Here is a 288,358-nt window from a genome sequence, read left to right on the forward strand (position 1 = left end):
AATGCCAAAAGACCAAAATAAAAAAAACTATAAAAAAACCTTTTCAGGTTATTGAAAAATTAATTTTAAAACTTTCTTAAAAACACAAAAATTGATCAAAGTTGTAAAAAAAAAATGCTCAAAATATGACGTTTTTTGAAGATTTTAATTTTAAAACTTCAACACATTTTCGATTTTATATGTACATAAGTATGCTTTTTTATTGTAAGAATTTTCGTTTCGGCATTTCGAAAATTACTTGTGAAGTTTTGGCGCCATTTTCTAATACTTATTCTCAAAAATTGAACAGAATGTTACCCTCTTTTTCATCGAATTTCTCAAAAAATTATCCTCAGCTTACAAAAACGAAATAAATTTAATTACAAAAATTTTGAACAACCTTTCCCCTTCCTCAATATTACAAATTAAACTACCAAAAATGATGAAAAAAAAAATAAATTCAAAAATTGGCCAGTAAGTATTTTTTTTAAATGACAAATTTTGCAATCTTCACGAATCTTTTCTTCATTGTTTTCTCATTTCATACTCTTTTTTTTAAAAAAAAAAAAAAAAAAAAAAAACATTTCAACCATTTTTCAACAAAATACTTTCACCTTTCCCCTCCCTCCCGAAAATTTAAAATCAAAATTTACAAAAGAAGAAAAGAAAAAAGTTGCCTATATTTTACAAGTAAACCATTTTATTTTTCAACACTGAAAAACGTTTTTTTTTTTCTTGAAAAATCTTTACTTTTTGACATTCTTTTTCCATTTAATTTTCAGAAACCTCCCCTCTCAGCCCATAAACAAGACTAAAATTCGATTTTAAAAATTCTCGACTTCCACATCGCCAAGAAAATCGGAAATCTAATTCCAAAAAAAGAATTTAAATCATTATTTTTGCATTTTTTTTTAAATAAAAAAACGTAAGTATTTATTTTTTATTAAAAAAAAAATGTTTTGAATAATTTTTTATGCAAATTTGTCACTGAATTCCTTTCACAGAAACACCTTTTCATTTTCTATTACGTTTTCATTAACGTTCATCCCCCGAACTAAAAAAAATCATCCCTTAAATTCAATTCTCAAAAAAATAACTCCTTTCCCCTCCTTAAAAAAAACGAATTGAAGAAAAAAAGTTACTTATTTTGAAATAAAAAAAGGTCGTCATTTTTTAAAAATGAATAATTTTTAAAATTTTGGTTTTTTTCTTCTTCATTTTTTTGAATTATTTTCTGCTCAATTTTTAACCAAAATTTCAACAGAATTCCTTTAATTTTCATTCACCAATTTATTTTAATTTTATTCATGTTTCTGATTCATCTATCAAAATTTTTTATTCTTCTCCCTTCCTCATCCTCTTCTTCATATAAATCAATTAAAAATCAAGTTAGTTTTTGAAATTTTTTTCATTTTTTTGAATCATTTTTTTTTTCAACCAAAATTGCAACTAAATTTCTTCAATTTTCATTCATATTTTATTTATTTTAATTTTATTCATGTCAATTCATCTATCAACATTTTTACCCCCTCTCCCCTCCTCACTCTCTTCTTTATATAAATCATAAAAATTAAAAATCAAGTTGTAAAGGTATATTATGTATGTTCAAAAAAAAAAAAATATGCAAGAAAAAAATTTAATATTTCAAAATGAAAAAAAGGTCGCCATTTTTCAAAAATGAATAATTTTTGAATTTTTTTTCATTTTTTTGAATTATTTTCTGTACAATTTTTAACCAAAATTTCAATTAAATTTCATTCACTCATTTATTTTAATTTTATTCATGTTTTTGATTCATCTATCAAAATTTTTACCCCTCTCCCCCCTCATCCTCTCCTTCATAGAATATAAATCACAAAAGTTGAAAATCAAGTTAGGAAGGTAGGTATATTATGTTAAAAAAAAAAAAAAAAAAAAAAAAAATGGAAGAAAAAAGTTAATATTTCAAAATGACAAAAGTCGCCATTTTTCAAAAATAATAATTTTTGAAATTTTGAAATTTTTTTTCATTCTTTTGAATCATTTTCTGCACTATTTTTAACCTAAATTTCAACTAAAATTCTTTAATTTTCATTCATATTTTATTTATTTGAATTTTATTCATGTTTTTGGTATATCAAAATTTTTCTTCATGTTTTATAGTGTTAAAAAGAATAAAAATTCTTATTATAATGTTATTTTCATCAATTTTCGACATTTTTTCAAAGAGGTGGGAAGGGATTACGAGCTCTGCTACCATAAAAATTATTCTATAAATAATTAGAATAAGTAGAAAAACTCATTTTAAAAAAAAGTCATGTTTGAAAAACAAAAAAAATGTCCATTTTCAGTTTGATGAGTAAACCAGAAAAACATGAGGCTGGAAAAGCAGGAAAACGAAAATTGCATTTGCAACACGATCACCTTTCTCTTTCCCCTCTTTTTTTCCTTCTCTCACTCCCCTTTGACAGAAAACTGATTTTCGAAGCATTTTCAATTTCAAGGGCGAACCAAAGAAACGTGTTTGAAATATTGTAAAAGTGAAAAAAGTTCAAAAACTTGATCGTTTCCCTGATTTCTCATCTTCCTCTTTCGCTTAAAACCAATTTTTGAGATTTTTCAATTTTAGTTCTGAATCAAAGGAACTAATACTTAATCGAAAAAGTATCAAAGTCGTGAAAATTTCGACTTTCTCTCGATTAATTTTTCAGTCCAAAAATATTCGATTTCAATTTCTCCAAATTATGGCTACATTTTTCCAAAACGTAAACAACAACAACAACAAAAATCAACTTCCAAGACGTGATGAATTTTCAAAGGCTCACACTAATTGTAAGAAAAGCACCCACCATCCGACGACGTGAAATGCAACCCAGCTCGATAAAATTCAACGTACATTAATACGTACATTCGTACACACAAATACACATTATCAGTCTTACTATAACAACAGCATCGAAGAAATGTAAAAATTTCAACGCCATAAAACTAAAAACAAAAAAAAATCTCGAAACCCCTTACACTTCGACGCATCTGGACTTTGACGTCAGAATGCAGCTCTTCATTAAATGATGATGAGGTAAATCGCGAATTTTATCGTCGTTCGCGTCTTGTCCGATGGGTTCGACGAATCCACTCTCATCGCTGCCTTCTTCCCATAGCGAATCTAGGTCGTAATTTTTGGAATACTCGATTTTTATGTCTCTCGGAGACGACGTATCCGAGCCGCTGGAAATGCTTTGCAGACTCGGCGTGGATTCTTCGTCCAGAGATCCGGTGCCGTCGAAACTATCGCGATTTTCTTCACTGAAGTCGAACTGCAGCGCGGAATCAGCGTCACCGTTCGAGTTCTCTGGTTTATCCAAGTTTTCGAATAATTTTCGTCTATGTTTAACTAGATTTTTCGTACGAGGAGATCCTTCCGATGGGAGGGGTTTTTTATCATCTTCGAAGAATTTTTTGGCTCGGTTTTTGCACTCGATTAGGTCCTGGAATTTGGGTAAGTCGTCCAAGTCGACGTTGATGGTTTGTATGGGAATGGTGCAGGGTTGTTCGTCGCCGGCCCACGAGTTACGATAGAATCGTTTGGATTTCAACTTGGGGCACAGGTTTTCGTTGATATCGGTAACCTTTGGATCTTTCGCTGAGGGTTCGTTTAGAGTAAGGTCTTTCTCGAAGACGTCTACTAAATCGCAGTCTTGTTCACATCCGCAAGGATTCTGTTCGACGATATCGCCGGCGACATCGTCGTCGTTAATTTCGCATTGACTAGATTCATCATCATCTTCTACATCGTCGTCTTTTCTACAACTTTGCAACTTCTTGGCGCAATACAAGCCGCCCATACGGTTGCCTCGATTCGAGTACGAGAGGTTTCGATAAGTGGCGAATTTCGTCTTCATCGCTACCTTTTTGCAATCTAAAATCTCGTCTTCTTCTTCCAGACTTTCTTCTATGGCCATCAGCTTGGGTGCGGATTTGGATCGTTCCAAAGGCGGCCGGTAGTTGTGACAGCCGGTCGATAGGAGTATTTTACGCCTGGGTAACGAAGGATTATCGTAGACCGAGTTGGCCAGAGATAGGCGGGCATTCTGGCGACTGATTTTGTCACGTTTGAATTCGATCAGAGCCTGGGTAAGGCGGCTTTGCAGTTGGCACGCGATTTGTCGAGCGATTGATTCTTTGGCGCAAAGTACGGCGTGACAGCGCAGCTCTTGTTTCAGTTTACGACCTTCGTGACGGTATACCCAGCAGAATATCTTGGAGAATTCGGACGGCGCGCAGCAGTAGGTGATGCGATGGCTCCAGTATTCGGTCAGGCCGTGTTCTTTGGTGATAGCTTTTAAGCCGGATTGAGTAACGATCAGCTTCATTTGGACGTCTGGTTTCGAGTTGGAGGTGTAGTTTTTCCATAGTGTGTTTAATGGCTTCTCGGTGCATGAGTCACCTGTGAACAGAGGAAGAAAATTTACGGTTAGTGATGGAAAACAAAATTTATACAGCTTTTAGAGATAATTGATTTAAAAAACGAGATTTCGAACATTTTCTTTGATTTGGGATTGAAAATATGGTCACTTTTTCCCTTCTTAATAAAAATACGCAGTTATGTATGTCTAAAGATGCTCATCAGTCATCACATCGTTGGTAGGCTAAGTAGGTAAGCATAAAATTAGTACCAATGGAAATGGGGCAACTCTTTCCAAACAAAATCAACTCATTTCCCTCTCTCAATTTTTCTCAGTTCAAGGAAAAAAATGAAAACAAATGGATTAAACTGAACACCTTCGTCAGTAGGTAGTCAACGACAATAAAATCACTGATTTCATATATGTGAGAAATCATGCTGATTGAATCAGCAGAAATTATCTAACTAGGTAATATTTATAGATTCAATGAGTAATCATGATAAAAATCGCTGATTCAGTAAAATAAGATTACTGATTGAATCACTAATCAGTAATCACTTTTACCTGATTTCTTAATGAATGAAATAAGAAATCATGATTGAATCACTGATCTAAATAAGCGCAAATAACAGAGTCAATGAGTAGTTATTACTCACATACTGATTAAATCGGCAGTCCTCATAAAAATCACTGATTAGATCAGTATTTCTGATGAAAATCACTGATTAAATCAGTATTTCTGATGAAAATCACTGATTAAATCAGTATTTCTGATGAAAATCATTGATTAAATCAGTATTTCAGATGAAAATCACTGATTAAATCAGTATTTCTGATGAAAATCACTGATTAAATCAGTATTTCTGATGAAAATCACTGATTAAATCAGTATTTCTGATGAAAATCACTGATTAAATCAGTATTTCTGATAATAAATCACTGATTAAATCGATAATTCTGATAAAAATCGCCGATTAAATCAATAATCCTGATGAAAATCACCGATTAAATCAGTAATCCAGATGAAAATCACTGATTAAATCAGTAATCATGATGAAAGATCACTGATTACATCAGTAATCCTGATGAAAATCACTGATTAAATCAGTAATCCAGATGAAAATCGCTGATTAAATCAGTATTTCTGATAATAAATCACTGATTAAATCAATAATTCTGATGAAAATCACTGATTACATCAGTAATCCTGATGAAAATCACTGATTACATCAGTAATCCAGATGAAAATCGCTGATTAAATCAGTATTTCTGATAATAAATCACTGATTAAATCAATAATTCTGATGAAAATCACGGATTAAATCAGTATTTCTGATAATTAATCACTGATTAAATCAATAATTCTGATAAAAAAATCACTGATTAAATCGATAATTCTGATAAAAATCGTCGATTAAATCAATAATCCTGATGAAAATCACCGATTAAATCAGTAATCCTGATGAAAATCACCGATTAAATAAATGAAATTGACTGATTGCATCAATAATTATTAGTTCATTAAGTTTCACTGATTCAATCAGAAATCATGATAAAATTACTGATTCAATGAGGAAAAATAATTATTTGATTGAATGAGTATAATTGTGTCACATTCACTAATTCCATCAGTAACCATTATGAAAATCATTGATTCAATGAGCAGAAATTGCCCTATTGCCTAAACCAATACCTAATTAGAACATCAAGTGCATTTCACTGATTCAATCAGTAATCATGATAAAATCACTGATTCAATAAGTGAAAATAACATGTTATAGGTATTCTCTGATTCAATAAATGAAAATGGCCGATTGAATAAAGAAATATGCAGATTGAATCAGTAATCGTAATGAAAAATCACTGATCCAATCAGTGAAAATACCCTATCATCTGATTAAATCAGAAATTGTTGTAATATTCTCATATATTCAATCAGTAACTACCTTACATTATATGGTGAGAATTACTGATTCAGTAAATAAAAATGACCAACTAAATCAAGAATAAATAATTATTCATTGTTCACTGATTCAATCAGTAATCATGATGCAATCATCGATTTTCTGAAAAAAATCACTGTCAGATTCAACAGCTTTTCATCATTTTTTTGGTACGTAAAATTCACCCAATCCATTAATCATTTGTTATAGTGGTTTACTTAATAATTCTGAGTTATGAATCAGAAAAATACTTAATACTAAAATTCAAGCGCACAAAAAATCCGAGAAATTTACTCAAACACAACAATAAACCTACAACTTGATAAAGCATCAGTGCATCACGAAATTTTGTTGCTATGAAAAAATTTTTTAATTGTTATTCCAAAGTCGTTGATCACTGATTCCCTTTTTGGTGAAATTTGTTCCTGATTTTCCTCTGAGCTGGGATTCCAATTTAATTTTAGTGACTTTTCTTAATCCAGAATTTAAAAAAAAAGGAAATCCAGCGAAAATTATCGATGTTAAATTTATTGTATGCTTATTGATCAACTCTAAATAGATCTAATCTGATCACAACTCTGATCTGATTAGATGATTTGGTCAGATCTAATTGAATACGAGGAACGGATCTGATAAGGTGCGATCTGATATAATCTGATCAAATCAATCAGATCAGGACAAATCTGTTCATATCCAATCAGATCTCTGCCAACAGATCAGATCTGATCACGCCCAAACAGATCTAATCTGACCAAAACATTGATCAGAATCTGGTCATATGAAATTGGATTCGTGAAATGCGCGAATCTGACCAAATCTGATTAGATCCAATCATTTTATAGGTTTGATCACATCTATTCAGATATACTCGTATCTAGCCACATTTTTAGATCAGATCAAATCTGATGAGATCTGGTCTGATTAAATTGATGAAGTCACTGATTCACTAAATGAAAATGGCTACTTGATTCAGTGATTAATGATAATATGGTTCCCAGAGGGGAAATGAACTGTCATCTGATTCTGATTAGTTCTGGTCAGATCTGTTAGGAAGCGGGAAATGCTCAGATCTGATCAGGTGTAATTTAGTCTGATCAGAAGTGACTTGGTTTGATCACATCAGGTCAGATTCAATCAGGCCCCTCCCATTAGATTTGATCCGGTCTGAACCAATTTAATCCGATCAAAAGTCAGAACTATGATCTGACCAGATGTGATTACTGATCTGATCAGGTCAAATTAAATCCATAGAATGTCCGGATATAATCACATCCGATCATTTTCCACTGAATTACCAACTAAGTATGATTATGAATTTGAAAAAATTGAATCACTCCACTTGTCATTTCACAAATAAAATAGAAAAATTTCACTCTTGATGAATCAGTATCAGTGAATTAATCAATCAATTATTTTAATCAGTGATTTTTTTTACCATCATTATCGATTTTCAACAGGAAGGTAGGTACTTGAATATTTTATTTTAGTGATGCCAGTTCCTCAACTTGTTTACGAGTACATCGAATTCAGTTGTGTTTTTCATTACCGAGATAATTTCATTTTTGCAATTCGATATTTGGGAAAGAAATTGAATTTTTTCTGCTTCAAATAAGTAGCAGTAATTTTAATTAATTACAAATTCCAATTCAATTTACTCCCCGCACATCAGTTATTTTTTAAAGATATGTAGTTACTGCCTTTAAAACACTCGTTGGTAGTATTGGTACTACAATATCAATATCTATCTAGTTATGGTTGTTATTTTGAATTACGACCAAGATGCATGTGCCTGCCTATACTGCCGAATAAATATGTAGTTAGGTAAGTACTTATACACACACAAACCAACATTTACACTGCACCATATTGATTTGCGAACCTCTCTCTTTGTACATACGAAAATTATAATAAAGTTATAAAACAATTTTTATGCCCATATTATTCACAAAAAAAGGTTAATTTATGTCGAGTTATCCCACAACACAGACGTATAAAAACTTTCGTTGCGTTGGTTTTCATCTCCAACCAAATAACATACAAGTGCAACTCAACGTGTTCGCTTCAACAAAATTAAATTTTTTTTATTGTTATGTTCAGAGGAGAAAAAAAAATAGACTCTTATACCTACTCGTATTTTCCTTTTACGACGTTTATGGATTGTGTGAAGTTACTCCTGACGAAGAATGTAATTTAAATTTTACTTTAATAGGTACGCGATCGTAAAAATTCCCAACCGATATTTTCATCTCGAACGTGCAAGTATGGCTAAGTATGAATTTTACGCGAAAAAAATGTTTTCTACCATATTTCACTATTTTGCCTTGGAAAAATTATTTTTCTCGAGTAAATTGCCTCGTCATTATACGTGCACAAGTTTAAGATAAGTAGATATGAATTTTATTTTTCATGTAAAAAAGCAAACAAAAAAACGAAACGAGTTTCTCAGTTTTTTCAAAAGTGCCCAGCATCTGATTAGATAATAAGGATGCTGTGTCAAGTATACGAGGTGTAATTATACAACGCTCCTTTAATAAATAATAGAATAAGACAACAAAATTTACGAGTAATTAAAATATTCGTAAGTAATTTTCTAAAGCAAGAATTCTCTACCAACATAAATGAGCTGGAAGTTGGAAGTATAAATATTTTCAGTCGATAAACCATTGGTTTTACGTAGTTATTACCTACTTTTTTCGTCAATATAAGATGCTAGTCGAGTGAATCATTCGGTTTCGAAAAATTACTCGATTACGATACAATTTAATTGGCAATTTTTGTACCATGATTTCACTCGCGAATCGAAAAGTTATTTTCGAGAATTTATTGAAATACGATATCATTGAGGAGGAGGAGGAGGAGAAGGAGGGGAGGGGGAATGTTTATAATGAAATGCTATTTTGATTTTTCTTATTTCCATTCCATTTCACGTTTAAAATTTGATAAGTTGATATTCTCTAATCAGAATCACTCAGTGCACCGAAAACAGATTTGAAATAGAGTCGTAATTTTCAATGGATTTTTTTGAGTGACGTTTTCAATTAATTTTTTTCTTATGGAAATGAAAAAACAATGGGACACGAATATCCTCCGGCGCGAGTGTTTATTTCCTAATTTAAAATCAAATAGAATTTTTTCGCGAACGAATAATTTATTGGAACGTAATTGTATTTTTGGGAACCCCAGAGAAGGAGAAATTTTAATGAAAAATAGAATTGATAATCTCGTTGCAAGATGTCACCTCTGCAATACTATCCTGAACTTTTCCCTTGCCCCTCATAAAAGCCTTGTGGCATGTTGAGGCGGTGAGGGTGTGCACAACTGTATCCCAATATTCACACAATAAAAATTTTCAAACTAAAAAAAAAAAAAAAAAAAAAAAAAAAAAGGTTTTCTAGAGACGAATTTTTCCCATTTTTTCCAGATTTTTCAAAATGTCAACAGCACAAAAAATATAAGAGGAGAAGGGGAGGTTGTGTGTTGGCTTTTCAAATGTTTTATTAGTGATGAATTTTCACAACTAAACAATGAATTTTGCTGGATATTTACAAATCTAGGATTGGGGGTGGGGGGGCTTGATAACATTTTTTGTGATGTTGACATTTTGAAAAATCTGGGAAAATGGGAAAAACTCATTTCTGTAAAACCAGGAAATGTCCAGGAAAATCACTTCTTTGAAATATTGCGCAGAAAAGTGATTTTCCTGGACTTTTCCAGAATTTTCAGAAACGAATTTTTTGCATTTTTTCCACATCTTTCAAAATGTCAACAACACAAGAAGTATCAGTGAGGGGGAAGGGGGTTAAATTTATCAAATGTATTATCAGCGATAAATTTTGACCAATTAAAAAATGAAATTTAGTATATCATCGGAATTGAATTTAGGGGGTGAAAAAACATATATGTATTTTGATACCCCACTCAAAAATTTTCAAAATTTTCAGTTAACCCCCCCCCCCACCCCTTGGAGCCCCATTTTATCTGAGAGCAAAATTATCATCAGAATTGAATTCAGGGGGTCAAAAAACAAATATTTTGAATACCCCACTCAGAAATTTTCAAAATTTTCAGTTAACCCCCCCTCCCTTTGCAGCCCCATTTTATCTGAGAGCAAAATTATCATCAAATTTGAATTCAGGGGGTCAAAAAACATATATTTTGATTACCCCATTCAACAATTTTCAAAATTTTGAGTTTAGCCCCCCCCCCCTGGGACCACATTTCATCTGAAGGCAAAAATATCATCAAAATTGGATTCAGCGCCTTCGAAAACACCATTTCTGTCAGGAATCATAATTTTGGCTAGCTGTAGCTCAACTGTCTCACTGAGGGGCGGGGGGAGGGGCGGGGTCGATACTTTTTGTGTCGTTGAAATTTTGAAAGATCTGGAAAAAATTGAGAAAATTCGGCTCTGAACTTTCGGAAGTGATTTTCCTTTTTCCAGAGACGAATTTTCCCAATTTTTTCCATCCAGATCTTTCAAAAAGTCAACGACACAAAAAGTATCGAGCCCCCCCCCCAGCCCTCACCAATCCTAGATTCGCAAATATCCAGCAAATTTCAGTGTGTAATTGGTCAAAATTCATCGCTGATAATACATTTGAAAAATTAAACCCCTTCCCCCTCACTCATACTTCTTGTGTTGTTGACATTTTGAAAAATCTGGGAAAAATACAAAAAATTCGTTTCTGAAAAATTTGGAAAAGTCCAGGAAAATCACTTCTGAAAGTTCAGAGCCGAATTTTCCCATTTTTCCCAGAACCTTTAAAATGTCAACCACACAAAAATTGTGAGGGGAAGGGAGGGGGGGGGGGTAAGTACTTTTCAAATGTACTATCAGCGATAAATTTTGGCCAAATAAACAATAAACTTTGCTGGATATTTGCGAATTTAGGATGGATGGGAGGGAGAGGGGGATTCAATACTTTTGTGCTGTTGACATTTGGAAAGATTTGGAAGAAATTCAATAAATTTGATTCTGGAAAACCTGCAAATGTCCAAGAAAATCACTTCCAGACCTTTCAAAATGTCAACAACACAAGAAGTATCGAGGAGAGAGGGGAAGGGGTTACATTTCTCAAATGATTATCAGTGACGAATGTTGACAATAATGTAAAACAATGAACTTTGCTGGATATTTACAAATCAAGGATTGATGGAGGGGGGGGGGGTGGCTTTCATTTCGTAAATTCGAATCCAAAGTTAAAAGTTAAAGATACTGATAGAGAAAACATTCACGTTTTTAAGCATCAGATAAATTTCAGTCTAGAAAAAACACACTTCGGTCACATAAGATCAAAAGCTGTCGTAAAACTTGTCATTATTTTAGAATCAGATAAAAACGTCTGAACATTTTCGCGCGGAGCATAAATTCGCGAGTCGAAAGTTTGTCTTGTCCACGTGTACGTCGTTTTTTGTTTTCAATTCGCAGGCAGATACAGATAGCCGCAGGTATACGTATAACGTATTTTTCGCGACATTCGCAAATCGGATACGCGCTATCTCGAACAATCGCCGCTGGTATCCGTAATAGTACCACGATTAAATACACAGAAGAACGAGGGAAAAAATAAACTCGAAGACGTGCGACCAACTTATGTTTTCAAGGTTGACCTGTACGTATTACAAATATTTACATAATCGCCACTGCACACAGAACAAGCCGACGGACGTATCTTGTATACCTATGGTACGTTGTGTGCGAAAAGAGGACGAAACGAGCACGATGATGGAGCCTGAGCTGAAGCTGAAGGGAAAATCTGCATAGACCATCTTCGCGATATTTTCACTTTTTAAACAACTCTGGCTCTGGATGATGGGCAACAAATGCCCGATGGTCAATAACCGCTGCTGGTCAGACATTCACCTATGGAAATACTCGTATAGAAGCTCGGCTGATTGTGAGCTATACGAGAGATCTATAGGCATCGATCATCGATTGTGTATTGGCGTTTGGTCGTGACAAGCGAAAAATATTAGCTTCGTTCCAGCCGAGCTATTGCACTATTGCTGTTTGCCCATGCCCATGCCCATAATACAGTACCTCATCGCATTTCGCATTACAAGATGCTCCCCCGATCGATATCCATATTTGGAGATGAAAATTTCGCATGTTGTTGGTCGTTTCGTACATCGATGACCATGAACGTGTCCGAAGAATATCGTACACGTTTGCGAGAAAAGACGATAGGACGATACGATACTAACTCCTTGTTTGATTGAAAGCTATCAAATGGCGTAGCAACATGTGAAATTTACATTTCGCATTCTCACGACGACGACGACGAGCGACGCCGACGCCCACCACAGCACGTGTTTGCAATTGTAAATACATATACTGACTAATGCTTCGGGCTCGGGCACGCTGATAAACAATACTTATATTTTAGGATTTAACATTTAACCGTGTCTGATGTATCTGTATCTGTATAGATACATATTTTGTACACTCTGAAAGTTTACCTAAAGTAGATAGCTCTCGGTACACACTGTTTCAACGAGTTTGTTTGCTTAATTGTTCAACTTATCGGGTTCGAAAACGCGAAAACAAAATATGTACTACCGTAGAGAGTGATTTGTAGCGTGTTTGTGAAATGAAAATGCAACGAAATTTATTCCGTTTCTAGCGAATTTAATCGTTCTCCGCGTTCTCGAGTAGGTAAAGAATGAAGTAAACAAAAATATTTGCGTGAAATTATGCGAGCATCGGTATCCAAGCATGATAGACTAGGTTATATGGAGGCGGAATGTTGATCATTTTCACCCCTAACGGAAAATTTCCCCTCTATTATGCACCACATCGAGTAGAATTAGGCCACCATTTAGCCAAAACTGACTTTCAACTGCTTCCAAATGTGCTGACATTAATAATTAAGGATCGCAACACTGAATTTTTTCTTCAATAGATCGCGTGTGATCATTTTTTTTTAAATTCCAAAAATCATGATCCTTACTCAAGCTTAAAATTCTTTAAAAATGTTTTAAAAATATTTTCGTCGGAATATTTGAATTTCTCGCGAAATTTTGACCCATTTTGATAGGTCGGAAGGTCACTTTTCGATAATTATTCTATAACAGTTCATTTGGATCGGATCTGATCTGGTCTGAACAGATCAAATATATGATCAAAACTCTGATTTGATCTGATTAGGTCAGGTCAACACTATTTGGATACAGAGAATTTCTGGATCTGATAAAATCTGATCAAATCAGGTATTCCCTATTGTATCTGATCTGATCTGATCTGATCTGATCCAATTATCACTTTGATCAGATCAGATCTGATTGAAACTTGCTAGGTCAAATTGTATCAATGGGATGTCCGAATCTGATTAGATTTGATCAGATCCGATCATTTTTTGTCAGGTCTGCGCTAGATTTATTGAACTGACATTTCCAGGATTGGACCGTGGACCCAATTTGACCAGATCAGACCTGACCAAATCTGATGAAGTTTTGATTGGATTAAATTTGTTCAGATGTGATCGGATTCAACAGGGAAGGCCTCGTTGGATCTAATCAGATCTGAACAAATCTGATCACTCGTGATTGATCAGACCTAATCAGATCCATCAATTTCTTAGATCCAATTAGACCTATTCTAGCACAATCAGACCTAATAGGAGAGACCTGATCAAATCTGATCAGACCTGATCAGATCGAATCATTCTTCCTTGGTCATTAATGAGTCAATTGGGAATCAAAGTGAGACGTCACAATTATGTCATAGCTCATTTTTACCGGATTTTACATTCTCATTTGGTCCCAAACAAAACTGTAGTCCCATAAGAAACCATGTAAAAATGGTATACTTGTCGTTCAAATTTCTCAATGAATAAGACACTTGTTGATAAAAAACTTATTTAAAACAAAAATTCAGACCTTCTAACATATCATATAAAACGAGCTTTTTTTAACACAACATTTCAGAGAAAATTGTTGACTGTATATCATGGATGAATAGTTCAGATTGGAGATATGACGGCCACATTTTGGATGCAGAATCCAGGAAATGTTCTGCACATGAGCCAGTTTGTTGGTGAAGTAGTTGGTTGTATTACAAGTTAGTTACTAGAGACGTTGACTGTGTAGCAACTGCAACGCTGAACCATCTCTCTCCCCACCAGTGCCTGACCAATCAGGACACTATAAACATCATGCTTGGCGCATGAGTAGAAGGTTTCCTGGATTCTGCATCCAAAATCTAGCCATCACATTTTGCCTCATTTTCAATGTTGAACTATTCATCCATTACATACGGTCGATGGAGAAAATTGAAACTAAAAAGTAGCAAATTTACATGCAATCTTATGGAACGCTTCCGCAGGTTGGGACCAAATGAGATTGTTTACTTACAAACACACACGTACATTTTACAGCACACAAAGATCCGCTTTGATTCCCAATTCTGCCTATTTTGGCAGGAAATAATAAAAATATATAATTTGTAAGACACTACAGCTACTTAATTGTATCAGAAAGCACCAATGATGATGGCTCAGGCAAGTGACAGGGAGAAGTATTGATCAGAGGCATACAAATGTCAAACCTTCACTACACTGATGACACCCCAGTTGGGTGAAAATCTGCTCTTCTGCCAATAAATACGCGGTAAAGAGCAGTTTAATTGGTGTTTTATACTTCAACGCGACTTTAAACTGCTGCCATGCAGCAGATTTTACAGTTTTCAAAATCGCGCTTCAATTCACGGCAGGGATTTCCAGCCAGCCAATAGCTAAAAGCCAAAAGCCAATAGCTGATGCAAGCCAATGGTATTTAAGCCAATAGCCAAAAGCTGGCTTAATGAAAAATTGCCAGCCAATAGCTAATAGCCAAAAGCTAATGAACTTGGGAGTAATTTTCAAATTTTTCAATTTTTTAAAATTTTTTTCTCAGATTTTATTTTTTTTCACTCGTGACTCACGCCTTACACTCACTGACACCACAGAAATGAAAATTGTCCTTTTAATAATCGTCTACACGTCATAACGAGTATTTTGAGGGGTCGCATGTATTTTTGTTTTCGTAAGCCAATAGCCAGCCAATCGCCAGCCAATAGCCAGCTTTATTTAAGCTAATGAAAATCAAGCTAAAAGCTGATAGCCAAAAGCTAATCGATGATTGGCTGGAAATCCCTGATTCACGGGTGTAATTTGAAGCGACTTTTTAGGTTGTTACATTTTCTGCTCAGCAGAATAAAATTTCTGCTGATAAACACGCCACACAAATATTTCGTAGCGTATTTTTATCGCGTAAAGCCGCTACGCTTCTAAATTATGTGGCGTATTTTTACAGGTTGAAAAAACCAGCCACAAAATACGCTACGCAAATATTTCGTAGCGTATTTAATCGCGTATTTCCTGAAAAACACGCGTAAATGTGGTATTTTGCGTGTGTGTTATAGGTTAGTAAGTATATAAATATTTGTTCCCTTCTACCAAGTTCCCTGGTGGAGTAGGTAGTAAGGAGTCCGCTTTCAGATCTGGGGACCCGAGTTCGATCCCCGCTAGTGCCGAAAAATTTTTCAAGAATATTGATCAATGGCAGATTTTTAAGCGTAAATAAAATACGCGCCGATTTATGGGCAGAAAAGGCATTGGCGTAAAGTGTTAAATCTCCTGCCCACGTTTTTATGTCGCGTAAGAGCAGATTTTCACCCAACTGGGACAACTCTCATGCCTCAAGTGTTGAAAATATGACCAATTTTCTGAAATGTCTGGAAGAGGTTACCTACAGCAAAATATGGATTGCTGATAAATAAAGCAAAGACGAAGATCATGATTGTGAATCAGCCTGAGAACAACTCGCCTGAAATCCAGGAAATTTGGGGAACCAAAGCGGTGAATCAATTTGTGTACCTAGGATCCATTGTTGATAACAAAGGATGCATTTCTCTATGCATCAGAAACCTGGACAGTACGTGAGGGAGATAGAAGAAAAATTGATGCACTCGAGATGTGGTGCTGGAGGAGAATACTTTGGATCCCATGGACGGAGACTGAAGAACTAATGTGTCCATCCTGGGAGAAATTGGTGCCCAAAAAATGTTGTTGGCAGTGGTACTCAGCCGAATCCTCAAATACTTTGGGCATGTCACAAGGACAGATATGATGGAGTCCCTATTCATTCCAAGGCCAGGTAGAGGGAACAAGAGGTGTGGACACTCTCCCACGAGATGGACATACTCCATCCAGAAGGCGATTGGATGCAGCTTCCCAGCATGTATAAGGAGTGCCCTAAACAGAGATAGTTGGAGGGAGCTAATGTATATCATGTCATGGAAATGGCAGCCAGTGTATCATAGTCACAATACTCCCTAGGGGTGAAACGGCACCAAGGAGGAATGAATTTATTCTCAGACACCTCCGAAAAAGAAAAATGATTACCAAAGAACGAATCTTCTCCATTCATTGAAGAAAAGTTTATGGAAATTTGAAGTTTCAAGAATCTGCTAGAGGCTCCAGTAATTGTGATCTGTCACGAGAAAACCAACCTAGTGTCCAAACCGTAAATTTTACAGGAAGGGTATTTTAAGTTTTGAGTCTATGTATCAGGCAATCTAAAATTTGTAGGTCCGTGAAACTTGCACCACTTTTGGCCCCCATGAGTGCCAACATAACCCGATATTTTTTTCAGAATCATCAGATTCAAGGTTGCCAAGTCCAATAATCGAAATTTCCCAAAATCAATTTTTTCGATTTTTTTGAATTTTTTGCCAAGAATATTGCAAAAACTACCCGAGTATGAATTTATTATTAATGAAGAATAAGTTATTATTATTAAATTTATCACGTTTCTTAACAAATTTGTTCAAGGTGAAAAGAGTTGATTTTTCCAACTCAAGCCTTACTCAAATTTCAAAATATGGCACAAATCCTCCAAATGTGGGCCGATTGTTGCAAAAATTTGCATTTAGACTCCCCAAAACATACCTTTCAAGAAAATCAAAAAAAATTGTTTTCAATATTTACTGTAGTTGCTCTATTTTTTTGATGTCAGATTTAGGGTCAAGAGAATCGTTTGCGAACGTTTCAACCCCCACAGTCGGATTCGGCACCCTAAGTACTACTAATATCCACCATAAAAAAGATATCGATTTTTTGGACACTAAGCTGGTTTCCTCCTGACAGATCACAATTTACGACATATTACTGGAGTCCTCAAAACAATCTAGAAACCATTATATAGCGAGTTAAATTAGAATGCACAGAGATTTATAGGTTTTTCAACTTCATTCGATACAATTTTATGGAAATTCCAAGTTTTGAAAATCTGCTAAAGACTCCAGTAATTTCCAAAAAATCGCCAAAGTCTTCAAAACGCCTTGAAACAACCTGAACAATCGACTTACAATTAATAGGTAGTGTGTTAAAATTGGAGTGCAAAGTGAATTTCGGCTTTTCAACTGCATTCGGAAAAATTTTGTGGATATTTCAAGTATTAAAAATCTGCTGGATGTTCCAGTAATTTCCAAAAAGTCGGTGGAGCCTTCATAGCGACTTGAAACTACTCTCAGTAGACTCAATAGCGCGTTGAAATTAAAGGGCAGAGAAAATTTCGTCTTTCCAACTTCATTTTGGCGAAATTTTGTGGAAATTTCAAGTATCAAAAATTCGCTGGAGGCTCCAGAACTGCTTCAAACGGTTCGAAACCGTTTCCAATCGATTTGACATGTCGAAAATATAAGGTATGTATATCCCAAATTTCAGCTTTCTAGGTCACTTTGGTAAAATTTTAATTCTTTTCCTCATATTTGCCCAACACATTATGATTTTTAAAAATTCACCAAATTTTCAAAAATGCACTGCTGGAAACATCAAAAAAATTCTAAAGCATGAAACGAAAAATATCAGTAATTTTAAAGACTTCGGCAAAATTAATGAAAAAATATGTTCATCTTCATCATTTCAACGAGTAATTACAATTTTAAAATCAAAACAACTCCTCCCCCTACAGAAATCCCAATCCTTGTATAAAATAACCAGAAAATTTCCACCAATCAACTCGAATCGAATGCATCGCTGCCATCGCGTCAAACTCGCCGACAATAACGATTATCTATTACCGAATTTACACGTTTTCAAATTCCCAAGGTCGCAACTAACATGAAATTTTCATTCAAAAAACCACCAAAGTGTTAGGTACATTAGAGGTACGGTACGTGCGATAGATGACAACGTTTCACATTCGAAACTTTTTTCGACAGTTGGTCGAAGCACCTCGGCTTGGGTGAAAATTCTCCCAAGCTGTGTTCCAATTTACGTACAACAAACTTTCAACTTTATACTGCCAGCCTTTGGAAATGCCGCAAACCGTAACACGCGATCTAGTTCGATTAATTAATTTAGAAACGAGTCGAGTTGAGTCGAGTAGAGCCGAGCCGAGCCATATGAAATAAATATTATATTATTAACGCTGAAAAATGAATACAGTTTTCAAAACAATTGTACCAATAGCAGTCTTATTGTACTATGTACTTGCTGAGTATTTTCTATTCTATGTAATATGCGTGCGAGCTGTCGACCTCGATCGAATTGCGGTTTTGTTTGTGGCTTGAGTCTAAAGGAAGGATGTGAGAGCCTAGATACCATATCTCTGGGTCTGTTTTATACATTCATGTGGTAGTTTTGATATGTTTTTGAAAAACTTTAGCTTTGTTTACAGAGAGTTTGGTAAGTAAGTATATTGAAGTTTGATTCTGTACAAGGGTTTTTTGGAATCACCCTAAGGTTCAAATTTGTCACATGGATTAGCAAATTTTCTCCCAAGACCACATAAAGCACGTATCAATGTATCGTACCTAATCCCTTTCAAATTCCATAATCGACAGAAAAAAAATAATGAAACCGACCCAATTTACAGCACACTTTTCTCTTCACACGACACCTCGAGTCATACACGCGGTTATTTATAGCAAAACTGCATCTAAGAATATAACCTCTGGAGCTATTAAATCTCACGTCTTCTCAAAACACCCTTTAACCTTTTCGCCTTGATTTGCGCTTGAAAAGAGTGAAAAAAACAACGCAATAATGAAAACAGCCGCGTACCGCGTACGCCCTTCGGCTATCGGATGAGTCTTGTCATCGAAGCCCGCTCATTCCATCTCTTTCTACTATAGCTCTATGCATCGAGAATTGGCGAATACGCGCGCGGTGGACTTTCACCCGATACGAGGAATGCTTTTATTAAACTCGTACACAGACAACGAGGAATGCGTAGCAAAAGTACGATATTTTTGCTTCTAGGCCATTCACCTACATAACAAACAATGCGTACCCGCGAATTTGATTAAATTTCCATCGATTAGCTCCGCTCGGTAAATCACCGCCAGAGGATTTTACTATACCAACGTTTATGGTGTTTTGTTTCGCGACTATGTTTTTTTTTTTTTTTTTACGAATTTATCTCATTTTTTTTCCTCCTCTTTTATTCGCGCAATAAGATTACGATTACGAGCACACAAGGTTTCCAAGACGAAGAGACGTCGTCATAGGCCTAATAAATACTACACTCTCTGAGACGCGACGACGTTAATTTAACAACAACGTCGACCAAATTAAACGACTCGAGTGTCCCACTATTTATTTTCCCATCGTTTTGTCAACTACGATTAAAAAAATCCACTAACGTCGAGTTCATCGAGTTATTATTGGAGAAAGTATATAGCAATTGGGTCCCATAATTTACAAATATTCCGAAATTAAATTTAATACCTTTGGGAAGGTTATCGCCTCCCCCCCCTCCCCACTCACTGACGCTCGAAAATGAAATTATAATTCTACGTGTATTTATAGGTTTCTGCAGCGAGTGTCGCTGTAAATTAAATCTATCGCAGGTACATATTATTGTTTATTTTACTACAGCGCTTTCCAAAACCTTATAAAAACTTTTTAAAGTATGGCACGTGACTCGTGAAAAAAACAACAATTTAGCGTGAAATTTTTTAATACCGACGAGTATAGGCTTTTAAATAAGGAGCAAATTAACAAGCAACCGAAATTGTTCGGCAAAGTTTACGTTTACTCGTCAGATTATTTCATAAATTCCACCAAAGTAGTTTTTAGTTTAAAAGGCGAAGCAAATTACTCGAGATACGAGCGTCGTAAAATTACTTTGTACAACAACATATAAACTATACAGAAAATTGCCTAAAATTGCGAGAAAATTGATGCGAGACGAAAATTTTTGAAAATAAAACCAAAGTTACTTCGAACACTCTCGTTGCATTTTTTAAAAAAAAATTTCAAACTCCAAACTTCTTCATATTCCACTCCATTCTCAATTTGTGAGATTAGTTTTGATTTTAGAGCCAAACGAATTCCAGAATCGGAATTCACGTCCAAAAACACCAAGATTTTGACACCCATATTGTGGTTTTTTGTGGGGGGGGGGGGAGAGAAGAGGATTTCCTCCCCACCCATCTGTGGATCTTGTTTATATTTAGGGGGAGGGGAGGATTACAAAAGCAGAATAAGCGCAAAAAAACAGGATTTTGAGACCTATATTGCATTTTTTGAAAATTTCAAGCTCACACCCCCTCTTGCCTCTTCCCCTCTCCCCATCTCCATCCCCATAAGCGAATTTGGATTTGATTTTGGAGTCAAACGGATTTCAGAATAAGAAACAGCGCCTACAAAACCCTAGATTTTGACACCAAAATAGTACTTTTTGAAAATTTCAAATTCTCACCCATCTTACCCCCCTCCCCTCCCCACTTATCTATGAGCTTCGCTTCAATGTAGAAGCCAAACTAATTTCAGAATCAGTATCGGCGTCTGCAAAACCCAAGATTTTGACACTCGATTAGTAGAAAATATTCTCACCCATCTTACCCCCTCTTCTCCTAATCTTTCAGTTTCGTCTAGATTTTGGAGCCAAATGGATTTCAGAATCAGAACCAGCGTCCAGAAAACCAAAGATGTAGACACCCAAATAGTAGTTTTTGAAAATATTCTCATCCATCTTACCCCCTCTCCTCCTAATATTTGAGCTTCGTTTCGATATCGGAGCCAAATAGAATTCAGAATCAGAATCAGCATCCACAAAACCCAAGATTTTGACACCCAAATGGTATTTTTTTTAATTTTCAAGTCCCCCCCCATCTTACCCCCTTTTCTCCTTATCTATGGACTGTCGTTTTGATTTTGAAGCCAAAGGTATTTCAGAACCAGAATCGGCATCCACCGAATCCAATATTTTAACACCCAAATATTACTTTTGAAAATATTCCCACTCATCTTACCCCCTCTCATCCTTACCTATGAACTTCGTTTTGATGTCGGAGCCAAACGGATTTCAGAATCAGTATCGGCGTCTGCAAACCCCAAGATTTTGACACTCGATCGGTAGAGAATATTCCCACCCATCTTACCCCCTCTCTTCCTTATTTATGAGCTCCGTTTTGATTTTGGAGCCAAATGGATTTCAGAATCAGAATCAGCGTCCATAAAACCCAAGATTTTGACACCCAAATAGTAGTTTTTGAAAATATCCCCATCCATCTTACCCCCTCTCCTCCTAATCTTTGAGCTTCGTTTCGATATTGGAGCCAAATAGAATTCAGAATCAGAATCAGCATCCACAAAACCCAAGATTTTGACACCCAAATGGTATTATTTAAAAATTTTAAGCTCCCACTCCCCATCTTACCCCCTCTTCTCTTCATCTATGGACTTTGTTTTGATTTTGAAGCCAAAGTGGTTTCAGAACCAGAATCGGCGTCCACAGAACCCAATATTTTGAGACCCAAATATTATTATTTGAAAATATTCCCACTCATCTTACCCCCTCTCCTCCTCACCTATGAACTTCATTTTGATGTCGGAGCCAAACGGATTTCAGAATCAGTATCGGCGTCTGCAAACCCCAAGATTTCGACACTCGATTAGTAGAAAATATTCCCACCCATCTTACCCCCTCTCTTCCTTATCTATGAGCTTCGTTTTGATTTTGGAACCAAAGGGGTTTCAGAACCTGAATCGGCGTCCAGAAAACCCAAGATTTTAACACCCAAATAGTAGTTTTTGAAAATATTCCCATCCATCTTACCCCCTCACCTCCTAATCTTCGAGCTTCGTTTCGATATTGGCGCCAAATGGAGTTCAGAATCACAATCAGCGTCCACAAAACCCAAGATTTTGACACCCAAATGGTATTTTTTTTAAATTTCAAGTTAACACCCTCATCTTACCCCCTCTTCTCCTTATCTATGGACTTCGTTTCGATTTTGAAGCAAAAGGGATTTCAGAACCAGAATTGGTGTCCACAAAACCCAAGATTTTGACACCCAAACATCATTTTTTGAAAATATTCCCACTCATCTTACCCCCTTTCCTCCTTACCTTTGAACTTCGTTTTGGTGTTGGAGTCAAATAGAATTCAGAATCAGAATCAGCGTCCACAAAACCCAAGATTTTGACACACAAATGGAATTTTTTAAATTTCAAGTTCCCACCCTCATCTTACCCCCACTCTCCTTATCGATGGACTTCGTTTTGATTTTGAAGCCAAAGGGGTTTCAGAACCAGAATCGACGTCCACAAAACCCACCCAAGATTCTGACAGCCAAATATTATTTTTTGAAAATATTCTCATCCATCTTACCCCCTCTCCTCCTAATCTTTGAGTTTCGTTTCGATTTTGGAGCCAAATGGAATTCAGAATCAGAATCAGCGTCCACAAAATCCAAGATTTTGACACAAAATGGTATTTTTTTAAAATTTTTATATTATTCCCATCCATCTTACCCCCTCCTCTCACCATCCATGATCCCCGTTTCAATTTTGGAGCCGAACAGTTTTCAAAATCAGAATCCACGCCTTCGAAAACCTATAATTTGATACCTATACAATTTCTCGGTGATTTGTCACTTTTTCATCCCCTCTCCTTTCTTTAGGGGTGGGAAATATGTACTTTGCTCGAAAAAGAAGGATGCGATAAAATATCCTAAAAGAACGTACTGAGACACCTTAAAATATTCTACTTCGCAATGTTTCCTCTGATTTTCATTTTTTTTCTTCTTCGATTAATAAAACCATTCGCCGTCAAATTGTAATTCAAAAGATCCCCCCCCCCCCCCCGAAAATGAGGACCAATTCGAGAAAAAAATTCGTGTGACATATCGAATTATATGTTTTCGAAGGTGCTGAACACGAGTATGGTGCCATTTTTTCGATTCGCCCCCTCCAACGTCTCCCCTGCCCCTCCTCAATTGGCTCAAAACTCAAATATTACTCGAACGAAATTGTGCGATACATCGAATTGTATGCTTTCGAAGAAGCTGAACGAGAATATGACTAGGTAGGTAGATTTTTTCAATCTGACCACTTCCACAGTTCTCCTCTCCTCCAACAACCCTTTTTAGTGCGAAAATGCGAAAGACATTGGCAAAAGAACACTTCCAATTGTTAGCTTTTAACCAACACTTGACTTTATAAGAGCCAAAAAGAAATTCTTTTGGAAATTTAAATTAAAAATACCCAGTTTCTGAAAAGAATGGTGTAGAGTGAGGAGAAAAAATTGGAAAACTGACTGTAAAAGCTTCCCTAAAGAATACTACACATCTACTCTACAATTTTAAAAACCACCACGTTATAAGAACCAAAAAAAGCAGAATTTCTCGACCAAAAAAATCTGCAAAATTCCAATTTCACGACGTTTTTGTTACAGAAAAAATTTCATTACTCGAGCCTTTATTCAAAACCGCAAACGTGCGAAAGTTAACGCATTCGCAACGTTCTCGCAGTCACTGACCTTCGCAGCGAAATTACTATTCGGCAGCTTCGTTGCTTTGACAAAGGCCACACAAAAGTCGTAAAGAACTCGACAAGACGCTAGAGATGGCGCCTCTACCAGCTCGCTGCTTGAAAAAAGTCGAGCTAAACCGCACGTAACGTAATTTCATTTCTCGTCGTCTGCGCGAATTAAGCTTTATTTCGAGTAAAACTTTCGCTACAAAAAAAGGCACGACAAATATGCGTGAAATTTCATCGTACGAGTTTTTCATTTCAGCACGTCGTTGTCGCTTTAACGGTGTAATTTCCATCTGGGGGTACGTATTTTTCACATCGTTATTCGACGACGACAACGGTGAAAAAAAATAAAGCACGAACACGTCTTTAATTAAAAATCCTTGGTTTTTCAAGCTGCAAATTAAACTAGCAGCATGACGAAAAGAATAAAACTCCCTAGAGCTTAAGCTCTGCGATTATTATCAAGTGCATACCAGGTACACAAATTTCCTCTGTTTCTCGTGCAAATTGATTTCCAACTACAAATGTGGAAAATTTCAATTCGGGATTTTTCCATTCGCCAATTCGTAATGAAAAAAGACAGCTAACCGGAGGGTTCGTATGTTGTGTTCGCGTACCTCCATATAGTTAATTATTCCGCCATTTAAGCGTTCTTCGGCGGTAATTTTCGTAATTTGGATTCGAAAAAAAACCTCAACTCGTATAATCTTTCGACCGACGATTTTAACTACCTACGTATTTGATTCCTATGGCGATGATTTTCATTTTTTCACATGAATATGTATTAATATGAAGTGTTTTTGAGTTGAGATTCGAAGTTCGTTTATAATTGAGAAGATGGGAGGGTGGAGGGGAGGAAGTGGCGATGTTATTTAGGAATTATTGTGTTGAAATGTTTTGTTATTCGAGTGGCGAAAAAATGATAAAATTGATCATCAACGATGATAAAACCAAATCACGTTGAAAATTAAAATAATTTTTTTGTTGGACACGTGTCTAAATTTAAAAAGAAAATCATAAATTCAATTAACGATAATCCTGACTATACTGAATTTGAATCAAATTAAAGAAAAATGAATTTTCGATGATTTTATGATGAATAAAAAAGGACGTTCGAGTCAAATTTAAGACCCCTGCAAAATTGCACCAGAAAAATTTTATTATAGTGGTTAAATAATGGCAAAAATGTAAAAAAAATCATTTTTTTCAAATTTCAGACCCATTTGAAACGACGAAAAAATAATTAAAAAATTGTTCGTGGGTTCCTCTTCGAGTTGGGATGTTTGATTATTTAATTACGTCCTTATTCCTGTTTCAATTTTTTACAGTATTTTTTTCAAGAGGAAAAAACTTGGGAAGAAAGGCAATTTTGAGCACCCCTTGGGATACTTATAGTAAAAGGTAAAAAGCATTACATGGTCTCAAAAAAAGCAAGACTTGAACAATTTTAGCAAAAAAGAGACTCTTTGACAATTTCTGGCAAAAAATCATAACTTTAAGAACATTTTTGGAAACAAGTAAGATTTTTTGCAATTTTTTGCAATTTTGCTAAAAAGTGAGAATTTTTGACAATTTTTGGCAAAAATCAAGACTTCAACAATTTCAATAAAAAGCAGGATTTTTAAAAATTAGGGGCAAAAAAATTATACTTTTCTGCAAAGCTTTGCTAAAAAAACGAGTTTTTAAAAATTTTTTTGTAATCGAGACTTGGACAATTTTTAGAAAAAAGTGAGAATTTTTAGAATTGAAAAAAAGGACATTTTCGTCAATTTACGAAAAAGCGAGAATAATTTCTGTTGAAAGAAAGACTGGCAATTTTAGCAAAAAGCCCGAGGACTTTTTTGCGAAGGATTGGCAAAAAAGAGAAATAATTTATTGGCAATTTATGGTATACCTATCAGAAAAGCGAGACTCTTGAGTCATTTTTAAAGAAGAATGAAAACTCTATTGCGGAAAAGCAAGAATTTTCATCAAAAAAAAAACTTTCACCTAAAATTTTGGCAAGAAGAGAAAATTCTTAGAGATTATTGCCAAAAAATATACATTTTTCAGGAATCTTTGTCGGTAAAGCGACAGAGCGACACTTTTTGCAACGTTTTGGTGAAAAAAAAACGATGTTTTAGGTATGGTAATTTTTGGAAACTTTTTTTGGAAAAAAATTTAGATTATTTTTGGTAGTTTTGCTAAAAAGCAAATTTTTTTGCAAATTTTAACAAGAAACTGGATTTTTTGTTGAAAATTATTGTCAAAAAATTAATACTTTTTCGCAATTTTTTTGAAAAAAATCAGACTTTTTGGTAATTTTTGACAAAAAAGCAAGATTTAATAAACTATTACGGTATAATTTTTGAAAAAATGTTACTTTTTCAAATTTTGACAATTTTGGCATTTTTGACAGGAATTGTGATGTTTGGCTATTTTTGACAGAAAGCGAGACTTTGAAAATTTTTGCAAAAGGCAGGGATTCAAAACCTTCGCTAAAAAACCAGTGCAGCCACTTGAAAAATCATAAAAGTGAATCCTTTTGCAAATTATTCACTCATTGTTAATATGACGTAATATTAACATTTTTCTTTTCTTCAAAAAATTTTAAAAAAATATATTTATTTTGGTAAACAAAATGTTGATTTAGTAGATAACTTATTTCCAAGAAAAGTAACCAAATACAAGCCCTATTTTTTGATTTTTGATGAATTTTTAAAAATTAAAATCTGATCCAATTCTAACAAAAAAAAAAAAAGGATCAAATTGAGAAAGACATCTGAAATTCAATTTGAACCACATTTTTGACCGCCTACTTTATTTCGTAGAATTTTTAAGCCATTTTAAGACATTCCGCAAATTTTTGAATTTTCTGTTTCCTGAAAAATGCTATCAAAAGAGCTTTAATTAAATTCAGAACCTATAAATAATGATGGCTCCTTTCAAATTAATCGCCAATTTTTCCTGGGTAGAGGGGGATAGAAGATCGGGATAGAAGAAGAATGATCACTCACATCAATGAAAATTACTAGTGATGAAATCACTGATTCATCACTAAATAAAACGATCGCTTGATTTCATGTTCCAATTTCTAGCATAACAGCATTTTTTATTTACTTGAAGCTTTCCACCTGAAATGGATCAGATATCGATATTCTTCATGAGCCAATTTTGAATTCTCAAAATTTGCAAAAATCAAAAATTGAGAATTATTTTGGATGCTCTTTTGGATTAGATTTTTCTCTGCCCGGTTCAATATGTTTTTACTGTTTGAAGATATTTTTTTGATTACCTAGAGCCAAATTTTGGAAATTTTCCACGAAATTTGACATATAATTTTGAATTTTTTAAAGAAATTTTTTTCAGGACTTCTGCCAAAAAATTCAAAAAACAATCAACCACCCTATGACCCAAAAATTCGAACAATGGGACATCATTTTTGAAAATTTTTCACAAGAAACAATGACGAACGAAGAAACCCAGTCAGAGAGAACTCGAAATCTAAAAATTCGAAATTCGAAAACTCTCACCTTTTTCTTGTAATTTTCAAATAAAAACATGCATAATTCATGTACCTAATCTATTCCTTTAATATCCACACGAAAACTTGTTATTTCAATTATTTCCACAAAAATAACCATCACCATTCACCATGCATTCATGCTATACTTATTACGAATTTCTCAATTAAAATAGAAACCATCTCAGCAGTACGAGTACGGGTATTTACGTAAGAGGTTTTGTTTCGGTTCCAGTCGAGCGATACTTGGTAAATATCGTTTAAAAAAATTAGTATTTATCGAGTGAGGAAACGACCATCGACAAGAGAGGAAGCTGAGGGGTACTTTTCATATTCGACTTGATAAACACAATAGAATAATCTTTAACAGCAACGTATACTAACAACACAAGAGGCTATGCAAAAAATTCGGCCATTATGCACGCGAAATCGTCTAGATCGCCCTTGAATCTAATGTAGGCACCTACGGATGCGTTTAAGTGAAGCAATTGCAAGAAAATTGCTAGATCCTACGACTACCTTGTCGACAGCTCGTAACACCTACTTTTTACCTATACTATACGAGTACTTCGAGTACTATACGATGATCGGCGTCGTCGGTTATCATTACGTAACATGTAAATTATAGGACTCGAGGAGAGAGAACGCTTCCGCGTGTATGAGACTCTGGGTCTGGCTCGCGATACCCCTATACGATCTGCTGACTGTGCTGACTCTATATAGTGGTGCAGGCGCCACCAATCGCCAAACCGACATCAACATCAGTTTGGTAAATCTTGAAATACTCGTATAGTATGCCAATTGAGCAATACTACGATTAAGATAATTACAACCCATCCTTATAAAGTGGTAAGCGATATATTTATTAGTAAATCATCGATAATGCGGGGTTTCCAGGTTACCACGTGTGGTAGGTGATGAAGTGGTGGGCATTGAGCATTGAGCATTGGGCATATAGCGTTTCGAACCGAGGTATAGACAATGGCTTACTTGGTGTTGGTGAGTCTGCATAAATACGAACCTAGGTATGTATTTATTTATTATTATTATTTTTTTACAACGTTCTGGAATCGTTGGAACTCGCTTGCAAAGTGGCAGCAGGGCAGGGTCAGTAATCCCGTTAATCAGAAATGTGTACCGCTGCGTAGCACTCCACCAGTCCGCAGTCCACACTCCTTACTCTGCGTCCACGCATAGATAAGTTATGCGGTTCGGTTCTCTCTGTTCGACCGAGAGAGGACCGACCTCGTGTACTATGTGCTGTGTGTGTGAGATGACCGCCAACGTACACATTGCTGGCTGCACCACGCTGCACAGGTATGCAGAACTAGAAGCCCTCCTCCACCGTTCCCATGGCGTTGCTGCAGGCCATCTATCCATCCATCGGGAATTAGTGTATAACGTCGTGGCCGTAATTAAGCGTGTAAATAATTCCTGGTCCGAGCCGAGGCGCGGGGGGGGCCGCGGCGCGCAATTATATGACCATACCATACTACACTATACTCCTCACTTATAGAGTACGCAGTCAGAGTCAGAGCCAGAGCCACATCTACGCATCCATTTCGGTATTCACTATTTACGCCACCTCATCATCATAGCATAGCCCGCGTCATTCAACTCCCAGCCAACATAATTAAACTCTTTTTTTCCCTATCTCTGTCTCTCTTTTCGCTGCATCGCGAGTAGGTCTAGGTACCTACAAATCAACCCGCTATAATCGTTCGAATATGCCAATAAAATCTTTACTTCGGCATGGTTCGGCTCTCGGTCGACTCTAGTTATACCTTGACCCGGAAGGAATCGTTCTTATTTTGATACCGTCCTCCTCTATGGTACCTACTACCTAATCGGTGTCTACGAATCTACCATCTGACTCTGCTGAGCTTCTTTTTTCTTCTCTCCAGTTGCTCAAGACGAACGGTATACATATTTTTTTCCAACTTTGATTTATACCTTTATTTTGTAGGTATAGTATACTCGTGCGTACAGTGCGTCCAAAAAATAATACTCTGGTAAGTTTTGGAGATCATTTTTGAAGACATTTTTCAGACTAAGAATTAGTCGAAGGGAATTGAAAATGAAAACAAATCTCATTTTCAAGTCGAATAAAATTCATCATACCAAAAATTTACAATTGACTGAGGTTAAGAACCCCTAAACTGGTTTCCGAAATTCCCAGATTGGAAAAAAATCTTTGAAAATTAATGCCCCCCCCCCCATTCACATTTTCCATTAAAAAAAATTAAATTTTTTTTTGCAAAAATTGAAAACCGAATGCGATTGGGAAGCCCTGAACTGGTCTAATTTTTGAAATTCGTGATTTGACAAGACTATCAGATTTTCCACATATTTCAGGAAACCCCCCCCTCACTTCCATACTTTTTTCTAGAGCAAATTTCAATTTTATTATCATAATGTACGACTGTTTTTAACTGGAGACCCCTGAACTGGTTTCTATAAATTGCTTATTGGACATTGCACTTTTCAAAAATCTAGATACAATTTATTACTTGAAAATTTTAGCAGTTTCTAGCAACTCCCTTCCCCTCCCACGTTTTCTCTGAGAAAACTATGTATTTTTCTACAAATTTATAACTGATTGCGCTCAATATTGGGAATCCCTGGACTAGTTATCAAAGTTCAAGAGTTAACAAAAACCTTTAGATTCACACTCTCTACTCTCTAAGAATCTCAACCCCTCAGGCCCTCACTCACCATTTTTTTGAGCGAATTTCGTTTTTTTTCCCGATTTAAAAAAAAATGATGATTGAGAGCCCCTGAACCGGTTTCTAAAACTCGCTACTGGAGAATTTTTCAAAATTAAAGCACTTTTTATAATACTAAAATTTTTGTCTTTTGTAGTAATCCTCCCTCCCCCAATAATTTTTCAGGAGCAAACTTCAATATTTTTCCAAGAAATTCTCAACTGGATGTGATTGGGAACCCCTGAAGTAATTTTGGAAATTCATGACTCGACAATAAAAAGCTTCAAAATGAAACGAACGCTAATAGCATAAGACTTCCGCATTTTTTAAAGCAATTTTTACCCCCTCTCGCCATTTTAAATCATGGAACACTTCGTATTTTTTCAAAAAAATGCATTAATGATTGTGAGTGAGAACCCTTGAACCGGTTTCTAGAATTCATAATTGGACAATAATTTCTTTTAAATTATGTTTTCTATTTATTGCATGAATACTTTCGCACTTTTCAGCGACTTCTTCTGAAGCGAACTTCATATTTTTACAAAAAATCACAATTGATTACAATATTGGGAATCCCTGGACTAGTTTTCAAAATTTGTGGGTCAATAGAAACCTATCAGAAAAATGAAAGATTCTGTAAATTGCACAAGAATTTTCTAATTTTTTTATAATCAATCTTCCCTTCCCCTCAATTCATCCAGAGCAACTTCATTTTTTTAAAATTTACAACTGATTTCAAATTTGGGAATCCCTGAATAATTTTTAAAATCGGTAACTGGATGAGAACAAGCGCAGCTCATTATACAGTATGATAAGTTCCGCATTTCTTTGCAATCTCTCCCTCCCCCCTCCCATACACTTTTTTTTTCAAACAAATTTCGTATTTTCAACACATTTGATCGTGATTGAGAAGTGAGAACCTCTGAACCGGTTTCTCAAATTCGTTACTAAGCAAGAACGTTTTTAAAATGAAGGTGATGCTTTTATTTCGTGAAACTTTCGATAAAAATTTCAGAATAGGTAACTAAATGAAGCATTTCCGGTCTCTATGGGTCCTCCAATTTTGTTCAACATTTTTTTATGGGGGGGGGGAGGAGTGGGGGAGGAGATTGGCTTCTTCTATCCTCAATCTTATATGAGGAATGGATCTTGATGTTTTTGAATAGCTTCAATTCTATGTACTTTTTAAATTTCAATGATCAACTTTAGAAAATTATCAAATGAGAAATCTGGAACATTTGAAATTATTCACACAATTCTACGAGTAATAAACGTTAAAAACAGATTGAAAATCATTCTTTAAAAATATCAAAAGTTCGAAGTTGAACTTAGTTGAGCTTTTCTAGAAAAAGTTCAATTTTCATCCAAATCAGGGGCCAACCTATGCGAATTTCATCAGACTGAATTCTGAATATATATTTTGTTCTGAGATCTCGATCCCTCGAAGCCCTCCTCCCCCCTCTCCCACAATTTTAGTCAAATATCGAATAAAAAATAATATTCGTGTGACATATCGTTTGTTATGTTTTCAATAGTGCCAATTTCAAATTTTCACTCAGTTTTTCGACAGGAGCCCCTCAGGTCTCATAATAAGGCCCCAAATTTCGAAAAAAATCCAAAAATTCGTGCGACCTATGGTTTGCTTGGTTTTCAGAGGTGCTGATTTCGAATTTCAACTCACTTTTTCGATACGAACCTTCTGGGTTCCACCATAGGCATTCACATTTTGAAAAAAATCCAAAAATTCGTTTGACTTATGGTTTTACTAGGTTTTCAGATGAGCTGATCTCGAATTTTGACTTACTTTTTTGACAGGAGCCCTCTAGACCTCACAATAAGGCTCATATTTCAAAAAAAAAAATCCAAAAAATTCGTTTGACCTATGATTTGTTAGGTTTTCAGATCAGCTCTCAAATTTCAACTCATTTTTTTGACAGGAGCCCTCTAAACCTCACAATAAGGCTTCATATGTATTTCAAAAAAAAAAAAAAATTCGTGTGACACAAGATTTTGCTGTGTTTTTAGAGATGCTAATGACGAATTTCAATTCAATTTTTCAACACGAGCATTTCAAGTCCAACCATAAACGTTCAAATTTTGAAAAAGAAAAAAAAATCGTGTGACCTATGGTTTGCTAAGGTTTCAAGGCCGCTGATTTCGAATTTCAACTCACTTTTTTTCTATGAACCTCCTGGGCCTCACAATTATCCCCCAGACGTCATGTAGAAAAATGGGCGCATTTTTCTACATTACCACAAAAAGTAACCGGCTGAATCATCAGGCATATTATTCCAAAACCATCATTTCAATTCCTCTAAACTTTCGAAACACACTGTATACACAAAGCGCAATCTTAGCATTCCTCCGCGGACAAAATGAATTATTACACCGACGCGATGCGACGGTCGATGTGTTTCTTTTTGAAGAAAAATTTTCATTTGTTTATTGTAGAACATAATATAACCAACGACCAGCGTAGGTCGCCGCCGGTATCCGCGAGTCTCTGACGTGAGTTATACGCGTAAGTAGGTACATTTAATACGTATAATACTACCACGAAATTTATACCAGTACACGAGACGTACTCGTATTCATACCGCAGGCTCAAGTTGAATCCTCTCTTTCGTAAAAAAAAAAAAAAGTACGTACTTTGTTAACGTAGATACACTACATATTTTATATTCACGGTTAAAACGTTCGTTCTCTTTACCTGCAGTTTATGGATTTTATAAAGAACACGTAAGTATCGTGTCACAGTATACACATAGCGGCGAGGATTACCAAATATCGTGGAATTTTCATCCCCCTGGATTCGCGATAATTACATCCCAAGTCACGATCACACGATCGCGTGTTTTTTTTTCTAAATGAAGGTGTTAACTGGGCCCGAACATTGCCTTCCTCTCGCTTCAGCTGATAGGTATCCGGATCGTAGTTTATATAGTACCTACCATAATTTATGCGTCACGCGTATATGAGTAAATTATATACGTATATGAGTAATTTATCGAGTATTATCGGTTATTACCACCGTAATTCACTTACGAGTACGTTTCGATGACTCCATCGACCGATGGGCTAATTTCAACTTACGCCAATATGAGTAATTTTCTCTTCAACGAAGTATACGTCTTTATTAACGAAATACCAATACATAATTCTGTTTTCTTACGTATGTTTAATACGCAAATGAAAGTGATTCTGACTTCTGAGGTCGAGACAATGAGGATAGGTATATGATTTCAAAACGAGTCGTTAAAAATGATGAGGATTTTACTCTGCTTCGTAGATTTACTCCAGAGCTCAGAAGCATCGATCAACAGTCAAAAAAAAGTGCAAATTTGAATGATTTTTTGAAAATATTCGTAAACTTGGAAAATTCGTTCGTGAACGATTCGCTTGATGAAGAATTCAAAATCATTACGAATAATTTTATGAGAAAAATTATTTGATTTCAAGTAACCAAATTCATCCATTGAGGGCATTTCGAAGGTATATCGTCAAAGAAACGTGATTCTTTCGCGAACGACTTGAATAAAATTCGTTCCTAACGAATCAATATTCATTTTTATGACAATATCTCTCAATATTTCATCATAAATCCAGATAAGGTCATAATGTCATAAATAACAAACAAAATAATCGCACCTGCGACAACTTTATTCGGTCATTTCAAGTTTCATCGTTTCATTTTTAAATAGAAAAAACATTGAGGTCATTTTATTCAACGTAAAATTGAGTTTTGAAAAATTCGAAAAATTAAATTGAAATAACGAATGCGCTTTATCTATATCGAAAAAAAAAACACACCCGATAAAAAAAAGTTCAAAGAATATTCCACTATTGTTTTAGAATATAAATTAAATTTACGAAGAAAATTCGCACGTCAGCGCTACCGATATTTTCACATAATGTGATTTTCAAACCCTGTACGATGAATTTTTCAACCGAACACTCGCTCTACATATATTAACGTCAACACCACAGTGCCAATGTCAATCCGCCATAATGAAGGTAAATTGTACTCGTAAATAGATATACATGAAGAAAAACACTCTAATCCAATTTCCGACAAAATTATACCATTATCCGAGTCTAGTCCGAGTCCGAGCCAGAGCCAAAAATAATTCACGAATAAGAACCACCCACTAAAAAATCAATTTGAAACCATTACCAGCATAATATTACTTATGCGACTGACATCTTCGCAGTTCGTATTTCCCCCTCCCCCTCTGCCTCCCCGACCCGAAGAATCGAAACAAAATAATTAATATTCCATTTCTCAATCTAATTCTCACCGAGTATCACTCGAGCCGAAATTCCATTCCAAATCCGCGCGAGTCAATCACGCGTAAAATAGATTAACCCAGAAACCCCTCGAGAGATTCGTTTTCTGCATCTTGGTCCCAATAAACTGTCACTTCTTGAGACGAGACGTACCTAACGTACAGGAAAATCTATACTTGTCTTGGAAGTTGGAAACGAGCGCGAGGCTGAAGCAGAGGCTGCTCAGTCGTAAATATACCGTAAGATTCGACGCAATTATCGTATATTCTAGAAACGAACGAACGGACGTTTAATTTGTCCCAATACATCTTATCATCAATTACTGCTGTATACGATTCACCGCATACTTATGTACCAATATCTACTACCTATCGCGTCTGTACGCTACACACTACAACATACAAGGTGTCACATTTAGGTTCAGTAAATCGTAAACACACGTTAGAAGAGATGCTTCACGTGCCTACATATAATTTCGAGATTGAAGGAGATTCTGTGTCATGAGGGGATCAAATTTTAAAAACCACTCCAAATTTTGATTCACCACCCCCCCTGCTCCCCTTCAAAAAAATATTAGGGCTGGCTAACAGAAATCATGTAAAATGAATTCAAGATATTTAAAAAAAAATTAAAATCACTTTTCAACTATTTTTTTTCAAATTCTTGGAAATTTTCATTGCTACAGATCACAAACATCTTTCCACAAGAAATTCAGAAATCAAAACACAAGGAAAACATGGTAATTTTTTTAAAAATGAGCAATAATTGCTTTGCTAATTTTTATTTCATGAAAATTATTTTTTTAATAAAAAAATGAATTCCTTCTTACTGATTGTTAGAAAACGGAAGTTGAACTTTTTTTTACAATCGATTCCATTCCACTCCACTCCTCTCTTCTCTACCCTCATTCCTCTTCAATTCTCGGTCACAAAATTGAAAAACAAAATGCTGATTCCAATCAATCAAAAACGAAAGTTTTGGAATTTTTTACGTATGTACATATTTCAGTCAACAATTGAAACGTTTTGGACTTCTCGACTTCTTTAGCACAGGAAAATTTCTGGATATTATGGGCAGATTTGAGTAAACAGATTTTTAAAGAGACAACTTGCGGCGAGTTTTTATATTTTTCAATAGGTATTATTTGTAGTATTCTCATCAGTTTAATTCAACTGATGTGATACCACCATGATAGGTCAGTGTAAACTAGAATTTTGAACTTGAATTTTTTTTCAATTTTTCATTTGAAAAAAAAATCATTTTCATCCCAGCTAAAAGCCAGCCGAAAGCCAACTATAATTAGCCCGCATATCAATTTTGAGATCCAGAAGCCGAAGCTGTAAATTAAATTTTTTACAATAATTCAGAGATAAATACGTATTATTGCAATAATTACAGTAAATTATTGGTAATTACCTGTAATTACGAAAAATTACTGGTAATTACCTGTAATTACAAAAAATTACTGATAATTACCTGTAATTACGGAAAATTATTGGTAATTACTTGTAATTCAGGGCTTGCAAACCGAAACCAAAACCAAAACCGAAACCCCCAAAAACCGATTAAAATTGCTCAAAACCGAAACCAAAACCGAAACCAGGAGCGTTATTTTCCCACAACTAAAACCAAAACCGAAACCGGGAGCGTTATTTACCAAAACTCAAAACCGAAACCGAGAGCATAACCGATTGAAAACTGAATTGGTTTCGGTTTTGAAATTTTTCAGGTAATTAGCCTAATTAATACTGCATTTTTGGTCAAAATTGAGTAAAAACTGATGCTGATAAGGTGAAAAGGCTTGAAAACTAAAAAATTCGACAAATTTGGCACTGCCAAAGTGCCATTTTCTAGGCACATCCAGGGATGGAAGAGCCTTGAATTCAGGGCTCCTGCTCTTGGCTCTGGCTCAGCTCCCCTCAAGTTTTAGCTCTGGCTCGCTCTTGGCTCTTGGCTCTTTTTCTTTACATGTGCTCTTTGGCTCCTTGCTCGCACCTCAATTCTTTCCAACTCCGCTCTTTGACTCTCAGCTCCCTCTTCCAATTTCTCGGCTCCCACTCCAGCTCCAGCTCTGGCTCTTGTCTCTTTAAATTAGAAGTTAAAATTCGTGAAAAATGATGAAAAAAATGAAAATATTCTGCATTTATTTTCATTTTATGTCTCAATGAGAAAACAAACGTAGACATTTTTCATTTTCTTCACAAATGTAAGTTAAAAGTTGAATTTTTGATAAAAATGTGCGCATTTTTTTACTTTTTTTAGTTTTTTTTTTCTACTTTTAGGGAGCCAAAGAGCCTGAAAAATTTTGTGGGCTCCCACTCGGCTCTGGCTCTTTCCAGATTAAAGACTCCTTACGTTGATGGCTCTCTTGAGTAAAATAAGGAGCTCTTTTGCAAGAGAGCTCTTGATGTTTTTCTGCACTTTCATTTATTTGGCTCTTGGCTCTGGCTCTAACTCCTCAAAAAATCCGGCTCTTTCAGACTCTGGCTCCGGCTCACTCCCGGCTCTTCCATCCCTGGCACATACACAAAGTATTTGAAAAAGTGATCACTTTCTTGGCCTTCTTCCCTCTAAAAAATGAAGAAAAAAGGAAAAAACCGAAACCAAAACCGTTTCCTTTGAAATAAAACCCTTTAAGCAAAACCGGAACGAGAGAGATAATATTTGAGGAGCTCATTGCAAAAGTAGCCCTTGTCACATGAACCTATGCAATCTCCAAAGCTCTCCCTTGAGCGTACCCAGTATCATGAATGTAAACTCTATAAAGCAATTCCTCTCAGGGCTACTCAGGGTAGACTTACTTGACGGTCATTTCATCATTACAACATGATCTCCGCAGTTGGCAATAGGTGCAATCGAGTAAAACGTGTCTAAAAGTTCATGTGACAAGGGCTACTTTTGCAATGAGCTCCTCATTTTAAAAAACCGAAACCAAAACCAAAACCGAAACCTTTATTTTTTCAAAAAACATAAAACCGAAACCAAAACCGGGAGTGATATCTATCCGGTTTTCAAGCCCTGATTACTTGTAATTACGGTATATTACCATTTACTAGTAATTACGGTAAATTACCATTTACTAGTAATTACGGTAAATTACCATCTACTAGTAATTACGGTAAATTACCATTTACTAGTAATTACGGTAAATTACCATTTACTAGTAATTACGGTAAATTACCATTTACTAGTAATTACGGTAAATTACCATTTACTAATAATTACGGTAAATTACCATTCACTAGTTATTACGGTAAATTACCATTTACTAGTAATTACCTGTGATTACGGTAAATTACTAGTAATTACCTGACTGTAATTACAACAAATTACGGGTATTTACTCGTAATTACAATAAATTATGGGTTTTTGGTAATTACCAGTAATTTACTGTATTTGCAAAATTTTATTTTTGAATTATTGTAAAAAATAAATAGCTTTGACTTCTTGATTACAGTAAATTAGGAGTAAGTATCTGATTACTTGTAATCAAGATAACTAACTTCCAATTATTTACGTGTAATTACAGTAAATCTACATAAATATTACTAAAAATTACTCATTCATAATTGAGGTAAATTACCGAGAATTACAATACAATTGACTGAGGTAAATAACTTATAAAAAATCAGGGTAATAACTTGAGATTTTGGAAAATTACTGGTAAATACTACTTGTAATTACAGTAAATTATCAGTAATGATTGGTTCTTTGAGTAACATAGAGGAAAATAACGAGTAACTACTCAATTTTACAATACATATTTTGTAACTTGATATTTTCAAGATATTGGGGGGGGGGGTGAATGGTGGAAATGTGGGGGGGGGGAGAATTGCCTGTTTTCAACATTTTGAGCGTGTTTTTTCAGATTTTGATTTTACAAAATCACTTGTAATTTTTGGTTACTTACCCGACAATTTTTTTTAAGCATACCATTAAATTTTTGCAAATAAATTACCAGTAATTTTGGTAACTTACTGGTGATTCTGGTAAATTACTGGTAATTTTTGTAAATCACTGGTAATTTTGGTAAATCACTGGTAATTCTGGCAAATTACATAATTTTAATAAATTACATAACTTTGATAAATTATTGGTAATTTTGGTAAATTACGTAATTCTAATTGATTTTTGGTATTTTGGTAATTTTGGTAACTTACCAGTAATTCTGGTTAATTGCCGATAATTTTGGTAAATTACTGGTAATTTTGGTAAATTACTGGTAATTCTGGTAAATTACATAATTTAAATAAATTATTGGTAATTTTGGTAAATCACCAGTAATTTTGGTAACTTACCAGTAATTCTGGTTATTTACTGATAATTTTGGTAATTCAACAGTTGAGACCTTCGGAAATGTGAATGGACTATCCTATATTCATCTCAATTTAATCAATTACTATCAATTAATTGCTCCCTCTTCCTTTTCCTCCCCCTCCCCTTCCCCTCCTAATTCCTCACATGGGGTATTTTTTTTATGAAAAATTGATTTTCACTCTACAAAACTTCTCCAGTTTTAAAATTAGATCACAGAACATATTCGAATAAGTTTTGACACAGCTGATCAATTCCTTCCCCAGTATATAAACTGGGACACCTGGTATTATATTGTGATACATTATAGGTACGCAGGTGGCACTAGAGCAGATATTTGTACCTTATACCACCACTACTAATATACCCATAAATAAAAACAGAGCCCACAAATACACACTCAAACACGTGATCACGACTGTCAAGTACAGGTACCTTACCTAAGTACATAGAAGAGGTACCTATCGTAGGCTCATAGTTGAATGGTTCAGGTATACCTTGTGCGAGACTGTGAGTTGTGTTATCGACTGTTTAATTAATAATAATACGTAATGAATTACTTTCTCCGGTAGGCATGGTATGCATAATGGTATTACGAACTATAAGAGCCTTGCGGGCCAAGCAGAGAATAAATCATCGAGTTGATATTGCCAAATATTTAATTGCAAATGTGAAAATCTCGATCCACACACACAGGTGTACTCCAAAATATATACTGACCTGTAACATAAAAAAAATAAAAACATTCGTCAGTATACACGAAACGAAAATACGAATACAAACGAAGAGCAATTCTGTTCAACGAAATATTAAAGGACGAATCGGCTTAAATTATTATCGTCGAGTGTAAATATTATAACCTTCCACAACATATTGCTGTTTGTTTCCCTCGTGTTAAATACCATTAACGCGCTCGGCTCGGTGGTGCTCGCGGTATTTCTCATGCAAACCAAATCACATTTATTTAATCGTACACTCCGCAGCACGAATACCATCGTGAAAATTAAATGGCCTATAGTACGAAAAAAATAATAATTTCATTCGTACGTATACTAATGCCTCCTCCTGTATGTGTCTGTGTATACCGACACAGAGGCATGGGCAATGAGCAATGGGCATGGTAGAGAGGCGCAAAAACCAACACTCTCGACGTCCGGTCTATCTATAAAGTCTATATAGGTAGAGGTAGAGGTACACATAGAGAGGTACTTGATTATATGTACATACGTCGAGCTTAATGTATTCGCGCAATTGTACACATGGAAAAAAAAGCGGAAACATCCTCGTTTAAAATCCCAAGCTGACAAGTCGTTTACATTAACGCACCGAAATTAAAACCTTATTAATTGCGCGCAGCTCGAGTCAAGCCGCAGACCGACAATTGGAGCATAAACAGTGTAATAAAAGATAATACACTCGGTACAAACGACGACCGACCGAAAAAAAAAAAGTAAAAATACCAGTAGTGGGTCAGCAGGTAATTAATTTTGACCGATCGCGATGCGTGTTAGTGCGGTGAAAATCATTACACGAATTTCAATGTCCTGCAGCGATATAGTTTTTTTTTCCCTGCTCACATCAATAAAGACAGAGACACGATCATCGTCCGTCGTCGTTCTAACTTTGATTCTCATCATTCTGTTTTTCTCGTATTTTTTTTCGTCTTCTTCATTCTTCTGCCAGTGCCAGACGTCGAGTATCAATTGTATAACATCTTTGGCCGTAATATGTCTCATAATATTATAGGCGATTTCACGGCCTAGCTGTACACGTAGATGGTAAAAAAATTACACTCGACGTGATATCCGAATATATATAGGTACTTGTACGACAGAGCAGGTATAATTTTTATCCGACATAGACGCGTATCTTTTTGACCAGATTAATCATAGTGTCCGAAATATATGCACTTGGCCAAGTTTTCAAAGTGTTACGAAATATGCTCAACGAAGCTGAAACTTTTGAGATTTTTTTGCTAGCTATAGCGTTTGAATAATGTCGAGTACACATATTCTGCGTGTTATAAATTTCAAACGATATAAGAGGTATTGCCCAAAGCTCGTCGTTGGTACTCAGAGGGGTTTAATGGGCACATAAAGGAAAGAAAAGGCATTTATGTACGAGTACACTTTCCAGAGGGTCATTAAATAACCATCTATAATAATCGTACATCTCCTATACCCAAGTATGTATTAATCAATCGTTAACTGTACATGGTCATTTCATCACTCTGCCCGATAACCAATCGAATACTACAACCGAATAAGATGTTATGAGGGTTGTAGACGTATTACGTTTTCGATAAGACTAGGTACACCTATACCTATGTAAAATTAATCGGAGGTTTGAAAAAAGGCGTAATTTTTATCGATTCGAAAATTTCAACACATAGTAACGCCTGCCTTCGATTTCGAAATAAAATAGGTAGAAATGCACAATAAAAAATTTTCCACGCTAGTCTATCCACAGTAGTTTGGTTACCACTGCGACGTGAAAAAGGATTTTACCTCGGAAATATTCCCATTTTTCAATACCTATTCTAAATGTTGGAAAAGTTTTGAAAATTATTAGGTCAACTCGTTACTCGACAACAAAGGTCTTTAATGAGGAAATTAGACAAAAGCTGGCTTTACCTGCATGTACGTAGGACGTGCATTCAGGTTGTAGGTTTTGTATTTTAAACACCCAAGATTCTAAGGTAAATTATTCGTTCATCTTTAATAAATTATTACGCGACGAGGACGATGGTTCAAAGTGGGCGAGAACTTTTTCAAAAATTACCTGAAGGAAAAAATGAACTTTTCAAAAAAATCCTTTCCTATACTAGGTAGGCACTTAATTTAGAACACAACTTCTTTTCCACCCCCCCCCCTCCCTCCCCACCGGCTGACCATTCTCATCAACATTCTGAAGTATATTTTTGAACCCCTGTCACCTCTTCATCCTTTCGACTTTTCAAGTGTAGTTCCTCGAGATAAAATGACACTCTTACTTCGTAATTCATCAAATTGAGCTTTTCGTTTTTTTTTGGTTTTTTTTTACCACCAAACCCGAATTAATTTCGCTTCAAACAACAAATTTGGAAAAAAATGAGTTTTGATACATTTTGCCTTTAAAATATAGAACTTTTATTGATTTTCAGCTCCACGTTGTCAAATCTAGAACTTTTTCATCAGTTACAAGAACAAAACTTACAAGACTTTTAAAACCTCATTTATGTATCAAAACATCAAATCGATATTCATTTCTGAAAATAAAATACAAAATTGGAATATTGATAGATAAATTATCTATAAGAAAACACAAATGTTTTTGAAAAATTCTTGAAAGTTTTGAGAAAAATTGATCAATAACAATCGGAAAGTTGGTCAATTTTATTCAAGTATCAGAAGAATTTGATTTTTATTCTTTCTATAAGAAGTATCGTTTTTGAGACATTTTGAGCTTCAATTGCCTATTTTTAATGAATTTTTTTATGTTTTCAGTATTTTTGCCTCAAAAATGAGTTTTTGAGAAAAACTAAGGATTCTATGAAAATATTGAGAGAAACAAAATTTTGGAGCATAAAATTGACTATCCAGTGGATTTGCTGGAACAGTTCGTTTTTGAGATTTAGGGTTGAAATTGAAGAGTGATATTCCAAAACTCGCTTTGTCCATTTTTCTCAAAGTTGGGTTTTCAGTGGTACTTGGTAGATGAAGTATTAACTCACATTCCTACATCATCAACCTACCAAAATGAGGTGTTATGTAAACTCACCTAAATAGCCAATTCACTAAAAATTTAAAAAAAAAATAATGTTCCAAAACGCGTTTTGTCCATTTTTATTGAAATTTTTTTCAGCAGTATTTAGTGGATGAAATGTATACCTACACTCCTACATCATAAATCCACCCAAATAAAGTGCTAAACTCGTTTAAAAAGCCAATTTACCCGTTTAAAGGGAAACTGTTTTTCCTCTCTCCTGAAAAGTTGTGAAAATGGACAAAGCGAGTTTTGGAATATCACTCTTCAATTGTAAATTGGAATATGAATTGACTGCTGCCAATAACAAAAATGTATAAAATAAATAATGATTCATTTTTTTCAAGAGGCTTTGTTTTTAAAACAGTTTGAATAAAAGAAGACATTTGATTTTTTTTAGTTTTTCCATCACAAAAAATCAGTTTTTGAGATAAACTATGGTACAGAAATTTGCACAAGAGGCAACTAGCAACTGGCAACTAGTAACTTGGAAATCAAATAAAATAATTAGAAATTTTTTCATACTATTTAAAACATTTTTACAGCATTTTAAATAATTTCGAGACAATTTCAAAAATTATTGAATTATATTTACCTACATTTACGCAATTTATCAAAAAAATTCTGGCATTTCAACTTTAATGCAATTTTCAATCACTTTCACTGCATTTTAAACAAGGCAAAAAATATTTCAATAATTTTTAGATTATTCTACTCAGCTCTGAGAAATTTTATAACAGTTTTTATACAGATATTTTCAGAGATTTTGTAAAGAATAGAATGGGAGGGAAGGAGCGGGGGGAGAGAGGGAGGGAGGAAGGTTCCTAATTCTCCAGTTTTAAAAATATTGAAATACATAAAATCGAAATCGTTTTTCTGTAAGGTTCGCGTTTCATTCAAATTTGCCAATTTTCAGGGCTCGTGCTCAAATTTGGTATCAAAAAAAATCTCGAAAATGTGCTAGCCAAAAAAGTGACAAAAGTCGACAAAATATTTTATAGCAGAAAAAATCATTGATACAAAAAAAACAGAACTTTTCATTTTTAATTAAAATCTTAAATGGAACTCCATGGAAACTTTCAAGTACAAATTTTAACAAAAAATGGAATGTTTTCGTAAATTTTTGCCGAAACGGTTGAACTGAGCCTGCTTTGCAACTGTTTGATTAAAAAAAAGCGATATTTTTTGGAAATTTTGGGCAACGAAGTGAACATTTTTGCAATTTCTGGCAAAAAGTAAAACTATTGACAAATTTTTAAAAAAAGAGAGGACTTTTTAGCTATTTCTGGCAAAAAAACGACACATTAGAACAATTTGGAAAAAAGTGAGACTTCTTAGAATTTTTTGCAAAACCCCGTAATTTTTTAGTATCTAATTTTTGCCAAAAAATGGAAATTTTCGCCAATTTAGACAAAAGGCGATATTTTTTGCCATTTTTAGCAGAAAACGAGAATTCGACAATAATTTCATCAAAAAATCAGGGCTTCCCAACAAATTTTCGACAAAAAAGCGAAACTTGACAATTTTGCTAAAAAGCTTTGGCAATAAATTGGTAAAATGCAGCTTTAATTTTTGAGAATTATTGGTAAAATTTGATACCTTTCGGTAATTTTTGGCTAAAAAACCAAACTTTTGTACGATTTTGGGAAAAAATTGAGAATTTTAGTTAAAAAGAAAGAAAGACTTTGACAAATTTAGCAAAAAGCAAAGACTGTTTGGCAGTCATTGGCCAAAAGGTGATAGATATTTTTTCGCTATTTTTCTCAAAAAAGTTGGGTCAATTTGCAACATTTCGGTTAATTTTTTTTTATCTGAGTTACTCAATTTTCGAAGGGAAAAAGTAAGATTTTTTCAGCAATTTTTCTAAAAAATGTATTTTTTTTGGTCAAATTTTTTACAAAAAACAAGACTTTTACAATTTAAGCAAACAGTAGGATTTTTAGGCAATTATTTGCAAAAAACGAGAGTTTTGAGTACCTATTTTTAAAGGGGAAAAAAAGGAGATTTCATTGAAACTTTTGCGAGAATCTCAATTTTTAGCAAAAAACGAGGATTTTTGGCAACTTTGAAAAGAATAAGAACGTAAATCATACTTTAAAAATATAATTCACTGTTGATATTTTCAACATTTTTTTCTTGTATTTTTCGAGAGTAGGACCAAGATTGGAAAAATTGGATTCTAAAAAATTTTTTAAAAAGTAACTTTGGTAATCAAAATTTTTAAAAAATGGTCAAGTTAATAAAAAAGTAACCGAGTACGAGCCATGAATTTTTATTTTCGAATTTCCTCGATCGCTCCCAACTTCCAAATTTACTCTTTAGATTTATCGATTCAAACTCTTCACTGATGGAAAATAAATAACTATTCACTTGATAGGGAATTTTTCTTCAAAATTGCCTAAGAAATTGATCAATCATTCGTCCACAATTCCGAATCAATCCCCGGAATTATGATTATTGATTATGAACTATTTCGCAGAACTACTCGTACATCGGAAACGCCATTACTTTGTTTACTTACGTTACTAATCAGGCAAGGCTTTCTAGTTTCTACTTCCAAAAAACCCTCTCGAAGGTTCATCTAAAATAATATTTGATTGCATCGGTACATCAATCACTAATCACTCGTCAACAAAATCCAGCTCCATTCCCCCTTCCCTCCTCCCTCAGTTCACAACATCAATAACGTATTCATCATCATCATCATATTATATGTACCTACTCGTACTATACAATTATAATTCAAAAACCATCTCTTTTATATTGCAAATGCTCTCGCGTACGTGTGCATAAGTTATAAGTATTCAAATCAACATCATAAATCATCATTGTTTCCGTTCCGTTATCACTGGAAACCCTATTTACTCGACGATGAGCAAGGGCAAGGGCAAGAGGGGATTTATGAAATATGCGCGGATATACGATGGGACTGCAAGTGCAAAATATCGCATTGTACAATACGTCTCGATATACTTAGTCATGGTTGTAATTGACATCAATTAACCCTTTAGGGCAAAGCTAACATATACTTCTTAAGAGGTTTTTAATCAAAAAGGCGCAATACTTGTTGCACGTAAATTAACCGCTTCCTCAGTTTGGTAAACGAGTCATTTAATTAGCTAATTTAACGGCCGGTGAGTCTGACTCTCTGGAGTGTGTGAGTCGTCGCTCGTCGCATCGCACACGACACGTAGCCGAAGCCGAAAACAACAACACGTGTTTATATGTATAGTGGTCATCACTTCAGCGAGTCGGCATCACCTTTAGCCGAAGGCAAAGATGTAAGTATACGACATTGCAAAAAAAAAAAAAACTCGAATCATTTATACGAGTACGAGATACGAGTACGAGTACAATGTAAGGTATATTAAAAAGAAGATGACTCTCGGTTTGAAATTACACCTTGAGTAACGACCGTGTCAGTCTCATCGTCAGTTTTCTGTATCACTTTGTGTATAGCATACGAATACGATACGAATACGATATACATAATATAGGTACGTATATAAGAGAGCTAATCTAATATTTATTACACAAACGACGCGATTATCGTTAAAAGAAAAACGACAACAATCGCGTAGCGTTAACGATCGTTTAAAACATTAAAAATGAGACCGCGAGTTCAAGATCATTGCAGCGAGACAGTGCAAATGACTGTATCTAGGGCGATGCTGGACACAGAATGGACGCATGCGTAATCTCAATTCTTAATGTATAATTCCCAAGAAACGATTTATATTATGCTGTTTCTGTTTTGTAGGTATTTTTTTTTCTTATTTTCTTTTCAAAATAAAAATGAGAAGGAAAGAAAAAAAATTTTCAACGAGTGTTATCGCCTCGGTGTCAACCCGATGGCCTAATTTTTTAAGTACCTTTAGCGGTAGGTATGCTATGCGCTCAATTAGATGACGTTGTAACGCTTTTAGTAGGATCCATTATTACAAGCTTTTAGGTGATCCGGCGGGAGGGGGGTGGGGTGGGGCCGAGGCCCTTCGCAGTGTCACTGTCGAGCTGTTGAGTGTTGCTGTTGATGTTGATGTCGATGTCATTCATCGGTCGTCGGTGCATTTGACTAAATTGCACCTTATTGTGTTGTATGATTGTGTAGTTGGTGGAGAAGCTTTTCGAGTTTGTTAATTACCTATAATACCGAGCCAGAGATACCGAAGTCGTTATGAAGTTCGGGGTTATTATCGTGGTAGTGATTTTTGTCACGTTTCAGACTATTATCGATGTGGATTCCAATCCGACTTATGATCTTCAAGGGATATTAGAAAGCCTTTTACAAATTAATAAGCGTAAGCTAGGATGTTTTGATCGTTTTTCTATAGGTTTTTGATCGTTTTGATGGCTGCAATTAAGAACGTCAGGTTCAGATTTGTGATAAACTATTGATGTAAAAGGTAAAAGTAAATTTTGAATTTCAAAGATGAAAACAGCCAATTAAATTTTCTTATCATTTTGAACCAATTACAAGCCTTTAAAACAATTCAAATGTTCATCAATTTACTCGAATGGTGCTCGCATAAAGTTCTTCAAGAGAAGGAAAATCGTCTCTTGCCATTCTCAAATTCATTTATCAGAAAAACTTCTGAGACACAAATTTTATATAAAAAATCTTATCCTCTGAAAAAATCTCTTATTTACAAATAGAATCTCTTTGAAACAAAACTCAAAATTGAAATAATTTTAAATTTTTTGGAATCTCTGTTGATTTTTCTTCACATTTGAGCTAAGTACGTATTTTTTTCAATTTTAATTTTCAAACAAATTAAACCGAATGTGAATTACTCGACGTCTTGAAATTTTAATTTTAGCTATTTTTCTTTCTTCATGCAAAACTTGCAACGCAAAAAAAACAACTTTGAAAGTGAAAAATTTAGTCAATTGGGCAAATGTGTTAAAAAGAGCGTTGACAACGAGCGAAATATGCAAAAAGTATGAATTTTCACTAAAAATGTACAAAATATGCAAATCGAATGGGACTCGATGTAATTAATAATTGTTCCAAAAATTAGACAATGAAGTTAATAATTAAGTAAGGAAGTGTAAGTACAGAATAGCTCGTATAAAATTCACCAAAAAAATGTGCTTTATTTCAACAATGAATGAGTTCCAGGAAAAAAATTGATTAAATTTCTGCTAAATAGAAAATTTTGTAGGTACTCTAAAATTCAGTTTCTCTTCATTTTTTTTTTTTTTTTTTTTTGTAGCATCTTTGATTATTTATACAAAGAGTGATTTTTTCATTTTAAATAATGAATTAAAATTGGGTTTTCAAACTTTAACATGGCCTCCTTGAAAAAATGAATTACCCTTCATTGAAACGAAATTTTACGTTCTACAATTTTTGGTTCCGTTCCCTAAGCCTCTAGATTTCCTCGAAAACCAGTTGTTTGTGACGAATTTTCAAAAAAATTTTCACAATAAAAAATTTTATTTTAAAGAATTTTATTCATTTTTCCAAAATGCTCTTTAAAAAAAAGTAAAAATTAAAGAACTCAATTTTATAGCTTGGGTGGAAAGGGAATTGGTTGAATTTCGAGGAAAAATAGTAAAAAAAAATTACTTCAAGTGGGAGACTATTCAGAAAAATTTTGAGCTCCAAAACTGCATACAAGAGGTTGAGCCAGGAATCCTCAAAATGGGGCTATTTTTTTTAGAAAAACGTGATTTTTGCAATTTTTGGCTAATGTCACACCTTATGGAGCACTTCGACCACCTTTTCTTTCGAAAAAATGTGCATTTTCAAATTTCAGAACCTTTCTGATCCATTTAATTTTGAAAATTGATTCTTTTCATTGCTTTTAATTCCCTTTTTTTTGGCTTTTATTTCATTTTAACGTGTTTTCAACAAAATTTCATGAATATTTTGCTGAAATTTCAGCAGTTTTGGCAATTTTGGAAACAACGGGGCTTTTTAGACCAGCCAAGGCGAAAATCAATACTTTTTGGATGTTTTGACATAAAGACAAGAATTCTTAGCAATTTTGGCAAAAAATGAGACTTTTTGATTGTTTTGTCAAAAATGAAACTTTCTGTAAATTTGGACAAGAAAAAAAACAAGAACTTTTTTGGCAATTTTGATAAAAATTAGAACTTTTAGACGGTTTTGGCGAGAAATGTGACTTTAAACCCCAATTTTAGAATAAATTAGAACTTTCAAAAAATTTTAGCAAAAAATGAGACTTTCTAACAATTTTGTCAAAGATGAAAAATTCTGACAATTTTGACAAAAATTAGAACTTTGTGACAATTTTGACAAAAATTAGAAATTTTTGATAATTTTTGCAAAAAAATGTGGCTTTAAAACCCAATGTTTAAAACAATTTGGACTTAGACAATTTCGTCACAAAAATGAGTCTTTTTGACGATTTTGGAAAAAATTAGAACTTTAGCAAAAAATGAGACTTTCTAACAATTTTGTCAAAGATAAAAAATTCTGACAATTTTGACAAAAATTAGAATTTTTTAACAATTTTTGCAAAAAAATGTGGCATTGAAACCCAATTTTTAAAAAAATTAGGACTTGGAATATTTTTGCAAAAAAAGTCTTTTTGACGATTTTGGAAAAAATTAAAATTTTCAAGACAAGTTTAGCAAAAATGAAACTTTCTAACAATTTTGTCAAAGACGTAAAATTTTGACAATTTTGGCAAGAAAAAGTAGTTTTTAACTTTAAAACTCAATTTTGGAAAAAATCAGAACTTTCAGACAATTTTAGCAAAAAATGGGACTTTTTAACATTTTTTTCAAAGATGAAAAATTTTGACAATTTTTACAAAAATTAGAACTTTTTGACAATTATTTTTGCAAAAAATGTACAATTTTGCCACAAACATACGGATTTGAAACTCAATTTTAAAAAAAATTAGAATTCTCAGACAATTTTGGCAAAACGTGAGTGTTTCTGGCTATTTTTCCAAACTTGACTTTCTGACACTATTTACTTTTTTGGCAACTTTGACAAAAATTGAAATTCTTTCACGATTTTGACAACAAATGCGACTTTAAACACCAATTTTAGAAAAAATTTGTACTCAGCAATTTTGGCAAAAAATTAGACTTTCTGACGATTTATGCAAAAATGGGGACTTATTTCTAGAAATGAAATATTGTTACCAAAAAAAAAAAACTTTTCAATCATTTTGGCAAAAACAGGATTTTTTAACAATTATAGCAAAACTGGAGGCTTTTTTGAGTAATTTAGGCAAAAAACATAATTTTTTTGACCATTTTAACTAAAAAGAGGAAGGAAAAAACTATTTTGGCATAAAATAGGACTTTGGTAGCAAATTTGATGGAAAAAAATCAGGAAGAAAAGGTAGGACAAAAGTAGGAAAATCAGGATAGGAGGACTGTTATGTGGTCTCTTCGGAAATCTACCATTTGATGAATACAAGATAGCATCAAATAATCAAAAATTGAGATCTGACGATATCAAAATACGTACTAGTATCATTTCTTAAATACAGAAGACAATTTCCATCCAAATCTGAACCTTTCCTTCACGATGCCATTCCCAGATTTTTAAAAATCAAACACCCTAATACCATATACCATTTTTCTTACAGAAGTAGCCAAAATCAGCCAAATGCTTCGCCTTCAACCGCTGGTAGGAGAAGGGTTCCAGCCATTCAACAGAGGCGAGCAATAATAGTATTCGGATTTCAAACTCGCAAAAAAACATCGAATTTTTTCAAAACACGGGTAACTTAAACGACCCGCGAATGTAATAAAATTCACGCGAAATGTACACACATAAAAATGGAATAAATACAAATTGAATTGGCACAATAACAATTTTTTTTTGACCTCCGGTGCTGTTGGCACTACTCTAACATTCGCTTTCTATTGCGATCTCGTTACTAAAAAAATATCTACTACGACAGATTCGAAGCCCTCACCCATAGCTCAGTCAAGCAGCCGGGCTATGCCGGGCCCAAAAAACCTTGACGAACAATGAGATTGAATTTAAAGCATGTTTTGTCACCTCTTGTGTAGACGTTGTGGTATGTGAGAGTGAAGGGATCAGGTACCTCTGCGATACTTTCATTTAGCCAGCTGCTAGGCCGCCATTCCATAACACCCTAAAGGTCAGCTAGTCAAATAGTTATAGTATATCTGAGACGTTCAAAATAAACATCGGTACACTTTGAAAAAAAAAAATCAAACAATTCGTTAGAATATGTGCTCGCACAGGCTAATACAAATAATACAGCTATTAAGTTATTCAAAATACGTCGCACTTGACCGCATTATTGGATAAGTCGTGCATATCCTATTTTATATTATACACGTCGAACAATCTTCTGGGATACACTACTGGTTACGCTTCGAGGCAATTTTCCGAATACGATCTCTCTTCCAAACATCTACCAGTAGCCTGAGGTTTTCCAATCAGTCAAGGTCACCGTACAGATCACCAGACAGTGGGAAAAATTGGTGAAAAATGATCTCCAGAATAGCACGTTACTCCGCATCTATTCGTATGCGGAAATACACACGCATTCGGTTTAAATTAAATTTTAACGACCGTGTTTAAAGACAATTGAAAATGGCCCATTCAAGGGCACCACTACTAAGATTTTAGAGGTTTTTAATACCCGAAATGCGATACCATTGACGGTGACGAGCTTTTTATTCGCTACTAGCCTTGCGTCATTGGCCCCGTGTAAATTTTATGTTTTCGAATATCGTCTAGAAAAATTATTCTTCGGGTTTCAGGTTACCTACTCGTATACTCGATGATGGTTGTAAATGTACATAAGGCCTTATTTAAAATTCTATATGTACACTCGAGCTCTATAATCGTCACCCATCGGCTGGATTACGTCTCTTGGTTTAATGGTTTGTAAACAATACTCGCACGCGGCTAACGTGAGCGGAGATTTTAATTGATGTGACACGAAGTTCGCCGAGTGATGTCGTGCCATGCACACAGTGCATATACTGCCAAAGGTGTACCATCGTGTTAATAATTAACAATTGAAATATTATTATAAAGACGAATTTCATACGCCATGTTTCCGGGTTCCGTTTATTTTTTTTTTCATAGTTGGCTTCTTCGCCATTTTTCTTTCCCTTCCATTCGATGAATAATCGATTGTTGAACAACAAAACGAGCTGCCTTTGCTAATTCCGGGTTGAAAGTGCTCGCACACAATTCGCGATTGTAAACTCGACAAGCCTTGGAATTTGCCAAAGAGTTTCCCATTGTAATAAGCGGATTAGGCTAGTGGGTTGTGCCGGCAGCCAGTTGTAAAATTCTATTTCAATTTATTTATAGATGTGGTAATTTAGAATGCGAAGATCATTAACGATATTATTTTATCGCGGTGAACGCGAAACCGGGCACGAAACAGTGTAAGGGGAAGGGGATGTTGCGAGTTCGTAAATATGAATTAAATCGCACCGAAGTGCGGAAATTTTACGTTTTAGTCGAGTGAATGCTGCGTATTGTTGTTATTTTAGTGAGGCGAAATTTTGCATTTTGGAACAAACTGACATTCAAGGTGAGAAATTAAACGTTTAAAATATACAAAATCTCCGAAAAATGTCTCCTCGATTGCTCACTTTTTCAAAATAAGGACCTAAGAAGGCACAGAAGAATTTAATCCGAAAAATAAGCTGATATTCGATTTCATCGACCTCGAATTAGTAGAAAAAGATATATCACACCATTATTTTTCAACTTTTTTTGAAAGTGGGAGGGGTAGAGGGGCATGGGAGTCAAAAAATAAGCGAATATTTGAACTCAGTGACCTCGAAAACATAACAAACGACACGTCACACGCGATTTTCAATTTTTTGCCATTTTTACGTGTTCATGGTCACTGAATGTAGCAAGAAATTGGGGTCTAAAGGGGTTCAATCGAAAAAATGAGCCAATATTTGAACTCAGCACCCTCAAATTAATAACAATCGATATGTCACTCCATTTTTGAAATTTTTCCAAATTTTGGTCCAAATTGGGGCTCTTGTGCCCCCAAAAAGGGATCGAGGTCTCATCTTGATGATTGATTAGGTGCTAAGAAGACAAAAAAGTATCCTAGATGTACCTTCCTCAGATTTATTCATCCTCTTCACAATATGGACTCAATTTTTGAAAACCTCTGATAACCTCTGAGGGGCGCAAGGGCCCGTATGCCCCCTATTTCAGCCAAAATGCAAAAAAATTCTAAAAATGATGTGACATATCGATTTCTACTAACTTTATGATGCTGAGTTCGAATATCAACTTATTTTTTCAATTCTACCTCTCTGAACTCCTCAATATAGACTATAGTGCCTTCAAACACCAAAAAATCTAAACCGTATCCACATTGCTCGTTGGATTTTGACTGATACTGAGTTCGAATATTCGCGAATTTTGTAAATAATTACAATCCCTCAGAACCTTTCAAGCCCCACTCCCAACTTCTGAAAAAACTTATTCTAAACGAATATGTTTAAGGGCACTGGTGAGCGGTTCAAAGTGATTGAATCTGAAAAATAAATCAATTTTTGAACTCAGCACCTCCAAATTAGCAACAATAAATATGTCACTCTATTTTTGATTTTTTTCAAATTTTGAAAAAAATTTAGGGGCTTCAGCACCCTGATAGGGGTACTTATTGAGATGCTATTTTGAAAATTATTTTGTATTTTGTAGCAAAGGAGATCAAAAAGTGTTTTGTAAGTGTGGCGTCTTCACTTTTTTCATTCAGGTAATTTTCAAAATTGGATCCTGACACTCCTGAAGTCCTGAGGGGCCCAAAAACCCCCAATTTTGGTCAAATGGGGGAAAAAATTGAAAAGTGAAGTAACATATCGATTATTACTAATTCGATGTCGCTGAATTCGAATATCGACTCATTTTTTCGATTAAAGCTCTCTGAACTACTCATCAGTGCTCTTAAACACCTACAAATGATATAAAAAATTTTGAAAATGACGTGTGATGCGTCGTTTGATTCGAAAATCCGCTCCATTTTTGGTATTTGCGTCCTCGGTATCGTCATTCCCCTTCCTTCATCAAGTTTATTACTTTCTTCAAAAATTAGGAAAGTGTGCAAGCAGAGATATAAATGTAGAAAGACAGCAACGGTTCATTTTACATTATCAAATTTTTTCCACCATTAAATCGGTAAATTTCATTGAAAAAATATTTAAATTCGAGTCATTAACAAATCCGTTAAATTTAAAAGATAAATCTGCCATTTTTCATTTATTTTATCAGTAATTTCATGTGAATAGATCACTTCTACTCGCTTGATCAACACTCGTGATAAAAATTAAATCGGAAAAATCTACGTGATACATCAGTCAAAATTCAGCTCATCAAAGCTTATAGAGAATTAAATATTGAAAAATAATTTTGTGATTAATTATCCCAGTTTTTTGAAGTTTTTTCACATGAAAATTGAGAAAAAAATCTACCTAAATGGGAGTTGTATGCTCCCTCAACTTACTTATTTCATGGGACTTTATTCATAATTCGACGAAAAATTTTTGAACCACAAAAGGCTAGATCGAATAAAAATGCAGAAATTAATATACGTCACCATTAGAAGTTTCAGTTGCCAAAGTTCATTTTATGGAGCTTCGAAGAATTTTTGAAAAATAAATTTCGGGCCAAAAAAAAATCAAAAGTTTACCCAATTTATATGGAGAGCTGAAGGCGTGTGTTATATTTTTCACCTCTTCCCCCTTCCCAGGAATCGATTGGAAACTGTTTCAAGGCGTTTATTTGAAGCAGTTTTGAAGCCTTTCCAACTCATTTTTGAGAATTAAAATTCCCAAACAATTTAACCCAATCAATTTGGAAAGTTGAAATTGAATTTTAACCCCTATTTTCGACACTATTGTTTCGACTGAGTTGGTTTCAAGCCAACCTGAAGTCTCTAGCAACATTTTGAGAGCCTCAGTGCCTTAAAATTTGTTCAAATGAAATTTAGCACGCACTGAAAAAAGGGTTCAAGTGAAATGTTAGCTTTCCAGCATATTTGGGTAAATTTCTATGGAAATTTCAACTCCTTAAAATCTCCTAGAGGCTCTAGAACTGCTCAAAATGTGTCAAATTATTTTTCAAACAATTCAGAAAGTCAAAAATCTCAATTTAAAAGAATTCTAATTTTTTTATCCCTTTTTTGACTGAAAATTTTGACTTTCAGAAGTTCCTTAAACCTCCGGAAATGAATCTTATTTATATTACTTGGACTTGAAAAAAATTTATTGCTGGCAAAGGTTTGAAATCTCGAAATATTCAATAAATTTAAAGCTCTCTAAACAGAACATTATGTATTCCTCTTCGACGCAATTGACTCGCAGTCCAAAAAAAAATTGATCAAGTTGTAACGAATTTTCCAAATTGGCAAAGTTAAATACCTATTCAATTTACTCGGCTAAGTACACTTCAAGGATTCATTTTATAATTTCCAATTAACCCTCCCCTTATTCCAAGCTCAACTCGTAATAATCTTCCGTAGCATCTTCCACACATATTTCGCTTCGAAAATGAACTTTAATACAGCGATAAATACAGATATATTATACGAGTACATTACGTTTTAAATTACCAGCGCAATTCTCGAAGAAAATTAAACAGCAAAAAAACACAGCCTACTACACTCAGAACCATAAAATTGAAATTCCACATTTAAAAAAAATCATTAAAACCAAACCAAAAGAAGAAAAAAAAAATCACATCCATTAAGAAAATAACCTTGTTTCAAGCAGCTATAAGTTAGTATTGATGCTATTGCTCTAATTAGCTGTTCTTGTGTACTTGGACAAAGAACTGGGACTGCTTCAATCAATGGCGAGATGAAGAGAAAATTTATTAAATTGAACGAGTGTCTAAGATAGCGGTAGGTGGACGCGATGAGAGCGATGGGTCTTTTCATTTACACGCACAGAATACAGATATCTATCATCGAGAAAAGTTTATATAAATTGCTATAAAAGCATTAATATCTACTGATCGACGAATCCCTCTATATTTTGTATCAAATCGACTCGTAAACTGAACCTGACGTGAGATAAATTTTTACCCACATTACAGAAAAAAATCAGCAAAATTCAACGATTTTTTTTTTTTTTTTTGCAAACCTGTCTCTCGAATTTTACCTCCTCAACGTACACGAATGGTTTAAAAACCCATCACACATGGTACATGCTTTTTAACGAATTTTTTTATAGTATTACTTGGCAGATGGTATACATGCGATGCTCGAAGTATGTACACGTGGGTGAGAGGAAACTGAGGGGAAATAGGGTGACTACGAAACCGTGACCATCTAACTGTCAAAAGAGACAAAAAAATTCATCGAATTTACGTTCGAAATGAGTTGAGTTATAATCGATGACGTCACTAACGTCGATTGCGAATTAACACCACCTGTCGATTTACGTATAGGTACTTGTATGTATTGTAATGTTGCTCTAATCGAATTCGTGTATCGGGATTCTTCGAACATAGCTTCTTACTTAATTATACAGTGTAAAATAATCTACAATAAATTCCTCCGAAAAAAAAATACCTACATACTAGGATGAGTTTCCATAAAAGGTGACGACGTCGCCATCACACACACAATGTAACGGGCAATTAAAAAAATCATATTTACACGTGACCGTAAATTACCCAGCTATGTAGTCGTCTACGTCTTTAATCGTTTAATTTCGCAATTTGACCAAGAACAAGCAGATTCATAAGCCATGGAACTCATCTGGGACTGGAATTATGTCGCCTGTACCCGATATCGTACGAGTCAGCAGCTTTGTAGTATAGTTAATGCGAAATTCATGTTCATTTGTCGTCATTAACTGCCGTGGAATAAAATGAAGAAAGGAGTCGACGACCGTTACGTAATCAGAACAGAATAGCTGAGCACCTGTTTGCTAATAACTCGCCGATCGCCGACTCCGACTTCAGTGACCATTGCCATGTATAGAGAACCTATTACTTTCTCTTTCTTCTACGTACCTCTAGTCCTCTACCTTTCGGTCGAGTCGAATTAATTGACGTTTAGGCGCAGGTTTTTTTTCGCGATATTCGATTGGAATTTTTTTACATGCTCGCAGCGCCACACGATTAACCCCATTAACGCGTGTGTTTGTTTTCGTGGGTGGCCAACTCGACGATGAAGTTTGCGTAAGGTGCCTTCATCGTAGTATAAAAGCCTACAAATAATATACTAAACCAGTTGATGATATCGCACTCGTATGGTCAACGCCACCAGTAATTTACCAATATCCCCGATATAAACGTGCGGTATTACCTCCTAAAGTCGAAACTTTATACCCAATTAATTGCCATACACTTACTATCGCAAGTAATAATGAACGGGTGTAAACCGATATTTCGTATAGGCAAGATTTATAATTTGGATTCTATCCAAGTTTCGGTATTAGTCTACATAAGGTAAAAGTACACGATTATATACGAGTATATTGATCTATTTGCAGGGGCTAAGTTAATTATAAAGCCATTCTTCGCCATGTTCCGAAGGCTTTTAATTCGTACAGACTTTGACAAACTCGCGCTAAACTTTGATAGTTAATTTTCATCCGAGCATTTTATCAAATCCAAGTTCAAAGTAATTGACTCGAAGCAACCACCATCACCGTAGGTATCGAAAGTTTTCTCATCTTGATACCGTATAGTATGGTATGAAGCTCGGTAGTCGAAAAGATACCGATACAGGGTTGCCTTATATTTAATGGCTTTTCCAATGACATCCAATCTTAATAGATCACTTTGAAACTTACATACCTACGACGTTCAAGGACGACTTGAAAAGGTCTTAAGGTCGATAAAGGAAGAAAAAAAGACGTAATGTTAGTTAAGTAGGTATACTTTGAAAAAAAAAATAATAAAGATGATAAAAGTGTTGGATTGCGTTGGTGCGTAAACGAGGTTTTTTTTAAAATTTCGAATAATTATACGACGTTTGATGTCGTTTCGTGTACGTTTGATCTTGGAAATTGAACTGTTACTTTTGTGGCTAAAAGAACGACGAAGCAAAATGTATGAAGTTTTTACAAATGGAATAAAAATAGACTTTTAAATTTCAGTTCCCAAGAGATGGTAATTTTTTTGTGTAAATTTCACATTTCTGAGTCAGAATTCTGTTTGATGCCTGATAAGCCTGTTTTCAAGAAAAATACATTCTCGATTCCCCCCTCCCTCCATCTCCTCCTAAACAATGCTGCTCCCTTTACATTAAGCCTCCTTACGCATGAAGAAAAATGAAAAAAAAAAATCAAAAATTGAATTCTGTGGGTATTTTTTTTTTTTGAAAATTATTTATTTCTGGTCAGACTAAAAGCATCCCTCGACTCTCCAACAATATTTTTAATTTTTTTCAACTTTGGAGATTTAAACAAGAGAATCGATATGGTTTGGGGGGACCGAATGAAAAAAGGGGTTATTTCGGCACGGTGTTTTTCGGTCATGATTTCGTGAAAGTCATGAATTTTCGTAGGTGGTCATGAAAGTTATGAAAAGTCATAAAAATGTCATGAACTTCGCTCGAAACACACTTGAACATTTTATAAAAGTCCATAAAATGAAAAAAAAATTAGAAAATAAAAAATTTGTTCAAAAAATGAAAAAATTGAAATACTTAATTTTTAATCCTATAAAAAATGGCAACCCTGTTCCACAAATAAACCAGCTATTTATTTATTTATTTACCTTTTTTGAGGGGAGGGGTATTTTCATGCGATAAAAATGTGAAAAATAGGTAATGAAGAAGTCGTGATTTTTTGTCTGGGAATTTTGATAGACACTCTGTTCAGAAAATTCTGACCAGAAATGAACAATTTACAAAAAAAAAAAAAAACAATTCAGACGTCAGGTTTCATTTTTTTTTTTGCAAATTTTTATCTATTTTTAAGGAGTTTTATACCAGCGGGCAAACATTGTTAGGAGACCCTAAGAAGTTTTTTTTCTTGAAAAAAGAGCTATTCAGAACAATATTGACGCAGAAATATGAAATTTTCAAAAAAAAATCATCAAGTTTGATTCCTTCCATCTTTAAAAAAAGGTTTTCAAGAGAGGTTTCCATATACTTACACGAAATTTTTGAATAAAATTTGATTTTTTAAAATTTTTTTCTCAAGGGGAGGGGGAGGGGGAGGGAGGGTCAAGTTGGAAACCTAAATTTTCAGATAATTATATTTTTTTAAAATTTAAAGATTTAAAGAGTGGAAGCAAAAAAAAAATTACAAGAACAAATAAGAGCAATTTTAATTGACTAGCATCATATGAACCAAAAATAAAGTGAGATCCTCCGATTAAGCTCAGACTTGTTCACATGTTCCTCTCGATATAGTCTATAGTAAAATAGCCATCATCGTTTCCATCTCAACTCTTCAAACGAGAAGAAGTCATTTACGCTCATTGGAGATTTTTAGCACGATCTGCTAAATTTTTACGACTCATCATATCTTGAGATCAGTTAAACTTAAGAGCAATAATTCTACTAACAGAATTATTAAGAGAATATGTATGTAGATCGAAAATTCAAAATTTAAAGACCTATAGTTAACATATTGAAGAGCTAAAAATTCGTAAAATCTCAATTTTTCGTCATAATTGCGGCAAGGGGAACTGTTTATATCCTCTTTTTAGTCTTTTTAACGAAATAATTTTCAAAATGAGAGCTCAAAACTCCCGAAGGCAAAGAGAAGGGGAATATAATGAAAAATTTAAAAGTGAAGCATCGATTTTTACAAATTCAAGGACGCTCAGTTCAAATATTTACTTATCTTTTATCGATCTAATCCTTCCAAACCCCTCTACCAGAGTTCTCTAAACGTGATGACGATTCGAAAAACCAAAAATTAAAATGATCTATGGATGGTACATTGTTTGTAATGTTTTCGAAGGAGTTGAGGTCGATTTTTTTTTTTTGATACAATCTGTTGGATATACCATGCAATTGCCTCGTCAGGTTTCAAGATTTTGAAAAAAAAAAATAAAAAGTTGAAAAAATGTAGGGTGACAACCGTGACAGGTTTATTTTAATTTAAGGGCGTCAATTTCAAACTTATATTAGATTTTTGGACACATCACCATCGTTATCAATTATTCTTTTTAACCCCCTCCTCCCTTCCAAAAAAAAATTAAAAGGATTACCACTTGAACCGAATATTACAATAGAAACTCGAGAAATAAAATGAAAACATGCATGCCGATTTTTGGATGACGATGAAAAAACTTTCAAATTTTTCTGCACCAATAATATTACACTGACATTTTCCCATAAATAATCACGAAATAACTTACCTACGTACTTATTCTCACAATGTAAAGTCTCGGACACATACGAGTATTCTACATATAACTTTTATGGCAAAAATTCGTTCTTACCTGGAACAAAAAAAATACAATGTGGGTTAGTTATAATCTCAGAACAATATTTTCATTAAATACAAATACACAATATTAATAATATTAAATATGATCCAGCCCTTCCTCTCCCTCATCTTCAGTCTACCACCATTGGAAGCTGCAAAATATCGCACAAGTTTTGAAGAATGGAATTTGCAATTCAACGTTTAAAAAAAGGATCTCAAAAGGAAACAAATAATTTGAACGATGGAGGGGGGGGGGAGAGGTACAATACTGGCTGTTTCGTTTTGAACATTTATGTATTTTATGCAATGAAGGAACTTTATACTGGAGAATTTTTGGCTTTTTGATTTTTCGAAACTATTATCTTATATTTATGGCAACTTAGTCAAATTCGAAGCAAATTCGAAGCACTTTTGGGCTTTTGCAATATTTTCGTGTAGTCGAGCACTTCGATCTTGAATTTTTTTGAGCAATAAATAACAATCAAATTATGATAAGAATTTCCATCAAATAATTTCCAACAAAAAAAACTTCGAAAAAAATGAGTTCATTTTCCAAAATTAAAACTCGAATTCACCCCAAAGAGAAAAAGAGAATTATCTTTAAGTATTGAAATGAAAATTTAAAATTTTTTCCAAGTTCAAGAATAAGTAAAATTAACCTTGTTTAATATTATCACATTTACATAATATGTATGTTAATTAAAGTAAATTTGGACGTCACCAAAGAGAAAGGCAATCTATTTTCGTACATGCTCTGTCGTTCTTTCTTTTTTCATTTTTTTCAGTTTGATGTAAAAAAGTTTTCTGTTGATTAAAATCTCTTAGTAAAGAGAAGTGAGGAGGGACGACAGTTCACTCGAATACGGTCCTCACTAAGTGACTGATTTATTTCGATTTGAACGAACCCGAATTAGACCACAATAGCAGATCCTAAAACTAAAAAATAAATACATAACTAAAACTGCAGAATTCAGTTTTCAATTTTTGGAGAATTTCAAAAATTCGAGAATTTGAAACATTACCTTACCTTATAAAATATTTGCACCTGGAATTTCTCAGTAATGACTTTAAAAAATCTACAGGGCCCTGAATAGGATTAATCAACCAAATTTTCCAAGTCTCCAAGTTCACTTCTGGTCCTTCCAAATCAATGCGAAATTCCTAGAGAAAATTATATGTAAATTCGCCTGAGGCTCCAAAAATGACTCAAAGGTGGTCGTTTTCCAGCAATCAGAGGGTTAAAATTTTATTCTTACTGGTTTGCTTCATTTGAAAAAAAAATGTTTCGAATTTTCAAAAAATCCAAAAATGAACTTAAGCATTAATTGAAATATTCTGGTCAAGAGAATAATTTTCAAAATTGGTCTTGTTCAAATGCGAGATGGTCAATTCAAGTTGTTCCTTCGTAAACATGACTTCATGAGCTCTGTACTGTGAACACAGTACGAACAAATTTGAAACTTCTCTCCCCCCCCTCCTCCCCACAACAACAAAAATCCAGAACCACGCATATTTTTAATAAGAGAAAACGCACCTACGAGATTTCAATGCCAAAAAAATAATCCAAAATTCTATTTCTTTCCTCTCTCGAACACCGAAGGAAACCGAAAATTGAATACATCATAAATTTCACTCATCCTTCTTAATTAATACATATTAACACCAACACTTGAAAAATTTATTTTCGCTAATCGTTCTTCAAAACCAAAATAATCACTTCAGGGTGAGAATTTTCTACTCACACGTCAAATTCGAGCACCAGGGGTCCAAAAAAACAAAACAAAAATCTATTTTTAAAAAAATTCACACTCTACACCAAGTAACGTAACCTTCCACGACCCCTGTTTCACATCCGGATAAGCCAATCAGCAACCACAATCTCATAACAGTCGGTAAAACAAACCAAACAAAGTGATAAATTTTAATCCGGACATGTCCTGCCATACGAAGTGCGAATCAAATCACTTCCTGTCCTATAACACGTTATCTAAACTTATACACACATCAAATAGCGAACCCTTTAAAAAAAAACCACATTTCGGTGTCTTCATCAACATGATTCTAAACTTAACAAATCAAATCACACAATTATACGATGATCGCAGAAACCATACAAATGTAGGTTAGTTTACTACCGGCTCCGAAACCAGTTCTGTTTCATATAATCAAAATTATTACTTATCGATCGATAGGCATAACAAAGTTATTACAAGCTTGCGGTACTTGGGAATTGGGTGGCTGCAGTTCGAGTACTTGACTTGCATCTTATACTCGTACGAGAGTAGGTACAAATCAGCACCTCGGTATGTACTTATTTGTAAGCAGCAGCTATGCCACGACTGATTACATGGTTTTTTTTTTTTCAAAATGAATCATCATACTCGTACATGTATACGAGTATAAGAACAAAATGCCAACATTCTTGGTATTAATATTACGTAATTAGGTAAATAAAACAACTCGAACGAGATTCGCAAACCAGCATTGATGAGAATCCTTTTATACGAGAATAGAATTCACGAACTATACCTGATACGAGTAAATCGAGATCTACATATACGTAGCATCGTATATATCTCGAATCTCGTAATCGATTAGCAACTTTGATTTATAGTTATACGACACACTATGGATATCTATACGTATACATAATTCAAGAAGTATATGAAACAGAGAAAATTGAATAAAAATTGGAGGCAAAGATGGTTTCGCTAATGACACCAATTTTTTCTGAAATTTTCATGCTTTCTCAAGAAATTTCTATACTATTTTCGTGCTTTTGAGCTACTCAGGTCAAATCCTCGCTTTTTTCATACTCTGATATCTTACCTCATGGGTCTCCACGAAATAAAGATCGATAATTACTATCGAAACGTCAACATTTTTTCTCACATGATTAACGAGTTCAATTAATTTCGTCCAAATTACACCAGCTAAGCTCCTGGTACGAGTTTTTTTTTTTCAATTTAAAAAATAATTTCGAACATTTTCACCAACGTTAATTTGTAATTTGCTGGGGACAAATTTAACCGTCACGCTGAGCGGTGTCATCGCAGGTCGTCGTATCGTTTCAGCCTGTGAACTTATTCTCCCCTATCCCCCTGCCATCCATTGACATTGTGCTCGTAAATCACCTGTGCATCGTTTATACACAATTGTGTGTGCGGTGTTCATTAACAACGCCAAAGTGCACAAAGACCTTGAAGTTTGCAAAATTTCAGGGCTATGCAATCGCTTTGCTGTATAGGAAAATAACTACAATATACGTAAGTTCAATGTGTATATGGTTCGAGATCCGAGTTCAGGTCACGTAAGTTTAATCCGGATTTCGATATAGTAAATACAAGTCGTGTTTATAAACAAATTGGCTCGAGTATTGTATCACGCGTAAGGTGCTATAGAAAACGTTTTGTAATAATTACGATCTGGTGGTTAATAAAATTGATAATTTATCGGATATCGGATACGTAGCCGGTCACAGCAAAGTACCAGACAGATGTCAGATTAAATACACGTATATCATAATACAAAATACACATACGTCGAGCTCTCTGCTCTGACATGTTTACGCATATGTAACACACATGATGATGATGATGATGAAGTCTTTAAACACTCGAGTATTATGTAAAATGGATGCTTAATATTAAGCTACGTAGGTATATACTATGTACTTTTAGATAGGTATATAAAATAGGTAGGTACTCTCTAAAGTACATATTTTTTCGAAACCTTAAAATCTAAATCCATCTCTCACTCGCAGTTATATTTTATCTAACGCAAGGTTATATCCACTCGACTCGACTCATCTGACACACGAAATTATCTTCACAGTGAAAATTTTCCTTTCAAGGTGAATGTAACGTACTCTAGGTATTTTATATTATAAATTGAACGGATAGATCGCCGCCGCAGTCGTCGTCGTTATATTATTCTTGCATAAGCCCCATCATACCACCAACTTTCGTATACCTACTCGTACACACTTACTCACTCGCAGCTCGGCTCGGCTCAGCAAATCCGAATCTAAATCCATTCAAAGTGAAGTGATGGCACGATACCGAGAAAGATTACCAGTATGACCATGAGCCTCGAATTAAACGCTCGATTTAGTACGGACTCGTGCACTAATGGACGACTGTCCGAACTCCCAAAAACGTTCAGGTGATTTAAAAGATTTATAATGTCGAGGTTCTCATTTCGTGTTCAATTCGATGCGAAATTCGCGCGGCAAATCAACGAAAAGAAGGGCTATAGTACATGGTTGACACGTTGACAGTGTTCATTTGTCAGATGTGTAAGCATAGCATACGATGAAGTGGAATTCATCATATGTGAGGGATCTAATTAAGTAGATGTATATGGTTCGAATAATGGAGCATTTTTAGGAAAAAATCTGACACGTTGTACTACGAGGAAATCTTTAATGTTTGCCAATTTTTTTTTTGTTTTCGATACGAGAATACGTACAAATGTGCATGTAAGTAAAATATGCGGAAAAATAGTAACAGAACGTGATTTGAAGAGGAAGAGGGAAAGGATTTATTAAAAGATATGATCGCGAGAGAAATATTCTGGGAAGGAATCAAGTTGGATTTCAGTTTTACTGATGAAGGATCACACACACATTATGTTTTTAAAGCTCGAATACGATAAGAAAACTTACTTGATTTGGTGCATTGCATATTTGGAGAGGGGCAACGATTCGTTTCATCTCTGTTCCCTAAAAAGTTCATTTTTTCGACATTGAACGCCCTCCTCTTACCTCCACTTCCCTTCTCCTCCCATCTCCCCTCAATTCATCTCGACGAATTTAACCAGGAGGCGTTAAGTTATCAAAAGCATTCTCAAAAGGAAGAAAAGAACAAAAAAATTGATAATTTTGGCCAATTTCAAAAAAAAATATACATCATTGATACGATCACAAAAACCCAAATACAACAATCGAAAAAAAGGTCATAACTACTGTCATAAGAGTTGTGTAATAGAATATTTAGGAGAAAAAATGAATAAATAATCAATTCATCATTTATCAAAATGACGTAAAATTTTCCTAGAAATTCAAATACATAAATTTCTTGTAAACTCAAAATTATAGATAACGATTTTCTGGATTTTTGAAAAATACCTCATGCAACCAATCGAAATATGCAGTTCAAAGTTTCGACAAAAAATCAAAAATTCCAGTGTCAGCTTTTGTAAAGCACTTTTTAAGTAGGTATAATTCGCCCAATGTTGAGTCAATTTTTCCAAGCGGGCTTACTCATTTTCAAAAATCAGCCAAATTTCAAGTTAAAATTTTTTTTAAATGCTCAAAAAAAGTTTTGATTGGAATTTTTGGATTCCTTACACAATTTTAACCCATTTGAATAGGTTGGCCGAAACTTTTTTCAAAAATCCAGAAAATAATTTCCTACCTAATTTTGATCTCAAAATTCTTCAAAAGTGCTCAAAAATATTTCCCTTTGGTCTAGACTATTTCAAGTTCTTCAAGTTTTTGAACTTCAAAGATTACAACAATATTCATTTTATATGTACCTTAGGGTGGTCCTTATTTTCGAAGTTGGGATTTTCCTCCCTCCCCCCCAACTCTCAAAGTGGTGACCTCTGGTGGAGAAAATAATTCCCTATTTTTATTTTTTCCATTTTCAAAAAATTCGAGCTGCGGTGGACCCCCTCAATTTTCAAAAATTTTATAAAATACAAATTCACTGCAAAATTATGAAATTTCAAACTCTGTTATTTCTAAAAAGTCTCTTACGGAGGAAAATAAACTCTCATAACGATTTCAGCCCCCTCCATTGAAAATCAAGCTGACCCCCTTCCGACTTGATTTTCTAGAAGTAAGGTTAATATCCTCATGAGAATTCATTTTACTCAAAACAGACTTTTTAAAAGTGGTAGAACTTGAATATTTTGAATTTTGAACATTTTGCTTTCAAGTTGTAGATATTTTTTCAAATTTTTGAAAATTGAGAGGCTCGCCGCAGCCCGAGTTTTTCAAAAATGGGAAAAATAAAAAATAGGGAATTATTTTCTCACCAGAGGTCACCACTTTGAGAGCTGGAAGCAGAAGAAATCATGATTTTTTTTATTTGTCATGTATTTAAGGACCACATTATAATGTACCTACGTAAAAAATCTCAAATTGGATGTTTAGGGATGGAAGAATGTTATGAGGGGAAGGGGAAGAGGGTGATAACGATCGAATCTTGCCAAAGATCAAAAATCGAATAGCGGAAATGGAGATTCGAAACATTTAGGTATTTTACTGTCGAGAAAAATTTCGATAACAAGTGAGTGGGGGGGGGGGGGGGGTGCTAAATTTTCAAACTAATTACTAAAATTCAAACAGAAAAATTTGTATTTTTTTTATAGTTTTTTGATATTTAATTGGCAACATTTTAAGTATGTCTCATAAAATTGAAATGTGATGATAAGATTACAGCCTCTTCATGCTTCTCTCGCTGGAAGAAAAAAAATTGAAAAAGAAGCAGTACACAATGAAAAAAAATTGAAAGATTCGAAAAATTTGAAAATTTTTCGAATTTTGAGCTCTTGCCGAAAAAAAAAAGTAGAATGTTCAATTGTTCATGGTACAAATTCAATTGAGTATCACGAAAAAGAAAATTGAAACGTTCGAAAAATCATCAATTTTTGGAATTTTAAGCTCTCACTGGGGAGGTTGTCTGGTAAAGGTAGCTTCACCATAATTTTTTTTTTAAAAAAAACATCCTTCTACTAATGCGACTTTTGAAATTCCAAAATAAACTTTCAACGAATTATCAAAATTTGGCGCATTTTTTTCTCTTCACGAAATTTTAATTTATCCAAAGTACTTATGAAGATTTTTTTAGATTCTGCAGAAACATAAATGTTTTGTTGATTGTCGAAAATTTCAGTTTTTTAGCACATTTTTCCACACTCTCAAAATTCCAAAATTGGATTTTTCGAAATCAAACTTACTCCGTTTCATTCCAATTTTGTCATGATGTTAAAATTGTTGCTCGTGAACAATCAAAATTGTCAAAAATGATACCCTCCGTTTAATTAGATTATTTGTTGTGACTCCTAAATTTTTTTCTTTTTTTGGAGTGGGGGGGGGGGGGTTAGAGAGAATTAGAAGCATTTTTAGGTGATAAAATTTCGGATGGGTCTTTTGCTTGCGAGCTTTCAAAAGTGTTTAAAAAAGAAAATGAAAAAACTGTGTATACATTTTTTTGTCGCAAGTCCCAAAAAATTTCAGGTGATAAAATTTCGTGGCAAATTTTTTTGAACTGAGCCTCTCGTTTTCTTGTCTTTGGAAATCAGCATAATTGTCTCGAGAGTATTGAGAGAGTTCAGAATTTATTCATTTTTTTTTCAAATAATCAAACCATATTTTCAGTTCATCTACCATAAAATTTTTAAAAAATCTATCCACTGAATTAAGATAACCGTCTTAGGCGTTAAAGGGTTAAGCACCGTTGAAATCCAGTCATGAGTCAATAGCACGTTAATATACAAGATAACATTGCAAGATCCCATCTATCAACACAGCAACTTCTCACAGATTAATTAAAGGAACCGCTATACGTAGCTATAATTCGGGAATAGGATAAGGAAACAGCGGTGATTGAAGGAGGGGCCCACAGCTCGCGTCTTTCAAAAAATAACACTTTTTCGACTCCGTTCTGTATAGATACGTTTAAACGCGTTTAATCAAATCCATTTATCGCGCTATAGTGAAAAAGTCTTCAATTAAAGCGAACTGCTGCGTCTATTGTCTGTGCAAGAGAGTATACACGGTTAATCGTCTATATTATTTCGAAGGAGGAAATCTCTCCGTTATCTCTCGCCGCGGTGCAGTGTGTTTAGCCATCATCATCGAGAGTCATTTAATCCGCTGTAGACTTCTCAAGAAGGGGCACCGAGAAGGGGAGGGGAGGAGGGGGTGAACAACATTATGGCACAGGGTACGTAAGTACGTAAAGTACCAACCTACGCCGCTGAGTTCATTTTATCAAACAATTAAAGCTATTAGTCTTGGTAGTGTGCTGTGGTTAAAAGGTAGGTAATACGTACGTCGAACGGTTTCCGACGATGAGTTATTTTCGCCATGTGCTGAATGCGGAAAACGACTCATTTTCTTAGAGGGAACGGGGGCGGAGGGGAGGGGACGAGACGACAAAACGGATGGCGGAAGAAGGTAAGTAAGTAAACTATGATCCAAAAATATACAGCAAAAAACCGCGAGTAGGTATGGTAAACGTAACGTAACGCAATGTGCAATAAAAACGCAGAAGAGGTAAAAGGTTGCGAATGGAGATAACGTATTCATATTTTTATCGTACACCGTACACACTACACACACCATGATTACATAAACGTCTCATATGATTTCACGGTTTTATAACCAGCTAGCAGCTTGTCTTGTAGTTGTCGACACCGTTATCTAAATTTAAAAACTTACTCATCCGATAATTTCGATTGCGATTGGCGAAAGTTGAATTGAAATTTTTTACCATATAGTACCTCTAGTACAACAAGACGACGACGACCGTCTAAAGATCGTTCACCTGTCGAGTTCAGCTGCAGGTAAAATACTCGTATACGCTGGACCTGCGACCGCGTATGTCAACGGATCTCGTCACTTGTTGCATAATACACCATCGACCAGTATACCTACTATACAAAATACAAATACCCAATAAAGATTTATTTTCCTGCTCGCAAAACTGCCTATGTACGTATCGTATCCCAATATATGTTGAAACTTGTTTACCCACGTTTGGCTGGCGAGGATTTATTACGACGATGGGCGTCGATCGATATGACCGAACTGGGGGCCGATATATCGCTATACATTATATCGTATACGAGTGCTATACCTTTAGTACCTACCTATACCTCTATAATACGAGTATAATCGCGAGTTAATTTCAAATCACGCTTATACACGACAATCGCCTTAAAATAAGCCGAAGCCGCCTTTTATCCGTACCCCACCCCTACCAGCCTACCTACACATGTGTTAACATTGTCATAAATTACACCGAAAAGCTTTATTAGCCATAAATCATTCCGAATCCGATTCCATGCAATTCATCTCGCCAGCCATCAGCCAATTTAAAACAGTTTAATGTTTCTTTTTCGAACATCTGATACTGGTATTTTTACCTCGCCTCGAATCCACATGTTCGCTCGTTCTCCTCCTCTAATGTTTTTTCGCAATAAAATTACGTAAATTTGTCATAATAATTTCATCAATCTTTCTCGAGGTCCTCTACCCGTATTCTCCATTCATAATGTATGATGGATTTATCTCTGATTTTTGTTCATTTTTCACTTCTTGTGATGAAATTTATCAAAGTGATGTGCTGCGAAGAGCGTGGCAAGACGGAGGATTCAAATTCAGAAGAAAAAACACGGATTCTTTAGAATTGAATCACCAACAGAACGAATCATTCGTGAACGATTAACAAAAATTTTCGAAATGCGACTAAAGATTTGAATTCAATTCCCATTTCAAATATGCACCTAAATGGATTCAGAAGTTGGGGCTGTTTTCAGTACTTTTTTGAAAAATAGTTCACGAATGATTCTTTCAAAAATGATCAAATTGTTCGTGAACTGTTCATTCACGAGATCATTTTGATAATCGTTCGTGAATGATTCGCTCCATCTTTATATTTCAGTTATTCTCAATTCACCTAAAAAAAAATCATTACGAATCGTTCGCGAACGATTTGATTTTTTATGAACGAATCATTCGCGAGCTAACTCCTGAAACAAGTGCTCGATTCAAGAACTATTTTTTGATAATCGTTCGCGAATGATTCGTTTTATCTATATTTCAGTCATTCTGAATTCAACTTGGAAAAATTATCACGAATCGTTCGCGAACGATTTGATTTGTTGTGAATGATTCGTTCAAAAATGATCCAACTTTTCGTGAACTGTTAATTCAGGAGCACATTTTGATAATCGTTCGCGAATGATTCATTTCATCTTTATATTATGTATTTCAGTTATTCTCATTTCCCCTATAAAAAATTATCACGAGTCGTTCGCGAACGATTTCCTGAAAAAAGTGCTGGAATCAAGGGCTATTTTCAGCACTTTTTCAAAAATAGTTCGCGAATGATTCGTTCACAAATGGTCAAATCGTTCGCGAACTGTTCATTTGCGAGCACATTTTGATAATCGTTCGCGAAAGATTTGATTTTTTGCGAACGAATCATTCGCGAACTATTTCCTGAAAAGAGTGTTTGAATCAAGGGCTATTTTCAGCACTTTTTTAAAAATAGTTCGTGAAGGATTCGTTCACAAATGATTGAATCGTTCCTCGAATGATTCGTTTCATCTTTATTTCAGTTATCATTCACAATTCATTCAGAAAAAATCATCAGGAATCGTTCGCGAACGATTTGATTTTTTGTGAACGAATCACTCGCGAACGATTTCCTGAAAAAAGTTTTGGAATCAAGGTCTATTTTCAGCACTTTTTTAAAAATAGTTCGCGAATGATTCGTTCACAAAATGGATTCGTTTCATCTTTATTTCAGTTATCATTCTCAATTCATTCAGAAAAAATCATCATGAATCGTTCGCGAACGATTTGATTTTTTGTAAACGAATCACTCGCGAACGATTTCCTGAAAAAAGTTTTGGAACCAAGGTCATTTTCAGCACTTTTTTAAAAATAGTTCGCGAATGATTCGTTCACAAATGATCAAATTGTTCGCAAACTGTTCATTCACGAGCACATTTTGATAATTGTTCACAAATGATTCGTTTTATATTTATTTCAGTTATCATTCTCAATTCACCAAGAAAAAATCATCATGAATCGTTCGCGAACAATTTGATTTTTTGTGAACGAATCATTCGCGAACTATTTCCTGAGAAAAGTTTTGGAATCGAGGTCTGTTTTCAGCACTTTTTAAATAAATAGTTCGCGAGTGATTCGTTCGCAAATGATCGAATCGTTCGCGAACTGTTCATTCGCGAGCACATTATGATAATCATTCGCGAATGATTCGTTTCATTTTTATTTCAATTATTCTCAAATTCAACTTGAAAAAATGATCATGAATCGTTCGCGAACGATTTGATTTTTTGTGAACGAATCATTCGCAAACTATTTCCTGAAAAAAATGCTGGAATCAATTCTGAAAATAAATTGATATACATACATTAATTTTTAAATCGTTCGCGAACGATTCGTTCAAAAGTTGGAAATTATCTAACTATTAATACACAAAAGTTGGAGCGTTTGTCTCCCTTTTGCGCCGATTGTACGGTCGTTTTTGGTTTTTGCGAATTAATTTTGACATACTAAAACTTCAGTCGCTGTGCGAATGCCCTTCACTAATTTTGAAAATTTACATTTTTCGAAAAAATTGTATTTTAAAATTTGATAGAAATCACAACTCCAGGGACTGGTAATGTCAACTCACAAGGATCACGAAAATAGATCCGGAGTACCTCTATCATTTTAAAACCTTGGAAACATCAAAACATCAACCTTGATTGATATTTGCCTAACGTCATATACGAAGGCATTTTAATTTTTTTCGTTTTTGAAAAGATGAGATTTTATTGAATTTGAATGAGACTTCTATTAATACGAGTAATTAAATTTAATTTTTCTAATTTTCGTCAATTTGTCATACATTAATCAAAACAATATACATCGTCATCATTTCTTGAAATAATGGTGATTGGAGATTGGAGAAAGATGTTGAAAAAAAAATGAACACATAAACTATAAAGTACCGCAAATAGGTACATAAAATAAAATAAAATCGCAAAATTTCCGGCTTAGGTGTTATTTAACAAATGAAATTGTTTTGCAACCGTGGAAAAAAGTACCCCAAGTTTTTCCAGACATTTTATTTTGATTTCAGAATAAAATTTCATAGAGTTTGAATCAAATTAACCCCTTTGAGGAGTGAGAAAAAACAGGAGGAGAAAGATTTAGGACAAAACTTCGAAGAGAGACGGAAATTAAGACAAAATAGTTCTTCTTTCATTGCTTCTAAAGTTGAAACCCCCTTTCACTCGATGAAATGAACTCTAAAAAAAGCGGGGGAAAACGTTTCGAATTTTCCAAAATAATGGACCAAAAAATTTCTCCTGCACCTGCATAATAGCCAAGTTCAACAGTATTTTGTTTAAATTATTGAAATTAACTTCTAAAAAATAATGGAGAATTTAATTGACACAAAATTCATTATTTTTTACAATGACGTCAATGACGTCATGTCATGTACATTTTATGTAGAATTTGTTGCGGAATTCTCCGCAACTGGTCGACTTGTTTACTTTTAATTATTCAAAACTGAAATTTTTCAAAAACCAAAAATTGACCAGAAAACTACCTCTGAAGTGAATTGAAATAAAGTCCGAACTGATGAAAATTTGAACAACCTCAAAATCAGCACTATAATTCGACACCACAATCCAACAACAAATACGATTCTAAACCTGTACTAAATTACCTAGCGTAAAGTGTGTATATGTAAGCATTATGCACCATAGAGAGAAACAAAATTAGGCGCTAAATGTTTTATTTATAAGCACTACATGAGCAGTAGTAGGTAAATTTACGTAAATGTACGAGCAGCTACATGTTACGTTTCGACCTGATTTCAAATTACCGTAAACGGTAACCATGAAAATTATAACCGTGAAAATAACAATTAAAAGGTTTTTTTTTTAGCTCGCTTAAAAGCAACGGACACTGCAGCCTACTGCACGCGTAACGATTCTATCGATAAAAAATGGTTTAGTAATTAACAGGTACTGGGTGATTAAAATCGGTATGCGGGGCAAGAAAGCTCATTCCAAAAGAATCTAATTTTTCTCTCTGAACAAAAAAATGCATCCGAGTCTTAAAATAAATTTCGTAGGTGTACGAATATATGTACATACTAAATACAAACGATATGAACTTGGTCAAGTACTTTTTCGTTTCGACGACAACGACGCATTAATTCATAAAGTGGAAAATTTCGAAGTTCAAAAAAACTCTTCTTGAAAAAAAAATTTCCTTATTTGTATCGTACCTATATCTACCTAGTTCTACAGGAATGAAAGACCTTCAGGACGACGACGCGTCGTATAAAGGTTCGAAACGATGAATTGAATTTCAGACTGACTATGGTACGTATAAAGTGTTATTAAATTAAGTACATTAAGTAAGCTAATTTTACGCAGTAGTTTACTTAATCATCCGACTGAAAAAATTACTATTTGATGGTAACATTATGATAATTTCAGTACATAAGGCCAGCTACTTATGTGAAAAAAAGAGGGTACAGGGGAGGAGAGGAGGGATAAAAAAAATTAGAAATATTATTCAATATTCATTCATAAATTGGAAGTTGAGTGAACTGATGGAATATTTTCCATTTAATGAATTTAAAAAAATGAATAGATAAATAGATTGAAAAATGTGGATTTTTAAACGTTGTTTTCTAGCAAAAGTCCACCTTGAATACAATTCTCATATTGCTTATACTTATTCGGTCACGAACGATTTTCATTCAACAGAAAAACAAGAACAGAGATTGTTTTTGAGTAAATTTTTGCAGATATTTCAGTTTTTAACGATTGGAAAAAGACTGATATGCCAACTTTTGAATGAATCGTTCGCGAACGACGTTCAAAAATTCTTGAAATACAGCACGAAAGCGTAAGTATCAATTTCCATTCACAGTAAGAAGAATGATTGGAATCGATTCTAGTACATTCTTTAAAAAATGGTTCGCGAATGATTTGTTCACAACAGATCAAATCGTTCACGAACGATTTTCGAAGCACTGTATCAAATTGAAGGAATTTTCCCCAGTTTTTTTTTTTTATGTGAAATGATAATAATTATTAAGACATAATTATGTACTTGGATGAAATGAATCAATCGCGAACGATTTACAAAAAATCCTCGAAACACAACCAGAAATCGGCATCTGAATTCCCACAATTGAAAAATGAATAAAATTAGAGCAGTTTTCTCCATTTTTTTGGAATCAGTTTGAGAATGATTCGTTCAATGATGAATCAAATCGTTCACGACCGGTTCTCGATGTTCAGCATCAAAAATTAATCATTCCTGAATCCCGAACGATCTCCGAAAATTCCCAAAGTCAATGTTAGGATGAATTCCTATATACATCAAATTTTAATGAAAATGGAAGTGTTCTCAATACTTTTTTCGGAAACAATTTAGCATGATTGTTCAAAAAATATCAAATCGTTCACGAACGAGTCGCAATTCTCAGTACCTATCAAATTGAATTTGAAAAATTTTACAATTTTTTGAGCAAATTATGAGTAAGTGAGTCGTTGATAGAACGAATCATTCGCGAACGACCAACAAAAATTTCTGAAATGGAACATGAAATCAGTACCTATAAAGATATTCCCGCTTCAAATAGGTAAAATTAGAGCTCCTATCAGAAATTTTTAAACAATACTTAACAAATTCCTTCAAAAAATATCAAATCGTTCGCAAACGATTCAGCTAAATGAATATTGAGTCGTTGATGAAAAAAATCATTTGCGAATGATCCACGAAAATTTCTAAAATGCAACACAAAATCAGGATAAATTCTCGCTTATACTTAACATATGTGAAATTGAAGCCATTCTGAACAAAAGTTCGCGAATGATTCATTTAAAAAAAAAAAAAAACGTTCGCGAACGATTTTCATTGCTCAATCTGTATCAAAATTCAAAAAAATTTCAAAGTTTTGTTTTTTTTTGAATGAATTATGAATTATTGAGTCGTTCATTAAATGAATCATTCGCGAACGATGAATAAAAATTCCCCATCCCACAATACAATACAACTCAACATAAGCATACAAATTTTTGCTATAAAAAAGCGAAATTGTAGCCATTTTCAGCTCCTTTTCAAAAACAGTTCGCGAATGATTCGTTCAAAAAAATATCAAATCGTTCGCGAACGATTCGCGATTCCAACAATCAACAGATAGAAAAAACAAATTTTTTGGTTAATAAAATTCAAAAATTGTGAATAATTGAAGCATTCATGAAACGAATCATTCGCGAACGATAACCAAAGTGAGTCCGCGAACGAATCATTAAAAATAGCGATTCACTATGATTGTAACATGTGACTCAAAGAATCAAAATTCAAAACAATCTCAACTCTGGATTCTGATGAATTTTCAAAAAAGATTAACGATTCAGTCACGCTTATGAAAAAATCATTCGCGAACGATTCCAAAACAAATTTTACCATCCGATTCGCTTCCCGATCCCGAATAATTCATTCAACAACCCCAATAAATACGGAAACACACAAATGGAAATTTTCTAAAAATATCAACATTGTAGGTAAATCATTTCACCTAAAAAATAATTCATTCATAAAATTTATAACCATGAGTCATTCACATCAAACTGAACTTCCATAAAAAGTTATTATTAGTCGTTCCTGAATAATTAGATAAGGCCAATAATTCCGGAATCGTAAAAAAATGTAAAATAAACGTTATTATTTCTTGGACCAAAACAGTGTTACCAATATTACTTCTACACAAAACAAATGCGAATAAAACTCAATCCAAACAAATTATTATGCTAATTGGATAACCCATCTATTAAAAAACTATCAAGATCGAGACTATACAACCAACCGTTAAGCATTCAACTCTTTATTCAAAACACAACGGGGTAAGTTGACCTCGTACCCTTGAACTTGTACGGCTTCTGTATATGTATAAGGAAACCTTCCCCTTTTTTAATTGTCTAATACAAGCGACATTTCGTTGTTGATTTTCGGCTTTCCCTTACTCGTCTAACGTAAGATTCGACTTCCTATTTCCTTCACGACACCTCCGGATCGGAATTATGGTCTGTGAACTGCAGGTAGAGGTAAGTAATAAGACGTAATACGACTCTTTTATTAGCATTTCTTCATTTCCTCGTACAAAGTAATCACACATGGCGACGAACTTCGACCAGAAAATTGGCAAGCATAATATAAGATGATGAGAAGACCACTACGCGACTTGGCTGTTATGAAAATTATTTCACGTATTTATACAATGATCTCTGGCATTTTATTAGAGAGAAAGTAAGTATATACTCGTACTACAGATTGCAGACGAACATACTACATATTACATTCTGATATTAAATGACTTCTATACAGTACAGATAAAAAGCTGAGATAAGCTACATGTCATTAACGCGTCCATATTACAATTTTTTTTTTCCATTCGTGTATTTATTATTGACGAAGATAACGAACGAAATTATTATTTTCATTTGTATACATCGTAATAAGTTCAGTGATTCGGAAACCAATCCCAAACACCTACACGAGGTCGTTCCTAACACATTTTACGAACCACTCACGAGGAGCGGCAGATTCACTCGGTTATAGGAATAAATTACGCGATAGAAATAGCAATTTTTCGTAATTTTGAATACTTTTAGTCGAGCATTATACGTCAATTTGGACGTTTCGAAAAAACTGCCTAAAACAAAAACGTTTTTCTATATTCCTATATAAAAATTTGTACGAATTTTTCACGCATCGCGAGTCGATTTTACGCTCAAGTATGTGTAAACGAGGAACGCAGAGAGTAAAGATATACGCATGATCCTGCTCCTGAGATGATACTTCACCACTCATACTCATACACGTCAAGTCTCGAATAAACTGTCATTTTCAACGGTAACTATAAGTAAAGCTGACTCGCAAGTATACCATAAAAGGGTATTCGGAAAAAAAAGTCCTTTATCACGATCACCTTGGCTGAAGCTTTCGCAAATACGTCGAGATTTTTCGCATGAGATTACATTAGACAGCGCAGTGTCGTCGAACTCGTCACGAAATTTTACTTTTTATGCATAAAAAACCATCGTCGAGATCGAACCACGATTACTACGACCAACGAAATGGAAAACTCTTCGTCGATTATTATATGATAATTCATAAAGCAATATACGATACGATTACTCACGTACTTACGTAAAGTAAAGAATACGACATTTCCTAAGATGTATAAATTCATCATTTTACTGACCTGAAACAATAAAAATAAACCAAACAAAGATGTTAGAAAATTGTTATTATTGAAAACGAATTTTTTTATAGTAAAAAAATTCTAAAGTTACGTAAAATAATTAACCGTTTTTTTATTCAAGGACATTGCCCTATCTGTAAAAAATTACATACTAACGTGTTTCATTTATGTACTTGTACGTATAGTTTTCAAGATTCATTACGTAATATATTGTCATTGTTCCGTGGGAGGAAAAGCAGAGCTGCTAATTAATACTTTGAATTATGCAAAATGTTGCCCGTCACATTGTCCTTTTCAATCGTAATTTCCATCTTTTATGGTATGTACAAAAGTTTGCTCGAATTTTTATACTATTTTCTATTCACCTCGTAGCGCGTGAAACAGAATTAATATTTTGGTGCTATCGTACAAAGTATTGTCCATAATGTACGGTTTATTACCATTTCGCGAGAACCGGTTCTATACCTTATTATACTTTGGTGATTAGGTGTAAAAAAAGAAACAATTAGCTCGCGATGGATACTTGATTAGTTAATTGGTTGTAGAAAGATTAATAGGTCATTTATTTTCGTTTTAAATACGTATTAATCGATTTCGATGAGAATGTAGTTGTCTCTTTTCAGTAAAAAGTTTGAACCGGTTTGAGAAGTAAACACCTTGCACATGGTAAAATTCAACAAGTTATGTCTCAAAATTGAATCAGCTTCGATTAAAATTCTACAGACTTTTTTCAAGTTAAAATGATAACTCCAAGTACCTAAAAGTAAATAGGCACCTAACGTAGTTAAAAAAATGCAGACATTGTCAATTAAACTGGTTATACATCTCAAGTTTTGAAAATTTCTAGCTCACAGAATTTTAACCAGGAATAAAGATAACTGTAAAATAGCAACTTGAAATCGAAAAAAAAAGTGAAAAAAATTATCGAATAGGTAAAAAAAAACTTGTTTGTCATTGAGACAATGAAACGAACCGGTTTCGTACAATTAAGTTTTATCATTATCGATTTTTTGAACTTTTTTTTTTGAGTCTGCGACGAAAGTATTCGATTCCTGGTTATGAAAAATTTAATCTATCAAGTTCTCATTCCATCAACCGGTTCAAGTCGTTTGAAATACATTGATTGTATTACAAAATCGAAACTTTCAAGACGTCCTATACCCAAGGACCAGTTTTGTAGAATAAATCGTAAAAAAATGAGCCTAAAATGGTTTTAAAAATGCTTAAAACAAGCTGTGATTCTCTTATTATTTATACCTATACCTAGTTGAAAAATTCCAGAAAGTTCGAAAAATTATACACATAAAAGTATGTTTAAAAATATTTATTATAATTAAATTTGAATAAAAATGCATTTTACAATGATTAAAGAGTTGTTACTTGAAAAAAAATTGTATTTAAAAAATTAAAAATTATCAAAAAACGATAAGCCATCAACCAGCTTAAGCCCAGAAAAAATCGAAGGAAAATTATCCAAATTTCTCTCAGGAGAAAATTGTCAAACTAGAAACCAATTTTTCAATTTTGAAAAGGCCATATCCTTACCCCCCCCCCCCTCTAAACATTTTGACCTCGAAAGTCTCAGTAGTTTAAAATGATCGTTTGGTGGAATTGAATTTTCAAAAGAAACGCAACTTTACTTATTAAATAAAATTTGATTTTTGGAAAAATTCTTAGAAGTTGCTTGAAACGGGCACATTGGAAATAAAACCAGTTGAAAGAAGAGCCAGAGGCCAAAAAATGAACAAATAGAGATATTTTAAAATCACAGATTGCAATTTACGAGTTCACTTTTAGACGAGAATGATGGCAGATAAAAAAGATCGTCAATGAGATGAAAAAACAACCAGTTCAAAATGAACAAAAATAAAGAACTAGTTCATTGGGACAAACGAGACTGAATTGTTCAAAAAATAGTGAAATAATTAGTCATCTTATTCAATGAAAAACATGGCTAAAAAATTGTTTCAAAAATGCAACATTATTTCGAACTTTCTAACACCGGTTTCGTTTTACCCAGTTCATCAAAAATGAACAATCAAATCAAAATTGTAAACAATCGAAGCTGATTTTGTTTCAGAAAATATTTGTGAGGTATACGAGAAGTAAAGGGGTGGTCTTTCTTTGAAGAGATATTGATTCTCAAAAAAGTCAAACCAGTTCAAAATGAACGTACAGAATAACTGGTTTCATCAGGACTAATGAAATCAAATTTTTTTCAACTGTACCAAAATTGATTTTCTACTTATAAATTTTCCAAGTCTCAAAATGAATAATTTAAGAAATGCACGAAACCGGTTTTGGGATTCGAACCCATTAATTCAAGTGAAGGAAAGATACATCCAGTTCGAAATATCGAATTTTTCAAAATAACTAAAGCAAATAAAAAAGTTTTACTTATATAAAATTAAAAAGTATTTTTTTTTTCAAGTTTCAAAAACGCCTGAAACCGGTTTCATTTGAACCAGTTGATCAAAAATGAGCCAGTAAAAGAAAAAAAAACATGAAATCAGAATTGAAGATGACTAAAGATGATTTCACAAACATAGAAAATATTTGTGAGACAAGATGGCTTTTGGTAGAATAAAAAAAAAACAAGACAATAAGCAACCGGTTTGAAATTAAAACATGAAACAACCAATTCAAACAGATAAAAAATTAAAAAAAAACAAAATCAACTTTTTTTTACTCATAAAACGGTTTAAAAAGCTCGAAAAATGTTTCCAAAATTTCTGAAACCGGTTTCATTCCAACATTCAAAATTAAAATAGCATTGAAGATGATTCCACCAAATATAAGTAAATATGATAAGACAAAAAAGTAAAGGGATAAACTTCAAGATAGTACCTAATTATAAAAAAGGTCGGCATGAAATGAAAAAAAAAACACAACCAGTTTAAAATACAAAAAACAACTGGTTCATGAAGACAATCCGGAAGAAAATTTCCAAAATATAGCGGAATAAAGAAATTTTATTCATTGAATGATGAGAAAATATGACTAAAAAATTGTTTCAAAAACTCTTCTTATAACCGGTTTCGAAACGCACATGCAGTACAACCGCTTCATTGGAACGAATTTGATCGAATTTTTCGAAATATATCTATCAAAATAAACACGTTTTACTAGACAATGATTGAAAAGGGTCCAAAATTGATCTGAAAAAATGTCTGAAACCGGTTCGTTCCATTTCAATCAGTTTGCAACAAGTCAAAAAAAAAATGAATACAATCGAAGGCGTTTCTCAAAAAAATCAACTTGAGATCAGGCGAAGTAAAAGTATGCTCATCGAAAAGATTTGGACAAACGGGGCCCAAAAAATGAATACGCAACCAGTTCCAGATGTACCTAAATGCAAAACAACCGGTTCATTCGGACAAACGAAATCGAATTTTTCAAAATATACAAGAGTAACCTAGTTTACTCGATAAAAGATGCAAAAAGGTCAAAAAAAGTATTCAAAAATTCTCGAAACTGGTTTCAACCAATTGATTAAGTAAAATACATCAGATCGAAAAAAGCATCAAGTATAGAAAATTTAAAACGAACGAAGAATCATTCCCATAAAAACAAAATACCTGTAAGTATATGCATTTCGCGGCGAAAATATTGAAAAATAAAGTTTCGGAAGATTGGGGGAGGGAGGGGAGGATTGACATTAGCATAAAAACCATAGAGGCAAATATACGACTACTCCGCTACTCGTATACGTACAAAAAACCTCGTATATGGAATATTATTCCGCCAATAAAACTGAATTATTACACCGTATACCAAATAGGTAGATGATTCAGTAACGCACACATACAGCCATCACACAGGAACGAGAAGTAGGAAATAGGAAGGAAACGAGCGATGCTGCAATAGCTAATAAATAAGCTAGTGTTTTTTTTTACAATTCAGCTGAATTTCGCAACGGTCTTACATCGCGGCGCGGCGCCGGTACGTTAAAGCGAATAATATTTTTATTTTTTTCGCTTACTTAAATCTCGAAAGAAAAATTATCCTCTCAAGATGGCAATTTGCATTTACGTAAATACCCAGCCCAACCCCAAGCAGCATCGAAAACAACCTAATCATTCGTATTAACGAGCGAATTTCAATAAAATCATTAAGTATAGGACGTATAGGTAGGTACGAGTATACTCGCATGTAACAATTTTATATACTTAAACGTGATTATATTCACATTTCAGGGATACTCAAACCACGTGTTGAATTTTTTACTCACGTACGCCAGTGCAATACAATGCACAAGAGCGAGAATACGTATATCTATCATTAAGATTGAAAAATCCACCGGTAGGTAGTGTAGGTACAAGAATAACCTCACAGCAAACCGCACATGACATGATGACCCTGTCTTACTCGTGTGTGTATTGTAGGTACGTAGTGTACTTGTTCAATTTAACTGATAAGATTTTCATCAAATCTAAGCGAAAATTCACATCATTAACAGTTACCACGATATGCTGGCTTCTGGCGCATTATTAAATATGCACAACGAAGAAAAAAAAATATCCTCTAAAACTGGAAGCAACTCGTTGGGGATTTTTGTTGGACGTCACACGCTCATAATTAATTTCACGATTCGAAGAAACTGCCATAGAAAAATGTACGAGTAGCGTTTTCAAGTAGTTTTTTCACATCTCGTTCCTCGAAAAAAAATCATAGATCCGTTTACGACGAAAAACCGCAAAAAAATTCCATAAAAATATCAATACTCGTAAAATTTAAAAGCATCGAAGTTGATAACATTTGATTGACAAAAGTGCATAGAGGGTAGGAATTAGGAATGGTGAAATTGTTTTATGGAGCCAGGGAGTTGAAACTTCGGCAGTATAGGTATTTAGGTAGGTACTATTGAGTATTGAGACACTTCGATCACCAGTTTCAGACCTGGGTCATTCCACGTCAATTGGACCAAGAAGTGGTAGGTGGGTTCGGCGATTTTTTTGAAATTTTTCCTGTGGAAAGACCTTCCGAAGGGATGACCAATGCCGCAAATCGCAGCCCTCTAGCCCATTCTTAACGGCAGCCAGGGGGTGTCAAAGTTTTCAGTGAACCTAAAATATTATCCATTTCAGCAGTGGATTGCTCGATAACCGCGATACCTACCGAAATGGAACTTTTCCCAATAGTTAGGGGTTTTGAAAGGCTTTTTGGTGATATCATAAAAATCAGCGTTGCCACTTTTTTTCGTACAAAAAATTAGCTCAAAAAGTTTCAAAACGTAGTTTTCATATCGTTCCGACTCTCAAAAATTCTGAAAAAAATATAGTATGGACAACTGTTCATGCTGAACAACATATTAAAAAATTGGGATGGTAACTTGTAACAAAGTCGATTTCAAAAAATTCAAACTTTGCGAAAAAATGCGATTTTTTGATTTAAAACATGAAAAAAAGTTTTGATTGGTAAAGTTGACCCATTTGACCCCTATTTTTACATATCTGTTGAAAAAGTTAAAAAAACTCCTTTCACTCAATAAAATGAACTCATCACAAAAAAATCAAAATTCGAAAAAATTCAATTTTCAATTTCAAACATCAAAAAAAGTTTAAATTTATTCAGTTGTCTTATTTTGACCACTTTCTGACGTATTTCATGAAAAAGTTGATAAAAATCTCACTCACAGCAAAAAAAATGAAATTTTCTTTTTTTTTGAATTTTTTTGAATTTTGATTTTTTGTGATGAGTTAATTTCACCGAGTGAAGGGGTTTTTTCAACTTTTTCAACAGATACGTAAAAATAGGGGTCAAATGGGTCAACTTCACCTATTAAAACTTTTTTTCATGTTTTAAATTAAAAAATCGCATTTTTTCGCAAAGTTTAAATTTTTTTAAATCGACTTTGTTACAAGTTACCATCCCAATTTTTTAATATGTTGTTCAGCATGAACAGTTGTCCATAATATATTTTTTTCAGAATTTTTGAGAGTCGGAACGATATGAAAACTACGTTTTGAAACTTTTTGAGCTAATTTTTCGTACGAAAAAAAGTGGCAACACTGATTTTTATGATATCACCAAAAAGCCTTTCAAAACCCCTAACTATTGGGAAAAGTTCCATTTCGGTAGGTATCGCAGTTATCGAGCAATCCACTGCTGAAATGGATGATATTTTAGGTTCACTGAAAAATTTGACACCCCCTGGCTGCCGTTAAAAACGGGCTAGAGGGCTGCGATTTGCGGCATTGGTCATCCCTTCGGAAGGTCATTCCACAGGAAAAATTTCAAAAAAATCGCCGAACCCACCAACCACTTTTTGGTCCAATTGACGTGGAATGACCCACCTGCAAATTGAGTGCTTCTTGAGTAAGATCGCTTCTTCATTAAAAAAATATGAATTTTTGGACTTTACGAGGGCTTTTCAAAAATAAATTGACACTCAACTGGTTGAAAATCCGCTTTTCAAGCCATACAGAACTTCTAGAATTTGGCAAAAATCATTTAAAACGGTCGAGAAGACGTCTAATGAATTCTGAAACCATAGAAACATTGTGCCAATTTTTTTTGAGTTTTTTTAGATAAATTATGGCGTTGGCATTCATCGTAGGAGCTTTAAAATTCCACACCTAGGAATAAATTTTGAAGGTTTGCAGGAGCTTCAAACTGCCAAATTTCAGATCAGTTTTGGAGTTTGTGGGCTCTCTAAACTGCAAAATTTTCAGTTCAATTTTGGAATTTGCAGGAGCTTCAAACTGCAACATTTCCGAATAAATTTTGGAATTTGCAGAAGCTCGAAGCTACAAAATTTTTAATAAATTTTAGAGTTCACATACGCTTTAAACTGCAATATTTCCGAATGAATTTTGGAATTTGAAGAACCTCGGAACTACAAAATTTTAAATGAATTTTTGAGTTCGCAGGAGCTCAAAACTGCAAATTTTTCAAAGAATTTTGGAGTTTGCAGGATCTTCAAATGCATATTTCCAGATCAATTTTTGAGTTTCCAAAACCTCCAAACAACAAAATTTTCAAATGAGAATCAGAGTTTGTGGGGGCTCTAAACTGCAAAAAAATTTCCGAATGCGGTTCGAATTTTGCAGAAGCTTCAAACTGTGAAATTTTCAAATGTATTTTGGAATTTGTAGGAGCTCCAAACTGAACAATTTCCGAATAAAATTTGAATTTTGCAGAACTTCAAACTGAAAAATTTTTAAATAAATTTTTGAATTCGCAGGAGGAGCTCCAATTTGCAAAATTTTTTGAATGAATTTTGGAATTTGCAGGATCTTTAAACTGAAAAATTTTTCAAATAATTTTGTAGTTTGCAGGAGCTCCAAATGCATATTTCCAAATGAATTTTTGAGCTTTCAGGAGCTTCAAACTACGAAGTTTCCGAATAAAGTTCGAATTTTGCAGAACTTCAAACTGAAAAATTTTTCAATGAATTTTTTAATTTGCAGTAACTTCAAACTACAAAATATTTAGGTAATGAATTTTCAAGTTTGCAGAAGTTCCAAACTGCAAAATTTTTAGATCAATTTTGGAGTTTGCAGGAGCTCCAAATGCATACGAGTATTCCCAAATGAATTTTTGAGTTTTCAGGAGTTTCAAACTACGAAGTATTCCGAATGAAGTTTGAATTTTGCAGAACTTCAAACTACAAAATATTTAGGTAATGAATTTTCAAGTTTGCAGGAGTTCCAAACTGCAAAATTTTTAGATTAATTTTTGAGTTTGTAGGAGCTCCAAATGCATATTTCCAAATGAATTTTTGAGTTTTCAGGAGCTTCAAACTACGAAGTTTCCAAATGAAGTTCGAATTTTGCAGAACTTCAAACTGAAAAATTTTTCAATGAATTTTTTAATTTACAGGAACTTCAAACTACAAAATATTTAGGTAATGAATTTTCAAGTTTGCAGGAGTTCCGAACTTTTTGAGTTTGCAGGAGCTCTAAACTATTAACATTTTTTAAAACTATTTTTGGAGTTTGTAAGGAGCTCCAAACTGCAAAATTTTCCGAACGAATTTTGTAATTTGCAGTGACCTTTAAAGTACAAAATTTTTAATGAATTTTGTAATTTGTAGAAGCTTTAAACTGCAAAATTTTCAAACAAATTTTGGAGTTCGTAGGGCCTCCAAACAACGAAATTTTTTAATGAATTTTGGAGTTTGCAGGAGCTCCAAACTGAAAAATTTTTCAACGAATTTCGGAATTTGTAGGACCTTCCAACTACGAAATTTCCAGCTCCAAACAGCAAAATTTCTCATAAATTTTTGGAGGTCGCGAGATTTTGATGGCAAGCCAACATTTTTTCTGAGTGATGTTCAACTCAAAATAAAAATTTCCACTAAATTTGGGAAATATCCTCAGACTTTTTTTTTATTTCCAAGAACCACTAAAAATGTGGAAGTCTGAAACTTCGCTGATAAAAATAAGCATCTCGCCAGTACCTACTTATACTGCAGGAATTTATCATCTCGCTGGCTCCAAAAGGCAATTCTTATCTTCCTATAGTCTTTTCATCCACACACCCAACAATTTAGTCATGTTTATTTTTGAAAATTTCGTATAATTAAATATGTGCACTGCAACTCGAAGAGGAAAACCCACAAAGCGTATCTTCATTATACGCGGAACAGTATACACATAAAAATTTATAGATCATCGTAATTATCGAAGCTTGAAAAAAATTTTGTTTTGAAAAAAAAGAAGAGAAAAAAAATGGCAAAACTCTCGGTCGAGTTTTCGAAATCGGCTAATTATCGAAATTATTTCTATTTTTTCCTCTATTTTTAAACGACGTGTATACGAGGAAGATTTTGCAACATAAACAACAATCACAGAGCGCGATACACAATCTGCTATATAATTAGCATATTTGAAAACATTCACATATGTGTTGTTTAATAAGCAGATACACGGAAGATGGGAGGATCGACGTTCGACGAGTTCTGACTACTTTTCCATTAAATACGACGACGACGACGACGACGACGTCTCTCGGCTCTTTAAATTTAGCAAATTTTTAGCCAGCTCGGGATCGCTAGCACATACTCGTATATTACTGGGCATTAATCACGTGAACGATTTACGAGCTCACGACTGCTTCTTTGACCAATACGTGAAATTCTGCGAATTGCTACCAAGCTGAGAGTGTGCTCTGGTTCCGGGTAGGTACTTTGTACAATATACGGGATTTCAAGAGGTTGTTTTTCTTCGTTAAACTAATGATTTTCTGTCACTCGGAGACATCTTATATACAATAGGTTGGTGAATAGAGGGGCACAGGGTGTCTGGAAGACCATTTCCAAGACCTGAGAGGGAGAGATATTCATCACAATTATTGTACTTAATTATCACCTTGAATCGATACACGAAACGTGGAACGTGGTCGAGGCTCGTTATGGGCAAATTCCATTCTGCAGGGCATCGTAATATTGCGAATCACAAATTCGTCCCACTATTTATTATAATTACATATAAAGAACGATGGTAAAATTTGTTCGTCTTACCCTACCCTACTCCCCCCGACCCAAACGTACCTGCTTCCAGGAGGCATAAATTTTAACCGACGAAATTTTCGCAGAGCGGAATTGCACGGTGTGAATATAATTTGTTAACCCTGAACACGCGATTGTACTAGTAAAACACAGTGTATATGTAATGAAAAAATGAAATAAAAATAACGACCGAGGCGCGGATATAATTGTTATAGTAGAATTTTTTCAGCTAAATAGGAACAAATTCCTTTGTCGAGTGACCAATTAAACTTATTAAGTCGATTTTGACGATAAGAAAAGCTTTTTTTTTGGTAGGTAATTGCACGAACGACGAGCGAGCAAGCAAGCGCCCGGTAGCTCGCCAACTTGATTCAAATTGCCAAAAAAAAAAAACTTACATAATGAATGCTTATCTTCTTCCCCAATCGTCATTATAATAACTTGACCGCAACGTGATTGAAATCATTATGCGTAAAATTTTTGGTGAATTTTTCATCTCGACCGAGCAGGTAGGTACGTTTTTAGTTTTTTTTTACAATTTCAATTTTTATTTCGAGTTTTCTTTGTTTTGTATAAACAATTGTGTTTCAAGATTGAATTTTTTTTTTGTGCTCGAGTAAAAATGGTATGTCATTATGACATCGTTAAGAATACCTAAGGCTTGAAAGTGACAGGTGTATTGTGCAAGAAAGGTGCTCTTCTTTTTTTGGTATATGAATGAAACACACGTGTCGAAGTTTGTATAATTTTTTTCGCAGTCGAGATTATTTTTTCTTTAATGACTCGACTGTTCGCGTTTTGGATTTAATTTATTAGCGGCGTGTGACACGAGATGTATGCAGAGAAGGTCGTTTTGTTCTAGGATGTGTTTACAAATTGTTTAGATTTATGGCCGGATAAGAGTGAAGATTTGAGAAAATTAAGTGAGTTACGTGGATGTGCTTGAAACGTGAACGATGGAAAAATGCGGATATTTCAGAATTTAGAAGCATTGAAAAAGCTATGTGCAAAGAACTCAACAATTGCATCGGTGCTTCTAAATTCGACCGAATAAAAAATGAAACAAATTTTTGATAATTTAAAAAGAAGACAAACAAAATCGAATACTAAAATCCAACTTCGAATATTTACTCATCTAACAATAAGAACCTTCACAAGTTACCAACCGGTTTCATTCCTTGGGTATGATAATTCATGTTCAATGATCGAAATTCAGAAATTTTCCATCGTAGAAAAAACAAATGACTGTTTATCAATAATTTGAAGAACACTTGCGTGGAATATTACAATTTACAACGTAGGTAAACAAGACAAAGCTGCTAATGCGTAGTGCGCATGCGCGCAACTTTGGTTGCACTACAGCGCATGCGTTAAACTTGTTACAAAACTCCGCGCATGCGCAGATTATTATTTATAAATACCTTTGTGCATAAGTGGGAAAAAGTACCCATGATTAAAATATATTTTGGTTAAGAATGCTGAATTGGAAAAACATGAAAAAACTAGATATCAAAATAAAGTTGATAATAAAAAAAAATAAATAAAAAAAAAACAGAAACTTGATGAAAATTATTAAAAATAAAACAAAAGTTGAGAAACTCAATGAAAATTGTGTAAAAATGATGAAAAATAATGAAATAACGATACATGAGTGGAATAAGAATGAAGATTACATGAAACATATGAAAAATATGGTAAAAATGAACGCCTATCATTAAAATTGTTCAATTGTTGATGGTGAAAAGTGCTATAAAAGTTTTATTGACAAAGAGTTGGAAAAAAAAATCTAAACGCAACAAGCTGAAAGAAGTTTTCACAAAGTAATTTAGGAGACTTGAAAAAATGTCAAAGTGCAATTGAATTAGGAGGGGAGGGGATGAAATTTTCAATAAAAAATCTCTAAAAATGTTTCATATTTTTAAAAAAAAATTTAAGTCATCTCAAAGTTGTAAAAAGTGTTCCAAAAATTTTGAAAAGAATTACAGAATTTAAATGGTTTTAGATAACTCGAGTGGTGTCACAATGACAAACTGCTCTAAAAACATATAAAAATAGGAGAAATGAGGTGAAAAGTTTTAAAAAATGTAATGAAAATAGTTTTAAAAAGTGTTTGAAAATAAAACATATCAAAAACAGTAGAAATTCTAAAAAAAAAAAAAAAAAAAAAAAAAACAGTGTTTAGTAAATTATTGATAAAAATTCCCAAAAATTAGCATAAAATGTGAAAAAAATGTAAAATAATTCTCAAATTTTTTTTTTTTTTTTTTTTTGGGTGTTTGTAATTACTTGATTATTACACCCGTCGTATGGGATTTAAATCGAGTTGGTAAGGTCAAGTTTTTTAATTAGGTCTAAGAATTTTTTAATTTCGGAAGGGTCGTCTGGTATGAATAGGGATCTTTCATCTATTTGTAGGGACAGTCTGTGCTGATGTAAGGAGGGACATTGAAATAGTAAGACGTCGCCTTAGTTGCAAAACCTCGTATCTCCAACTCGTGAGATCACACCTTGTGTAAATCGTTCTTTTTGCACTGTAGCGCTCCCTATGGGACTTGAACGCTCAACTAAAAGCTAGGTAAGAGAGGATGGTTCCCCTCTGTTATCTATCTTTTAGTTGAGCATTCAAGTCCAATAGGGAGCGCTACAGTGCAAAAAGAACGGTTTACACAAGGTGTGATCTCAAGAGTTGGAGATACAAGGTTTTGCAACTAAGGCGAACTAAGGCGACGAAGTGTTGGACAGATATAAGTTCTGAGAGGCAGAATTGACATGTGGGTTTTGGGGCCTTTTCATGGAGGTGATTATGTGTGATTTTTTTGTGGCCAATTCTCAGTCTGGTTACAATGATTTCTTCAAGTCTGTTTAAGTGGGAGAGGTTTTTCCAAGGATGGACTAATTTTTTATGTTGAAAGAGCTTGTTTGTGGTTTGGAGGGACCAAAAGTTTTGCCATTTCTCAAGTGTGCTTTGGGTGAAGATAGATTTGAGGTCGTCAGCTGTGATAAATATAAGGGGAGAAAGGATGGTGGCAGATTTTGCATTAATATCTACAATTTCATTTCCTAAGATTCCAACGTGGCTGGGTACATACATAAACTGTATGAAGAAGTTTGAATTTTGTACGTCAAATAGAGTTTTATGAATGAAATGAAAAATGCCCAAAATATAATTTGAAAAACTTTTTGAAAAATCCTAAAAATTGATTAACCAGCGCAAAAAATGTGATCTTTTCCATGGAAATTATTTCCAAAAGTAACAAGATTCAGGAAACAAAAATCACAAAATTTTTTTAAAGAACTTGAAAAATTTTGCAAATTTGGAAAATATTGTGAAAATTATTCAAATTGTTTGGGCGCGTCTATCTGTCCATAAATAATTGAAAACGTACGAAAATGAGGAAAAAGTGGTAAAAACATGTTGAAAATGTAACGAAAATCGTTAAGAGTGTACCTATTAAAAACATATTTATCATGTGAAAAAATTGTTGAAAATTTTTTTTAAAGTTTTAATTTTTTACAAAAATGACTGAAAACAAATTCAAAATGTAAAAAAAATTGAAAAAGTCCCTAAAAGTCAATTGAAAAAACTATTTTAAAATTTCTAAAATTACTTAAATCGTTGAAAAAAAGCTAATAGTTTTTATGAAAATATTTTTTTTCATCAGAATAATGAGTGTATGTTATAGGAACATGAGCTTTAGATTATTCCAATGTTGAAAAAGTATTTTATATGCTTCAGATGATTTTTTGCCACAAACTTCTGAAAATTCGCAAAAATTGCAACATTGTGATGAAAAGTTTTCAAAATTCAATTATAAAATCATAAAAAGTGGGTTAAAAATATGCAACGTCAGAAAAAAAACATAAAAACAAATCAAAATTGCTAAAATTATAGGTATCAAATTATCTATTAAAAATTACCTAAAATATAAGTTGGAAGAAAAAAAAAAACAAAAAAAACAAAGAAAAGGAAAAAGTTGTTGAAAATTGTTTAAAAATTGCTAAAAATAAGAACTATCAATTGCGAGCAAATTTTCAATATTACTAAAACGAACAAAAATTATGAAAAAGTTGGTGGAAAATTATAAAAAATCACCATAATGATAAAAAAAACTTCAAAATTATGCAAAATGAGTTGAAAAATTTAAATTGTTCGAAATTTTTGAAAAATGTTTTCATAAAATATTCCAAATTGTTATTTAAATCACTTATAAAAAATGAAGTTTCCATCAAAAAATTATATTTCTTCATTCATATAAAAATGTCTCCTCTAATAACGTGATTGTAATTCAAATATGCTCAGAAGTGAGGTTTTCTAATTTTTATTCTTGTTCTTACTAATTTTATTTTTCATTTTTTATTTTTTTGAAGTTACTGCACAAATTATCATGGTCTGATGAAGAAATGAGCAAAATCGTCGACTGAATGATTCACACGTTTCATAAAAATTTCCAAATATATCACTTTTGGAAAATTTTTGAACGAAATTGAAAATTCACAACTTTTATACAGAGTTCAACAATCTGTACACCAGCTCGCCAATTTTTACACTTCCTAATACTAATAAAACAAATGACTTCGAAACAGGGTTAACGCCCTGTCGAAACGATATAGGGATGCCAGAACGTACTTAATTCGTCATAATGATGATGTAAAATTGGCAATCATGATCATCAAAAAAACGTTTGCAAATTCTCGTATAACGGTTACACTCTGCAGCAACTACGAGAGCAACTCCAACCACCCATCTTTTATTTTATTCTCACGTTGTTGAAAGAAAAATTGTCCCATAATTACTCCTCTAAAGTTCGTAAACCCAAGTCGTCTCAGTATAAGAATTTTCCCATCTATAGGTAATCTACTACAGAGGAAGTAAGGAAGAGAGAAGAAAAGAATCTCTTCTGTGCAAGAAGTCCACCGTATACCTAGCTAGGTACTCCTTTGTCATCGGTACTGTTCGCAGTGTTCGATGTACGAGTACATAGATATACACAGCCGGTTACACTGATGGTCGAACGCTTTAATTACTCTCGAGTCTCGACCAGACTACTGTATCGTAGTTGTGGCTTCTTAACGAGATTTCGCTCACTCCAAGAATCACGTATAATTGGAAGTACGAGTACGAGTACGCGGCGCAATAACAATAGAAGGTTAAGTCTGTCTACCGGTAGGAACTAATGAGCTTACCGGAGTCTCTCTCTTATCTATAGCTAGATACATCAAGTCGCCAGTCCAGATAAATGTACTCGACAGAGTATTCTACGAGTATAAGGGCAAAAAAAAAAGACACCAAAGGGTAACAAACTTACCACTTCGACGATTAACATATTTTCATAACATCGAACGAACCCTATCGATCGATCAGTCTTGGTTATTCGTCGTGAAAAACGAGAGTCGAGATTGCTCGAATTCGTTGGCTTCAAAAATTGACATTTTCGTTGTCAATTTAACGACTCGACTCGACTCGGTTGATTGAAATCTATACGCACGTGTATTCGATTTAATTACTCGAAACCAAAGAAAGAAGACATTTTTACTACCATCGAGTAAGCCCATTCGCGGATAATACTCTCTCGTAATCGAATTTATTGCCTATTTGGGCAGAATTTTCCGATTTCGCGGACATAACCCATCATGGTCGGTTTTTGTATATATCTTCAATACAATCAACAAGTTAACTTACCCTGTAACCGCAATATAAGCTTTCTATTTACCGCGCGAATACTACATTCGATTATGCGGTAATGAAAGATCGCCACATGGTTTTAAAAAAAAAAATCCCCTTCCTCGGCTCCTCTCCTCTGTAGAAGGCAACTTAACGAGACGTTCGTCGGCAAAAAGTGCTCTAATTTTTCACGCTCGATGAGTAAAAACGCAATACAAGGTCTGATTATTTTATCTCGCGTATTCGATGTACTAAAAATATGGAGTAAAAAAAAAAATTACCAATATTCGTATCTCCATGGTACATGATTATATGGTAATTCAAGTATGAAACAAAGAGCAACGCACAGTACAGTGCACTGGTGGCAGCTACGGCAGCGATTTATGTAATGTAGCACGCCCAAGCCCAAACAAGCATTGACATTGAATTAGCTTTCTCGTAAAGCAGTTGGTGATTTTTTTTTTTCCTTCTTACAATTTACCAGAGAGGCTGAATGTGGCAATTTGTTTCCATCTCGGTTCTTTTGCCTCTTCGAGTTGGAGCGAACTGCAGTGCAGTTTACGTAATGTTTATAATGCTCGCCTTCGCCTTCGCATTCGAGTTGGTTTGTGCGTAGGAAATAGTCGGCTAATGGAAATAATAACTCGGATTAGTATTTTTTTCCCTCTCTTTTCCTACGGATGCTGCGGATGTTGATAAGAGGTATTCGTTTAATGAGCCCGGTATATCGGAATGATAAAAGGTACGAGAGTCTATACGGCTAGCAGCCGCGCCGGACCAATTGCCTGATTTATTAGAGTAACGCAATAAAATGCTCGCAACGTAGACTATCCAGTATCCAGCATTATAATATCTCTTGAACTCGGCTCTCGCACATGTTCCTATGCTCTCCTACTGAGTATGTGCAGGGTAGGTCATCGTGGCATATCGAGATACGATTTTAAAATCATTTCGACGTCGAGTGTTTGAAAAATCTGTTGCATTAACGTTTAAGTCGAGTTCTTTGATCTTTCGATTTCGAGATGATGAGCTGTTGCCTGTTGCTGATGTGATCGAGATGATCCATTTTGTGCGGAGAAAAATCTGTAGAATTGAGTTCTAATCATTTTTAAAGGCTAAAATGGATATCATAGGTTATTATAGAAAATGATGAAAATTTGATAGTCATCGTGAAAACGATTTAAAAATATGTAAAACCATAAATGCGTCAACAAAAAACTATTGAATAAGTGAACATTTCAAAAAAAGATGTGATTTTGTAATAAAAATTGATTTAAGAGCAGTAAAAACCCATCAAAATAATTTTTTGACTGCATAATTCGTAAAGTTGTTGAAATGCATTTTTTTTTATTACTCTCAAGTAGCATAAAATGATGAAAAAAGTCGTAACATTTTTTTAAATATTATATTATAAAAAGTTAGGTACATATTATGAGTAAAAGTAACTTTTAAAAATATTTAAACTAAACAAGACTTGTTGAAATAATTTTAAAATTTTCAAAACTACGAAAATATCGACACGAATAGTAACAAATCAAATGCCCCTAAAATGACTGAAAATTCAGACTGAATGATTTTAAAACTTGTTATGAACACCTCAACTTGATAAAAATAAATAAATGACCCATCAGAAAACATCATTGAGACCAAATTTCAAAACAAATAGAGAGACTCGATTTTTTTTTTTGGGGGGGGGGGCTTCTTTAAAAAACATTTTAAAATCGAAAAATACAATTTTTTCGCTCGTGTGAAAAAATACACCCGAAATGCATTTAAATCTGATTATGATGAGAAAAGAAAATCTCCAGAAGCCAAATTTTGGAGTATTTTTTGAAAAAAATTGGACTCAAGAAAATAACTTATTTTGACTTACAATCAAAAATGGCCTCTAAAACATGTTGGCATTTGAAATATGACCGAAAATGAACATTTTTGGAGTTCTAGCTGCCTAACTACTTATTTTAAAGTTATCGGGGATTTTTTTTTTGAAAAAAATTCAGCTCAAAATAATACACTTTTTCTCACTTGAGTCGAAAGTGGCCCTCAAAACACGTTGGTACCTCTACCTATACATAGTTGGAATATGACGTAGAATAAAAATTTTTAGTTTCAGCTGCTCAATTGCCAATTTCGAAATTTTTGGAATTTTTTGAAAAAACATTGACCCTAAAAACAGTTTTTTTTTTCGCCATGTTGAAAATGATCCCCAAAACGCGTTATATGATCTAAAAAAAATTATTCCTAGAGTTGTAGCTGCTCAATTGCTCATTTCGAGATTTTTTTTTTCAAACGTGGTCCAAAAAATAACACTGATTTTAATCATTGTTGAAATGTATGCGTTTAAAATGACCCCAAAAAATACCTACAGAGCGTTAAAATTGCTGAAAATTACATAAACTGATAGAATGTTATCAGAATTTACCAACACCTGCATAAAATACGCGTATCGTTGGTGAAACGTGAGAAAATTAAATAAAAACGCCAAAAAGCATAAAAATAATCAAAATTACCAAAAATTGATGAAAGAAGGAGGGTCATTTTGGCCATTTTCGTGCCCCTCGCTACTTCGAGACTTGGATGGCTTTTTCTCATAGGGGATGGTCCCTATTATTAATATCAGGTGATATTTTCTCAGGGGAACCCATAGGGGGGCTGTGGGGTGGCCCCAAAGTCGAAAATTGCAAAAAAATTTAGAACCACTGCTCGAAAATGTAAAAAATTAAAAGTAGCGAATATATGTTGCTTTAAGGGTAAGCAATGCGGCACGTAAAGCTTTTTTCATTTTTGACCTTTTTGGGGGTTGTGGTGGGGGTATTTCTATTTTTGAAAATTTTGGAACCCCCTTTTTTGACCCTTCCCGTCGAGCCACCCTAATGCCCTTTTCATGGTTTATTGCTACTAGTAGTAAGTTCAATTGATATCATTTGCAACCCCCTCATCAACTTGGCTCATATCGAAAAATTCAATTTTTGACTTTTTTTTGAGGTCCATATTTTGGGAAACCATGAAAAGCTATCGAGGTCCGGTTTGCGGCAAATATGTTGCATTTTACTTCTTAATCGACTGGCATGCTTGAATTTTTATTTCAAGTCAATTTTTGACCTCTTTGTTGCAGATTACTTTTGGGGGTGGCAAACTTTGAGAACCCCTGAAAAAAGTTCCAAAGTGAATTTTTTCAAACTTTGAGCTGAAATGGTCTTAAATACATGTGTTTAACCAATATAATATGCGAATGCGATATTTTAATACAATTTAGTCATTTTGGATTTTCTTCGATATTTACCCAAATTAGCTTGAAACATTGTTTAAAATGTGTTCAAAAAGGTCATAAAATATCTTTCAAAAAAAACTTAAATCATCAAAAATCGCCAAAAACTGCTGAATTTTGAATACCTACTTAATTTGCAAAAAATTGCATAAAACATTGTTAAAATGTATTAAAAATTACACAAAACCACCAAAACTTCATTAACAATGCTGAAAATGATCAAAATCTGATGAAAACGTAAAAATCGTTGTAAATCACCAAAAACTGAAGGAATTTCATGTTTAAAATGAAAAATTTCAGAAACTGATGAAGTGATGAAGTTAAATTTTTTATATTTTCATCAAAAAATTGTATAAAAATTGTGAAAATGAGTCGCATCAAATGACCAAAAAAAAAAAACAAAAAATCCTCTGAAAATCCCATCAAAAATGACCAAACGTTGCAAGAAATATTGCTTTAAATATGTTCAAAATGGCATAAAGCCTCAAAATTATTTTAAAAAATAACCAAAAATTGATTAACATTCATCAAAAGTTTGAGAAATTTGAAAAATAGAGCACAAAATATTAAAATGAGTTTTGAACGGCGTTAAAACGTCCAAAAAAAGCAATAAAATCACTAATATCGCCAAAAACTAATTAAATTTTAGCAAAATTTGCAAAATGGCTTAAGAACACAAAAACGCCCAAAAATCGATAAAAATTGCCAAAAATTGACGAAATTTCATCAAAATTTAGCAAAAATTTGCGTAAAACGTGGTTGAAATGCATTGAAAAAATTCGTAAAATCACGATAAAAAATCCTTAAAATTATCAAAAATTACCAAAAATTGATGAAATTTCTCGAAAACTGTGAAAAAGTTTCAAAAAATTGCGTAAAACATTGTTAAAATGTGTTGAAAATGTCATAAAAACGCCCCAAAAAAATTGAATTAAAATTACTAAAAATTACGAAAAACTTACTTATTACATTTTCATAAAATATTTTTAAAATGACAAAACATGAAAGAAGCTTCAAATTTATCAAAAATTACTATAAATAGATGAAATTTCTTCTGAATTAGGTAAAATTTACAAAAATATTCTAAAAATAGGTAATACTAAAATAATTCTCTTTTACAAAAAACTGGAATGATTTTAGAAAATTTCGAAAAAATTCAAAGAAAGTTGCACACAACTTCTTCAAAAGATGTTAAAATGTCAAAAAATGCTTCAAAAGTATCGAATCGTAATTAAAAATGACCAATAACCGATGAAATTCGAGTAATGTTTTGCAAATTTCAACTGAAATTGTATCAAAAATCATTCAAAAAAGACCTGCCAAATGTCAGCTTCCTAGGTCAAATTTTTGAGACTTCAGCACTGACACATTCCTCCTAAGAAGGGCCTTTCTGTAAAATCATATAGTTATGAGAAGAATGTGTGTGAAGTTTCGTAATTTATTTGGTCCATTGTGTTGTCCAAATCAGTTCCTTTTTATAGTTTTTATGAAAAAAAAAACACTCACGCATTTAGCGTGAGAAGACCGACTTTTCTCAATTGATCTGTTTACAATCGAGTCGAATCATTTACAAACAATTGACAATTTAGTAAATAAATTGATTGATTTCTTGGTGAATCATTCGATTGATTTGTAGGTGAATCATTCGCAAACGAGTTAATCAATAGTTACTAAATTATTCGCGAACGAATTGATTCGTATAAGTGACTCGTTCGCGAACGAATCGATTCGTGCAAGTGACTCGTTCGCGAACGAATCTATTCGTGCAAGTGACTCGTTCGCGAACGAATCGATTCGTACAAGTGACTCGTTCGCGAACGAATTGATTCGTGTAAGGGAATCGTTCGCGAACGAATCGATTCGTGTAAGTGACTCGTTCGCGAACGAATCGATTCATTTACTCAATTTTTGATGAATCATTCGCGAACAAATTGATTCGTATTAGTGAATCATTCGCGAGCGAATCGATTCCTATAAGTGACTCATTCGCGAACGAATTAAACTTTTCATTTAATTATTTTTCGTGAATCATTCGCAAACGACTCGATTCCTTTAATCAATTTTTGTCGAGTAATTATCTAGTCCAAAATTGATCTGCATACATTCGAAATGAGAAAATCGATAAATTCCAATATTTTCTGTCAAAAATCAACTTTCAAAAATTAAAAATCAAGATCGATAAATTTCAACATTTTCTGTCAAAAATCCATTTAATCAATTTTTGGTTAATTATTCGCGAATAATTCAAGTAATTATTGAGTCCAAAATTGATCCGTGTACATTCGAAATAAGAAAATCGATAAATTCCAACATTTTCTGTCAAAAATCGTTCAAAAAATTAAAAAAAGAATTGTGCTGGGCGTGCGATTTGAACCTTGTACCTCCCGCACACTAAGCCAATTCCTTCGTCACAGGGCTACCGCAAAACCTTACCAAAATGAATTTTTAAAAGGTATACATGTTACTAAACTATTTGAAATGAGAAAATCGATAAATTTTCGTTTCTATTTTCGTGAAATTGATCGATAAACGTATCGTTTAAACGTCCATCGTATCACTAAAAATATCCTCGAATTTTTGTCGAACTCGAATTTCAAAAATTCATCCGCGAATATTCGAATTTCGAAATAATTACGAAAATCGATAAATTTCATGTGGTAAAATGGCACATAAAAAAATCATTAAATTTAAAAATTAATTTCTCAAGAACGGCTTAACCGATTTTGATGAAATTTAAAATTTCACCCCTTGGATACTTGCCTAACATTTTGTCATCATCATCATGTTTCGAAAGTTCCCAGCTTCAGAGTTCATCGAGCGACAAAATTTGCAGGGTGACTTTGCACAAAATTCATTAAAAATGAAATTTCTCAGGAACGGCTGAACCGATTTTGATCAAATTTATCATCTTACAACTAGATTACTAGCCCGATTTTTTGACATAACCATCATGTTCCAAAAGTTCAAAGTTTTCGAGGTTATTGAACTTTAAACTTTTTTTTTCAAAATTTTTCAAAATTCAATATCTAGAAAACGGCTGAACCAATTTTGATGAAACTTTGCATATAACTAGACCTTTACCGTCCCTACAAACCAAAATTATCACCACGATCCAAAAGTTTACAGCTTTCGAATTAAATCGAAAATTCCAAAAAAAACTTATATATAAACCTTATATAAGGAAACCTGAATTTTCGGGAATAGTCGTATCGTGATCCCAGACCCTCAAAACGTAAAGAAAAGTCACTCCCCGACCCAACTTCCACCATCGCAACAAATACAGTACTCCACTTTTCTTAAGAAAAGTCGGTAATATGTAGGTACTTTAGAACAGTAGGCGCTTTTTTGGTTTTTAAATTTCTTCGTTCGCTTTCCACCCCCTCACTTCGATTAATGACTCTCGTGCAGTCTGCACTATGACGATTATTATGAGAGATGGGTTCACGACGATAATATCGGATTTTCCACCAAAGATGTTACGTCTCGACGCAGCATGTATGTACCAAGAACCAAGAGGACGGACTGGTATCAGTGTTCGAATCCGGCTGTCGAGTTATTAACCTATTTATTAGTAATTAAAATCGATAAAAGTTAAACACGGAAACGTACGCGTACGTGTATATTTATCGTATTGATACACACGTTGGTTAGGTATACGTAACATGGGGTTTTTGGTGTTGTGTACATTCTGTGCTATGGTATCAGCATCTCACACATACTACATATGCGTATATTTAGGTACAAATTTATATTCTCGCATAACTGATAAAACTGGTTTCCAAAATTAGGCGATTCGGATTCGTATTTCGTACATTTGCGGCGACTGCCTGAGCGTCGATTTCGAGCGACCGGTTAAACGGCATGCATAGCGCTTCTTCGTTTCTACGATATATTTTATATGTATACTCGTACGTACATATTCGTATATCACAAATACATACATACATCGTTGGCGCATATTTTGTTTTGACGTTGGTCGGTGGAATCTACGATTTGTAGCAGGTCCAAGACTAAGTTATGCAGTATGTAGTGTATAGGTCCGAATCCGTGACATGGTTTTCGCAAACTATACGAGTACGAGTACACCTCGGCTGCTGCCATGAGACGCCTCTGGCAAATACACCAAAACCTGCACTGTGCTGTGCACACGAACCTGTATTTGTGTGTGATTTGCCAACGTAGCATAAATCGTAATACTTATACGGAATCGCGTTAACGGAGAGCTTACGACTTATACGAGCTTGAGATTGAGTAGGGGAAAAAAAGAATAAAGATGGTATCGGCATTTTTTTTTTGCGCACAGGGTGACAAGAATGGTAAAAATGCTGTAGGTTCTATGTACTATGAGAGCAATGCTAGAGTAGGCGTGACAGTTGCGCTATTCAATAGGTTTTCCGAGCCGTAGACGTTACATATTTCTCCTTTAAAAGCAGTTAATACGGCCGTCAAGGTGAACAGCATCCCGGTACCGATAATTACGTCTACATCTATGACATCACAATGGTCGAATAGTGCAGGTGTTCTGTTCGTTTCACTGTGTATAGGTAGGTATATTTATACACTGTATAGTATAAGCTCGTCTCTTACTCTTCTGTCTCTTTCTCACTCGTTGAACCGATTTCACTCACTCCAGAGCTTTCAAGCGTACCAGTTGCCGCCGACGATGTGCCATCGCAGCAGCTAAAGGGTTAGTACATAACTTGATGCATTCTACATGTATGTAGCAGGGATCAGGATATACAGGATGTTTCTACTTGTCCGGGTATAGTAGACAGTAGGTAACTAGTTCCATGTGCGTCGTGATCCTTGAATGATACGCTTAAGCTTCGACGTGAATCGACTTGGCGGAAATCCTTATTGTAATGTAAATTATCCGATGTACCGGTAGCTCAAGGATTCCACGCTTGAATTTTTCTCTCGTCATGACGACTCATGATGTGCTGTACTGTATACTTGTGACGAGTATAGCGTCGAGATTTGTGATGGTGGATTGGTCGATAGTGATCGTGATCGAGATCTCATTGTGTTGTTTGTTAGACGTCTGAATCGCTGTGTGTGTGTGTGTATATGTGTGTGGTGAATAGGAATTAAGCCAAGGAAGAGAGTACTATGTACTTGGCAAGGTGAAAATGAAATTAGAGGATTCAATTGATGCAGAACTGAAGTGCATGTCATGATGTCATAGATTTTATGATCACTTTTTTTCATCTTCGGATCAAATTTGGATTCTTGTGGTAATGTGGTGGTAGGTAGTTTAGAGGGCCAAATTGAGAAACTGAGTTGATATTGGGTTTCGGTGTCTCTGAAAGCCCAACAAACAATACGTCACACTATATTCTTATTTTTTTCTCATCTTCGGACCGAATTGGATTTCCTGTGGGGGAGGGAAAGAGGGGGGGGGGTTTAGAAGAGTCAAATTGAAAACCAATTTTATATTTGGGCTCAGTGACCCTACCTAACAAACGATATATCACTCGGCATAATCACTTTCTTCTGGTCTTTGGACCAAATTAGGATGCTCGAGGTGACGATGGGGGGGGGGAGGTTGAGATGATTCAATTGAAAAATCGAGTTAATATTCGGACTCAGAGCTCTCAAAAACATGACAAACGATATGTTACACAACATTACTATTTTTTTCTACGTTCGGACCTGATTGAACTGTCCATGAAGAGGAGGAGGGGGCCTGGAAGAGTCGAATCGAAAAACCAAGTTGATATTTGGGTTCAATGACCCTGAAAACCTAACAAACGATATGTCACTCGACATAATCATTTTCTTCTAGTCTTCGGACCAAATTAGGATGCGCGAGGTGGTGGGAGGGGGAGGGGGGTTTGAGATGATTGAATTGAAAAATCAAGTTAATATTCGGACTCAGAGCCCTCAAAAACATAACAAACGATATGTCGCACAACATTACTATTTTTCCTCATATTTCGGTGGGTGGGGGGGGGGTGTCGTCGGAGGGTCAAATTAAAAAATCAAATTGATTTTCGGACTTAAGAGTCCCTGAAAACCCTATATTGCAAATGAGTATTCGTTCGTTCGCTCGTTCGTCCCTCCCTCCCCCCCTCCATCACTCCTACCCCATGACCCATGACTATCTGCTGACAAGAATCAGGAATGGAAAGTATTATTTTGATACTCCCAAACGTTTTTTTGACTGTTTTTTTTTCAAATAAGTCCAAGTGTCATAAAATTGAGAAAAAAATTTACTTTTTTAAAAAACTAAACTTTGCTCTAGATTTATAAGAGGAGAAAATGGGGAATTAATTGGACTAAATTTACAAATTTTTTGTGCTTGTGGAAAGCTAAAAAAAAATATGATTTTTTCCAAAACCCTGTACCACCCAATTTTAAGCTCTCATGTAAAAATTCGTGGAAACAAAAAATCTTTCTTTTTAGTGCTCCCAAACATTCGTTTACCTAAATGTGTTTTTTTTTGTAAAGAAGGAATCCCGATAAGACCACTTTTTGGGTCCAGGGGTTCCAAAAATTGTAAATAAAAAAATAATTTTAGGAACCACTGAGTATTTTCAAAAACTTTTTTAGCGTAAAATATCTGTTCGAACCAGATAAACGTTATGCGAGCTAATTTTTCTATTTTCGATCCTCCGGGGGGGGGGGGGCAGAAATTTGGGGGTTACGATTTTTGGCAAATTTTGGAACCAACATTTTGAACCTACCCCTTTGAACTCCGCTAGAAAGCTTTTTACAGTTTATTAATATCCGAAAGACCTCCATCCTACCAAATTTTGAGCTCAATAAAATTTTGCGCTGGTACTCAAAAATTCAATTTTCCAATTTTTCGTAATTTCGATATTTTGAGAATCCCTGGAAAACTAGAAATATGCGATTTACGCCAAACGTAACGTCTTTAGGTAAAAGTATATTCAATTATCTTGATAAAAAAGTTTAATTAAGCTTCCTGTATATGAATTCGTAATTTTGAACACTTTTTTTAGAGACCCCCCCCCCACTTTAGGCACCCCTAAAAAAGGTGTTTACGCATATTTTTTCAAATAAATTGAAGAATTTACATTTAAAATACACCAGCAAGCGCTCGATAATTTTTCATTTGATTTTCCCTGTAACTTTCAAAATTGAGCTATTTTGGGTCAAATTCTGAGATTTTACTCCTTGAAAAAACGTTAAAATCACATTTCGCGATTTCAACGTAGTAAAATCTCAGAATTTGACCCAAAAAAGCTCAATTATGAAAGTTACAGGAAAGATGTTTCAAGGATAATTTATGCAATTTCAATTAAATTTTGCCATTTTGATTAAATCATCAGTTTTTGGTAATTTTTAATGATTTTAGTATGTACTTTTAATGTATTTCATGATAATTCATAACATGTTTCAATAATGTTATACTTAGAAAACATTTTAATTTTATGCAACAAAAAAAAATGCAATCTTTAAGCGACACCCTGTAAAGTACGAGCTTGATAAATCCCATAAACATTTTCGAACGTGTAATTAATCGAACAATTTTTTTTTCTCTTTTTTCATCATCATCAGTTCATCACGTTGGTTGTATTCGCGAGAGGAAACTTTGCTCCAAGAATTTGGATGTTTTATCTCAATGTCAGTTGCGTAACGCAGATGAATTTTTTTCAAGATGTCGAGATTATGTGCGTATATTTGTTCTAATTATAGTCACGTTTTTTCTTCCTCTTTATCAGCAGGATAAAAAATTCATGTCGATCCGGTAGTGATAGCACAAACTACGAACTACATCGCATTTGTATTTGTATACAAATACACATACGCACATTGCTGTGGTTTTTACTCTACTTATAGGCTGGCTACAGACGTAAACAGCAGTAAATTTTCCATCGCGAAGTTATCTAGTTTTGAGGTTTAGTATATAAGGAGTGGATTAACCTTTCGGGAATTGGAGATGACATATTTTAAACGGGTCATTGTTTGCTGGAACGTGTTTATAGTACATAAGGTGGACGAGTTTATTTGTAAATAGACGAAAAGAGATGATACTCGTATTCTGCGGTATAGCCAAAGCGTAGGTTTCATCGTGAGGACAGCGAGAGAGGCGCTAAATTCTAATCAGTGGTGGGCAGATGTATAAGTTAGATTTTCCACCAAAGTAGGTGTCAAAGCCGGCAGCAAGATGGCCGTTTGTATGCGGCAGCGAGCGGTGTAAAAAATGTAAATGCGTCGGAAGCTTCGGAGTTGTTGACCTTCTTGAATATAAGTAATCAAACGCGGATGATTTTATTATGATCACTTTTCATCTTTTTCCTTATTATTTCGCGATAATTAAAATTGTTCCATCGTTCTTCCTCGGACCAGTATATAGAAAATAGAGGAGTGGTATATGTATAGGTACGAATAATATAACGAAGTTGTGAGGCGATTAAACAGTTTCTCGAGCCGCTAAATAGCTCGTTTATACGTAGTAAATGGTACCTACTATTCCAGGAAGATGTTTTTTTTTCGTTTTTCGTTCGTTATATAATCTAACGCGCTAATGTTTTTAAAAATGATTCAATTTGATGAATGACGCGATAGATGGTAATAAATTACCGCTAACTTTTACCTATCTGTTTGCCAGTGCCAATGTACCAAAGTGTCTGCGATTCTCTCAGTAGGTATAGAAAGTCTGTATAGGTACAGAAACCCCTAGACTTTGTACTTCTGTATTTGGTGATGTTGTGATGAATCGAATGATATATTTTTTCAGCCGGCTGCTACTATAACGACTAACGAGCAAACCAGAGTCGTAAATTGTCGTCGTTTAACCGAGTGAGAAATTGCTAAATAATTGTAGGTACGCTTGCCAATAAATATTCAGTCGATTGGTGCTGCTGCGGTCGAAAAATTACTCGAAAAGAGAAAAGAAGAGCAAAATGGCTGAATCATTAGGATCAGAGATAAGTGGAGAAAATAGTGAGAAATAGACTTGATGAAAATTTTTTCATTTCCTCAAGTTTTTGCTCCATTTAATGTACGTACAGTTTGAACCATTTAAACAATCATTAAAAGCACGGAATTGAATTCTTCGAGTTCAACGAATACGTTTTTACGGAATTTTTGAAGCAAGTGGACATTTTTTTGGGTCGTCATCATTCAATTAAAAATAAGAAAAAAAATAAAGAAGTTTTTGCTGCCAACGAAATAAATGATTTTGAATTTTTCATCATTTTTCTTGCTCATTTTCTTTGTCATCTCTTCTCCCTCCACTGATTTTTTTTCTGCTCGAAAATTTATGTTGTCAGAAATTTCAAAATACAAATTCTACCCAAAAAATAGAAAAATAATTTACGATGGTGAAGGAAGAAGGGGGAGAGGGGAGGCGAGGGAGGCAACAAAAAATACTGAAATTTTGAAGCAATGTCAATTAAAAAGTCAAATATCCTTTGAACTAAAAACAATCAAATACATCTAGTTGAAAAAAGTGGATATTGTTGTTGCTGTTGTTGTTTTTTTAGTTCAAAAATTATTGAGCTTTTTTCAAGCATTTTTAAGGAAATATTTCCATTAATAGAGCAAAACTTTTGAACAGGTGGCTCATCCATATCGGAAAAATTGATCTACAAATTGTAAAAATTGTGTTTTTATTGGAGTTGAAAAATTTCCAATGCGAACAAATCAACATTCGACAATATTGGGAAAAAAACTGCAATGAAAATTCGAAAATTTTGAAAAAATCAATTTTTTGTAGAAGAATGAAAAAGGTTTTTTAAAATCAAGACAATAAACTAAAAATAAGTACTTCCTTCGTTGTTTGTGATAAGATTCAAATTTTGTTTGTTAGCGGGGGGGGGGGGGGAGATACGGACTGCGGAGCCCCAAAATTTTGGACAAAATGTCAAAAAATGTCAAATATTGTGTAACATATTGTTTCATACATTTTAGAGGACGCTGAATACGAATAATTATTCATTTTTTCGATTATATCCCTCCAACTTCCCATCACCCTCTCCCCCCTTTTTTTCTAAAAACCGAAAAAATCGTGTGACATATCAGACATAATTATAATTTATTAGGTTTTTGGGAGCACTGAACAAAAATATTTAATTAATTTTTTCAATTTGGCTCCTCCAAGGCTTCCATTAGCCCTCCAAAAAATTCTGAAATTGGGTTCAAACACTGTTTTTGAGCTCTCGAGTCGATTGGTGATGGTTCCGAGCTGTTCTAGAGTCTCCAGCAGATTTTTTGTATCTCCAGTTTTTGAGCAAATGCTGTAACTCCTTTTTTTGATACTTTCGATCGTTTTTGGAACTAATTTTTTTAAAACCTTGTGCGACGATTCAAATTCAACATTTTTTCCAGTGATTATTTTTGAAAACATTGAAAAATTCGTCAATCGCGAACGTAAAAGTAAAAGTAAAAAAAAAAAACTGAAATTTGGTTAGTGGCCTTTTTTTGACTCCTTGAGTCGTTAACCCAAGTTCATAGATACGTACTGAATTTCATTTAGATTTTACTTTTTGACCTATTTTCGAAACCTGGGAAATTAAAAAATTCGTTGGAGGCTCCAGAACGGCTTGAAAGCATCACAAATCGACTCTGGAAGCTAAAAATATTTAACCAAATTTTAGCCTTTTACAATAATTTAATCAGATTTTGATTTTAATTTCATGAACCAAATTTGAAATTTAAAAAATCCGTCAAAAATCAATCAATAAATTTTAGCGACTGAAATTTGATATGCTGGAGATGTTTTAGAGTCCTTTTTCGATTTTTCTTCGTTCGAGCTAAAAATTTTACTTTATGAACCAAATTTTGACCCATTCAGTTGAGGTTCTGATTTTTGGAAAATTCAAGGAAATGAAGGTTATTAATAATTTTTACTCGTACGAAATGAGCAAATAAATCAGGGCATAAAAATCCAATTTACAAGCCGAAGTCATCCCCTCCACCTCCAGTATTGATTGTCGCCGTTTTCAACCTGATCTAGAGTCCCAGAAAAATTTGATTTTTCTTCAGCAAATTTGAATTACTCCATAAAACGCATACTCTGTCGTCATTTTCGACAGTTGAAAATTTGAAGCGTTGGAAAAAAGGTCAACTTTTGCTGGAGGCTGGAGATCGAATAAAAATTGGTCATAATCGATTATGAGGAGGGGCCAACTTCGTTATAGAAAGCCCAATGTTCAAATTCATCTCAACATTTACTCTTTTTGCATAAATCTGAACAAAAAAATCAACGAAAAATTGAAATCTGAACTTCGGCAGCTCCAAATATGGAATTTCAGCTCGATCGAAGCAAACGAGTGATAAAGGTTCCTTCAATAATATCATTTTTTGTATTTTTTCTTCAAGAAATGGAGATGCTGAAACAGGATGGAGAGAGGGGATACGAGAAAAACAACCCGGAAAAGTAAAATCACGAAATTTATTCGCAGATAATCACGTCTAATGGCCCAGAATCGTTCTCTTCTCGTCATTTTTTATTAAATTATAGTAACAATCGTGAAAAAAACTTACTTATTTTCATATTATTAAGTAGGTATTTATATTGTCGTGACGAATATTCGTACTCACCTGAAACAAACAACAAAATAAAATTGTCAATTAGTTATCGCTAATCATGTCATAAAATAAGAATTAATATTCAATAAAAGCGGTGTCATTAGTGAGTATCGATTTCTCGTGATATTTTTTTCCATCAACGCGAAGAATTTCTATAGCCTACATTTTCCAGTGATTATTGAAGTACTTTTCCTCCAACAAAAGTATACTCTTAGTCTTAACTCGGAGCTTGAATCTATAAATCTCCACAAATTCTGAATTTCAATAATCCAAATTGTCATTATTATTATTTTTTCAATGAAAAATTAGCTTTGGAGGACCAGATGAGAAACAACTTTCTGCATTCAGCTCAAATTTTTGTGATAAAAAAAAACTGTTTCGACGAAGGACCCACATTGATTATATAAATTTCGTAAAACCTCGCCACGAACCTGATAGAAAATTTGAAAATGTCCCCTCCTCCCCTCTCGCCACCCCTCCCCTCCCCTCTACTCTCAAAATGTACATCTTCCACTAAAAAAATTGAATTAAAAAACGTTCATTATTTTGATTACACAAACATTGCATTTTCCGAACACCTTACTGTTCAACCTGACAACTTATCACGTTTTATAAAAACCAGCTCAACGCAACCAGAAAAAAAATTCATCCCAAAAATATACCCGATTCAAACATTTTAACACGGTAATTATAACGTATTCGGTATATTCATAAGATTACATATTATTTTAATTCGCATCTTTTATTAGATAGGTAGGTACATTAGCGCGAGCATTCTCGTACAGAATCTCGTACTTCTTCTATTACCTACAAAATTAACATTTTAATTCTACATTGCCAAGGTTTTATGAATGTTAGATAAATCGGCGCGTTTATTTTCTCTATTTACAAGCACAATCACAGGTACGAGTACATAGCTGGTTACATACACAGAATCATCGCACGTATAGTAGACTTTGAATGGTCGGAGATTCGAATCGATCTTACGAGCCGAAGCCGCGACCTATTGCAAGTTGGAATTTTTTATGTCGAAAGTGTAGTACAAGGTTAACTCATATTATATGAAGAGAGATATGTAGAATAGACGTACAAATTTTATACCTACGAGACGAGGTACATACCAGAGTACTGCACGGTTAAGTTAAAATAGCCGGATAACCGCCGGAGCTATCGGCTAATTTAACTACAGGTTACAAACTGCAGTTACTTTTGTCGGCGCGCGCAACCAGCGGTAAGTTAGGTTAATAACCATACGTTAACCGCATTCGGTTCTCTGGTGTCTCAACAATACATTTTGGTGACTCATCAAACAGATAAGACAGAATCGAACATTACATTTCCGATAAGAGCGCGGTATAATCGCAGGTAGTTTAGTCATTTTAACTACAAAATTATCCGCATAGGCTAACGCTAATATAACTGCTTTTGGATGAGTTATATTTGGTAGCTTACCGCACACGACACGCGACTAACGCAGATAACTTTTAACTATACCGTGCAGGACTCTGGTACATACATATTTTTTCTCTCCCACTTCTATAAGAGTCACATACGTATAAGAAAAATTTATAACTGAAAATTTATCTGATAAATATGTTAGTAGACGTTTATGAATCTTGTTTTTTTTTCGAGATAAATAATTTTATCGTTTTAGGCGTAGAAACATATTATTATAATTAGATAGATATGTAAATGTGACATCACATTCATTCGTACACGTACAACGCAATTTTACTTATATTGAAACGAACAAGCAATAATTCGCGGATGTTCCATATCAGTTGAAGATAATACCAAAATTAATATTAAAATCTAGAACGATTAAATTACTCTATGTGCGTATGGTCTTGTAACGACTAACGAGCTTTGACTCATACTGGTCTAGAGTAATTTGAATTTTTCCTATTTACCATTTCGGGACTGGGACGTGCTGTCCGTGTCCATGGCGTGCTCGATCGAGATAATACCTTTGAAAATTGATTCATTCGCGTATCTAATCTACGTACTCGTACTATACTATACGAGTAAATGTGTACTATACAGTCTGATTAACATGTGACTGATTCATTGATAACGAATACATCAGAAATTTAGTGTACTATCTGTTTTGTTTGTCTACGTACGAGTAGACGTAAGAGTAGGTAGAGGTACTAGGTAATTTCATTTCATATGGATGGGTACGAGTATTATTATGACGTTTAAATGTGATACCGACGATATGCATAATGTACGATGTTTCGGCACGAGAATAATTACTATATACGAGAGTTGGTTGATATCGAGACAGAAAAAATTTCGTGTGATCGATTTGAATTTTTGACGAAATTATAAATGCACTAAAAATAAAACCACATTTGTACATACAGGTATTGTATAGCAGGTAACTGCCATATGTCTGATTGATGATCATTATGCAATACACGAGTATTGTACAGTATGTGTATTTTTTCAACCGAGGTATGTAATTAAACGAGAAGATTAAATAAAGGAATTACAAAATCGAGGAAACTAATTTTTTTTCATAATGAAAACGTATACTTATACATAGATAGCACAATGAAATGGTTTTCGAATTATCATTATGGTATGGGAATACATACTTAGTTGATCATAATATTTTATTCGATCCGTGAAAAAATATTTAATTGGAAGAATAACAAACGTAAGAATAAAAAAAAAATATCGGTAGTTTTGATAAAATATGTAATAAATCGATAACTGATGCGATAATTCGAGAGATGAAAATTTAAATGTATAGTAAAATTTGCCTAAAACGAACTCATCAAATCGAATACACGAGTTCAGCAGAGTGACCATTCATAAAATCATTAACAATTTGAGCTTTCCATTTCAGCTCTAAATATGCTTGGAAAATTTTATACTCCGCAATACCGACACTTTTAATTTTTTGAAAGTTTTGTGATTGAGATACCTATGTTGTGAAAAATTACATAGGGAACTCAACCCAGTGACAATGACAGATGGAATAGTAGCTGCACTTTTCGCAGATAACAAGGCTATACTTGCTTGCAGTAAACAAAGATTATGAAAGAGCCATTACTTCACTATACTTAAGCACTGGTTGATAGAATCACTGAGTGGTCGCAGACATGGAAAATAAGTAGCTGTAAATTGTGGGAAATTAGTACATGTTGACTGCTCTCTACATACCCACCCCTACTTGCCAATCAGTATTAATGATGCAATTGTGCCCCACTCCAACTCTTAAAAGCTCATTATAACACTTTCAGTTGTAATGCTGATTTTGTTATAACTTTGATTTCCTCTGGTGGTCCCTAGACCACCCCATTTAAACTAATGTAAAATTAATAGTGATATAACGCTCTAAAATTCATGAAAAATCACATTTTTTTTACAACAAAAACCCAATTTTTTGCGACAGAAAAGCTTACCTACTTTCATATAAAAAATTCTCACTTTCTGAAAATGTTGGCCTCAACAGCAGTTTTTTTGCAATTTTTGCAGTTTTGATTTTAAAAAAAGTAAAAAAAAAACTTTAATGGTAAAATTTTTCCAAAAAATCTGTTTTTTAATTTTCAACAGTTTCATCTTGTATGTACAAACACGTAAAATTATCATCGATTTCAGCCAAAAAAGTGAGATTTTTTGATAACGTTATCAAACTTTAATAGAAGCTTGATTACAATGGGTCCAGAAAAGAACAAATGCGTCAATACTTCAACAACTGGGTGTAAAGGAAAGGTTAAGCACAGTCATCAGGAGACGAATACTGCGCTACTTTGGACACATCATGAGACAGGACAACTTGGAAAAATTGACAGTCCAAGGCCACATAGAAGGCAAGACACATACTTGATCAAGAAAACTGCCAAAATGTCACTGGGAGAATGCACGAGAAAGGTCGAGGACAGAGATAGCTGGAGGGAACTGGTTGCGGGGATTTTATATTTGCAATGTCCGGATATGGGCAAGCAAGGAAGAAGAAGAAGAATAAAAAAGGCAGGCATATCTCAAGTTTTTACAAAAGAGTAGAGTTCTAGATTTTTTGTCATAATCTTGAGAAAAAACCTGAAAAGTAAAATTTTTCAAAAATTGGTAAGCAACTGAAAATTTTTGAGGAAAATTTGGAACAAAAAAGCAAAGCTTTCTGAAAATTTTGACCACAGAAAACAGTTTTGTAAAACCGACATACAGTAGAAGCTTGTTATAACGCTTTTGGTTATAACGCTGATTTCCTATAGTCCCTAGACAACCCCATTCAAACCAATGTAAAATTAATCGCAATATAATGCTCATGACTCATGAGCAATTATAAATCGCGTTTTAACGCTCTAAAATTCAGGAAAAATCACATTTTTTTAGAATTTTGAAAACAAAAAACCACTTTTTTGCAACAAAAAGGCAAATTTTTCTGAAAATTTTGGCCACAACAACAGTTTTTTTTAAATTTTGCAGTTTTGATTTAGACTTTTTTTTTCAACTTTCAACAGTTGGAATTATTTTTGATTTTGCCCAAAAAAAGTAAGATTTTTTGACATCAAACTTTAATAGTTCCCTTTCAGTTTTTTTTTTTTTTACTTCTAAGTAAGTACAAAGTACATAATACAGCTGGTTGTTCAAAATCCAAAATAAATATTACGTTTGAACTTCCTTTTATTACGCTTTTTTTGTTTTTAAACAAGAGTTCGCGATATAACACTCATCAGCATTAAAACAAGACTTTTGCTTATAGCGCATTTTGGCTTATAACGCTCTTTTTTTGATGCCTTGAAGAGCGTTATAACCAGCTTCTACTGTATTTATACTTATTAATCTATAGCTGACCTCAAAATCAAAGTAAAATTAAAATTTCAGATTTTTTCATTTCCAAGCGAAACAGTTGTTCAAATTCAAAATAAAGTTCATGTTTCTACTTCTTTCATTATGCTCTTTTTGCTTTAAAACAAGAATTCACAGTATTACGCTCATCAGCATTGAAACAAGACTTTTGCTTAAACGTGTTTTGGCTTATAACACTATTTTTTTCCAGTCCCTTGAAGAGTGTTATAACTTGCTTTTACTGTAGGTACCTTGGTATGCACTTAAATTTGAGACTGAATTGGAGCCAACACACTTGTACAAAAAAACTGCAGATAAAAGAGAAAATGCGGGAATCATACTGGCTCATGGGGCTGAAATCAAGGCTAAGTCCACGCCTTCAAACCAGTACCCAAATGCCCAAACAAAAATCCATAAATTTCTGTACCCAATCATCATATCCATACCCCAAAAAAATAAAAACGAGGAATACCTGTACCCATACCCAATAAAACCATTTTGAACCTGAATACCCAATAGATCGAGTACTTTGTTCAGGTCATCTTCATCGTGGTCGCACTCTTTTACAGGAGATAGCGTATACTGGAGAGTTGGCCACATGGCCAGTGAGTTTGTTGTTAACATCTCCAATCGTTTCCACCCTCTTGTCATTCTTCCTTGAATTTTCCCCTGTACTGCTAGCATGAAAATACCATTTTCTCATATTTTATGAGCTAAATACTTTAGCATTTATATTCTTTATATCTTCTACTATGACTTTCCGCCCCCCAATTCTTCCTGGTTGGTAATAAAGTCCTTCCATGACATCCGTAGTAGCCTTTGATAGCACCACATCTCAAAAGCAGATACTTTCTTCTCGCATTCTGCACTCATGGTCCATGTTTCGCAGGAATACTTCAGAATGGTCCATACATAGCATTGCATAATTCTCTTTCTCAGAGCTAGACTCATTGTGCGATTTCCCAGCACATTGGCTAGGTTATTAAAGGTGATTTTTGCCATTCCAATCAGTGATTTAATTTCTTTATGATCTCTACTATCATTATTCATCAGCGCTCCAATGGTATCTGAATTGATTTACATTTTCAATTTTTTGGGTTCCAATGTTGATTTTGACCTCTTCAGCATCTCCTTTTGTAAATTGTATCCAAAATAGCAAAAAATGAAGAAAATCCAATACCCATACCCGATCCTCTGAAAATAAATTTTATACCCCTACCCAATACCATACCCCAAAACGTTTGGGTATGAAGCCCTGGCTAAGTCTTGAGAATAAGTACTTCTTATATCATACCAATACAAACAAAATGTCGATCTTCATGAAGATCTGAAAATCAGTTAAGTATGTTGCAGAGGAAATCTGTAAGCACGCTGAACAGTAGGAGAACAAACTTCACAACTCCTAAAATTTTGGCTGGTGATATATTTTTGTACAGTCTTCGAATCTAACTTTGTCCGGTTCAAACATTTTTGTGCGATTTGGGTGCACCTACCTGTTTTGTATAAGTGGGAAAGCTCAAATTTCAAAAATTCCAAAATCGTGTATTTTTCCACAAAATCACTCAACACTTCTTCTAATGCCTAATATTTGTCTTATGAATCGATCGAAGCTATTTCTGAATAGATCCGGAGTCTCCATCAAAACATCGCAAATCAAAACGAACTCGCTGGAGAAAATTCAACTTTTGCAGAGGCTGCAGATTGACCCCTAAAATGACCGCAAGATGCAATCGATTCAAAAACTTCATCTCGAGATATTATAGGTATACATATAAAAAGTTTAAAAATTCGCCAAAAATCGAAAAAAAAACTCAGGCAGCTCAAAATTTGGTTTTGAGGGATGGATGCTCTTTCATTAAGCTAAATTTCAGCTCGTTTGTAGATTGAATTTTTTAGATTTTTGTCTCTATGAAACAATGCTATATTGGATTGAAACCGCAGCGTGAAACACTATTTTCCAAACTTCAGAGATAAAATAATACTCATACACGAACGAAGCTCTCGCTTGCTTGGAAAACTCTGAACCAAGACTCCGGATTTTAGACCGCGATCGATTCGGCGGTTACATTACAACGATAAGATAAAATTCAGTAACCGACTAAGCGCTACTGTTATAGCGGTTTGACGCTTGAGATACTCGTAGTCGAAGAGACCGAGTAGAATTCCGTTTTGTCCTTCTTATTACCCCCATGAGACTTGAATACTGTTTACACCGCAATTAAAGGTAATTAGAGGGAAGTAACGGCGGATGAAAAGTGAATGCCGACGTATTGACAGATGATTAGAACACTGCAAGGAGGAGCGGAGGCAGACAGCAGTGAGCACTGAGCAGGGTACAGAGTACACAGACCGCAGACTAGAGCGGGTATTACCTACAACAAAGCTGTAATTAAGGTCACCTATCACCGAAGGGAGATTATAAGCTATAGAATACGATACCAGGGTACACAGGAGCACTTTTCTTTAAACTTTTGCAACTTTCTTTTCCTCATGAAAGGTATCTCTCTCGTAAAGCACTCGACGATCGCGCAATTGAATACCGATTAATTGGCCAAGCCGAATAAGGTCTGCCCGAATCAATATACAACAATAAGACGACGTGTCCGTGACATTTGAAAATCTGTACGAGTATACATTTCAAGTATGTACGATATTTGTAGCTCGTATGTATTTAAAGGTTGAAATGGAAACGACCACCAACACCAAACAGATATACGATGACTTTGTACGTGTATTAAGAAGATGGACAGGGGGCGGGGGAGTAGGTGTACATGACACACGTCGTCATTACGATACAATTGCCGTGTGCGTGCGAAATCTGGGTTAAATTTTATCACAATTTCGCTCTTTTTTTTCATTTTCGCACCGCCCTGTTGCTGATAAAGAGTAAAACTTGTATCGTATATGTGCTTACTTTCTAGAATACATAAACACCCGTGACTGATGACGTTGCGGCGTGTGTATCTCTCAATATACTATACTCTACATAAATGGAGGAATGTTGGTTATGCGATAATTGAAATACATATTAAAAAGTGCGGGTAGAGGTACGAGAATGTAAGATATAGGTCCGTCGATTTGTTTATGCGGATTTTTAAGCATCGTATCAAGTATGCCGTAGACGAATTTGAATAATTAAGTATTATCGATGTAAACAGATTCCGAATAAGTATTATACGATAACGCTTGAGATAAATGGTATTACAATACGATGTCTTTGGTAGGTGTGTGATTTTTTCATTTATTTATTTTCAAATAATTCGCGTGAATGGCACGTGATTGGTAGTATATTCGATACAGAGGTCTTTAATAAATAAATGGATAAAGCCACTCGATAAAATAAATTGGGAGAAATAAGCAGGAGTGGTTGAAATTGCGAGATATGACCACCAGGTGTCTCTTATTTGATGTTCAAATGTAAGATTTATTGGTTTTATGTGCTAAAAATAAAAGCCACGAGGATCTCAGATGGATCCAAACCCATATTCATATTGTAAGAGCTCTCGAAAAAATCTGAATTACATTTGTTGGAGATTAAAGAAAGCTAAAGTGAAGAGAGAAAAATGAAAAATTCGGAAGTTTAGATTGGAAAATGTCCAAAAAGAATTAAAATTCAATTAAACTCGTAGAGGACCGAGAATGGGTTACAAATTTTTTTATGAAATTAATCGCATTATTTTTTCAAAATTATTTAAGAGAGGATCAAAATGAGACCGGAAACAAGATTTTACGGAGTCATTACTGGATATGTGTATTTCATGTTTTCAATCTTTTTTCAGCCACTTATCAGAAATTGCTTGGTATTCTGATCAAAATGGGGTACTTTTGAGCCCTCAATGATGTTGAGATCCAACTTTGAAATTACAGTTATTTGAAAAGAATTCGTTCGTGAATGATTCATTAACAAGCTATCAGCTATTCGCTGATTGCAAAAGGGTTTTTGCTTTTTGTTAGGTGCTTTTTTTTATTTATTTTTTTTTTCGTAAATTTGATCCCAGCCAAAAGCAAGAAGAAATTTACGGAGTAACGAATTTGCAAAAAAAAATAAAGAAAACTGAATAAAAAGCTTCTGGCTTTCGCTAGCTTTCAAGTTGCTTAGCTTTCAACCCCCCCCCTACTTCCTCAGCTTTCAGCTAGCTTTCTGCTTTCCTTTCCTGCTTTCCATCCCTATTATCATTTATCATATGTACATTCAGTTATTCAGTGATAATTAGCGTAATTAATTAGCAAAAGGAAAAAGCAAAACAATAAAGAACATCACACATTTTCACATTTCGTTAAAACGTCGCCTATACGCGGCGATGACGTCACACAGTCTCTATGCACTCTCCAATCCAAATCACAGAATGGGTCTCTCCGAAATACTGCTCACTGATTGGCTACAAGTTAAATTGAAAATAATCAATTGCAATAGGGTTTATGCTGCTAGCAGCAAAAACCCTAAAAATTGAGTAAATGAGTCAGTTCGTTCGCGAATGATTCGTCAAAAATTGAGTAAATGAGTCGATTCGTTCGAGAATGAGTCACTTATACAAATCAATTCGTTCGCGAATGATTCATAAAAAATTGAGTAAATGAATCGATTCGTTCGCGAACGAGTCACTCATACAAATCAATTCGTTCCCGAATGATTCGTCAAAAAATCAAAAATTGAGTAAATGAATCGATTCGTTCGCGAACGAGTCACTTATGCGAATCAATTCGTTCGCGAATGATTCATCAAAAATTGAGTAAATGAATCGATTCGTTCGCGAACGAGTCACTCATACAAATCAATTTTGTTCGCGAATGGAGTAATTGAATCGATTCGTTCGCGAACGAGTCACTTATACAAATCAATTTTGTTCGGGAATGATTCGTCAAAAATTGAGTAAATGAATCGATTCGTTCGCGAACGAGTCACTCATACAAATCAATTCGTTCGCGAATGATTCGTCAAAAATTGAGTAAATGAATCGATTCGTTCGCGAACGAGTCACTTACACGAATCAATTTGATCGCGAATGATTCAGTAATTATTGATCAACTTGTTCGCAAATGATTCACCTATAGAAATCAATCAATCAATTTGTTCAATTGCCAATCGGTTGTGAATGATTTGATTCGAATTGATTCACTTCGCTTGAAAAGAGATCAATTTCTATACAATAGTTTCACAAAAACCGAATGAATCGTAAATTAACTGATCCGTTTGCGAATGATTCACCAAGAAATCAATCAATTTGTTTAATCGCCAATCGTTCGTAAATGATTCGATTCGATTGTAAACAGATCAATTGCTGCACAAAATATGTTTCAAAAAAAGTGAATCAATTCGTTCGTAAAAGATTTTTATTTGAAGAAAAGTCGGTCTTCTAAAGTGAGTGTTTTTTTCAAGTTGAATTCGAAAAAGTTTTGCTTTCTAAAAAAAAAACTTAATTTCTTGCAGGAATTGCTGAAAATTGTGAAAAAGTTGTAGTTTTTTTTTAATCGCTAAAATTGTGAAAAGTTTTGTTTTTTTGATCAAAATTTTCAAAAATTGCCAAAAAGTTTTTCTTTTTTTCCAAAATTACCAAAGAGCAAGACTTTTACAATATTTTAGCAGAACACAAGATTTTCTGAGAATTTATGGTAAAAGTGATACTTGCTTTTTACAAAACTGCCAAAAATCTTGTTTTTTTTCAAAAATTGCCATGTTTTCTATTTTTAAAAAAATTTTCCTTTCATGTTTTTTTGTGAAATTCCAAAAAAAGAACTAGCCCAAATCGCTAAAAATTGATAAGAACTTTTTTTTTCTTTTGTACTAAAATTGTGAACAAGTTTCGCTTTTTTGGTCAAAACCACCAAAAAGATCTTGCTTTTCATTCAGAACTATAAAAAAAATCGTGTTTTTTGCCAAAACATAAACTGTCAAAAAAATCGTCGAAACTGCCCCAAAAGTTCGTTTGAAAACTCTCTGCTGAAAGTTTTGATCCTCCTATGGTGGTTGAATTGGCTTGCAAATTTTTCTGATGATGACTAAAAAAAACTCAAGATGTCTACCACCTCAGCCATTAATTTTGAATTTTTTTCTTTCGTAAAAAATATATTAAAATAATTGGAAAATTTTCATTTTTATTTGACGCCAAATGAGAATTATGATTTTTGACCAGCTTTGTCCGCTTGTGTCAGAAGGGGGGGGGGGGAGTGGGTTGGAAAAATTCGAGAGAGTTGAGAAAAATTGGGAGGGGTTGGAAAAATTGCAGGTGGAAAAATGTTGATATTGAAAATAATCCTCGTTGTTGTGTAGCTTCAAAAAAAATCCTTAGAATAATCCCTGACCCCCCCCCCCATCCTACATCCCCAGAAATTTGTTTTAATATTGATCTAGCATCGAGGTATGGACCTCCTAAGCCATGCTTCTGCTGCTTCGTTTGATTAATCGAAGGATTAGACTCCATTTTTGGTTCGAGTAAATAATGCACAAGTCATCTTTCATTCAATGCTTCAACAATAAAGCTCAAAACGAGCTCAACAACGTGTTCGCAATTTGAATTCTTTCGATCTATCTATGTAAACCAGAGAATGTCACGTGCTCAACATCGTATTTTCTCTTCAGGGTTCGCTTAGGTACATTTTGTATGATTAATTTGTAGGAAGTTTCGATTCGAGCAACGACCGACCCATTGAGAAATGTGGCTATACGACCTCCTCGTAGAACGAGTTGGAGAATAATTAAAGCTACTATAGCTACGTCTGTGTAATTTCCCACTGCGGAAGATTTCATCTTCTTTTTAAAAAAACGTGTTTTTTCCTCGACTACCGCAATATCCGGCGCATTTGAACCGGAGACCTTTGCGTGTCCGGCGAGACATTGATAAAAACTCACCTGTCAAAGGATACCATCGTATTATTGTGGAATTTACTCGCAACGTGTGTCGTCGTCGTCTCGTCGTCGAGTCTTCGACCAAAACAAAACATAGAAAGAAAAGGCATAGAAACGGGGTTACACGGCACACGATTTCCATAATCGTAAGATAATAGGTCATCTTTACGACGAAATGGAATCATTGAAGGCGCGTTCGAAGTCGAAATCGAACTAGATGCACGCAATCGTCAATTGTCGATTGGTCGTGATTGGCGTGGCGAGAGAGAAGCTACCGAAATTCGCAATCGTGCGCCAATTACAGCACTCTATACTTAGCACCGACGACGAGAATGGGGTTTATTTATTTATTTTTTCCCCGCGATGATGGCCATTGGGCTTGTGCACCGCGGTGAGAAAGTCTGCTGAAGAGGATTTACGTCATTTCACGTCTCCAAGTTTGGCTTGGCGAGATAAACGTTACATTAATATTAATATACGGTAGGCTACTTGATAGTATAGGTATAAAAAAAACAAAACGAACCTGGATAAGATTTCCTATCGATTAAAATTCTTATTGTCGAGTTCCCAGTACGTTGGATGATTGTAAATTCGCATGTATATCGACGATAAGATCGCGTAAGGTGTTTTTTACTATTCTTTTTCATCGCATTACCATCGACTAGGTACGTATTAAACGTATATAATCATCGAACAATATCGATTTCTCATTTGGCACCATAGTGTCTTTCTAAGGTAACCGTTCGGACATCACAGGGGGAAAAAAAGAAACAATACCGAATGACGATGATGTGTTGAGGACAATACTCGTATTCGCGGTCGTGATCGTATTCGCATGTTTCCGGTCAATTGTGGGAAAAATCTTGCTAATTGAATTGGCTTGTGTTTTGTCAAGAAGCACATAACGTTAAGAGGTCTTCTTTTTTCCGTCAAAAAAAAAAAAAAAACAACATTAAAACAGACACTGAATCCAGTAGTATTTTCACGCTACATACAAGGTATAGCAGCCTACCTGTTTGGAGTGTTGAATTTCGTGCATTTTGTCTCACTTTTCCTCTCGCCTCATCATCACGCCGCACCTCGACTCGACATAATTTGTGATATAAATCGCGTGTGTCATTTACCCGCCGCCGCTTGGGTTATTGTTTATTTTTTTTTCGCGTGATGACGCACGCAGTAGTGTCAGAAATTCTAACACCTAAAAGAGTCGCAAATTGATCGTGTTATTGTTTTTTTTTTTTTTTTTTTCGAAATTTCATTCGACGATGTGGGTATTCTCTGGGTTTAGCTTTCACCGGTCTCGAATATTTAATGTGGCGTAATTATATAGGCGGTGATACGATATATGTATAGCGAATATTTACATTTTTAAATTACTGGGTGGGTACATTTTCACAAGTTTGTTTGCTTTCATTTGGGCGATCCAACTGTCGAAAATTTTGTTCGGTTTGGTCGTGTTTTTGGATCATTTTGTGACAAAATTCGTCATTTTCTATCCTGAGGTGTGAAGTGAGCTGAATATGGAGACTATTTGGATGTTTTCGATTTTTTTTTTTTTCATTTTTACCATGGTCAGAGGCACTGGTTGAGAGGGAGAAGGAGTTCGGAGGAGTCAAATCAAAGTGATGAACCGTTATTCGAACAGTTCTGGAGCCTTTAACCTAGATTATAGAAATTGAAATTTCCAAAAAAAAATTACCCAAACGAAGTTGGAAAGCTACAATTCTTTCATACCCTAATTTTAACACAGTGAGTCGCTTGGAGCTGGTTTTAAGCCGTTCTGGAGCCTCCAGTCGTATTTTGGAAATTCCAGGTGATCAAAAAAATCCATTAAAAACTGTCCAATTCAATTCCAGCACGTATAAACGCGATTGGTGCTCGTTTGTGATCTACTTAACGGATTACACGTCATTTTTCCAAAATCGGTTTTCTGCTTGTTCAGAAACGTGTGTTTTTCAAATTTTCAATGATGAAATCGCTGGAGAAATATCAATTTCTAGACCAGGCTAGCATTTATGGTATTTTTTGAAAATCTGGAATTTTCAAAATACGTTCAGAAGCTTCAGAATGACTAGAAAACTATACCTCTAATTAATTCAGCATGCTGAAATTACAATATGAAGAAAATTTCAGCATTTCAATAAAGGCGCATTAGGTAGTTACCAAATACATCAACTGACAATACTGGCAGCACCATCGAAAAATGGTGTTTTATCCTCCTAGCGGCCTGGAGTGAAACTAAATTTTACCACAAGCATCTGATTTGCTGATTCGAATCTCGCGGATGCGCGAGATTCAAACCAGTTATAAACCAACCAATCAGAGCAATTTTGATGTGAGTTAGTTTCAAACCAGGCTGTTCAGATCGCGCTATTATTGTGATAAAAACGCTCAATGTATTTTAAATGGAAATGCCAGTATTGTTAGGTGATAGTATTTGTAGTTACTCTGTATTAGAGCTGAAAACTGTACTCGCTGACAGCGGGTAACTACTGTACCCGTATCATAAATTCTCACTTCTCGCTAGTAGCGGGTAGCGAGTTGAAAAAATGTTGCACTGGTTCACATTATAACTAGTAGCGCATTGAATGTGTAGCCGGTGTACCGGCAAGACATCATCATTGTCATCAATCATGTCAAACGTCAATCACACTTACGAACAACAGGTGTTGAAGCGTAACTCCTCCCACTTACGCATTATCAAATTTTGGGGTGCGTGCGCAGACTAAGTGCGAAACATTCGGGTTGTGCTCGCTATATGCTACTATCTATACCTGAATCAACCTGATACAACCACTAGCGGGTTTAGCCGGTATTTCAACCAGATACTGGTTAGTGAGTAGCGTAACCGTTTTCAGCTCTACTCTGTATTCTAATAGAATAAATCTTAATATTATACAGTCGACAAGTTATCATTATTTTCATGGTCCTCCAAGCCGGATAAAATCAGTAGCAATGTCTGAATCTGCTGAAATACACAGCAATCCTCCCAATGACGGCAACGATGACGTTTTTCTCAATGATGACATTTTAACCGATGATGATGGTAAAATTAGCTCCTAGACTTCGACTTCAACAAAAATACAAATAATCGTAACGTATTGAACATCTTACTCAGCGATCTTCAAAAGCTTGACATTCATTCAGTAATACTAATCCTGGAAATCATCAATGCGGAACTGAGCGACATACACGACTTGAAAAACAAATTCGATGAAGTCGCCAGAAATTTATTAGCATGCTCCGGTGAAGACAATAGAAAATATTTGATCCAACTTCAATGCATTATATCAAAATATAAGAAATGCTTCAATTTAGAAAGAACCTGACCATCTTCAAGACTTGAAATTACCAAAGCTCAACATACCTGAATTCAACGGTGATAGTAAAGATTGGTTAAATTTCCAAAACATCTATGTGAAGAACATCCATAATAACACCCGTTGGAAACAGTTTTCAATTGATTCTGAGGGTCGAAAATAGAGGTCATGCCAAATTTTAGATATCTAGGACAATTTGGTAAAATTTTGATTTCTTCCATTTTTGACCCAATAAATTTGATTTTCATCTGAAATTTCGGCTATGATGAATTTTTGCATGTTTTTTCGTTTTAAATTTGTTCAGAAATTTTTCAACCAGTTGAGATAGCTCCCTTCTAAGAGTATGTAAAATAAAATTAGGCAAAATTACACAAAGTAGGTACCTATTATAAAAAAAAGTGAAATTGACGTAAAAATGGCTGAGAACTCCAGAAATTGAACGTTGAGAAAATAAAAAAAAACAAAACAAAAAATCACTTAATGAAGACAACGAGCAGCAAAAAATTGATTCGGATCGAGGAATCGCGTCTCGAAAAATCATTTGAACTATGAATTGAATGAATCGTCAACAATCCTGATTTTCAAAAATTTGTGTTATTTCTCTCTTGAGTATGATGTACTTTTTCAATCAAGAAGTTAAAAACACCAAAAAAAACTGCAACTGAATTCCTTAGGCAAAAAATTTGATAAATCAAAATTTTTCAATTTATTGAGGAATTTTTGAAACTCGTGCAAATTAAACCCCAAAACTCCATGATTTTCAACCATTTTCAAGTTTCCAGCGCGATTTACAATTTTTTCGGAATTTTTAAATTTCTTCAAAAGTTACGAAAATTGATTAGAGTAACTTAGATTCAAGTTCTGGAGCAATTCAAAAATCCAAAATCACGCTGGAGGCTCCAGAATGGCAAGAAATGATGGAATTTAGTTTGGAGGAGTCGATAATAGCTCCAGAACTGGTTTTCATCATTTTTACAAAAAAAAAACCTGAGCTGCATTTGAAATAAAAACACAAATTTCGCAGAAAATCGCCATTTCTGGATTTTCAAAAATTCGCCAAAAATCGAAAAATCAATTCGAGCAGTTGAAATTTTGGTTGTACGAGTTTCAAACCATGCTCTTTCCAAAAATCATTTTTCCACTCAAATCGATGGAAAACATCCAGAGTGCTTCTGATAATTTTGAAAAAAATTCACCCACTTATCTCGTCAATGTTCCATTTCATTTCATTTAATATCGATAATATCATTTTTTTTTCAAATCTGCATTTTCAAAATAATTCTCCATTCTTTCCCAAATTTCTTTTCACGAAAAATTCATCTTCATTATTATCGAACTATCCACATTACGAAAAAAAATAAATGCGTTCAATTCTAACTCCTCCTCACCCTCCATCTTTCATTTTCTTCCACCGATAAAATTTCTCCAAAGGGAAAAAAATCTCCGAGAGAAAAACCTCGTGAAAAAGCTCCAAATCTTTCTTTAAATAAAGATTTTTCACAACGACGAAAAAAGGCGAAAAAAATCGTACACTTCGGTTTTTTTTCCGGCGTTTAAAAAAACATCGAAATAATGCCAATGAATAGAAGAAGCACGTTAGAAAGAAAAAAATTTACATTTAAACTTACGAAGCGAAATAACATCTCAAAGAAGAAAAAAAGATACCAAGACTCTCGACGAGGAAAAAAAAACACACTACAAATAAGTACACTAAAAAAACGAAACACATCTAAAAGAAATATTTGGCGAAAAGGGTGAGAAGAAAAAAAAGCTCGAGAAAAAAGTCTAGCTTTTGCAAGATGTGACCAAAACAACAATACGAAAGGAAGTACATAAACGAGACTAAGAGAGATAATCGGGTTACTTCGATTCAAAGGGCGTGTATAGGGTATATACAGAAAGGATAGACATAGACGAATGGTTAAAATTCGCGATAACGAGTCCGGGAGTCTGCAAAATGGAAAGAGAAAAAAAAAGACGATTTGAAAAATGTGACGTAGTTTTTAAAAAGTTGCAGTAGAGCGATAAACGCAATAAGTATAGAAAAACGATATAGGAAAATACGCTACAGAATTTGACAGCGATGAGTATATAGAGTAGAGAAGCTTAAAGTACAGGTTTCCCAGAGCTTTTGTAAGCTCGTCGAAGCGATTTATTAAATTTTTTGTCTAAGGTTAGCAACTTAAGGAGCTTAACTGGCGGAGGCGAACCACTTGGTAATGAAATTTTCGCTCAAGAAAAAGGGAAGTGGCATCCGAGTAGAGAATTAATAACTGTAACACGTAGTTCGGCACTTTATTTTTAAGACCGTGTCTGCAGACTCGATGAGTTTGCGAGGTTGATTTAAATATTCGGCGTTATTATTTTCCAAAATGGGTAAGTTTTATGGAAGTAATTAATCACAACGAGGACGATGAGGTGGAAAGGAAAAGAATATCTCGAGCGTGGTAATATTTCATTGAAAAAAAAAAAGTATAGCATAGAAGAAGGAAAGAATTGATAAAATCTCGTTTAGAGGAGCGAACGACGACGACGACGACGACGGTGTGGTATCGTATAATATACTTTCATTGGCGAAAAACATCAACATCGATTTCGCATTAAAAAAGTTTGCTTCACGAGCAGAGTTGGAGAAAAGCTGTGTGAGAATGCATATTTTGACATTTGCAAGACTCGAGGCGCCCTTGAAAGGCGGAAAATTTAATACGAAATGTCGGACGAAAAATCGAGAACGAAAAGGTTATAAGCTCGCGATAGCAAGAAGAAGGAAACGAAACGATGGATGGAGCAGGGGGTAGGATGACTGTGACTTTGAAAATTCCTTCGTCTGCTGCGCGAAGATGCTCACCTATTCTTGCTGAGAAAAAATTTTTCCAACTACGCGACACGACGACGACGAGATGACAAGTAATTAGTGAGAGAATGTCGACGAGTAGAGTAGATGAAGCGAAATCCTTTCTATAGCCAAGGATTAAGGATTCATTTCCGGGCAGGGCTGTGAGAATTGTCTCATTTTTTTCTCCAACCAACCGTTTTAAAAGAGGAGTTTAACGGTCAATATATTTGTACAGTATACGAAGAGATGTCACGAAGGTCACCTGTATCCTTGCTCTCGTTTCCGCGTTAATATATCTTTTTTTCTGTTATTATTTTTTTTTTCATTTTACGAGCTATTACCGTAGGTACGTATGTTTCGTACATACCCTCTTGTTTGAAAAATGAAATAGCACCAGTATTTTTTATATTTTTTTATAGTTCAATCGAGCGTATTTTCTTATTTTCGCTTTGGTCTTTCCGCGTGTCTTGGTAAATCGTGAGTATTTGTGAATGAGGCTATTTTCCGCAAGATGACCTGTGGCTGCACCATCCACACGATCGTGATTCTATCACATGTACGAGTATTGTAAGTTCACCTCAGCCTATCTGCTATACCTTTGTCTTATGGTTTTTAATTAATGGTGTGCGCCTGGGCCTGGATTATTGTGTTGTTGTTGAACGATCAGACCGAGAGAGGGGAGACGATACGTGTGGAGACATTGTATAAAGCTTTGTGCGAAACTTACACGTATAGTGATGTGTTTCGATGAACTCGCTCGGGTATACGAGAGTACAAGATCAGGGTGCGACTGACGACGACGACGATGAGAGCTCATCTGTATAGAAATGTGTTGGCCAATTTTAAAGCTATCTTGTTTTTCATTCTCATTCGCGAAGGTATATCCAAAATATAACTCGAGTAAACTCGAGAATTTGATATAGAAAGTTATCGTTCTGTCGATGAAAGTCTCTCGAAAGGTATACCCAAAATACGAGCACGATTTCCGTATTTTCTCTCTGGACGAATTTAATTGGCTCTATAGTTTTCGACTTTCGAGGAATCCAAGCACCATTTCCTTTCGACGAGTCAACCCTGCGAGTTTTCTCGAGCTTCGATAACGATTTGAATGGGACTGTTTCGAGTGAGGAAATCGAAGAACTCGTACAATCAGATTTTAAAATATTGATTGGATTTTTTTTGCTCGTGGTCTTATTTATTCGAGATGCTCGTTGAAGAGCTGGAAATTGTGTGGTATTTTACGGTTGTTTGAAATTAGTGTGATGGAAGTGACAAAAAATATTTTCCACTTCTTTTTATACGTTGGGGGGGGGGGGGTGAAAATTCTGCTGAAATGAAAGACTTTTGGGTTTCAATCGGAATCGTATAATTTGTTCGCGAATTTTCTTTTCCAAAATCTCGAGTAATTTTCGAGAAGCTACCTGGATCATAAAATACTTGATCGAACTTCATCAAATTGACTTTTTTTTGGCCCAATTTTTCTTAGAATACAGAAAAACCCAGAATTTGAAGGTCCCAGAAGTGCATTTTTATCGATTTTAAACATCATAATTTTTAGCATTTTTTCCTGGTTATTTTGGTTGGAGTAATTTCAACTAAATTGGCTCAAATTATGCACACAGAATTGGTTTGTAGACACAAACTCCCCATATTAATCGAAACATTTTCAAAAATTTATTCATTTATGACTAGACCAATTAAGGGGGTTTGAATGTAGATGACGTCGTTGACTCGAACTTCCCGTTTGTTCAGATTTTTAGGAGAAAGGGAGAGGAGGATAGGGGGTAAAAATATTCACAAATCAACGGCTTGGGAGTTGGGATGATTTACAGGGGAGAAATCTGAATTCTTCTTCGTATTTTTTGAATTTGAAAAATCTCTTGTCACGGCCCTTCACCTCTTGAAATTGGCCTAGGAAGTTGAAATTCTTCAAGTGGATGCGGAGAATGCCTCAGGTAGCAACAAATTTTGAGGATTTCGACTTCTCAACGCTTCTTCGCCCCTTTCCAGCAGCAAAAAGTGGTTTTTTCACTTGAAAAAAAATTTGATTTTATGCCATTGCTATGCTAGAGCAATCCCCCCCCCCGTCTTCCGATTCCAATAAAGCATTTTTAAGAACCCCCAGCTTTTTCTACCAAAAAAATGATTGAAATTCTCCAATATTTTTTTCATGAAGTGTTTATGTACAAGAAATTCAATTTTTAGAGAAAATGAAGAAATTTATTGGGGAAAAAAATAAAAAGAAGCAAAACGAATTTTTTTGAGGAAAATTTCGAACTATTCTAACTTGGAATTTTCAGCCAATTTTTTGCAATAATTTTCAATTCAAAATTAATAGGTCGTAGTACGTACAAAATTTTGAAATTCACTTTGAAAAAAATTTGAAAGAAAAATTCGAAAAATGAAGCTGCCTGAATGTTTTTTTTTGACTGCAGAACTGAAAGCTATAGTGGCTTTACAAACCATGATTTTTCTTGTTACATATTTCACATTCATTTTGATTCCTTCATTTCGGAAAAAAATTAATGATTATGATGCAAAAAAAGAACAATTTCTTTTTTAAATTGATAATTTACCTATAAAGTGAATAGTTAAGAAAGGGCAAAGGAGACCATGCTCTCTAAAACGAGTGAAAATAGTATAAAACACACAATTATACGTAGACATTTTTTGGTTTTTAAAACAATTTTTCAAAAAAAAAAAAAGTTCTTGCTTTGTTTGAACAGTTAAAGTTTTCTTCTATTTTCAATTCTCATAAATTGATCTTTAGTTACGTTAAAAGAATTTTCAGAAAATTTGAAAAAATCTTGACCAAGAAAAAAATTATTTAAGAAAAAAAAATTAATAAAAAATCAAAAATGATTAAAATTGGAGAAAAATTTACGCAAAGAAAATTGAAAAATGCATTTTACATTATTTATGATTCTTTAACGTTGTCATTCCAACTCGAAATGAATTATCGAAAGAAAAAGAAAAGTAACTATGGCTAAAATAAGAAAAAGAACTCGTACCAAAAAAAAAAAAAAAAAAATTGAAAATGTACTTCCTTTAAAAATGATCAAAAAAACCTACTAAAAATTAATTATCAGAAGAAAAAAAACTAAAGAAAAAATTGTCAAAATACAATGCAACAGAGAATTTTTAAAAATTTTCTAGTTCTGAACACTATTGTCAAATTGAACAGCAGTGTTTTGGACTTTGAATTTCATAACAAATTTGAAAATACTCTGACGGAAAAGTTAAAAAAAGGTTTGTAGACGAAAAAATTCTTTTGAGTGAAAAACTCAAGATTATTAAAAATTTAGATTTCGGTCAAAAAAATCTCTGTTTTGATAATTCTTGATTTTTTTGAATTCTCAATTAAGTTTCAAATGAAGAAAAATTTCAATTTCATTGATATGTAATTTGCGACATTGCTGAATTTCAATTTTTTTAACTTGCAGTAAAATTTTTCAATTGAAGTTATTCGAGTCAAAAAAATCAATTGTTTATTACAAAAATTATCGTATTGCTCCAAGATGAATTTTCAGAATTGAATTCGTTTTATAGCATTTTTTAACTTGTGATACAATCATTTCATAAGCTTGAGCGAATTAAAATTATTCCATCTAAAAGTCAAATTTATCTCATCCTGAGATGAAAATTTCTTCCCAAAATCAAAAATAGTAAATTATTTAGCACTAGAGCAGGAAGGAGAGGGTAAATGCTGAAACGAGGTGCCTTTGAGATCGAAAACACACGTAAAAAAAAACTAAGAAAACATAATGTGAAATTATTTCTTCCAATTCATTACAATTTTCTTCCTCCTTCACTCAGAAAAAATGTTCGACTTGTATTTATTCAATCTATTTCTACCTCACATCAAAGTTCAAAGTAATTTGCTCAGACCAAATAAATCTAACCTGGCTTCCTCACATCCCACAACAATTCTATGGATTACCTATCGTAATAAATTTTTGATCTTCGATACCCACTCGTATTTTATTCCAGTCACACAATTTCTCAAAACGTCACAAAACAGCGAAATTTTTACAGGTTTCTAAGCACCACGTAAAAAAAAGAAGGAAACAATGAAAATAAAAAATTATACTACTAAAATAATTCGTAATTCGCCAAATAAAATAATCGTAAAATGCGAAACACACTTTTAATTCCAGCAGCCGAAAAATATACAAATTTCAGACCGAGAAATCGTACAAAAGCGTTAATTTTTTTAAACAGATTTCAACTTCAAATTAAAAAATTTAAGTATACTCGAGCGATAAAAAAATTTACGATTTTTTTCCCATCGTGGTGAGATTTATAATAAAAACTCTACGTGAGTATATACTTTAATCATTTTAAACTTAATCACTGCTTTAGCACTTTTTCTATTTTTGAAACTGAAAAAAATGACCACTTTGATAATTACCTACACGTTTTTTTTTTTTTAGCTTCGCTTCTCAGTTCTCCTTCGCATTCGAACGTTAATAATCTAATATTTAAATTAAAAACGTGTATTTTTATACGTAAGTATCAATTTTTTTGTGAGTACATTTTTACACACTACACGAATACACGTGACCCTAATAATATATGTGCCTTTTTTTTTTTTTTTGAAAGAGAGATTTTCTCCCATAAAGATAATTAATTATTCGTTAATAGATAGGTACGGTGTAATTTTGTACAGTGTGATTTAAAACACTTCGAAGCACATTAGATGGGGAAAAAATACCACTAACCAAATTAAGTAGGTAATTTGGAGGAAAAAGTTACATACCTTTAGCCCATCCAGTAAGCACATTTCCTAAATAAGCCACTTTATAGGTAGGATCATATTCGGTAATGGTGACCGATCTTCTGCCCAACAAACGTCCCAAACTCTGCTTCAGACTTTTCAAACTTCTTCCATGGAAATCCTTGTTCTTTAACAATTTTTCTTCGCCGATCACTTCCATTTTTTTAAAAAAAACTTTACTAACACATCACCACAACAATTAAAACAACACGAGGTAAAAAATTTGCGAAAAAATTCACGCCGAAAATGAAATCTCGCGAACGAGCGACGAGTGTACGAGAAACAAAAATTGATACACGACGAACGTAGTTCTACGTTGACTCGTAACAGAACGACTGTTTTCAAGTTTTCATCGGTCGTTGGCAGATTCGCGGCTGTTCAGGAACGAGTTATACGATGGCGGTGACGTCACGAGCTCGGGCATACCTGTGAACCAGAGAACATAGGTAATTTAAGTTAAAGCTGGCAGCAATAGGTACAGGTACGGTGTGTAATTAAAATTAAAATTAAAACGATGTTATTTTTTTTCGATAATTTTTCAATCAATGCGAGTATTTTTCCCCATACTTATAAAGCAGGGCACACGTGAATGAGTCTAATTTAGCCTATAAGTCAATTAATCAGCATCGATGAACGAAGGCGGCGATATCGCCAGGTACAACCAATAAGTAATATACGAGTGCACTCGCCTTGGTCTTCGACTTGGTCGTCACTCACGATATACGTCCGAAATGTCATAATAAGGAAGTAATTAAGGACCAGAGTTTATTTATGTCGTAGGCACGATGCGATGGTATTGTGTGTCTATTAAGAGTATAGTGTACGAGTATCTTGGCGTTTAAAGGGTAAAAGGGAAAGTTCAACTTTCGTAGGCGACGAGCGTGTTGTGTTTACACAAAAAGACTATAGCAATTTGATGACTTTTCTAAGCTCTAGGTATCTCTCTGTGACGAGAACAAGTCTTCCGAACAAACACAATGTATTAAATTTCCCCGGAGGGTAGTTACTTTTTTCTACACATTTTCATCGGAAAAGTACAACTTACGTGTGTGTAGAAGCTCGTGATTAAAGATATTCACGAAATACAGCGGTATAGGGTGGTCAAAAACGATGTCCATGTTTGTATTTTCTATCAAAAATGGTGCTCGAATTTCAATTTTTTAAAAATACATAAATAGAAGGGTTGAAGAAGAACAAACGAGCACATCGTTATGAAAATTTACCACCATAACGAAATTCAAAAGAAATGATTAAGATTAAACGAAAACGAAATAAAAAACGTACGAATATTACGAGTAAAAAAAAATGACTTATTCGTGACACGAAGAACGATAAAAGAACAATATGTAACTTATTTTTGTGTACTTTATAGAATTACATACATTTTTTTTCAAGTGTAAAAAAATTCTGGGAAATGGTTATCTTAAAACTTGAAAAACATGCACGTTGAAAAAACTTCAAATGCATATTTTTCAAGAATTCGATCAAAAAATGATTTTTTTAAAAGTTGATCTATTTTTTGCATGTTTTATAATTTTTGGAACGAAATGATACCTACCTATTACTGAAACGAGGATTTGGAGGGAGGATTAGGAGGAAACCAAAGATGCAACGTCATCCAGTAGAATTTTTTTTACAAAGGGTGGACAGTTTTCACTCTAATTTTTTTCATCCGAATTCGATCATACTGTAGAAAAACTTGATGTATTTTTTTCAACTTGAAAATCAAAAAGAATCTTAGATTAGGCAAATTATCGTAAATTTCAAAAAATTTTGGAACCTCCCTGTCATAAACATATTCTGAGATGATCATCATTCTGAGAATTTTACTATATGTATTTTACTTTTCTACAGCATCAAATCTGAAAAAAAAGTCAACCATGGCCCACAAAATGTTCAAAAATAAGTATGGGAAATACTGATTTTCAATTTTTCTCGAGAAGGAAGGGAGGGCAAAAAATCCTGCACCTATTCCAAAATGATTCAAGCATTGGCTATAATTTTGTAGTAGGTGGTTGAAAAAATTCTTTAGTAACAATTTCAAACATGTCGAAACACATCAAGCCCCCCCCTCCCTCGCACCTCAAGAGCTATACTATGAGGTAAAAACTTATCTGTGACGTTTCTTTTTGATTTTTTTCTGTTTCAACAAAGTCGATGAGCTGATGAGAATGTGTAAAAATGACCAAGTGTCCACTGATTTACATTTTGAGGGCATTCAACATCTGTTCATTTCAAAACTCTCATGCCCCAAACACAATTGAAGTTCTTTTTTCAATTTTCTAGTAAAAAAAAAAAATGTAAATAATCTATCTTAGCAAATTTTCATCATTATAAAAAGTTTAGGGGTGAATAACCCCGATCCCATTCCCCTCTTATTCCTCGTAATTGGATTCCATGAGATTAAAATTATTTCTCAGTGTTCTCCTCATGAATACGACTTTTGTGCAGAAAAAATTCAACTTTTTGCGTCTCTAGACTAACGAGAAGAATACTCGAGACAATACGGGATATCTAACAAAACTCCCAGACAAAAAATCATGACTTTTTCATGAGCTATTTTTCACATTTTTACCGCATAAAAATACCCCCCCCCCCCCAATTTTTCATTTTTCTGAATTTTTGAACAAATTTTCTATGTTTTTTTATTTTATGGGCTTTTAAAAAAATTTTCAAGTGTGTTTCGAGCAAAATTCATGACTTTTTCAAGACTTTTCAGGACTTTTATGACCACCTACTAAAATTCATGATTTTCATGATCTTTAGACAGCCTGCGATAGGGAGGAGTGGGGAGGGGGTGCTACGCAAAAGCCTGTGCATCTATGTTCATTTTTCAGTTGACCGTAGTTTTTATAAACAATACCTTTTTGAAATGCAAATTCAGTAAGCTGGAAATTTTTGTAAAACGTGGGCTTTTACCCTCCCCCCCTCTTCCACGCTCTCCAAAAAAAACTTCGAGGGCGAAATTTCTTCGTTGAAGAGATCTAATAATTAATTTTTTGCACGTTCTAATTTTTTTTGAAAATTTTATATTTTCTTGATTTGATTTTTTTTGTATTTTTTTTTCGATTTTTAGAATCAGCATTTTCTACCATCTTTTTTACTTGTTTTCTCCACTTTGAACAGAAAGTCGAGAACAAATATTTTCAATAAGAAATGACAAAAAAACTAAATTTTTACTAGTCACAAATCTTTGAACGAATCTCTCAACTTTTACAACAAAAAATTCTGTTTTTTTTTTTTTTTTTTTTTTTTTAAGGAAATTCAAATCAGATAATTAATTATTTGAGAGAGCTAGACACAGAAAATGAATAAAATTCATAAATCTTTTCACTTGAAAATTTTTTCAAATGTTGTAAGGATTTAAACATTGCATTTTGTTTGAGTGCAGATATTTAGAATAAAATTTTCATTGAATAATTTTTATTTTTATTGAACATTCAACGCAAATGAACGAAAAGTTGAAAAATTAAAAAAAAATCAATCAATATGACCCAAGATATCAAGTACATACAATGAAAAAAACAGATAATAAAATTGAGTTTTAAAATATCAATTGATCTGAAGTTTTCGGTATAATTTCGACTTTTTTGCCATTTTCAAATTTTTTTCAAAGATTTGAAGATGGACTTGTTTTCTTTGAAGAACATGATCTGAAAATGTATTAATTGAATAAATTTGAGCCAGATACCTCAAAACAGTATGGTACGTAAAATTTTTAAAACTGAATTTTGTATTTTGAGGAGTTTTTGAACATTACTCGCACAAATTCTAATTTTTCCAACTTATTTTCATTATTTTGAATTTTTTTGAAATTGAATTTCCACAAAAATCATCGTACTTTTAGGATTTCTGAAACTGAGTTTATTTTATTTTCGGATTAAGCATCACAAAATAAGATGGAAATTGGATTTTCAGCTGTTCTAATCATCTTTCTTGGTGCTTCTTGGGAGGAATTTCAAAATAAAGAACATGAACAGTAAAATTTGATTTTGGGAGGTCGATTCTGTGTACGAGTAAGAAACAGATTTTCTCATCAGATAGAAAAACGACCATCTAACTCTATCATTTTCATAATAAAATTCGAAATTTTGAATTTTCTAGTGAGAAGGTTCGCTGAATAAACTCGACGAATCTCTGGAAATCAAATTTTCAGCGACCCTGTCAAGTTTTCCGTGCCATATAGATGAGGGAGACTTAAAGTTGATTGATTTTGGGAGGTCGATGTAACGTTAGAAACAAACTTGCGTAGATTTTACCAAAGAAAATACGATTTTTAAATTTTCAAAAAATTTTCAAAAACCGAGAAATGAATTCGAGAAATTGAAATTTTATTTAAGAAAGTTCTGGAGTATTTTTGTTCCAAAAATTCAGCTTTTCGTCATCATAAATTGAAATCAAATATTTTAGGTGCTTTGGTTTCCTTCGTTCTTATCGACTTAAAATTGGGGTGTGTCAGAAGGAGGGATGGCCAGGGAGGTCCAACGTGGAGAAAATTACTGGTAAAAACATCATTAATTTTCCTATTTCAAAATATAGGTGTGACGATCTAACATTTTTGAAGAGCAAATCATCAATATTTTGAAAGATGCGACTTCAGGATCTGTCCAGCCAAAAACAGAAATAATTACTCTCCCCATAAAATAAGTTGAGTTTTTACTTTGTTTTAAATTTTTGGGTCCATAATTTTTCTCACGTTCTTCGCTTGAGCCGAACTTCATCGTCCCTTCCCCTCCAAAAAACCCCATATATTTGTCAAACTGCAAAATTCATCTAAAAACACAATGTTTCTCCATTACTCTTTAATATTACCTGTCTAAATTTTTTTCGAAGTCTCACTGTAATTTTGCTCAGACTAAATTTCATTCTGTTCATGAGCTTATTCAAATTTAAAAAAAATACAATTTCTTGAATTTACACCATTTCTGAACCCGTAGTAATTACCTACTTTTTCGAGTAGGTTACCTCACGAAGGCAAAATGCCATTTTACGTAATCAACTATACCTATGCACTTCCAACTATTCCCACGTGAGAAAACATCCCATCGATGGCTAAAATATAATTTTGAAAATGGCTTCTTTCGTACTTCAGCTGATATTTCGCATTAAGTAGATTGAATTTACAGTTTACAACAATCAATACGTACCTAAAATGAAAGATGGGAAAAAATTCATACCCTCAAACTACAAACTATCCTAAGTAATCCTCAAACCAAAACGTTACAAACCAAAAGCTGCCTGGAGATAATTCTTCACAAAAGTTCAACGTTCATTAAACCACACCATATACGTTAGATAGGTACTTTTCAACCACCCTGTACCGAATGATTGACGATTGGTAGAGATTTCCAGCTAAAATGCCAACACTATTTTTCAATATAAAAATTTATCGTGTTTAGATTCCTTACGAATATTTATTACGTTAGGAAAATAAATCTTAGCGAATCGAATCATTCGTCCGATTTTTTATGATAAGCTTCAGGATGAAAAAAAGGGGCACAAAAAACCTGATAATTTTTCAAGGCGAAGCAAACCAAAACCAAAACCGAGAGCGAAGCATCTTAATTAGTATTCTATTTTCACGGTTGTTAATTGTGCGGAGATTAAAACATCTTATATAGGAAAACTCCACCATCAGGTAAGTAAAGATACCTACCAAACAGCGTATAACTCTTAGAAAAACGTAATAGGGAATATAAAAAAACATCTCGCGAACATGTTTTTGCACACCGCGATGACGACAATTTTACTCACGGTGTAATTTGTCTAACAGCAGAAAAGCAGCATAAATAAAAAACTACCGTGTGTTTTTCTATCTTCATCTTATATATTATTATGTGCAGTTTCCACCATGAACCAAAAGGTGGAAAATTTTTTGTTTGTTTACCAAGTTGAGTAAATTTTTTCATCCAATATTCGTATTATTCAACCTTACATGTTCGATTCGACTGTTCGTATTATTATAATAACGAAAGAAGGACATTGTTTTTGTATATTGACTTTAAACTTATCGAAAAAAAGATGATGCGTATTTCGTGTTCGAGATGGTGTTGATTTTTTTTTTTTTTAATGAATATGTTCTTTCGGATTGCGTCTTGATTCATCATCGTTCGAGAATGCCGAGATTCCATAATGTTTATTTTTTTGTCAAGCGTAAAATAACAAATTAGGTATCGCAATTTATCGAAATAGTACAAAACTATACAGAGAGCGTACACGCCTTATTACTTAACAGGGTCGAAGACATCACTCAAAAGCCTGCGCCTCTCCATTAAAGAATAAATAAGAAAAAGATTGTTTTGTGTATGAAAATTTTCTCAATGTAAATATTTACACGAGAGAAAACGCGTCGCGAGTATTGCGAAAGAGATCTATTAATGATTGCAAGTTTTGTACAAAAGTACCAAATTGGGTATTCGAGTATAGTTGATAAATTTTGAACTCGATGAAATGATGAAAATGTACCTAATTAAGTGGTTCGCAAGATGGGATTCATTTTGAGAATTTTACTCGTGCTATATTCGGAATACATAAATTTTATTTAGAGGAGGCTTTTGTGGTATTAATCGCGTCTTATTATATACGAAAGTCTCGAGTAGCTCAAATAATGACGAGTGTAAAGCAGAATAATGTTCTTGGTATAGGGTAGGATTCATTTTATAATATAAGAGATTCGCCAAATTTTACGCTATCTTAGAAAGGATTAAACTGAATTCGAGTAAAATGAGGACGAATTTTGAAAATCTCCAGAACAGTTGAGGAGAAGGGAGTGAAGATCCAGCAGTGTATATTTTAGAAACTCCTGATCAGGATTTTGGAAATTATTTTTTTGTAGCCCATGTAGACTCATATTATGAAGGAACGACTTGAACTGACACTTGATTAGAAAAAAATTAAACCTCTGCAAGCAAAATTATTACTCAGGAAGGGCAAAAAATAAACTAATAGTGCGGGTAAAATTTGCGATTTTTCCTCTAGACCTGGAAAAAATTGTATCAAGCAGGTTTTTAGGCTCAATAAATACAATAAATATGGGTTTGTAATAGTGCCCTCTTCAAAATATTCAAAATTCGCTGAAATTGGCCCACCCATACCCCCTTTTTTTGGGGGGGGGGGTTCAAAGGGTACATATTTTGGTTTTTTGGCCGAAGATTTTCAAATAACGCAGATTCGAGGAACAAGGTTAGAACAAAAGTTGCAGAGAATAAAATTAAAAAACACATATTTTTGTCATATATAAATTTATTTCGTAGGGGCTCGTAAAAGGGAGGTAATATAGCGTTTTGAAAAACGTAATTTTTCAAGAATTGTCACCAACACTAAACAATGGGGGTCGTTCTTCTGCATATCAGTACTAAGAAAAATTTTAAAAAATGCAATCCACCCCCTTTCCTTAAATCACACAATGGGTGGGGCCTTTTTTCACAAAATTTCAAATTTGTCCACTTGAACTCTGGCGTGGTGAAAAATTGGCCCAGTAACGTTGTAGAGCATCAAGAGAAGAACATTTTTTCACCCTGGAATTTTTTCTCCAAGTGATATGGGGAGATGGCACAAATTTTTTAAAAAATGTCAGGGCTCCAAAAATTAGGAAACAATAAAAAATATGCCAAAAAAATGACATAAAAACACTTCTAAATAAGCGTCAAAGCCATTGTAATTTTCAAAAAATGACGAATTTCGACCAAATTGAACAAAAATTACATAAAAAATTGTTGAAATGTATTTAAACTGTCGTAAAATCGTACCAAGCTTCAAATCCGTTAAAATTTATCAATAATTGATGAAATTCGAACAAAACTTATCAAAATTGATCATAAAATGTACGAGAAAATATTTAAAACCTCATATTAAAATGGCAGAAAAACACCACAAAAAAGCTAAAATCGCGCAAAATTATCTAAACGAATTAAATTTTCTAAAAAGAACGTATCAAAATTCAGCAAAAGTTGCATAAGACATCTTGAAAACTTGTTGAAAATGTCATGAAAGTGCGGAAAAACTTGTTAAAATCAATAAAAAATTCATAAAAAAACTAATGATAGTCTCAATTTGGCAAAAAATATTCTCAAATTATGTTTCAAACCGTCAATAATTGATGAAAATTGACTAAAGTGGAACAAAATTCGGCAAAAATTTCACAACAAAACGTTAAAACTCATTACAATGGCATGAGAAAGTTGTAAATTACTGAAAATTGAAAAAAGTCGAAGCAATCTGCCGCTACGTAAGAGTCAAATTTTCGTACCAGAAGCTTTGTGGGCTTGGAGGGGCTACATGCTGTTCTAAAAGCCGAAAACACGTGAAAATAGCCGAAAAATCCACTTCTCACTCTGGAATGGGGTCAGATCGGGTTGGAAGATCAAAACTGACAAAAGACACTTGAAGTACATCCTTACATTGTACTGTGAAAATTTGGACCCTCCAGGTCAATTTGGAGGGACTACAGGATGTTCTAAAAGTCGAAAACACGTGAAAATAACAGAAAAAGCCTGCACTTTTCTCACCCTGGAATGGAGTCAGATCCGGTTGGAAGGTCGAAACCTGCAAAAGGCACTCAAGTGGCACCATTCCATTGTATGCTGGACATTGAAGCTCCCTAGGCCAATTTCAAGGGTGGGATGGGGTCAAAAATCGGGTAAAATAGGGCTAAAATAAGGTTTTTTACACCTCGAATGGGGTGGGGATGACCTAGGAATCTGACATTTGGATAATTGGATTTTGGACCCTTTTCATCTACCTATTTGGAGCAAAATAATTATGCTTCTCCAAAAAAATGACTTTTCTATAATTGACCCTCCCTATTTCAGGGGTCAAATATACCTCGCAAGAAAATCCTATTTCCCAAGTTTGACATTGTTTGATCAATAATAACACGTTTCAGGTCATAACGCACCTCGGGAGTAATAAGGTCACATCTCAAAAAAAATTGATTTTGATGTTTTTGCATTTTTGGGGTTTGTATGACCCCCCTCAACCAAAAATTACACTTCAAGTTGGGTACATCATCTAGATCTTGTAAAAAACGCAAATGGCCTAACTCAAAATCTCAACAACATTGCAAGTTGTTTGGAGTTATAAGGGCACATCTCAAAAAACTCCACCTTTTTTGAGCAAATTTCGTACATACAAAGTGTTAACAAATAGTTTTGATTGTTTTAAATGTTTGTCAGTTAGAAATAGTCACAAGGAGTGCATTTTTTATTGGTTTGTACCAAATGGAAAAAATTTTTTAAATTGATCACTTTTCAGAAAAATGAATTTGCACATTATCATGAAATTTTAGTTTTTTGAGAAAAACTCAAAAACTAAGCACTTTAGAAAAAAACTAACGACATTATGTCGATTGGAAATTTAATTCTCTACAGCTTTGTTATCATGAAATTTTTTTGGACGCTTCCTTTTGCCTCCACATCAACTTTAATGAAAGGTTCTAACTCAAAATGTTTTCCAAACATTGAAATATTTCCTCTTTAAGATTTTATTTTTCAAAGTGTTCTTATGCTAAATGAAGGTAGGATACCAGATCTTTAAAATGAGGTGCTATTCATTCCTTACAATTAATTATAAGTTGATAAAAATAATGAATCAAGTTTCAAAAAAAAAGAAAATCACCCTCCTGTAAAATTTCACTTTTTTGAGATGTGACCTTATAACTCCCGAGGTGCGATAAAATGTGGTGCTGAAACTTATAAATAGGTATACCTATACATGTTTGGCCTGCCGCATTTTTTACAAAAATTTGCCTAAAAATATCTGCGATTTCGAGCGAAACTTTATGAAAATTGTCAGTAAAATTGATCAAATTTCATCAAAGTTGAATAAAATTTGGAGAAATTGCGTGAAGAACAAAAAAACTGTAAAACTGACATAAAAATAGCAGAAAATTGACAGAAATTGATGACATTTTGATAAAGTTTAGTGAAATTGGGCAACACTATTGTTTTGAAATATTGTTTAATGTTAAAAAATTTCATCAGAACTGCTGAACTGTAATTTCTAAAACTTCACTAGAGCCTTAGGAACTGCTCAAAACAACCCAAAACTTCTTCGAATCAATTTTATTTGAGATTTGTTTGTTGTTTTTTTTTAAAATTCCAATTTTCAAAAAGAAAGAGAGAATAACATCGTAGTGTAAAGTTTGATTTAAATTATGGAAAAACAAAAAATTTTTTTGATCAAATTTTCCAATATTTTTCAAAAAGTAGAAAAGGGGCCAGGATAGTCATCACTTTGCTTTACCAATTTATTGTGCTTTTGTTTTTCATCTCGAGCAAGCCAATTCTCGTTTCGAGTTTCCTTTTCCTTTGGAAAGTTCGCGGGTAGAAAAAACCTCCACGAAACCTCACTAATTGCGATCGTAATCAATTTTCTTACGAATTCTCCGCAGAGGTACAGCTACGTATAGCTTTTCTATTCGACGTTTCATTTCGTAAATTACATCGCGAATAATACAATAGCGATACGAATCTACTATACGTAAGTTAATCTACGCGATCTATAACGTTGGAAAAATTTCATTTAGTACCTACGAGATTCTCATCGTTACGTTTGGGAAATTTTCACTCGGCAAGATAAATGTGCGTTACATTAAAAGCCGAATCAATAGGCTGAAGAAGAAAAAAAACGCAAAAGCCTCGCTCGGTTCGTTGTGCAAAAGTTTTTCGTTGAAAAATGAATAAGTTTTAATTACCAATTCCAGGTAGGTGTATATGGAGGTGCCACGTTTATTCCTTTTTGCTATCTCGAACAAACGTTCACATGATGAAAAACCCTCGCGTATTATTCAACGTGTTAATCTGAATAACAAATCTTCAACTCTGAATTTATACTTACTCGTACGTTTCGTTTACGTAGACGAAGGTATACCGGTACCCTTTTCGTAAACAATTACGAGCAACTTTTGGTTTACCGAAACTTACGACGCGGTGGGCTTCTTTTGCGTCGAGTCGAGTTTCTCGCCTGCTAATCCATCTGAATGAAAGTCGAGCATTTAAGGTCTTAATTCGCGAGCTGCGGCGTCGACGTCGGTCGCGTCATATGCCATATACTCGTATATTTTCGCACTATTGTGGCACACAGCAAAAACCATATAATCCTTTAATTACTGCAAATAAGTGGGATTTTCAAAACAATACCGACGTACGAACGAGGTATTCTGCCTTGGCTTATAAATCTAGAATGACGTCATTTTGTATATAGAGCATCTCAGAGGTTGCTTTTTTTAGTCATTTAGTTGTAAACGTTAACAATTGAGATACGTATACGATGGAATCATCATGTAAGCTTTTATTTAACTACACCAGTAGGTAATCAATATCTTCAATAACATTTGTCAATTGTAAGGATTCCTTAAACTATATAATATAATACAACCTTCGAAGTTCTTAACATTTTTAGGCTTTGTTCCATGAACTAAAATTGTCCGAATCGAGGAGGTGTGTGGGTCAATGTTATCGGAAAACTTCGATCATTTTCAAGTATAGGTAATCTTGGCTCGCAATCTTCATTCATTCTAGAGTCTGGTAGAGTTGAATCGATTATCGCATCTTTGAATTATTACAAATTTGTCCGAAGGTGTAAAATATCATCTTGGCATGATGCAGAGGTGGATCGAGTTCGAGTTACCGCTTGCTCTAGCCTGTGACTTGTGAGTGAATTTGTACGTAAGAGGTGGGTACTATAGGAAATGCTATAAGAATTAGTGCTGGAATTTGCGTATTGTGACGCCTGTTGTTATGGATATTTTATTAGATGGGAATAGTGACCTCTTGGAATACGCTGGAGTGAACGTGGAATGGCCTGTGGTCTTACCTGGAGATCAGTGAGGGTTTCTAAGTAGCTACAAAAAGAGACTGTAGTCATGGGCTCATTGGATCAGTTTCTTGTGCCCATGTTTCAGTGATTAAAAGAAACTGAAAAGTTTTTAACATCTTTGAAAACTTCAAATCGATGTGCAGGAAACTCCAAAATTTGGGGAAAGGAGAAAAATATCAATCAACTGTAAAGTATAAGCTAGATTGAGAGAATATGAAAATTTCAAGAGCCAAAATTCATTTTCGGATTTTTAAAATATCTTTGGTAATTGTTTGAAAGTTCAAAAAATTTTAAAAAGCTGCTATCATGACACATTTTCAAGTTTTTCTAGAAATATTATCTTTCTTAAACAAAATTAGCCTCTTCAATTCAGAAAAAAATCAACTTGGATTTCTTGGGAGTTTCCAGCAAGTTTTAAACTTTCTACGGGAGTTTAAAACCTTGAAACGGAACTTTTTGAACTTATTCTTCCATTTGAACGAAATCAAGCCAGATCGAAAGAGCATTTTAAGGACGATTTTCAAACTTTTTCGTGGAGTATAAATTTTACTGAGCAAAGCGAACCAAAGTGAATAATTCCTTTAATTCAACTCTCAGACAGATTTTTTAGCTAAGGAACTCCAGAAATTTCAAGTTGTTTTGAAAGGACTATTTTTTGGAAAATCGTTTGAGAAGTATGATGAAAGCGTTTCCCTCGCTTAGCTTTTCAAAGTAATTTTTGACGAATTAATTTGCATTTTTTTTTTTTTTAGAAAAATTACGTTAAAAAGTACAATTTTGAAAAATTTGAAAAATGAAAAATTAAGACTGATGGTAAAAATATTGTCAATTTTCATTCCTCTCGCCGCAGAAGAAATATTTTAAAACTCCATAACACAGGAAAAGTGAAACATTTAGGTGGAAACTCCTCCATCTCCAAATCAAAACTCATGAAATGTTTACACTTTACAGGATGCTCCGCTCGTGAAAAATTGAAATGGTAAAGGTATTTTTGACACCCTCCTCTCCACCAATTTTTATCATTTTTTAAATATCCAAAAACACCCGTAAAATGTTGACCCCCCCCCCCCAACAAAGTGTTTGAAAAATGTCCTGCCAGTCATGTTTTGTACCACCCTTCTTTTAACTTATGTTACTTCATGTTGACGACAAAAGAGTTGAAACTTCTTCGAAAATTTGATTTTTTTTCACTTTTTCTGGAATTTACAAATTGGTCAAAAAAAAATTTTTGAACTCATGCGCTTGGAATTTTGCTGTAACCACCGAAAACGGTCAAGAAATTGTCCAATAAGCACTGACCTAGGCACTCGAGTTCTTTTTTGGCTCTTCTAGAGCGAATTGAAATTTCTGGAGAAAATTTAAAAATTGCTGGAGGCTCCATGAATGTCCCTAAACCACTTTGGCTTTAGAAAATTTACCTATATTTCATGAAAAGTTTAAAAATTGTCCCTAGAACAGATTTTTTTAGATTTTTTTAATTTTCAAAAAATTTGCCAAAAATCAAAAATGAACTAGAATTTCCTAAATTTTGGTTGGGGGTGTTTTAGGACATATTCTTTCGATTTATGCCTAGTTTCTTTCAAATGGAAAAATACAATACATTAAAAATGATATTTCATGCAAATACTGAAATATTTTTCAAGTGTTTTAACTCAACTTCATTTTTAATATACCTACGTTCAAAAACATGTTTTTGAGCTTTTATCGAAATTTCATCTATTTTTAATAATTTTGGATGGTTTTGATGCTTTTTGAGTGTTTTTCAACTTTATTTTTAATATTTTTCAACGGTGCTTTGTGCAATTTTCAAAGAATTTCGGCAAAATTTCGTCAATTTTTTGTAAGCCGTAATAATTTTAACGCATTTCAAGTGTTTTTTAACAAATTGTTTTAATCAAGTTTTATGCGATTTTCGATGATTTTTCTCAAATTTTTCTACGATTTCATCTTTTTTTGTTATTTTTAAAAATGTTTTTAATTTTTTTAAAATGTAATTTGATAACGTTCTAAGTAATTTTTAAAAAAATATATGAAAATTTATCACTTTTTGGTAATTTTTATGCTCTAACTTGAATTTTAATACATTTCAAACAGTTTTTCGTAAAATTTTCTCTCAATTTCACCCAATTTCGCAAAAAATGTTAATATTATTTTACGCCTGCTCTTGATAAAAATGTTTTTTCAAGTGTTTTTATATCATTTTTTTAAAATTTTTTCAACTTTTCCTGAAATTTTACCAGGTTTTGGTAATTTTAAGTGATTTTGATGCTTTTCAGGTAAGCTTTGACAACATTCTAAGAACGTTTATGAAAATTTTGATAAAATTAATCAGTTTTTGTTGATTTTTAATTATTTTAATTATTTTTTTTGATTTTTATACGATTAGAATAGGTTGTGAATCGTGTTTTATGCTATTTTTGGCAGGTTTTTCCAAAATTTACGAAAATTTATTAGTTTTTTGTAATTTACATAAAATGATTTTAGCGCTATTGAAAGTATTTTTATGTCATTTCCAATATGTTTTAATAATGTTTCACGCAATTTTCATTGCATTTCGTTACATTTTGCTGGAATTTCACAAATTTCCAGTGATCAAAGCTGTCAAAGGTACTCGCAAGTTTACTTAGCCAATTATGAAGTTTAAATATGGCTATTTTATTGCACACCTAGATCAATTTATTCGTTTGAAAATTGCGTGTCTCAAAAAATTGACCCCCTACAGGGTGTAAAAATAGACCCCTTACATCGCTGAACCTGAAAATATTTACTTTACAAAATTATTCATTGACTAGCGAATGATTTATTCAAAATTTTTAAAAAAAATATTCCTCGACAAATTCATTCTAAAAACATTTCAGGAACCAAAACCACTCTAAAAATCCATGAAATTGAACGTTTCAACTGAAAAATCAGCAGAACAAACTAAACTACTGTACATACTGCATAGGTACGTATTATCCAAGGTGGTCATTTTCAATCACCTCGAGATCATTCGTTCCAAGTCAAGAAACTTGTTCCAGTTTAGAAGCTAAAATCATAACCGTAACGGCATAATATCATATTTCTTTGACACCTAAGCATCATAATCAGCATGATACGTTTATACGTATACCTACCTATACATCCAAGATCCAACTAAGTGAATAGCAAAAAAAAAACCAGTTCCAGTTTTGGAGATGCAACCTTTACCGTTTCAAATTCACCAACATTAGACGATACCTTAAACGGTGATTTTAAAAGCCTCCTACACGAATACCTCGCACTAGGTACCTCCCTTCATCGTTCAAAATGACGAATTCGAATCCACCTTATTTCTTATGGGTGGTGAACGATGTCCATCTATACTTATTTCCGACAACTTTAATCAATGCGGCATCATATACTACTACATAAGAAGCAGAAGCTGCTGGTCGCTGACTCATATCATCTATACCTTTACATCCAGCAATCTACCTACTACTATAAAGTATCTTTCATCTCTCATCTTACACACGCGACGACGACTCGATGCAAAGGATGATTACTTTAGTATAGATCTAAATAGGTATGGTATGGTAAGGTATACTCGTACAAGGCGAATGATCTAGTTAAAAAAGACGAGCTTACAAAGTCATTGTCAAGGTGATTCGCGTATTAGGTGGTAAACGAAAACAAAAGATGGCAACGTAAACAAGCTGGAGAAACAATCTATGAAAATATTTCTACTCTATTGTATAACCCGATATTCTGATTTGTTGCCATATGGAGATTCCAAGGTTACTCGAGGATAATCCCGTTGTCGATGTCGGCGAAAAAATATATATCGATTAGTTTTCCATTACGAAGCATCTCATCTCATCTCACACGCCACAGTCGCAGATCTAATATAAGCACCAGGTACCTATACCAATAGGTATACGAGTAGATAAAGTCGAGTCTGCAGAGTTTTCAAATCACGCTAATAATTACCGAAAGCCCAAAACTAAACGTACACAACGAGCTGACGATGATAATTTATGGCTGTAATTCGTCTTCTCACGTATTTAATTTGGTAAGAAGAAAAAAAAAGTCCATCGTGATTATTTCCTTTACGCTATTCGCGAATAAATACTATTTACGAGCGTGACGTAGCTGTTTATCGATCTCGCGTTTAAATTTTTCATCGATTTTTCTTCAGGCCAAAGGGAAAAATTGCGCCTTCAAAAAGCAACCAACCAACCGGTTCTCGGTTTGGTAATTATAGAAAAAAAAAATGAGGTACAAAATTAACATACACCTTATGAAAGAAATCTCATCTACAGCAGAGAGGTTTGCCAAATCGGAGACAGATTCGATGAAAATCTCGCTATATTTATCATAATTTACGTAATTCCTTAATCGCGAATGCAAAAATCAGCTATCCTTCGACAAAGTGGACTTCAATTGGGTCATAGTCATATCCATAAGTTGAACTTACATGTAGAAAAAAAATTATAATTGCAACCTCGGTCAAGTTTCGGTCACCAAATCAACCCTCCTACGCGACAATAGGTAATAGGTATCTCGCTACTTGAGAGAATCTGCATATTGCAAATTTAGTAATTCAACTAATACGACATACCTACTGTCGCAAAATCTACACAAATCAACGTATGTATCTGACTACTATAGAGAGGCTATCTATAAAAGGCGAGTTTTGGCATACATACAAATTACCAGCAGCTCGTAAAATTCGTACACAAATACCAATAATTACCCGTCCATTGTACCGTAGACATATATGCGATGCAATAATGGGAAAAAATTTATTCTTTTTTTTTTGTCGAAAAAACATCCTTGAACGGTATTACACGAAAATGATTTATCGACGATGAACATTACGAGAAAATTTTGGCGATTGTTTCGGGCTATTTTGAATTCAATTATATCTACCAACTGGCTGCCGCAAGTAGGTAAAACAATACGAACACGTCATTACAGTATAGAATACTAAATAATAATCGTGAAAAAATTATAAATAAAATATTTTATACGCTCGATTATCCTAATCTTACGTAGTAAGTAAGTAAGTAAGTACGTATTAAACAACAGAACACAATCGATCTTGCACTCGTGTCGAAAAATACATTTTTAATCCGGGTTAATAATCGAAAGAATTTCGTACGAATGTTTTCTTTCTTCGAGAATAACTCTAGTTTGCTTCAAATAGGCACTGGGTGGAAAAAATGGTAAATTTTAGGGCATTTCACTCCCCTCTTCCTCACACAAACACAGTTTGAGTATTCATATTTCAATTTTTAGTCAAACAATTGTTTCAAGTCATAAGTAAACCTTTCTCCATCATCTCCTAACCAATGCTAATTCTTCATCCCTCTAAAAATGCCCCTCCATCAGATACAAAAAAAAAAAAAAAAAAAAAAAAACGAAAAATGAAATGAAACAAAAGTCGTTGATAATTTTTCGATTATGCTCTACAGTAATTTCTCTGCATAATCTAATCATTTTAAATTTAAAAAGACCTCCCTCGGTCTCCTAAAAAATATTGGTCACTTTGAACAGAACCCTCCTCTCCTGCAAAAATGAAAAAAATTGAGAAAGAATACGAAAGAAATGTTTTCAAAATTCATTTTTCTGGTTTACAAGGAAATTCAACTCCGGAATATTTTGATTGAGATAAACCTTGAAAAGACCGAAAGAGAACATCGAAAAACCTCCATTCCTCCAATTTTCAGCTACTGATGTTGGATCGATTTTGGGGAAATTTTTGAAGTTGTGTTTTACTGAAAATACTGGGCAAATTCATAAGAAATCGAATGATGGTCGGAGGGAAACGTTTGGAATACCTGTTTTCTTACTACGTATATGAATAAAAGCAGTCCCAAAACGTTATTGATTTGTTTGCATTTTTTTAAGTCAATTTTTTAGATTTATTTGCATTTTTTTAGTCAATTTTTTAGATTTTTTTTTGAATTATGAATAAAATAACAAAATGACATCAACAGGCCACTGAAGGTAAGAATAGTGGAGGAGAAAAAAATTTCAATTCAATATAAAAATTATTAGAGCGGCTCGTACTCAATTTCCCCCCACCCCAAAAAAAGTAACTAAAAACGTCCGAAAAAGTAACCAAAAAACTAATAAAACGCGTGTAAAACATTTTATTCATTTATTTTGGTTAGTTATTGCAGAAAAAAAATCAATCAAACTGTGAAAAAAATTGGGAAAAACAAAAATGTTTCAATTAAAATCTGATGAGAAAATTCATCCCCGCGAAGTTCTTCCCAAACTCCATCGAAATGATGACAATTTTAGCAAAAAGCAGGACTTTTTGACTACCTAAGTACGAGTACCTAATAGTGAAACGTCACACAATTTTGCAACTTTTTCGCAAAAAAGTGAGTTTTTTTGGAAATTTTTGAAGAAAATAGTCAAATTTTTTGGAATTTTTTGCAAAGAACACTGCAAATTTTTAAAACGTTTTCCGTAAAAAACGAGACTTTTTGGAAACTGTGATGAACGGTGAGAATTTTTGATATGTATTATTTGGATAAATGCGAAACTACTCGTACATATGATAATTTTAGCAAAAGGCGACACATACTTATTAGCAAATTTTGGCAAAAGCAAAATGATGAAACTTTTCAACAAAAAAATGAGACATTGGTAGTTTATAAAATGAAATAAAAAGGTGTTAAAGTAGTCAAATGAGCTCAAATGACCAACACTGAAAAACTTGAACCAAATCGACGACCCTTATATAGAAAATGAGATTCGCTATTTCAAGGTTAATAATAATTGAGTTATTTTTGATAATTTTTTCATTAAAAAAAATAAGGTTTAAATCACTTATTTGGGTTAGCAATTAATTAAAAACATCATTCATCACTTACGATTATAAAACTGTTGAAAAGGTCAAAAAAATCCACAAAAAAAAACACCTCCATTCATCGAAAATTTGTAATGTTTGAGTTTTTGGCCTCTTTCTACCTTCTTGGAAGCTGGAGTCAATCCGAATATGACTTGAACCAAATTATTTAGCAAAATACTTTATCAACATTTAATCTCATTTTTTGAGGTAATTTTACCCAGGAAACCAAATAGCTCCCTGAGATGACACTAAAATCAAAATGTCTCAAAATTGAGTAAAAAATAAAAATCCATCAACTTTTGGAATATCATGATTACGAGTATCTACTCGTAACAGAATTTTTTTAAAAAAATTACTACTATTTTCACTAGGTACCTTTTTTAAACCAATTTTTTAAAAAGCGAATTTTTCAGAGGAAAGATTTCAAAAAAATTGAAATAGGACGAAAATTTGTATACAAAGTACATAGGTGTTAATTTCAATCAATTTTTTCAATGATTTGAAGGTTTTTGTTACACGTTTGAGTTTTTCCATTTTTTCACTACTTTCACAACCTGTTAGATACCCTGTAATGTACATATTTTGAAGGAGAAAAAATGGCGCTGAAGTTAATTTGGACGGTTTTTAGACCATCTTTTCAAAGATCTGAAATTTCCAAAATATACTCGAAGGTTCCAGAACAGCCTGAAACCACCTCCAATCGACTTGGCAAATTAAAAATGGGGTAATAAGTAAATTTCATTTCAAATTGGGTAAAATGTTGTGGAAATTTCAATTTTTAAAAATCTGCTAGAGTTCTCCATGGTTTGAAACGGTTTCCAATCTATTTGCAGGGTCGAAAATAGGGCACGTGCCAAATTTCAGCTTTCTCGATCTATTTGGTAAAATTTTGACTTTTTCCATTTTTGACCCAAAAGTTGAATTTTTCAAAAATTCATTAAAAATCAAAATCGTTTGCGAACTCAAAAATTTGATCTACTGTTTCCAAATTCGTATTCGAAAAATCAGATCACCTTGATTCAAACCTGATCGACAATTATTTCAGCTGATTTTCAAATTCAGTGATTTTAGAATATTTTTTTTTTTGAATTGCCATTGAAAATAAAAGGACACAGGTGTACAAGTTACTCACGTAACTTTTCTCATAAGGATTATCGTAAAATCACTCACTTATTCTCATACGCGAGTTCATATTATTATTCTATCATTTTTGGAAGGAAATTTGTACTCACCTGAAACAAAGAAAAATTAAGGTGGATTAGTTAGTTATAAAATTATTGATCAATCAACACATATATTAAATAATAATGGTCGAATACCAAAGCAAAAATTCTGACGATCGTGACGTTTAATAAAAAGTCAGATATAAATATTCACGAAGAAAGTATCATAAAAATTGTAAAATTGATTGTGAAAATCACTCAAAAATATCAAAAATTGATGATTACTCATCAGAAAACGACCAAAATTTGAGAAAATGTCTCATTTGGGTAAAATTTTGCATAGACTGCTTAAGTGCTTCGTACCTATTATTGAAAAATATGTACAGGGTGCCCAGAAATATTGAGTACCTCTAAGAAAGTTTTTCATTACAAATAATAGGTTAGCAACGTGAAAAAGATGCATATGATTAGTGGAATGTTATCTCCCCAGTCCAACAACCAATCATGTGCTACGATTATTATCATTCACTGTGACCAACCAAAGTATTTTAGTAGAAAAGTTTTTTAGGGGTACTCGATATTTCTGGGCACCCTGTACCAAGAATTATCAGAAATTCTCAAAATTAATTGATTGATGATTTGTAAAAACTGTAGAAAGAATAAAATTTGTCAAATTGACCCCCCCCTCGTCCCCTCCAATAATTAAAAATTGCGAGAAGAATTGAATTATTGATATCTGGCGGATTTTTTTGTTGAAAAAAGTACCTTTTTTCAACCAAATTTTCAGAAAGCTCTCCACTCGACCCCCCCCCCCCACCAACACACCTGAAAAAAATTAGCAAAGTAAATTAAGTTAGATTGGGGGGAATCCTTGATTGGAGGAAGGGGAAGAGGGTGGCTACATGTTCAGAACAGATGGAAAATCGCAATACACATCAACATACAGGGTATTCAGACACTCTGATTTCAAATTCCATATTATAAGTCCGTGATATGTGGCATGTGGCCTGAGGCCCTAGGCTGAGCTTGAATTTTCCAAGAATTCAAGCACAATATACTCTCATCGTCATTCGTATATATTTGTATTAGTATCATTACATCGTATCATATCCCGGACGAGGACGCGGACGCCGATTATCAACAAAACAGAACAGAACAGTGATTCAATTCACTCGAAGCGTCTATCACCATCACTATGACGCTGAGGCTGACGCTAAGGCTGGTAAATAAGCCAAATTAAGCATAAAAAAGTACAAGATGAGATTTAAATTCACGGCAGTACTCTCAGACAAGGTCACACTATCGAACTTCGAACAAAAGAAAAATGAAACTAGATATAGGAAGAGACGTCTTCGGTTCTCTATTCAAGCTAGAAAACAATTCAGGAAAAAAAAAGAGCGAGCGTGACGAATACTTGAAATAATATAATCAATCGTATCGTATACGTAGTATGTAGTAAAGTAATACGAGCATAATATTCGGTCGAGTCGAGTAAAGTATAATATGTAGATGGATACTATGTAGGTGTATGTAGATATATGGAACGTCGTCGTCTAAAGTAAACATCGCCTTTACATGTCAACCTACCCTTAAAAAACAGTTTCGTGGAGGATGATAAATATTTTACTTTGCGTTAGAAAACGTATTCTAATTGCGTTACTTCCTTCGCACAAATATACTCGTAGTCCAGGGTACGGATGAGCAGAGAGAGGAGAGGTGTGAGAAAATTTAGAAATTTGTTACCATCAGTCATGGTACCATTATACCTACCTGTACAGTTATAAGAGTCAGTCGCCCATATACGACTCGTATATAATCCTACGCGAATATGTTCGTCACCGAAATTTAATCATGCTTTCAGGAAACAAATGTCCTAACAGGGTAATCTGGTAAGAATATCGATATCTGTAAAGGCGTTTAAATAACATTTCGCAGATTAATAATTCAAAAGCAGCGAACTCGAAATAGTACATAAGTATCATTCTGATGAATTAATTTTTGGTATACGATTTCATGGTTTTAAAATTATTAAACGTGGGATGATAAGCTGATAACTGTTTAAATTTGTAATACGAGTAAACTAATTTTAAATGCAACTACTTCGTAGATTAAATCTAATTACGAATTATTCTGAAAGTAGTATCAGTTCTACTGATTTATGTATTTGTGTTCTTTGATTCAGTTCTAAAGTTTTTTCACCAGATTGTGTTACCTTTAAATTTAGAAAACTAGTACTTCTCTGAAAATGCTGGAAGAGGAAGATGGAAGGTTATTTTTTTCTCAACTTGTAAGGTGTCTAGTAAGATAAATTGGATTTTGGGAATTTTACATTTCATAGACACTGAGCGATAATTCTGAAAATGAAACCGTTCATATGCCAGCTCTTAGCTTATAATGTACATGTACGAGTATTTATTCGAACTCTTTATTTCAAACGTGATTTTTTTTCATCTTGACACCAGAAACAAATTGGCCCGAATGAAGCAAGGACGAAAGTTTTTGAAAATTTGATTTCCAGAAGCCTAAAAACAATGTTTTTTTTAGGAAGTTGATTTTGAAAAAAAAGAGGACAAATCCTAGAGAAGCAAAGGGCCAAAAATTTTAAAAATTTTTATTCTGAAAGAACTAGAAATGATGTTTTTTTTACGCAAGGAATTTATCTATTTTTTGGCTTTTAAAATTTTAGAATTTGAAATATTTTTTTTAGAGTGTTATTTTGAAAAGGAAAAAAGAACAGTGCCAAGTGAGGGCGAAAGCTCTTGAAAATTTGTATTTCGAGAGGCATAAAACGATACTTTTTACGCGAGAAGTTCATTTTTTCACTTTAAAACTTTAAAAGTTGAATGATTTTTTTTTTAACATTTAAATTTTGAAAAAGAAAACAAGTCCGAGCGTAGCGAAGGTAAAAGCTTTCGAAAATTTGTGTTTTGAGAAGTTGAAAAACAGAGATTTCTTTCATAACCGCAATACCTACCAAAATGGAACTTTTTCCAATAGTTAGGGGTTTTGAAAGGCTTTTAGGTGATATGATATCATAAAAATCAGTGTTGCCACTTTTTTTTGTACGAAAAATTATCTCGAAAAACTACGTTTGGAAACTTTTCGAGCTAATTTTTCACACGAAAAAAAGTGGCAACACTGATTTTTATGATATCACCTAAAGCTCTTTAATACTAAAGCTTAAAAAGCCTTTCAAAACCCCTAATTATCGGGAAAAGTTCCATTCTGGTAGGTATCGCGGTTATCGAGTAAGTAATCCACTGCTGAAATGGATGATACGAGTATTTCAAGTTCACTGAAAACTTTGACACCCCCTAGCTGCAGCCTTTAAAAAAGGCTAGAGGGTTGCGATTTGCGCCATTGGTCATCCCTTCGGAAGGTCTTTCCACAGGAAAAATTTCAAAAAAATCGTCGACCTCCCCTTACCACTTCTTGGTCGAATTGACGTGAAATGACCCTACTCTTCAATTCGACTGCACTATCGTATAATTTCTGACCTCTTCTGTTGTTTAGAATTTTTTCAATTTCGATATCATTTCTAATTCTAACAAAGCCTATTAGTCCGGCATATGACAATAGGAGTAATTGCACCCCCCCCCCCGATCCCCCGGAACAACTTTTTTCTTAAAGGGGAAATCCTAAGGAACATTTTAGAGCAAACTTGCCAAAAAAAAGTTGGCCTTACTTACAAAATGGCGGCCATTTTGATTGACAGGTCAGCCGAAATCGCAGATTTTGCGTTTTAACATAAGACTTGCACGAACTTTTTCAAACTTTACAAAGGTAGATCGAAAGATCATGCAAAAATTTATCACCTGTCAAAATTTCAAGTGCTATAGTGGGTTTTTCGATTTTTGGTGAATTTTTGAAAATCCAATTTAGGCCAAAAATGAGGGAAAAAAATCAAAATTTTACTAAATTGACCAAGAAAGCTGAAATTTGGGATATACCCTATTTTCGACATGCCAAATCGATTGGAAACGGTTTCAACCAGTTTTGAACAGTTCTGGAGCCTCCAGCAGATTTTTGGAACTCGAAATTCCCACAAAATTCCATCAAATTGGAGTTGTAAAGCTAAAATTTATTCTAAAAACTAATTTCAATACGCTACGAAGTACTGCAGGTGAATTTCAAGTCGTTTTGGATCCTCCAGCGACTTTTTGAAAATTCCTGCAGCCTCCAGCAGATTTTTGAAACTTTAATTTATCACAAAATTTCATCAAATGTAGATGGAAAGCTGAAATTTATTCTACACTCCAATTTTAACACCCTCTGAAGACGACTTCAGGTGGGTTCAAGCCATTTTAGGGCCTCCAGCGACTTTTTTGAAAATTACTGGAGCCTCCAGTAGATTTTTGAAACTTGAAATTTTCCCAACATAAATTTACAGTAGACTCCCAATTATCCGACTCCAAATTATCCGACTTTCGGGTTATCCGGTACAAATTTATCCGACTTACTTTTCGCATTATCCGACCCACCAAGGTCGGATAATCCAAAAAAACCCTAATTTTTGATTTTGAAGTGTAAATAATAATGCAGTGTGCAGCATTTTGTATTCTAATGGTGTTATTTTCCTTGAAATCAATCAAACCTATCTCAAAAAATTATAATTTGAGTCAGTATTTCATTGTCTTTTGTGTACAAAAGTATATTATTTTTGTTTAATCGTAATTTTTTCGATTTCTTATTTGTTCCTGTTTTGATCCAAAACTTGATTTTCTGAATGAAAAATTGTCTTCTCAAGCTCATGCACTTCATTTCTACGCTAAAAACATTCATTTTGGATTATCCGACTTTTTTGGAATCCGACCTACCCCCCCCCCCGATTAGGTCGGATAATCAGGAGTCTACTGTATCAAAATGGAGTTGGCAAGCTGAAATTTACTTCGCAGACTACATGGTGGTTTCAAATGGTTTTAAAGCTCCCAGCTACTCTTAGGAAATTTCAATTTTCCAAAAAAACGTCATACAACCTTTCAAAAAGTTGCTGGAGGATCCAAAACGACTTGAAATTCACCAGCAGTCAACTTCGTAGCGTATTGAAATTAGTTTGCCGAATGAATTTCGACTCTCCATCATTGGTTTGATAAAATTTTGTGAAAATTTAAAGTTTCAAAAATCTGCTGGAGGTTCCAGTAATTTTCAAAAAAGTTGTTGGAGGCTCTAAAATGACTTGAAATCCGCCAGAAGTCGTTTTCAGAGGGTGTTAAAATTGGAGTGTAGAGTAAATTTCAGCTTTCCATCTCCATTTGATGAAATTTTGTGAAAAATTAAAGTTTCAAAAATCTGCTGGAGGCTGCAGGAATTTTCAAAAAGTCGCTGGAGGATCCAAAACGACTTGAAATTCACCTGCAGTACTTCGTAGCGTATTGAAATTAGTTTTTAGAATAAATTTTAGCTTTACAACTCCAATTTAATGGAATTTTGTGGGAATTTCGAGTTTCAAAAATCTGCTGGAGGCTCCAGAACTGCTCAAAACGGGTTGAAACCGTTTCCAATCGATTTGGCATGTCGAAAATAGGGTATATCCCAAATTTCAGCTTTCTTGGTCAATTTAGTAAAATTTTGATTTTTCCCCCTCATTTTTGGCCTAAATTCGATTTTCAAAAATTCATCATAAATCGAAAAACCCCACTATAGCACTTGAAATTTTGACAGGTGATAAATTTTTGCATGATCTTTCGATCTACCTTTGTAAAGTTTGAAAAAGTTCGTGCAAGTCCTATGTTAAAACGCAAAATCTGCGATTTCGGCTGACCTGTCAATCAAAATGGCCGCCATTTTGTAAGTAAAGCCAACTTTTTTTTTGGGAAAGTTTGCTCTAAAATGTTCCTTAGGATTTCCCTTTTAAGAAAAAAGTTGTCCCGGGGGATGGGCGGGGGGGGGGTGCAATTACTCCTATTGTCATATGCCGGACTATATTGCAATAGGCAATTTTTTCGAAAGGAAGAAAATCGGAGAAATGAAATACAAGTATCTTTATTACGAACGAAATTAAAACTAATGATGTATTAAATACTTACACAACGATGAGAATCACCATTTGAAATTGTAAATCATCTTATGCTTACGTTTATCTTTTAATAAGCTGGCCCAGCTTATCATACGAGTAAGTTCGATTTCTAAAATGATCGAAGATTTATAAATTACGTAACCTGGTATTATTAACTACACCTGGCTACGAGTTTATTCGAGAAGGGGTATTCTCTCACCTGATCCACACTCGTTGTGTATACGATTTGATTAGCTTATAAATTAAAAATTCGTGCCTTAAAGCATTCTATAGCATAACTTACTTAGCCTACTGTATACGAGATCTCTAAACTTTAATCCATTTCAACATCGAGAAGCAATGTTTGCCCGAGTAAAAATCACTCACAACAAAGTTGACATTTTATCATAAGACAAACGCACTCGTATCGATAATATGTTCAATATACCGGTTCAATCTCACTTTCGTGATTACAATAGCATAGAGCGCGACATAAAGATGAAGCTGAAATGCTGTCTAGACTTCCTGTTACTATAATTTTTTGAGCGTATTCTACGTAAGCATACTTATTCTTTCTTCTGATAGCAGCTCTCAAGAACGACGTTATTTAATCGAAACGAAACGTGTTTTGTATATAGTTTTTTCATCCATGCCATCCAATCCAATCCTTTCTTTCTCTAGTCTCTTCTACTACACTTGTTTCTCAATTGTATTGAGTCATTTCCACAGCACACATAACCGATTATATGTGTATGGCGTGCCGGTACTCGAGGAATCTTCTCTCTGACGTACTTTCAAAGTTGTTTGTCCATCAGGCATCAGCATTGTTCGATCGCTATGCGTGCGGTAAATTCACGAGCTTTCAAAATATTCTGTTCACTTGTTGTAGTTGTATCAGATATTGATACCGATGCCGATGCCGCCATCGATGAGCCTCCACTAATCGTCCTTGAGTATCTCGAATCGCGGGATCCTTATTCGATGTGAAAAAATTACCCAATGTGGATAGGCTACCTCCTCTTCTATACCTATAGTTGTCTATACTGCCTACGTATACACTTTACTTAATCGTAATTCGAAAAACAATTTATTAATTAAATATTTATCGAGTTGAAACGAAAACGAGCTTCGTGGTAACAAATGCTGTAGAATATTTAATCGAACGTCTTGTTAGTCTCGTTGATGTTTCGATTCCAATTTATCCTCTAGCTTTTATTGTAATTATAATCCAACCAACGCTTTTCGTGCCTTTTTTCGTATTTCTCAATTGGGATTAAGTATAGAGTTTGTTAAAAATTTACACTCAAATTGCCACAGCTGCTTCTCTATACTGTTTGTGCTGGGATTTTATTGTTAGTCGTTATTCACCAATTCTCTCGGAAACCGAGTAAGAGAAGGAAAACTCAAAAGGGGGAGGTGTAAAGGTCACATTGAGTTTTGAATATTTTTTGGAATCGAACCGTGATACCTATACATAAAATTCTCGTTTGAAATATGTATTATCGATCCGATATAGTGATTCGAATCACAGTTCTAGGAAATGATCCAAATCCGTGACTAAGCTCGTAAAAACAGGCAGTTTTAATTTTGTTGTTTTTTTTTTTTACGATCCGTGCCATTTCCAAGAGAGTCGTGACTCAAATGTTCTTCAAGACTTGGACGGCATAAAAAACGTTGTTTCGGTTTCATGTGTTAAATGTTCGGGTAAGAAATGAAAAAAAAAATCGAAATTTTCTCTTCAAAAATGATCTTGTTGTCGGAATTTTTGTTCAAATTACTGAAAAAAGGATTTTTTCAACGCTTGGTTTTTTTTTTACACTGAGCAAATAAAATTGTAGTCAAGTTCATACGCAACGCTGATTTTAAAGCTAATATCGACTCCTCAAACCAAATAGAGCTCCGAAATTTTTAACTATTCTCGAACCTCGTACCGTACCAGAGTAACCAAAAAGTTAAAACAAAGTAACAAAAAAACTTACCAAAAAAGTTACGAAATGCGAGAAAAAATAAGCAAAATATTTCAACGCAGAAAAAAAATTACGAAACAAAACATTGAAATTAAAACCTAATACTTAATGTAACTCGATAGAGACTTCGACAATTTCAGCAAAAAGCAGGACTATTGGGTATTACTGGCAGAAAAGTGATACTTTTCCACAATTTTTGTCAAAAAAGAGACGATTTTCAAGAAATTTCTGTCAAAAAAGCGTGACATTTGAGCATTTTTTGGCAAAGAACGAGACTTTTCGCTATTTTTGGCAGAAAAGCGAGATTTTTGAAAATTTTAACAGAAGGCCGGGCATTTTGGCAACTTTTGAGGGGCGAAATTTTTTTTAGCAATTTTTGGTGAAAAAGTGAAAAGTTTTGGCAATTTCTGGTAAAAAAAGCGATACCTTTTGGCAACATTGGTAAAACGCGAGAATTTTCGTTAATTTTTGGCGACAATGCAAGACTCCAACAATTTCAACAAAATTATACCTTTTTGGTAATTTTTGCTAAAAAATTCAGACTTTTTTGCAACTTTTTTGTAAAATAGCGAAACTATTTGATATAATTTCTACCAAAAAATCGCAACTTTATGAAATTTTTTGCAAAAAAAACCCGACAATTTGAAGAAATTTTCAGCGAAAAAACGAGACAATTTGGCTAATTTTGTAAAACTCGAGACTGCATATTTTTGTTAAAAACCGAGAGAATTTAACAAAATTTTAGCAAGTGAGGTTTTTTTTAGCAATTTTTAGCAAAAAAAAAAATAAAGATTTTTGGCAATTTGCAAAACTTTCAGGGAACTTTGATGAAAAGTGAAAATTTTCATCAATTTTAGGCAATCATGGGAAGATTTTGACAATTTTAGCGAAAAGCAGGATTATTTGGTAGGTAAGTAAGTGACGACTGGCAAAAAAATTGTTGATACTTTTTTCGCAAAGGAGGAGTTGCGAAAAGGCCAATTTTTGGCCCCACCTAATATTCGACTCAATCACTCTAAAAATATTGTTAGCCCAGTCAAATAGCGGGAAAAAATGGGTGAACCCAGACATAATTGCGATCAAAGGTTTTTTTTTGCAAATATTGTCTAGGGTGGTGTGGTAAACAACACACTAAAAGCCCCCGCCCCTACCCCTAGAGCTAATCCCCCCCACAGTGGATCAAAGCCCCCCAAAATCCGTTTTTTGTTAAATAATTCTGAAATGTCAACTTTTGAGTAAAATGAGTACTGATTATTTAATCTCTCCTCAAATACCTATCAAATGAGCTATCAACCAACTCCCTAGCCCCAAGGGGGGCGCTACGACCCCTCAAAGTGATGTGATTTCAATAAGTTTACATTTCATGACTTTGGGACTTGAAACCTGTTCTAATCGATCGAATAAAGTCAAAGTTGGGAAATGAGATTATTTTGGGACCTAAAGTCGACCCCTAGGGTGGGGGGAGGGTCAAATTCGAAAAGTACCGTAAGGTCAGTTTTTTAGAGGGGCATAATGTGGTCCCAAATGGATGAAAATGGTCCAAAATCATATCATTGGTCAGTACTCCCATTGTGATTAACATATCCAAATTTCAGCTTCCTAGGTCATCCCCACTTCTTTTAAGGAGGAAAACTCCGAAAATAGGGGTAAAATGAGGAGTTTTCCACCTTAATTCCGCCTTAAATGAGGTGGGAATGACCTAGGAAGCTGAAATTTGGATATGTTGATTACAATGGGAGTATTGACCAATGATATGATTTTGGACCATTTTCATTCATTTGGGACCATATTATGACCCTCCAAAAAAATGACCTTACCGTAATTTTCGAATTTGACCCTCCCCCCACCCTAGGGGTCGACTTTAGGTCCCAAAATAATCTCATTCCCCAAGTTTGACTTTATTCGATCGATTAGAACAGGTTTCAAGTCCCAAAGTCATGAAATGTAAACTTATTGAAATCACATCACTTTGAGGGGTCGTAGCGCCCCCCTTTGGGACTAGGGAGTTGGTTGATAGCTCTCAAAAGTAATTTTTTGACAAAAAACGGATTTTGGGGGGCTTTGATCCACTGTGGGGGGATTAGCTCTAGGGGTAGGGGCGGGGGCTTTTAGTATGTTGTTCACTATACACCATCCTAGACAATATTCGCAAAAAAAACCTTTGATCCCAATTATGCCCGGGTCAAATCGTAATTTGACTAGGCTATGTAATGAATATCCAAAATACGAATCCGTGGTTAGTTAACCCAAAATGACCATTTCTTGGGCTTCAGGGGTTCCCAAAGTTGCGAATAAAAAATGATTTTAGGAACCACTGAGTATAAATTTCAAACACTTTTTCAGCGTAAAATATCTGTTTAAAGCCGATAAACGTTATGCGAGGAGGTTTTTTCATTTTCGATCCTCGGGGGCATAAATTGGGGGGTTTTGATTTTTGGAAAATTTTGGAACCACCATTTTGAACCTACCCCTTTGAGCCCCGCTAGAAAGCTTTTTACAGTTTATTAGTATCTGAAAGATCTCCATCCTACCAAATTTTGAGCTCAATAAAAATTTTCGCCGATACTCAAAAATCCAATTTTCCAATTTTTTGTAATTTCGATATTTTGGGAACCCCTGGAAAACTAGAAACCTGCGATTTGCGCCAAACGTAACGTTTTGAGGTATAATATATTCAATAATCTAGATGAAAAAGTTGAATTAAGCTCCCTGTATATTCGTAATTTTGAACCCTTTTTTTAGAGCCCTCCATTTTAGGCACCCCTAAAAAAGGCGTACAACTTTTGTTTCAAGCTTTTTTCACAATTCACAATTTTTGGGAAATTTTAAATAACTGGCTGCAAATTAGTGAACCGGTTTCAAAATCCAATCAGCAAAAATAGTTCAATTTTTCGGGCTCTACAACTTTTGTTTCAAGTTTATTTCTTTATCATCTTCAATTTTTAGGTGATTTATAACTGGTTGCAAATTAATGAACCGGTTTCAAAATCTGATCAGCGGAAATGGTTCAATTTTTCACGCTCTACAACTTTTGTTTCAAGCTTTTTTCTCTATCTTCAATTTTTAGTTGATTGTCAAAAACTGGTTGCTAAATGCGAACCAATGAACCGGTTTCAAAATGTGATTAGACAGAATTGTGTAATTTTTCACGCTCTACAAGTTTTGTTTCGAGCTTTTTTCTCTATCTACAATTTTTGGCTATATTTTTTGTTAACTGGTTGCAAATTAATGAACCAGTTTTAAAAAATTCATATCACATTTTTGTCGCGTTGGTGAGTAGATTGCATTGCGCCAATAAAAACCAGTTTGAATATTTTGACCAAACCGGTTTTACAATTTGTGGACACCCTCTGCATATGGGCCTGAAATTTTCAAAGCTGCTTTTGAAAGCTCTTATTTTTTCCTACTCAACGCCGCTTCATTCATCTCGCTAACTCTTTCCACTTGGAAATAAAAGTCACCGAGCACTACTTTTGTGTCATACTGTACAAGTGTACATGTATGAATTCGAACATCGACCATAAAAATGAGATTTTTGAAGTCAGATTTTTCGATTTTGCTCAGACTATATGAAAAGCATGATTGACTTTTCCCAAGCACTCTGTCGCGTGGGTGGTGTGGGCTCTTCATGGAGAAAATTATCTCAAAAAAATATCTTAGAATATTTTAAAAATCTGGAGACACCAGTAAGACTGGATTTTTTACGAGAGGGGGAGGGAGGAGGAGAGGCGAGGTAACTATGGGTAGAGTCGACTAAAGCGGTACGAAATTTCACTTTGAAAGTACAAAAAAGACACAAAAAACACGAGTTTGGCTTTATGGATTTTAGTAGGTAGCTTGATTTTTCAAATTTTTCGTTTCATAAAATGCTGGTTAAAAAAACCACTCTAGATAATCATGGAAGCCATTTCTGGATTTTCAAAACTTCTCCAAAAATCGAAAAATAAACTAGGGTAGCTGGTTATAGGGGTTTCAGACCATGCTCTTTCCAAAAATCGAATTTCTGTTCAAATCTGAAGTGAACTGGACTCATCGAGTGGTCCCTTCGAGAGATATTTTAAAAATTATTTGAAAAAAATTGGAGATCCTTTTGAAAAAAAGTCCGTGGGAAAATAATTTAAAAATTGGACAATAATGTTTCTGAAATTATTGTTTTAAATCTTGAATCCTCTCTAAATTGGAGAAAATTTCCTTAATTAATCTCGTCAGAAGATCTGAAAAATGGCCCGAGAATCCATACAAAAAAGAAACTCCACGACAAAATACCAATTTTCAATTTTTTTCATCGTTTCACTCTCCTTTTCACCCTTCGAAATATTCATTTTCTTAACAAATCTCAATTCATTATTCAAGAAAGTGTACTAAATTTCGTCATGACAGTTGAGCGGAACATTGTGTTTTGCCCTTCATTCCGACATTGCCCAATGTAACCTTCGTTTAGTTCAAAAATTTGACATTATTAGGTAAAAGAGACTCAGTCTTGACGTACGTAAATTAGCCTATAACGTGGAACAAAAAAACGCACGAAAAAAATAGTAAGTACCATTCTCTCGGTGATCACGAATTTATTTAAAACGTACCTAACTCAAGTCTCTGTGAAAGAATCTCAACATGTTTCAGAAAGATGGCAAACTTACGCTTATAAGTACCTACGTAATATTAAATCCCAATATTTAGGATGTTTATTGTTTACTTTTGCCCAGAGAACCTCAGTATACGGAAACCTTTTTGTTTACTTCCTCAATAGAATTATGAATATAGCAACGAGCAACTTTCGCCAACAATAATACATACAACGAGAATAGAGGAATATATACTCGTGATTTATCAAAGAAAAATTTCAGACAAGGCGTCAATTCGGGTTAGAGTACCAATTCTCATTAAAAATTCAAATACTGGTTGTTCATTTGACGGCTTCCCTTCCCATGTACTGTACATTGTCGTGTGTACTTCTCAGAATCATACATAGGTACTTAGTTAGGTAGGTATTACGTGTACTTTTGAATGGCGAGTAGAGTACGGAATTTGACGGATGAAATGGTCGCGGACTCGGAAATATACAAAGACAATAGATTCCATACATCTAACGTGACATTTCATCTTGCAACCGGTTCATCCGCGGAGTAAAAAATTTTCATTTACGTGATCGATACGAAATAGTGTATTATAAAAAGTCTTCGATACATGAAAATGGCGTCTCGTTATAAATACCGACTCGAGTTCTTCTAGAATATGATCAAATGCGAAACGCGAAACCAGTACTTATTTGAAAAAAAAAATCGCGTTAAAAATCGCTTAAATTTGAATTTTATTATTGAAAATTCCATTTAGCCGAGAGAATTTCATATTTAAACCAGTTCTGCGGATGAATTTTTAACCTATTAAAACTCGTTAGTCGTTACGCGACCGGTAGAAGAAAAAAAGTCGATCGGAGATGTTTTACAAATGTTTATAGATTTTTTTTTTATTAAGGTTATTCATTTTCCAACGTTTATCATTTCTATATAGTAACCAAATTGCCGTTATTGAGCTGGCCAGCGCCACTGCGAACTGGTTCGGCGAATTTTTTCGCACTCGGAAACCAGTTCAATCGATGTACTACACATCGAAAGAACTAAATTTTCATTACTGTAATAAGGTGCCAATTACATGGTGCATGGGTATGTTTTTTTTTTCTTCAAACATACGTAACAATTAAAGACGAAGTTCAGCTAGAGAAAAAAAAACGCCGTTTTTGTATAAGAAGAAAAAAAAATAATACACTTGACGCTACATGTAGGTAACCTTAGATTGTAACGTTATTCTTATTATATGTGGAACCGTGTCCGTTTATGTATAATAAGCACGTGTAATAATAAACGTATGTAGTGTACTACTCTGGTACGTTACTGAAACAACGAAATTAGCTTAAGAAAAAAGATGCTCCTGCGATATGCATTGGTTCGCGGATTACCTATGTTTATATTATGTTGAATATTATTACCTCGTTTGGGTTAATAAGTTTAGAATAACCAAGTATACCGTTAATGTGTACTATAACGTTAACGTAACATTTAATTTCAATACTGAACGAAGTTGAGCGAAATTGTGTTTTTTTTTTTAGAACGAAGAATAACGCCCCTGTGAGCTTGGAAAAGCTTAAAATGGTCCAAAAATTAAAATTTCCCATTACCACCTCCCATCCCCCTCCAAGTTGTTACCTCGGATGAGAAAATTATTCCCTATGTTTCATTTTTCCCCTATCGTAAAAAGTGGATCCGGTAGCCCTCCCACCAGTCCCACCCCTCCCTCCCCCCATCAATGCTGAAAACAAAATGAAAAAATAGTTCAATTTATCAAAATATTTTGTTTCTGCGTCCAAATTTTTCGAAATAATCTCCATTTCAAAAAAAAATTCCGAGGCCCTTCAAATCATATTGCCCCCCGCCCCAATAAGTAATGTAGTCCTCAAACTTGGAAAAAAATCAAAAAAATGAGAATAAACCAAAATCAAGAAATTTCTTTTTGAAAATTTCTTATTTTTCCACATTAGATTTTTCTACATAATAAGCCCCTTTTCCAGTAAAAACTTTCGTCGGATCCCCAAATGATGGTAGCTCTCCTGTTTGGAGCCTCCCAAATTAGGGGAAAATGAAAAAAGATAAAAAATTGAGTTCTGTAGAAATTTGCTGAAAAATTCTCATTTTTGGACAGAATTTTTCCAAAGCAAGCACCTTTTCAAGAAAAACCTTCCCCCCCCACTGTCTCTCAAAGTCGAAAAAATCAATAAAAAATGAAAAATTGATATCATCTGTAGAAATTTCTTGAAAATGGTTCATTTCTACGCAAAATATTTCCAAATAACCATATTTTCAAGAAAAACTCTCCCTTATATAAAAGTTGAAAAATGTCAAAAATGATCGATGAAAAATTGTTGTCGGTCGTAGATTTAAATTATCTGAAAAATGTTCATCTCGGAGCAGAATACTTCTAGATCATTGTTTTTTCAAGGAAACGCTTACTTGAGTCCCCCCCCCATCCCTAGCAATGTTGGCCACTTACATAGAAACCTCCGAAGTTGAGACAATAAAAAAAAATTATACCTTGTAACGGTGCGATCTATCATGATCTAGATATGTGATAAAAATCATAATTAGTGTCAAGAGGGGATGATGGAAATTACTCCTAAGGGGGTGAATAATTTTGCTCGTTCGGATAGCTCACATACCTACCTAAATCACTCTAGACGACACTGTTCATCTCACAATAAGATTCACCCACTTGGCCACTCACACTGAACAAGGAGAAGAATCGAATAATTGTACATAATTTATTGCAATTAATAATAACACTAGGCAACGGCATATTTGTGTTCGGGTTGAAAATGGGCTTAATCGATAGTTTAGACCCTAAAACAAACAACAGAGTGGGGATTTTCAATTTGAGTTGTTTTTGTAGTCAGGAGGGATGATCAAAGTTGCAAAAATGGCCGTTTTTGCCCTATTTCACGAGTTTGTGGAGACATCAGTATTATGTTTCAAAAAAAAACAAGGTCATATTCGGATTCTACGCAATTTTTTAAGTAAACAATTTCTCCGGATTTTTGATTTTCGAAGTTTCAAGCGCATGCGGAAGATTTTTGTTTGTAACATATTTTAAAGCTCGGAGCGCGCGACGCTGGCGTTACTCCACCACGTAATCGTGGCTCGGAACCGTGTTCGCGCGGGCGAGGCTCTCGCTCCAAGTTTTAAAATATGTTACAATCATAAATCTTCCGTATGCGCTTGAAACTTCGAAAATCAAAAATCCGGTGAAATTGTTTACTTAAAAAAGTGCGTAGAATCCGAATATGACCTTGTTTTTTTTAAAAACATAATACTGATGTCTCCACAAACTCGTGAAATAGGGCAAAAACGGCCATTTTTGCAACTTTGATCATCTCTCCTGACTACAAAAACAACTCAAATTGAAAAACCCCACTCTGTTTTTTGTTTTAGGGTCTAAACTATCGATTAAGCCCATTTTCAACCCGAACACAAAAAAAAGGTCAAAAATTGTTGCCTAGTGTAATATAACATTATTGGTGCAATTATTCAAAGGACTTAAGCCAGTTACGCCAATGCAAGGTGGCTCACTGGTCATAGAAGTACTTCTTTAAGGTACTCCTTATACCACAAAGTGGTAGGTAACTAAAAGGCAAACACAATAAATCATGTTTCCTACACATTCACGTGGAAGAACGTAAGAATATTCAATGGTTCTCGGGGCCATTGAATAAAGACGTAAAATTGACTGTAATCACAATTAGGTAATTACAATCAATTTTAGGAGGATTAAGGAGATCGATTAATAAATAATTTCAACAACTGTTCACATTTACTGCCTCTCCTGCGGTCCCCCAATAAATAAGACCTTTCACGACAGCACTAGTTTAAAAGTACATATTTTTAGGATTGACTTACCTCAATGTCCGGAATCACTGGGTAGTTTCGAGTGAAATTAGAAAAAATACCTCCTCATCATCGCGATCAAACGAGCTTACATGATGAGGAGTGAATAATTTTAAGAAATAAATAGAATTTACCATCAAAGATGGTTCGATAAATAATTAAAAGGTATAGAGGTCTCGAACCCCAAGAATCACTCAAAGACATTGCCACATGGCTGGCCACTCCGCGAACAAGTGAAGAAGCAGCTCAGACGATCCTCGGATCTATCCTCAGATCGTCGTAAGCGTAGTTAACACGTTACTCTCTAGAGGGAGCACCCTCTCGAGGTGTATACTATAATCCTCACATATGTGAAGAGTACATTATAGACCTCCTCAAGGACGTATTCTATTAATACCCCCTGAGGTGGTCAGGCCATAACTGCTCCTTACAACCTAAACAAATTGGTTTTTTTTTCAAAATTCAATCTCCTTTCATAATTCTTTTAAATACACTTCTCTTCAAGAAAAAATCTCCTTACTTGTTATCTGTTCAGAAATCAAATCTTTTTTAGAAACTTGCGGAGGGACCAAGTTCCACTTTTCCATCGTGAAGATGGAAAGGGAAGGAGGGCAAATCGAAAAAATTAAAAATAGTGCTTTTCTGATAAAGATAAACGAAATTGAAGGTTTAAAATTCAGAAGAAAAAAAACGTTGAAATATTAATTTTCTTCATTTTTTGAGGAAGGACAAGTTCCACTTTTTCATCGCGGAAGTCAAAAATATTTATTTAACAGTATTTCTAGTAAAAATGGACCAAATTTAAGGATTAGAGGGTAAAAAAATAGAACAGGCAATATTTCACTCTCAAAATTTGGGGAAAAAGTTGGTTATTGGAGGGGATCTGAATATAAACACATTAGTCAAGTCCAGTATCTCTCAAAAACTTCTTGATATGATGATATCATGCAACCTACTCCTATGCTGCAAGGAGCCAACTAGGCTGAATAATTGCCTGGATAACTTTCTATGTGATAAGAATATGTCATTCAAAGTGAATGTTTGTAGGACGCATATCTCTGACCATGATGGAATACTTTTAGCTGTGTCATTAGAGTCTAGATCACCTATACAATCCAAAAACCTTTTTTAAAAAAACTGAAAAATTGGCTACAGAGATATGCGTTCTACAATGTTGAAGAAATGCTGCAGGTAAACACATAAGTTTACTTTGTCTTCTTTGTTTTTTTGTTTTTTATGTATTTGCTTATTTTATTCATTAGTTTATTTCTTTTTCTTTATTTTTTATCATTTTAAACCCTACTACACGTAACATTTAAGAAATGGCCTGTATGCTAGAAATGTTATTCATACCTATCTGTATCTATTAGTACCTACATTTTTTTTTTATTATTATTATTTTTTTTTTATGACATTGTAAATGCAGCGCAAACTGTGATCTGCAATAAATACGAGGTATGGCAATTAAGTTCCGGGAATGCATTCGGTGAGGGTGATGTGGTAACACTGGAGTGTTCGCAAACACGTTGTTGTGTAGGGTAGACCTTCCTCTAATACTTTGCAAAATTTCAAGTTGATTGGGTGAATTTTGTGGGATTTATAGCTGTTTAAAGTGAACCATCTTTTAAGGTCACGTCGTAAAACTTTAAGGAGTGACTTGAGGAGGATCCTTGAGTCAGGGAGATCAGAATTTGAGTTGGGGTTGAGGTAAATGTCTCAAAAGGTCAAACGTAGTGTTTAAAAAAATTAAGGAAATGTTTGAGGAAGATCAGGTGATCAAAACCTCACAAAAAGTAGGCCATGAGATTCTTGTTGCCAAGTGGCTGTGAGGAAATGTCCTCTGAGGTGAGTAAAAAATAATTTTCAAAGGAGATTGACCTCATAAGTCATTAGTGTAGTCTTTCTTCAACTCAGTGCATCGTATTTTTGCTCAATGCTCCCATTTAAAATACAATTTTGCGTCTCTCAGAGGTGAATTCCTCAAAATTTGAGTGGAGGTTTTTGAGTCCTTCTCAAAAATGGAATGGGTGTTGATTCTCAGGTAAAAACCAACTGAGAATGAAGTAAAGGTCCCTAGGAATCAAATCTGGGGTGTAGAAATAGTGAGGAGACACTAAGATGTCTTGAGGAGGTGACCATTCCTCCAAGAAGTAATTTGCAAAACTCATTTTCACGACGTCGTATCAAAAGTTACCTTCGAAAAATACGCACCAAAAAAAAACGGAACAACCTACGGCTTTGAAACTTCAAACATTACTTAAGGAAGGTACAGGCTACTGGACAAAGTGTTCGCGAACACTCCAGTGTTGCGTCTTCCTCCTCTCAGGAGGGCTTCCCGGAACTTAATTGCCACACCTCGTATATTTGAATTTGAATTGAATAAAAATTGCAATTTTGGTACACCTACCTTAATATAGGGGGTAAGGAAATCTTGCAAAGTTGGGATTTCTTTCATTATCTAATATTCCTTATGAGAGGACCACTCGAGGTGTTTGTCTATGATTAGAACAGGAATGTGATTTTTGGAAAGACCGTGGTCTGAAACCTCCGAAACTAATTTTTTTTAGGATATTTTTTAATTTTAAGATTATTACATTTAAGCTACCTACTCAATAAATTAATAATTTTTCAATTTTTTGAAAATTGTTGAAAATCCGCAGTTTTTTTGTATTTTGTTTTCAAAAATCAAAAAATATTTTGAAAAAAATTTCTTAAAAACAAATGGGGGGGAGGGTAAAGTTTCCTCTGCAAGGAAAGGTTTGAATCGTGAATATGTTTATTGTGCCTTGATCTGTCAGATTTAATCGCAGGTTATGAAGAATTACAAAAACCTCATGAAATTTCAGAGTCGACAAAATAGAGGAAAACTCTAAATGCGGGAAGTTGGTCAGGTTTTTACCAGGTTTAATAATGTGAAGAATTCAACAATTTTTTTCGTTTTCGAAAGCCAGCGTAGGATAGATCCCTTCACCCAAAAATATCAAAATTCTGATTTTTTTCAAATTTTCAAAAGTTCAACATAGTGTCAGACATTGATTGTAATTTTTTTCCAAGTCCTCAAAAGTCGGAATCAAATATTGAAAAATCAGAAAATTAAACTGGTTTTCTAAACATTAGATCATTTTTTAAAAGGTTTTTTAAAGATATGTACTCGTATACATAAATAATAATTTTGTCATTTTTACTTTTAAAAATCCAACACAGTGACGAGAATTTATCGCATATTTTTTCCAAGTTTTTTAGTCAGACATGACACGACAAATTAATTTCCAAGTTTTCAAAAATCAGCATGATGGAAATTTTGGACAGACCATACCATTGTCCCAAAAAACATACCCATGTCAATATTGTCAATAGGATATGTTATGAATGACCCAAATATTGTAGCCAACCACCTCTCTCCGAAAAAATTAATTAATTTTCATCAGTTTATACCTGTTTGAAAAAAATCCAAATTTTTGTATCATACCCAAGTAACTGAAGATGTGTGATTTACGATTGAAATAAATTAATACTTATAGGAAGAACTGAAAACGATTATCCAGGAATTTCGTCAGCTAAAAACACCTGTATAACAACACTCGCAATCTCAACAAATTCCTCTCTTTATCCCTCATGCTTCTACGTATACCATCGAATAAAAAAAAATTAATTACAACGATCATTACAGATGGAAAAGACATTCGATGAAACTCCCCTTTTGTTGGAAAATTCTCAAGTTATAGTTACGTTATCGACCTCCCAAGGGAAATATTACTCCATTAATCAAAGTACCTACCTACCTAATGAAAATTACGAGTACATCAAATCCTCTTTCTTCTCAGTCAATTTAAATTTCATACATATGATGTTATTTTCGCGCTAATAAAATAACTCAGGTATAGGTAATAAACAACGATCAATCTTTTGAATAAAGATAATCAAACGGCGCTGTCAATTTGAAAAACCTGACCAGCGTAATTGAAAGTACACCAGCTTACAGCTTACCGAATGACCAGCAGTAACCACCTCATTGATACTCGATTAATTTCAAATAAACACCGAAGCCGAACGTTTATAACGAGATGTAAAATAAATTTCACAAGTTCTTTTCACTATTTTACTTATATACCTGCCGGTGTATTGGTTTTTTTTTCTTTCTAAAACCATACCCATACCCAATGGAGAAAAAAACCACTCAAAAGTGGCGCTGACGATTAAATAAACACGAAACGCGAAATCGATAACATCTCTTGGCTTGTCGACTGTCGTGCTGTTGTCGTTATATTTACATATGAAATACCGGTATGGGTATTAGATACTTATGTGCATGTGCGCTATAAAACGCTAGTTATGTCATTTTTTTCAGTTCATAACTGATACCTTTACGTACCTAGTACCTACCTACCTATACCACTTGAAAGTACATTATTGAAACTATCGTGTGAGTAAAATGATACAATCTCGTTCCTAAGAATTTTTTTAAAACCACCTGTATCCCTTTTTATGATATGAAATATCCGAGGGAGGAAAATACATTCAGCGAAAACTCTAAAAGTAATAGAAAGGTAATATTTCAATATTTTGAATGCACATACCTACTCGTACGATCAAGTATGAAGGAATGAAGATCATATACGTAAGTTGTCATTTTGTCAATTCAAAATTGGAAGTTGGAATACGACGCGCACCGAGGAACGAGATTACTTATTTCCATGCCTATTTTCATCATTTAAAACCACGTTTCCACGAAGAATGTTGACTCAACTGACCACAAAAGGTCTCAAGAAGCGACAAAATTTCAATTCGAGATGTAAAAGTTGAAAACTCCATTCAAAATTAAAATTAAAACATGATTCCAAAAGAAAATTGTGAAAAAATCCCTTTAAAGAATTGACCTAATAATACTTGATCTTGGAAAAAAAAATACATACAGTTAGGTAGGTATGCACAAAATATATATCTGCAAATGATGACATCGAAGAGATCCGCTGGAAATATTGAAAAATTATCAAAATATTCTCAAGCTGTCCAAAAATAAATTAACCATCGTGAAGAGATACACAAGTCTAGGACAATTTTAGATTTTTAAATGTTTGACATGATGATTGAGAAATTTTTGAAAACAATAAATGAATAAAAATTGCAAAAATTACGTTGAAGAATTTAAAAACGGTTTCAAAACTCTTGAAAAAACAACTGAATTTGAAGACATTTTTTTGAAAATGAAGCTATCATGTTGGGTAAAATTTTGTAAAAACTGTACAAAATTGGACAATTTTTCTAAAAATAATTGCAAAATACATACATAGAAAACTTGACTTGAAGACATTTTTTTGAAAATGAAGCTATCATGTTGGGTAAAATGTTGTAAAAACTGTACAAAATTGGACAATTTTTCTAAAAATAATTGCAAAATACATACATAGAAAACTTGACGAACAAATGCATTACAAATGACAATATAGTGACAAAAAATGGTAAAATTTGAAAAAAAACAACAAATTACGCACAGCGATAATCAACCGAAAATTCTGGCACGAGAAGCAGAAACTTATCAAAAGTTACCCATTACAGTAGGCAACAATTTTTGACCTTTTTTTTGTGTTCGGGTTGAAGATGGGCTTAATCGATAGTTTAGACCCTAAAACAAAAAACAGAGTGGGGATTTTCAATTTGAGTTGTTTTTGTAGTCAGGAGAGATGATCAAAGTTGCAAAAATGGCCCTTTTTGCCCTATTTCACGAGTGTGTGGAGACATCAGTATTATGTTTCAAAAAAAACCAAGGTCATATTCGGATTCTACGCACTTTTTTAAGTAAACAATTTCACCGGATTTTTGATTTTCGAAGTTTCAAGCGCATACGGAAGATTTTTGTTTGTAACATATTTTAAAACTCGGAGCGCGCGACGCTGGCGTTACTCCACCATGTAATCGTGGCTCGGAACCGTGTTCGCGCGGGCGAGGCTCTCGCTCCAAGTTTTAAAATATGTTACAAACAAAAATCTTCCGTATGCGCTTGAAACTTCGAAAATCAAAAATCCGGTGAAATTGTTTACTTAAAAAAGTGCGTAGAATCCGAATATGACCTTGGTTTTTTTTGAAACATAATACTGATGTCTCCACAAACTCGTGAAATAGGGCAAAAACGGCCATTTTTGCAACTTTGATCATCTCTCCTGACTACAAAAACAACTGAAATTGAAAATCCCCACTCTGTTTTTTGTTTTAGGGTCTAAACTATCGATTAAGCCCATTTTCAACCCGAACACAAATATGCCGTTGCCTAGTGTTATCGTTATTTACCAAAAATTACCAGCTTTCTTTTACCAAAACCGAAGCCAAAAATTTCTAGTAAAATACCGGAAATATTCAATAGCGTATCAGAATTTCATTAGGTATCAGTAATTTACTTAAATTTGGTAGTTTTGAAAAATTACCCGTAGTTTACCAAAATTACCCGTCATTTTTCCAAAAATACCAGTAATTTACCATTATTATCTGTAATTTACCAACATTACCCGTAATTTACCAAAATTACCAGTGATTTACTAAGAATTACCAGTGATGTACCAAATTGTCCGTAATTTACCAGAAATAATTACCTGTAATTTTTCAGAAATTACCACTATTACCAGTAATTTACTAAAAATTACCAGTAATTTATCAAAAATTACCTACAATTTTCCAAAAATTACCCGCAATTTAGTTCAATTTACCAAAAATTACCAGTAATTTACCAAAAATTACCAGAAATTATCCGCAATTTACTAAAAATTGCCCATAATTTACCAGAAATTATTACCAGTAATTTTTCTGAAATAACTAGTAATTTACCAGAAATTATTACCAGTAATTTTTCAAAAATAACTAGTAATTTACCAATTCATTACCCCTAATTTATCAAAAATTACAAGTAATTTACCAAAAATTACCCGTAATTTACCAGAAATTACTCTTAATTTATCAATGATTACCCGTAGGCCGTAATTTTACCCGTAATTTACCAGAAATTACTCTTAATTTACAAACGATTACCCGTAATTTACCAGAAATTATTACCCGTAATTTTTTCAAAATTGACTAGTAATTTACGAGAAATTATTACCCGTAATTTTTTTTAAATTACTAGTAATTTACCAGAAATTACCCGTAGTTTAACATTATTTGCAATTTAACAGAAATTACCAAAAATTAACTAGAAATTACCAGTACTTTACCTAAAATTTCCTGCAATTTTCTACTTGAAGATAGCACTATTTTACCAAAAAATTATAATTTTTTCTACTAAAAATTGTTAGAAAAATATCTGCCATTGCTTCCCTTCAAAACGCGTAAAAATTTAATGCAAAAAATTTCACCAACGTTTTCAAAATTTCAAAGTTGAGCTTTTTAATGTACGTACAAGTTCAACTTTCAAAATTGTGATGTCAGTGCTAGCAATAATTCATAATTATTAATTACATCAAAGTACCATCGACGTACCTTTCGATGCTATTTTAAAATTCTAATTTGAAAATGTGCTATAACCTCATTTTATAAGAATACCCTCTCCACGTCCTCTTCAAAACTCCTTCATTATGTAGTCAAACACTTGAAATTTCGATGAAGTCATGTGATATATCGAATGGTATATTTTTGAGGGTGCTGAACACGAATATAATCTTATTTTTTCGATTTGATCATTACAGTGCCTTCCAGTGGTCTCAGTTGGTGTCCCTAGCAGAAAAGGTGGTATTAAAAAACCGAGATCATATTCATGTCCAGCGCCTTCAAAAATATAAAATTCGATAGGTATCGTGCAGCTTTGTCAATTTTTTCAGGCGTTGATTCGGACAAAGTAATTGAAGGGAGATGTCAAGAGACCAGCACAATTTTATCATCATCATTTTGGCGTTTCTCATCACATCGAGGGATCAGAGCAGGTCGTGGAGGAACCTAATCCAAAAAATGAGATCACACCACTTCAAAAAGTTTTTTTTTCAATTTACCTCAATTTGTGGAGGGGGGCAGTTCTCATCCTGGAATTCAAAAAATCGTGTGATGCATCGTTTTTAATGTTTTCGATAATGCAGATTTTGAAAATCGACTCATTTTTGGAATAAAATTCTTTCAATCCCCCTCCCCCCTTAGTGACTGCATAAATTTTGGCAAATATCGAAAAAATTCAAAGAAGTCTTACCTATACTATTAGGTTTGAAAAAAAGGCTCATTCCACCTCATAATTGCATACAGTTTACCAAAACAAGATAAAAATTCGAAGAAAAAAAATCCATGAAGTAGATTTCTCTTGGGCACTAGAGATTTAAATTTAGAAACCAACCGACAGCTACGAGTAGGTAGTTAAACGTGCCAATACGAATGGGTATTTGCATGAAGAGGCACATCGCTCATCAAAATAATAAAAAAATCAAGTAAGTAGATAGGTAGTTAAACTATTGCATTTTTTTTGAGGTGCTTTTACACACTTCACATCGATAACGGGTTTTTATAACGTTAACGCATCAAACCAATAAACTGTTATCGTTCAACATTCTATAAATACGTGTGTCGTTTGAAGGTATGCAGAATGAGACGAGATATTGAACCGGAATCGACTGCGTAAGTTTGAAAAATGAAAAAAAAAAAAAATTATAATAATAAAATAAATGTATATTCTTCAAGTTGAAGGGTATACCTGGTATACCTAACGTACCTTACCTACCTACACGTAGCATGGTAAACAGTAAAATAACGAATGCACTGAATGAAACTTAATCTCTGAAAATAACCTACACTTTACACAGTTCAGTTCAAAGCCAAGGTCCTCGATACCAAAATAAACCTACGCGTTCCAGGAGACACACACGCGGTACCCGGTGTTTGACAAATATTTACCTTTGACACGACCACAGCAACGTCTTCGAGCGTTAATTGAAAAAACAAACGGTTACAACAGTCATCAGTCTATCGCATTTTATGACTTTTTAGCGTCCAATTATGGATGTAAAAAAATCGTCTGATCGAATTGATGCTGGCCAAGTTGGCATTAGCGATGTATCGTAAATGCCATCACTGAGAGTAATCGTTGTGTTTTCACTGACAGTAAAAAAAGATAATTTCTTAAATTGCACCCCCTTGTACCTACTCGGCGTATGCTTCTTATGGGTATCTTTTTTGTGCTCCTATCAACTGTGAATTTAATATTGGAAACCTTGAGCATTATGGTCACGGAATCATGTACTTAACTAGCATATGTTGCCAAACAAATTATGCGTACGGATTCCAAATTGTTTCATTATTTTTTCCCTTCGTGTGGATTTTTATCTATCGCGGCTAGAATCAGATTTTGATTTCGGGTTTTTTATCGTTTCGGATTGAAGTTTTTTTTTTGTAAAGATTGATCGTTAAATTGAGTAATACTATTTTGAAATCACCGAAGTAGGAGGTCATTCTATCATCAAATCTTTTATTAGGGGGGGAGGGGAGATGATAAGAGTGAGACATGTGGTGTGGTTTATAGACAGAGTGTAATGTACTGTGGATTTCGGGTTATAATAATTGAATCTATACAGAGTGATTCAGTTGGTAAGTTACCCAAGTCAAGGTATAGGATTACACGATGAGATGAAAAAATTCATAAATTGAAAGATTTAACGAAGTAATCTGTGGTAGATTTCGAGATGAAGATATTAAATGATCTATCTTCATAGTTAATGAAAATTTTGAGTTTTTTCTGTACAATGTATCGTGAATTTGGATAAAAGCTCTTTTTGCACACACTCGCATGGCTATCAGAATAATTTATCGAAATAATTTCACGAAGAAAATAAATTAAACATTAGCTACATGTACATACATACCATTTTTTATACTTCTATTTAAAATTAAAAATTAAAATTTCAACAGCCCTGAAAATAATTTTCTAAATGAATAATAATTTAGCGAAATTCATCTTTGGTTTTCATAGAGAGTGAAAAAATACCAATAAGTATAGATATGAGTCATGTAAATTTGAAATTCAAAATAATCTAAAATCAGTAAATTTATAAAGCTTATCAAAACTGGCAAATGATCAGAAATTCTTTGTTGATATGTAATCCTATACATTTCTCAAATATCTCGATAGTTTTTCTTCAAAACTATGCTTACATTTTACCGAATGGAGAAAGAGAAACTCCGAATGACCAATTTTCCGAACCCCAGTATCCCAAAAGCACAAAATTGGGCGAAAGTTCACAGTTCAGTTTTTACCAGAATTGCAAAAAATCCATGTTTTTTGGTCAAATTTCCCAAGAAGTTTTATTGTTAGCCAAAATTAGAAAAATTCCTACATCTTATCAAAATTAGTTGTTCTTTTTTGATCAAAATTCTCAAAAGGCTTATTTTTTGCCAGAATTGTAGAATGAACTTTTTTTGAGTTAAAATTTAGTAGGAAGTTTTGCTTTTCTTGTCGCAAAACAAATCAGTATTTTTTATCAAAATTGTAAAGAAAACAGTTCATTATCAAAATTGATTAACAAAATATATTCACTTATTTTTTTGCTGAAATTGTGAAAAATCTTACTTTCTAGTAAAAAACTGTGAGAAAATCTAATGTTTCGTCAAATTGTTAAATAGGCAATTTTTTAATCAAGATTTCAAAAAGTATTGTTTTTTTTTCAACTTATTTTTGACAGAAAAGACATTTTTTCGTCAAAATTGCCAAAAAGTCTAGTTTTCTTTCCAAAATTGCAAGAAAAATCTTTGTTTTTTGGCCAGAATTTCGAAAAAGTTTCATTTTTTATAAAAACTTCAAAACAGATTTATTCTGTGTCAAATTGACCGAAAAAAGGCTAATTTTTTTGCAAAAAGTGTCAGAAAGACTTGTATTTTTTTCTAAAATTGAAGACAATGAACCATTTATTTTTTTGAAAAAAAAAATTCTGCAACGTCAAAATTGTTTTTTTGATCAAAATTTCCAAGAATTCTTTTTTTTTTGAAAGCGCGGATTATTTTTGTCAAAATTACTAAAAAATCTTACTTTTTTGCCAAAATTGCGAAAAATTTTTACGTTAGACTGAAAAAAAAACATTATTCATCAAAATTGTCAAAATTTCCACACATTTTCTTTTTTTGTTGTTTTTTTTCCAAAATTGCAGAAAAAAACTTTTTTGGTAAATATATTTTTTTTTGGGTGTTTGTAATTACTTGATTATTACACCCGTCGTATGAGATTTAAATTGAGTTGGTAAGGTCCCAAGTTTTTTTAATTAGGTCTAGGAATTTTTTAATTTCGGAAATTTTTTTAGAATAAAGTTGTCAAAATTGCAAACAAAGTAGTTTTTGTCAAAATTCTAAAAAGTGTTCACTTATATTCCCCCCCTCAAAAAAAATTGTAAAAAAATACCCATTTTTGTTAAATATTCCAAAAGCAGTCGTTTTTTTTGTTTTTTTTTTTGGTCAAAACTGCCAAAAAGTCTGTTTTTTAGTCAAAATTGTCAAAAAGTTTCGTTTTGCTTCTAAAAGTGCAAGAAATTTCTACACTTGGAAATTAAGTTTTTGGAGGAAATGTACATATTTGGGGTTCAATCCCCAATCAGGGTTCGGCATGATCCGGATCGTGATCCGGATCACTTTTTTTATGATCCGGATCATGATCCGAATCATTTTCAAAAATTTGATCTTGATCCGTGATCCGGATCACAGCCAGTTGTAGTGATCCGTGATCCGGATCACTCATTTTCGGATCATTCAACGGATCACCAACGATACCATCTTTTTTTTACTTTTTTCATTTTTTCCTCACTTTTCACCCTTTTATTTGGTTTAAAATTTTTCATGTAATTAAAAAAGGAGAAAAATCTAAAAAAATTTCAAATAAAAAAGATTTTAATGTTATTTAAATCAAATTAATGATTGAAAGATCAACAATGAGAAGTTTGATTTTGCCAAAAGTAGCGAGATCAAAACGTGGAATGTGAAAAATCATTTGTTTTTGTATCAATGTGGAAGAAAAGTATTTTTTTTTTCAATTTTCATATTCAGTGACCCTAATGGTAATAAAAAATAAAAATTGAAAATGATCCGAAAATTGATCCGAAAATGATCCGATTTTTCGGATCACGGATCACGGATCATTGATCCGTGATTCGGATCACTTTAAAGTTTGTGATTCGTGATTCGTGATCCGAATCATTTTTTCATGTGTGATCCGTGATCCGTGATCCGATTCACAAAATCGTGATCCGTGCCTGACCCTGTCCCCAATTCATTTTATTTTTAAAAAAAATTGATTTTCAATCAAATCACTTCGAAGTTCTAATTTAATTTATTTTTAATTCAATTCAAGTTTTTGTTCCAATTTTATTTATTGAACTTTTTAAAACTTTATTTCATTTTCAATCCAATTTAATTTATATTCATTTTGATTTCTTTAAAAATTTGATCTCCATCAACTTTTTTTAAAATTTATTTTTAATCCAATTAATCACAACTTGTTTCTAATTCAATTCATTTTATTTTATTTTATTCCATTTAATGTAATTTAATTTGATTTATTTCCAATTTAATTCAATTTGTTTCAATTTTGAGTTCTATCAGTCAGTCACATTGAATTTCAACATCAAGCAAAACACGTAAATCCGTGATTCAAAACTTTCCTCGAAAAAGTGACTTGACACATATTTTTTAAAAGTTTAAGGGCACAACCTTCCTTATCTAGAGAATTCAGTTTTGGCCTCAAGGATAAAGGGACAATAAAAACGAAAATATCTTTCGCTGAAAATTTCAATTTTGATACCCAAATTGCATTTATTAAATTCTTGAAATCGAACTTTTCCTTCTCCTTGGGACCTAGTTTTGTCATGATGACAAAGGGCATCTACCTATTTGAATGAAAATTTGAGAAAAAATTGAAAAATATCATCAAAATTGCATCAATAGTTAATAACGAAAAAATGACTCGAAAAAGATCTTGACTCGATTCAAAAAAATGCCTTCTAAAATTAAAGAATTTGACGAAAACAATATAACTTGATGTTGGCATTCACCTTGGACACTTCCTTTTCCTTTTCAACTCCTACACCGAATTAAAAATCGTTTAAAAAGCATTAAAATTAAAATCTGTATACACCCTCGACATGTGAAATTTCTCAGAAAATCTTTCGTCAATAAAACTTCACGTGTGGCTACTTCACGAGTTTGAAATCTTTTATCTTGTTTGTATTGGCACAGTTGTGAAGTTTCAGTTTTTATTTTCATCCAATTGAGAAAACAGACAGCATTCAATTATAGATTCGCCATAAGTAGGTAAACCGTATAATTATATTCAACCGTATCAACACTCGAAATAAGATAATTTATCGAGTTATTTTTGTAACACTCTGTAAAGATAATAGTTGGCGATGCAAAATTGTGCGGTATGAAGGCATAGGTAAGTGGATTATTTTCAATTCGATGAAGAGTAAAAAATCTTGCGAGAGCTTTTAGGCACTTCGAAACGTACGTAAAAAATCACGTAAGGGTTTTATTCGGCGACAAGTCAAACTTGCGGATAATTAAATCGTTGATAAGAGAGGAAACCAAAGTACATACAGGTAATTTGAGGTCAACTATATGACCAATGCAAGAACTAAACTACATATTCCATGTGAGAATAGAATTGAATTTTATGCAATTGAATCATAACATTGCGAGTGGGATCCTTCTGCATGTACACCGGTACACGTAATCCAGCCAGAGAATCACAACGGAATAGACGAGGTAGAATACCTAGTCGAAGATTACGAGCATGTGGGAAATAATAACCTTGGTGGTTATATAGATTCTCAACCACAGATTTAAATTTCACCGAACTACCCTGACAGGAAGCAATTATGTAGACAAATACAAATGCAAATGCAACGCGACAAATAAAGGTACAGCCTTGCAGTTAGTTTTGAAATTCAATTAAGGTTCACTATATATTCTATAACAGAAATGAAATTATTAAAACCACAACTGGCAAGTTTGAAACTTTCATTCGACATAAGCACTGCAGCTGACAAAGACAAAAATCATCTCGTATACGAGACGTGTATCTTCGATAAGCATCACATTTTATGAATCATTGTACGTTGAATAACAACACCACGAGCGCGAGATGAAGGAATTTGTTTAACAATGTAACGATATTTATAAATCATACGAGATTATTAACCGACGACGATGGAAAACAAAGGAGTAAGTAATTCGCCACGATATGAAATATGCAAAAGTTGGTCGTTCGTCGGTCGGTTTGCCAATATTATAAGCTAACATACGTGAAATAAATTACTCAAGGATCCAAAATCATCAGATTAGTATAACCACTCCAGCGAGTAATACTTACTAGATATCGGAGCATTGTAGCTGTTATCTCGAGGGTATTACTGGAACTGGTGCGTCGTCCATGGATGAAACACACTAACGGAACGCCACACAAACTGTCCAAAATATCGCACGTTTTTAATTAAAATGCATAACAAATAAAACAGTAGGAAAACCACGAAACTAAACCGCAATTTTAAACGATAACTTACACGCGGAATAGTCGATATAGCGTTAAAAAAAACTGGTATTCGACCATCTTCTCTGGTAAAAAGGCAACGGATTCTGAACGAGCAGATTGTATTGTGTACATGTTACATGAGTACAATATACACCTTTCGTTGTATATTATTATAGCAACGCGGCAACAGGTATTTGAAATCGTCCCACCTGCATTCTCTTCTCTTCCCTCCGACGACTACTACTTTCACCGGAACGGAATCGGAGGGACAGTCGTGAACTGAAATGAACCGAAAAGAATGTCTGAGGCCGTACCACCGCCATCGTGGTGTAGAACTGACGTTCGTATTAGGATTATTTTCAATTTAGGGGATCTGAAAATTGAAAAGTTGACGGTGGAAATTTGTATTTGTACCTATTTGATAAGAGAGTGTGACTGTGATGTTAGCTTACTTGTTGCTCAGCTGGAGATCCTTCGGCGGTTGGAGTTCGGATTAGGAGTCAACGTTGAACGTGTTTAGAGATCTTCAGGTTCAGACTGAATGAAGTTGAGTAACCGGCGTTATTACACTAATTACAAAGCTAATTAACTCAAAGTTTCGAAGTCGAAGAATTTTCCATTTCCAGATGATAACAATATGGCCGATGGGGGCGAGCGGTGATTGGAGTAAATAAACAAAAAGCACAGTGATTCTCAAAATTTTATTTTTCTAGATGCATGATGACGTCACATATGCCACAATTTTGATATTAAAAATCGTAAGTTTTTACTTTTAATTCTTCAAAAAATGTAAAATTTAATATCGTTCAAAGGGTAGATAACCCTAACCCAAGCACGTGAAGCATTTTGTACCATTTTTCGCGATGAAATCAGAAACGTCGAAATAGGATCTTCATCTTCCTACCAACTTCAACATAATATGTAGCTTCTAACATAGCAGAAAATTGGAAAGTGATTGCTACAAAGCTCTATAGCAATAGAAGGAACGTGATTGGGTTTGAAATTTGAATCTGATCTGATCAGATTAGATCAGAGATTTGATCGAATCAAATCAGTTTCCAATATTTTCCCCTGATGAAGTCATACCTACTGAAAGTGAAACAGTATAAGAACAAGAAGGGATGAAATGAAAGAATTGAAAAATAATAATTTCTGTACCTATTCAAGTCATACTTGCATCAATTTTGGTTTTAAAATGTTAAAAATGGAATATTTGTCCATAATACCGAACAAGAGCAAAATTGAAATTCTTCGTTGCTACCTCCCTCTTTCATTCGCAGAAGCTCAAGTACATCTGTGCAAAAACAGAAGCAAAACTGGCCTTCATCGAGCTCTTGTCTGAAGAACGTACCTACCAATCCCACCAATCTTCAATTTACATATCAAACAAATCTTCATGTCGAAAAGTAAATCTATCTATATTCATCCATCTTTCAATTCACAGAATTCTAGCGTTGTAGCGTATAGGTTCTCATAAAAATTGCTTTCCTAGAATCTCTATATCTAGAGTTCAGAGTTTCATTGAATCCACCAAATCTCAAATAATACTTTAGGATTCAATATGCTTATCTGATGCTCAACAGATGTACCTATTAATTTCAAAAAAATGTCTTATCAATCGATATGAGTCCAGTCAAAGTGAAATCAACCAATGAATTTTATGCTGATTTGAATGCTCATGGTAGAAAGATCTGATCTGATCATGTCTGAACAAACCCAATACGATCAAAAGATAGAATCGGGTCAAATCAGTGAATCACATCTGATCTTATAAAATCAGATTAGATTATTTTGCGCAGTGTGCTCATAAAAGAAAAGAACCCACCAAAAATGTCTCACTTAGGTGCGAAAAATTTGTAGACATTTCGCTGAACATTTGGAAGGGTGCAAAGGATTTTAAACGGTTGAAAACCAGTTTTTTTCCAGATCGTTCCCACAATTAGGTACTAAGACTTTTTAATTTTTCGCCAAAAATGATAATTCTCAGCAATTTTTAACAAATCAATGAGACTTTTTGGTTTTTGGAAATTTCAGGTTAAAAAAACATTCTACAGTTTTCATCAAAACAATGAGAGTGGAAAAGAAAAATTTTTGAGCAGCTTTGGTAAAAAGTTACACTGACAATTTTAGTACCTACCTAAATAAAGGCAGGAGCATTTAGCCCTTTATGTTCTAAAAATAGCGAAACTTTTCAGCAACATTTTCAATTTTTGGCAATTCTTGGTAGAAAATGAGAATTTTTGGCACTTTCTGGAGAAAAAGCAAAAATTTTGAGCAAATTTTGTAAAAAGTGAGACTTTGATAATTTTTAGCATTTTATGAAAAAAAAACACGAAAATTTTTAGCAATGTTTACAAAGCAATGAGGCTTTTCAATTTTTGCCAATCTTTGGCAGAAAATGAAAATTCATAACAATACCTATTTTAATAAGACTGGTTTTTTTTTTGGAAATTTATTTTATGGTACAAAATAAATTTTTTTTTTAATTTTAGGTGAAAAAAAAACTTTTTGAGCACTTTTGGTGACAAGTGAGACTTTAAAGCAGGAGCTTTGTAGCCTTTTATGTGATAAAAGCAAAACGTTTAAGCAATTTTCAACAAAACCATGAGACCTTTTAATTTCTGGCAGTCTTTGGCAGAATATGAAAATTTCTAAAAAATTTCAACACAACGATCAAAATATTTCAATTTCTGATAAAAAATTAAAATTCTTAGCATTTTTTGACAAAATAGTGAAGTTATCTCGTTTTTGGTAATTTTTTGAGAAAAATAAAAATTTTCTGCTCAAATTCTGAAAAAAAATGCGACACAAAAAAGCGACAATTTTTTGCTATTTTCGATAAAAAACGAGACTTTCTGGATTTTTTTGACTAATAGGTACCTACCTACTCTTTTTAATATCAACATTTTTTTTTCTTCAAAACGTAGAAGATGAACCGAGATTTGGAAAAATGTCTAAATTCTGAGGCATTTCGAACTCGTACATCTTACCCTTTCTTCAAAAAATACAAAAGCTACCGTTATTTTTCTCTATAGTTCTTTTCCTAATCCTCAGAAAGTACAAATCGCGATCAAGGATCAAAATGAAAAATTCTTCACCTACAACCAACAACAATGAAGAAAAAATAAAGAAACTCCTTCACAAATGGTAACAATGATTTTATATTCTGTATAAAATTTTTATAAATCAAATCAATATAATTCACGAGAATCAATAAAGAAAGAAAGAAAGAAAAAACAAGTTAGCTAATAAATTAATAAAATAAACAATTAAACAATAATAAGAGTACAAGAAACAATTTACTGTACCAGCATCGAACTAGTCGCACGAATACCAACATTATATGGCAATGTTACTTTAAAATTCGTATTAAAACATAGGTACATCGTGTTTTACATAATATACACGTTAAAAAAAAAAAAAAAAAAAAACGAAGACGAACAAAAACCATCAGTCGATAAGTACATAATGAAAAATACATTATAACTGACTATTTTACAGGTTAAATTGTACCAAGATAACATAACTGGTATTAAACTCAAGCATGATTCTCAGCACTAGAAAAAGTACATATCAACGAAATCGAAATCGGAAGACGAGGCAAACATTCTAAGCTCTTGATAAAAACGTACCATTTACAATGGCAATTTTTCATGTTGCCTTGTACGCGAAATACGAAAAAAAAAATTGTGATATCTTTTACCAATATGTACAAATTTTGATAATAATTTACAATACTTTACATCGAAAATGCATTTTTGAGCTGGTAAACGTAGCACTTTTCGGGTCTTTTTGATTATCATCAAAATACTAAACAATCCAGCCGGATGGACATTCTCATCATAAATACGAACATAGGCCACATATTATCAGATGTGGTACTAAGAACAACATTAATTGAAGTGAAACTTGAACGTGAAAGGACTGCCGTGAAATTGGTGAAATTGTTGAAATGGATTAAATCCTTGAGGATGAGCACCGGATTCGGGATCTAGGGGATCTTCGCCGTTATCGAATTTCTGTCGTTTTTCTGCAAAAATCAAGTCGTTAGAAATAATACTGTTGGGGCAAATATTTATTTTGTGGTTTCGATTGCTTACCAGGATCAGTGAGAACTTCTTTGGCTGCAGCAACATCGATAAACTTCTTTTCGGCCATTTTCTTTTCATCGCCTTGGAAATTATCTGGATGCCATTTTTGAGCAGCTTTTCTGCAAATTCGAAAAAAAAATAGTTTAATTTTTGGCTTTCTTTTCTTAAAATGAAGCTACGAACTATATTGGGAAGTATCTGAACCTTCTAATGCTTCGAGAACGAAAACCAAACAAAAAATATCATCAAATTCTTACCTATAAGCTTTGATGATTTCTTGTTTAGTCGCTGATCTCTTAACGTTTAATATTTTATAATAATCCCTCTTCTCTGCCATCTTTTGCAGCTTTTGAGCTCGTTTCTGACCATTAACAGCTCTTTGGAATTCTCTATCGAGTTCTAAAGCTTTACTAAACTCGTGTATAGCTACAAAAACATACAGGAAATTGAAAAAAAAATTACATCAAAACGAACAAATGTGCATTAAAGGCTGAATTGAAAATTATGTAATTCGAGTAGCTCACCTTCTTCGTACATTTCGGTGGCAATATAGACCTCAGCTTTTTCGCAATGTACATCAGGTGTTCTGTGTATATCCAAGGCCTCTTGGCAGTATTGTAAACTTAATGCGAATTGTTCATCGTGTAAATAACAGTGGCACAATTTCTGCTTAGCTAAGAACATAATCATGGGTTCTTCCTTTTCCGCTAATAACATCTGAGAGTAAAAATAATCTCGTTAAAAAAAACATAGGCATCAATAAGAGATCTTTTGTCGTCTTCAGCCTTTGAAATGACTTACTTTTTTAGCTTTTTCGGCACATAGACCGTATTCTTTGGCATTGACGTGTTCATCAGCGTCGGTCATAAGTTTATCGATTTTTTTGACTTTTTTATAATGTGGGAAACAGTTCTTATGTTCCGGATCTAGTTTTAAACATTCTCTAATTTCTCTGTAAGTTGGGGGAAGAAATCGATTAGTGTCGTAGAAAATATGTTTCTATGGGAGTTGGGAGATGATATTCGTATATGTTTAACTTACTTTAACGAGTCGGCTAATTTACCGAGCCTATATTGTAACATTGAGATTTTAAAAAAGCCTTCGGTATTATCCGTAAGCAATTTAGTAGCCGATCTTAAATCTAATATGGCCGCTTCTGTATCACCTCTTTCTAAATGGCAAGCTGAACGTAATTCTCGTAACGTCGGAGACCAAGGACATACCTGTTAAGGTGACAAGAGAATCATTATCTATACTATTCGTCTACTTTATGGGTTTATCAACTGCACATGGGCTTTTAAACAGACTTCTTACCTCGATTACTTTAGTAAGTAATTGAATAGCGGAAAAATAATCTCTATTTTCGTAATAATAATGACTACTGTCTATTTCGTACTGGATATTATCCAGCTTCTGGTAATGATCGTAGGCTTCCGGGGCGTTGTGCGGATCTGAGACGTACTGTAAGAAATATAAAATCATGTAGAGATCATTGATGACTCAATTAAGTAGGTACCTACGTAAATACTAAATGTGCTGTGCGCTAGACGAACGGGTTGGGGCATGGTTGGGGCATGATTCGATTTGAATGTTTTGCTTTTTTTGAAAATGAATGAGATTTTTACAGAATTTAGAATTACGAAATATTAAAAAATATTGTAAGCTCAAAAAATTCAATAATTTCTGAACGAGATGGAAAAATGTTATCGAAGTTGAGCATTTTCCCAAAATTCTGTGGTTTTCCAAACACTTTCAAGTCTACTGTAATATTTCTCACAAAAAATTCTGACTTGTATCGAACTAACGACGATCTCAACATCGATCATGCCCAAACACAGCAAACAACTCGATAAAAAAATCTCACCACATGATAAAGATCATCTTTGGATTTTTGTATTTCACCTTGTTTCATCAATAACAACCCTCTCTGAAGTCTGGCCTGTATAAAAAAATCATTTTATAATTAGTTATCTCACACAACATGTGTCGTGAAGTAAAATTAATCCAAAGGATCGTTATTCGAACAACTTTACTCACAGAATGAAAATCTGGTTTCAATTCCAATACTTTATCGAAATCTAGCAAAGCGAATTTCGCTTTACCTAACGCTAAATAAACCGTGCCTCTTTTGAAATACGTCAAATAATTACTCGGATCACCCTCTGAAACACGTAGATAATCGAATTAATAGAGCAAAGCAAAAGGTTGACTGTTGAGATAATAAAATGAGGAAAAATTGTACGGTTTTCTTACCAACGGCGGCGTGATAATGAGATAAAGCATCTTGCAGCTGGCCCCTGGCCAGGAAATCTCTACCTATTTCTAAATGACTTTCGACGTCAGCTTGGGAGTTTGCACTGTCTGAAGAGACTGAAATCACAAAATGAACGTAGAATTAGAGTAATGATGTGATTAGGAGGATGTAATGAAACATGCAGTAAGAAATATTCCAATTAAAGATTTAAAAATAACTTGAAATGCTCAAATTATTTTAAAACAAAATTCAAAAAAAAATATTTGCTTCAAGATGAACTTGGTTTGAGTGGTTCACCTTTTCAGTTTTCACTTTTCAGTGCACATTTCAAGAAGATTCGCGTAAAATAGTCAAAAAAATACACATTTTTTTTTTTGCTAACAGAAAGAGCCTGGAAGAAAATGAAAAGCGGAAAATCTCAATAGACAAATCTAGAGATTTGGAGCACCTTTTCCAAAAAAAATTGGATTTTTCAAAAATTCTATTCTGGTAAAAAAATTACGATTTTTTCATTTTTAATATGATAATTTTAGCACAGAACCAGGCTCTTTTGGAAATTTTTTTGACAAAGGAGGCAAGACCTGGAAATTTTGACAAAAATGGGTTTTTCTGCAATAAATTAATTCTAATTGACAGAACACAGAACGAACTCATCCAAATTCAGGATCCAGAAAGAAAATGAAATACGCCTATTACATACAACGAACCTACCGCGTATTTTAGTAACTAAATTTTCAACCAATGGGAACCGAAGAAATTGGAAGTTTACAGTGTTACCAACTTGACATCCGTGGCACTTTTTTAATTTTTTTTGTTTTTAAAAATTACGTGTAGGAAAAGAGATGAAAATCAATTTGAATTTCAAATTTTCTTAGTTTTCCACAAATAGAAAATTACCAAGTATGAGTGAATTTACATATATCAGATCATCAGAACGATATTGAGACGCTGCAATTCGTGATATTGAATGAAAAACCACTCAATTGTGAGGAAATTAGTCAGAAATATAGTATTGACACTTTGATTTTAATGATCTTTCAAAAACTTTGATCAAACACTTGACAATTCACCTCGAACATCATTCATTAAAGTCCCAACAAGAATACCTCTCAATCTGTGAGACCAAATAAAGAGAATTTAATACTTCGCGACGAATACAAATTTAAACGAACCGTGTAAGCCCAACTCTGACGATACGAATAAGCAAGTCAAAGTGCCATTGAACTATTGACCCCAAGTATACCATTACTCGGGAACTCAAAGACAATCACACTACATTACTCATCTAAAAATCTGCATTACAAAATCAAAGAAATCGATCAAAGTGAGAGAGTAAGACATGAACGATTTCAGATCAGATCACATATGATCTTACACCGATCTTTCTCGAGAAAGTTCATGGCCAGACCATCACATCATTCATACTACAAGCATAACATACATCAAATAACGTAAAAATTGAACAATTTGAGCAGAAATCGCTCAAATTCAAGTGCAAAGTCAACTTCAACGTACCCGATATGATATCGAAAGCTAGAAACAGCAACCAACTAGAGCATATCTTCACCGGTGCAATCTGCCAGTACTCGATCATTTCTTAACACATGAATCTCCGGTGTAAAATAAAAAACTATGCACTTTTCTTCGGTCAAAATTCACATATCATTCATTAATTTAATAATTCGTAAGAAAAATTTTTCTCAAACCGCTATCAAGTAAAAATTTATATCAACACAAAACTAAACAAAAATTGATTCATGGCAGTTCGAATGAACCGAAAGAACGACCTCGTCAGTGTTAGCAACACTCGAGGGATTCGAATAAGGTATTTCAGTTCTGAAAACAACTCGATATGACTTTTTAATTAGTATGTTTGATGTATTTAAAAGCTAATTAATCCGAGGATCACGTAAAAAGAAAGCTAAAAATAAATTTCAATCGATTCAAATGCTTATTATTAGACTATTATCGAAACTAAATGAACGTAATAAATGTTACCAACGTAAATTTTTCGAGCAATTTCTTACTTCCAAGAAGAGTTGATATCAAAGATCGTGGACGTTTATGATTGGAACACGACGTCGTCGATGAAAAATCGTATCCGAATTTATGACAGATTTTCTTTCAGTTATTCAGCACCACGATATAATTTTCAATGATTAATACTCATTCGTAGAGTAACGAGTGTAACGACTGAAAATTCCTTGAAAATATCTCAAGAGAGTTTATCAAATAACAGAAATCAAGTGACCCAGATAAAGGCGGAACATTTATTGTATTGTATTATTGCTTTCAATTAACAGGTAGGTAGGTACAAAAATTTACAACGAAAGAAAAGTCCATTCTAAAACATAGTAAAAATTCATTTGGAAATGAAATACAATTTGGATAATGAATACAGAATTACAAACACATATTGATATAGAGAAAAATTCGTTGTGAGAAAAATCGAGTGAAAATAACACGAGTCACAGACTTTAAAAAAATATTTTCATGCAACTCACAACTTAAAAGTCTATAATGCTTCCAGAACACAACATAAAAGATACCAGATCTAGATTAAACTTACAGCGAAAACGAATCCGCAGTCTTAAAAAATGAGAAATTGCTAAAATTTGGGGTAAATATGCCCTTTGTGACGAAATGATGAGATTCCATATAAAATAATACTGTTACAATATATGGCAAATTTCAAGTCTTAAAAAATAATGTCTTGTTAAGTGAAAGTGACATTTGGAAGACAGCATAATCCTTTCGGGGGCTTAATAACGTACACTTATGAAAAAAAAATCGGTGGAATGAAAAAAATACACTTAAGTAAAATAAAAGTGGTACAAAATCAAATTTAAAAAAATAAAAAAAAGGACGAAAAATAACGCTGAAAATGTACACAACCGAGTGGACGGAAAATATTACGTAATTACACAAATACAACATAAAGTGAGCTTAAAATTTAGGCTTTTGTCTCTTGATCCATTTCGAATCGACTTTGAGATTCTTTCGCATATTTCTCTTTCTTCTCTTGTATACGAGTTTCAGTCAAGAATAAAATACCGGAGGCCAGCAGAGCGAATACGCTGGCTATGGCAACACCGAACGACCATCCGAAGAAGTTATTATCATGTCCGGGCATCCAATTATCTCGATTACCGTATAGACCGAAAACTAAAACTGCTAGGGCTGCGCTACAGCCTGTAAATAGTTGAGAATGTCTTTTGGAAGGATTCTATATAATTATGTAAGAAAACGGAACAATGAAATGGTCTCACATACCAGCTCCGATGAGAGTAAATCCGAGAGCTTTGGTTAACAGAGTGAACCTGTCTTCATCGGGGGTACAACATAAGAAGAAAATTAATACACCGACTGAAGATGCCAATACAGCGAGGAATGCGATCGTATAGAAGAATTGTGTCACTATCATAAAAGCTGAAATACACAAAAAAAATAAAGATTATAATAATTTTCAAACCGAATAAAATATTTGAAGTATTGAGCGAGGTTAATGAAATCTTAGATGTAAGGTCGTGTTTCCCTGTTCCCCTTCCGAGGTCGTAAGAAGAAATTACTAGCAGTGACCGATTTAACAGATCGACTCCATAACATGTATGTTGACCACAAACTTTTCACGCTTCGGTGAATAAAATTACCGATAAAAGTGTGAGTGTTTGAATAATTTACAAGCGTATATGAAAAATAAACATCAACTTGGCGTAATAATATTACCCAACGTTGAAAATTTTCAAAAAAATATACATGGAGTTGTTTCTGCGTAGGTTTCAATAATGAGAAAATTAATTTTAGAAACAATATCTGTAAACACATTCGCTACTCCTTGAATTCATCGAACCGTGACGAAGACGTACAATAACCCATATTCAATTTAGTGATAACTACTAGAAAAAGATAAAAAAATAGAAAGTTTTCGTGTATATGTTTTGCACCTGCGACTAAATTACCTAGGCGCAGCTATGAAAAAATTATAAATCGTGACTCGAACAAATGGTTTTTCAAAATGGATACTTATTTTCATATTTTAATTGCTGACATTAGCATAAACGATGATTTCTTACTAGGTACTAAATATCCACGAATTTGATCGTATCCGGTGGTAAATGGATCGAAAATCCATCTACATCCAGCGAAAAATCGTCGTCCATATTCGTCGTTTGGATCAGCTAAGGATCGAAAACAATGGTGCCATAATCCGAGACGGTTGAAAGCAGCACCTTGAATACAGGAAAAAAACAATTTTAAAATTCTGAAAGATTAATTCTATCGATGCAAATGAGAAAAGTTGTATTTTTACCTGTAATTCGATAATCACTAACTAACCAACTTCTGGAAAAAAATGCTAAGATTGTAAGCAGGGCACCTACGACGAATACACCAATTGCTATGTTTCCTGTGGATGTTCTTTTCCTCATACTGAAAATAAAAATATAATATAAGTCAAGAATATAAATAACGATGGGATTCAAATATTCGAATCAAAATTTCTAAGAATATTTAATGAGTGTTTGTAGCGTTTTGATTTTGTTTACAACTCACACCAACGTTGATTTGATATCACAGTACCTCAAGATTTGCCTTCAAACACTTCCAACAATCAACTGATTTCGCTGAATTATCACGTAGAATCGTTCATGAACCATATGCTCGATCATAAGTTATGCAAAAAGGTGAAATAATTCTATATAAGAAGCATTCCAGGGCGTTACCTGGCAATAAGACAGATTGGTGAATAGTATTTGAATGAGTAGTTTTACCTGAATTTGTTCTAATCACTGGCTTTAATAAAATAGTTAAACACGAACGTGAATCATTTGAGATTAATTTTATCTATTAAATTGATTATTTAATTCATTTACAACGCCGAAACGTTACATTTAAGTAGTAAACGTGAAACAGGTATGAGTGATTTCATAAACTTCGGTGAGAAATGAATGAAAACAAACGAAAACAATTGAAGCAGTGTTGCCGTGTTGCCATACTTTAAAATTTAAAATGTACTCGTGTTTTTTTTTGTAATTCAATTTTTTATTTCGAAGAAAATCTAAAATAAATGAGAAAGTAGTGGATCGAAAATAATAAAAAATGTAAAATGAGTACCCCAGAGATAATTTTTAAATCGTTTGAACTTTTTAAAATCTATTATCGATAACATACATGACGAAAAATGAATCAAATTTTGGGTACTAACCAATTAAATTTTACAAGGAACCCTTAGAGTTCGCATTTTTAATTAATTTTGCTTGTTTGTTTCAAAATTTCATCCCTCGATCAAATTAATTATTCTTCGTCAATTGAGAATATATTCATTTCCTTGCTCAAAATTAGTCTTCGGTTGCTAAACTTTGGAGTATGATAAACGAACTACGATGCTTCACCACGTTGAGTTTATATGGATTTTTTTTTTATAAAATAGGTAGGTAGGCTACCTAATCAAATTTCGAACCACCGGGTCTCATTTAAAATTGAAAATTTTACTAAACCGGTAGTTGAGTCATTCTGAAAACCTTCAAGACCTTCAAGCTGTATTAAAAATGTTCAAAAATCTGGTTTAATTAAGAATTACATACGCAAATTGATGAGTCAGCAGCAAGTAAGCGTACACGTACCTATACCGTAACTTTTAATAATTAAGACAAGTTCAATTCAACGACTTATTTTGTACTGATTATTCTTTTCAGAGAACATTTTTTGCATCATAATAAGTATACTCTCTAAATTTAAAGCAGTCAAATTTCACTGCTTAGCAGTCACGACATTTTGCCTTTTTAAAGCAGTAGTTTTTTTTACTGCAAAACAGTGAAAAATTACTGAATTGGTCAGTCAAAATGATTTTTTACTGACCAATTCAGTAATTTTTCACTGTTTTGCAGTAAAAAAAACTACTGCTTTAAAAAGGCAAAATGTCGTGACTGCTAAGCAGTGAAATTGACTGTTTCAAATTTAGAGAGTAAGGATTAACTAAATGCTTCCTTTTCTTGTTATAAATAAAGCAATTTGTTTCATGAAGTTGAAACTAACAAACTACTTTGTTCAATGAAAAACGAACCTAAGCACGATTTTCTATCGCAATAAAATCATTTAACGCTTTAAAAAGAAGTCCTAGGTGTTTTGTTTTTTAAACCCGATGCCTATCTTGAACGCTTAAGCTTACAATACTTGAAAAAATAAACTCTGTTTGGTGGGCTGGGTGCATGAATCAATGTTTTCTGTCAAATTAACAATACAAGTGCGATTTTATTAATGTGTACCTAGCGATCTTTCACAATAACAAGGTTATCCTTCACCTTCAGTCTAATTATTTTACGCGTATGCATATCTAGATGTATCGGAATCGAAACGATTGAAATTACAAATCATGCACATCTGATTTAATCTAATTATAACTTAGCTCCAATGAAACGTTTCATTTGCAAACTACAAAAGAGTCTAGTATACCTGTATACCTATTTGTAAAAATTGACGTAAAATTTTAACGAGTTGGAGAAAAAAGCTGCACCTATATTTATTCTAACGTTAAATCTTACATCATGTTCAAATAGGTAATCATGCACAAAAACGTACCTTCAATTTGGTAATTCTATGGTAAGTTTTTCATGAATCTGAAAACGATTAGATAGGTATTCGCGATCACACACATTAATCATGCACTTTAAGCCTACGATCGTCTATTTCGTACAAAGCACAAAAAATTACAGATCAATAAACTTTTTCTTACGATGAGAAACTTGTTTGGAAGATGTTCAACTTTGGCGATGAATAATGCTTACTACTCCTTTATTCGTTTTACGTTAAATAACTCACTCTCGTTAATTCTGTGTATGAAATCGTAAGAAGGACACCCATGGGAATTGTCTCGTCGCGAACAATAAAATATACATCGTAATACTCAGTTACAAGTTACCTATGGTTTATTCTTCTCCGAATACAAATGTATTATGTCAAGGTTTTCGCGCATTTCATTTTTTACGGCTTGTCAAACTAGTTTTTTTTTTTTATAAAGAAAAAAAAATCAGGAAGATAAATGTGGATCATTTTTACTTTTCAAATCATGCATGAACTGCTGATTGGCATATTACGATGAGATTCTCGTGAATGATATTATATTAGCGAGAAATTAGGTACTTGCTTACATTCAGTAGCCAAAACGTGTACGTTTGAAGCGATGTACGTGCACTTGAACCAGTTTTGTACTCGAGTAAAATCTGCGGGACAAAGTTAAAAGTGTTCGTTGTAATATTCTGAATGTTTAGATTACAAATCCATAATTTCGCTGTTTTTTTTTTCTTCTGACAGATTCGATTCGTGTTACTATGTAGTAAAATCGGTAAACAAATTTTTTATTCGTCCATTCTACGTGAAGGGAGAGTCAGAGTTTGAAATATTCCTTCATTCTGTAGAAGTAAACAGGCTAATATTCTAAATTAAATATAGGTTCAATTGATTTTCTCAGACGAAATGTTGGCAAAAAAATACGTTTTAAATAAAATATTACAATTCAGTGTTGGCAAACATTTTTATTATTAGAAAAATTTTAATAAAAAAAATGATTTAAATTAATAAATTTTCGATTTTCATTCACGATATTACAAAAAAAATTGTTGGAAAAATGAAAAATAAAGTAGCTCGAGCTAAGGTGTGTAAAAATTATACATTATATTAAAATTCTCAGTGGAGTAAAAGAAAAAATCAGATCAACTGAAACGAAATCAAAGGCGAACTTATGAGATTAAATTAAAAATAGTCATGCAAATGAACTTATCACGATCATCGGACGGATATGAATAACGTGAAGAATACTAGCAGCCGTTTTTTCATAAATTAATAAATAAAATAATTTCACAAGTTTGAATTATAAAACGTAATTCAACATTGAAATGGAAAACTTCGTACATTCGAATCGAGTGTACACGTTGAAATTCCTCTTAGTAAAAAAACAGATCATAGAAATGAAAATAAGGCACAACTTAAGAAATAGAATTAAAAATAATAATACAAATGGACTTATCACGAACACTGGACGGGTATAAATTACGTGAAGAATACTTGAGTCGTTTTTAAAAAAATTACAAAAAATACATAGTGAGAATTTCAGTATAAAAAAAAAAAAATCAGTCCAAAATTCATTATAGAGACGTTAACTAGATGTTGGTGTGTCCACCATAAGCTGTTCGTTCACTCATAACATAATCCGAGGGATCTTGCCGAAATCTTCTATGTTTAATCGAATGTTTACGTGATTCGACCAAAAATAAGACACCGCCGATGTAAGCAGCAACAGTTCCAATCACAGCGATCCAATACGAGTATCCCATATTGTTATGCTCCCAGTTAGGCATCCAGTATCTGGCATCTCCGTAAGCTCCAAATATAATTACAGCTACTGATCCAGATAAAGCTACCAAAAAAGGTGGAAATTAATAATCGGAAATTAATTGAAAATGTCTCACTCGTCAATAAAAATCTACCTGCTGTAAACATCGATCCACCTAAGGTTGCTAAAAGACATACGAAGTTTTCTGCATCTCTGCTCGTGCATAAATACACTAGAGTCAATAAACCAGCGATTAGGGTTAGAATGAAAGTTATCGTGAAGAAAAATTGAACAGCGATGAAAAATCCTGCGGAAAAAATATCATCTTTAGTAATCGAGAAACAATGGTATGGTATACGAACAAGATTCAATTTCTAATATCATACCAGGTAACAAGAATTCGTGAATAATGTAGTATTCTTCTTCATAAACCCACCAGCATCCAGCAAAATGAGTATCATACCAATGTCTTTGATCTTCGAAATCTTTGAAACACACGATCCATAATCCTGCACAAACACATGAATGTTGTAGTGTTGGAAAATCACATTACCTTATAATCGAACAAGTTGAACTACTCACCAATACTTTCAAACTTTGGTTTTTCCAATTCGCCATCAGTTACAAGCCATGAAGAGGTGACAAAAGCTAGGAGAATGAATAAAATTGCAACAGCAGCGAAGCCGAGAGCTGTTAATCCGAGACGTGTTTTTATCATCTTAATTACTGAGTATTACGTGATTGAATTTAATGAAGATTTACGAATTCATTTCACGAGTTGGAGAGTGTTTTACTTGGAGAAACGTCGTCAAATCTTGATGTTTATTTTGGAAAACATAACCAAAAAACGCCCTACCGAATACCGATGATATGACACACAACAAACACAGCCGAATAGTACACTTTACCGGAGCGGTTGAATTATTTCGTATGAAGCCTTTTATGATTAGTTTCGCGGTTGGAATAAATGTTTAATTAATTATGATTATTCGAATGATAATTTCATAAAATAACACAAATTCCTCACGAGTTGAAACGAAAAATTCCAGTATTTTTCTTTTTCTATCAACATCCAGGGTGTGACAATAATGAAGCGCTATTTTTACTTTTTTGCACGATTTATTGATGATGTGGTGAAAATACTGAAGATGAACATCTTCAGTGACGATCTAATTGATCTCGAATAATGAATTTTTAGAAGCTATCGAACTCAAAATTAAAACTGCATAAAGAAAGTTGAATAAATCAATCAATATCTGCCTTTACTCAACATCGAAAAACGATTTCCGAGAAAAACGCGATGAGATGAGAATCATCAACATTCTCATCTTTCATCGACATCATAAAATAGATCCTACAAATTGTTCAAAATAACGTTTTCAAAGTAAACAACAGAATTTTAAGCAGTGCTGCCATCTTTGATAAGCTTTTTGAAAACATCTCAAAAATTGATAAGTTTTTTTTCATTTTTTGGAAAAATTTGAATGAATTATTTTTGCAAATCTCCGAATTATGTTGAAAATTTGAAAATAATTTCAAAGAAGAATCGGAAATTCGTGCTATAATCTTAAAATACTGATCGAATCATTATTGATCACTTATCGTTGAATGCCATCATCGATAAATGAAAGTAAGTACTTTGAATTCAGGTTGTTTTTGAGACATATTTTTTCAATGAAAGAACATTATTAAACCTAAGTCGAAACAATCTCAAGAATAAACTTTACTTTAGTTTTTGCGTCGTTTTAAAAAAATTATGTACTATAGTCAAGTCTAATCACTTCTGATATGTAATTCTAATTCCGGAAATTTTATGTTTCGACACTTCTACGTCAATGAAGTATCTAATGAGTTTTCAACAAAACAGTTTCAAGTTGATATAAATTCTCTTTCACAGCGTTAGTAATCATTATTTACACAGTGACGTCGGTTACAGACTTGAGCATTCGGCGGTCAATAATAGAATAGAAATCGGCACCTGTTCAGTATTTTGAGTTGATCGGCTCTGTACGCATCGTTTCATCTCGATCTTTCGGCACCTATTTTTAGATAGACAAATTTTCCGTTTGGGCGATTTCTGCTATTGAACTTGCGGCTTCATCACAATTTGCATTACCGAGTGTTTATAATTTCAAAGCAGTATCTGGAATCATTGTGCCATGGCCAGTTCACAATTTAAACCTGTAAAATATGTCATTTTCGATATGGATGGTCTTCTTCTAAGTAAGTATGATCTACTTCATGTGAATATTTCATCACTAGTTTCTGTATCGTATTTATAATTCGCAGATACGGAGAAAATCTATTTCGATACATTTAAGAAAGTTTTATCCAGATATGGGAAAACGTACACCGAAGATATGAGAGTAAAAGTAATGGGCACAGTTCCGCGAGATACGTATTCTATCTTCATCAAAGAATACGAATTACCAGTCGAGCTTGATAATTTTTATAAAGAAATATCTTCGGAGCTTATTCAAGTTATGGATAAAGCCGATCTTATGCCAGGTATTGTGATATTTCCTTGAAATCTAATCAGTCAAGTACTCGATGTAATTGTAAGTTTTATTTCAGGCGTAGAACGATTACTCAACCACTTGAAGTCGAATAATATTCCCATCGCTGTAGGTACGAGCAGCAGTCAAGAAGCTTTTGATGTGAAGACTAAAAACCATGCTGAAATTTTTAAATTATTTCATCATATCGTCGTTGGAAGTTCGGATCCAGAAGTAAAACAAGGAAAGCCGGCTCCCGATGTATTTCTAGTGTGTGCTTCTAGATTCCCTGAGAAGCCGGCTCCTTCCGAAGTAATAATTGCTTTTTATTTCGAATTTCAATCTACCTCTTAGTGTGTAATAACTTCATTCGCTTGTTGTTTTACAGTGTTTGGTTTTTGAAGATGCTCCGAATGGAGTCCAGGCTGCGATTTCTGCTGGGATGCAGTGTGTCATGGTACCTGATTCTGTGGTACCAGAAGAAAAGCGTAAATTAGCAACCAGAGTGATTGATTCTTTGCTTGACTTTAAACCAGAAGAATTCGGTTTGCCGAAATTCAGTTAAAAAAATTATCTTCGTGCCTGTGCCTGAAAAACTCCAAATTCTGATATTACCTATCATATAGTTTAATAATGATGAATCCTGATATCTAAATACGTATTTTGTAAATTTACAGTATTTTGGCGAATGATGGAATGTTAGTATTATTTAATTAATTCATTTATGAGATTTTTCTTTGTTTTTTTAAGTTCTAGTCTACCATTTTAACCTATCTAGTCGTCACGGATAACGAATGCTAACTAATCATGAATAAGAAATGATTGTCAATTTGTTTCGCAGTATTGTTGATTTGTCAAAGTAATTTAATATGCAAAAAGGATATTTAATAAACATTGTTTTGAAAATGCTTTAAATTTTAAATATATTTGTTAAAATATTCCATAAAATAATGTTATGTAATCAATTTGATTGATGTTTGTTGCATTTTTCAAAGATGTATTAAATACTTCGAGGTACTTGAATTTAATTTTTGATTTTACGTGATGGAAACTTTAAATTTTACAGCTTCTATTCTAATGAATCGAATGGAGAATTTAAAGACGATTTGATCGTCGTTTATCCTACCATTTTTATTTTTTCATTTTCTCTAGGTAAACAGTATTTAATTTTTCAAAATGATGCAACTTCAGTCTTCAAATCATAATCATACATCATCAATAATCAAAAAAAGGCTTACAAAAGTTCGCCTCGAAAAAAAATGCTTCATTCAATTTCATTGTTGCCAAGAAAAATAATGTTAATATCATTTGGCTGAACTTCAGAATTTCCACTTCCACCCTCTATTAATTTAAAATTCTACCAAGTAATTGAAGATGATGGAAAATTTTAAAATAAATCAATTATGCGATAAACACTAATCAATTACAAACTTCAAAGGATTGCCTTTTCAATTTTGAAACGTAAAGAAGAGAAAACGTAGTGGTGCAGGGTGGTTGCAATGAAATGGAAAACAAGAATTGATAAAACAAACCCACTGATAAGTTGGAAAACTTCAACCCTTTCCAATTAGGGAAGCCGGTTTTGGAAATTGGAAACGTATTTTCATGAACGTTTGAATGGAAATTTCCCTAAATATGTGATGTAAGTTTAAAAATAATTTCTTCTAATTATCCTTAATCGTTTCTCTTAAAGATTCACTTTCCACAGGTCATTTCATTCTTTTAATTTGGACAATCTCTGAAGTGATTACGACATCGGTGATTCAGATTATGCGTTATAATATCTGAAAATGACAGCGTATACTGGTAATCTTTCCATTGAGAAATTTACGCCGAATTTTCCTCAGTATGTTGAAGGTAGTTTTCAATTTGCTATCGTATTTTAATCTCTATGCGAGTTGATTTTTTCTGCCCAGTGAATCCTAAGATTTTTGATTTTTTTCTGTTTTATAGTTGACTACATACGTTTTGAATAATTGAATTTTGCAGAATGACTTACGAACCTGTGAAATATGTTATTTTTGACATGGATGGTTTACTCCTTAGTAAGTTACTCAATAATATTCGCATTAATTTAGATACTATTTAATCGAACTTTCTTCCAACAGACAGCGAACATATTTTTCGTGACGTTCTTCGGAAAATTCTAACGCGATATGGGAAATCGTATGATAATGAAATTACCCTGAAAACTCTGGGCATGGTACCTCAAGAATCATATGCAACTTTCATCAAAGAATACAAATTGCCCACTACTTTGAGCCAGTTCTTCGAAGAAATAAGGACAGAATTATTGCCTGCTTTACAATACGCTGAATTCCTACCAGGTGTGAATTCTACCAGTTTTTTAATAAATTTTGTATATATTCTGCTCAACTCATACATATAATTTTATCGTTGTAGGTGTGGAAAGGCTGGTAAATCATTTAAAAAGTAACAATATACCTATAGCCATCGCCACAAGTAGTGGAAAAGAGACATACGAGGAGAAGATTAAAAGACATACTTCTTTTTTTGATAAATTTCACCATATCGTACTCGGAAGTATTGATCCTGACGTAAAAAAAGGTAAACCAGCTCCCGATATTTTCCTAGTTTGTGCTTCGAGATTTCCTGGAAATCCTGCTCCACGAGAGGTGAGGAAGGTCATTTATTTATTTTGAATTAGAAATATTCAAGTATCTGAAATATATTTTTATTGTTTCAATCTAGTGCTTGGTATTCGAAGATGCTCCGAATGGTGTCCAAGCGGCAGTTTCGGCTGGCATGCAAGTTGTCATGGTACCAGATTCGTTAGTACCGCTTGAAAAACGAAAGCTCGCTACCAAAGTGTTAAATTCTCTTTTGGAATTTAAACCAGAAGAATTCGGTTTGCCTAAATTTGATTAATTGTTCTGTTTTACTTCGAAACACCTGTGTTCCAATTTGTCGAATTTGTATATAAATTTCACGTGTATTTTTAAGCTGTACCAAATTCCTATTTGCATTAAATACACGATACGTAAGTATGGTTTTCGTCTTAAGTGAATTTCATTTATTTTCTTCAGGATTAAGATCTTGTATAAGTTTGGTAGGTACTTGAGATTCGATTGAGTGAATAGCTTCTCAAGCTCAAAAAATATACGTATTGATTGAAATTGAGTGATGAAAATATCATCCAACATGAGCAGTCTAATTAGCATTGAAAAAACTGCAGGTAGAACCGGAATTATGTCTGAACATGTTTTAAATTTAAATACATTCTTACAATACGAATACTTCGATACAACGTCAGAACCTAGCACGTGCTACCTATTTCAACTTTTCTCTCCCTACCATTCTGTTCTGTTATCACTCGTACTTATCAGTTTCAGTTGCTACAGCTAAGCATGTACGCAAAAAATTAAAAATCATAATTACGCTACATGCTACATTTATTCGTATAGTTTCGGCGAATTAATCTATAACGATGGTGGATGTGGCGGATATAGAAAACTTTGTGCTAACTACTTGTATCATGAAATGCGTAAATTTTGCTGCCATTAAACATCGACAACAACGAAGAAACGACGCAGAACAAACACCGTATATAAACCACCCAATCGGTAATATGCTAATACATTTTAGAAATAACATTCCAGATCAATAATCTGAGCTATTTTCAGGGGTAGCGTATATACTATCAAATGAAGGAAAAGTCACCGATTTGAACGTCATATTAGCTGCTTTATTACACGATACTGTCGAAGATACAGACACTACTCTCGAAGAAATAAGTCGAGCTTTTGGAGAGTCGATTGCGGATATAGTAGCAGAAGTAACCGATGATAAATCGTTGCCGAAAGAGAGACGGAAAGAGTTACAGGTTAGGGTTTTATTGAACGTAATACAATACCGAAGTACTTATAATTATGTTATTTGTATGATTGAATAAAAATGCTTCAGATTGAACACGCTCCTGGCTGTAGTTACGCAGCGAAACTGGTCAAATTGGCAGATAAGTTGTACAATTTAAGGGATCTAGAAAGACAAACGCCTGTTGGATGGACCGAACAAAGAGTACAAGAGTATTTCAAGTGGGCTAAACAAGTGGTTAACGGTTTGAAAGGAACAAACTCGAAAATTGAAAGTGAATTGGAGAAGTTATTTGCCAAGCATATAATTGATTAATCGTTGAAAAGCTTTTATTGTATCAAAGAGATCTATTATGTCCAACAATAAATATACATAAGCTATTTTTCAAATGAAATATATCTAAGTAACGGAGTATCTGTCAACGTTGGTGCTTTTTTTCTGTAACCGTTTTGGCCCTATTGTAAAATTAGTCGTGACTCTCGAACATTTCGTTTGTTCACGAAAGAATCTTCGAAACCAACACTAGATTGCTATACTTTTGGGCACAATCGATAAATTCAAAAGGCCATTGTTCCTAAAAGCTTCCGTCTATACAAAAAAATAAAGAGAGTAGGTAGTAGGTACTGAAATGACTTTTCTTCATTAGAAATCTGCCAGTAAAAAAAAATTAGAAAGCAATCATCCAGATGAAAGACTTCTATAGAAATATATTCATATCAAGTACATAGGTATCTACGAAACGAATACCAAATATTATATCCGGTGTATATTTCACGGAACGATTTCCAATAATGAAAAAATAATTCAGTATGATTCCCGATATCGATAATATGATGGATCTTAATTGATCGATTGGGCCCAAAATTAGTTTTAAAAAAACCGCTTCGTGTTCTCAACAAAAAAAAATCAATACCCATCTGAAACACCTTTCACTTCTTGACTTGCCCTTATTAAAAAAACCAACTTGGTCAGTAAAACACAATTTCAGATTTTTATCATAATCATATCATAAATCCGCGTTGTACACATTGGAAAAAACACCATTACTAATTTTGGGCCCAATCGTAACATTCAAAAAACCATCACTTCTAAAACACCGGCCTCTTTTCAACAAAAAAATCAATACTGAAACAATATAACTTTCTCTTTGAATTAGAAGACTGAATGATTTCCAATTTTAAAAAGCCATTGTTTCGAGTCAACAATAAGAAAAACGATACCGTAGCAACCTATTAGCAACTTTCACTTGTATTACACCCTCATTTAAGCTAATACGTTTTTTTATCGGAAACTGATCAGTAAAGGAGACATTAATTTGCACACCAGCTTCTTCAAAAAACAAATATACTCGTATACCTAATGCTGTAACAACTTCCACTCCGTATCATAGAAGCAAACTATCGTTTCCTACGTTTTTCAGCTGAAGTTGCTCAATAAAATACATAGTTATTTAAATTTAGTACGTAAGAATCTGCGTTACGAGCCTGAAGGATAATTTTCAACGTACCTACTCGAAAAATACAATTGCTCATGCTTAAAACAGCAATCCGTTTGCTCAATGTATTTTATTGAGCAACTTCGGCTGACGCTGGTGTGCAAATTAATGTGGGTATCTTTACTGAAACGTATTAGGGCAAACTGATGTTTTAGGGATGCGCAATAATTGTATTTTTCGAATAGGCACGTTGGAAATTATGCTTAAGGCTCGTAACGCAGATTCTTGATATACTCGTACCTAATACGTTCTAAATTTACACGTAGGTGTAGGTATATCAAGAATCTGCGTTAGGAGCCTGAAAGGATAATTTTCAACGTACCAATTCGAAAAATACAATTGCTCATCCCTTAATTTATACACGTAGGTATATCAAGAATCTGCGTTAGGAGCCTGATTTTCAACGTACCAATTCGAAAATATACAATTGCTCATCCCTTAATCAGTTTGCCCTAATACGTTTCAGTAAAGATACACATTAATTTGAACACCAGATTCTTCAAAAAACAAATCCAAGCCTATCTACATAATAATACTGAAACAATCAACTTCTATTATTCATATCAAAGAAGCAAAGTATCGTGATGTTCTACGTTTTCCACCTGAAATTGCTCAATAAAATACATAAATTTAGTACATAGGTATATCAAGAATCTGCGTTACGCGCCTGAAGAATAATTTTGAACGTAAGTATATACCTATTCGAAAAATATAATTGCTGATCCCTAAAACATGCTCTGTCTCTCCAAGGAAATCGAGAGTACTGGAACATCAAGAATCTACGTTACACACATGAAGATATTATACATTTTACTAATTTTGAACTTGACTGAAAAAATTCAACATAATCTAAGAGACACTTAACTCGCTATGCCCTATACTTTTTTTTACTGGAAATTGTTCAATAAAATACATGAATTTAGCATCTTACTAATTTTGCTCGCACTTATTTGAAAAATTCAACAACTCATTCCTGAAATATTTTCTCTCTCCTCTAATGAGAAACATCAAGACCTACATTACGCTGCACTTGAAAATTTATCTACGATGTACGTAACGTACTAATATTATAATGGAAATAAAACAAACTACAGTATAACTATTCAACATTTATTCAGTCCCGTCTTAAACATTTCAATTTCGTAACATTTTAACAACGAATTCGTAACATTTTAACAACGAATATTTGTATTTACAAAAAACTTTCACTCTTAAATATAGGTAAACTAATTACGACAAAATGTTCAAATTTCGGATCAAATAGGTGTAAATAATTAGAAATACATGAACCAAACCCGAACATTCAAACATTTAAAAATGAAAAAATCCTCGACGAGATAATTTTGAAATTTTTCAGTCTGTTACATTATATATGAAAATTTTAATAGGATAAATTTGAAAAATACAAAAAAGAATTTTGAAATATTATTCATGAACATCAAAAAAGCAATTAAAAAAAAAACATGGAAATTTACAAATTTACAAAATACGTTCCAAAATAGCAATTAAAACTTAAACGGAAAATTTTAGGTATTTCTAAGAGGATGGAAAGTTTCATGATTCAATTAAACCAAACTGATCCAAAATTAAAGTGAAAGGGCAAATTTATTTGGAGATTTTCTGGAACGAAAGCAAAAGTGAAATCAACGATTTTCAGGAGTATGGAAATCGTAACGATTAATGGGAAAGTTTTACGAGATTTGAGAGGAAACGGAAATTTTACGATAAAATAAAGACTGAAAAAAGCAACTATTTTAGTGAAGCCTTAGGGGGAAAAAAGAAAAAAACGCCAGAAATTAATCGAAGAAAAAAACGAAAACGCCAAACATTAATTTCCGAATAAATCAAAGACCCAAAACTTTTTTCAAACACCTCATACACGAAATATTAGACGAAGACCCGAAAAATGCAATCAAATAATTTAATAAAGAGCAAAATAAGTTAACAACGATGCGTACCAGTGTATAAGTAACAGAAAATAAAGCTATAAAAGATAAGACAGGCTGCAAGTAAACGTAAAGAATGGGAGTAAGTATATTACTAAAAACTGAGCACAAACGGAGTACTAACTTAAAAATTAACATCCTATTCTAATTAGTTTTAAAAACTCATAAAAAACCATTATCCGTTTAACCGCCCGTAAGTATAATTGCTATTTTAAAAACGCCTAAAAATCTAATAAAAGTAATCTCGTGTACTTCTTTTAGAGTAACTGGTACTACATAAATAACTTAAATAAAAACAAACTCTTCCCCGAAGAAAAAATAAAAACTAAACTAAATAAAAAAATGAAAAATCTTAAAATTTAAATCAAAAAACACATCTTTAATAAACGATGATGGTATGTACAAGTTATACATAGAAAAAGAGTTCTTTTCGAAATCACGTCTTAATCCTGCAAACATATAGAAAGAAAACAAAACTAATTAATTAATCGAACATCGCAAAACACCAAATTACACACGTATAATAAGTAGGTACTTACTCAATGAGAAGAAACTGCAATTGAATTAGTCAACGCAGCATGTTTCGACGAGTTTCTCATAAGCGGTTTATGAGTTCGAGTAGAAGAATGGTGGTGTAATTTCCAACACTTGGTGCAGAAATAACGGAAACATCCATTCTCGCGACAAAAATACGGTCCGACTTGGATCGAGCATAAACTGCAAGGCGAATCTTCCAAATAAGGGTCAATTTGCACCTGTAGAAACACAAACAAATCGTAAGTATAACATGGAAAAACGTAAGTATATAAATTACAAATTAAATTCTAGGTACGTTACCTTCTTCGTGAATTTAGACGTCTTAATATCTACAAACGCAGCACCAACGGCTTTAGCGTACGATTGATCGTTGTTAAACGTTACACGAGCTGATCCAATGGGATATTTGTTCTTATCAGTATCAATTCCTGTAAAAAATAAAACAAAATTACATTAAAATCGGTAAATTAGGGGACAAATCATAACAGTAATTAAGGAGAAAATATGCAACCAATGAAACGTTATAGGTAAACATGCAAGGTATAAAAACGCAACCAAACTTACCAGCATAAAGCACACCGCCGAATAAATCGTCCATTACGCGAAATAAACCTTCTGCGTTCATCATACCGTGTAAAGCTCCTACAAATACGGTCTTTTGAGGTTCCAGCTTCTGGAAAATCTTCACAGAGTAATTGCTGTCGTTAATGGACCACGGAATAACTTGAACTTCCTTAGGTCGCGATCTACGTGACGGTATCTTGTAGTAAAAACTACCTTCGTTTTCGTCTATTCCTTCGCGACAGGATTCTAACAGCAATTTCACCTGAAAAAAATAAACATCGAATTAATTAAAACAATTCACACGTTGAAAACATTTTTATAAAATAAATAACTAGAAAAACTTACTTGCATCTCGTTCTCAAAAATAATATAAGCGTATCCTTTAGGCTGAGCGATAGCCTGCTCTTTTCCGGGCCATTCTACCTTAACGTTACCGAATTGACGAAACGAACAAATCAGCATTTCCTCCGTTATATCCCAAGGTAAGCCACCGAGAAATACCTGTAAAACAATAGAAAAATTAATTAATCAAACGATCGATACAAATAAAACACATGCAAAATATAAATCTAAATAAATCAATACGTACTTTACTTGAATAAGGTCCCATATACGAACGATTCGGCAATGTACCACACCACGTAAATTGAGCTTCAGCATGGCCTGAAACTGAACAAAAATTAGTCAAATTTCTATCAAATAATTCAGGTAAGTGATTAACTTTCAAAGAAAACTTACCGGCGGCGGTACGATGACATCTGGCTTCCATTTCAAGCGCATCGTTAGTCTGTAAAATCCTACTTATGAACTCGTAAGTCTGCATCAATTGAGCGTTCGTCATACCAGACATACATCTGATTACGTGCAAATTCTGAACATTCGCAATTCCTTGTTCCGTCAAAGGCCAAGCGCAGCTGCCGTCTTGTTGATCAGCCGTAGGTGATGCAAAATGCAGGTTCTGAAACCACAAAAATCATACGTTAAAATACACATATACATGCAAAGCTATCGAAATTATAAAGTACACTTTACAATATATAAAATTAATGCAAAATAAACGTTTAATAAATAAAATAGGTACTCACCATCACACCGCTATCTGTACTATGACTACTAGCTTCGGAATTATTCTGTAAATTAAGCAAATTAAGCTTAACTTTAGTAACATCGCAACCAACGTTATTACACCGGCATGGAGAATTACTCACCATGTGATTCGAAATACTTTCAGCGCTGTTGTTACTGCTGGCTTCGGAAATAGGCGAGTCTGATCTGCAGGTCTGAATATTATGAGGAAAGAATCCAATCTCAAAGCCCGAGCTTCCGGTGCTGGCACTGGAATCGCTAAACGGCGGCGATCCATTGTTTCTGTTAAACATCGGGTTCCTCGCTCGCGAGATGTCCAACGTTAATCTGGATGAAGATCGATTATCCGAAGTTTTGGGACTATGGCCACATCTCTGTAAAAGAAAACGTAAGTATTAGTACATCAATAAATAATAAACATCAAACAATAAAGTAAATTAAATCACGATTCGAAATATTAAAAGTACTCACCTCGTGTACGTATCCTTTTCTGTCTGGTTTATCGGAAATACTCATAATGGACGATTCCAAAACTGAATTCTCAACGTTCGTCGAGAAACGCTGATCTCCGGTCAAGTTCATAATCGAGGGAGCTAATTGACGACTTGGGTTAACCAACGAAGTACCTCGAGGAGTACGAAGTCCAAGCAGATCGGAAATATGCATGCTGTCAGCTGAAATAAAAACAATCATACATTAGAATCAACACAAATTTAAAGTACACTTCAATTAGAAAAACATTGAATTAACATTAGAATCAACACAAACAAATTTAAATTACACTTCAATTACAAAATATTCAATTCAATAAAATTTTAGTACTTACCACTAATCGGCGAAGCATCCATATCCGGTGTCTGTAAAATATCCGGGGAATACATCGAATTTGTTCCACCAAGTCCACAAGACTGATCGAACGCATGGGTTAAGTAAGTCTGAAAACAGAGAAACAATTTGATTAATTAAACAACACAAGACACATTAAATAACGAATATAAATTAATATAGATTAAATCGAGTTGAATTAAATCACCTGTCTGTGAAACATGATTAAGTTTTAAGTTGAACGTTAATGCAAAGTATAACAATTTGGACAAGAGATCTTTCTCACTCAAATTTCAAACTACAAATGCAAGCAAGATGTCGGGTTCAAAAATCATTGAACTCGGCTGAAAGTGACGTAAGAGGTCAAAGGAATGTTTTAGAATAAAGAAAAATCACAGACAGCCCCCAAACAAACCAACAAGTTGAATGAGTCACTAGATTCGCAACCACATTTGCGTACCCACCTACGAAACTCAACAACCTGATTGGCTGATAGGGTTAGGCCATCGTGATTCACTTTCAACTAAAGCCTTTCAAACTAGACAATGCGTCCCAAAATGTTGCTTTGCATTAACGTTACGATCTTAAATTCGGATTGGAAAATTATTACGTTAAATTCAGTTTCGAATCGAATTAAAAGCGTTTAAATTTCACTATAGAATTAAATTAAAAGCATTGAATTGAAAGCAGGTTACGTTAAATTAAACTCGAAATTCAAATACGAAAATTCATTAAAATCGAAATAAAATTAGAAAATCATTACGTTAGATTCGGTTCTAAAATCAAAATAAGAGCATTAAATTAAAAGCAAATTACGTAAAATTAAACTCGAAATTCAAATACGAAAATTCACTAAAATCGAAATAAAATTAGAAAATATTACGTTAAATTCGGTTCTAAAATCAAAATAAAAGCATTAAATTAAAAGCAGATTACGTTAAAATAATTTGAAATTAAAATCTAAAAATTAACTAAGTTCAACTTCCAACACCAAAAAAAAAAAATTCCAAAATAGCTAATTACTCGAATTAAAATTATAAAACAAAGCTGTAATTAAATTAAATCTTACCTGATTAGGTGCAGCAGGCATTTTCAAATAATATAAATAACGAAAAAAAATCAACCGAAAATAAAGCGCGCAAATTAATTAAACACAACATTAAACTATACGGGAAGAGTACGAGACCTTGCCTCCGCGAAATCAAAAACACAAATGAGCGCAGAAAAATGTTCCAATTTCTGAAGTGAACGAGGGTTGAACACCCCTCTTCAATTTGATTGGTTCCCCAAAAGATTATCTCCGGGGGTGGGGTTAAAATTTCGAAAGGGTACAATAGACTGGTTTAGGTATAAAATTCCCAGACGCAGGTGGCCGGTGGCAGGTGTTCGGATTTCGAATTCGAGTCGGCATAGCAGCTGGTGAGTAAGCACAGCGGGTGGTAAACGAAATTTCCAATTTTATACAATAGAGCCGCATCTTGATAACAACTTGGAGTATAATAGGGATTATAAAATTGTACCGCGGTGACGAATGCCTTTTGTATTGCTATTTCGCCGCGCCGTGTTCTCTTATCTAAAATTTCAAAATACAAAGGGTTATAAAAATTCAGCGATGTCACGTTTCAAAAATTTTGGCGATCGAAGGTGTTAGATGGGTTATCAATATTATTCATCTTTTAGGCATACAATATAAAGGGATTGCAAATATGAGTCATGTGTTAGATACCTACGTGATTATAATTTTATTCGGCGATGATTCAAAGGAGCGAAGAATAGGACAGGTGATGAGTAATATCTAGTAGGCATTCGATGGATCCTTATCTCATTCTATTATTTGATTTGGTAAAAGGTTTCGGCTGCATAAATGACTGATTGATTATTAGTCATTCAAATGCTCACAAATTCGTCATGTTATGTACGTAGATCTCTATGTATCTAATTCATGTAAAATAATTTAATTTCCAATCCAAATTCAAGTATCAATTACCAATAGGTGAACCAACAAAAATACAATACTTGGCAAAATCCTTCGAAGTTCGATTTACTCTACCCCTTCAAAATACAACAGTATGTGACACATTCAACACGAAGAAATATCAACGAAAGGCAAAGTAATTACCGTAAGAATGATGGTAATTACCCTAAGTACTGATAAAATGAAAATTTTTTTAGGTTTAGTAAATGGGTAACACTGAAATACGATTTTACGATATATTTTTGCGTCGTAATATTGGTACACATGATTTATTGTGATGATTTTTTTTTCCAAAAAAAATTTTCGAAGATAATGGACGTTGATCGATAAAAGTCGAAAGATCTTGATTTAATTCATTTGGAATTATTTAAATTTGGTTTAATTCAAGACGTATCTTCATCGTAGTCATTAATAATTCGATGTCATCAACCCATTAAGACGTCGACCATTTAATGATTCTGAAAAATTGAAACAATCGGTAAGTAGAAGGTTTTGCGATTGTTATGTTCTACAAACTTCTACTACGATCTCTGTACACCTGCAAAATCATCTAAATACGTTCATTCACAACGTTTCGTTTATTACGTTTTACTTAGCCCGATCTATAACTGAATCCTATACACCTGTATTCGCTAAGCTACGATACGTTTACTCATGTGTTTCTTCGTCATTCATTCTGTATCGTAGATCTAGAACTTGACGTGCTGTGTAAATTTAGTTTTAAACAATCCTGTTCGACGTATTATACTTCAATAGCGGACGTTTTTGCTGTTAATTTTCAGAAAAATGGGAGACTCGATTAAAAAATTACTTCATTGTTATAACAAAGGATGTGGTAAAACATTCGATCCCGATGATAATCCCGAAGGTGGTTGTATTTATCACGGCGGCGTGCCTTACTTTCACGATGCCTATAAGGAGTGGACATGTTGTAATAAGAAAACGACAGATTTTACCGAATTTCTAAACATCAAAGGCTGTACTCAAGGTATACATAACGGTAATCGACCGAAAGCGTTAGATAAACCGAAACAAGAATCTAACGCTGATCTCGCCAAACAGATCGAAAACATGCTTACGCCTAGAAACGATAACCGTAAAATTGAACTGGCACGATCATCGATACCTAATGATTTACCACTAGTCCCTATTTCTCCGGAAATCTCGCCTCGTCTTTTGCAACAACTAAACGAATCTACGCAAACTGTACAAATCCAAGTCACCGAAGGTGGACCAATACCTATCGGTACGAGTTGTCAGAACAGCGGATGTACCGTATCTTACGACCAAGGTATCGCCGAAAATTGCGTTCATCATCCTGGTACCGCCATCTTCCACGAAGGGCTCAAGTTCTGGTCTTGCTGTAGAAAAATGACGTCGGATTTCTCTAAATTCTTAGATCAAGTCGGCTGTACTACAGGCAAACACGTATGGTTCAAACAGAAACAAGCTATTCAATGTCGTATCGATTGGCATCAAACCGGAGCATCCGTTGTGATATCAGTTTTCGCTAAAAATTACGATCCTCATAAATCTCAAGTATCTCTATCTCCGACACGTCTCAAAATTAGTATATTTTTTCCTAAAGAATCTGAAGTATTTGAAAAACAATACGATCTATTCGGTGTAATCGACGTTGAAAAAAGTTGCGTATCTATGTTGCCTACTAAAGTTGAAATTAAGTTGACTAAAGCGTACGCAGAAACTTGGCGTGATATTTCAGCTCCATCGAAGTGAGAATTGAAAAGAGTGACTGGTTTGCTAGTTTGAATGCAAGTTGTGCTTGAATAATATTACGAGTTTGACTTTGACCTTTTTTTTCTTTGATTACCTATCGCTGTGAATTTTATTATTCGAAGTATCCTTATTTTTTTTTCTCTTAAGATGAAGTTTAAAATGTAAGGAAGGTGATAATAGATTTTTAATTTCTTTATAGTAAAACATTTTACTGATCAAATGTTTAATTTTTGAAAAAAACATTAAAAAAAATAAAAATACAACTTGTAAAACTAGTGAACTATAAATACAACGATTTTACAATAATCAAAGAGTTATTTATTAATTAATGATTAATTTTTCTTAAAATACAGGTGTTGTTTTCTGCTGAGTTCCTATAAAATCGTACATTGATCGTTTTTATTCGTACGAAAAATACCTCATCAATTCTAGCCTAACGAGTTGCAATTTTTTCTAGGTGAATCATGTCCGATTACGGTAACCGAAGAGGGCCAGGTCCATTACCAGATCGATGGCTGCGCTGTCCTCGTAAAGCGAGCGGTCTAATTGCGGATAAATTCTTGGCGTTTAAGGCTCCTCTAGATGACAGATTCGACGAACAAATACCACCGGCATGGAGATTTCCACCGGCCATGTTATTCGATTGGCTGACTAAGAACAAGCTGAAAATGGGCCTGTGGATCGATCTCACTCGAACAAATCGATTCTACGATCGTAAAGAAATCGAAGACACCGGTTGCAAGTATCTAAAAATCGAATGCCACGGTCACGAAGGCGCTCCTAATGCCGAACAAACTGAATTTTTTATTAAATTTTGTAAAAATTTCATCGCCAAAGATCCGCTATCGGTGATAGGCGTTCATTGTACTCATGGTTTTAACCGTACCGGGTTCTTGATTACTTCTTTTCTAGTTCAAGAGCTAGATTACGCTGCCGAAGGCGCTCTACAGCAATTCGCCAAAGTTCGTCCGCCCGGTATTTACAAAGAAGATTACATCAAAGAGTTATTCAAACGATACGGCGACGAAAGCGAAGCCATTCCGGCACCTCCTCGGCCCGAATGGTGTTTCGATGAAGAAAGCAGCAACGGCGGCGGCGAATCTAGTACGACCAATGGTTCGGAGCCTAAAAATAATAATCGAAAAACCAAGTTTAAAGATAATCCTACGTTCATGGAAGGTATCCCTGGCGTAATAGCAATCACCGATCGTAAAGAAGTTACTAGAATTAGACAAATGGTCCAACGTTTAACCAATTACCCTAACGATGGATTCGTCGGATCGCAACCAGTTTCCATGGATCAAGAAAACATGAAATTCTTAGCTCAAAAACCCTACAGAGTTTCGTGGAAAGCCGACGGTACTCGTTACATGATGTTTATCTGTGGTAGAAACGAAGTGTTTTTCTTGGATCGAGATAACAGCGTTTTCAAAGTAGATAAATTACAGTTCTTTCAACGCGGCTCGAAGCATCATCTCACCAATACCTTACTAGACGGTGAAATGGTCATAGATAAAGATGGCGATAAGTGCTACCCGAGGTATTTAGTCTACGATGTGGTATTCATCAACGGCATGAACGCCGGTAAAGAACCATTCTTTCCTAAACGACTGCGAGATATAGCGAAAGAAATCTGCGATCCGAGAATCGAAGCAATGAAAGATGGTCGTATACGTAGAGAAGAAGAACCATTCAGCGTTAGAGCGAAACCATTTTACGAAATTACTAAAACGTGCGATCTTCTAGGCGAGAAATTTGCCAAACAGTTGGCTCACGAACCCGATGGGCTGATTTTTCAACCTTCCGAAGATCCTTATACCTTCGGCCAGTCGCCCAATGTACTCAAATGGAAACCACTCTCGTTAAATTCCATTGATTTCAGATTGAAAGTATTACCAGAGACTAGAATGGGTTACGCTTATCCTTTCTGCGGCCATCTGTTAACTGCCGATAACGCGAAGTTCGCCGAACTCAGTAAATGCAACAAGAAACTCAAAGCGTTGGATGGTAAAATAATCGAATGCAAGTTGGAGAATAATCAATGGATCTTTATGCGCGAAAGAACCGATAAATCGTTCCCAAATAGCAGACAGACTGCTCAGGCTGTGTTGAATAGTATTAGATTTCCTGTAACCGAAGGTACGTTGTTGGAGTTTATCGAATTACACGGTTTCAAAGATCCTATGCCACCTCCTATGGCTCCTCCGCCTAAACGTATCAAAACCAATTGAACAGGCGATCGTGTACCTATTTGATTTAAAAATAGAAGTTTTATTGTGTTAGTTATTTGTGTACAATATCTCAGCTGTAAATACGTGTAAATAATTTGAGCCATTAGGCCGATATTATTTTTTTAAAGAAAATTTTGTACAGTCGACAATTTATGTCTATTGAATGTACCTACTCTTAAAGAGTTATCGAAGTGAAATTGTGAACATATAACGAAGTGCATACCTAATTTACTTTGAAACGAAAAATAACGTTTCTTTCTGCTGTAATGTTTTATTTGACTTTTTAAATTTTTAGCCAATTTAAAATCGCCTGTTACGCTTCTCTTATTTTAGTTCATCATTTTTTTTTCTGGCACTATATAGTTAAGGATGTATTTTTTTCGATGCAGATGAATTATTTATTTAATACGTACGTATTATTGTGATTTTTTAAGATTGTTGGTAAATATAATTCAATACGATGAAGTCCAATGGACTTTGATTTTGTAAAATTATTGGTTTTATTTTTCAAAATTATTGAAAGAAACGGCTCAATGACAATGAGGATGGTATCATGAAATGAAAAAAAATAGAAAACCGAAAATTAATTGTTTCTTTCATTGAAACATTCTAAAAAAAGAACGTTAGATCATCTGCTTGAATTTTGAAGGGGAAGAACCCATAGATACCTGTCGTTTATGGATTATTGAGAATGAAAGTGTAACACTCGTGACATCTTTTTCAAAAAACCCTAAAAATCGTAACCAAATTTGAATTCAAAATTTTTTCTAACCTGTGAAAAATTTCATTAGGCAAATCGTTTTGAAAATCGTTTTTTGCAACGAACAGTTTCCAAATTCATTCTGCTTGCCTACTTTCGAACAAACCCCTTCCAGCTGATTGATTAGAATTAATTCAACCGCAAAATGATTTCATCACATTTTTATGAAATTCGTGGATTTTCGTTACAGGTACGACTTTGATACACTTGCGTACCTTCCAGCTTAGTTCGTAATATTAAATTTATGGAATTATCAAAAATGAAAGTACAAATACTTAACATTGTCGAACGATTTAATGATCTTGATAAAATCGTAATTGTTTTCTTACATAAAAACAGATTAAAATTAATAAAATCTACATCGTTACACAATTCAACTCCTAGCAATACAATTCTTCAGCTTGTTCTCTAAATACTGAACTCTAGAAAAGAGTTTATCTCGAGGGTTGAAATCATAAAAAGGAATAATCATCACTTTATAATCGGAATTCTCTAATAATCGATGATATAAAGCAGTTTTTCCGTGCGGATCTTCTATACTTCCGCGGCAGACGTCACGGTAATCACGACCCATTACAGCAACTCTGAAAAGTGAATAAAATAACAACGTTGAATTGCGGGTTCATTACATTGCTAATAAATTAAGAATCAGTGATAGTGAAAATAAACAATTACTTTTGGCCTGCTTCTTCAGACCATTTTGATACTTTGATCAACTGAGAGTTGGAGTCCAATCGACCTTCGAAATCTGAACAAAAAATTCAAATTAGGTATCGATAACTTACTAAGATTATAAAACTGTCCAAAAAACAGATTGTTGAAAGTCTACGTCAAAACAAACACAGCTAATGAAGACAAAAGCGTAATAAAATTCAAACAAACCTATAAGAAATCCCATTTCAGTATTTACATCGGTTTTAAAATGCTCGGAAACATCTACGAGATTTGAAAATGAATCTTTTATACAGTTGACGAATGCCTGCTTCTCTTTCGTTCGCATTAACGCAGCATTGTAAATTGTTGACGTTTTGGGTAATAATGGACCTACAAATATTAATCGTAATTAACACTAGAGGAAATAAGATACTTCGATTATTCGATAATATTCACCTTCGTAGCTACTTCCAAGTTGCTGAGCAGCTCCGTTGATGTTTAGTAACTTGATTTTAGTAGCAACGTGATAATCTTCTGTAATAAATGGAATATATTTTCGTAGAATTACACGAAATATTAATACGATGCACGTGTATTGGTAAATTCGAGGGAAACATTACCATTCGAATAAGCCAATTGAGAAATGAATTTCGGATTTAGGACTGATGACAGCAATGTTTCATCGTATTTCTCCAATACCACCAAAGACCACACTACATCCAACCATTCCAGCTGGCTGGCCATTTCGAATTCTTTCAAGGATGGTTTCATTAGCTGGAATACATAGAAATGAAAATAATATCGAGACAGGTCAAAAAATTCGAACGAATTAAATTTCATGGTCTAGTACATAAACGAAAATTACCTGATGAAAACGTGAAAATTTCTCTGGAACATAATGTAAACTGCCTAAAGCTAATAAATAAGAAATATAGTCTTTCATTCGACAAACAGTTGAATGTTCCACCAACCAGTCACACAGACTTTCTAGCAATTCTGAAAACGAAATTTTAGGATCAAACTTTCTGTATAATAAATTACCATACAATACATCTCGTAGAATGAGAAATAAAAATAACCTGCGTCTCTATACTTCAATCTCCCGACACTCGTAGCTATTGAACTGACCAATGCAGGTGTTTTATTTTTGTTCAGTTCAACAGCTATATCTGCGGTAACTTTGGCTAGTAAAACCTACGTAAAAGTTAATAAAGTCAATCAACTTTGTAAAATAAAAAACTCGAATCTGAATCTGAAATGAAATTAATCTTACTTCGTCAGGAAAATTCAACGTGGCGCAAGCAAAAAATACGTCGCTAGCTTGTTTCAAATTTAAGGTTTCCGTTGCTCTACCAATATTGAACGATAATGCTCTCAATAAAGGAGTAGATCTTCTGCCCTTGACGCCTAACGAATTCATTACCTGTACATAGAATTACATGTTTAGTATTCTAATCGAGAAAAGTAATATGCAACGTCGAAATCGAAATATTATTCTTTACTTTGATCATTTGAGGTAGACTAATCGACGTGATGAGTTTGGCAGCCTGTTCCTCAGCAGCAATACCAAGAACGACTGATAAATCACTCAAATCTTGATTACCAGCATTTTGCCCAAGTGCTCTGCATACTCTTGCGTATCTCACATCGCCTTCGAAATCGGCCATCTTTACTTTACCCATACTAGCCCAATCGGCTAACTTCGAAACGATCTGAAAATCAACAAAGTTATCAATAAATCGAAGAATTTGCTAAAAAAATAAATATGTACACTGCAAGAACCTTTAGTGCGACTTTTTTAGAAAGACGATTATCGGCGATTGTAAGCAAAGCGTCAAGATCTGCTGCTTCCGTAATTTTGACTTCGGCCGGAGAAGCATGACGCTTGGTTGTAACTGATAACTCTCGAAGAGAAGCAAATGCAGCAGCGACCATAGTAGAACGATCCTTTTCCGATTCTTCAGTTTTTATAGGTTGCTCGGAAGGCTTGATTTCAGCACCAGGAGCTGTAGAACTCGCAACGCTATGGGGGTACTTGGTGATTTTTATAGCTCGACGAAGACTTGTCCATCGTAACATTGTAAATGAAGTGGAACTATACAGAAACTTGGCCTATAAAGCGAAAACGATGGTGTAAAAATAAGCAATTCTATGATAAACTTATCTGTAAAGAAACACTCGTGTGAAGATCAAACTTACTCAACGAAATGGTGCTTTGAATTGATTGAATTGGAAAGATGAAATATAGTTACATTTTACCTGTTTCTGAACAGAAATTAACTACTGCGCCGGGTTGAATTTATAATTTTGACATTGCTAATTTCGAATCGATTTGATCAGAATCAGAAAATCGTGCTGAATTTTTATCACAAATTTATTTCGTTTGAAGATGTAGGACAAGTGGAGGAGAGAAGGGATGTATACCATACCGGTTGGGTGTTGGGTAAGGTAATTTACACAATCAGCTGGAATATTTTTAATGGAGAGGTGCTGGTTGATGGCTTGTCGTTTGATCGCATGGATATTGATTATTGAATGATTAATAAACGGATGATTTAATTTCAATACACTCCAATCGCAAGATGAACTGAGGTACTGAGAAGACAATATCTCTTGAAAACTGGGATTGTGGGCGAAGGGCGATTGATCTTCAAATTTCAAATTCCAAATTCTTCATTTTTTCATTCGCAGCCACACGCCACACCATTAAAGTTGGCCGTACAAAGTTTCAAAATATCATATCTAAATCTGAAACAAATAAAAATAAATTTAATTTTTAAATAATTTCAAATGCACAAATGATATAATTAATATATATCAATTAACCTTTTAGTTTTCTATTTAAATTTAAATTGATAATTTACATTAATTTACATGAATAACGTTGAAATAATTAAAATTAAAATTTTAATTGTCGAAAATTTCTCATGAAAGTCATTCCAAGCAACCAGTGCAGCCACTTCAAAAAAGTATCATGCATTCATGCTATTAGAAAATTTGAAAAATTCACTCGTGCTTCACTCCTCATCACTTTGAATTTTGAAATTCTCACATTGTGATTATAAAATTTTCAAATTTTAAGTCATTTTAGAAATTCTTACATTCTTTTAAAATGTCCACTGTAAGTTTAGAAGCGTTTGCAAAAATAGCTAAAGAGAATGGTGGCCTTCAATGGAAGTTGGTAAGTGAATTTCCACTTTTTTCATTTTTTTTTCATATCTTTTGTTGATTGATTTACATAATTAGTTCTAATGTGCTCTAATAATATTTTGTTTGGCTTGATTATTTTTAGGAACAACGAAAGAAGTGTGAACGTATATTGTTGGCAAACAATACGTTGGAATGTTTTCTGCTAAGGCATTTACAGACATACCTTCCAAAGAAGAGGAAGGATTACACTGCTAAGCAAGTTCAGAAAGCATTTCGAAGAATCTTTAACCAGAAAAGAAAATCCCATATAAAAATATTAAGGTCTCAAATTGTAGACGCGTTAAAAGCTGCCCAAATTGAAGAAAAAGTTTTCATCGTTAGAATGAGTGAAATATATGAATTCTGTATTTCTTATGTGCGCCTTTACAAAGCCGAAATGTCATTCAAAGGAGAGTCGTATCTTGTCTTCTCCTTGAATATTACATTCAGCGAAACTGATGAAAAATGTTTGGAAATACTAGATGCTTGTGGCAGTTGTGGCGCATAATAATATCTTAAAACCGCATAGATTTATAAATTATTGATGTTTATGCAGTTTAAATTTTAGTGTAACTATTGTTTTGTTATTAATGTTATCCCTCGCGGGAAAAAAATAGTACTTTCTGAGTAGTAGTTTTTTAACGGAGTAAAAACTACTACTTTTTAACACCTTCATGGAGAAATATTATTAACTAGTTTTTAGACAAAAGTAGTAGTTTTTACGTAAAACTACTAATATTTCTCCATGAAGGTGTTAAAAAGTACTGTCAAAACCCCTAATTTCGGACACTTTTTCACGTTTTTCGAAAAGGGCTTTAAAACGAGCGATTCAACTTGGTGTTTATCTTCACATTCTCATAGAATGTCATCGTGTGAATCGTTTTTGAGCATCAATTTATAAATTTTACGTGATTTTGTTTATTTAATTTGAATCCGAAAAGTGTCCGAAATTAGGTCCAAGGTACCCTAATTTCGGACACTTTTTCTTTAACGTGGGAACTCGAAAATTTTAGTTGAAAAAGAAATTATTTACCTCTGAAAAACAACTCCAATCAAAAACAGCTCGAATCATGATGTGAAATGTAGAGAAAAACAATTTTTCAAGGAAATGTTCAGCACTCTCATTATCCACTTTCTCATTAGAAAAATAAGTTGGTAACATTGAACAATTTCTTATCAAACTCCTTGTTGATGATTTTACGACTCCGACTTTTACTTTTCAGAATGGTTTTTAGGAAAATGAGTGAAATAATAGTACAATATCTTCATCAAAACTGAAAACACTTGAAAAAATACCGTCGAACTCGAAAAATACACATTTGCAAGTGCATCAGTGTTACCCTTCCAATCTCGGTAAAGCGTTAACCAAAGTGTCCGAAATAATGATCCGTTTCGCAACTTTTTCAGTTTTTAGGATTTAAATAATAGAAACAAAACGTGAAATTTGATAAATGAATTTTATTTTTAATTACCAGTGACTTCTTGATATTTTAGAGCGATTTTCGTGGTTATGAAAGCATTTGGATAGACTCTGTGAATAACTTTTTCCCCACACTTTACATGAAGCACTTTGTAAAGTCCATTTTAATGGCTAAATAAATAGTGTAAAATGAAAATTCTTACATCAAGGAGATTGTCCGTGATCTAAACTAATAGAAGAAGTGTTCACTTTTACTTGTACCCTTGGTTCTTATCAATAAAAGAGCAAAAACACTGAGTGTCCGAAATTACGTACCCTGTCCGAAATTAGGGGGTTTGACAGTAGTAGTTTTTACTCCGTTAAAAAACTAGTACTTACCTACTCAGAAAGTACTATTTTTTTTCCGTAAGGGATTTAATTACAGTTAATTCAGAATAAAAAGTGAATGTTGATGAAACGATTATTGTGAAAATTCAGCTTAAACAGAATTGTGAATGATGAATGATGATTCGAGTAGTCAAAGAGTGGAGTTTATTACAATCATAGACATTAGACTATACAAAGCCGCAAAGGTACTACTTTTTAATGATTTCAACATTTGAGTTTGATGGAAATAAAATTTGCTTCATAATGAAATACGAATGATTATAAATTGATCGAATTTAATTCTTTAATTCATGGTATCATGGATATTGAATTGGTTGACGTTGACGTTGATGGATAATTTCAATATGTACCTGGCTAAAGGACGGTACGATTGATTCCTCATTTTTTTATTTTTTTCCCACACAGCTTGGAGCTCACTAATTCATTAATTTAATTTATTCATTTCGAAAATCGTAGCCTGCTACACCATCACCATCAAAATATTGGTATGTAATAATTTGGCAGTACAAAGTTCCAAGATATCATCTCTGATTCTCTGAAACGAAACCTGTGAAATATATATACATACACCGATTAACTGAATTAAAATTAACCCTTGAAAAAATTGTCAAAAGTTCAGATTTCTCGAAAATTTATTTTTATTTTTTTTTGCAAATTTGCAAGCGGCCAATGCTGCCATGTCCCACATGTTCAAGCAACCAGTGTAGCCACTTCAAATAAGTTTTTTTTGAGTTTTAAAAATTTGAAATTGGTTTTGAATTTTGATAATGTTGATTGTTGAACTGCTAAAGTTCTGAACTTCATAAAAAAAAACTGCCTGAAATGATGAAAAGCTCTTTGAAATTCTGTCTACGACTGTCGTTTTTTCTGTAGCTTTCTACGGCCATCAATAAAAGGGCTAAACCTTTCAAAATTTATTTCTGGCGGAAATTCAGTGAGACTCCATTATCACTCATACTAGTTTTGTTTCATTTTCATTTTGTTAATTTAACAGCGAATTTTACATGGCTGGAGATAGTGATGTAGAAATGACTGTATCCTCTGAAGGAAATATCAACAAATGTCGACAGCTGGCAAGGAAGCATTTCGATCTCGTAAGTACAGTACATATGATCATTATCACTTGATATTTTGTGATTTTTCTTCTCTGTAATCCTTCCAATGGTTATTGTTTTCAGGATTTGCACAGCACAGCGTTATTTTGGGCCGACAAGGTGTGTTCTATGAGTAATAATGATCCTCAAGACGTCTATTTTCTCGCAAGATGTATGTTTGCGATGAAACAATACCGCAGAGCTATTCTAGTGATCCAGACTCTTGGTTTAGATAAGGTGGTTTGGATTTACAGCATAGTTTTATTCTTCCCAAGATCCAAAACTTCTAATATAATCAATCGAATCACTTTCTAGACTGATATCTACTGTCGATACATCGTTATAAAATGTCTCATCGAAGTAAAAGAGTACACCGAAGCTCTAAGTATGCTGATGAACGAAGACATAGCAGATAGAAAACATTCTACTACTACTCGTACTTTTCAAAACTTGGACCAGGATTCGTTACTGAATCTTTTCAATGTGCCTGAAGAAGAATGTGGAAGTGTAAGCATTATTAGTTTGATATTTGCCATCATTTTTGACAATTTTTTTAAAATGAATTGTATGTTACAGTTGCAGAGCGCTTTCTCAACATTGAAAGGCCAAGTTTACGAAGCGTTGGATAATCGAAATTTAGCTACCGACTGTTATAAAGATGTTCTACATAAAAATATAAACTGTTTCGAAGCGTTAAATGCGTTACTTCAGCATGGTTTATTGACTAGTTTAGAAGGTACTTGTTGCTCTTTTATATTCGAACACAATTTACAGTTTTTTACAGCGCGTTGGTTTTTTTTTCAGCTCAAAATTTATTAGAATCATTCACACCTCGAGAAAGCAGTGATAGTGTAGAAGATGTTGTTACCAAACCACTTTATCAAATTTTGCTGAGATCTTACATAGGCGATAGTTTGTTACCTCCGGAAGTTTCCATATCTTTGCCTCCAGCTCTTGAAATGAATTCTGATGTACTCGCTTCAGAAGCTGAAAGATTATATTATAATTGTTCCTATAAAGAGTGTTTTGAGTTGACTGAATTGTAAGTTAAAAGATAATGGTGCTGTTAAGCTCGATTGTATGTTGCCGATTATTTGTAATAATTATTATTTTTTTTTTTACAGAGTATTAAAGAAAGACAAGTACCATACGGTTTGTTTAATGACTCATATTGCTTGTTTAGTTGAACTTGGATATAGAAATAGTGAGTATTAACATTGACTGAAATCATCTTGAGATCTTCGTGCATTTCCTTGTGTTCATATAAAATTTTATTATGTCCGCAGAATTATTTTATTTAGCTCACGAACTGGTTGATGTGCATCCTGAAGCAGCCATCTCATGGTTGGCTGTTGGATGTTATTATTACTTAATAGGTAAACATGATTCTGCTAGAAGATACCTAAGCAAAGCAACACTAGTTGATAGCATGTTCGGCGCAGCCTGGTTAGCCTATGGTCATTCATTTGCCGCAGATAATGAACACGATCAAGCAATGGCAGCTTATTTTAAGGCTTCCCAACTCATGAAAGGGTACTTATTACTTTTAACCTTTTCTTTTTCAATGAAATATCGATTAATTTGAACATTTCTAATTCCAGATGTTATTTACCATTATTGTATATCGGATTAGAGTGCGGATTGACGAGCAATACTGGTTTAGCAAATAGGTATTTTCAAGAAGCCAAACTTCTAGCTCCTAAAGATCCATTTGTGATACATGAAATGGGTGTTATAGCGTATCAAAATCATAGGTAAAAATTGACTCGAACTGTATCTCGCTTTACTCAACATTAGCTATGAAAATTAATGAAAATGTTCGGTACAGATTTGATAAAGCTGAGAATTACTTCATGGAAACCCTGACTCGTTTGAAAGAAATCAACGAGCCATTACTGGCAGATAAATGGGAAGCTTTGTTCAATAATTTAGGCCACGTTTCGAGAAAATTGAAAAAATACGATAAAGCTTTGGAATACCATCAACAAGTACGACGTACTTTTATCGTGATTTTATCCAGAATATTCTTTTGACTAGTAAATTTTTTCCAGGCTTTATTATTCGCTCCTTTAAACGCATCTACGTTGACTTCCATCGGATTGGTTCATTCATTATGTGGGAATATTGCCGAAGCTGTGGAGACATTGCATAAATCATTAGGACTCCGTAGAAACGATTCGTTCACGACGACTTTACTCAATTACGTTATCGAACAGTTGGTTGATCACGAAGAACCTTTCGAAGGTGTGTTTTCAAGTCTACGATAATGATTTCCAAAGGGTTGGTCGTAAAATGTGTTTGGTTTTTTTTGCCTTTAGGATCAGAGTTGGTGGAAAGTATTAAAATAACCAGCGAAGAACATAAACCGAAATTTAAAAAGACTGCTTGGACCCAGAATCCAGAAAGTCCTGTTGTATCGTTTGAAGAGAACGATCCGATGAATAATGATAACGATCAGAATTACTCTGCTCTTAGTATAGATACGGATATGTAAGTTGGAATTTCTTCCCGAGAATGTTCGTTCGTATTGTGATTTGAGAATCGTGGTCATTTGAGGATATCACCATCTCTATCTTGAGGTACCTACTCGAGGTGCTCGAAGTAGTTCCTGTTTTACGAGTTAGTTTACAAGAATAGCGCCGAAAATTGCTTTGATTATACAGGCTTCCTTGTCTTTCACGAAGGGCTCGAATACTAGTCTTGTAGTGAAATTGTATCGAATTTTCCATTGGATTAATTTGGCTGTATCACTGACAAACTTGTATTTTACTGTCCAAGTGAATGGAAGAAAGACTAGTTTACTAATTCAAATGTAGGCTGTGATTGAAGTATGAATTTGCCTTTTTTAAAATAACCTTTAACTATAAATTTTACTATTCGAAGCAAGTCCCCCTATTTTTTTTACTTACAATTTGGCGAAATTGTAAATGTACTAGGTGATGATGGATTTTCAATTTTTTTACATTGAAAACACGTCTTGAATCATTTTGTATTTTATTTTTCGAGTAATAACACATCTTGTAAAACCAGTGAACTCAAAATACAACGATTTCATTAATTAATCAATTTTTATTAAAATACAAACGTTTCTGTACTAAGTTTCTAATCGTTTTATATCCTTGATGAGTACTTCAGTGTTGTAGGCTACCAAATTGAATCTTCATAGACTTCCAATAATAGGTATGCGAGGTAGGTAGAAAATGTTAGCATTTTCTTGATACCCGGTTGAACTCATGGATCTTCAATCTTCACGATGGATTAGTAGTAGGATTGAACAATCCATTGCAAATAATCTCATCTAATCTGTTTCAAGAAAATTGTTTCAGAGTTGACTTTCTTCATAAGTACTAGAATGAACGTCATACACCTTATTTTTAAAATATGTACTCACAGTTCGTTGTGGAATTTACTCAAAATTTCAATCAAAAGCGCTCTACACTCGGGAAGTGTTCTGGGAGACGGCTGGAAGAGCGTTATTTGCTCATCATCACCAACATTGATCACCACGTCAAATTGACGACATCCTATTACAGCACCTTTTGAGTGACGAACAGCCTATTTCAACAAAAACAGAAATTCATCAATTATTCAAATTGTTACCGAGATAGAATTAGGTATCTCGTATCCAGGCAATGAAAAATTCACTCACCGACAACGTACACATTTTGAAGTCATCTTCAAAACGCAACCAGAATTCAATCGTTTCATAAGTAAAAGTGTATTGTCGTTCAGTAAAAGTAATATCGTTGAAGTTCCAATCAATATTGTAGAACTCTTTCAGTATATTCAAAATCATAAAACGATAAATTTTTAAATCATCGTCAAGTTTATATCGCACGGCACAAGCTTTTAGATCTTCGAATAATTTATTCGCCAGTGATGACAAGTCCTCGTATTTTTTTGAATAGATGTCCATTTGTTGTACCGCAGAAGTCGCTGGATTGAAATCAGGTACATTAGAATGACACATGAACATGATCAATGATCAAAGTTTCTGCTGTAGGTAGTCTTTCTACTTTGAATTGAGAAATTTTATGCACGTGAAATGAAAGCTTATCTATTTGTCAACGAACTGGAGGAGTGAGGAGGGTGCGAATGATAAGGAAAAAAGCTACAAGAATGATTTGACTTAGAATACAAATGGATTGAATGAATAAAGTAGAAGTGAGAAACTTGAAATTTCAATAAAATAAAGGATAATAATACGATCTATTAAAATAAAATTAAAGTATTCGTGATAAAATAATTAGTCAAAATAATTTTTCCAAGAAAATTTCAAAAATTTGAGACGAAGATCTTTTCATTCCCTAATAAAGGTAGCACTGTAACTTTATACAGTGCTGAAAGTTAAGACGCTTCATCCTTTACCAAGAAATCACGTAATAGCGTTGAAAACGTGTACTTCGATTTTTATTACGGTTTTTCAAATATAAGTAATTAGAAAATCGCTGAAAAATAATTATCGAGGGCTTTGTTATGACTCGCAGCTTCAAATTTCCACGAAACAATGTACGGTCTCGTTCCGCAACTCGAAATCGTCTCGAAATATTTCGAAACATTCACGTGGCAGCACTGTTAGACGTTAACTATCCATTGACTGTTTTCTCTGTTGTACCTGCACCCTGTACCAAATTTGCTTTGTCATTCTAACTTTAAATTAACATCTTTGTTTTTTTGTTTTGTTTTAATTTAATAACGTGCAATTTGGAAGTTTCGGTGTCAAAGTTAATTTGTTCGCGCATATAAGTAAACGTAAATTGTGTATAAAAGTTCGAATACGGATTGTTGCTGTTGAATTTACTAATTGCGTCGTCGCCATTTTCTCCTGTGCCTTTGTAATCATCGATAAACGAAGCAAATTATAGTTGTAAGTATTTCTGAGCGAAAAATCTACCCACATTCGACATTTTCGCGTAATAATTCATTAATCCGAAGTGGCTAGCAACTCCAGCGAAAGGAAATCATCCGCGTAACCCAATATTACGCCTAATTTGTGATTTGTTTTTATTTAAAACGTAGTTGCATTATGTGTTTGATAACTGGATTCGATTTCGTTCGTTATGGGTGTATTTTGCGAGCTTACGACTAGAAATTTTTTTCAATTCGAACTAACTTTTCTCGTGAATATATTTAATCGAGTGGAAAATAACGTTTAATCGAGGTAGGCGACAATTATTGTCGAAGGAATTTTATTGATAACCTAGTGCTATGGTCGTACGTGTGTTTGCGAGTTTCATACTCTCGGTGATAATTGTTTTCCTTTGTTACTTAGTTACTTTATAATACATGGCGGAGATTATTTAACTCGATTCGAAGCTAGGTAAATGCAGCAGTTGAAATTTTCATTGTGATTATTTCGAATCGGTCGCTATTGTGTGGTGTATTTCTACTACTTACCGAAGCAGTGACGCAATATCCTCCTATGTGAATCTCATTTTGATTTATTGTCTGATAAAATTACTACTTATCTAATTTGTTAAAGATTATTAAATCACTGTGGTGCTCGGATGATAGTACGAATTTAGATTTCGTACAGGGTTTGGTCATTTGCATCGAGATCCGTTGCCAAATCAACCGTATTGCTCTATCTCTCAGCTCGCAGCGAAGAAACAGAAATATGTCGTTTTGTTGCCGTAGTTCCTGCTTCCGTACCTTGCTCGAATGACTGTCGTTATTAATCACTGAGAGCTTTGTTCGCCTTATCAATGTATATTCTAACCGACCTTGTTATCAGCGTACAGTACAGCCATGTATGGATGTGTATTTTGGTTGGAATTGCTTAGTCAAATTATAGGAATATTTTTGCATTCGTATCGATTTTATTCGACGTTATACTCGCCAATAGCTCGCTTTAACGTCGATTCGAACGACGAATTGGCGTTTCAATTAACGACATTCCTTTGTATCGGTACCTATACAACGATTGATAGGTGAATTTGTAATTGTAATTCTATCCGTGTTCATTATCTATTGTTTAGATTAATGGTTTTCGTACACAGTCAGCCAATCCATCTTGTAAGCCTAATTGATCGAAACCGAAAATTTCAACCTCAGATCGTAAATTTACCATTATTTGGACTATATTGGAATACTGACTGATATTCGTGGAGCGAGCATTTTCACTCGTAGTCGTCGTAATCAGTCTCCTGGCCTGAAGCTAGAAGAAGAAACACGATGTGAACTAGTTCTACCCGTGGTTTTGCTGCCATTGCCAGTGCCAGCGAATTCATTTTCAATCCGAGTACCTACCTTTCTTGGAGATGTTTTTGTTTCGTATTAATCGTCGTCTTCGTCTTGGTCGTCGTTGTCTTTACTAGCTTAGCTGACTGGTAATGGCTTGTCGACATTCGAAAACCATTACCCATTATCAGCAGGTAAAAGATCTTTTGTCGTTCATGCTGCGAATAGAGCATGTCATCTAGGAAGTACCTACATCGTACTTTCTTCTTCCTCTCTTATCCCATTGTGAGGCGGAAAAGGCGAGCATTTGTGAGACCCAAGGACTAGACCGATTAACCAAGAGTAATGACTTTTTTTCCCCCTGCGTTCGTATTGATCGTCGTCGTCAAGGTTCTTGTGATGTTTTGATCAAGTTTTGGTGTATCTTATGGGCATTAATGATGAATTTAAACTTCAAGTTTGAAATTCAATTCTTGTGAAATTTGAATGCTCGTCGAACTCGTAGTACTATCAATTTTCTCAGAAACGAATCGAACGTAACTGCCTCAAGTTTTGTGTTTGTTTTTGATATATTTTAATAGGATATTTTGTACTTTCGATGTTTACGAGTTTCGTATTGTGTTGATTATCAGATGTATGTCTTATTCGGATCATTGAATGCTGCGATGGGTTTTGTTTTAATTACCTCGAATGGGTAAGGTGCGATGGCTGGTGTTTTAATTGGATCGAAGGAGTAATAAGGAAGTTGATTTTGTACGAAATGAGATAGGTTTGCGTGGATAAAACGAAGTACTTGAGAGTATAATCTGGGAAAAAATGAGTTTTCATTCGACAATTTAAATTGAAAATTAGAAAAATTGAATAAAAATTATATTGCTATCCTTCCTCGCCTGCAGCGTTAATGGAAAATCATGACTTTACAGAGGCATTGAACTCGTGTAAAATCGAGTGGAATATTTTCTTTTGCGCAATGTTGGTGCATTCTTTCAATAATCTGGCTCATGCTGTCTCGTTATGGAAAAAAATTGTAAGAAAATGATTCAGAGCACAAATTACTTATTGCTCATGAATTCGTGATGATGAATGGGCTGTTTTCTGTAGAAATTCTCGTTACATGATGAAATTATATTTTTTGAACTGCGTGACTAAACACGTGTCTAAAGAGGGTTTTGGTTCCCCCACCCCACTCCATGGTTTCTAAAAATATGTAGATTTGTAGACACATACTCATTTTGAATGTTTATTTTTTTTTTTTGCTTTGATTATTTTCCAATAATGAAAGATGATTTTTCTTCTTTCGGTGAGAAAATCTCAAAATACGAGTAATATAATTATTATGTATTTTTATTCAAATTCGATTTAAATTTTTCTGCAACTATTTCAATTTTTTTCAAGTACTTCCTCTAATTTTACCATCGTTCTTCTGACCTGCGATAGAATTCAACATGTTTCATTCCAATTCATGTATTTTTTTTAGGATAACTTTATTAGGAAGATTGGAGGGGGGAGTTTTGGCAAATTTTAGGTGTACCTGGCTACCTACTTATGTGAGTGATTAACAATTCTTGTGTTTTTAACTCAAAATCTTCCTTCTTTTTCAACAAAAAAAAAATTGCTATCCATTGGCCTAAACTTTTGGAAATTCTACTTTTTTTTTTTTTGGAAATACTTACTTAGTCGTTTATTTATTAATTTTTAATTTTTATTTTCTTCCCAACTTTTGAATTGTTTGAATTTTTGTAAAAAAAACTTCATCTAACCTGTTAATTTTTTTTTTCGCGATTTAAATCCAGTAAGAATTCTGCTGATGAGCTTGAAATGAATGACCATTGAAGAAGCTGTCGAGGCGAAAATGGATCAAAAATTGAACCTTTTCTTGGAACTTCTCAATAAATTTTGAAAAAAAGCCCTATCAAAGCTGTCTAAAAAAAAAAGTGGAACTCTCAAAAATATTTCGATTTTTTTTTTCATTTTATTTTGCGAAAAAAGAGTTACTTAGTAAATAAAAATAATCATGACGTACAAAATTGATCTGCATCAAATTTCCCGCCGTAAAAGTTCTACATATCTTAAAAATAAATCCCTTCCTTACTCCTTCCTCCCTCCTCAGTTCCCAAGCACCATTTTGTGAGGTATCCTTCATCTGTTCATCGTGTATTTGGGTGGATCGAAAAAGTTTCAGATTATTGATGCAGTTTTGTGGTTAATTTTGAATTGAAATTATCTTCTATGGTGGTTTTAATTTCGAAGGTTCACTTTATTATGCTCCCACTTCCCCCTCCCCTTCAAGTCCTCCTTGCAAGTTGAAAAAAAACGAGAAAAATGTCAGTTATTTTCTTTTTTGGTGCAGAGATTCTTCTAAATTGATGAAAAGTTGAAGAGAATTCGTTGACTATTTATTTCGAAATTCTCCATTTTTGCGTCAAAATATCCAAAATCCCCCCCTCCCCCATCAATGTACAGCTCACCTTTCTCCCCAAAATTTAGAAAATTGATTGAACAAAGTCTATGATTATGTCAGAATTCCTCCAAATGGCTTACTTTTTATTGAAAACACCCCCTTGCTTTCCTTCCTCTTTCCCCAATGTTGAGCCCTACAAAGTTGAAAACAAAAAGAGCCTAAATAAATTGAAAAATGAAAATTATTTTCGAAAAAACCTGTTCTCGATCTGGGTCAAAATTTCTTTGAATAATCCCAATTTGCAAGTGAAAGAAAACCTCCCTCGGTTGCCCAACAATGAGGAATTGAGAAACCTTGAGAAAATGAAAAACAGTGGGTGATGATTTTTCATAAAATTTGTCACCTTTTTTTTCTTTTTTTTTTTGAGAAGGGTCAAGGGACTGAAGGAGAAGTTTTTTTCCTTGAAAACGTAGAATCAGAGGTATCTCGACTCAGAAATTTGAAATTTTAGAGGAAGAAATTTTGAAATTTTAGAGGAAGAAATTTTGAATATAGCTTTTTCAGTTTTCAAAATTGCGGAGAATTCTCTTACATATGGGTTAATAAAATTACACGAGACTCTCTTGACAAAGATATTATTTGGAAGAATTCTGACCTAAAAGTGAAAGTTTTTGAAAAATCTTTATCAAATTATTTTTTTTTCAATTCTGAAAGGGCTATGTAAAGGAGGACCATACAATTATTTTTACCCCCTCCCCTCCCCTTCGGTTATAGAGCTCTCTTTCGGCTAAAATTGCAAGTTTCACTTCCTGTGAAAAATTGTTGATTATGTTATGACTTCGTTGCAGAAAGTTTTAAATAAATCACATTTTTCCAAAAATAGCCCAAATGTCTTGCTTTTTGTCAACGGTTTTCTAGAAAGAAAAAAAAACTTTTTACCAAAAAGCTGCGTAGTCTTACTTTTTTGACAAAAATTGCGAGAAAGTATCACTTTTTGCCAAAAATTGACAAAAATTATCGCGTTTCACCAAATTGCTGTAGGGAAACCCACATTTCTTACCTAAAAATACCAAAAATTGTTGAAAAGTCTCGCCTTTTTCTACTAAAAATTATTGTTAAAAAGTTTCGCTTTTTGCAAACAATTTCTATAGAAGTCGTTTTTTACTAAAAAAAAAAAAATTACCTAAAAATCTCCATTTTTTTCTTTAAATTGCTTAAAAGTCTTGTTTTTTTCTTATTTTTTGCTTAAATTGTCAAAATCTGGCTTTTCTGTTAGAAATTTCTCAGAAGTTGCCAAAAAGTTTTACTTTAATTATTACCAAAAAGTTGCAGCAGTCTCACTTTTTCGACAAAAGTTGTAAAAAAAGTATCACTTTTCATCAATAATTGACAAAAATGATCGTGTTTTATTTAATTGCTAGAAAAACTTTAATTTTTATGGTTCAAAAGTCTCAATTTTTTGCTAAAATTGCTAAAAATGTCGTTTTTTGCTAAAATTTTAAGAAGTCTCCAGTTTTTTTTGCCAGTTTCCTAAATAATAAACATGTCTTTTGCTAACACTGTCAGAATTTTGTTTTTTTGTCAGAAATTTCCAAAAGTTGCTAAAAAGTGTTGTGAAATTTCTCTGATAAAAATTTGGAGAAAGTATAATTTTTTTGCCAATACAAAATTGCCCAGAAGTCCTTTTTTTTACATTTTTAAAATTTTAATCAAATGTTCTGGATTTTTTGTGATTTTTTTTTTACTCGTACTTCAAAATGTTTTGCTCCACGTCTTGTAACTTTTTTGGTTAGGTACTCGAATGAAGGAATAATCGTGTTATCGCATCAAGATTGTAATCAGTCCTAAGGGTGTGGCAAGGGTGGGTTAAAAATTCGCCAAAGAGTCGACACATTGTACCTACTCAGTACTCTTTCATGCGACAAATTTTCACGCAGCCTGTGATTGACAGACATTACGTAAGGTCAGGGCCCAGTCGATTGGAAAAAATTTCCCCAACAAGGTCGTACAAGGTACGAACTTTACCTTCGCCTTCGCGACGAGAGGAAGGGAAATGAACCATATTGATGAGGCAGAGAGGTGAAAAGAGAAAGAAAATTACGTACGTCGACCAATTTCTTGTATGTAATACGTAAGTTTGTATGTACATACAAATACAAGAGTGATCGTATCTTACGTGTAGCGAAAAAGAAACCAATTTTTTGTACCTCTCTACGAGCAACACTGTTCGCTGTGTATTTTTCTACATGTGTATTTGTGTACATGTGGCAATGGTACAGGTAAATTTACATTCGTGCGTTTGTGTTTACTGTATTACTATTGTATAGTAAAGTAGTAGTGGTAATAATATGGTTGGTTAGGTACTTGTATGCAGCAGTCGCAGTCGGTTTCGAAGGTGGATCTGTAAATAGTCTTGTGTTTGCGCGTATGATTTTTAAAAAAAAATTTTATTTATATGTTTTGGGTTTATTATAACAATTTTTTTTTTCGTTTTCTCATTTTGTAAATAACGTGTGAAATTTTTACGTGCTAATTTTCTTGTTGTTTTTTTTTTCATAGTGGTTTGTTCGTTATACCTAAGGTATATATTGTTGCGGAATTTTTCAATCATTTTGAAAAATTATCCAAATTCGTCATTTTTTTCTTCGTCGCTCGTCGAGTGTGTAATTTCTTGTTGTTTAATCGCCTTCGTTTAAATATATAAGTTTTATCGCTGCTGTGTTGGTTCTGCTCTTTTAAAAGTTATCGTATCGCAGTTCGTACGTCGAAGTGGAAATTTCATATTTTTTCCCCCTCACGTTCTTTCAAGGTGTGTTAAACTTTACTTTTGTGTAATTTGAAATTTTTTTTTGCGCTACCTTACGTGCCTGTTACGAAGTGGAGTCGATTTGATGCGTGTACAAGTGTCATATTCATATTACTCGTTGTTAGTTATTTTGACGACAACGACGACGACGATGACAACGTGTGTGATTTAGATGAATACGTTGTTTTTTTTTAAGTTTTAGTCGTATTTTGGTCTTTGTTTAGGTGTTTTTTTTTCTATACGAGTGTGTATATTTATGTGTGTGTTCGTTTGTCGTATATAAATTAATATTTTTTAACGTATAGTGCGATTTTTTTTCGCTAAAGCGTCGATCGTGTAATAATTGCGTTTGTTTTTTTCTCTTTTTTTGATTTCATGTGTGGTTTGCGCGTTACCAACACGACGTGTACTTACAGAGGAGACAGAATTTCGAAATTTGGCAGCTATATATTTTGTGCAGCAAAGAATTCATCATTAAGGTGAGTACTTACTTACCTATACTCGAATTCTTCGATAGCTCGCTGGCTTTCATCGGCTGGTTGTCGCTGTAGAATTAGGTATTGGAATATATTAACGTGCAGCCATATGATCGTATGGGATTTGTGTACGATATGGTTTTCTTAGACTTGGTGTATTTTAATTACTTCGTCGTCTTCCTTACGTAATAAGCCAATGGACGACTGTTCGTCTTGAATGGGTTGTATTATTTGTTCTGAGGAGGGAGTTCATTCTCTCATTACTCGTATGTCTTGGCTCGAATGTTTGAGTATTTGTTGTCGAATTCAACGAGTAGGTTCCTTAGTTATGGAAGAATCTCATATTCTGACCATTGAAACGTAGGCGTTTTGTGATTATCTCTGTGTTGTGTAGGCATTTTTATGGAAACGTGGGCTTTTTTAGGTCTATTTCTACGTATAAAAATACTTTTACCTGCTGCCGGGTCTCAACCTATAGCTATTGAGGACGTTGAGAAATGAAATTCCAAGTCGAGAAGTATTGAAAAAGTGTAAAAATCTAACCAAAAGCAAGGTGTATATAAAAACTATGGTATTATGGGTAGTCTGAATCATGGGTTTGTGTTCTTAGGTGTGTAATATTTGTGACGTCACAGAAGGAATGTTCGACTGTTTTAATTTTTTTGTTTCATATTCTGTTCAAAATGCGATTTGTTGGTGGTTTTTGAGGGGGGGGGGAGGTCCTGCAAGGTTTGAAACGTATGGAAATTGGGAAGAAAAAAAATTTTAAAATTTGACGAGCATTTTAAGCGACTCTTGTTGAATAATGATTGTCTCCTCCTACTCTCCTGATGGGGCTTTCAAAAAAAAAAAAAAAAAAAACTTCAAAATCAAGTTTTGAAGGCAGCTGAGTCTGCAATAAACGAGCTATTAGCTGTTTGATCATATTTGAGAGGAAAACATATTCAACCTCCCCAAGTTATTCAGAAATGAGCGATTTGAGAATTTTCAACCATTCAGTGAAACTGAATCCCCTAAAAGTGGTCTTGGATTTTGATGGTAATGTCCTAGGTCGATGCAGAATCTCATTTTATCGTTAAAAACTGGACAAAGAGCAAAAAAATTCCTAGATTTTTTCGAAAATATATTTTTTGAGGACATAGGGCCCTACTCATATCTCCTCTCCAAATGCACCTCACCTTCTTTGGAGCTAAAATTTTTCCCGGATGACGAAATTTCTGCTGAAAATGAAGATCTACTCCGAATTTGGTCAAAATCCTTCATACTTTTCTTCGGGGTCCGCCATTTTCTACATATGTAATTAAGTATGTATTTGATTACTCGTTGAATAATTAATCAAATCAAATCAAATCAACTTTTTTTTTGCAATAGGCAGCATTGCTGCATTTACAAAGTCGACTTATGTACTAAGTTGCTCAAGTGTTGCTTTTAAGAATTTTTAGTCACTTAAGTTGCCTTTTTTCTGAAAATTCCAAAAATTCAATTTTTCCAAATGATGGCCCTACTTTCTGATGAAAAAAAAAGAAAAAAAAATATTCATAATAATTTATGAAAGTATCCACTTTTTTAATACTTTTCCAACTGGTTATACTGCTTTTACAGCGTTACAGGTTACAGAGCCGTGATTCTGGGTTCTGGATAAATTTTTCGAAATCCCACTTTCTACCAAAAATAGCTAAAAGTCTCGGCTTTGGTCAAAACTACCAAAAAGTGTTGTTTCTTGCCAGAAATTTGCTGAAAAAAATTCGCTTGTTTGCAAAATTCTAAATGTTTCACTTTTTTTTTCAAAAATTGACCAAAAGTCTCGATTTGCTGTCAGAATTGCCTAAAATTCTCGCCTGAGTAGTCAAAATTTCGCTTTTTCCAAAAAAGTTATTTTTTTCTATTTTACCAAAAAGTCAAAAAAAAAGTCTAGCTTATTCGACAAAAAAATTGCTCTTTGCCAAAAATCGATAAAATTTTTTTTTTAGCAAATTACTCCAAACTTTCGTTTTTTTTATCATCTAAAAATTCCCAAAAATTTTGAAACGTAGGTACAACTTTTTTTTGCCAAAAATTGTCAAAAAAAGCTGTCTTTTCTTACTTGTCAAAATCTTGATTTTGGCCAGAAATTGACAAAAATTCTCACTTTCATGTAAAAATTGCCAAAAGTCTTGTTTTTTATCAAAACCCCCCCTTGACGCATTATCCATTTTCTTGGCTATTTTTTAAAATTGTGAGATTTTTTCTTCGTTAATTTGCTAGTTGGACAAAAAAATCATTTGAAATTTTTTTTCTCATGTTCTGATGCTGTACTATCCACTTCTTGTGGTCAACAATGGGCATCTAAAGTTGGACCCTAGAGTGGGTCATTTTTCTGTTTTTTCCTTCAAGTTGATGGAGCATTGTAAAAAAAATCGCAGCTAATGATCTCAAAGTGTTGAGAAAATTTCAATTTTCCAAGGTGAATTTTCGACTTCAGTGGCAAAAGCTCAAAGTTTGAAAAATTTTGAAAAGTTTTCCTACGTCTTGTTGAGATTTTTTGGCCATGATGTGTTTTTTTTTTGCCAGATTCTGTCAAATTTCAAACAAAAATTGAAAAACGATCCACTCCTCCTTATAAGACACCTTGTATGTTGTTTTGTTTTGACTCTAAAATCAGCAAGGTTTTCATTCCCCTCTCCTCTCCCTTTCCTTAGTTGCTATTCAAAGTCGTGGAGAAGAATGAAAAAACTGAATTCTGATTCCCTGTCGACCTTCGGATCGGATATTTCAAATTTCAAACTCTAATCCTTAACTTGGTGATCCCACAAAAAATCATCTCGATCACCAATCTTGCCGTTTTTAGCTTTAGATCTATTGGGACTGGTTCGTTGAATTGAACCAGCGCACCTCATAAGAAGATTTTTATTCCCTGCATTAGTATTAGAAAAGTAACTGTAATTTTTAAAAACTATTCCTAGAAAATCGATGCTTTTGAATAGGTTTAGGTATACTTAAATTTTTAATGATTTTCGGACAACAATGACCCCGACGAGAAAAGCTTTCGACGAATTCTCGACGAGAACGTTGACAGCGACGAATTTCAAATTTAAATTTAATTTCGAATTTTTTCCCCCGTCCAACGTGTTGTCGATTTCCTGCATCATCGTCGTCGGGTGTACACTGTACAGTACACTGCACAGTATCATTATGAAAATAAGAGAACATTGACCCCTGTAAAATAGTATACACGGTGGTTGTTGTAGCGTTGTTGACGATGGGATGGCCTAAAAACACAACGAGAGGGACAGAGAGGGACGAATCGAACAGCTGTTTTTTTCATTCGATGGGTGACGCCGACAATGCAAGGGGAACGTGTTTATATGTGTGACGTTGCTTGGTGGTGCGGATACATACATACGTCACAGAGACTTTGTACGCTGTGCACTGTACAGTGTACAGTACGTATAGAAGATGTATTTGTGGATTAGAATAGATCAAGGTACCGATATACCCAACACGTACAACTATAATATACATACAATATGCGATACGTGTACGTAAAAGTTGTATGCAAATGAATGAATTATATGCATCGCAGGGACGAAGGGATGAAATATTGCATTTAAAAGGTGGTGGTCTACCAGGCACAGGCTATATAGGCGTGCGAATTGTATATAGAGGAGTATGCTTAGGTTATTTAAAGTTGCTTTGGTAGTACTTGGTACGTGAGTTTGGTACAAGGATGAATATTTTTAAAACGCTTAGTAACTCGTATGTGTGTTTGTTCTAGAGAGATTTCAGAGTAGGTATACGCAGTGTGTAAACTTTAAATGTGTGGAGTGATGGTTTTTATCGCCGAGTGAAGTTTGGTTTGATAAGATAGCCGTGTTATCGTGAAATATGTATGTACTGTGCGGTTTAGTGATTAGAATTCGTGATTTTTCTGTATGTTGGGAAAATTCCCAGTTTTAAATGATGGATGACCTAAAATCGAGAAATATTCTAAATGACAGTATATGGGGTGTTGTTTTTTTAAATGAGGGATGTATAGGTTTTTTGTGGGATGTTTACGTTTGATGCATATGAAAATAAATGCCGGTGTATTGTAATTTATATAGATTGTGACGTTTATTTGAATTTTTCAAGTTGTTTTTTTTTTTTTTTTGTTTCTCACCCAAGAAGGACTTTGATGGAAATTTTTGAAGTTCAATGTGAAAATTTTTGTGTACTCTTTTTGAATTTAATTCGACAACGATATTTCAACAAAACACTAATTGAAAATGCAGGAGAACGGACGGGTCTTACGAACGAATAAAATAATCCCGAAAAAATCCCCACACAGAGGTACTTTCGGAGCAATACCCCGATCAATAACCCAATCGAGGAATTACATTTTCATACCGAACGACAGAGCAAAAAAAAAAAACCTAATATACCTTTACCTACATTCAATACTCTGGATTTTTTTCAACAATGTACTCGATATTTATTATTATTCCACACAATGTGTTCCCTTATCCGCGTCGAAAATTGTTTTCTAATTAGTCAAACAACGCGAAATTAATCGTCGAGTGAGAGAGAAAACTCACCCAGCTGCCTATATGTATTAATTACTTGCCAACGTTTCAAACTCGGACTCGCGTCGAAACGAAAAAATAAAATGAAATAAAAAAAATGCTCCAACGAAACACAATCCTAATTAATGAGAGATTGTTATACATATACCGAGAAAAGAAAATTTTTTTCGCAACACGTTTGTCGCGTATACCATACGTAATTCGCGCAAGAGTAACATTATACAGCACGTATTATTTATTAATAATAATAATAAGTAATAAGTGCACGCATACATACGTGTATGTAATTTAAAACAATTCGAAGAAAGGTGTTGGTATGATCTGCAACAAGGCGCATGCGGTAGTACTCGCTACCCGTGCAAGTAGGTGTATATCAAACCAGTATTCTTCGAAGCAGTGAAACGGAAAAAAATTATGAAAATGAACAGAGTCAGAGAGAGACTCAGCTCAGGGGGAGAGAGGGAGTCCCAGAGAGGGAAACATCAAACTTCAATTTCATTCAACGATATATAAAGCTGCATGAACATGGGTATTGGGTATAACAGAATGTTCTTTTCCTCTTTTTTCTCTCGTTACATGTACATTAGGTATAAGTTGTTGTTATTTTTAAAACACACCCATATCAAAATTAACACGAATAAAATCCGTTTATTCGAATTAAAGTTAACGCGACTCCAAGTGTACTTAGATATTGAAAAAAAAAATAGGAGGAAGAAAGATGATACTAGAGCGAAATAAAATGAAATAGGAGGAGATCTATACGTTTAGAAAGATGAAAGATCGCACAGCCCCAGCCTCTCTCGGACAGCTACAGCAGCGGATATCATCGATCAGAGAAGCCGGCTTCTCTGCAGCCTTCGCTGCAATGCTGCTACTGCTGCATCGACCAAGGCGTAAGGCTGGTTCACTTATTTCATGTGTTCGCTGTTGAGCCTGCATATGTGTAAGTGTATATTTTACCATCTTTCTTCGTAAGAAGTATTATTTTATGTATCTAGATGTACGTAGATAAAAAAGTGGAAGAAAAATGCACATAGGAAGATCATCGGGTATGTATGGGCATGGGCGAACTTGCAGATACGTAGATTCGTACATAAATGTTACCATACGAGATTGAACTAGCTGTAGAGTGTGCGGAATGGAGCGAAGGAGCGTGAATATTTGAAAGAAATTCTCGTAGTAGTAGTAGTAGTAGTAGTTGGTGTTATTATTATTATTGTAAAATCATATAAGATCAGGTGCACCAGAAAATAGAGCTGGCCCATTGACTTTGAAATTCAATACCATTTTTAGTCCTCCCTGAGCTCGTAATCGCAGCTTTTTTTAAATTGCAAAAAATTCAAAATATTTTTGCCTCTTTTTTTCTAAAAATTGTTCAAAAGTCTTGATTTTATTTTACTTGAAATTGTCAAAAATTAGCATATACTTAGTCTCATTTTACCTTATAAACTATAGAAACGTATACCTTTTCAAAAATAAATGTGAAAAAAAATGCAATTTTTTTGCCAATAATCTATAAATTCTGCTTTTTATTCAAATTGTCAAATTTTTGCTTCTTAACATGCTTAAATTCTCTTTTTTTTAAATTGCTGAAAATTTTCACATTTTTCCAATAATTTGAAAGTCTTGTTTTTTTTACCAGAAATTTTCAAAAATTATTCTTCTTCGTAACGTTTTTTTTTGTTTTGCAAAAAAAAAAAATCCAAAAAGTGTTACTTCTCAAAAATTGTCCAGAAGTTTCACATTCTTGGCCAGAGATTGTCGAAAAATCCCTTTCTCTTAATGTTGTCAAAGTCTCACTTTTGTGCCTAAAATGATTTTTTTTTGTGAAAAACTACGAAAATTTTCGCTTTGTCAAAACTTTTGTTTTTCATCAAAAAGTTTCAAAATAGGTAGGTAGTTTAACTTCTGAAAATTTAGAACCAGAACATTTTATTTTGCAATGTTCTGGTTTTTTTTGGGGGGGGGGGGGGGAGGGAGGGATGATTTTTTCTGCATTTCAATGTTTTGCTCACGTTGGTGCACTTTTTCGAGCGTTTTTGGTTACTGAAGTAACTTTTTCTGTTGGAAAAAAATGGAGTTAATGGAGCACGAGCTGGTCGTCTATCCACATTCAATTGACTTGAAGATTAGGTGACTTCGATTTCTCATCGGTTTAACATTTTATTTTGGAAAAATTGAGGCTGGATTCGTTCTAAGCAGGTTGAAATACCTCAATAAACGACTAAACGTCTTTTTTAACATCATCTGATGAAATGTTCAAAATTCGTATTTTTTTACTTGCCTTTTTTCAATCTCTGGTCAACTAAAAAAGTGAATTTGAACTATTTGCTTAAAATGACCTTGCAAAGTGTGATAATTTGGGGGTTTTGATCCGCTCAGCACGAATCCAGCGTTGGTTTTTCCCTAAAAGAAGTTTTAATGGTTGAGAAGTGCCAAGAAAATGATAAAAAAAGAATCAGGTCGACTTTTGCGATCCAGTAGACTTTTATAGACGCTTGTGGAGGACTGAAAGTGGTATTGAATTTCTATGTCAGTCAGACAGGAAAGGTCAGAAACTCAAGTAACCCTGTTTTAAGGAGGAGGAGGCCGAGATTCTGCGCAGGTGATGTAAAAACACACGGTTTCCCAAAACTGGCTCTACTTGACTGAGGACCCCTGGCTCAAAATTTTTCTGCGTAGTTTCCCACTCAAAGTAAACTTTTTCGTCAATTTTCGTCCAACGTCCAGAAAAATGTTTCAGTTTTTACTCCACTGTAGTGAAGTTGGTCTAAAAATACCGAATTGAAATCTTGGAGGGATGAAATGGTGAAAGGGAGGGGGGATAGCTGTTCATTTTTTTTGTGAAAAGCCATTGAACATCATTTACGTTGAGATTTAATCAATCGAGTCAATTCTGAATAAAAGATTGAGACCCATTTTTCAAATTTTTGGGACATTGCTCAAAAAGCACTCACATTTATTGTCTGAAACTTGAAGAAATAATGAGATTGCTCATTCAACTCTTGGAGGCCCAAAACGTTTCTGACAAGGGAACCCTCCCACATGATAATCTCCGATTTGAATGTAACTTGGACTGGTGGAAAGAGGACCTCAAAAAACCCCCATCCCCCAATTTTCAGCTGCTGAAGTTGATTTTTCGATTTTTGACAAGAGTTTGAACGTTTGAAGTTTTGTGTACACAGGTAAAGTTGTTCTGTAAATTCGAAAAATGACCGTTTTTCCCCATCACATGAACTTCAGCAGCTGAAATTTTGGTCAAAAGGTCTATGCTTGATACCTGATCGACTAATACTGCCGCTTGCCGAATCTGGAATTATCATCAGAAATCGAATTTTTTGTCCATCTGATGGTTATAAATGCAATTGAAAAATTTGAAAAACCAGTAAATTAAGCTCATCTAATGAACTTCAAGGGCTCAAATTTCGGTCAAACGGTCTGTGACGAATATCAAATCGACTCATACCATCATTGGCCATGGCCGGATCCGGCCGTCCGTTCAGAAAACACGATTTTTTACTTTTTTTTCCCATGTTATGTGTGAATTTGAAAAATGGCAGTTTCTCCCCACCACATGAACTTCAGCAGCTGAAATTTTGACGAAAGGGTCTGTGCTTGATACCTAATAAATAAATAAGTACTAAGTACCGTCGGTCAAATCTGGAATTATCATCAGAAATCGAATTTTTTGACATAACTTGAGAGAAAGTATAAAAAATTCACAAAACTTCAAACGCTTGCCAAAAATCGAAAAGTCAACTTCAGCAGCTGAAAATTGGTGGATGGGGTTTTTTTGAGGTCCTCTTTCCACCAGTTTGAGTTTCATTCAAATCGGAGATTATCACGTGGGAGGGTTCCCTTGTGAGGTCGATTTTCCATTCTTATCCACCTGTGGCATATCTTTCGAAATCCATAGAGAATGTGCAGCGTCATATGAACCATTGACCACCAACATTATTACGATCTCTTTACTCACCAAGCCAGAGCCGGTGGAATAAATTTGGGGTGAATTTCTCGCCTCATTGTTCGGTGCATGTGTATTGCTGAAGTTGTTTTCACCCCTTTCCACCTTTCGATTTGATGACGTCTTTTAATCCTATGGAACCTCTCTGCAGTAGTCCCCTAGTCGCTGATGCATTTTATATATAGATGCGATGGTAATACGTACGAGTTGAGGTGAGAAGAAAAAGAGCCGAGGAGCAGAGTAGACCCTTGTATGTACAAGTCGATGGAACGAAATGCTTGAGCGGCAGCATCTTGGTTGGTAATCCTATTACCTGCAGGGCCAACCAGTTGCGTAGTTCGATGACGTCGATGATGCGTAGAATTGAAAAGCAGCTTCTTCATCATCATCATCGCCGGGAAGGACTGGAGGGAGATCGAGGAAAAGAAGAGCGAACTGAACCGAGTGTGTATAGAATAGAAGGAAATACCTATGTATATTCCGATGCTACGCCATCCACAGAGCACCGCAGCATCCATAGGATGCGATACGATAAGATACGCTATACGCTGCTCGCTGTGTCGCTGTCGCTGCCGCCGCCGCCGCCGCCACCATATAATAATAACTGCAGCGGTGTGTTCGCTATTCGGTGTGTAGTATATAGCGCCAATGGCGCGTATGAGAGAGAAAACTGGTTTTTTTCACTTGTTGTTTCTCTTTCCTTCCTCTGAAAAAGGAAAGAGAGTGATAAAAAATTCGTGTATGCGAGTTCGAGTTAGAGTTCGATGCTGCGTAACCCAAGCCAAGCCGCGAGCCGCCGCGGCCGAGTCGAGGAGTTCATTCGAGAATTGAGATGGTGACTCTTGTGTGTAGACCAGCGATGGTCAAGCCGAATCTGAATGTCGTGTCCGTCCGGGTAATTGATCGTCTCTGAGATGTGTAGAGCAGCAAGAGCACATTGCTCGGATACCTTTTTACCTGCAACAGGTGAAATACTCGGCGATGCGGAACTACGAGGATCGAATCCGACTGCCGAGATGAATGTCTGCAGTTATTACGTACATACGTAGGCCTAATTACGTAGTAAAATCGCGTCTTCTGTAGACGCGATGAACGGAGCGTGGAATGAAAAGAGCGACCGGAGGCCGGAGCCAAACAGAACGTGTTATGATTTAGCTTTGGCAAACGAACAAGAAATTCGTTGTATTACAGCAATAGGAATAGATACGACGAGTACAGTACATACACGCAGTGTATTTGTGCCGAAGTGAAGTGATGTGATGTTGGTGCTCCCTTTGGCTCATCGTCTCGGCTCTTATACTTAATTTTACTCTATACTCGGATGTGTGGCTTCTTATATATATGATCATTCTCGCCACGCCCGAGGATACTTGGCGAAAAATTGTTATCGATGAGAGGTCTGGCGAGTTGGCGAAGCTATAGGACTAAGTGGACGCGTGGAGATACTAGATAGGCGTCAAGTGCATGTAGCTTGTACGTGGGGTGTATGAAATGTACGTCGGGTCGCGTCGAGTCAAGTCGAGCTCGAGGTGTACGTTATATTTTATTCGAATAAGTATCGAAAGAGGTGTGCATTATTTTTCGTATAGGTACGTAGATTGTATGGTGGTATGTTGAAAATATGTACCGCTGCTTGCAAGGTTACCCGGTCGATATTTTGGTGTACAAGGTGTTCTGTGTGTCCTGTTGTACTAGAAGATATGCCATATACTTAGGTGTGATTTGGACAGTCTGATGTAGGATTGAAAAATATGTAGGGTAAAAGAATGTTGATAATTTGAACTTTTTTAATATCGAAGACCGAAGTGACTTAAAGACTAGAAAATGGAGATGTTTTGATGTACCACTAGATACAAGGTGGCTCGAAACAACCTCTTGGATTTCATTTTCTTTCATTTTATGAAAAAACATCAAAATACGCTCCAAGGTGTGGTGTTCCATAAGACATTTCAGGAAGATTTTAGTTCAAAGCCGAAGCTAACGAAGGAACTTCTTCATGCCAGATTCTCTAATTGGAATGAAACTCGAGTAGACTGAGAGGACTTCAAAAAATCTTGATTCCTCAATTTTTGAACCCTTCCTGTTCACATAGCAAGGAGATATGGTGATTTTTCTAATCTAAAACTGGGTTTCTAACGGTCATGAAAGTCATGAAAAAGTCATGAATTTTTGGTAGGTGGTCATGAAAGTCATGAAAATACTTAATCATGAGTTTTGCTCAAAACATGCTTGAAAATTTGTTAAACAGCCCATAAAATGAAAAAAAAAAAAATGAAAAAATGAAAAGTTTGTTCAAAAAATCAGAAAAATGAAAAATCTAAAATACCTAATTGCCTTCGAATTAATTTTTTTTGGGGGGGGATTTTCACGCAGTAAAAATGTGAAAAATAGGTCATGATTTTTTTGTCTGGGAGTTTTGTTAGACACCTAGCCAAAAATTGAAAAAAAATACTCTAGTTGCTGAAAATGGGGGATGGGGAGTTTTTGAAGTCCTCTTTCAATCTATCCATGTTTTGTTCCAATTGGAAAGTCCGGCATGGAAAATTAAGAGGTTCGCTTGTGAATTTTGAGGAAAACTCTTGAAGTCTTTGAAGTCGTAGTTTTTGAAATTTTTTGAGATTTGTCAAGGTCAAAATCGAAATCAGATTCTTAATAATGCTGCAAGTCCTGTTGTTTATCTTTTTAAAAATAAAACTTTGAATTTTCCGATTCGTTTTCTTCCGTTTTTGTAGAATTTTGAAAGAATTTTACCTCAAAATTTCCAATTTACCTAGTTAGTTGAAAAAGTACCTATGTGTATTAAAAATGTCATTAAAAGCGCTGAAAATAACACACTCCTCTCCCCCCACCCTCAAAGAGAAAATCTTGGGCGTGTCCGAAGATATTGGAAAAGCAAAAATTGACTTGTAAAATCCTCCTTCCCCTCTCCCCATCCTCCAAAAAAATGAAATCGTCAAAAAATTGAATTCGCCGAGCAAATTTTAAGTTTTCGTACCTCCTTCGAAAGTCTTACAAGTGTTTGCAGAACGTTCTGTCAACGAAAAATTGATTACGGTAATCGATCTAGGGTATTTTTGACACTCTCCCCGAAAAAGTTTGGAATATTCCAAGAAATTGAAAAATCGACGTGTGAAAGTCCCCCTCTCTGAAAAAAAGAAGTCGTAATATTGTCTGATGGAAGTTCTGCCAAATTTTTCAGACATTCTCTCCCCCTCCCCACTCCTCCCTCAAAAAATTCTTGGACTATCCGAAGACATTGAAAAAGCGAAAAATTGACGTGTAAAATTTTAACTCCCCCCCCCCCCAAATAAGAGAACTTTTGAAGCGTGTAAAAAATATCCTGCCATTTCATTGTTTGAAATTTTGTGAGGCACAATGGAAATTTTAGCTTAGTAGCTCAAGTCATTTGCGTTTTTTTTTTTGAGTAAATAAAATTGCATAAAAATGCGCAGTTCATTTCCTCGTTGCAGTAAGTTTATCGTCGAAATTGTTTTGTTTACGTTGAAAATGGCTGGCGGTATGGTCAAAATTGATATTAATAATTGGTCTACTACGTTTCAAGAACCGGTTTGAATTTCAAATTTCGTATATTTTTATCATCTTGTTTTGGTGAAAATTCATTATACCTACCTGTTTATTTATTTATTTATGTGCACCGGTAACGGGAATTCTAGCGTTCTTTTTTTGTTCCCTTTTGATTCGAACAACAGCAGAAGTACTGTACATATATATATACCTATAACGATGATGACTCATAAAGGAGCAGTTTTTATTTATGACGTCATTTTCGAGTACTCGGTAATGAATGTGTGTACTGTGTACTGTATTGCCCACGTGTAATTTACACGTATAAACGAATATATGTATGGATTATTTTTTAATGTACGTTAGTACCTATTTCGGTGGGTTTTTTTTACATTCTCTGAAGTCTTTTTTTTTTCAAGTTGAGTGATGACGTTTTATTATATGTACTTGGGAGTGCTCGAGATTATTCCTCTTCTAAGGTGTGGACTATTGTAGAGTGATCGTCGTCAGCTTAAGTATAGCGAAATATTGCTTGGAATTTCGCGATAGAGTATTTTATTTTTTTTTAAATTTCAATACCTACGTACGTAATCTCGTTTCTTCGTAAAGTGAAAAAATTCAATCCGTTTTGTCATTCGAATTCGAGATAATTTTTTTCGAAAAATATAATCAGCCTGACACGGGAAAAATATAACGTTGGTACGATTCATTCATATGGCGTAGCAAACACTATCGTCATATTTGCAGAAAAAATTTCTATTAAAAATGGTTTATCGTTTGATTTATTGCGTAATTTTTTATTTTTTTTTGCATCATCGTTACGTTACGTTTTTTTTTCTGAAATGGGTTTCAGCTGAAAATTTCATCACGTTGAAACGGCGCTGCAATCAACGGTGTTGAATTTTAGTCCAACAATGCTTTCAATTTCGTTTCTACGTAGAAAAAATTTGTAAGGGGAAGGATGGAAGGGGGGGAGTGTTTAGCGTGTTTGCTGCGGTGTAATTTTAGTCGTTTTGCATATGGTTACGTTATTTTTGTCGTATTGGTGTAATTTTATCATTTTTTGTGTAGCGTTTCTGTTTTTTTTTTAAATTTTAAACATCGACAGATATTTCGTTATAATTTTTTTTCGAATTAAATTTTTGGTTCGTGGATGTCAAAAAAAGGTCTTGAGCAACTTTTGACTGAATATTGCATTCAGATTCGGCAGATTACGTGCATTTCGAAAATGTTACCCCAAAATTAGGCATTTAGAACTTTATTGTTTTGAAATTTTGAAAACTATTTACCAATTTTTGATGCTCCTTGTTTCCTGTCGTATCTACTTTTATCTAAATTTGATGTTTCGTTATTCAAAAATCGAGCAGCATCGAAGTGGCAGGTTCCATTTTCAATGATCGATGCAGAATCGAAGCTAGTGTTGAAAATGGTAGGAAAATGCCATTTTACTTCGACATTCGCCCCAGCTCGATGAATTTTCTAATTTGCTGTCAATTTAATGGGGGGGGGGGGGGCTAAAAAATCCATTAAAATGAGCTTTTGATGGATTTATTTTTCGATTTGGTCTTCAGAGGGGGCTAACTAAAGTATCAGAACGAAGCTGTCTTGTCTTACTGTTCTGAAATTTCGCGCCAATTATTGCCTCCCTTCAGACAATTTATTGGTGGGGGAGGGGTGAAAAAATCATGAGCTTTTGATGATTTTGCTTTCCGATTCGATCTTCAGAAGCTAACTTGAAGTATTTGAACCAAGCTGTACTGTCTTACTGTTCTGAAATTTTCAACAATTACCCCCCCCCCCTCCCTCTCTCTAGACAATTGTTTTCACATCGAACTATAGAAATCCCACGTGGCATTATGCAGAACAACTGCGAAAATTGGAATTTCAAAACTCCTTAATGTGGCACAGTGATGAATAATCCATCAATCAATACATATAGCTTCGACGTTGTTTCTTTGCATTTTGATCACGAACAGATCATCGCCGGACAATGCTGCGTGTCTCATTCGCGTTCTGCGTTTCTTTTTGGATGTTTTTTTTTTTTCGTTACATAAAGCGAGCTTTGTTTTTGTTGTTTTTTGTATCATAATAGTGACCGATTGTAGGAAAACTCTAGTAAAATAAACTCTACATGATCTACGAAAAGATAACACGAGAGCGTTTTGTTCAGCTCGAACCAACTCTGCTGTAGTATGACATGATTCATGGACGACGTAGTGCTGCGAATAGATTGATAGTGTAGAATGAATCAACGATATGGCGAACATGTGATGGGCGGAAGAGAGAAGAGAATGATTATTCTGATGGAAATTTCGTCGAGTACGAGCGTTGCCTTGCCCTTCTGTCTTCCTGCCTGTGACTGTCAATTGTCGACGTCGCGTCGCCGCCAGTCACACCATAAGGTGGGGAATCGCTCAATACTGCACTCGAGCCCTTCTATGGGCTCGTGGTATTTCTGCGCCAGGCAGTTAATTACGGGCAATTTAGGTTCTATTATGAGTGCTCGACCTTATAAAAATGCGTATATGTCGTACCGTATCGTCGTGTCTTCTGTGGAGAGAGAGAGGTGCTGGAGAATGGGGTGTATGATATGACTTTTATCGAGCATTTATGTTCTCCTTTTACCTCCTGCAAATGGAAAAGGGCTGCTTGGTTGAAGGTTTAGTGGGCCTAGTTTGGAGTAGATCTGTTTGTATCAAAGGTTTTCAAGATAATGATCATTGATCGGTGTCTGTAGACGTAGATTTGATTCGAAAAGAGCTACGGTGAAAGAGTCGTCCGTCTCTTGCTGAGATGGACTGGACTGGTGGAGAGGAAGTGTACGCAGTACACGGCGAGCTGTACACGCGTTGTACACGTTTGCAGCATTACGTTACTTACGTATACGTAGCAAAACAGATCCTTGGCTTGGCAGCGCAGCATTGTCGGTGAACTACGCACTTGGAAACCTCGATTGTGGGTTGTGTAATGTACCTACTCGGTCTCGTTCTCGGGCATATGTGTGCCCGTGTAGTGTACTACGCTACGTGCTGCAAGTGTTATTGTAAATGTGTGGGGTATTACAGGAACGAACGACGACGACGGCGGCGATATGTGTACTATAATGTATGTAGTGTGCCTCTATACTCGTATCGTATATGTGGTGTGGTGTAAAACACGCGCATACAGTACCAGTGTTACTGCTTTTTTGAGGTTATAGTACACGTTATACACGTATGTACATTTAAGTGTATTTTAGAGTCCCTCGCCGGTGTCTTGTACGGAGAGTACATACGTATCTCTCTCTCTCCGAACGTGTGTATGGTGGCCGAGTTGTCGAACGAGACTCTTGCGTGTGTGGGTAAAACGCAATATTACGTACCTACTACCTACCCATTCCCCATAATGACGACGATGGTGGTTTTCTTAATTTATAACACGAGTTTTCTGTAAAATGAAAGAGGTTTTTTTCTCTCATTTTCTTCAAAGTTGATGCGAAGTACATACGAAGTACGAAGTTCGTTGTGTAGTGATTTGATGTGGGGATGAGGTTTTCAGAATTTGAACCACAAAAACGATATGATTTTACTCGAGATGAATGAAGTTACGATTGTGGTCTATCTGCTGCCCGACCGCGTGGATTCATTTAACCGCAGAAATGTGGAAAAAATTGTAAATTTTTCGCCATTTTGGTGAGTCGATGGTGCGAAATATCGATGTCAACTATTCGTGTATGATTTTGATGTTATCTTACTAAATGCCAATTGCCATTAATTTACCATAAATGTTTGTCCTTAATTTACATTTTTTTTTTGGGCGTTTATAATTACAAGATTATTACACCCGTAAGGGGGGGGGGGTAGATTTGGTTTGTGAGGTTGATGTTTTTTATTAGGGAGATGAATTTTTGTATTTCTGAGGGTTCGTCAGGAATAGTAGGTGGGTTTTCTTTTATCTGTAGTGTAAGTCTGTTTTGTTTTAGTTGGGGACAGTTGAAAAGTATGTGTTGGATGGATATGGGTTCGTTTCTGCAAAATTGGCATGAGGGTTTTGGTTCTTTTTGGTATAAGTGGTTATGAGTAATTTTTGTGTGGCCTATTCTTAGTCTGGTAATCAGGATTTCTTCTTTTCTGTTCAGGTGGCCTAGATTTTTCCAGGGGAGAGTAGTTTTTTTATGTTGGAAGAGTTTGTTTGAAGTTTGTTGTGACCAAAAGTTCTACCAGTTAGTAAATGTGTTGTGAGTGATTAGAGATTTAATGTCATCAGGAGTGAGAGTGGTAAGAGGGGAGAGGGTAGCGGCTGTTTTTGCTAATCTATCAACAGTTTCGTTTCCAGTGATACCTATGTGGCTGGGAACATACATGAAGCTAATTGAGTAATCATAATATTGGAGGTTAAAAAGGGACTTATGTATGTCTTGGACTATGGGATGGTCAGAAAAAATGTTTTGAATGGATAGCAGTGAACTTAGTGAGTCGCTTTGGATTAAGAATTTTTTATTTTCTGATTGAATGGAAATTATATCTATTAGACAATGTTTTATGGCAGTGAGTTCAGCAGTAAAAATTGAAGCACAGTTATGAATTTTGAAACTGAGAACTTTGTCATTAATTGAGTAAGCGTAACCAGTATGAATATTAGAAATTTTTGAAGCATCTGTGAAGCATAAGTTATATTCAGTATAGTTTGATAACAGTTCTAAGTAATGACTCTTGATTAATAATGGGGAGTGATCATGTTTTGGGTAGTTTATTAAGTAAAATTCCATCTGTATAGGTTTGAGAGACCAAGGGGGGTAAGATATTGGTTGATGTATTAGGTTTTTTAGGTCAATTTGTAGGTTGTTCATATTTTTGATAAATTCTGGGATTGGACCTGAAGTATGGAGGAAATGCTGAGAGCTGTAGACATTGAGTGACCTTTGAAGAGGGTGAGATGGATTATTTGCAACAGTTGTTAAGAATTTGTTTGTCATGAGAATTTTCCTAAAATCAGGAGGAAGCTCTGCAGCTTCACAATAAATACTATCAATTGGAGACGAATAGAGAGCACCTATGCAGATGCGCAAGGAGGAATTTTGAACAGTTTTGAGAATGTTAGTAGTTTTATTTGACAGGTTTGTAAAGCATGGACTTCCATATTCAATTTTACTACGTATCAGAGCTTTGTACAAGTGAAGTAATAGTTGGCGTGATGGGTTATACTTTGGATTTTTAACAATTTTTAATAAATTTAGACGTTTGTTAAGTTGAATTGATTGCTAAAAACTAAGATCATCAATTATTTTATTATCAGTTTATCTGAATACCCCATGATTTCAGCATAGATTCGCTCAAATATCGTGTATTTTCTGTGACCACCACTTAAGTCGAATAACGAATCCTATTCGAATTCAATTACCATCGATTTACTCCAAATTACCACCTCATTACGTTAATTACCACGAGTTACCCGGTAATTACCGTAATCTCGCGTAATAGTGATTATTTTTTTGGTATTTATATATTCGTCTCTTTTCCATACTTCCCATTTTCGGTCAGAAAACGTAGGTACTTTTTTTCCCTAAAAAGTCAGGATTTTTTTTTAATTCAAAGGTCCTTCTTTTTTCCGAGTTTTTAAATTATCAATCAATCAATCAATTTTATTTATTTGGTTCAGTTTTTACTGATTTTAATCAAAGTTGAGCAATTAAAAATCTCAATTTTTCGTTTCTGAACGTTGAAATAGCGAAAAATCAAATATAAAAAATATTACGTATGTACTTACATTAATTTCGAATTTTCTGTGCCATGAATTCTTATGTTATTCCCTTTTTTTTCATCTATTGAATTGTCCGCTGGAGCCCATCGAAGAATTGATCTAATATACTTTTAACATTTGCGTATAATGCCTTGTGCTTTTTGTATTTTTATTAGCAATCAATATTAATAAGTGAATTTTGTTTTTTTGTTTTAGGTGAGTAATGAATTTCAAATAAGATGTGTAAGAATAAGAAAATCAAACAAAGTATGTATTCTATACCTTTTGTTTATTGTGTATGAAAACAGAACTACTCATTCTGTCCCATATTTAAAATTTTCTCCCGGTAGTACCGGTATAATGTGAATTTTGAAAAAAAAAAATGTTTAATGTTCATCTTGAAAAAAATATAATAAATAAAACCAGTTTTTTTTTAAACCTATACTTAGTGCTAGTTTGAGGAATTGTAAATTAGCCGCTAACCGCATTTTCCCAATTTTCTCGGGAGGGGTTGAAAATCAGTTGAAAATTGAATTTTACGCTTGTGAATTTTTTTTCGATTTTTTGCCCCCCCCCCACCTTCCTCTAAAGTAGTTGATTTTCATGAAAAAATCCCTGAAAATTTTCACTTTCCAACTTGAAATTGAGAAAGCCTCCTCTGCCTCCCCCCCCCCGGTGGAGAACAAAATTTGTGATTATTTATCAAAGAATTTCCCTTATTTGAATCAGAATTCTTATAAATATCCCCCTTCGACTCGTTGGAAGGAGTTCCCACCAAAAATCGAAAAAAATACCAACAAAATGGAACTTGAATCAGAGGTTGTATGATTTTTTCCAAAATGTCTCACTTGTGTGTCAAAATTCTTCTAAAATGAAAAAAATCAGGAAAAAATTCAACAAAAAATTGAAGTCTGTGAAAATTTTTTGAAAAAATTCAATTTCTGGTCTCTCAACGACCCTGTTTTTGAGAACAAATCTGGAAGCTTCATACGAGGGAGTAAATATTGTTAGTTGGTCAAGGGAGATTTTTTTCCAAATATTCTTACCAGAAATTGAAATTCTTCAAAAAATTCTTAAAGGCTACGATTTTTGATTTTTTTTTTCAAATTTTGGAGTCATGAATTTCTTATAATGATGAAACTTAATCGAAAAACAGGTTTTTTTGGCAATTCCTTGCAAATGGAAATATAATGAAATTTTTGGGGAAAAAAGTGAGATTTTTTGATTTTTTTTTTTTGGTCAAAAAGCAAACATTTTAGGCATTTTTGACAAAAAACGAAACGGGAAATTTTTAGCAATTTTTTTTAAAAAACAAGACTATAGGAATTTTGACAGAGGATGACCATTTTTAAAGATGTTTTGGCAAAAAGCATCACTCATCTGGCAATTATTGGAAAAAAATGATACTTTTTTGCAACTTTTTGGTAAATGGCGAGATTCATTGGAAATTTTTGGCAAAAAGTGAACAATTTTGAGATTTTTTGGCGAAGAAGCGAGACCGTTGTATAATTACTGGAAAAAGGAACACTTTTTGCAATAGAAGGGCATTTGTAAGAATTTTTAGCAAAAAAAAGACTTTTTTGTTGAATTGGCAGAAAGTCTGATTCAGATTTTTTAAAAAATTGTTTGATGGTGTTATTTTGCTGATTTATCAGTTGTATGATTTCATGTTCTATTTTGGCAGCGAACTAAACATTTTTTGGAGTACAAATCTCTTGAAAGAAATTTTCAAATGTGTGGTTCATTCCGCACTTTCTCCTTTGGTTCATTTTTTTGGAAATCTTGACCTCGTTAAATATCGCGTGATCAACTAATTCGACAGGTGGTAATTATCGATAAGACAGCTTCGTTAACTTCTAGCACGATTCTAATATTGTATCCCAACTTTTGCACCAGTCTATTCAGCAACCCTTATTTATCACAGCTCATTAATGATTTATGGTTTTTAAGAGACGAGGAAGGCGACGACGAATGAATAGAGAGCGAGTCAACGCCCTTTTGCAGACCCATGAAACACCTTTCTTTTACTTCACTTTTGTAGGGTGTAAACCTCTACCCCGTCGAACCACATATTTGGTAGTTCCATTGCCTAGAACTCTTAGACACGCCAGACATCGTCTGAAGTATATACTTCCTAACGTGTATAGATCTTTTCTTGCGTTGGCTTTCGAAGTGGAAAAAATTCGGGTTATGCGATGAAAATAAAAGCAGCTGTTTCATCTACGCGAGTATACTAAACTCTTGAGTCTGAATTATCCCAGGGTTGTGTTTTTCTTTTCTTATGGTTGTAGAGAATTTTCGAATTTTCAACACTAATTGGGCAATTTTTACGAGATGGCGAAAAATACGGCAACAATGTCAAGGTCATTGTGATCGAGTAGATATTTTTATGGCGCTAGAAGGTGCATTATGCGGTATGTAGTACATGTACATCTACATACCAGTGTATTTTTGTACGTACATCGTCGTACTATACTCGCCCAGACTGCACATTTCTCTTGTAAATAAATGGACAACGACGACGATGGCGATAATGGTCTGTGGAGTTCTTCTTCTCTTCATCGATGTTGTATTTCTGCTTTATACGAGATCTCCAGCTGCGTTATCTGGCTTGGTTTTTCGGAGCAACATTAGAGAGGACAGGTGTTTATAATATGAATAAGAGAGCCGGAGAGATTCGATAATGGTGTTACTAGTATTGCTGTGGCTGTTGACTGGCTAGCGCTGCAGAGGTGCGGCGGTGCTAATTCGCGTCTGTGAAGCAATCTTCAGTTTTGTATGGTTGTCGATGCTCTATGAGTATTGTGCCATCCCAATCCCATATCGTACCTAGCTGACTTTGGACAACGTTATGTAGATATTCACGTACAGTAGGTATTGTGTAAAAAAATTGTCGCTAACTCGCGAGAGAAGCCAAAGTCAATAGATGAGGTCTTGACGGGGAAAGAGAGTGAAAGCTCGTTGACGTCTCTTAGTAAAGAGTGTTGTACTTGGGGCGTTATTTACACGTACGTAGGCCCAAGTACGTAATGTATATGCGTGAAATGGCTCGATGTGTTTCTCGAACACGTTGTCGTTGTGTATGCATTGCATATGTATGTTGTGACAAATATGTATGCGAAATTGTACGTAATAAAAGGCAGATTTTACGAAATAGGTACATGGCTCGTGTACTCGAATGCTGAAACGTATTTGTTGTGGATATTAGAGTCTTTCACGTTTGCATAGATCTGCTGACTGATTGCCATGGACTCCTGATGATGAGCCTTGGCTTCTGTTTTGGTTTTTTTTAGAGGATATTCGCTTGCTTTTTGAATTTCTAGATGAGATGCTCAAAATACTCCAATTCTCATGTTTCTAGAATTATCGTTCTTCCGGATTCTGCCTTCCTCTGTCCTTGTGATGGGCAGATGTCATCATAGGTGTAGCAAAGGGCTTACTGAACCCCTCAAAATTCCCCAGTGAATAATTTTGGAGATTTCTTTGTGTTTGGAAAAGGTTAGATTGTTTTTAGGAAGATGTAGGATGACCTAAGAAAGCTGGAATGGCTGGCTTGATTCTTTGCTGAAGTGTAATGAGGAAACTTTCAGGGTTCAGCAATGCTTTATGGTTTCCAACAGTCTTGCAAGTCCTACTTTTTGGCGATGTGGCCTGAAAATCTTGTAGTTGTCCTGCTTTTCATCAATCTTATCAAGAAGTTTTGCTTTTTTTTCAATTATACATTAAATTTTTAATTTATTTCCCTTTTTTGTGAAATTTTGAAATAATTTCGTTGTTTTTCCCATCTGACTGATGGAAAAAATTATGTAGAAATAGTCTTTAGCAGATGAAAACCTTTACTATCTTTCCTTCATTTTAAGTTATTTTTAAAAGATCAGAAATGCATTTTTTTCAACGTTCAAAAATTTTAGGGTGTCTACGAGGTCTCTAAAGTCACTAAAGTTACGAAAAAAGTCGAAAATTTTACGTTGAAACTTATTATGTTGAAAATTATTATTTTAGTTCCTCTCAAATTGTAAATTTTCAAAAGCCTCACTATCGCTTCGCTTAAGTAAAATTGGAAAAGTTTTCAAGAATTTTGCCCCTTCACTTCACTTGGCAATAAAATGTTCTCTTATTGAATTTATTTTCAAAGATCCAAAACTGAAGAAAAACAAAAAATCAAAAAAAAGTTTGAATTTTTGATTTCGGATTACAAATTTTGAATTAGTGTTATATTCCCTAATAAAAAAAACAACTCAAGAGTTTTATAAATTTAAAATTTTGGTGTATTATACAAAAAAAGCAAAAATCATAAAATCATACAATTAATAATTTACGAAAATATTTAAATAAAAATTATTAAATTATAAAAATTATAAGAATTTAAAATAAAATTATTCCAAGAAAATTCAGAGGAAAATACTAAAATAAATTAAGTAAAGAAAAATATAATTAAAAACTTACAGTTGGACAATTTGCTCTGTTGCTCCAAATGACTCACAATAAATTCACGAATTCGAGATTAAATTAAATTAAAATGAAAATAAGATGAAATTCAAGTTAAAAAATGATAAAATAGATGAAATTCAAAATCAGACTGATTCGCGAAGTATTTTAAAATAGTACTTTAAAATATTGATAAAAATAACTTTGAGAAAATAAGAGAAATAAACACACACGAAATTTCGGAAAATGAACTGTGCTTTAACAAGAATTAGTACACACTTGAAAATTTGAAAATGAACTCTTGAAAATCCGAAAATGAACTGACCAAAAGTCCCTCCTTTACTTGTATTTATATAAAAATTGGCAAAATTAGACAATACAAATAAGAGGGAGACTCTGGGCACCTGGATGACCAATGACCATCTTGTCTTTTGGGTCATTTTCAATAGTCAATTAATGGGTTCCAATAGCTATTGAAACTGGCCCACAAGACAAGAGATTTTAAACATAATTTTCATTCAGTTTAAAGGGGTTTGTTGACTTTTATGAGTCTCTTTTCAAATTTTTCCGTTAGGCATAAATTTTACTTTAGAAAATCACGATCATCTGCTAAACATTAAAAAATTTACGGAAGTATCTCTTTATTATAAGATTTTACTGCTTTTTGAGTTTATTATTTTTGATCAGAGATAATTGTTCGTGTGCCAGTAGAAATAAATAGCTCCGCTTGTTTCCCCCTTCGAAATTAACTTCTAAGTAATTTTATTGCCTCGTAAAAGTCAATTATTTAACATTTAGTTTGAATGAAATTTTGCTAAAAGCTGGATTTAGACAATGTAGGCTCATCCAGAGGGTTTGGGGCAGGTGTTCATATATCAGTAAAAGAACAGGGGTGATTTGGTTCCTATTTAAAGGTAGGTAACCAATATTTCTTAATGTTGCGAAATACTGGAGACCAGACTATTCCGCAACATTATGAAATCCCTGGAAATAAGACTAGAATTTGGTGGTATATTACACCTCCCCCCTTGGAGAAAATTTCGAGAGCAACGAGAAATTTCTAAATATAGTGACTAAAATATATATATATACTGCCTTCTAATTAAATTAATTTGAAATTTGAATAATGATAAAAATGATTATATCTACTCAAGTAAGTAGTTAGCAGTTTAGTACCTATGTCGCACAAGTAAAAATATAAATAAAATAGAAATAAGATAAAATGTTAGATCAGGCTACATGCACTGATTCTACCAGTGATGCTCTGGACCTCAAGGTCATCATTGTCTTGTTCATTTGTCAAGTCTATAGTTTCTTCAGGAACAACTGGAACTATTTCAAATGCCTCAGCGCGTGGCTGAGGTTTATGCCATGGCGGAATTTTGTACGGGATGTCCCCAGTGTGGATACGGACTGTTGTGACTGGAGTCCCCAACAATGTAAATATAGGCAGGTCCCTCGGGTCCCTCGGAGACCATAGTGTGGAGGAAACATCGCTTAAATCATCAGGTAATGGAGGAGGAGTAGCATTGTTGGTTGAATCAACTTGGTTGTTCATCTCTTGATTTATAGGTGGCTCAGTGGCCCCTTCGATCAATTGATCGAAGTGGTAATGACAATAATGTAAATGTTGTTCATTATCGTGCTGGATGCGGGACATAAGCAACCAGTTCTCCGCACTCGATGCTAAAATTTGATCCAATTTTTCGTTAATGTTTCTGAAGTTCTCCCTCATTTGGTTACAATTTATCTGACGAAGATTATGGATTGCCTCGTGCAAAGTGTCAATTTGTTGTTGTATTTTGTCGAATCCTGACGGCTCGACTCTCGCTTTTTTAGGAGCGAAGATAGGGCTGGTACTAGTTCTTTTCGACATATTTGAGTGCTTAATTGGTGACTGGTCAAATGAAATAGGTAGTTGATTAATTTGTTGATTGGTTAGTTGGTTCTGAAAACGGACAGATATTAGTAAAGCAAGGCAAAACGTTATTAAAAATATTGCAAGCAGTGTTGCATGAAGAAAAGAACAGCTGCCATCAAGCAAAAGCGTGTAGTCAAAAAAAAGAAGTAAGATTGGTATAAATTTTGTGGGAAAATTATTTGTCTTATTAATCAAAATTTTATTCCGATGCAACCTTAGAAGGTTTTGCACGTGGTCGAAGAGAATATCTAGAATTATTTGGAACATCGCTTAATTCAGATATTTCAACTGGTTCTTCAGGATCATCATAGTCTTGTCTCCTAGTGCAATTTGTGAGAGCTCTAATTATCAAACAGTTTTGGAAACACTGTCCACAGGAATTAGGAAGAGGTAAATTTTCACGATAAGGGAGATGAATTGATTGATTTCGGAGTTTTTGTCTTCTATACTGAATGAAGTTGATGATAATTCTGAGTAAGTAGATCAGGATTATTAAACCAGTTATGTAGCAAAATGTATTCCACCAATTATGAGATGGAGCTTGTTGAGGTTTCAGTATATTTTCCTGAAGTATTTCGTCAAATTGATTTAGCTTGTGAGATAAGAATTTAAGTTCTTGTGTATGTAAGTTTGTCAATCTCAAGGGCTCGAAAGTTGTATTTTGTAACAGAGTGGATACTGGGTTTGAAAAGTTCAGTTCCTTGAAGGGTATAGTTGGTGCAATATTTTCATATTCAAATGTGGTTTCAGATTCTGCATAAATAATTGTATTTGAAGTGTATCCTTGGCAATCAGGTTGGAGTTGTATGACACCTCGTCCATTTAGTATGAAATCAGTAATGGGTTGAGTTTCTTTGCATACAAGTGAGAGGGAAACTGGTTGGCTCAAAATGTAAAGCCATTTATTGTTACGAAGTTGATGCCAGATTTCAGTCTCAGCTAGACATGTGCGCCGTTAGGGAATTGCACGGCGGCGGCGTAAGGTCAATTTTTATTGGCGCGGCGGCGTTTTAACGGCGCGCGCCGAATTTCACGCCGATCCTAAATTGATGGCGGCGCGGCGGCGTTTAGCCTAACAAACCCATAGTTTTGTCTGTAAAAAAGAGAAAATTTGATAGCAGAAGTTTTTGAGGGCTCCACTTTCAACTTTGATCACTACTTGACCCAAAATCTAAAAACAATAAAAACATAAAAGGAAATTCAATTGCAGAGAATTAAAAATTTTTTAAAAATTCAACATTAGTACCAAAATTTGGGGTTTTACGGGCTCCAAGATCATTTTTAGAGACCATTTTCCGCGCCGTTTCACGCCGATAAGATATCGGCGCGTCAAAATTTGAATTATCGGCGGCGGCGCGCCGGCGTGAAATCGGCGGCGCACATGTCTAGTCTCAGCTACTAAAGTGGAAATTTTGCAAGTTTCTGGAATAACTTTTGGTTGGGTAGTTATTATAGATACTTCACAAGGTGGATTTGTAAAACTTCTGTGAATTATTGGATTGACACAAATGAAATCAAAAGGTAGAATCTCTTCACATTGGTTAAGATCTTGAACTTTTGCATACTGAGTACGGACTTGATTCAAAAGAATGTAAGGGAAATTTGGTTCAATAAATCTCAATACTCTAGGTGATTGATCAGAAGGTGTTGGAAGGGGTAAAATTCTGAATAGTTCATACTTTTGAACTTGTACAAGAGGAATTTTCAAAGCAAAGATTAGTCTTTTTCTGATGAGGTAGGAATCTATTTTAATCAATGAATTGTACCAATGAGTTTCCAAATATGAAGTGGGAATTGGGAATTCAAGGTCAGAAGGAAGTCTTGCATGCTTCAATTCTTCAAATAAATTTTTGGGTGTTATAACAGTAGGGTGCAAAATATTTCGGTGAGCCAATAAAATTGCGGAAATAGTACTATCAAATGATTCCTCTAATGAAGTGATCATTTCTATCAAAACATTATTTATCACAGTGACTCTCATTTTAATAAATTCAGCAGTTTCTTTGGAATGCAATTTATGTATGAGCTCATTGACATATTGAATATTGCTATTAATGATTTCTTCATTATGTTTGAGGGATGAAGTAGTTTCATTAAAATTGGTTATTGTGGACTGAATAATTTGGATCTGCTCCTTCATGAGCAATTGAATGTTTTTCTCATCATTTAAAGCTTTTGTGATTGATTCATCAAATCTTTTGGCATCTTGGGCGTCAGGGGTACCAATCAAAAATTTTATCACAGTGGAAATACCATCTATTAATCCTTTAGTTACTCTACTTTTAGTAGAATTTGAATATTTTTGAAGATTTAATTCGCGTCTGGATCTTTTACCAACAGGTGAGGAATGACCAGTGAGGTGGTTCAAGGTTTCAAATTTTTCAATCAGGAGGTCTCGTCGAATCATTAATGAATTTAGTAGTCTTTCACAAATTGGTTCCTTTTTCATTGTAGCATTGATTTTACACCATGTGTCTGCTGTAGAAGTAGTTTTGATTATAGTGTTCAGTTTGGCTTCATATTGGTCTAGGTCAATGGATACCAGTAGGGTCCATTTATCTACTGCAACACGGGCCTTTCCTAAATTTTCGAAGTACAGGGCAGTATGGTTAGTTAGCTGGGTAATATTGATCGGGGTAGCAGAATCAATTTTCATCACTAGAATCTGCAGAGTCAGAGCTGAAATCAAGGTTCTTTGGATGCTCATCCTTGTTGGGATCTGAAACAAATGGTTTGAGAAGATCTGTGTTGTATGTCACAGTTCTCCTGAAAATTTTTAAATCAACCGTATTGCGGTCATTAACCTTAACAATTTCGAAAGGACCTTTGAATTTTGGACGAAGCTTTTGTGAGAACCCTGGTTTTGTGTCTTTTATAGCTACCAAAACTTGATCACCTACCTTGAAATCATGTGTATGAATTTTTACATCATAATAAGTTTTTGATTTTGCTTTTGATTTTAAAATGTTTTCTCTGGTGATTTTATGAATTGTATTCAACCTTAATTTTAATTGATGATAATAATCATCATAAGTGAGGTCAAAATTTGGATCAGTTTTAAGAGAACTTGGGATATAAGCAGGGTGTCCAAATAGGAGTTCATAAGGTGTACGACCTGTAGTTTTATGAACCTGTGTATTGTAGCAAAACATAGCGTGGGGGATGAAAACATCCCAATTATCATGATCAGAATTTATAAAATGTTTTAAATAATCTTTAAGAGTTGAGTGACTTCGTTCAAGAGCAGAATTACTTTTAGGATGATAAGGCGTTGCAAAAATTTGGCGAATTTTATAAAGTTTAGTAAGTTCTTTTAAAATTGAGGATGTGAATTCTGTGCCTTGATCACTTAGAATACTTTTGGGTATTCCAAATAGGGAGATGAAAATATTTATAGCTTCAGCTATAGTGAGAGCAGTGTGATTTGGGAGAGGTACTGCATAGGAAAATTTAGTTAGATCATCCTGCATTGTTAAAACGCATTTGTTACCTAAATGACTAGTGTTAAAAGGACCAACAATATCTACTGCAAGTCTTTCAAAAGGTTGTGAACTTGTTGTGGTAATTACCATGGGGTTTTTAATAGGATGCCTATCTGTTTTATTCAACTGACATGAATTACATTCTTGAATATACTTTCTAATATCAGTTTTCATATTTGGCCAATAATATTTATTTCGAATCCTTGCATATGTACGATTAAATCCAGAATGACCAGCAATTGCACAATTATGATTTTCTTTTAAGACTGTTTTAATCTCATCTGGACTTAATTCTTTCTTAGTGTTTTGACAAATAGTCAATTTAATATCAGTATTTTGAAAAACAAAATGCAAAATGGACTGTAATTTTGTAGGATTTATTCTATCATATTCATTGTTAATTAGAGACACATAAACATCATTGATTTTGAGTTTGATCAATAATTCTCTCAGATTTTTAAGAGCATAAAATAAGTCAGGATATGATATGTTTTCGTAAATGGTATTTTTGTGTATACAATAAAATACATTTTTGCCTTTTGTAAATCTGTGTACAACATCAAAGAGCTTAATGTCCTTAGGTAAGGGTTCAAATTCAAAGGTATCAATACTATCCTTTGTAAGTTTATTCTCCTCATCTATGTCTGCACTTGTAAAAAGCACTGCATTAGGTTTGGTCAAAACAAGATCACTGACAATTGGTATCATTATGGGTGTAGTATTGGAAGTATTTTGGAAAAATTTTATAAATTCTCTGTATTCATTGTCACGAGTTACTACACTGATTCTGGATAATGCATCTGCATTTGAATTGATTCTTCCTGGCTTGTATATTATCTCATACTCATATTCCTCCAATTTTAATCTCCAACGTACAAGTCTGGAACCAGGATCCTTTACATTAAATAACCAGGTCAATGGTCTGTGGTCTGTAATAATTTTGAATTTCCTTCCATATAAATAAGGTCTGAAATGCTTCACAGCCCATACAATTGCCAACAATTCCTTTTCAGTCACTGAATAATTTGTCTCAGCTTTATTTAAGGTGCGACTTGCATATGCAATAGGTAGGTCTTGTCCAATTGGGCCTTGGCTAAGTACAGCTCCAATTGCAAAATTTGATGCATCTGTGGTTAAAACGAATGGTTGGGAGAAATCAGGATACTGGAGTATGGAGTCACTTTTCAAAATTGCTTTAAATTTTTGGAAAGCTTGTTCCTGTTCTGAATCCCAATGAAAAATTTGATCCTTTTTGAATAATTTGGTAAGAGGCTTAGCCATTTTTGCAAAGTCTGGTATGAATCTTCTATAATAGCCAATGAGGCCTAAAAATGCCTTTAATTCCTTTTCAGTTTTTGGAGCTTTGTATGTTTCTATTACTTTAATTTTGTCAAGGTTAGGGCGGATACCCTTATCAGAAATCACATGACCAAGATAAGCAACTTCTTTACGAAGAAACTCACATTTGTCTGGCTGTAGGAGCAATTTATTATCTCTCAATCTTTGGAAGACAGCCTGTAATCTTTTTGAGTGTTCGACTATATCAGCTGCATAAATAATGACATCGTCTAAATAGACAAAACATTGCAAACCATTCAATCCAGTCAAAACAGAATTCATCAAGCGTTGAAATGTAGCTGGGCCATTACGACATCCAAATGGCATGCGGGTGTATTCATAGTGACCATCAGGTGTAGAAAATGCTGTTTTGGAAATATCCTTTGGACTAACACGTATCTGATGGAATCCTGAGGCCAAGTCAAGGGTAGTGAAATAACGACTGTGTCCTAATTGGTCCAAAATCTCTTCAATACGAGGTAAAGGATAAGCATCGCCTGTGGTGACTTCATTCAACTTCCTGTAATCAACAACCACTCTCCATTTTTGAATGCCAGATGCATCCATCTTTTTAGGAACTATCCACAGTGGTGCTGCCCAAGGGCTGACGGAAGGCTGAATGATCCCCTGTTTCAACATTTTTTGAACTTGAGAATTAATTTCTTCTCTCAATTTATGAGGGTGGCGATAATTTTTTACAAAGATAGGAGCAGCATCGCCAGTATTAATATCATGCTCAATTAAATTAGTGCATGTCAAATTGTCTCCTTCTAAAAAGAAAATATCTTCAAATTTGTGACATAAATCTATAATAGACTGTCTCTCTTCACCATTCAAGTGTTCAAGACGTAATTCTTTATTCAGGTGTGCCAACCTTTCAGATTTGGCTGTAGAGTCCTTGAAATTATGAACCAGGCAGGTTTTTGGTGCACATTGGCACTTGGACTTCAAGTTTGGTGCACTTTGGCACTTGGAATTTGAATTTGGTGCACTTTGGCACTTGAAATTAGAATTTGGTGCACTTTGGCACTTGCAATTAGAATTTGGTGCACTTTGGCACTTGAAATTAGAATTTGGTGCACTTTGGCACTTGAAATTTGACTGAGAAATGGCCGAATTTGAAATTGGAAAAATTGGAATTGAGTCATTAAAATTTGACTACCTGTTCTCAGAATTAGACTGTTGCATGCCAAAATTAGATCCCTGGTGAGGGGGGTCACGCTCAGTATTGTATTTATCATCAACTTGAAAGTTTGATTTTTGTGCTCTATGGCACTCACAATTCAAATTTTGTGCTCTTTGGCACTTTGAATTTGACCCTTGTGTGTTTTCACACTTGAAATTTGACCAAGAATCAACCGAGTTAGAAATTGGCAAAATTGAGATTGGGTCTTTTAAATTTGACAGCTGATCCTCGGGACACAAATTGGGGTGGTCAAAATTGGACCCCTTGTTATAATAGCTCGGAATACATTCAGGTAATGGGTCTAGCCTTACTGAAAATTCCTGTACTTTGACACCTGTGTCTCTGGTGTTTAAAATTGTGGCAAATGCAATTCCATCATCATTCACTTTTACCACTGCTTTTGATAAATACACTCCCTCAAGGGGTAATGTAATATCATCAGGTATAACTCCCTCTCTGATTTTAGGATTTGTAACCCTTATTCCAATAATGGTTTCAGAGCGAGGGGTGAGTTCAAATTCTTGTGTGTTGTGACTTTTCAAATTAATTGTATTTTCATCATCAAAATAGAACCTCACAGGGTTGAGTACATCTTTCAATTTCAATGTCTGTTTACTATAATCAATAAATGCTTTTTGCATTCTCATTAAATCATTTCCAATTATACCATCATATGGAATGTTTGTATTTTCATCTACCACGTAAAATTTAATTTCAGCTTCAGAAGAGTCCTCTAAGTGTATAGGTAAATAAACATATCCCAAAGTATCAACGATCGTATTTTTTGAAATACCTTCCAATTTCATAGGGTGATCATTGAATACCTGTGTGTTTTGTGAAAGAGAAGAAGATTTTACTAGACTGATTTCTGCTCCTCCATCCAACAATAACTTTAATTTATGCTGTTTGGCGTGAGGTGCATTCAACACTACATACATGCTGTTTTTAGAGTGCAATATTTTTTTCAATTGGATGATACCATGTGTATAAATGTTCCGTTGTCCTCGGTCCCGGTATCTGTAGGGGGACAACGCAGGTAGTTTAAAGAAGACCTTTTATTATTGAAACCATTCTTACCATTAGAGGGGTTATTTCTATTACATTCATCCTCGTTGTGTGTATCAGATTTACAATGGCGGCAATATTTACGTAAACCTTTTTTCTTTTCCTGGACAAATTTTAATTTATGACATTCTTCAAGCTCATGACCAAATTTTTTGCAATACCTACATGATTTTTTTGTTTTTGCCATATCAATGTTAGAATTATTTGAAACAACTCGAATCTGGCTCCTTTTAAAGCAATCTACAGTGTTATGAGAGTTATTTTTACAGATTGAGCAGTATTTATTGTTGGTATAATTTTGATTGTTAGAACTCCTACAGTCTCCTGTAAAATGACCCTCTTTTCTACATTTACGGCAATATTTAGAAGTGAAACTAGGTCGATTCGTTTTGTGTACATTTGCTGCACGTTCTTCCCCTAATGCAATTGTAAAAGCATCATTTAAGGTGTTAAAATCACGACCTCGTAAGAAAGAAGAAATATGGGGAACTGAATGGTGGACAAAACGATTCAATGCGTTATCTTTGATGCTGGCTATCATGCCAGGTAGAAGGGTTCTTTCTACACAATTTTGGGAAGTAGCACTGATCACTCTAGAGACAATTAGTTCTATACGATTATAAAATTGGGAAATACTCTCACCAGGTGCTTGTTTACAAGCATTTAATTCCTCATTCAACTGGACCAAGTGTTTTTTATCCTGATACAGTAATTTTAATTTTTCTTTTAATTCGTTCCAAGAAAGAAAAGAATAGGGTGCAAGGTTAGCTTTAGCTGGGGAACGAATTTTAGCTAAGACAGCAAGAAGGAGAGCTCTGTGCTGATCTGGCTGTGCAAGCTCAAAAGCATTATTACAGTCAGCTAGAAAATCATGTAATTCAGACCTGTTGCCAGAGAATGTAGTATGGACAAGGGAGGCAAGATAAGTTAAAGTAAAACGAGGTTCATTTTGTACTGGTGGTACATTTTCACCCTGTTCAACTTCAATATTATGTTGATTAATATTTGCCATAATTTTTCAGTATGATTTTTTTTTTTTATCAAGATTTTCAAAAGAATAGGTATCAAAAATGGTAGAAAATTTTGAAATAAACCTAACCAGGTTCTCACAAAAATTGAAAATGTCAAAAATATGAAAGATATGGTTAACTAGATACACACAAGGTAAGCAAGTATAAAAATTAATGAAGCAATTCACGAAATAATGCAAAGAAAATTGAATGATTAAAATGTTAAAAGAAATTAGTTGCAAGCATAGAAAGCATAAGCTAATTTTCTGAAAGCAAGAAAATAGTTAATAAGCAAGCAAATCAAATTTCTGAATTCTCTTGGTAAATAAAATCATGCAAGAAATTTATTTATTTAATTTTTAATAAGAAAAAATGACTAGAAAAATTACGAAAACGAATTCTCAGTATAAGAAAGTAGGAAGAAAAAATTATTTCAAAAATCACACAAATGAATTCTCAGTTTTGAAAACAAATTTTCAGTATGGAAAAATGAAATTCCAGTATGAAAAATGATTTCTCAGTTGAGTATTAAAATGAACAAAAATCAAGAAAGATTTTTTCAAAATAAATTCAGTAATCTGAATTGAAAATTATGGAATTTTTGAGAATTTAATTTAGAGAAAAGTCCGATCAAAATATTACAAAAAAATGAGATTTTTTTTTTTTTTTAAATGAAGAGGTAAGTAGGTAAAAAAAATGCTCACAAAAATACTGAATTGTAATTATTTTGATATCACGTTTTTTTTTTAAAATTAATTACGTAATTTGAATATTTGAGTTATAATAATTTTTTTTTAATTCAAGTTTGACTTGTTTTTAGTGAAAAACTGACGATTTTGAATAAATTGAGATGAAAACTGGGGTTTTTAATTGAAACTGTTATTTTAATAGAAAAATGTAAGATGAAATAATGGTATTTATTGAATAAAAAAATTTTGAAAGTTGAATTATGTTATTTAAAAATTGAAATTTCAGTTGAAATAATTTATTGAGAAAAATTGAGGTGAAATTATTTTGGTAATTATTTATTTTCGTAATTATTAAATGAAAATACCAAAAAAAATTGAAATAATAAAATACAACAGCCAAATTAATAAAAAAAAATAGTTCGAAAACACTGTTGCCTGAAATTGCAAATTTTTTTACAAATTCAGCCCAATCAGTGTCCTACCGACTGCGCCAATAAAATTTTAGCTGTTATATTCCCTAATAAAAAAAACAACTCAAGAGTTTTATAAATTTAAAATTTTGGTGTATTATACAAAAAAAGCAAAAATCATAAAATCATACAATTAATAATTTACGAAAATATTTAAATAAAAATTATTAAATTATAAAAATTATAAGAATTTAAAATAAAATTATTCCAAGAAAATTCAGAGGAAAATACTAAAATAAATTAAGTAAAGAAAAATATAATTAAAAACTTACAGTTGGACAATTTGCTCTGTTGCTCCAAATGACTCACAATAAATTCACGAATTCGAGATTAAATTAAATTAAAATGAAAATAAGATGAAATTCAAGTTAAAAAATGATAAAATAGATGAAATTCAAAATCAGACTGATTCGCGAAGTATTTTAAAATAGTACTTTAAAATATTGATAAAAATAACTTTGAGAAAATAAGAGAAATAAACACACACGAAATTTCGGAAAATGAACTGTGCTTTAACAAGAATTAGTACACACTTGAAAATTTGAAAATGAACTCTTGAAAATCCGAAAATGAACTGACCAAAAGTCCCTCCTTTACTTGTATTTATATAAAAATTGGCAAAATTAGACAATACAAATAAGAGGGAGACTCTGGGCACCTGGATGACCATCTTGTCTTTTGGGTCATTTTCAATAGTCAATTAATGGGTTCCAATAGCTATTGAAACTGGCCCACAAGACAAGAGATTTTAAACATAATTTTCATTCAGTTTAAAGGGGTTTGTTGACTTTTATGAGTCTCTTTTCAAATTTTTCCGTTAGGCATAAATTTTACTTTAGAAAATCACGATCATCTGCTAAACATTAAAAAATTTACGGAAGTATCTCTTTATTATAAGATTTTACTGCTTTTTGAGTTTATTATTTTTGATCAGAGATAATTGTTCGTGTGCCAGTAGAAATAAATAGCTCCGCTTGTTTCCCCCTTCGAAATTAACTTCTAAGTAATTTTATTGCCTCGTAAAAGTCAATTATTTAACATTTAGTTTGAATGAAATTTTGCTAAAAGCTGGATTTAGACAATGTAGGCTCATCCAGAGGGTTTGGGGCAGGTGTTCATATATCAGTAAAAGAACAGGGGTGATTTGGTTCCTATTTAAAGGTAGGTAACCAATATTTCTTAATGTTGCGAAATACTGGAGACCAGACTATTCCGCAACATTATGAAATCCCTGGAAATAAGACTAGAATTTGGTGGTATATTACATTAGAATGTTTTTTTCTTTCATTGAATTAAGCTACTAAAGTTTTTAATTTTTTTCATATTTCTTGAGAGGAACTACATATTTATTTTTTCATGTCAGGTGGGAACTGTTGCAGGGTGTCTACCAGTCGAAAAAACTACGAATTTACGAGAGAAAAAAAGTACGAAAAATCGTCGTAAATGTACGAAATTTGTAAGAAATTTTTAAAAGATTTTTAAAATAAAAAAAATATCAAACGAAGAAAAACCATTTTTGAAAAATTTTTGCACATACAGTAGACTTCCGATTATCTTGTCGGATACGTGAAAAAGTCGGATAACTGATTTTTTTTGATTTTTCACTGAATATAGTTTCAAAGATGCGTTGAAAATGCGGTAAAATGATTTAGAAACACCCAAATTAGAATATAAATCGCCGAAAATTACCAAACAAGTGATGAAATTTCAGTAAAATTGGCCAGAAATGCATGAAAAGGTATAAAAAAATTAGTAACGTGAAGTAAAATCGCTAAAAATTTCCAAAAAAGTGAAATTTTTGGTAAAATTGAAAAAAATGCACTAAAAAAAATGTTCATTAAAATCGCTGATTATGACTAACAATCGGTATTGATTGATAATGTACCTACTGAAATTAGACGAAAATGTGTAAAAAAAAAAGTGTTGAAAATACGTTTAAATGTTGTAAAAAACATTCTAAATTATTGAAAATGACCGAAAATCAATAACTTTTCAATAAAAATGTGCAGAAATTTATGAAAAGTGTTGTCATTCTTCAAATATGATGTCAGTTTGATCAAAAATTCAGCATTAGTAGGATAATACTCCAATGCAAAAAGGATGGAAGTCCAATGACCTGGCATAAGGAAAGGAGGTTAGTGTGTTCAGCGCAGTTTTGAGAAACAGGAATTTTAAATTTTGAGCTGAAAAGTTTAAAATCCCTGTATCAAACTGCATTAAACACACTAACCTCCTTTCCTAATGCCAGGTCATTGGACTTCCATCCTTTTTGCATTGGAGTACAGAATTAAAAATATATCGTAGTACGAAAAAAGTTTGAAAAAAGTTCGAAATTTTGTTTTTTTGGATTTGTTAGACACCCTGTGTTGAAAGTTGGCCATTTCAAAACTTCCTATAAAAAATGCAAAAAAGTGTATGTAAACTTGATCGGAAAACCTGATTCTTTTTATTGAAGAAATTGAGTAGTGAGAGGGGTGCAAAAGAAAGTTGCGACGAAAATTGATTTGACACCCCTTCCCCTTCCCCAAAGTCATAAAGTGTCTGAAAAATGTCTTGCCAAAGGTCCCGCTGAAGTTCTTTTTCATTTTGAAATTTTTCCAGACACCTTGAGGAAACTTTCAGGTCAATCCGAGAGGTCTCCTCAAAGAATTCAGCCCTCTTCTAACTTGACTCAGCATGGCACAAACGCAACCCAGCTTCCTCTAGCACTGCAATTTTAAGAAAAAGTAATGAGTATCCCAATAGTCGTTATAAGGCTCGACGACGTCATAATTACATAAGATTCTGGGTTGAGGCCATACTTACACATCTGTCTGCCTGTTGTATGCTTCTGCTCGAAGAACCAGACGAGTTGTGTCGAGTTGGAGTATACGAGAGAAAAAAGAGAAAGAGAACGAGAAAGAAATGTGCTGGTGTGGGCGAGAGAGCTGAGATGACAACACTATAACGTCGTCGTGGCGTAGCATGAAAATACAAATAATAATATGTAGGATCAAGACAGTGTAGACGAGAGGAAATGAAAACAATTTTTTTTCCTCTCGTTTATTTATCTTTTTTTTTTGTTTTACGATGACGACGACGCCGCCACAGATGATGAACTAAATGGATACGCTGGCATATAGACTCGATCGCGTTAGAAGATGGCGTTGGTGGCGGGGTAAGAAAGAAACCGCGTAGAAAATTGCAACGTAAAAAATTCAACTGTACAATTTAGTAAACGCGAAATTTGCCTGCATACTTGTGTGTGTGTGTGCTCGAAACTCTTGGAAGTTGGCGGAGTTCTCAAGTTGAATTTGGCGAATAAGAGTAATACGTAGGATATACTCGTATACGAGTAGAGAGGTACATTGCGTTACGTTGAAAACAGCCACGCTGTCGATTATATGTACAAATTCTGTGGTAGTAGGGTGGATAACCTTGCAAGAGGTCGCCTTCTTTTGTACATTTTATTTATTATTATTTTTTTTAAAACGTGTTCTCGCTCTTTTTTTACTCTCTTCGCTGTTCGTAGTATATTATTAATCGGCGCGATGGTATAGTACATAGTGGTGTGATAGTGTATTTTACTAGTATATTTTGGTGTATGTGGTGTATGGTTTTTTAGTATGCAGCTGGTGGTGGCCGAAATAGGTACATATCTTTTAGGATATACGCTTTGTTTGTGATGTTTTTCGCATATATTTCCGCGTGTGTGTGTTTCCGCAGAGTATAAAGAGGAATTTTTCCTGTTCATCGTGTACTACGAGTAGGTAAATGAGAGTGATGAGATAGCAGAGTGAAAGAGGTGTTGTAGGACAATGTAGCGAATACGGTAGCAGGAAAAAGTGTTGGATTAGCAATGGTTTATGTATAGGAAATCGTTGGAAAATATTTTTTTTTTTCATTTCGACACGAAAAGAATAATGTCAATGAAATGGTCTGAAAAATTTCCAGTGTTTTACAATAATATGAATGTTTGAATTTTTTTCGTTATCTTATTATAGTGATTTTTTTTGTTGCTAAAATCAGCCATTCAATTCTTGATGTAGAAACGTTGAAAAAAAGCTTGCGTGTTTTGATTCATTTTATTGAGATGAATTTCAAGCAGCGAATTGTTCAGAAATGAGGAATTTCCGATTGTCTGGCTAGTCGAGCTGTTTCACAATTTTGTCTCATCGTCATAATTGAACTCATATCTATGTACGGTATGTAATTCCTGCAATAGATATACGTGCGCATTAATCCAATCAAAACGGACACGTAACCGGTTAGTTTTCTAAACTGAGTCTTTATATGCAATTTCCGTTCTACTCGGAGGTGTTTGTTTCGGTCGTCGGAGATGAATTCTATTATTATAGGATGTTGATTCGTCCTGTAGTGATACTTTTCAGCGTGTTTGTTGCAATATTGACGAGTGAAAATTTTGTTTATTGGGAAATTTTGAGCTTTCGGTGGAAAATGGGTACAACTGTGTGAGTAGTTTGGGTTCGAAACTGCTATAAATTGGTTCTCTTGACTTATAATTTGTATTTGTGAATGCCAATTTTCAAGAAATAACGGTCGAAGCTGAAAGTAAATTCTGATTTTTTTAAACTTTTAAAAGTTCAAGAAAATGATTATCGTAAGCAATGTAAAATCAGTATAAAAGTCATTCCAGGTTATCAAAAATTGATGTAATATTAGGAAAAGACTAAAAGTTATAAAAATGTCTCAAAATGAGAATTAACAAAAAAATTGATGAAAATATTCTAAAAATTGAACATCCATTTCTAAAAAAAAAAAAAAAAAAAATTGCAAAAGTTGTGGAAAAAAAGTTTAATTGGCCCTTCGTTTATTGAAGATTACCATAAATTGATGAAAAATTGGTATTGTTGAGCAAATTTTTGTGAAAATTGATCTCGAAATTCGTTGAAATGCTATAAAAATGGTTCAAATTGGGTTAAAACTGACAAAACGTCATGAAAATTGAGCAACAGGTCGCTTAAAATGACCCAATATGAATATAAAGTTGTTGAAAATTACCCTACGAAAAATTGATTAAATATTATCGAAATGAAATTGTGAAAAAATCACATTGAGTATCATATAAATTATGAAATTGGCATAGAAATCGTGTAAAAGTTACCTAAAATTATTGCAATCGTAACTTGAAACAAACAGCGTTAAAATTGCTTAAAATGGCATAAAGATCAAAAAACGATCAAAACTCGATGAAATATCTTGAAATTTGAGTAAAATTTTTTCAAAAGTCGTCTAGATTGTTAAAGACTGTTGAAAAATGCGTCAAAATTGTGCATATAGATAATTGAATTTTTTCAACTCACTTCGCAATTATTAAAAAAATTCTGTAAAATATTCCAAAAATGCTGAAATATGAAAAAAATTGTTCAAAATTACAGAAAGTTGATCAAATTTTGTCGAAACTTAACGAAACTGTAGAAAAAAATTACATGAAGTACGTGTCATAAAAATTGTAAAATTGGCTTAAATTCACTCGAAAATGATCAAAAATTGATGGTATTTCTCGTTCAAAACATTTTAAAAACTGCTTAAAATGGTGTAAAAACATCTGCATACGAGTACAAAAGAGTAAAACTTGATAGAATGTATCAAAATTTGAGTGAAATCTTGTAATTGATTAAAATTTCACAAAAATTATGTGAAAGATGATGAAAACTATGAAAAGTGCGTGAAAATGACTGAAAATTGCCACCTAAAAAAAAGTGAAATTTTAGTACGAAAGTTTAAATATCTCAAAATTCGAGTAAAATGAATCAAAGAATCGAATTATTCTATGAAAGGAACGAGAAACAAAAGTATGATTCGTGAACGTGATTCCACGGTTCATACTATTTTCATGAATCACGAATCACACCTTGAAAAAAAATTTGAAGCATGGGTCATTTTTTGATCAGAATCCTGATTTGGATCGAATTATGGTTTGAATCATCTCCCCTGGTAGCTTTTAAAAATGGAGAAATGTTGACTATATTAAATTTTGACACCACCCCATCTCCTCTCTTTTTTCAGATTGAAATATAATTTGAAGTACATATCTAATGCTTTTGCATGCTGCTCTGTTTGTTAGACACTTGGCTTTGTTTTAGGTTTTTAAAACGAAAACAGGCATTTTGGAATAATTATATTAAAAAAAAAAAAAAGGCTGAATACCAATTCCAGATGTTGATCTTGCATGAAGGGGGCTTGAGATGTAAGTTTGAATCAATTTTTTGAGCTGAAATTCTCAAGGTCTGATTTTTTTGTCAAAACTAACTGATTTCGCTGTTTTGGAAGCGATTATTAAACTAAATATGGAGTTTTCAATAGATATTCATCATAGTTGCCTTCGTGAATCATCTCAATTTTGACTCTGCAGATTCATTTGATGGTCCCCTTATCTTCACCTCGTCACCCAATATGATCAGAACTTGAAAATCATTATTGTGATATACTTGAAATTCGAATTTTGGGCATATTAGGTAATGCTGGGTGTCTACCAGTTGGCGAAAGTTGTGAAAAGGTCGCGAAAGTAGTGAAAAGATAGCGAAAGTTGAGAAAAGATCGCGAAAGTTATGAAATGATCGTGATTTTGAAAATACGTCTGAATCGCAAAAGTCGCGATTTTTATCAAAAATTACCAGAAAGTTGCTGAAACTTCTCTTATTACTTATTAACACTTTATGTTGTTCAGTTGCGGTTATAACCGGTAGGTCATGAAAAAAAGTCGCGAAAAGTCGCGAATTTTTGAATATCAAATTTTGGTTGACACCCTGTAGCAGAGCACGCGGTTTTCCCTTCGACAAATACTTGTTGCACTTGCTCAACTCGATTTGATTCATTTTCCCTTATCATTTGGCAGATTTGTACCATTTTTTCGACAATCTCGTGGCCTCTTTCTTTGAATCAATCAGTGATTTTCATTTTTTGAACTCGAAACTGGACGTAAAAATCCTGGCAATTATACACGCCCAGTATAAAAAAATGTCAAAAAAAAAAAATTGACGATTTTTCGGAGACTAATAATTCTAGATATATTTTTCACTGATTGAATTGGGGATCTGGCTTTGCAAATGGAAATCACTGATTGATCCAAGAAGATTGTTTGATGACTCTTTTCTGTCTTTGGAGTCGGTGAATTCAGACAAATTGGTTGATTATGTTTTTTGAGTGCATTTTCTGGTCTTCCATACTCGTACAATAGCAAATAATCGTTGTGGTTGGATCCTTTACTGCTTCCCTCGACCAATTCTGCAAATTGGCGAACAACTGATGTGAAAACATGACAAGTCATCCAATATGCATGCGTTGTTGGATACGCACGTAACGTTCGGTTGGTGCCCATGTCGTTATTATTCGCAAAATTTTTTGGTACGACGATTATTACAAAAGTATGCAGAAATGAGGTTACCATTAGTAACACGTTCGTGGCGTCTTTAGCGGTCTTTTAAAACTTTACTTCGTACGATGTTGGTTGGTACAGTATATGGACAAACGTCTCTGCGATGCGGTAAAATGAAGAGGATCTTCGCGTATACGCGTTTTTGTTCATTTTCTCGGTATTTATTTATACGTTTAAACGAGTTAATTACACCGTAATTAATACTAATTGTCTCACCAGAAGGAGAAGGAGGACCCATCTACGTAGTTTTTTTTGTCGATTGTTTGTAGAGATTTTGCTATACATACAACACGAATATGTAAATTGTATTGTGTGTCGTCTTACATTTATGAAGCATGATATAAGGAGGTGGCCTTATAAGTATGTGAGATTTCGTTTAGGCTGACTGTAAGGTACCTAAGTATATTTTCTGTTCTCTCGTCAGTTCGTTTTTTTTTTTCTTTTTCGACGTGGTAATTGGTTACACGCGTTGCTTAGCTTGACTTGGTACTAGAAAGATGATCAGGGTGTTTCACGCGGTTTTTAATGATTGAAGAGATGAGATAAGCGGATTGTGCCCTATGCAGGCTCCTCGTATACCTATTCTATACATCTCTTATGATGATAATAATTGTTGCCTTCGTCATCGACTCATCGGCGAACGACGACTATGTCAGCGCAGCGGTTTGAATAAAAAATTGTAGTAGGCGCAGGCGGTGCGATGCGATGGCCGCTGCGCGACGTCGACCTTCGCCACAATAAGGCCCATTGTGCCGAGTTATACAATACCTATTACCTACCTATAGCGAACTGCCAACCTATCTACTATGTAAGCTTATTATCACTATACTATAGCTGCAATATAAACGTAACAGGTAACAATGGCTTCGGCGACCTGTAATGCTCGTATAGTTGATGGTCGTCGTTGTAGTTTACATAAATGGTTAGAAAATTTTAATTTCGAACTCGAACCGATGGACTGACGACCTGGCCATGGGCTTAAAAACTTGTACTGTAGGAAAGGGTTTGATTGAATGATTTACATATTACTCGCTGGATGTGAAGCGGAGCTTGGGCCAAAAATAAATCCATCATTTTATCAAAATTATACAATGGTGAGGTGACAAGATGTCTACCAGGTCACGAAAGTCGAGAAAAAGTCACGATTTTGAAAATAGATCGCGAAAGTCATGAAAAAGTCGCGATTTTTGAAAATAGATCGCGAAAGTCGAGAGAAAGTCGCGATGTTGAAAATAGGTCGCAAAAATTGAGAAAAAGTCGCGATTTTTAAAATAGGTCGCGAAAGCCAAGAAAAAGTCGCGATTTTGAAAAAAGAAAAGGTCGCGAAAGTCAAGAAAAAGTCCTGAAAAACTCGCGATTTTGAAAATGGGTCGCGAAAGTCCTGAAATAGTCGCAATTTTGAAAATAGGTCGCGAAAGTCGTAAAAAAGTCGCGATTTTGAAAATAAATCACGAAAGCCAAGAAAAAGTCGCGATTTTGAAAAAAGAAAAGGTCGCGAAAGTCAAGAAAAACTCGCGATTTTGAAAATGGGTCGCGAAAGTCCTGAAATAGTCGCGATTTTGAAAATAGATCGCGAAAGTCGTGAAAAAGTCGCGATTTTGAAAATAAATCACGAAAGCCAAGAAAAAGTCGCGATTTTGAAAAAAGAAAAGGTCGCGAAAGTCAAGAAAAACTCGCGAATTTGAAAATTGGTCGCGAAAGTCGTGAAAAAGTCGCGATTTCTACCAAAAATCACCATGATAAATAAGGGAGAATTGAGAAAAAAAGTCGCGATTTTTGGATTTTTGATTATCAAATTTTAGTAGACACCCTGAGAATATTTTTCTCGTCTCTGTGTTATCTTTCTGGTTCAGGATCCATCTCTTAGCATAGTTGAGTTGTTGAATGTGGACTGTGCAGGTTAAAACGAGTCGTTCTTTTGCTTTCCCGTGTGAATTGCTCACTAACCATTCTTATTATTGGAATTCTGTGGATTCTGCTGACTTGTGACTGCTTTTTGTCGCTAGTTCAGCTATTTCGATTCGATTACTAGCAGAGTTTGAAGGCTCTAAAGACGAGGAACAGAACTGTTGTTAAAAACGAAAAGTTCAAAGCAGTAGGAGCTCAATAAACTTTGCCCCGTGAACGTAGCATGACATGGGTTTCATTAGTGTTGACTTGCTGTTGACCAAAATAGAATGTTTGGTTGTATGTTTGAAATTGAAAGACAGTCTGCTAACAGAGAGTTAATTCGTGATCCTCGTATCACATATATCAGCAGTTGAGAACTTGGTAGGGGACATTCGTGCACATGTTTTAACCATTGTAAGAATTTGAACCTATTGTCGTTGTGTACGACGATTACAGTATGGCGTAGAAGACGTATAGACAAATAAGAGACAAAACGATGGAAAGAGATACACAGACGAGTGGTTGGAAGAGTGAAATAGCTACAGCTACATGTGGCTATAAACGACGACGATGGCGAGTAATTAGCGAAATTACTATCTCGTTTACCGGTGACGTCATTTTGTAGAAAAGTTATCCTTATATGCGATGATGAATGATTTGTAGAATGGTGATAATGAATTTGATGACGTTGTTGGCGAGATTTCGATAATGATGACGTGTGATCGTGTCGTGCTCAGTTCGTGATGATAACCGATCATCAGTTACAATATTGAATCATTTGGATGGATCGAATCATTAGGTCAGAGATTGGCCAGTAATTTTTATACTTTGATGGTGAGATACCTACGGCTATTCGAAATTCAGAATTTGGACACTTCAATGATTATTTTTTGAAGGGGGAGTGTTTTTTTTTTAAAATTTGCAATTCTGATTCTGATGGTTTGAAGTGAAAATTTTGCGCTGTAACCTAATGTCATGTATGTATACACTTGATTAATATGGATTTGTTTTTTTCATTGTATGAGGATATTGTGACTCAAGATGAACAAATTATGGCGATGCTGATGCTGTTACGAATGAAAGTGATGTAAGCCGGAGACGTCGAGACCACGCACGTGTTGTGTTGTGAGATTGTGACCGAATTGCGTAATTTTTTGCGCAGATTGGAAAACAAAAAAAGAAAGAAAAATGCCATATACAATATGAATGTTGTGAAACGTTGTAAATAACGTTGCCAATGTATGGTAACAATAATTGTACGATTTTCCAAATTGCTCGCAAGGTCGATTGAGATTTTTTAAATGTCGAAAATTAGATAGAAAAAATATGTATTCTTTGAAATTAAAATTTCTTCGGAGGTTACCTCGCTCGTCTGGTGCACAGTGGCATATCCAGGATTTCTCCAAAGAGTGGGGAAAACCAGCTAGACTTTGAGGTAATTTTTTTTAAACCCTGCATAAAATGCGATTAGGTATTTCTTTCATGAAAACAGAGACAGAATTTCTGCTCGAGCGAAGTAATAGAGTAAATCTTTCAAAAAAATTAGATCGAAAAACGAAAAATCGTCAATTTTTGTGTGTTTTATTTTAGATATTAATTCGCAAGGGGGAAGGGGGCGATGAGGTGATGACCTCAGTCGCCCACCTTGACTACGCCACTGCTGGTGCAGATTGCTATACTATGTACGAAGAGAAGTTATGAATGAAATCGTGAAGAAATCCGGAAAAGTGTACTTAGTAAAAAAGTCGTGATTTTTTTTTTGTTTGATCAGATAATCAAACTTTGAGTCATGTTCTTAGTAAAGTGGTACCATTGTTAAAAACAACCTTGGATAGACTCTTGATAGACTATAGAGTAATTTTGTTTAATATCTAGTTATCTTATTATAATTTGCTGAAAAGCTACAATCGACAATTCATTTTTGTTTTTTTGTTTTAGGTGAATACTGCATTTTCATTCTTGAGATTAAGATGAAGTCAATATTGAGTGAGTTTTTTCATTTCTTTTCTTTTTTCGTGTAATAATAATTTATATATTGGTTATTGATTAACATAGGTGAATTTAATGGGATATGGGGTGTATTTACCCCCCCCCCCCCCCTTAGTTTAAATTCGAATTCGTCAGCAAAATCGTTAATTTTCAGACGAGATTGCATTAATTTATATGTACATGAATGTATTTGTAATTGGCTGTATTGCTATGTATGAATAAAGTTTGTAAAAATCAGAAGTGATGTGGGAAAATTAGAACGAATATCTATTCGAATTTTTAAAAAAATAAGTACCAATTTTGCAAAAGAAAAAAAATTATCTCAGAAAAGTGGAAGTGGAAAAGTATAAAATTTTCACAATACATCCTCGAAAGAGAACCTTTTCTCAATTCAGGGGTTCCTAGAGTTGGGATTTAAAATTAAGAATCTTCGATGTCGTCGTTCGTCGTTGCCTGTTTTGGCCTGTAAGTGCTTTCAAAGGGGGGGGGGGGTGTGTTTGTGATCTCAAATAAATCATATTGGACCACTCTTGAACTATATCGACCCGCGACCACTTCCATTTTACGACCTTCAACATTTCAATGGTCCTCAAAAATGAATTTTTTGATCCCAATTTTTTCAAATTTTGAATTTATTCTCGAAAAACTGAAATTTTGGATCAATTCTGCCCCTCAGAGGGATTAGCTTCAATTTTCCAATTTTTTTGTGAGCTACTCAGCTTTCTCGTCATCTCGAGACCTTCCCGGAATAGTTTTTCTATTATTTTTGCTGAAATACGATTCTGACATCCTGAATATCGATAATTGATTCCGTCATTTTTATAAAATTCCGCGTTTTCTCTTCTCCTTCTCGTACACACAGAGACAGCTTTGCCTCTTCTTTTTTACGATTCAGATGGAACCAGATCGCCGTATTCGCGTAATTGTATGCGTTCGCATGTAGCATAGAGCATAGTGTATCTGTAGATACATACATAGGTACGCGAGTTATAGTATTTAGTTTTCATTTTAAACGACGTATCGTACTGTTTCGAGGGCAGCCTTGATTTTAATCTATCCGTCGTAATATTTCACGTTTCAGTTATTCTAAAACGAAGTTCGCCGCTTTTTTTCTCGCTTCCTCGACCCTTGTTAAGAACCTGTTGCTTCGCGATACTTTTTTCCTTGACTTTTTTTTTTCAATCCATATGGTGGTATTGCTCTTCCTTCTTGAGTGATGGTGTTTTTGCGTGTGTTTTACTCTTTATCTTTAGGATAGTGCTGTGGAACTGAATTTAGTTTTTATGTGAGGTGTCTAAATCGTGACTTTTTTCAGAAAATTAAATTAGGAGAGAAAAGAATTCGATGGATGTGCTGAAATAATTTTTTCAAATTTGAAAAGTTGTGAGAATGTGCTTTTTTTTAAAGTAATTTTTGAGACATTTTCTTAGAAGTGAGATGAGCATGACAGTCGAAATAGTGACAACGTCTGTTGGGAGGGTGGGGGGTCTCAGGAATTTTACCGATGTTGAACTTGAAGTGTTCTCTGAAAAATGTTGCCTAATTGAGATTTCCCCATTTTCTGGGAAAAATCCAAAAAAATTGAATAAATCTGAAATTATTTCAGCAAATCTTGCTGCATTTTTTGTAAATAGAATGTTTTGCTATCGTTAAAAAGAAGGAGGAAAAAATAATTCCTGAAAAGAAATTTCAACCATGCGAAAACCTAATAATGCTCTTCGAAGAATCATTGAATCATCTCTATGGATGACTCATCTCTTGATGTATAGTTGAAAAAGTTCAAGTCAAACTTTTTTCGTGGGAATTTCGGAAGTATTGCTGCTTCCTTTTTTGAACTGAATTTTCAGAAATTGATTTCTGAATTTTTTTTTTTGAAAATTGTCATACATATTGTTTTGTTGCTGGGTTGCTTGTTGTTAAATGAGCTCTGAAATCGACTATTGTGTAGAAAAAGAACCTTACACGCGTCCTCGTCGTGGTCGTCGTTATACCTGCGCTCGTATTAAGAAAACCTACGTACCTTCAGCGTATACCTTTCCTTTACCTTTATATGTATATGCCTTCGTATACGTCTACGTAGGTATAATTATCGTATAAATAGGAAATATTAGGGTTAAAAGAAACATAATCCCGGTGTCAGCGAAATGAGAAATGAGCCCGGAAATACGCTTAAAAAGAGAAAGAAACACCGTTGCAAATTTTTCTCGGTTATATTTGTGTGCGTTGCGTTCGAATGAACGTTGAACGCTCGGTGATTTTTAAAATGTCTGTGGACGTTGGACGGGCGTGTTTTCGCGAGCGGGAGCGCGAGCGGTTCCGACCAAACCAAAAGCGAACTGCTTGCTGTTGTTGGTTGCCTGTTGGTTGGTATCGTATTCGTGTAGATATGTACTATACGACTGCTTACATGGTGGTAATTTATTCGACCTTGGTGGGTTTTTATATTATGCTTGCATATACGTACTCTGCGTATATGTATTTGTACGTTCGTTTATACTTATAAATGTTGTAGGTACGTCTACGTAAGTATAAATTTATACTATACGCTCATCATCATCGCACAGTCGTAATTGTCGTCGTCGAATGTGGCCGCCACCGCGTCTAAAGACGATTAAAGTACGTAATTTACGTGCTTACTGCTGCTTACGAGTATACAGACAGATAAGTTGGAACATGTTTGCATTGGGCAGAAATTGCCGCTTACGAGGGTCTAATATGTTGAACTATGTGTATGCCTATTAGGTATTTTAATGGACGTATCGTGTTTAGATGTATCTGGTTGCTATATGAATTCGTGCATCGTTCGTTAGGTATCTGCCGGAGAGGGGAGGGGGGAGTTTTTTTGGTGAAATGTTCTCAAATAGATCTGCAAAGAGGAGAGAAAGCTGTAAAAATTGTGGACAAAATTTTATTAGGGAAGTCAGTCAGCAGTTGAGTTTTTGGAAAATTGATTTCGATTCTTGCATTTAATTCGATCGTTGAGCTCAAAATGAACTAGAAAATTGAGAGAAAAAAAGTCTCAGAATTTTGGAAGCATGAGTGGGTTTCATGTTATTTGTCAGAGGCCATAGGTGGCTAACATAAGTGAATTTCACGTGGAAAGATGTTGTGATGAGCCAAGTTTCGGATTCCCCCTTCCCCCTAGCAATTGAAAATCAATTTCTTGATAACATCAATCGATTTGCTCAATTTTGGCTGTAGGGCTCTAGCCCATATATTTCCCTTCAAAAGTCGTTTTTTCACTCATTCAGAATGCCCAGTTTCTGAAAAATAAGTCAGGGAATTCTAAAGTCCTAAAATTCAATAAAATTTGGAAATTGACGTCCCAAAATGAGTTAGATGAAAGATTTTGTATCACTTTTTTGCAATTTTTCATACTTTTTTTTCAAATTTAAGATTTAATGTTCAAATCCAGCGCCTTAGAATGAACAAAAATCGACTTGTCGCCAGGGTTGGGTAAAAAGTCACGAAAAATATGAGATTCGTGATTCATAACACTTGATAATCACGAATGATGGATTCTGAAAACTGATTCAAATTTGTATCTACTCGTACGTAATTTTCAAATCATATTTGTGATCGAAAATTACAGGGATGCTACGCGGTTACTTTTTAAGTAACCAAGTTACTAAAAGTTACTAATAGTAACTTTTGGTTACTTTTTAAAAATTTTGGTTACTAAAAGTTACTTTTTCCGTGTTTTTTCACAAATATCCTTTTTTTTCTTCAACATTTTACCCAGAACTCTTTTTCTTTTCATAAAAAATGATGTTGTTTTACCTCTCAGGAATTGTGAATTTTCGAAAGCTTTTGCCCTCGCTTCGCTCGGGCTTTTCTTCATATTTCTATAAATATACACATAATAATTTCCTGAAAAATTAAAAATTTTGAAGCCAAGAAAATCAACTTTTTACTTACATCATCAGGAATGACGTTGTTTTACGTCTCATATCATCAATTTTTGCAGCTTTCGCCCTCGCTTCGCTCGGGCTTTTACTCATATTTTACAAATAACAAATGGGTACCTAGGTATATGTAATTTTCTGAAAACTTTTAAAATTTGAAGCTTTTGAAGCCACGAAAATCAACTTCTTGCTTAAAAAATGAGGTTGTTTTATGTTTGGAACCATAAATTTTTCGCAGCTTTCGCCCTCGCTTCGCTCGGGCAGATATGAATTCTACTCCTACAATTTCCAAACATTTCCTAAAATGGAAAAATCAACTCGACAAATTCCAAAAACATAATCTCATCAATACCTGACCAATTATTTGAAAAAATCTTGTTGCTGGGTGGGGGGGTGTGGTGGTAGAGTAAAAGTTGGGAAAATCTAGCGTGAAAATTTGGGAGAATTTCAGTCCCCCCCCCCCCTCCAACACATCGCTTCATCACACCTCTGAAAATAAAATGTAGTAGTTTTGTATGGATCAGCGTTTTTCGGCCACCTCACCTATACTTTTTGCATTGAAAATTTTTTTGGTCACTTTTTTGGTTACTTTTTGGTTACTTTTTGGTTACTTTTTCCAGCTTTTTTGGTTACCAAAGTTACTTTTTTTGAGAAAAATTTGAGTAGCATCCCTGAAATTACCATAAATGGATGGTAAAGAAATCATCATAAATGAGCAAGGTTTTACGACAAAATCGATTGAAAATTAGTTGAAATGTCGGGAAAAAAATTGAAAATGATCGGGATTTGATTATTTATTTTGGATTTTGATGAAATCTCTGCAAAAATTCCCAATATATCAAAGAAATCGTATGAAAAATTTTGTCAAAAAGGTAAGTAGTGGAAAAGTGCTTCAAATCATTGAAAAAAAAAGTTATTTTTGATGAAATTGGCAACACTGTTGGAATATGTGAACTCAGTTTAGTCGGTAAATTTTTTCCAATTTCAATTTTTTTGAAAAATTTCCTGTAAAAAGTTGACTTGATAATAATTTTTGTGTGTGGGGAGAGGGGGGGGAGGGTTGACTGAAGAGCTTTCTGAAAATTTGGTTGAACAAAGTAGAGAAAAAGTGATGATTTTTTTCATGAAAAATATTCCGTTACGTTAGATACCATGTTAAACATTACCAAAATTGAAGGAAATTTCACAAAAATTAGACGAAGTACATACATAATATCGTTTATGAAAACTGTAGGATGGGAATGAAAATACATAATTGAAAACTGCCAAAAATTAAGACGAACTTGGCAGCAATTGCGTGAAACATCATTGAAAGTTGATAAGGAATCTCATAATTCAAGTACTAAAATGATGCAAAGCAAAAAAATGATTCGAATCAACATTTTTATAATCTGAAATGTGATTCGAATCATCCCCAACCCAGCTTTTCACTCCATTTTGCAATTTTTTTTTTCAAAATTGAAAACTGGCTTCCAGCACTGAATGAGGGGTGGCTTTGAAGAAATGAATAAATATTCGAACGTTACCTTTCAAAAACCTTACAAATAATGTATCTACGTCATTTTGATTTTTTTTTGAATGAATTAGAAGCGTGTTTGATGCTTTGTTGCGGGGGGGGGGGGGAGGGGCAGAATGATTGAATGGAAAAAATAAGAAAATATTTGAATTCAGCGCCTTCGAATTAGATGACAATCAATGTGTCACTTCACGTTTGAAGTTTTTTCCGATCAAAATTCTGTACTCTTTAACCCAGCAGTGTTGTTGAGATCTCATTTTGAAAATGAGTTTGTTGAAAAAAAGGATAGAAAAGTGGCTGAACTGGTCAACTTTTTTTTAATTTTCGTGGTATCTAACGGTAACGAAAGTCATGAATTTTGCTCGCAGCGCACTTCAAAATTTTTTAAAAAGTCCATAAAATTGAAAAAATCAAAAATTTGTTCTAAAAATTAGAAAAATGCAAAGTTTTAAGTTATTTAATTTTTTTGAAGGGGGGAGGGGGTATTTTCATGTGGTAAAAATGTGAAAAATAGGTCATGAAAAAGGTCACGATTTTTGTCTGGGAGTTTTATTTTGTTAGACACCCTGATTGTTTCAAGTTTGAGCATTTATGATTTTCATTATTTGTTTCGAATCTTTTTTTTTTTTTTTTTAAAACTATCACCAACATTATGTGGAAATTACGAGCCCCCCCCCCCCCTCAAACACATCCGGAGCTTTTGGACGCAAATTACGATGGTGTTTTATTAGTCTATCGAGGAAAACTTGGATCATTTTAGCGAAATCGGAAGACCCATCTCTATTTTCGATTCAACCGGGTAAAATGTAAACCTGCAAACGATACCATGGTCTGGAACATATTGGCATTAAAGAGCTCAAGTTTTCATTAATTTATATTTTTTTTTACATCATTTTATGCTTGGTACCTTGAGTATAGAGAGGACATACAAGTACGAGTATCGCATGTAAGTTTGTAAGTGTACATATACTTAATTACTTACATAGATTTATGAAGCAACATACGCATCAAGTACCCAACTTAAGTGCCAACGGGTTCCTAAGCAATTGTTATAACGCGTTTATGGTACCTAACCTACAGAGTAATGTATGGTAGTTATATTTCCGCTTCGCGCTTGTCACATGTGGCGGAATTGCCCTCACATCGAGCCGAGCCGCGTCCGCGTTTGCTTTTTTTTTTATCGCACTCACGAAGAGAGACCCAAGGCTCGAGAAGCCGAGCGAACCGCGATTGCTAAACAATTTCGCGTTTTATCACGTTTTTTCCGCGTCAATAAAAATGTAAATACGCCGTATTATCATAGATGTACGAGTACATGAATTTTTGTGTGCAGCACCGCGGCTCGGCGGCATGAATTTGTCAGGTCGTTTGTCGCGTCCTACCTGTTGCTTGCTGCTGCTGCGGTCGTCGTCGTCGTTGTCTTTGTCGTACCTACGTACGTAGAAGGAAAGGAAATCGGTATGTATTGAAAAAATAATAATGAAAAGGGGGGACCTGGAATCGTCATCGACATCGTCATCGTCAAATATGGACGTCGCGTCGCCTTATCGGCTCGCCACGCCGCCGCGATAACCGCAGGTGTGCTCGAATCTCAAAGTGGAATGGCCGCCCATCGAATACAAAAATATATTCGAGTAAAATGGGACGTGGAAATACCTAGTAGTACTTGGTGTGTGTGGGAAATGGTTACAACGGTTTTTTCTTCGATTGTAGCCTATAGACTGGGTAGGTTCTCTTTTGGGTGCGAGGGAACTTGAAATGCTGAGGCAGACTCTTGGAGGAGGGTTTGGTAATTGCGAATTCATTGCGAGTTCGCAGTGGGTGAGTGTTTTGAGAAATTGTGGATCGAAGATTTTGATTTTGAATAGGGTGTAGTGGATCTGTGCAGATTTCAAGGAAGCTGGATTGTTGAGGGAGAAGCGAAGCGTGAAAGAGGACGTTATGTCGAGCTTGAGCTCGAAGCTCGTCGAGTGTGTCTCCAAGCTCAGGAGTCAAGCTCGCTGAAAATAGGCAAACAGTCCAACTCATTGGCGTGGTTTTTTTTTTTAATACGTTAGAATCCTTGAATTAGCTGCTATAGGCGTTAAGAAGGCAATCAATTAACTCGAGCCGAAATCGCAGCCAGGGTTGGCTGCTGGCTCGCCAATTGATTCGAATCGCTGCTTCGACTTTAGACTATTTTTTTCTCTTTTTTCCCCCTCATCATGCTAATCGATTACCTAGATCTAAATATGATTATTCGAGGAGTACCCTGTGCGTGTCGTAGACTAGACTCGATGGCTACACACGAGGAGTTTCACCATCAATCGTTCGTACACGTTTCGGATTACACAGTACCCCCGCATATCTTTACCCTACTTACACGGTCGTATCGTATGGGTGTGTGTGTTATCGTACGTTATGTACACAATCAATGCAACCGAGTCAATCGGCGACGACTAATCGATGATACGTATTCTATGCGGGTCGAGAGAGCTGGAAACAACCGAGTCGTCGAGCTAGACAAAAGATCGCTTCAATTAAGCCAATTAACAAAGTAACCAATAGCTCGACTCGTGGACGAAGACACAGACGCCAGTGCCTGCATCATCATTATTGTGTCGTGTGATGATGAGAATTTACAGCGGCCTACAGTCTCATTTATGTACCATCAGTGATTCGAATCAATTATTACATCGATGTGAAACCATCGATGCGGTGATTTCATCCCCTAGCATTACCTACTGTGGTAACTGGAAACTCGAACTTCCCATTAAGCTGATCTTTCTTTCGTTTTTTTTTCGCGATCGTTGCTAATTTGACGATTGTAGTGGTCGATTTTCACGACACGATGCGTATCGTGGTCAAAATTATGGTAGACCTGCTGTGACCGAGCTCCGATCGTACCTACCTGTACTTATTCTTATTGCTAGAGTGCTACGTAGATTAACCCTCATGAGACTCTGGTTGCGCAGCATGAGAAGTGAATTCATGATTTCTCCAATTTGGTTCCTTTGCTTTGAGAATATAAGCTGTAAAATTGTTCGTGAGAAGGAGGAGTGAGAAATTTTTAGTGTAGTCTACACGTTTGAATTTAAAGTTGAATACATTGTACGCGAAAGGTGGATTTAGTTGCTCGCTATTTAAATGTGCATATAGGTATAACTTATCGGCGATGTACGTTAAGTACCCGGGTAGTATCGCTGTTGGTAGACTTACCTAGGTATTATTTTACCGTTATTGAGTGTGTTGTTGGACGAAGCGAACGCGTATACTAGGTACGGTGAAACCAACCACCTCACAGCCCTTCGGCTACGATTACCTTGGTTCACGTTGTTGTTGGTCCCTATATTGCTCGAGCATACATATACACTATACAGTATACTAGTCTATACACAGATGTAATACGAGTACGTACGCCGGTAATTACACGTAATTATAAAGCGAGCAGAAGAGTATATGTATGTATTTATAAGCATCTAGTGATACCTTATAGCGTTAGATTTACAGACGTACACTTACGATAGAGTCAAAAAAAGCGCTTCTCCGGTTCATATACTGTGTTTAGGAGGATTAGAGATACGAGAGATTCGTTGCAATATATACCCGAGACACGAAACTGTAATTACCTGTGCGCGCGTGCAGTTTAGAGGAAATTTAACCAACCGAACAGTTTCCATTTGCCCTGTGTATATTACATATAAGCATTTGGAGGAGTGAATGTGTGCAGGGCAGAGAGGTGAGTCATTCAAAATGGCCCTTGCACGAGATTTGATTTAATTTTTTTTGCAAAATGCATCAGTTTGATTTTCAATTTTCTAAAAAAAAATTTCCACGAAGAAATCGACGGAAATTTAATTGAAATTCGTAAAACCTTGATTTTTTTGATGATTTATATTTGAGGTACGATATTGCCTCATTTCTCTTTCTGAAAAATTCCAGAGATTTCATCCTTCTGGAAAAGTTGAGGAATTCTACAAATTGTCACTCCAGATGAAGATGAATGCACCTCCTTCCCCAATGCCTTTATTACAGACTTGGTGTACCTACATTTTTTCTTGGAAATTAGTTCATTTCATTATGGCTGAAAATACGAGATTTTTTGGAACTTTTTTTGCAGCAAAGTTCGTTTAATTAAGAGATTTTGCGATAAAAATTTCTCAAAATTTCTTAAACGAACTTTGCAACAAAAAAAAGGTCCAAAAATAAAAGTCTCGTATTTTCAACCATAATGAATTAAATCATTTCCTGGATAAAATTCGAGGAAAATTTAAAACTGTCCATAATTGATTGGAAAAGTGGAAACCAAGAGAACTTTTTGAAATTTTGGCAAAAACTAGGACTTTGAGCAGAATTTTTTTCTCAAGAAAGAAAGGAGAAGGCTGAATCAAGTCGAAGTTTTTCTATTTTCTGAATGAAAACAATCAAGCGAGGTCAAAGTTTGATCGAAAAAAGTAAAAAAAAACTTTGAGGGATTTTTTTTCAAATATTTCAGTTTGGAGGGCACAGGAGGGGGGGGGGGTTAAAATTTACTTAAATCGAGAACTTATAAGGTTGACATTTTTTAATTTTCAAAGAAAACAAATAACCATGAAAAACAATTAAAATTCTGGAAGTTGTTGAATTTTAAAAAATGTCAAATATTTCATCGAGGAAGGGTCTGAGAGGGGGGGGGGTCAAAATGTATTCAAATTGAAAACTGGTAAGGTGAACATTTTTCAATTTTCAAAGTCAGAGAATTTATAACCATGAAAACGAATTAAAATTTTGAAAGAAGGCGAATTTGAAAAAAATAACAATAATTTTTTGCAGTTTTTGGCAAAAAAGAAAGTCAAAAATAAGGAAAGATAGGATTAGTAGTGCCGTGAAAATCACTAGAAAGGCAGCGAAAAATTATGTCATGAAATTTTCCATGGAAACTGAAACATTTTGGTTTAATTTTTCTTTACGACGTTATTGTCGCAGTACACTCTACTTGGTAAAAACATTTTTGAGTCATTTGAGCCATTTTTTTTTTTCAAAAAACTGATACGAATATTAGGAAATAGCCATCGTACGTCGACTGTCAGAGAAGAATTGTTAGAATTGGTGTTTCATAGAACAAAACAGGGTGTCCGCAAGACTGGAAACCTGGAAAAGTCAGGGAATTGGTCGGTCTGGAAAAGTCAGGGAATTTCGTAATTTTCACGCAAAATCCCTGAAATTTTGAAAAAAACGATCAATTGCCAATTTTTGATAAAGACCTGCGATGAACGAAAAACGTTATTTTTTACTTCTCGAAAGACACATTTTCAAAAGCTTTTGGCCTCGCTTCGCTCGGGCTTGTTTTATTTTCTTTTTCAACGGCAAGATGAACATGTCTAGATGATAAAAATCAAGTTTTGAAACCAAAAAATGAACTCCTCACAAAAAAAACATCGTTTTTATACATTTCGAAATACAAATTTATAAGAGCTTTCGCCCTCGCT

The 288,358-nt window shown here is 34.1% G+C and overlaps 12 protein-coding genes and 3 long non-coding RNA genes across 24 annotated transcripts; 8 read left to right on the forward strand and 7 right to left on the reverse strand.

Annotated features, from left to right (window-relative positions):
* Positions 1 to 557: 557 nt before the first annotated feature.
* On the reverse strand, positions 558 to 180,721 carry LOC135838706 (uncharacterized). Of its 2 annotated transcripts, XM_065354444.1 has the most exons (5): positions 180,586 to 180,721; positions 180,165 to 180,506; positions 179,975 to 180,068; positions 129,452 to 129,895; positions 558 to 4,405 (listed from the first exon to the last, which is right to left on the reverse strand). In XM_065354444.1, exons 4-5 carry the CDS (start codon positions 129,627 to 129,629, stop codon positions 2,976 to 2,978), a joined length of 1,608 nt encoding a protein of 535 aa, XP_065210516.1. In that variant the 5' UTR covers positions 129,630 to 129,895; positions 179,975 to 180,068; positions 180,165 to 180,506; positions 180,586 to 180,721; the 3' UTR covers positions 558 to 2,975. The 2 variants fall into 2 exon arrangements, with proteins under 2 accessions (XP_065210516.1, XP_065210517.1); XM_065354445.1 differs by lacking the exons at positions 129,452 to 129,895; positions 179,975 to 180,068; positions 180,165 to 180,506; positions 180,586 to 180,721 and adding an exon at positions 39,426 to 41,605.
* On the forward strand, positions 46,589 to 50,412 carry LOC135838684 (uncharacterized). The gene is made up of 2 exons (XR_010557465.1): positions 46,589 to 46,907; positions 50,184 to 50,412. It is a non-coding gene; the product is annotated as an uncharacterized LOC135838684 (long non-coding RNA).
* A 2,555-nt stretch (positions 180,722 to 183,276) lies between the features above and the next one.
* Positions 183,277 to 188,227, reverse strand: P58IPK (dnaJ homolog subfamily C member P58IPK). Its single transcript, XM_065354446.1, has 11 exons — positions 187,994 to 188,227; positions 186,478 to 186,594; positions 186,262 to 186,386; positions 186,089 to 186,163; positions 185,539 to 185,685; positions 185,266 to 185,447; positions 185,026 to 185,176; positions 184,749 to 184,941; positions 184,482 to 184,650; positions 184,234 to 184,343; positions 183,277 to 184,163 (listed from the first exon to the last, which is right to left on the reverse strand). Exons 1-11 carry the CDS (start codon positions 188,070 to 188,072, stop codon positions 184,027 to 184,029), a joined length of 1,485 nt encoding a protein of 494 aa, XP_065210518.1. The 5' UTR covers positions 188,073 to 188,227; the 3' UTR covers positions 183,277 to 184,026.
* Positions 188,228 to 188,734: 507 nt separating this feature from the next.
* Positions 188,735 to 193,340, reverse strand: sinu (sinuous). 3 transcript variants are annotated; one of them, XM_065354454.1, is made up of 5 exons: positions 193,055 to 193,340; positions 190,788 to 190,906; positions 190,552 to 190,707; positions 189,752 to 189,907; positions 188,735 to 189,670 (listed from the first exon to the last, which is right to left on the reverse strand). In XM_065354454.1, exons 2-5 carry the CDS (start codon positions 190,903 to 190,905, stop codon positions 189,432 to 189,434), a joined length of 669 nt encoding a protein of 222 aa, XP_065210526.1. In that variant the 5' UTR covers position 190,906; positions 193,055 to 193,340; the 3' UTR covers positions 188,735 to 189,431. The 3 variants fall into 3 exon arrangements, with proteins under 3 accessions (XP_065210526.1, XP_065210525.1, XP_065210527.1); XM_065354453.1 differs by lacking the exon at positions 193,055 to 193,340 and adding an exon at positions 191,248 to 191,418; XM_065354455.1 differs by lacking the exon at positions 193,055 to 193,340 and adding an exon at positions 191,057 to 191,189.
* Positions 193,341 to 193,987: 647 nt separating this feature from the next.
* Positions 193,988 to 195,916, reverse strand: kune (kune-kune). The gene is made up of 4 exons (XM_065354456.1): positions 195,387 to 195,916; positions 195,191 to 195,313; positions 194,959 to 195,111; positions 193,988 to 194,888 (listed from the first exon to the last, which is right to left on the reverse strand). Exons 1-4 carry the CDS (start codon positions 195,520 to 195,522, stop codon positions 194,632 to 194,634), a joined length of 669 nt encoding a protein of 222 aa, XP_065210528.1. The 5' UTR covers positions 195,523 to 195,916; the 3' UTR covers positions 193,988 to 194,631.
* A 347-nt stretch (positions 195,917 to 196,263) lies between these two features.
* On the forward strand, positions 196,264 to 198,322 carry LOC135838708 (probable pseudouridine-5'-phosphatase). Of its 3 annotated transcripts, none has more exons than XM_065354449.1 (5): positions 196,264 to 196,434; positions 196,726 to 197,027; positions 197,094 to 197,312; positions 197,379 to 197,611; positions 197,688 to 198,322. In XM_065354449.1, exons 2-5 carry the CDS (start codon positions 196,964 to 196,966, stop codon positions 197,862 to 197,864), a joined length of 693 nt encoding a protein of 230 aa, XP_065210521.1. In that variant the 5' UTR covers positions 196,264 to 196,434; positions 196,726 to 196,963; the 3' UTR covers positions 197,865 to 198,322. The 3 variants fall into 3 exon arrangements, with proteins under 3 accessions (XP_065210521.1, XP_065210519.1, XP_065210520.1); XM_065354447.1 differs by having other exon boundaries at positions 196,741 to 197,027; XM_065354448.1 differs by lacking the exon at positions 196,264 to 196,434 and having other exon boundaries at positions 196,722 to 197,027.
* Positions 198,323 to 198,785: 463 nt separating this feature from the next.
* Positions 198,786 to 200,322, forward strand: LOC135838710 (pseudouridine-5'-phosphatase-like). Of its 2 annotated transcripts, none has more exons than XM_065354450.1 (6): positions 198,786 to 198,941; positions 199,008 to 199,156; positions 199,253 to 199,344; positions 199,408 to 199,626; positions 199,703 to 199,935; positions 200,012 to 200,322. In XM_065354450.1, the coding sequence occupies exons 3-6, from the start codon at positions 199,290 to 199,292 to the stop codon at positions 200,186 to 200,188; spliced, it is 684 nt and encodes a 227-aa protein (XP_065210522.1). In that variant the 5' UTR covers positions 198,786 to 198,941; positions 199,008 to 199,156; positions 199,253 to 199,289; the 3' UTR covers positions 200,189 to 200,322. The 2 variants fall into 2 exon arrangements, with proteins under 2 accessions (XP_065210522.1, XP_065210523.1); XM_065354451.1 differs by having other exon boundaries at positions 199,008 to 199,145.
* Positions 200,323 to 200,625: 303 nt separating this feature from the next.
* Positions 200,626 to 201,547, forward strand: Mesh1 (Metazoan SpoT homolog-1). Its single transcript, XM_065354457.1, has 3 exons — positions 200,626 to 200,883; positions 200,944 to 201,143; positions 201,224 to 201,547. The coding sequence occupies exons 1-3, from the start codon at positions 200,748 to 200,750 to the stop codon at positions 201,446 to 201,448; spliced, it is 561 nt and encodes a 186-aa protein (XP_065210529.1). The 5' UTR covers positions 200,626 to 200,747; the 3' UTR covers positions 201,449 to 201,547.
* Positions 201,548 to 203,724: 2,177 nt separating this feature from the next.
* Positions 203,725 to 208,863, reverse strand: LOC135838714 (uncharacterized). 4 transcript variants are annotated; one of them, XM_065354461.1, is made up of 12 exons: positions 208,656 to 208,859; positions 207,588 to 207,696; positions 207,233 to 207,435; positions 206,884 to 207,135; positions 206,761 to 206,805; positions 206,414 to 206,633; positions 206,265 to 206,344; positions 206,021 to 206,176; positions 205,676 to 205,937; positions 205,412 to 205,539; positions 205,114 to 205,329; positions 203,725 to 205,023 (listed from the first exon to the last, which is right to left on the reverse strand). In XM_065354461.1, exons 1-11 carry the CDS (start codon positions 208,674 to 208,676, stop codon positions 205,114 to 205,116), a joined length of 1,692 nt encoding a protein of 563 aa, XP_065210533.1. In that variant the 5' UTR covers positions 208,677 to 208,859; the 3' UTR covers positions 203,725 to 205,023. The 4 variants fall into 4 exon arrangements, with proteins under 4 accessions (XP_065210533.1, XP_065210532.1, XP_065210530.1 ...); XM_065354460.1 differs by having other exon boundaries at positions 206,265 to 206,338; positions 206,761 to 207,135; positions 208,656 to 208,863; XM_065354458.1 differs by having other exon boundaries at positions 206,761 to 207,135; positions 208,656 to 208,860.
* A 974-nt stretch (positions 208,864 to 209,837) lies between these two features.
* On the forward strand, positions 209,838 to 214,020 carry mRNA-cap (mRNA-capping-enzyme). The gene is made up of 2 exons (XM_065354463.1): positions 209,838 to 210,039; positions 211,756 to 214,020. Exon 2 carries the CDS (start codon positions 211,763 to 211,765, stop codon positions 213,527 to 213,529), a length of 1,767 nt encoding a protein of 588 aa, XP_065210535.1. The 5' UTR covers positions 209,838 to 210,039; positions 211,756 to 211,762; the 3' UTR covers positions 213,530 to 214,020.
* CHORD (CHORD-like protein) lies at positions 210,348 to 211,298 on the forward strand. The gene has a single exon (XM_065357277.1). It carries the CDS (start codon positions 210,348 to 210,350, stop codon positions 211,296 to 211,298), a length of 951 nt encoding a protein of 316 aa, XP_065213349.1.
* Positions 214,021 to 214,564: 544 nt separating the features above from the next.
* On the reverse strand, positions 214,565 to 217,363 carry LOC135838716 (FAST kinase domain-containing protein 4). Its single transcript, XM_065354464.1, has 11 exons — positions 217,143 to 217,363; positions 216,726 to 217,055; positions 216,446 to 216,655; positions 216,217 to 216,366; positions 216,023 to 216,137; positions 215,809 to 215,939; positions 215,564 to 215,717; positions 215,400 to 215,477; positions 215,172 to 215,333; positions 214,965 to 215,037; positions 214,565 to 214,873 (listed from the first exon to the last, which is right to left on the reverse strand). Exons 2-11 carry the CDS (start codon positions 217,020 to 217,022, stop codon positions 214,663 to 214,665), a joined length of 1,581 nt encoding a protein of 526 aa, XP_065210536.1. The 5' UTR covers positions 217,023 to 217,055; positions 217,143 to 217,363; the 3' UTR covers positions 214,565 to 214,662.
* Positions 217,364 to 217,941: 578 nt separating this feature from the next.
* On the forward strand, positions 217,942 to 220,213 carry LOC135838719 (uncharacterized). Its single transcript, XR_010557468.1, has 2 exons — positions 217,942 to 218,124; positions 218,236 to 220,213. It is a non-coding gene; the product is annotated as an uncharacterized LOC135838719 (long non-coding RNA).
* A 463-nt stretch (positions 220,214 to 220,676) lies between these two features.
* On the forward strand, positions 220,677 to 224,095 carry LOC135838717 (cell division cycle protein 16 homolog). The gene is made up of 11 exons (XM_065354465.1): positions 220,677 to 221,033; positions 221,118 to 221,270; positions 221,349 to 221,540; positions 221,610 to 221,769; positions 221,838 to 222,075; positions 222,158 to 222,237; positions 222,320 to 222,566; positions 222,635 to 222,787; positions 222,862 to 223,021; positions 223,085 to 223,277; positions 223,352 to 224,095. The coding sequence occupies exons 1-11, from the start codon at positions 220,944 to 220,946 to the stop codon at positions 223,525 to 223,527; spliced, it is 1,842 nt and encodes a 613-aa protein (XP_065210537.1). The 5' UTR covers positions 220,677 to 220,943; the 3' UTR covers positions 223,528 to 224,095.
* On the reverse strand, positions 224,085 to 225,315 carry LOC135838718 (uncharacterized). The gene is made up of 3 exons (XR_010557467.1): positions 224,683 to 225,315; positions 224,425 to 224,588; positions 224,085 to 224,336 (listed from the first exon to the last, which is right to left on the reverse strand). It is a non-coding gene; the product is annotated as an uncharacterized LOC135838718 (long non-coding RNA).
* Between the last annotated feature and the right edge of the window lie 63,043 nt (positions 225,316 to 288,358).

Source organism: Planococcus citri, chromosome 3 (assembly GCF_950023065.1).
Source record: "Planococcus citri chromosome 3, ihPlaCitr1.1, whole genome shotgun sequence".
In the NCBI taxonomy this organism is placed as follows: Eukaryota; Metazoa; Arthropoda; class Insecta; order Hemiptera; family Pseudococcidae; genus Planococcus; species Planococcus citri.

Excerpts from the sequence above, each read along its gene's own strand:
- LOC135838710 (XM_065354450.1), top strand. The coding sequence starts at position 199,290 with ATGACTTACGAACCTGTGAAATATGTTATTTTTGACATGGATGGTTTA. Across the intron at positions 199,345-199,407 it reads CATGGATGGTTTACTCCTTA|ACAGCGAACATATTTTTCGT; the intron begins GTAAGTTACTCA and ends TTCTTCCAACAG. Across the intron at positions 199,627-199,702 it reads ATACGCTGAATTCCTACCAG|GTGTGGAAAGGCTGGTAAAT; the intron begins GTGTGAATTCTA and ends TTATCGTTGTAG.
- LOC135838714 (XM_065354458.1), bottom strand. The coding sequence starts at position 208,676 with ATGCCTGCTGCACCTAATCAG. Across the intron at positions 206,345-206,413 it reads ATGTCATCGTACCGCCGCCG|TTTCAGGCCATGCTGAAGCT; the intron begins GTAAGTTTTCTT and ends ATTTTTGTTCAG. Across the intron at positions 205,540-205,675 it reads CGGCGGTGTGCTTTATGCTG|GAATTGATACTGATAAGAAC; the intron begins GTAAGTTTGGTT and ends TATTTTTTACAG.
- LOC135838708 (XM_065354449.1), top strand. The coding sequence starts at position 196,964 with ATGGCCAGTTCACAATTTAAACCTGTAAAATATGTCATTTTCGATATG. Across the intron at positions 197,313-197,378 it reads TAAAGCCGATCTTATGCCAG|GCGTAGAACGATTACTCAAC; the intron begins GTATTGTGATAT and ends GTTTTATTTCAG. Across the intron at positions 197,612-197,687 it reads AGAAGCCGGCTCCTTCCGAA|TGTTTGGTTTTTGAAGATGC; the intron begins GTAATAATTGCT and ends GTTGTTTTACAG.
- Mesh1 (XM_065354457.1), top strand. The coding sequence starts at position 200,748 with ATGGTGGATGTGGCGGATATAGAAAACTTTGTGCTAACTACTTGTATC. Across the intron at positions 200,884-200,943 it reads GTATATAAACCACCCAATCG|GGGTAGCGTATATACTATCA; the intron begins GTAATATGCTAA and ends AGCTATTTTCAG. Across the intron at positions 201,144-201,223 it reads AGAGACGGAAAGAGTTACAG|ATTGAACACGCTCCTGGCTG; the intron begins GTTAGGGTTTTA and ends AAAATGCTTCAG.
- sinu (XM_065354454.1), bottom strand. The coding sequence starts at position 190,905 with ATGAGGAAAAGAACATCCACAGGAAACATAGCAATTGGTGTATTCGTC. Across the intron at positions 190,708-190,787 it reads TAGTGATTATCGAATTACAG|GTGCTGCTTTCAACCGTCTC; the intron begins GTAAAAATACAA and ends CCTGTATTCAAG. Across the intron at positions 189,671-189,751 it reads ATTTACTCTCATCGGAGCTG|GCTGTAGCGCAGCCCTAGCA; the intron begins GTATGTGAGACC and ends AACTATTTACAG.
- P58IPK (XM_065354446.1), bottom strand. The coding sequence starts at position 188,072 with ATGATCGAGTACTGGCAGATTGCACCGGTGAAGATATGCTCTAGTTGG. Across the intron at positions 185,177-185,265 it reads AAATTAGCCGACTCGTTAAA|AGAAATTAGAGAATGTTTAA; the intron begins GTAAGTTAAACA and ends CCCAACTTACAG. Across the intron at positions 184,651-184,748 it reads CACCGAAATGTACGAAGAAG|CTATACACGAGTTTAGTAAA; the intron begins GTGAGCTACTCG and ends ATGTTTTTGTAG.
- LOC135838706 (XM_065354444.1), bottom strand. The coding sequence starts at position 129,629 with ATGGAAGTGATCGGCGAAGAAAAATTGTTAAAGAACAAGGATTTCCAT. Across the intron at positions 4,406-129,451 it reads GCTTACTGGATGGGCTAAAG|GTGACTCATGCACCGAGAAG; the intron begins GTATGTAACTTT and ends CTCTGTTCACAG.
- mRNA-cap (XM_065354463.1), top strand. The coding sequence starts at position 211,763 with ATGTCCGATTACGGTAACCGAAGAGGGCCAGGTCCATTACCAGATCGA.
- kune (XM_065354456.1), bottom strand. The coding sequence starts at position 195,522 with ATGATAAAAACACGTCTCGGATTAACAGCTCTCGGCTTCGCTGCTGTT. Across the intron at positions 195,314-195,386 it reads ACCAAAGTTTGAAAGTATTG|GATTATGGATCGTGTGTTTC; the intron begins GTGAGTAGTTCA and ends GTGTTTGTGCAG. Across the intron at positions 195,112-195,190 it reads TCACGAATTCTTGTTACCTG|GATTTTTCATCGCTGTTCAA; the intron begins GTATGATATTAG and ends TTTTTTCCGCAG.
- LOC135838716 (XM_065354464.1), bottom strand. The coding sequence starts at position 217,022 with ATGTTACGATGGACAAGTCTTCGTCGAGCTATAAAAATCACCAAGTAC. Across the intron at positions 215,718-215,808 it reads AATTTTCACGTTTTCATCAG|CTAATGAAACCATCCTTGAA; the intron begins GTAATTTTCGTT and ends TATGTATTCCAG. Across the intron at positions 214,874-214,964 it reads TCTGAAGAAGCAGGCCAAAA|AGTTGCTGTAATGGGTCGTG; the intron begins GTAATTGTTTAT and ends TTCACTTTTCAG.
- LOC135838717 (XM_065354465.1), top strand. The coding sequence starts at position 220,944 with ATGGCTGGAGATAGTGATGTAGAAATGACTGTATCCTCTGAAGGAAAT. Across the intron at positions 221,034-221,117 it reads CAAGGAAGCATTTCGATCTC|GATTTGCACAGCACAGCGTT; the intron begins GTAAGTACAGTA and ends TATTGTTTTCAG. Across the intron at positions 223,278-223,351 it reads TCACGAAGAACCTTTCGAAG|GATCAGAGTTGGTGGAAAGT; the intron begins GTGTGTTTTCAA and ends TTTTGCCTTTAG.
- CHORD (XM_065357277.1), top strand. The coding sequence starts at position 210,348 with ATGGGAGACTCGATTAAAAAATTACTTCATTGTTATAACAAAGGATGT.